The sequence below is a fragment of the Esox lucius genome, chromosome 10 (genome assembly GCF_011004845.1).
Source record: "Esox lucius isolate fEsoLuc1 chromosome 10, fEsoLuc1.pri, whole genome shotgun sequence".
Classification (NCBI taxonomy): domain Eukaryota; kingdom Metazoa; phylum Chordata; class Actinopteri; order Esociformes; family Esocidae; genus Esox; species Esox lucius.
Genome location: NC_047578.1, coordinates 21,707,731 through 21,956,498, shown reverse-complemented (window position 1 = coordinate 21,956,498; position 248,768 = coordinate 21,707,731). Strand labels below are relative to the sequence as shown.

The window sequence follows — 248,768 nt, the reverse complement described above, 5'->3', positions numbered from 1 at the left end:
TAATCATCCCTATTAGCTAACACATTCTCATCCGCAGCATCACCACCCTGCCAGAGCATCAATTCATCTTCTGGGTCGTTATAAAACTATATAGAATACTGAATTACAAATTGTTTGTTTCAAATTGTTAATGAATTTGAATAATACAAGAATGTGTATATACAAAAATAAATGATTTGGATTAGAAGATTAGATTAGAAGAACACAGTATAGTTTATTAGACCATACAAATGTACAAAATGAAAATTACACAGCCAATCTATAGGTGACATGAATAAATTATCGAAAAACCAAGAGGAGTTATTAGAAAAAAACAAGTTTTCAAAAATGAATAGGCTATGTGAACGGCGTGTCTTTGCAGGTCTCTCCTGGGGGATGTAGTGAGGCTATCGAGTTGATTTTAATGCCAATGTCTAGCTCTAGTGGTCAAGAATATTGTTGGTAGTTCATTTCGTGAATAATTATTTAGCCTACTACATTTGAAGAATATTAATCTTCAGTAAAATTTGCAGATAAAATTCAAATAGAGAAAATAGGATGCATGTGTGATTTAGTTTCTCTTTCTCTCATAAAATAAAAACCGTAAAAATTGGTAATTGGTGACTGGTAAACAATATCATTGGTATTTCGTTTAGTTAATAATTATTTAGCATAATACATTTGTAGGCTTACATTTTAGATTTAAATTTGATGAATTAGTCTCCACAATAAGCTGAATATCCTAATGAAAAATGGTAACATGAGATAAGTAGCCTATATTGTTTGTATTATGTTTCAAAAATACCATCATTAAGTTTTTGAATGGTCATGAAATCTTGTATTTCATTTGTAAGTTCATTCAAATTCAACCAAGGCTCTGATCATTCATCTGGGGTATCGTGCTTTCATCCATTGATGTCATGCATTCAGTGAGGGTTGATAAGTGTCTGGGTACCATTTGGGTAAAATAAGAAAACGGGGGTAAAAAACTGGTAAATTGTCTCTAAATAGTTTTCTGTTTGTCAGTTTATAATTCTGACAATGAGACAATGTAATATACGCCTATTTAGGAAGAGTCAGGGGAGGAGGTTGTTGCTTTCAAAATGGCAGTTTTATTTTAATTACAAACTCAAACACCAATTGTTGTAGGCATTTGGCGATTCTAGTGTTAACAGAAGGGGAAAAAAAGCACCCAGTTAGTTTTTCTAAGACGTGTATAATATTCTGTAATCAAATATATTTGGAATATACTCTTCAATATCAACTGGATAACAGCATTTTCCAGTTGAGATCAGTATTGATGATGATACCCAAGTGGATCTGACGCAAACTGTCCGGCCGAGTATAACGCCCTTCTCTCAACTCCGCGCAACAGCACAAGTTGGAGGGGGCTCTCCTGGCGCTGGGGCAGTTCCAGCACGCCCTGTCTGAGCTGCAGTCCTGGCTGAGTCACACACACGCCACCCTGGACACCCAGAGGCCCATCAGCTCCGACCCCAAGGCCATCGAGATCGAGCTGGCCAAACACCACGTACGTCAAACTCCACGTCCACCCTTCCCGTGCTCTCCCGTGGGAACCGTCCACGGTTAAGCCAATTCCCGGACTTCAATTCACCTTCAACTCTATCCTCAATCTCCCCTCCATATCAACCCCTTGAATATCTCCCTTTAAAAGATTAAACGTGGTGGCCATTTTGTGCTGAAAAATGTTGTTGACATTGATTATTACATTGACAGAGTGTTACCGACTCCGCCTCCCTCCCTCAGGTGCTGAGGAACGATGTGCTGTCCCACCGCTCTACTGTGGAGACGGTGAACGCCGCGGGGGCCGAGTTGCTGGAATCCAGTCCCGGGGACGAGGCCAGCCACCTCCGAGACCAGCTGGACCAGCTCAACCACAGCTGGGAGACCCTGCTGCTCAAAACCCAGGAGCGGCAGAAATTGCTGGAGGCCGCTCTGCACCAGGTGGGCAGGATTAGAGGGCAACTGGGCTGAGAGGAGTGGCCCAAGTTATTAGTAGCGCCGGTGACCGGATCTTTCTAACTGAAGTGAACTTTACTAAGCCAATCTAAAAGAATGACAGCATTTCTCTATTCCTTCTTCTTCCGTAATGTCATCATATTGTAAAGTTTTTGTCTTGTGCAGGTCAATCTAAAAAAATATTTTAGAAAATGAATGAATGTTGCACACTATGAGGAAGGAAAACTATGGGGAATGACTCGGTAGCTCTGCCACTAATGAGAAACCACTCCTCAGGCGGAGGGTTTCCACGGTGAGCTGGAGGAGTTCCTGCAGTGGCTGAGGAGGACGGAGAGCCAGCTGTCGGCAGCCAAACCAACCGGGGGCCTACCTGAGACAGCCCGAGAACAGCTCCAACAGCACCTGGTAATACTAGGAGGACCACTTATGATACTATACACCGCCCAAACAAACACCAGATAGGATGGTCTATTTTTTGTTATTTTACAAGGGAAGTATGCTAAGAACACATTGTTATTTTCAACAACGACAGGAGCAATTTGGGTTCACTGTGTTGCCCAGGGACTGAATCACACAGGTTTTGACCTTGTCACCTCAGGGACTAGAACCAGCGACCTTTTTCATTTACAGGCCCACCGCTCTTTACTGCTAGGCCACCCTGCTGTCCCAATGCTCATATCTTATCTGTATAGCCCCTGTGTGTGTAGTTGTAGTGTGCCCCTGAGTGTGTATTGCAATACTTAACCTACATAGCTAACGCCTGTTATTATGGGCTTGATCCTCGAAGTCTTTTTCCTTTTTCCGAACCATTGCTACGCGTTTGCAGTGAATTGTTGAGGTTCCCTCCCTTCAGCTCTTTGGAAACACACTGAGGTTTGTGCTGTGTGTGTCCCTAGGAGCTCCAGACCCAGGTGACCCAGCGGGCAGAGCAGTACAACCGTATGCTGGATGCAGGGGAGTCCATGTTGCTTTCCCGCGGGGGAGAAGAGGGAGGCTCCGGAGCTGTTACGACCCAGACCCAACAGAACTTGGCCCTGCTGCAGAACAAGTGGGCCAGTCTTAACACCAAGATGGACGACCGTAGGGTAATAACAGAACCTCCTTTTAAACAGTTGAACGAAGGGCTGCGAGTAAATCCTCATGTTATCGTAGCGTAGAGCGAGACTCTAGAAATATGTAAATGAAGCATAAAAATCATTTAACTAATGTTTTTAACTAATACTGTTTAACGGATAGATTTAAAGAAAATATCTATATATTCATTTATCTTTGAAGGAGTCATTTTCAATGTTTATGTAAAACTTTTGCACAATCCTTTTCCTCCAGGCAAAGCTAGACGAGGCTGTGACCCTGGCCACTGGTTTCCAGACCTCCCTCCAGGACACTATCAACTGGCTGACCCAGGCAGAGCAGACCCTCAACATGGCCCAGCCGCCCTCCCTCATACTGGACACCGTCCTCTTCCAGATAGATGAACACAAGGTAGGCTCCCTGAAACAACATGGACTTCCGAATATCCTATTTAGCCGACATTCATTTCTCTGGCGTGTGGGATTAAATTGAAGAGTAGTCACCATAGATAGGAATAAGATAGAATTCACTGAATGTATTTCACATGGACATCAATCTGTAACATGCCCTCTGTCCATCTCTGCTTATACCAGGTGTTTGTGAACGAGGTGAACACCCACAGGGAACAGGTGTTGGCCCTGGAGAAGGCCGGCTCTCAGCTGCGTTTCGCCAGTCTGAAGCAGGACGTGGTGCTGATCAAGAACCTCTTGCTGAGCGTACAGGCCCGTTGGGACAAGCTGGTGCAGCGATCCCTGGACCGCGGGCGACACCTCGACGAAGCCCGCAAGAGGGCCAAGCAGGTAAGAGGGGGGAGGGGTTCGAGGAGCTTCACGTTCGTTATGTACGACTTGCTCTTCACCAAAGCGTCCCGCCCAAAAGGTCAAAGCACGGCAGCCATTTTATTTTAGAATGCCCCCCCCCCACACCATCAGTTTGAGATGGTAAACCAGTTTCTATATCCCTCTCTCTAGTTCCATGAGGCGTGGAGGAAACTGTCTGACTGGCTGGAGGAAGCTGAGAGCCGGCTGGACTCGGAGCTGGAAATCTCCAATGAGCCAGACAAGATCAAAATACAGCTGACCAAACACAAGGTGGAGTAGAAGTTGCACTTCAAAACGTAACGAGAAGAATACAGTTCTTGGTGGTTTAGATACTGAAAAGTACTGTATAGTTAAGAGAACACGGGTGCGCTTTTGAATTCGTACATCATTTTATCCATTGCAATAGACCTGCTTGCTTTAGTGTGATTACAAGGCTCTGACTGGAATAAAATGGTATTCTGAATTCCCTTCTTTCTCCCAACCCCTCATCTTCTCCTATTCTGTCTCTCTCTGCTCCCCTGTCTATCTCCCCCTCTCCTCCCTACAGGAGTTCCAGAAGACTCTGGGCTCTAAGCAGCCGGTGTATGACACCACGGTGAGGTCTGGTAGAGCCATGAGGGACAAGGCCACGCTGCCCGCTGACACCCAGAAACTAGACCACCTGCTGGGGGAGGTCAGGGACAAGTGGGACACAGTCTGTGGCAAGAGCGTGGAGAGGTAAAAGAAAACAGCTGGAGACGATTATAAAGACGATCAATTCCCTTTCAGCAAATTCACATGCCAAATTATCCTAATTGTAAAGCATTGAGAAGTGCTTTCTGACAGGAATTGAGATGATCCAAATAGCATAGATGAACAAGTCCATATGCTATCCCACCTTGAATGTGTCAAGACAAGTGTCTTATTTCCTTCTGCTTCAGGCAACACAAGCTGGAGGAGGCTCTTCTTTTCTCCGGCCAGTTTGCAGAGGCTCTGCAGGCCCTGGTGGACTGGCTGTACCGTGTGGAGCCCCAGCTGGCTGAGGACCTGCCTGTCCACGGAGATCTGGACCTGGTCTCCAACCTCATGGACTCTCACAAGGTACGCTTTTACATTCTGAGATGGAAAATATGAGAAAAAAGAAAATGAGAATGTGAACTTACACTCACCTAAAGGAGTATTAGGAACACCTGTTCAATTTCACATTAATGCAATTATCTAATCAACCAATCACATGGCAGTTGCTTCAATGCATTTAGGGGTGTGGTCCTGGTCAAGAAAATCTCCTGAACTCCAAACTGAATGTCAGAATGGGAAAGAAAGGTGATTTAAGCAATTCTGAGCATGGCATGGTTGTTGGTGCCAGACGGGCCGGTCTGAGTATTTCACAATCTGCTCAGTTACTGGGATTTTCACGCACGACCATTTCTAGGGTTTACAAAGAATGGTGTGAAAAGGGAAAAACATTCAGTATGCGGCAGTCCTGTGGGCGAAAATGCCTTGTTGATGCTAGAGGTCAGAGGAGAATGGGCCGACTGATTCAAGCTAATAGAAGAGAAACTTTGACTGAAATAACCACTTGTTACAATCGAGGTATGCAGCAAAGCATTTGTGAAGCCACAACACGCACAACACACACACCTTGATACGGATGGGCTACAACAGCAGAAGACCCCACCGGGTACCACTCATCTCCACTACAAATAGGAAAAAGAGGCTACAATTTGCACGAGCTCACCAAAATTGGACAGTTGAAGACTGGAAGAATGTTGCCTGGTCTGATGAGTCTCGATTTCTGTTGAGACATTCAGATGGTAGAGTCAGAATTTGGTGTAAACAGAATGAGAACATGGATCCATCATGCCTTGTTACCACTGTGCAGGCTGGTGGTGGTGGTGTAATGGTGTGGGGGATGTTTTCTTGGCACACTTTAGGCCCCTTTGTGCCATTTGGGCATCGTTTAAATGCCACGGCCTACCTGAGCATTGTTTCTGACCATGTCCATCCCTTTATGACCACCATGTACCTATCCTCTGATGGCTACTTCCAGCAGGATAATGCACCATGTCACAAAGCTCGAATCATTTCAAATTGGTTTCTTGAACATGACAATGAGTTCACTGTACTGAAATGGCCCCCACAGTCACCAGATCTCAACCCAATAGAGCATCTTTGGGATGTGGTGGAACGGGAGCTTCGTGCCCTGGATGTGCATCCCACAAATCTCCATCAACTGCAAGATGCTATCCTATCAATATGGGCCAACATTTCTAAAGAATGCTTTCAGCACCTTGTTGAATCAATGCCACATAGAATTAAGGCAGTTCTAAAGGCAAAAGGGGGTCAAACACAGTATTAGTATGGTGTTCCTAATAATCCTTTAGGTGAGTGTAAATTTCTTGTTGTGTTTGATCATTTGTTTCCCCTCTGGGGAACTGGTGTAGTATACAGTGCCAATGCTGAAGTATTTATACATCTGACCAATTCTCTAATTCTGCTGGATTATAAATGGTACATTATAATTTTGTTCTGTTTGATGTTTTATATTAAAACACAGATACTCAAAATCAATTATTGTAAGATGACATTGTTTTTGTGTTCGGATAGTTATGTACGGAAATATGTTTCTTTCATTATGTCTTCATATTTGACAGCCCTGCGCCAAAGATTTCCATGTAGTGTTTGACAATGTTTTGAAACTGTTCCCTCAGGCCTTCCAGAAGGAGTTGGGGAAGAGGACCAGCAGTGTCCAAGCCCTGAAGCGTTCAGCCAGAGAGTTGATGGAGACAGGCCGCGATGACACCGCCTGGGTCAAAGTTCAACTGCAGGAGCTCAGCAACCGCTGGGACACAGTCTGTGCCCTGTCCGTCACCAAACAGACCCGCCTCCAGCAGGCCCTGAAACAGGTCAGTCAGGACTCACATAATTTACAGGAAAGACAAGGGACATCTTTTCCTGTATCGATAACCAGCCTGGGAGCTTCAATAGTACAGTGAACGCTGGTTACCACCCAAGCCTTTGTCGTTTTTTCTCACCCCCTCCCACCCCACCTCCTCATCCACCTCCTCATCCACCTCCTCCATATGTCAGGCGGAGGAGTTCCGGGCGGCTGTTCAGCTGCTGCTGGAGTGGCTGTCGGAGGCGGAGCAGACGCTGCGCTTCCGCGGCGTGCTCCCCGAGGAGGCAGAGACCCTGCAGACGCTGCTCCACACCCACCGGGACTTCATGGGCACGGTGGAGGAGAAGCGGACCGACGTGAACCGGGCGGCCGGACAGGGCGAGGCCATACTCACCATGTGCCACCCGGACTGCATCACCACCATCAAACACTGGATCACCATCATCCGCGCCCGCTTCGAAGAGGTAGGTCGGCGGTGGGGGGGGGCAAAGTAAACGAGTCAGAGAGAGAACAGGGAGATCAAGAGAATCGATCCCTCCGTCAGAACACACGACTGACAAGTTGAGCTGAGTTCGTCATTATTGAACTAATTGGTAAATTATGTGATTAGCAATGCAAATTAAATGAAGATTTTTAAATGTATCTATTAATCTGTGAATTCATCCCCTACAGGTGCTCACATGGGCCAAACAACACGAGCAGCGCCTGGAGACTGCTCTGACCGAGCTGCTCAACAATGCCACGCTTTTGGAGGAGCTGCTGTCATGGTTGCAGTGGGCGGAGACCACTCTGGTCCAACGTGATGCAGAGACCCTCCCCCAAGACATCCCTCAGCTGAAGACACTAATCACAGAACACCAGGTGGGAGGAGTGTGCCTTTCTCAACTCATCATTGGCTAGCTTATGTTTAGCATGTTAAGAATGCTCTGCAGTATCTTAAGCGCATCATATATATTTTATGCCACGAACTGGATAGTTTTTTGATGTTGACTTAGTACACAATAAACAGGGACCCATTTTGATGCATGAGCACCACTTTCACAACTACTGGTTAATTGTGATAAACAGTGTCTAATGACAATGCATTTTCCCCAGGTGTTTATGGAGGAGATGACCCGGAAGCAACCGGACGTGGACAAAGTGACCAAGACTTACAAGAGGAAACCAGCGGAGCCCCCCAGCAGCCTGGCGGAGAGGAGAGGGGCCCGTACGTTACCTGTAACCTCGCCGAGACACACACATTACGATAAATGAATGCATAAATAAGGAGAATAGTCATGAAAGTGACAAGTGACTAATCTCCATCAACACTAAACTCTCTACATTGCTCAGTAATCTTGGCACCTCTCCTTACAGGTAGAAACCAGCAGCAACAACAGCACCAGCAACAGGCGGCCATGCAGGTCGCCGGGGGCAACCCCCGCCTGACCCAGCTGTGCTCCAGGTGGCAGCAGGTGTGGCTACTTGCCCTCGATCGCCAGCGCAAGCTCAACGACGCCCTCGACCGGCTGGAGGAGGTACTGCGTTGTAACAATCCTTGTTTTCCTCCTGGAACGGTAGCATTCCTCGGTTATCTCACGTTGTCTTTCTGTCCCCAGCTGAAAGAGTTTGCCAACTTTGACTTTGACGTGTGGAGGAAGAAGTACATGCGCTGGATGAACCACAAGAAATCTCGCGTCATGGACTTCTTCAGGCGCATCGACAAGGACCAGGATGGCAAGATTACTCGCCAAGAGTTCATCGACGGCATCCTGGCCTCAAGTATGTTGTTTGGATTGTTTTACGCTAGAGAGAGCCAAGTGCAGCTAACTCTGTTGCTTGCCTTAATTGGGGCCAATTTGAACTCTAGGTATAATCTGCTTCATTATAAAGCCAAGTCCTGACCTCAGACAAATCCTAGGTCTGGCCTCAAACATTTAGGTACTTATATGTGAGTTTCAATTTCTGTATGTTTCTTGACTGTCTTAAATGCTGATAAGGCTTGTATCTTGCTGATAAATCCTAGACATTGGTGATAAGTCCTATATTTTGGTGATTAATCCTAGATCATGGTGATTAGTCCTGCATGTTGGTGATCAATCCACCTGTCCTATATCCTGTGATAAGTCCTAAATATGGGTGATTTGTTCAATATAATTTCCTGACTGTTGATTGTGCTGTGCAGAGTTCCCCACCAGCAGGCTTGAGATGACAGCGGTGGCAGACATCTTTGACAGGGACGGCGATGGCTACATCGACTACTACGAGTTTGTGGCGGCGCTGCATCCCAACAAGGACGCCTATCGGCCCACTACCGACGCCGATAAGATCGAAGATGAGGTGAGGAAGACACATACACACCGACGTATCAACGAGCACATCGGGTGCAGCAGCAGCTCGCGGATGGGAGTTTGGTTAAGCTGGTCTTGTGACTTTGTCATATCTGTCTGTTCTCTGTGCAGGTGACCAGACAGGTGGCTCAGTGTAAATGTGCCAAGAGGTTCCAGGTGGAGCAGATAGGAGAGAACAAATACAGGGTATGTCCATTTCAGCTATCCACTTTGTACATTCACAGACACTCAGTGAACATGTTGTTATATATTTTGTCCGCACTATGAGTTAGTATTAGATAAGAGTTATTGTATTTTTAAATGCAGATGGGCCAGAGCAATTACAAGGTGAGTCCACCTGAGTCTACACTGCTGTGGACATAATAACCCCCCCAAAGATAGCTTTTTATTTTTGTTTTGCTTGGTCAGCTTCTACTTAGCTAAATACAGATTTTAGACGCTACTTGACTAAAGTGAATCTCTGCAATGTTTCAAATAATGTAAATTGAAGTTGACTGCAATTGCAGTCAGGTGGGTCTAGGGCGCCGTCTAAAATGGAATTCTATTCCCTTGTATTGTTCACTACCTTTTATCAAAATGCACTATTCTTTTTTTCATTTATTTTTTACCAGGGCCCTGGTCGAAAGGTATCCACATGTAGGGAATAGAGTACCATTTAGGATGCAGGATGTTAACTGAGTTTTATCACTACTTTGAGCACCAATAACTGCTGTTGTTGAATTAACGAGTGAGACCACACCATTAGTTAAGCATTTAAATGTTAGCCAGTAACAGTAGCACTCACCTAGCTTTGTAAGCAAACTGCTCTAAGCTTTGCCATGTACTTGTATAAAAGGGTGGTTACATTATTGATTATTATGAAGACACCTGTGGGCCAAAGAAGAGCATCTCATGGACCGCATATGGCCTGCAGGCCATATGTTATGCACCCCTGCTTTTTAACATATAATATTTATCAATGCCTATTTTTAATCACAGCACTATGGGATTGACGGGCTGTGTGTGCTTCTCACCAACAAACACATAACTGCAATATGACTAAAATATATCTTGGAAACCATAACATTTATCACATTTCCAGGATTAGCCACTACCACTACCATCGCTGTGTACTTCACTGTGTTTTATTTTTGTGTGTATACTTCATTATCCATGGGTTAATGATGTCCTATGTCTGGGAAAGACATGGAACTACTAACAACTGCATCAAGCTTCGGTCACGTTATAATGTGACATCACATCTCTCAGTCTGTCTGACTGAGTCTCCTGTCTTGTGTCTGTCTATCTGGCTTCAACTTTCACTGGCTTATCCATCTTGCTGTGTCTTTGAATGGCAGTCATTTGGCACTTTAACTTCTAAATATAGACATTAGGAAATAGGATAATATATCTTTATCCGATTTTCACTGAATCCTTATGCTTATGAACCCAAGTTTAGGAGAGATTAAAAGGCAAACCGAGTAACTGTAAATTAAATACAGTAGGTTATGTTTAGAGTCATAATGTATGTACAGTAGTTAGCCTGAGTTCCCTATTTAAATTAGGTCTTATTTAATGACAGGTATTAGTCTTAAATGTTTGTCTGTACATGTTTATTTCACGCTTTCTCTTTTTCTTTCTCTTTGTTTATTCCTCCTCTTCGTCTGATGGATTTATTGTAGTTCTTCCTTGGAAACCAGGTAAAGTTGACTCGCGTGTTTGTGACTGGTCCTTTGAAATCTGCTTCCTGAATCTCCACCAATACCCTGGCCTCAATTCCACTCTACACACAATGATTTTCTACATAGCTACAAAGGCATTTCCTGTTTGAGCGGAAATGACAACTAGTTGCCAATCGCGGAAGTGGATTTCAGAGACCATTGAGGTTGTGCTTTTGGTGTGATTCAGCAGATTTGGGACAGTGTTCTGTTTTGAGAATTATATCTATCTTGCACAATGGAATGGGTTATAACAATAAGGCTTCTAATGGTAACCGGGGGGGTTACCTGATCCATTTTCCTTTGGACTGGGGAAAATGGAGAAATCATGCAGCTTGGAGAGTAGTAAAAGATGAACCTGGTCCCCTATCTGTTTCGTACTGTCTTGCCATATACGAAATGACCATGGATGCCCATGGAGTGGGCAAGACGGCTTAAACAGATCAGGCTTTTCCAAGCTCTCTCTTACTTGGTATCGCTTCATAGTTCCAGGTGATATAGCAGTTCACCATAGTAATGCTGAGTGAAATGAAAAAGTCCTTCTGCATGAAACAAAAATCATATTAATTCATTCTGATGTTACTATGGTAAGGAATTGTTTGGTTTTTGATTTTTGGGTGAGCTGGGCTTTCCATAAATAATTGTGTGGTTTGGTCAATGCATGGGTCGTGGAGGTTGATTTGCATGGAGGGGCGTATAGTTTTGCTCGAATCGAAATGGGCTCTTCTCTTTAATGATCTTCAGATCTTGTCCATCAAGAATGGTTTTTCGTACGTCATTGTACTGATTTTTTGTCTCCCGCTGTTCCCTCATCGGTCCATTTGCTCTGGCGTCCGTGGCTGTGGTAGTTTGGGGACTCTCAGCAGTTGCGGCTGGTACGAATCCTGCGCAGTACGGTCATGGTGCGAGTCGGAGGGGGTTGGATGGCCCTGGATGAGTTCTTGGTCAAGAACGATCCATGCAGAGGTGAGTGGGAGTGTATACACACACACACACACACACACACACACACACTGACAAGACATTGACAGTGCCAGCCACCAAAGACACTGCAATGGGGGGGAAAGGGTCCAGATTAAGGGTACCTACTGGTATGGGTTTTCACCTTTTACCCCACACATTTCAGAGCCTGCTGGTTTTCGGTTTAACATGATAATTGCACTGTTGGTGTCCTAAGTTTGTAAGGGGGTGGCCTGCACCAGGCTTGGAGATCCAGAGTTTAAATTAAGGGGTTTGTTTCAAATAAATAATAAGATATACACATATAACCTCTCAGGTGAACCTTTTCAGAGTTCTCTCTTTTTTTTCAAGCTTCCACTGTCTGGTTTCTCTCTCTGTGTCATCATCCCTTCTTTCTCTTCATACATGTTTTTGCTAGTTCTTTGAGGTGGCAACCACCCAGTCCCCTCCTCATCTTTCCTCCTTTCTCTCTTTCTGTTGGTATCCCTTTTTTCAAGCTCTTCATCTACCTCCCTTTCTCCCCCATGTTTGTTTTTCTGTTGTTTTCTCATTCATTCATTGGTTACACGGCCCATTCCTTCAGTGTGGCGTCGCATGGTGCATGATCCTCAGTTCTTCTCACCTCCCTCTTCCCTTTGCCCTCTCCCTCCTTCCTTCTCTCCTTTTCTCTCTCCTTCCAGTGCAACATCCCGGACTTAAGATCCTTCGCTCCGACTCCAGTAGCACCATTTCATCTCGTATAGGTTGGGTTTCCCTCGCTCTCTTTCCCTTCTTTTTCGGTTGACCTGTCTCTCTCACTCCCTCTTGGATGTTAATTTTGATTTCATTTTTGTTTTTGTTTTTGGAAGCTTTTTGCTGTGCTTTGCTGACCGTGACACTGAACTAACTTCCCCACACTTTCTGGCTATATGCGAATGCTAGCAGCACAAAGGGATACCCATCTACACACAGGTTATAGGGCCGAGTCATTAACCTGTGTCTTTGACACTGATCAACTGTATGTGTGTGTGTATGTGCGTGTGTTCACTTTGTTTTAAAGTTGTCACTCTGCTACTTTGGTTTCCTGATGTATCCCCCTCCTTAACTCCTTCAACCTTGGCAACACTTTACTCCCTGTGCCACTATCTCCTTTGTTCATCCTGGGGTGAGAAAAAGAATGTGTGCGTATCTGGGAGAGAGTGCTGAGTAGAAGGAATGTGTGTGTGTATTTCCATCTCACTGAGCACGCCACTATTTCACGTTGTCTCCTGTTTCTCTCAGTGACGGTCACTCCCGGCTATTTCTGCTGCAGAGGTACCTACAATCCCTCTCTCCCCCATTCCTCCACTGTCCACCCCTCCATCTCCCTGTTTCGCCAGCCAGCCATTCCTTCAGCCCTAAATCTCTCATTCTAACCGCTCTGTCCATGTGTCTATGTGTTTATATCAATGTGTGGGTGTATGTATGGGTATACATGTCTAAGTCTTGTCTGTGTGCCAATCTGCACCATGCTTCCCATTTAACAACAGGGTTAGGCCAGCCTTGGTCTTGGTTGGTGATTGTTGACATGTGGATCCAAAATGGCTGCCGTTTGAATGGGATAGTCCATAGAGAAACTTAGAGGACCCATCCTCATCAATTTCACTTTATGGAGTCAGTGAGAACGCAGACCTCACGGCTAAAGGCTTTACTTATTTGAATGTAGTCAAGTGAGTAGGACTTCAAACTTACTTCTTCCAGGTGGCCAATTCTAATGACTCCTTCCGGGTTGTAAGGAAGGATAAGCCAATGAAGTTGATCAGTAAGGCCGACATTAAAACTCCCACCCACGTGACTATATTATAATGATGTATGCCTTCAAGACTGATACTGTTGGCCACTAGATGCCTCTACCCTTCTCTATGGGTATGTCCCATAAAAAGGAGACTGTCCAAGACCTAGGTGTGGCCAGCCTGGGTTTCTAATAGTGCTGGAAGCTCAGCTCTTTAAATGTGATGGCGGGCAGGGACTGAATTAGAGGGTGCACCTGGCTCGCGGGGGGACATAATTGCAGGGCGCACACCCATTATTATTGACTTGCTTTGCTGCTGTTGCTAGGGGATGACTGAGGGGGTGTGTCCTGTCCTGAGTAAAGCTGCTGACCACGGGTACAATACATTGCTGCTAATGCTAGCTGCAGCCCTGTCCCTCTCTTTCTGTCTCTTTCTTGTTTTCCCTTCTCTTTCTCCCTCTATTTCTCATTGTGGCTGGCTTCTCTGGGCTTGAGTGTTGTGTGCTGGGGCTGCCTGCTGCACTATCCTGTCTAAGAATGCTTCAATGAGTGTCAATAGGACGGGAGTTCTCTGTAATAATGTGCCGGGTCTCCCCCAAAGCTTAACCAGGCATGCCCCACAAACGTTTATGTGCAAAGGAATGCATAAACGAGTTGACAGAGTGACTTCCTGACAGTGAGAGAAGAGAGGCTGTGCTTTGGCTTACAGACAGGCCTCACCAGCCACCTAGGAGCTGTTCTATCAGTTTGGCTATGGTAGTAATAATGAAAGCAGAAATATTTCAGTTTAGGCGTTGTTGAACATGTTTCTCTAACTGTTTACTGACCTCCAACCTCCGTGAGGACGTCTTACCCTCCTTCAGTCACACTCCAAACTGCACCCACCCACCCACCCTCCCTCCCTTAGAAGTAGCCCAGCCAGAAGTGCACTTAACCAACTCTGATCCATCCCTCCCTCCCCTCACACTCTGCTCAGCACTGACTCGACCACACAGTGCACCGACTGTGAGAGCAGTGACTCGACGGGGAAGCACTGACTCTCTGCCTCGCACTGACTCGCTGCCTGGCTGTGTAACGCAGCCCACCATTGACTGAACTGACGCCTGTTGTTTCCCTCCATTTCTCTGTCTTTGGCTCCCTCTCTCTGTCTCTCCCTTCCTTCCCACGCTCTCCAGCACGTGGACGTACCAACCTGGAGCTACGTGAGAAGTTCATCCTGCCAGAGGGGGCTTCCCAGGGCCTGGCGGCGTTCCGCTCCCGGGGCCGGCGCTCCAAGCCCGGGTCCCGCACGGCCTCGCCTACCCGCTCATCCTCCTCAGCCTCGCACAGTGCCCACAGCTGTGCCTCCTTGCCCTCGGCCCCCGCCACCCCCACCGCCTCCTCTAGGGTAAGAGCCCCCAACCGCATTCTGCCCCAAAGAAATGTAAGTACTAGAACGGGATAGAATTACTACAATGCTCCTTTGTCCTGGGTGGAGGTGAACTGAATCGGCCATCCAGGGCGATGCCCCTGGTGCTCTTCACACCACGTATTGGTTAACATGGTCATTTTAGGGCTTTTCTGTTACAAAGTCACTAGTGTCTTTAATACTGGCCGAGCAGAAGCTACTTTACAAAAGGAGCGCAAAATCACCATTAAGAGATCCCAATGGAAACAAAAACGAAACTGACAGCCACGCCACACGACATGTGCATGTCAGCACCACACAACACATTTTGATTCGTCAAATGTGTTATTCACAACTTCCTGTCACAAGTCTTTGTTGTCACCATCGTTGTTTTCGCGGTGGCACAATACTGAAATGTGTCTAATGCATTCAAACGTAGATTTGATCATACTTAAAATAAACCCTGGTCGTTCTCATGTATACAACTGAATCCCACATTTTAGACAGGTAGCCCGTGTTTCGTATTATGTAGCAGCACTGGTATTCAATCAGTCAGGTTGCAGTGGGTTAAAAAATGCTAGTCTAGTTTTATTGCTCCCTATTGTTACAGTTCAGCTTGAAGTAAAGAAAAAAAGATATTCAATCAGTCTTGTAGGATCATTGACAAAATAGAAAAAGGACGAAAAATCACATTTCTACCATATTATCCATGATCATCTGTGTGTCGTTGTGGTGATCATTAGTTGTGTAGTGTCTGGTCTTTGTGTGATATTTAGACTGTGTACGTGTGTAGCGTGAGTCTTTGTTAAAATGGTCATCACCCCCATTTCTGCACGTCAACAACAATTATCACGTCCTTAACGGTGAATTTTTCATTTGTTCTGTTTTATGTCCTTTTTTTTTTTTCTTCTTCTGTCTCCCCAATCCCTAAATCCACCCCTGCTAACCTTGCTTGACCAAAAAATAATCTCCCTTCACTGTTTTTCATTCTGTTTTTAAATCCGTCCATCCACCCATCCTCGCATATAAAACATACTGCGCTGCACTACCTGCTTCCCCTCGGCCCTCTCCATCCCTCTCCCTCATTTCCTTTACTTCACTTCCCTTCTCCCTCCTTTTTTCCCCTCCTCCATGGCTGCACACACCCAACCCCCCCCTCCCCCCACCCCCCCCCGGTCCCCTCCCGCCCTCCTTCCCTGATCCCAGTCCTCAAACTCGCGCGGCTATGCCAAGCCCTGGCTGGCACACAGTAAAACTCCGATGCCAACCAAGTGCCAGTCCTGCCCAGAGCACGGCCACACCACCCCTGGGCCCGAGGTAACGCGTCTGACCCCCTTCACGCCAAACCCCGCCAACCCCAGAGAGCTGATAACACACTAACGTACACACTGACCCCTGGTGGCCACATTGGGGTCACACTGTAGCGCCGGAACCGATAACAGGAGCCAGCTGAAAATGTTCTTACACAAATTCTTGTTTGGTGCATTATTATAATGCATTGTAACAATGTGTAATCACTCCCGACAAGCATACCTATGAATAAGATAATATTATAAGGAGTTCCTCTAACGGAAAACAGTGAGAAAATAATCTTTATTAGACTACATGTATAGATGTAGGATCTCCATTTGAGCAGTTGTCCTCTCATCAATGACTATAATCCTGCAGGAATTACATGAATCCTAATTAATTGAATCCTAATACATTTTGTTGGGGTTGACGCATTTACTATTAATATCTTTAGTCTGAGATGCATCTTGTTGAACTGGTTCTTTTAGGCATTTTGTTGTTTGGTTTTGGTCATTTTGCAAGTGTTTTCATCGCTTAATTAGGCTAGTGTGAAAGGAGTGGCAAAGGACTGAATCTTCTTCAGTTCTTAGGTTACTGTTATTTTATCCGGGGAACCAATTTAGACAATAATGCGAAAGGGAATTATTTATTTTTTTGTACCAAGTTAGACTCAATATGACATCATACACAGTGAGGCAACGTCCTGCCTACAAACAGTCAACGACAGAACATTCCACTGTCGGCATGCCTAACGACTCATTGGGAAGAGCCTACATTGGCAACCTTGGCTGACGTACAGCCCTGTGTCGAGGTACTCGATCAGTCGTCCGCTGTCTCACATGTCCTGTGTCTGCATGTAGGGGGCGGCATCGGGGACCAAGCTGAAGAGGCCCACTTTCCACTCGAGCCGAGGGTCTCTGACTGGAGAGAATGGAGGAGCGACACCGATCTCAACCAAACCCGGACGCACTGGTATAAACATAATTCCCTTTATAGATTTTTTTTATTGAAAACCATTTCATTAACCGTCGTTATAGTTACAGTTTTCTTTTATTACGGTATGAAGATATCTCACACTTTATTAGTTGCTGAACTCGTATAGTTTTTGAAATGTGACTCGCGTGTCTTTCTCTTATCTTCCCGTCAGACCCTAAGCGCACCCCGTCAGGTGCCAGTGGCCCTGCCAGCCGGGCGGGCAGCAGAGCGGGCAGCAGAGCGGGCAGCAGAGCCAGTAGCCGGCGGGGCAGTGATGCCTCGGACGCCTCTGAGCTCCTGGAGACACGCTCAGCCTGTTCGGACACCTCGGACACGCCCAGGCGTCCTGGAGCCGCCAAGCCCTCCAAAATACCTACCATCTCCAAGAAGACCCCCAGCCCAAAGACGCCCACATCTGGGAAAAAATAGACCGGGACATCATGAAAACGTCATGCAACAAACTGAAAAGGTGTCTAGAACGTGACGTTAAAATAGCATGTTGACGTCTCGACTGTTGGTCTGGTTCAGCTCCTAGGGAGAGACCCCTTAACACCAGCCGGGAGGGAACGGATCATCCAATCAGATTAACTAGAACTGACCTTCTCCCGTATTTATTGGACAGACTACTGGCGGCCATATTGGGTGTCACGTTTGATCCAAACGTCCATCTGTAGGGCTTGCATGGGATTCATGCAGCAAGATGACTGTTTGAAGGGAGAGGGGGATATTTTAGGGAAAATATGCCTGTTTCTCCCTTTCCCTCCCTCCTACACACACTTTAAAAAGACACTCACTGGGGGGGCATGGAAGCCCGGGTTAGTGCCCTTAGACAGGCGCGAAGAGGAACAGAACTCTCCCCTTTAAAAACCCAGACCCCAGTTTGCCTTCCAGCCTCCTGTGCGCTCTCTCTCGTACCGCAATTGTGCGAGACTTTTCTAGAGAGCGCCACAGCAGTTTGAACCGACAAACAACCATCAGACATCATGCTGCCTTATTTGTGTTCCACATTTCTGCCCTTACTTTGACCCAATCGGAGTTCCGCAGCGTTAGCTCGAGCCTTGTAACTGCTGTGTGTGTACACAGACTGACACACACTTAGGTGGTGGACGAGAGCACCGATGACTGAAAACCCGCTGGAGAATGGCGTTCAGAAGAACTGAGCCGTGGGTGTTGTGGACATTTCTGTCTCGACGTGAGTTAAAAGTGAAAATATGCAAGGACTGCCATCTTGTTTTTCCAACCGTCCTGGACGGCGGGGACGCGAGGAGGAAGGACACCTCAGCATGCCTGTGGGTGCGGAAACATCCAGACTAAGCATGGACTGTTGAGTGTGTGGGCGGCGCCCCTCCGACCACTTCCTGCACTGAGCTAACTGCCTAAACCTCAAGCCCAGGAGACTGTTGAAGTAGCGGGAAAACACACGCAGACAGACCGCAAGGTCCTCACGAGCCACTGCGACACTCGAGGTGTGTTTGAAGACGGATTTGTTGGAAGAGGGGGTTTGTCACATTGTCTTATAGTCTGAAACGATTTACCCGAGAAAAAGTGTCATGCTTTTAGTTGGACCCCGACTAAAAATGGGGTTTCAGTAAGGAGACTCTTAATTGAAGACCAGTGCACTCTGACAGTCTGTATCGCTGTAATTCCACTTTGCCCCGCCCTCCTCTGTTGCCTACTAATGAGAGGCAAATGCACACGTGTGTCGACGTCGCGTGTTTCCGAGATCATGGATTTGCGTTAATGCAAAGATTTCATTTGTGAATGTTTTTCTTTCGTTCTGGTTAATTTATAATCCTGTTGTATTGTTTTGTTTTTTTAGCTTAAGAAAAAAAAAGTATATTTATTTTTCAGTTCATATCACCTTGGAGAATGATTAGTATTAAGGTAATGAAATCATGATGATGTTTTGTACCAAGGAAAATGTCCACTCCTCTTTTCAGTGTTGTGTGTTTGTACATGCATAACATTACTCGACTAGATCGCTGACTTATTCCCATGGCAGACTTTTTTGCTAACAACTAGAACTCCCAGATCATGACCAAAGGGGGTTTCCCTTATTGTGTTGACAAAGAAAACTACAAATATGGATGACAGGGAACTGAAGGGTGCCCAACACAGAACCCCAGTGTACCTCCTCATAGGTGTCTTTCATGGGTGCAAACGGCTCCCCTGTCTCTTGATGAGCGCTGAAATATATGAAAACCTAATGAACGAAAATGACATCTTAAGGTGATTTTTATTTATTTATTGTCTCTTTTGGGGTGAGGATCACGGCGTCGGAGATAAACCTTTTGATGCTGTCTTATTCTCCGTGTGATGATGAGGAACAATGGATGGGGGGTACAACTGAAATGTGTAAAAGAAAAATACTAAGATTATAAACCTTTTTGTTTTCTTTTTGTATTAAAAAGTATGCTTGCAGTAAAAATCTGTCAGTGTGGATTTGATTTGTGTGTGTTTATGGTTTACTATGACCATAGCTTACATTCTGTGTGTGTGTGTGTGTGTGTGTTTACATATATATCTGGGTGTGTCAACATGCATGTCTGGGGTCTGTGTAGCAAAGTCCCTTTAAACACTGGAAATGGCTTGGTCATTAAGGTTGGCCTCCAATTAGCTCCTCCAGAGATAAGGACACACCCTGTTGTATCTTCAAGGAGGGAGGGGGTCTCTGTGGTCACATATTCTTCTCCTTAGCCTTAATAATCTATATTTTGTGTATGATTCCATTTGTATAGAGACAATTTCATTCTGTTTCAGTACTGGCTACTACTAAGATTTAAGGAGTGTCTGTGTGTGTGTTTGCGTGTGTGTGTGTCTGCGTGTGTGTGTGTCTGCGTGTGTGTGTGTCTGCGTGTGTACGTGTGTGCATGCAGGGACTAGGCACGAATATGAAGCTATTACTGAAGGAAGTAATCCACCCAAAACCACACATTCCTTTTATACTCGACTAAGTAAAACATTTTCTGTATTTTGTAGTTATAGGTTGGCGAGTAATGTAATATTAATGTTATAAAACCACTTCAACATTTTGCATCAGGACAAAAAATATGTATCATATTTCATTTGATTAAGATCACGTTTCCTGTTCAAAATCTGTGTACAAGTAGACTGAGGCAACTGTGCGAAATGAGTCTGAAAGGACAGTGTTGCTGGTTCAACTGAAATTTCCATAGAAATAAACACAAGCTGCACAAAAGGCCTAGAAAAGTAGACACATTTTGACAAAATGTAACACATGACAAAACTGAAGCTGGGAGACATTGAGGAAAATGTGCAAACTGCTTTTGTTCATGGTCGTTTGTGGAGGACAGTACAATTACTTGATGGCACACTGTATTATGAGGAAACTCATGATCTAGATGGATAAATGTGTTCTAAATGAGTATGTCTATACCATCACCTGGCTGATTTGGTCATCAGGAGTGCAGATGTGTTTTCTATATTGTTATAAAAGGTCATAGTGCATCAAAGTTATGGGGATAGAAGTGTGATGCATTACTACATGATTTTATGATTTCACAAATCATGGAATTTCCAAATAAAAATTCCATGATTTGTGTTTTTGAGGGTGCGTGTCTTGCGTTTGTCCCTGCTTGTACCTGCACTTGTTTTAATGAATGAGAGGGAGTAACTGGATGCGGAACAGATTTGGTCTTTAGGCTCTTCCCTGTGCTGCCGTGATTCTGTTTACATGGAACTACCCACTCACATCCTCTACCAGCGTACCCCATCCCTGCTCTTGTCTTCACCGGCTACCAGCTCTCCCACCACAGATGGCCAGTCACGCCGTCATTTTCTCTCCATCCTTCACCCCTCTCTCTGGTCCTAAAATCCCTCAGTGATAGAAAAACAAAAACGCCACAGAAAACACTCCTTCCTGGCACTTCTGAGTTCTTCTGAATCCCTGGCCTAACAACAATGGCGGTCGGTTTGGTTTGGTCAGTCTGTGTTTGTGCCTTTCAACGTTTCCGCAAGTCCCTGGGTGCTTTGAAGTCCACTGTGTACACTACAAACACAAGCTGTTGTGGAACTGGCCTTCACCTCGATATTTTAGTCTGTTGTGTCATTTCTTCCTTTAAATCCCATCCCGGATACACCACTCACGCAGCATTGCGCTAAAACTGGACTGAGGTAAAGACAACTTACATGTGACGAACAGGAAATGAAAATGTATAAAATACCTAAGAGGGGAGATTTCATTGGGGGGGTTCATGTTTTGTCAAGGGCACCTAAAGATACAGCTGTCTCGATTTATGCCTTCTGTAATGGATTTACGGATTTATTTCTTTAACTGTGTCTTACATTGTGAGGTTTTGGCAGGTCATTGACTCCTTGTGGTTCCCCTGGATTTCAAACCACAGCTAAACCATACAGCTACCATGTCAGCATTGGGATAGTAAGTAAACCAAGTTGTCTACACTGTGTGTAAATATATACATTTCTTAACCTCATAAACTACATTCAGTGTATGCATTTTCCACCGAACAGACAGGAAATTGTCATGAGAAGATGAACTGATAAAAGGGAGGGAGATTTTAAGGCCCACAGGGAGGAGAGTTGGGATGTGGGGAGGGGGGGGGGGGGTGGCAGGAATGGACACGCCTTCGTGGTGATGGAGCTGAAGCCTACCCTTGGGTAATGTGCACTGAGGCCACACTGGAGCAAACTGACAACACGCTGGAAGGGCTCTCCACTTGGAACAGGTGCCTTGGGGGATTTTGGGACGATCCACAAGGGTGACACGGAGAGGAGTAAAAGACTTATCCAACCATGTACTCAGCGGGCCAGGGATTTTAAGTAGGAGCCGCACAAAGCCTGAGGAAGACTTCTGGAAACATCTGGAGTTAGAAAAAAGGGGGCGAATCAAACAAACAAAGGATGTTTGATGAAAAGTATCTCCAAACCACGGATAAAATAATTTCAGTTTGAGAGACGTGGACTGCAGATTATTGGATCACTGGAATTTTACTACTTGTAACTTGAGTTGGATCAGCCAACTTTGACGCACAGCAGGTGTGTTTTTCCTTCTTCGTCCTTCCTACGACAGATTATACTGAGAAATGGTTATTCGCAGGGACATTTTGAGAACAGAACCAATCTTGGTAGCACCTGCCTTTTAATTTAACCACTTTCAAGCTTCCAAACTCACTTCTTCAAAGGAAGTGATTTTAAAGAGACACTGTTTGTTTTTAGCTAAACACATCCAAAAATGTTATAATTATGCCCTTGTTGTTTTGTGTATGGCCTGAGTAGTCTCGTTGCAGAAGAGAAACGTCTAGAAGTGGTTGGGAGGAAAAGAGTAACAGAAAGGGCAAAGGAAGGGAGGAGAGGAGAGATAAACAGAGTTAATGGAGTAAACACAACTTGCAGTGTCTCCCGTTCATCTAAACACCTCTCGTCATAAATCACAGGGGAGCATTTGTTAGTGGCGGATCGGTGATACGTGGAAAGACACCGTCGCTTATACACAGACTGTGAGGGGACATGTGAATAGACTGGGACACATAGGAACAGTCTCTCTGCTGGGTGTGTACATTCAAATTGTTTGTGGGGGTGTGTGGTTGCGTGCGTGTATGTGTATGTACTTCGTGTGTGTGCGTTGCAGAATATGTTCTCTCTTTTGGACTGAAGGGTTCAGAATAGCACTGGTGAGTCCAGTAGAACGTAAAGCCCGAAGAGCATAAAGAAACCAGCAGAAGACTCTTTGGCTAGAAACAATGAAAGTAGAAAAGCACCTGGGTAGAGTTTCTTCCACAATGGCAGTGGACTCCTCAGTAGATCCCTCTCGGACCACAGGGGAATCGGAGAGACTGTGCGACTCCAGAGCACACACTTACACCCACACCTGCCTATGCACAGGAAGAAGAAAGGACAAAAAAGAGCACACCTACAGACGGCCCCTCCAACTCCAGCTCTTTCCCATGGCTCTCTTCCTGGTCCCCTTGCTGCTTTGCCTCTGGGGCCACCAGGCCCATGGGGTCCTTCACTCCAGTTTCCGCCGCCTGAGTGGCAGAGAGAAGAAAGAAATGCAAAGAGAGATTCTGTCCATCCTGGGTCTTCCGGGGCGACCCAGACCTCACCCTCCCCTTCGACCTCCCTCCTCAGCCCCCCTCTTCATGCTGGACCTGTACCACGCCGTGTCGGCCGAGGGGGACGAGGAGAATGGGATCGGAGGGCCGGGTTTCGGGGGTTTGGACAGCTTGAACGGTCACATCAGCCACGCTGCCCTGCCTACGCTCAGCACACACACGGCACCGCTGGGTACTGTGGTCAGCGAGGCTGATACGGTCATGAGCTTCGTCAACTTGGGTGAGTAGCTGGGGGATGGTCATGCACTTTCCTAAGGTTCCGTTGGCTTATTGCATTGTGGACTTGTTTGTTCAGTCAATTACGTGTAAAAGGAATTCCCTTGTTCGGCCAAGGACTTCTTCTATGACCCTTTACATTTGAGACAGGCCTGGTTAAAGGAATTTCACATTTTATCAGAGGTCTAACATGCAGCTTTTTGTGCACCTTTCACTGCAGTAAGGATTGAATCCAGCAGGGCCAGCTCCAGGCATAAGGGTTGAATACTGCAGGGCTGGCTCCAGGCATAAGGGTTGAATCCAGCAGGGCCAGCTCCAGGCATAAGGGTTGAATCTGGCAGAGCCGGCTCCAGGTATAGGGGTTGAATCTGGCAGAGCCGGCTCCAGGCATAAGGGTTGATTCTGGCAGAGCCGCCTCCAGGTATAAGGGTTGATTCTGGCAGGGCCGGCTCCAGGCAAATGCAACGTAAATGCTTAGGGCCCCCGACTTCTAGCAGGTCTCCAACTGCCAGGGGGCCTCAACTGACATTTTGCTTAGAGCCCCAAAAAGGATAGAGCCGTCACTGGAATCTGGCCAACTACTATTTCTAAAAAATATCCTCCATCTTTCCCCACTGAAAAGCATAAGAATACCTAAAACATTAGTGTCGTAGCAGTTCACCTTTTAGGGATTTTCTTGTCTGTACAAATTACTTTTCCTGTGCTTCGCATACCCAGACAGTAGACCAGCTGATGCTTATCTGACATAGCAATAAAATTAAACATCCTTTCCTCAATTGTTTCCTTCCTCTGTCTCTACTGGAAAAAATTGGGAAACCACAGAACCGTGGGAAAGACAAAGCAAAAACACAGTTTTAGAACTGAGCTATAATGCACCCTCCGTCCGTTGATCATTGTTGAGATATCTCTATAACTTGTTTTGAGTCCACCTGTGACAAATTCAATTAACTGAACATGAATTAGAAACAAACATTCATGCCCATATAAGGTCCAACATTTCACAGTGCATAACATAATAAAAACCAAACCATGAAGTCCAAGGAAATATCTGTAGACATCCAAGACAGAACTGTTTTGAGGCACCAATCAGGAGATGGTTAAAATTGCTATAGAATTGAAAGATCTCAGGAGCACAGTAATAATGACAGATGTTTGGAAACACCCAGACACTTCCTAGAGCTGTAATTGGTCAAGAAGGGCCATGGTCAGGAAGGTGTCCAAGAATTCAGGATAACCTGCTAGAAGGACAACCATCTCTGCGGCACTCCATCAATCAGGGCTTAATGGTAGAGTGGCTAGATGGAAGTGACCTGAAGGTTTCATGACATCCCACCTGAAGGTTTCTCAGGTCTAATAAGACCTAAATGATAAGGTCTGAAAAACAAGCGCTATGTCTGGCAAAAACAAGTTACCGCTCATCAACTGGCTAATACCATCCCTACGCTGAAGCATGGTGGCAGGAGTGTCATGTTGTGTGGATGCTTTTCAGCAACAGGGCCTGGGAAACTGGTCAGGATTGAGGATTGAAAGATGAACCAAGCAAAACAGAGAGTTCTGTGAAGAAAACCTGATCCAGAGGAGACAGGACCTCAGAATGGAGTGAAGATTAATCTTTCAGCATGACAACAATCTGAAATGGCCAGGACAATGCTGAAGTGGCTTCGGGACAAGACTGTGAATGTCCCTAAGTGGTCAAAGCCTGGACTTTAATTAACATTGCTCGATTTAACATTTGTGGGGTGACCTGAAGTTAGCAGTTCACTGACGCTCCCCATCAAATCTGGTTGAGTTTGAGAGGATCTACCAGAATTGGACAAACTGCCCAAATCCAAGTTTTGCAAAGGTGGTAGAAACATAACAAAGACTCTAAACTGTGATCGCAACCAAAGTTGCTTCTACAGAGTACTGAATAAAGGGTCTGAATACTTCTTTACATTAAATATGGATTTTTTTATTTCAAAAAATTGCAACAAATTTCTAAAAACATGTTTTCATGAGACATGGGGCACTGTGTGTAGATTGATGGCAAAACTTTTTTTATCAATTATACATTTAGTCTATAACCCAACAAAATGTGGAGATAGTGAAGTGGAAAAAAATGCTTTACAGCACTGTATATGGCTTGACTGTTCTTTCAGTCTCTTTCATTGAAATGTTATTACTGTTTTAACACTTGATATACAACTTATATCAATGGATAGAAATATATGTTTGAAAAGTTGGATTTGGTTCATATATTTCCTATTTTTCAAACTTAGTATTCTGGAAAATAAATATTATTTGAATGAACATATTATTAGTCTAAATCAAGTAATAGTAAATTATAAATATTATAGAATTTGTTACAATTGTAACATTGGTTCACCAGTAGGAAATGTTACACCAATTATATAAACATCAACATAAAATATTATGCAAATTTGGATTTTCAATTTACAAAACATGATTAATAATTTTGATCGGAATGTTATTTCCCTTCAGTTAAATGATCTACTACCGAGTGTTTACAGCTGTAGGTCATCTATCTTTGTAATCAGTGATTTTCAAAAGGGGTAGCAACATTGACACAAAACTGTCACGAATAATTGTAAAAAAAAAGTATATTTTTATTACAATCTTTCTTTTTAGTGACAAGCAATTGTTATACAGATGGACAGATAAATCCCAAAACACATCAATACTTCTCTGCATAAAACAATTAAACAAGGTGAACGAATATACCCCAATACTGTAGTTTCTAACATATATACAAACAGTTGATTGTAGTATATCCAACTTGTGTTTTCTTACTGAAAAGTTTTTTTTTTTTAAGCGAAACAGAGGATTTACCACCACAATTCTATAATAACCCATTTCTATACTATCTATATGTAAATACCAGTAATAGCTAGATAGAATTTTATATTTCCCTGTCCGTGAATATTAGTTCACGTTTAACTGGACCTCACGTTGCTTATTTCAGCCGTTACACCTTGAACCACTGTTTCCAGGCTTTTTCTGACCTAGACATAGTTTCCCATTTATAGACCCAGTCAGTTGGAATAAAACACGTGCACTATCAATCCAACCCAGTCAAGGCCATGCAACCAGCTCAGGACAGTGCCTGGGACACGCAGCTGTGATGAATTACAGGCCCCACTGACACATCCACACAGAAATTGAGAAATGGGCGAACAAGATGAAAATACTGCTGAGGACCGCTCTAAAAATACTCCCCAACCTGCAGTTAGTGGTGTGTGTTGAGCAGCTGCTGTGGTCCAAGGCTCTTAGTGTCTCTAATTACCACAGGGCCCCGACTGGGGGGTGTCACGCTGCTCTGCAGGGCGCTGTGCATGCGGCGCGCGTGTACAAGAGGTAGTGCATGTGAGAGCACAGCATGCATGGGTTCTCCTACTCTAGGCACGCACACAGTCTCTCCCAGAGATAACGCGCGGCTGTGGTGAGAGACTGACGCGTGTGTGTATCACTCGGCATCTTTCTCCATCGTCCCTCACCCCAAATTATTGCTGTCCTGTTCTCCTTCACTTGGGATATCCATAGCTGCACAACCTCCTTCCAAATATGAGACTCACTATTCTCCCTTTCCCTCGCCATATTCCATTAAATTCAGTTGCTCACCTCCCGTCCTGGGATGGGAAAAAATATATAGAAGATGTTTATATATAGTAATGTCCCAATAAGCTGAACAGGAGAAGTTATATTGTGAACATGTTTTTGAGCCCCATGCTACTTTTGAGAGCTTGGACAGTGGAATGGACGTGTAGTGTAATTATAACGCGCCATTTAATTAACAGCGCAAATGTCAGTGACAAATTGAATTGACCTCCCTCCCTCTCGCTTTTTCAATCAGTGGAGCAAGAGCGGGACCTGATGCAGCCACGACCATACTGGAAGGAGTTTCGCTTTGACCTGACACCGCTCCCACAAGGGGAGAGGGTAACGGCTGCCGAGTTTCGAATCTATAAGATCATGACCATGGGCCAGAGGGCGAACCGCACCCTCCACATCTCTGTCTATGAGATCCAACGAGAGAACAGACACAGGTTCCTTCCTAAATCTACCTGCTGTGGCAAACGTTATATTCAACCACTGTATCTCTACCATCATTGTGTAATCACATCTTGTCTTTGCATGAAAAAAAAGAAAAATTGCTTAAATGTTGCTTTCCCTTTGATTCCCCTCACCCATGGTCTCTTTTTGTTTTCATTCGTTGGCTTGGCACATTAGTCTAGAATCCAGAGGGTGGTTGTGCCAAATTAAATGTTACTTTTTTCTCTTTTTTTTTTACTTTACCCTGGACTCCTACAACTCTTGGCAATAGAACTCATTGGCCACCTTGTGGCTTGTGGGGACATCTTGTACAAATGTGGTTCTTAAGTCCTGAATCTCAGCCTCGGTCTATCTGTATGTTTGTCTGTCTATCTGTATGTTTGTCTGTCTATCTGTATGTTTGTCTGTCTATCTGTATGTTTGTCTGTCTATCTGTATGTTTGTCTGTCTATCTGTATGTTTGTCTTTCTATCTGTATGTTTGTCTGTCTATCTGTGTGTTTGTCTGTCTATCTGTATGTTTGTCTGTCTATCTGTGTGTTTGTCTGTCTGTCAGCGTATCCCTAGTCTCGTTTACCTAAAAAAATATATCTTGAGAAGGTGCACATGAGAGAGAACCCTCTGCAGTGCAACGCGACTTGTTTAACGTGTCCCTCCGGAGAGTTCGCTGTGTGATCTCACTCCTCTTCCATCTCAGGGAACCAGAGTTAGTGCTGCTGGACATGCAGTCGGTGCCTGCGGGGCAGGAGGGCTGGCTGGCGTTCGATGTGACCTCGGCCAGCAACCGCTGGCTCCTGCACCCGCGCAGCAACATGGGCATCCGGCTGTACGTGGAGACAGAGGAGGGTGAGCCTCAGAGTGAATACTATGGGCAGAGTCAGGGAATGCATGTGGACGTGGAGGGTTTTTCCCACATGATGGATTGCTTGCTTATTATGCATTTAAATAAGGTGGAGCTAAGTTAACTCATAATAAAACACCATTACCTGTGCGATAAGAGTTGTTATAAAATATGTTACATATTATTACATAGGCTAGTGTTACATAGTATACAAGTATGTGGGCTTACATTCATACTAAATGTAACACTAGTATTACATATTCTGCAAATATAATATGTAATTAATGGTCAATTCGAGAAAATGGTCTTTCAGTTGATCTGTTATGACACAATGGGTTTGTTTCAACAGCTGATCACACGGTACAATCACGCCCTTCAAGGCCAATGAGGGTTCACCTTCTTGGGGATATCACGGCTTTGCCCTTATTCTGATATTTTCCCATTGTTCAATGCACTAAATGGAAAATGTCACACTTAAAGCAAATGTTATGTGCTTTAATTTAACTGCCAACTGTAGAAAAGTATTTGTTTTATTTAACATTTATTCATACACTGAGTTCAAGCCTTCGACCAAGGTTTCTTTTGTATTTGAGCCTCATATTACAGCAATCTAGAAGATATGTATAGAGTTAAAAAAAAACATGGATATGAAGGGAACACATTAAGGAGAGCAATCACAGTTTACAGTGAAACGGTATTGTATCAGACATTTGTCTTGCGTTATAGGCATCAATGCTTCTAACTTATATAAGTATACTGTGCAAGGCATTTCATGAATATGGGGTAATGAAAAGCAGTTTTGCTTAATTCAATTTAGGCCATTGGTATCTCTAGTAATAGCAGGTCATGAGGGCATCTGATAACTGCTGTTTTTCAAAATACTTTTTGTGGTGAGATGGTTTGAAAGTTCCTGCATAATAGCCCTATATAAAAACTTAACCTGTGTCTGGACCTTCTGGAAGTCAAGGAGTTCCAGGCAATAAAAATATACAGGAGACAATGATGGGTACGAAAGTTTGCACCAGTAATAAAATGCAGAGCTGCATGATAGATTGAATCTTAAGGTTTCCATGCAGAAGGGGAAAGAGGGCGTGTATAGCACATTCCCATAATACAATATTGTTTCCTCCCGAACACTGCTGTTGTTCCCCCCTGGTTAGTTGCCGGCAATGAGTAAGAATTCCAGAAAAAACAAGTGGAAGAAGGCTTTTAAGATGGGTTCAGATTCTAGACCATGTCCTATATTATGTGAGTTTAACATCCTCTCAAGCGTTGCCTGATGTACCTCAACTTGGGTCATGCTTCTGCTGGACTTGTCCGTCCCAGCTTCTGTGATTACTGTAGCCAATAGAATCAGGAGACAGTAATCACAGCTGGTGGAAGTACAACCCAGCAAGAGAAGGTCACACCTTTCCTGGGGCAGGGGTTACCATTACAGACGTCAGCAGTGGATCATGGACATACTGTGATATTATTATTATACTTTATTATTCATTATTATTAATACTGTCTACAGGAGCAAGGCTGTTTATTCTCCACTTTGGACGTATACCTGGCATGTCGTGTGAGATGGTGCAACCCCAGGGACACATCCCTTGGACGGAGTGTTTTTCACCTCCAGACTATATCTAACACATGCATTGTTTCCCCTCCCTTATCAGATCGATCACTATCGGCTGGATGGGTAGGCCTGGTGGGTCGTAGGGGTCCCCGCTCAAAACAGCCCTTCATGGTCACCTTCTTCAGGGCCAGCCAGGCCCCCTGTCGCCCCCCACGTGCCCTGAAACCCAACCTCCGTAAAAAAAAGCCCAAATACGACCTGCCTCTGCCCAGTATACATGGTGAGGTTCTACAAGGTCAGGGACAACATTTTTTTTTTGTCTTGTTAAGATATCTTATTGCTTTCTCTTGCATTTGGAAAAGATGCAAGTTTTTCCCAGATTTTTCTTACATTACAGCCTTACTCAAAAATGTATAAAAAATATATACTTCATCAATCTACAACACAATGCCCCATAATGACAAAGCAAAAGAAGGTTTTCAGAAATGTTTGCAAATGTATATGAAAAACTATTTTAGAATAAGGCTGTAATGAAACAAAATGTTTAAAGGGCTATTTCACCCAAATTGCAATATCAATTGTTTAAAATTGTGTTTACATTTCTCATCGACATTGTTTTAAATTTGTTTCTATAAAATTAGGACTGTTTGTTTTTTCCCCTCCATTTCAGATCACAGCCATGCCAATAGTGGGCGTCAGGCATGTAAGAGACATGAGTTATATGTGAGCTTTAGTGACCTGGGCTGGAAGGCAAGTTTCCGTCTAACATTCAACTAAATAAATATTATAATGTGCTAACACGGTACCAACGTATTGCTGTGTCTCACAATTTGCATTTTAACCCATGGTATTAATGGGTTATGTGCCAGTGTGTTCTTGAAAGTAATTTTTTTATGTGTTTCTCATAGTCATTTTTGTCATTCATCTAATCTTGTCTTCTGTTTCTTTGTTATTTGTCTTTATTAGGACTGGGTGCTGGCTCCAACGGGTTACTCTGCCTTCTACTGTGATGGAGAATGCCTCTACCCTCTAGGTTCTTGCATGAATGCCACCAACCACGCTATGATCCAACTAGTGGTCAGTATGCACTACAACACCCGCCCTGTAACCTCTCTACTCCGTCGCCACACCCTCTCTCGCTGACAGAATTGGTTTCAGCGGGAAAGATGGCTTGTCACTGAAACTGAAATACTCAGGTTGACTGAGTCGACAATCTCAGATTTGTAAAGACAGTGAGAACAAATATTCAAGAATGAACCAATGATGACCTCTAGTGGTGGTACCATGGCCAAGTTACTGTTCAATTCAACAAAAATAATTACCATCTAGGCCTATTTCTCAATCAATCAATCAAATGTATTTATAAAGCCCTTTTTACATCAGCAACAACAATGTTGAAGCACAGTGGCTAGTACTGAGGTTATGTGTTCAGATTTTTTAGTTCTATTTAGGATTTTAGCAGCTGTGTTCAGCACTAATTGAAGTTTATTTATTTATTTATCAGGGTAACTGGAGAGAAGAACATTACAGTAATTTAATCTATAAGTGACAAAAACATGGATTTGTTTTTCTGCATCAGTTTTTGATAAAGGTTTCAGATTTTTGCAATGTTCCGAAGATGGAAAAAAGCAGCTCTTGAGATATATTTTATATGCTCATCAAAGAAGAGATCAGGGTTGAGGGTAACGCCGAGGTTTCTCACAGTTTTGTGGGATATGACCATACAACCGTCGAGGTTCACTGTGAGGTCTGCCAACAAAACCCTTTGTTTCTTGGGTCCTAAAACAAGAATTTCTGTTTTTCCATCATCCACTTCCTGATATCTGAAACGCATGCTTCCAATGTAGCTAATATTGGGGCTTCTCCATGTTTCATCGAAATATACAGCCATGTGGCATTAGCATAAAAGTGAAAATTGACATTGTGATTCTGGATGACATCACCCAGAGGCTGCATATATAGTCAAAACAACTAGAAAAACATCTAGTTGTATAGGCAATAATGCAGATTTAGCCCCAATGCAAATACACTAAGAAAAAATAAATGAAGACAGAAACAAATTCAATTGAACAACTAATCATTTTAAGATTTGAAAATTCAGTGAGAAGTAATATAGTGCGATAGTGTACCTGTAATGTTTCAGTGTCTCACATTTGTGAGAATCCGGTTGGGAGAAAGAAATGAGAGAATAAATGAATGTGTGTTAACTAATCAGGTTTTAAGAAAACACAGGGACAGAGAGGGAGGAGAGTGAATAGGTATAAGATGGTTAGGAGGGAAACAATGGTTCCCTGTCATAGGATTACAAGCTGGTCATGAGGTTCTCCAGGTGGTACTCCAGGATGCTGGCCAGCTAAGAGACTAGAGACTCTGGGTAAAAGCACCAGCTGTTGGCCAAACATGTAATGCAGAAGGAAAGACAGACAGGAAACTTGATTCTAACATTTAGCAGTTGCACGTATCTCTCTGCCTCTTGCACCACACTCTCAGCAGTGGACAGAAAGAAAGAAATACACGTAGAGCTCATCCATGAACCCACCAGGTTGCTAAAGAGAAACAAAAAAGGGGAGAAAAGTTTAGGAATTAAAGTCAAATTGTGGATAATGTAACAGTACCATCAGTATGGACTTTTGAGCAAACATCATCCCAAACAGCACTAGCTCAAAGGGGAGCACCTTCCCTGGTATAAAAAAAAAAAACAGTTCCTGCTCTGGGTAGAACCAAGCAGGGTCTAGAGAAAAGGGAAGAGTTATGGTGAGACAGCCAGGCGGAATGGCACACAAATAGAAAAATGGTTACATTCATAGTGAAGGCCTGGCGCAGGGCGCTGATTTTATGGATGGTTGTCCACTCCATTGGTGGTGAGGTGGGGACAGTCAGTCAACGGAAGGACTTTTGCCTTCCTGGTAAATGGTGCATGTCTTATCTGACCTCATAGCAGTTGTCCTCTGTCGCATACATATTTTTTTCTCATATTTGCCCATTGTGGGAATTGAACCTACAACTCTGTATTTGCTAGTGCCATGGTCAGCCAACTAAACTACGTGTCAATTAGTCAAAGGTCAATAGGCCACACTGACATTTCTTTGCCTGTTTCCTGGAAGACAGAAAGCTATTTTATTGTTTTTTCACTCCTGAATTTAGATCAGTGATCTAAATACACTAATACTAATAGGGTATTAGAACAGAGGTTTAAACACATTAGCCAATATAGACAATTGGGTTGAAGCCCTTACCCCCTGAGGAAGGATCTGCATACTAACACATCTTTTATAATAGGATAAGTACATTATGATTCTAATTGACCTCTTCTCATGGCAGGTTCACCTTCTGAAGCCGGATGAGGTTCCCAAAGCGTGCTGCGCGCCCACTAAGCTTAGTCCCATCTCAGTGCTCTTCTACGATGACAACAACAATGTGATCCTCAAGAAACATCGCAATATGGTGGTTAAGACCTGTGGATGCCTGTGAGACCTATTAGTAGCGCATTTAGTCTACATCCATCTGTATACATTTCACTACCACTGTTCCAAAAGACAGAAACAGAGCAATGTATCTTGAAAACAGCAGTTGCTAGTTATATGGCAAAATGATAAATAGTATGTAATCTAATTTTTTGACTGAGTTGGAAAGTGAGCACCAACTGCACCTATATAAATGCTTAATTGCTAATCTTCACCATCATACTACTCTTGATTAAATAGACCATTCATATATACAGTATCTCAAATTATTACATCAACCATTGATGTCATATAGTTTGTGTATTTAAGAATATGAACTATATATTACCGCATCATAATTACATGACTTAAATATTTCTATTTGGACAGCTTTGTTGTCATGCTATCAATTTCTTTAAAAAGTACCACACGGTTGAATTGAAAAGACTAATACAACCATTTTTGGATTACTTTAATTACACTTCTAATCCATACAAGTTAGAAGCAATGGAACATTTCAAATGATATACGTTTTGCCTTTAAGTATACAAAGGATCCAATAAACAGCAACATGTTGTTGTAAAGACATTTCTGGAGAGCTGTTTACTGCTATATTTGTAATAAAATAAACTAAAATATTTATTGTAGAGGTTGTTTAATTTATGCAGAAGGTCCAGTGAACACAGACCTCCAGAAACTGGTACACATTCCTATCTTACAGTGTTAATCCTGTCCAGGTAATTAGCACTGTAGTATATTGGAAATGCATTTGAAAACACTTAAACATTTGCATTTGTTTGGCATCAGTAGACTGAATGGCATTTCATTTGCATTCGAAGTCCAGATTCTTTCTGCTATCATTAGGCATTTTTATTTCCTACCTTCCACATGCATCAAATGGTCAGAGGAATGTGTTTAAATATATTGCTCAGTTTATTTCAAATGGTAAAAAGCAGAAAAACAATTGTAACAACATGGACCCCTGGAGACTATCAAAAGTGATTTTTGCATACACACCCACCGAGATGAAAACAACTATGAGATTTGGCATTGGTTTTAACCAAGGCCGTATACAGGCAGAAAAAGGCTTGGTCTTGGGCTGCTATCAAATCCTTTCCATCATGACACCAGTCTCAAAGCTGAAATGATCAAGAGGATTTTGCACAAAAGCGAATGGGGTGACATATAGGGGATGCAGTTCAGAAGAAGTAGAAAAAAACTATTAACACCACAACACATTTAGAAAATGTGACTGGATGTTACTGAAACAAGAGGATGACACAAAAAGTAGCAGCCTAGGGGAAATGTATTGTAGGTAGGGTGAGTTCACAGAAGTGAGGTGTAGGCTTCAATAGTAAATCTGAAGTTAAGGGAACAGCAGGTGCAAGAAGTATTTGGAATAGGGAATATGGCGGTGGATGGTGGAATAAATATTAGGAAAGAAATGGGGGTGCTGGTGTGCTTGTCCCCCACTCTTGCCGTTTTAGGTCATTGTCACAAATACCCCCCCCAAACATGTCCAGGAGGTTTCAGTGTTTTGTCCCTTGATGATGCCTTTCAGTCAGTCAAAGCGCTTAAATCGTGGTCATCTGTAAATCACAAATAAGAGCCAATGAATGAAAACATTTCCACATACTGAGCCATAGGCAATATGACTGAAGCACAGGATAAAAGTTCGCTGCTAACAGTGAGACTGAATGATAAAATAATCTAACCCCAGATGTAGGTAGGTCCATTTGAGTATGTGGTCCTTTAAGCCTCCACATCAACCAGCTCTGGGGGCATTGGGGACTTGGGATGCTTGCTTTCAAAGTGCTGTTTGAAAGTCTTCGGGTCCGGCATCTGCGTCTGTAAGGGCCAAGTAAAAAAATAAATTATAATAATAACTAGGACATTAACAACCAAAGAAAGTTGACCAAAAAGTCTACAATGACCTACACGTAGATAGAAAATTAGTAATGGCACATAACAGTGCCAGCCAGTAATACTCACCCGACAGACAGGACAGGTGTGGACCAGTGCTGCCTTGGCTGCAGTTTTCTGGTCCGCTGCTGCTCCCTTCTTCTTGGCAGCAGCCGCTTTGGCGTTCTTTTGCTGGGATTGAATCTTTTGTTGCCCGCGAGCCATAGCCTACCTGACAGAGAAGCAAAGACTTATGAGCATGTAATCCAAATCTAATGAGCCGTTGTTACTACATCTCAGCAGTCTAAGATGTGATGACCCAGCAGATTTGGTTTAGCTGACTTGTAACTGGCAAACAATCGTATGTTTATATATCTAGTGGCTAGGTAGCTCTATCCTAGTTATAATGTACTAAAAACACTCGTTTGATGTATAAACAAGCTACTAAGGTGGTGTGTGACTGAAGATGCGGGGCCATGTTTATTCTCTTTTCTGAGAAAAATATGATAAACAGAACATTCCAGTTATGTTAGCTGGCAGGTAACGCTACATTAAGTTGCTAACCTTAGTTAGCTGGTTTGGCTGGCAAAGATTAGCATTAGCCAGCTGGCAATTAAGATGTATTAACAATGGTAAATCGATGTTGTTTATTCATCATAACTAAGAAAATCATGTTAGATGAGCCCTGAAACAAAATACAACAGTTACATGTTGCCAGTTCTACAAACAATGGCCAAACCAACAACACAGACAGCCATTTCACGTGTACCCTTAGCTACAAATTAGCAAGCTATTTTAGCTATTAGTTTAATTCGCAAAACTGAATAGCTAAACCAAAATAAACGTTACCAGAGTGTTTATAAACGATATATGTGCTAATCAATCGGATTACTAAAACGCGTATTTTTTCCCCCTATTTATAAAATACCTTCGCGTTTCGCCCGTCTTCGTTCTCTTCGGGTGTTGTACCAGAAACTAAATCGGAAGATGGTTTGAAGGCATCTATAATATATGAAAACTTTGCAGCGCCGACTTGCGGCGTGGGTGTTCATACAACTTCTTCTTGCACACACACCACCAGGTGGGGGTAGTTTATGGAGGCACATTTGTCTTTTTGTTTTCTTTTGAATCAGAAATAGTTGTTCTGAAAGCAAAAACAAAGCATCAAAGTAAAAAAAATACAAGTAAAAAAAATGAGTAAATTTTGTAATATAGCGCAAAAACAAAATCTCTATATATGTATTTTAAAACAAACTCAATTTTGTCTAGACTGCCCCCTTTGCTTGAGGTGCTTTTTTTTCTTTTGATTTTTAAAAAAATTGAAACACTAGTTCTTCTTTTACACTTTTAACCCCACAGCTGTGGGGGAGCTTTAGTGTCAGGTGTGGATGATGCTTCCCCATTGGTCAGAAATTTTTTGAGTGTCAGTTTGGGTACAACCAATACCGTTCAGCCATTCTTTATGATGCAAAGGAAGTCATTATTGACTGCTTACAAAAATCTTTCAATATTGTGTGAGTGCTTCTTTCTTTCTATTTGTGAAACGGGCTGGCCCTGGGCATAAGTGATATAGGCAGTCGCTTAGGGCCCCTGAACACTAGGGGGCCCCAGACCACTAGTGACCCCTTGTTCGCTAGGGGAAAGGGGGCCCCCAAATAAAATTTAGCTTAGGGTCCTCAAAAGGCTAGGGCCGGCATTGTTTGTAAATTATGTAACTCGCAAAGAGGACTGTACTTGGAAGAACAGATGTCAGAGTTTGAAGAAAAAAGCAGAAGGCAGTCATAAGATGTTAGACTTCAATTGCATCACAAATGTAACTTGGTTTAGTTAATGTCAGATTGACCCAGTTTCAGTTTTGAATTGTACAGCTCCAGAAAAAATGAAGAGACCACTGCACCTTTTTCTTTCCTTTCCAAAAAAGTTGAAAAGGAAAGTTTTGAGTTAGGAACAGAAGTGTTAAATTTGCATTGGTCTCTTAATTTTAAACCGTTCTGTTCCTCACTCAAATCTTTCCTTTTCAACTTTTCTGGAAAGGATAGAAAAAGGTGCAGTGGTCTCTTAATTTTTTCCAGGGCTGTATACCTACTTCGATGTTTAACAAAGTTGGAAGTCTTAACATTTGGTTATAATATAATTGTTAATACCAGTTGTTAATACTAATTGGAATAGTCATAAGAATTAAGCAATTTCTAGCAATACTGAACTTTACACTGCCAAAGCTATTTCATTTCATGGCCCAAAAACATTAGTTTCTCTTTCATTCGTGAATGACATTGTTACAATAACAATGAATTTAGGTGATGATAACTGATTTTTTCATCAAGTGAAAAGACAAGAGAATCATGGAAACCCCTACAGTTTTACTACCCAAGGGGGTTTTATCTAGCCTATATTACCCCCAAAAAGCATGCACGGATGGTTACTTTCGAAAATCCACCAAAAATAGTCACAATATTGTAATCAATCAATCACATTTATTTATAAAGCCCTTTTTACATCAGCAGTTGTCACAAAGTGCTTTTACAAAACATCTGGCCTTAAACCCCAAGGAGCAAACAACAATAGTGTTGAATTTCAGTGGCTAGGAAAAACTCTCTAAGAAGGCTGAAATTTAAGAAGAAACCTAAAGAGGAACCAGGCTCAGAGGGGTGACCAGTCCTCTTCTGGCTGTGCCGGGTGAACAATTTAAGAGTCCAAGTTGTAATAATTAATAAATTCATGTCTGCTGAGGTTTTTTATTCCTTCAAATTGCTGCATTTCTGATTCATTCTTGTTCCGTATAGATTAGTACAGTCAATAAAGGGAGGTGTTTTTCTTATTCTATAAACAAATACTGATTTATATGAAAAATAATTTGGAAAAATGTACAAGATTAATTCAGAATTTCTGTCACGGCTTCGGGGTTTGAGGAGCAAGAAGGAGCAGGAGAAGGCGTGGTGGAAGGATATTTAATAGTATCCAAATGAAAAATATACAGTATATGCTTCACGAAGCGTCGCACAGCTCTTTTAGCAGTCAGAGACAATCACACACAAAGACAGGGGGAGCAGAGGGAACATATATACCGGGGGAAACAGCGATGATGAGGAACAGGTGCACTAAACGGGACACAGGTGAAATGTATGATGAGACTGTGGTGTCAGAAAGCCGGTGACGTCGACCGCTGGGGCCCGCCCGCTGCAGGGGGAGGTGAACCAGCAGAGGTCGCAGTTGTCACAATTTCCCTGTTTTTTGGTGAGTGTTTTATGAGTGACAATGTGTGTTTCTGAGTGAGAATTGTTGCCAGTGTTATGGTTGAACAAGCTTATTTTGTATGAAGTGCTTTGGTGGTTTTAGTGAGTTTTGGAGTTCAGATTAACTGTTTGGCCAAGATGCATGTTAGAAATGTAGACCAGTGCAATGTATGCCAGTTAGCCTATAGAAAAACCCAGAGGAAAAAGACAAGGTCCTTTTGTAGGCTCCAAAAACAGTGCGTCATTGCGGGTCTCTCACAGGGATAACAAGTTGATTTCAACGCCAGTGCATATGTTTGGTCCTATGCACTGGCACTGAAATTAACCCATTACAATTCAAGGACTCCTGGGACAGACCCGCAAAGACACACCATTCTCGTCTCATAAAACCATTTTCTGACATTCGACTGCTAACATCAGAACAGCTTGTTTTGCTTTGTTGCATGCTTTGAGTCACTTTTGTCCAATCAGAAGTTTTCCATGTTTTCACGTCACCTTTTTGTATCGCCTCAGCCCACTTGCAACGTCAAAGGAACAGGTACTAAAAAAAGTATCAGGTACCAGGTATTATCCTAACTTTTGCCAAATGGAAAAGCAAAAAAAGGCAAGGTGTGTAGAGCCGAGTCGAGTTGGTACCATGCAGTAGAAAAGTGCCATTAATAAAGTTGCTATTGTTAGCTCTACTGTTAGTTTAACTTTTCTCAGCCTGGAACAAGACACAATCTCAATAGGCAGAACTATGCTAACTGTTCTGGCTATGCTATCGACAGACTCCACTGCCCCTATCTCATGGTGAGGCTATAGGGGTGAGACTCCTGTCTATGTTCCTAGATAAAAGATGAGCAACACTCCAGCTAGGATGGAGGATGGTCAGTCACTCAGATCAAACTTGGCCCTATTTCTTGGAGGGTCCCAAAAAGAGGCTGGGCTGTTGTAGGCTGGCCACAATAAAAGGCCACTCTAAAATGTGCAGTTCCATCACACAGCACAATGCCACAGATGTTGCAAGTTTTGAGGGAGGGTGCAATTGGCATGCTGACTACAGGAATGTCCACCAGAGCTGTTGCCTGGTAATAATAATTTACCCCCAAAATCCTGGATTATCGGATCACTGTCTTATTACATTTACCGTTAAAACAAGAAATCCACTTGCCCCCCAAACAATGAGTTTCAAAAGCCGTACTATAAATTCTCGGATTACAAATAAATTCCTTGATATTCTTACTAGTTCGCTCATAAATGACAGAGTAAATAAATCTGTAAACGATCAAATCGAGGATCTAAACTCAATACTGCGAAATACATTAGACATAGTTGCACCACTAAAAAAAATAAAGAAATACGCAATAAGAAACTTGCTCCTTGGTACACCGACAATACTAGAGCACTTAAGCAAGCCTCCAGAAAATTGGAGCGAAAGTGGCGCTCACCCAAGTTGGAAGTATTTAGACTAGCCTGGATAGACAGTACAGTACAATACCGAAAATCACTCACGTCTGCTCGATCAGCTTATTTCTCCAACCTGATTGAGGCGAACAAAAACAATCCAAAATTTCTCTTTGATACAGTTGCAAAGTTAACAAAAAAGCAAAGCTTAGCAAGTGAAGTGGGTCTTCACTTTAGTTGTAATGAATACATGAACTACTTTGATGAAAAGATCGTCACCATTAGAAAACAAATAACTGAATCCTTAGTTATGGTCCTAAAAATCTCAGTTGTCCAAAAAATTTCCGGAACCTCCCTGATCAGGTGTCAATGGGGACACTTGAGTTTTTTGATACTGTATCGTATTTGTAATGAGTTCTAAACCCACAAACTCTCAGCTAGACCCGATTCCTACAAAATTACTTACGGAGTTATTTCCTGTGCTAGGTCAGCCAATGTTGAACATAATAAATTGCTCCCTTTCCTCCGGATGCGTACCAAACTCATTAAAAATTGCGGAAATTAAGCCTCTTCTAAAAAAATCTAATCTAGATCCCGACATATTAAACAATTATAGGCCAATATCGAACCTCCCGTTCCTCTCAAAAATCGTAGAAAAATGTGTTTCCCAACAACTGAATGCCTTCCTAAAGACAAAAAACATTTATGAAATATTCCAGTCTGGTTTTAGATCTCATCATAGTACTGAGACTGCACTCGTGAAGGTAACAAATGACCTTCTAATGGCCTCAGACAAAGGTTCCGCATCTGTCCTGTTGCTTCTTGATCTTAGTGCTGCTTTTGACACTATTGATCACTCCCTTCTCTTAGAGAGACTGGAAACCAATATTGGGCTACGTGGACATGTTCTAGCCTGGTTTAAATCTTATTTATCTGAAAGATATCAGTTCGTTAGTGTGGATGGCATATCCTCTGACAAGTCAAAGGTATGCTTTGGAGTTCCTCAAGGCTCGGTTCTGGGCCCATTACTTTTCTCACTATACACGCTCCCTCTGGGCGATGTAATCCAAAATCACAATATTAACTTTCACTGTTATGCTGATGACACACAGTTATATATTTCAATGAAGCATGGAGAAGCCCCTAAATTAGCTATTTTGGAAGCATGCGTTTCAGATATTAGGAAGTGGATGACAGAGAATTTCTTGCTCTTAAACTCAAATAAAACAGAAATGCTCCTTTTAGGACCCAAAAAACAAAGAGCGTTGTTAGCAGATCTCACTGTGAACCTCGACGGCTGCATGGTCGTATCCCAAAAAACTGTAAAAAACCTTGGCGTTACCCTTGACCCTGACCTCTCTTTTGAAGAACATATAAAATATGTCTCAAGAGTTGCTTATTTTCATCTTCGAAACATCGCAAAAATGAGAAACTTTCTATCAAAAACTGATGCAGAAAAATTAATTCATGCTTTCGTTACTTCTAGATTAGATTACTGCAATGCTCTTCTCTCTGGTTATCCAGACAAATTAATAAATAAACTTCAATTAGTGCTGCACACAGCTGCTAGAATCCTAACTAGAACAAAAAAATGTGAACACATTACTCCTGTCCTGGCATCCTTACATTGGCTGCCTGTTAGGGTTAGGGCTGATTTTAAGGTTTTACTCTTAACCTATAAATCAATACATGGACTTGCTCCTACTTACCTTGCTGAAATGATCCAGCCATACATACCTACACGTAACCTTAGATCGCAAGATGCAGGCCTTTTAATTATACCTAGAATTTCTAAACAAACAGTTGGCGGCAGGGCCTTTTCTCATAGAGCTCCACTCCTGTGGAATGATCTGCCAATTAAGGTTAGAAATGCAAACTCAGTGCAAACTTTCAAGTGTCTACTAAAAACTCATCTCTACAGCACGGTTTATAATTAGGTGTAGCCTGGCCCGGGGGCGTGAAGGTGACCAGTAGGCTTGATACTGTCCACCCTTGCTGTCTTGCCAGGTGGGCTCTCGTCGCCACTGGGATGCCCTCCCTCCAATGCCCTTCGGGGGAAGAGTCACTGGCTTGTTGTTGACTCTCTATTGCGCACTTGTGCAGTTGGGCTGTACGCTGCTAGCAATACTCGGCCCTCATTCAGGGGGGTTGCGGTTGGTGGGTGTCCCTTTGGTTGATGCCTGGCAATGTGGTTGGATTGATTTCCTGCCTGTTGGGCCCTGTCCGGGGCCTCCCCCGGGTAGGGCCACAGTGTCACCGGACCCCCCCGTCTCAGTTTCCAAGGTGTTACGCTGCTATATTATTGTGCTGGGGGACATGAGGGATGTACTACTAACTTTTCTCAGTTTCCTCCAATTTTAAATTTTAGAAGGAGATGAGGTCCTGGTCCACACCTGCGGATTACCTGGTTTGGGGGGACCGTTGCTGTTCCTGTCCTTGTCCAACTGGTCATACTTCTGACCTAGTCTAAAATCGAATATACTCTGGATTTAGCCAAGAGAAATTTATTTATTATTCCAATTGGACTCTTAATATCTCACCCGGCACAGCCAGAAGAGGACTGGTCACCCCTCTGAGCCTGGGTCCTCTCTAGGTTTCTTCCTAAAATTCGACCTTCTTAGGGAGTTTTTCCTAGCCACTGAAATTCAACACTGCTGTTGTTTGCTCCTTGGGGTTTAAGGCCGGGTGTCTCTGTAAAGCACTTTGTGACAACTGCTGTTGTAAAAAGCGCTTTATAAATACATTTTGATTGAAAATGTTTGATTGATTGCCTGTGAATTTAAAGTGAATTTCTCTACAATAAGCTGTCTCCAATGGCGTTTCAGAGAATTTGGCAGTACATCAAACCAGCCTCACAACCGCAGACCACGTGTAACCACACCAGCCCAGGACCTCCATATCCAGCATCTTCACCTCCAAGATTGTCTGAGACCAGCCACCTGGACAGCTGCTGCAACAATCATAACCAAAGCATAACCAAAGAATTTCTGCACAAACTGTCAGAAACCGTCTCTGGGAAGCTCATCTGCATGCTTGTCGTCCTCATCGGGGTCTCAATCCTCGACTGCAGTTTGTCGTCGTAGCCGACTTGAGTGAGCAAATGCTCACATTCAATGGCGCCTGGCACTTTGGAGAGGTGTTTTCTTCACGGATGAATCCAGGGCAGATGGCAGACAGCGTGTATGGCGTTGTGTGGGTGAACGGTTTTGCTGATGTCAACATTGTGGATCAAATGACCCATGGTGGCGGTGGAGTTATGTTATGGGCAGGCGTGTGTTATGGACAACTAACACAGGTGCATTTTATTGATGGCATTTTGAATGCACAGAGATACCGTGACGAGATCCTGAGGCCCATTGTTGTGCCATTCATCCACGACCATCACCTCATGATAATGCACGGCCTCATGTTGCAAGGATCTGTACACAATTCCTGGAAGCTGAAAACATCCCAGTTCTTGCATGGCCAGCATACTCACCAGACATGTCACCCATTGTTTGGGATGCTCTGGATCGACATATATGTTCCAGGTCCTGCGAATATCCAGCAACTTCGCACAGCCATTGAAGAGGAGTGGACCAACATTCCACAGGCCACAATCAACAACCCCCAATACAGTGAAACTGCACATTTTAGAGTGGCCTTTTATTGTGGCCAGCCTAAGGCATACCTGTGCAATAATCATGCTGTCTAATCATCATCTTGATATGCCGCACCTGTGAGGTGGATGGATTATCTCAGCAATGGAGAAGTGCTCACTAACACAGATTTAGACCGAACAATATTTGAGAGAAATAGGCCTTTTGAGTTCAGCTCATGATAAATTTGTTCAGTGTATTTGTTTTTAGTTGAAGATACAAAAAACATTCAGTGACAAATATATGGAAAAAGATAAATAAATGTATATAAAAGTAAAATGAAAGTACTTTTTCACAGTGTTGTCAAACATGTACAGTGGAGAGAACAATTATTTGATACACTGCCGATTTTGCAGGTTTTCCCACTTACAAAGCATGTAGATGTTTGTAATTTTTTTCATAGGTACTCTTCAACTGTGAGTGATGGTATCTAAAACAAAAATCCAGAAAATCACATTGTTTGATTTTTAAGTAATTAATTAGCATTTTATTGCATGACATAAGTATTTGATACATCAGAAAAGCAGAACTTTATATTTGGTACAGAAACCTTTGTTTGCAGTTACAGAGATCATACGTTTCCTGTAGTTCTTGACCAGGTTTGCACACACTGCAGCAGGGATTTTGGCCCACTCCTCCATACAGACCTTGGCTCCTCCATACAGAGTTGCCCTGGCTGTGAGTTTCGGGTTGTTCTCATGCTGGAAGACCCAGCCAAATATATTTAATATATTTTGAGTCACTGAAAACAATGTTGATTTGACCAACAGTTTAATAAAATTGTCCTGTAAACTAGTTAAAGTTAGTTAGAACATGTTAAACTTCCACACTGTGACTCTACATTCCCCATCTTCAACCTAAACATTATGGGCCTGGTAGCACTGACACTGCCAATGTTTTGGGTCTCCACTTGTTCAGTTCAGAGGGGGCACTGTATGTACATCATCTGGGTGTGTAAACATAAGTGAGCTTAGCTCTTTGTTAGATACTGTCCATTTCTGATCCGTGAACAAAATGAATGCAACCGGAAGTCAGGGGAGAACCTTTATTCAGCATGAGGTTTATGATGATAACCTTCCATAGATAACCTTCCATTTTTCTCTCCAAATGATTACAACATAAACACAGTCATTTATACCAGGACACACAGGAGGTGGTCAGTGTTCATAGCCAACCATTACACAGACTATTATAAGAAATAGTTTGTCCTACAAAATACCCTTGTATGGCGTATTCCAACCTATGACCCAAGGGTCTATTCAGAGAGTCCTATGACAGTCACATACACAGTTCCTAGCAGGTGGTATGGACAGGGTGTTTGGGACCGATCAGTAATGGGGCATCACATTTCCTACCTAGTGTCCTCCATACAGAGATTGTTAGTACTCTCATACATTGTGTCAAGCTTAATTCAATTACTTTCATGCTCAATATCTTTCACCTTTTATGTTGTGCTCAACTGTTTGGTAGAGCACATGTTGAGTCATTTGTCAACTTATTGAAAAATGTGTTGTGGAATCTGTGGAATCTGAGCATTGACAATTACAATGTGAATGTACGTTTCATTGGAAGTGGATGTACCTAATAATGAGAACAACAGAAACATCTCTGTTTAGATTATCTCTCTGTAGGTTGTGCTCTGATAACCACAGGAATGTTTACATTGACCATTTGGCATGGGGGTTACTGTCTTGGAAACCTGATATTTGCTAGGTAGACACACCCTTCAATGTCTATATCAGCTTATAACCAACATTACACTGAGAAGAGATTGAGATGAGAATGTGTAAGGAAGACCAGGTCCGTAACCTCATGAACAAGACTTTCTAATGCTGCAATAAATAATAGAATTTCTCTCTCCCTTGACAAACGGGTATGCGATAAATACAACCACTATGTTATGCTAAAACAATGCACAAGATGTCGCTGTGTCTTTAAATAGTATACCTTTTCAGTTCGCCTCCTCACCGGAAGTTAGTGGCGGTAAAGTCACTCCAGACATGAGCACTCTGATGGAATTTTTAAAGGCAAGCATATTTATTCGACATATTATTGTTTCAGAGGTGTTATTTAACAGATTTATGTAACTTGATACAACAAAAAAGTCTAATAAGGGTCAAATAATTTTCTAAAAACCTGCTCTACCAAACTGTTTGTTTGTCACTTATGCTAGATGTTGTGAAGCTAATGTAATAAGCTAATGTAGTAAAATGTTTCTATTTGCTACAAAATAAAAAACAACTGATCATTGATTGTTGTTAACATGATACATTGAATGTTATTCCAATATAAATAACCTGAAATAATTTCATAAGTATGATTTATTTAATGTTTAAAAACATGCATGACTAAACGGTTCATTTGTCATTTACTGTACTGATAAAAGTAGTGATGCTAATAAATTAAAACATTTTATGAAATAAAAAACTTAAAAACATTCACTGTTGTTAATATCATATAATGTTATTAGATTAATAATTTAATGAGAATTATATCACAAATTCTTCACAATTTCTGATATGTTTTGAAAGTACTGTAAATATTGTAAATATCTAGAGTAAATAGACATGTTGGTATTGTAAAATATTACTAGCATTACAACAGTACATGGTTTCTAACTAACATTTTTCCTTTCTGTTTTATAAATAATAGATGGACCCTAAAACAAAGACCACACAGTTTTCTGGGCATTATACCAAAAACAATCCTCAAGGTTGCTGATTTAATTGATGACCATGACCAAATAGAGTAGTCCCTTATACAGGGCTGGGAATGTGGCCAGTGAAGAGGGCTAGTTAGCCAAAGACAAGTAAGTGCAGTGTGATCAGTTAAGAAGACAATGTATATAATGAACATTTTATAAGGAGGAACACTGGTCTTCAGGCCTATAATGGCTGAGGGAACTAAGGTACAGACTCAATGCAGATTTATGTTCTCCTTTGAGTCTGACATTCTACTGATTTATAGGTTAATATATTTCTCCCGGGTTCTGGGTTTCATTGCCTACTTCGGAACACAGGGCTGTGATTGGCGCTGTCCGTGATAGTTTTTATTTTGATTGCAGGTCTGTGTGAAGTGTATGTGTGGGTTTGCACACCTAGATAAATGGAGTTGAAATTATGCTAATATACTGTAGATTGTGTACAGTTAGATAATGTCTGCTCACTCATGGCTGATTTACTTAAAAAATAAATAATAATATGCCTCTTGCATTACCTAACAAATAAAATGTACGGGATAATCAACGTGTGCGCTCTGCCTATGTTAGATTTCTGTGTATTTTTCACACGCTATTTCAAAATCTGATCTAAAGCAGTAAGTACTTCAGAAAAGGAGGTTGAAAGTAAGTTTGGATATTCGAATGGACCTTGTATATTGACCATTGGCCTCATTCTTTCATGGGAAGCAACATGACCCGGGCAGGGAGGAATTCATGTTGTGTTCCAACAGTGCGGGGGATGGACGGATGAATGGTATGGGATGCAGACACAGGCTCTGGGAGACAGCTACAGTCAGTCTGGGTAATAACACCTCATAGCAAAGGCCATCTGGAGTTAGGAATGGAAGGTAGACAAGACAACATGTTGAAGGTGTTGTATTATGGTCCTATAGGTGTCAGTGTATTGGCAGAGGGAAAGGCAGCTTGTTGCAAAAAGCACTGACAATGAAAAGTAATTAATCTTTGTGCCCTTGGCCAAAGGCAATGACTATGAATTTCTCTTGTTAGTCACGCTACAAAATGTGATGTAAATGTAGTGTATATTAGGTTATTATGTATTAGATTTCTATGTCAGCATGACTACCACACATCTTGGCTTTACGAATGTGTGGCACGTCTCCTCATCTGTCATGTTTGAGACTCCGGCAAAGAATGTGTTTGAGGCCGTCCCTTGTTTTTCGGGTCCTGCTCGGATGGCTTGTCTAAGGGTTGCAGGTCTCTTTTCTGCCAGCCTGCTATGGCAAACAAGTTTGTGTCTTCAGTCTGAGCAGAATAGGACACACTCTGCCCATTACAACAAGCAAACACACTTGTTTCAGAGGCCAATGGGTTATATTCACTTCTCCCAACATCAGGGTAGTTCCCACGTAACTACGTAAAGTGGGATACACTGCTGATTTTGCAGGTTTTCCTACTTACAAAGAATGTAGAAGTCTGTAATTCTTATCATAGGTACACTTCAACTGTGAGTGACGAATCTAAAACAAAAATCCAGAAAATCACATTGTATGATTTTTAAATAATTAATTAGCATTTTATTGCATGACATAAGTATTTGATACATCAGAAAAGCAGAACTTAATATTTGGTACAGAAACCTTTGTTTGCAATTACAGAGATCATGTGTTTTCTGTAGTTCTTGACCAGGTTTGCACACACTGCAGCAGGGATTTTGGCCCACTACTCCATACAGACCTTCTCCAGATCCTTCAGGTTGCGGGGCTGTCACTGGGCAATATTGACTTTCAGCTCCCTCCAAAGATTTTCTATTGGGTTCAGATCTGGAGACTGGCTAGGCCACTCCAGGACCTTCTTCAATGCTCTTACTAAGGGAAGGAGGTTGTTGGCCAAGATCTCGCGATACATGGCCCCATCCATCTTCCCCTCAATAGGGTGCAGTCGTCCTGTCCCCTTTGCAGAAAAGCATCCCCAAAGAATGATGTTTCCACCTCCATGCTTCACGGTTGGGATGGTGTTCTTGGGGTTGTACTCAGCCTTCTTCTTCCTCCAAACACGGCGAGTGGAATTTAGACCAAAAAGCTCTATTTTTTTCTCATCAGACCACATGACCTTCTCCCATTACTCCTCTGGATCATCCACATGGTCATTGGCAAACTTCAGACGGGCCTAGACATGCTCTGGTTTGAGCAGGGTGACCTTGCGTGCACTGCAGGATTTTAATCCATGACGGCGTAGTGTGTTACTAATGGTTTTCTTTGAGACTGTGGTCCCAGCTCTCTTCAGGTCATTGACCAGGTCCGGCCGTGTAGTTCTGGGCTGATCCCTCACCTTCCTCATGATCATTGATGCCCCGAGGTGAGATCATGCATGGAGCCCCAGACCAAGGGAGATTGACCATCATCTTGAACTTCTTCCATTTTCTAATAATTGCGCCAACAGTTGTTGCCTTCTCACCAAGCTGCTTGCCTATTGTCCTATAGCCCATCCCAGCCTTGTGCAGGTCTACAATTTTATCCCTGTTGTCCTTACACAGCTCTCTGGTCTTGGCCATTGTGGAGAGGATGGAGTCTGTTTGAGTGTGTGGACAGGTCTTTAAAACAGGTAACGAGTTCAAACAGGTGCAGTTAATACAGGTAATGAGTGGAGAACAGGAGGGCTTCTTAAAGAAAAACTAACAGGTCTGTGAGAGACAGAATTCTTACTGGTTGGTAGGTGATCAAATACTTATGTATTTGCTAATTAATTATAAAAAAAATCATACAATGTGATTTTCTGGATTTTTGGGGACCTGGTTCTGGACAGCCTCGTCAGTGGCATCCCGGTTGGAAGGATTCTTCCTTATGGCTCCTGTAATACAGTAATCAGATATTGTACTTAAATGGTCTGACATGATTTTGAGAATTGCATGACATTCAAGAAAAATAAAATGTTTCATGAAGAAAAGATGCTAGCGTAACTATAGTCTTGTTTTACCTGATTGTAGAGCCAGCTGTGCCCTCAGCTTGACCTTCTCTTCAGTCAGCCGCTTGATCTTCTCCAAATGTTCTGAAAGTAAAATATCTGTTTATTTTACAATCAGAACTCAAATCGCAGTGTCCGCCTAAATTAAGTGAATTAACTCACACTTACCTATGTAGCAATCCTCCTCATGGTGGTGTGGAGTACCTCTCTGGTGCCTTGGAGTACTGTGCTTGCTCCATCCTAAAAATAAACATAAAAGTTGGTGAATAAGTAAATATGGTGAAACCAAGCAAACATTACAGCAATTACAAGATCAATGTGTAATTCACATACCTCCAGGGCAGCAATCCACAGGGTGTTGTGGTGTAGATGTATGTCCTTGGCGTGGTAGGGGCCCACGCTGGAATGATTTTCGTTCCTCTGGCGATACACACGTCCGGTCTCTCACGTGTCTAGGAAAAGTTAAGGTTTTGTAAGCATTTACCCTGCAAAACTTTATAATTCAAAGTTTCAAATTGTTATTACATTATAAAATTCACCTGCATGCTTGATGAGCTTATAAGGGACAGCCTCCCAGGTGTCTTCAGGTAGTGAACAAGTTCAGGCAAACTTGTCGTGGCTGAAGGATTTCCTGCTGGTAATGCAGGTTTAGCTAGTCTAGCTAAATGTACTGCCAAGAGTAATGTTATCCACATGATGTGGATAACGTTACACAAAGAAACACGATTTAGCTAAAGTTACGTATCAGTTGATAAAGTTACAAGGAGTAAGCACATATTATAACATTCTAACTTGTTGATACACTAAGAAACACGATTTAGATTTCGCTAATAATGTTACCTTACCTGTTCAACTGATATGCGAAGAAGCATAAAACATCCGAACTTGAGGATAAACAAAGAAACAAATATTTCAAAAAGTACTCACTTTTGAGATACTGTTACTACCCATTCTTACAGTACCACGTACTTACATTCTTGTTACTACGTACTTACATTGGAATTACCCTGTAAGTAATAGGCTGTAATTTGAAGGTTTATCCCAATAAGTAATCAATCAAATCAACCAACCAACTACTTTAGTATAAATAATACATGATTACAATAGAATTTTTGTAAACTTTATACTACATTTAGGTATTACATTTTAGTAATACTTTATACTAGTATATACAGTATATGTTAATATATTAACATACACTGATCAGCCATAACATTACGCCCATCTGCATAATATTGTGTACGTCCCCCTTTTGCTGCCAAAACAGCCCTGACCCATTGAGGCATGGACTCCAATAGACCTCTGAAGATGTGCTGTGGTATCTGGCACCAATACATTACCAGCAGATCCTTTAAGTCCTGTAAGTTGCGAGGTGGGGCCTCCATGGATCAGACCTGTTTGTCAAGCACATGATGGATTGAGTTCAGGGGAATTGTTCCTCAAACCATTCCTGAACCATTTTTGCTTTGTGGCATTATCCTGCTGAAAGGGGCCAATGCCACCAGGGAATACAGTTTCCATGAAAGGGTACACATGGTCTGTCACAATGCTTAGGTAGGTGGTACGTGTCAAAGTAACATCCACATGAATGGCAGGACCCAAAGTTTCCCAGCAGAACATTGCTCAAAGCATTACACTGTCTCTGCTGGCTTGCATTCTTCCCATAGTGCATCCTGGTGCCATGTGTTCTCCAGGTAAGTGACACACCATGTACCTGGCCATCCACCTGATGTAAAAGGAAAGGTGATTAATCAGGCCAACCCACCTTCCATTGCTCCGTGGTCCAGTTCTGATGCTCATGTGCCCATTGTAGGTGCTTTCAGCAGTGGACAGGGGTCAGCATGGGCACCCTGACTGGTCAGCAGCTACACAGCCTCATAGGCAACAAACTGCAATGCACTGTGTTCTGACTCCTTTCAGTACCAGCCTTTACCTTTTCAGCAATTTGATATTCAGTGGCTCGTCGGTTGGATCGGACCACATGGACCAGCCTTCACTCCCATGTGCATTAGTGAGCCTTGGCCGCCCATGAACTTGACGCCTGTTCACAGCTTTTCCTTCCTTGGACCACTTTTGATAGGTATTGACCACTGCAGATGGGGAACACCACACAAAGGCTGCAGTTTTGGAGATGCTCTGACCCAGTTGTCTAGCCATCACAATTTGGCCTTTGTTAAAGTGTCTCAGATCCTTATGCTTGTCCATTTTGCTGTTTCTGACACATCAACTTTGAGGACAGAATGTTCCTTTGCTGCCTTATATATCCCACCCACTGACAGGTGCCATGATAATGAGATTATCAGTGTTATTCACTTCACCTGTCAGTGGTCATAACGTTAGGGCTTATCGGTGTATATTAACAATATATTAACATTTATATTAAGTCTATTTCAAATATGTTAACATTTATTTATAACATATATTTATTAATTTAAATATTTATAATCATAACATATAAATACAGTATATCTCTAAATAATAGAAGATCTCTTACAAATTCTTACAAACAAGTCATGAATGTTTGTGGTTTATCTATTCTTTTTCAGGAAATTTCACACACAAATTGAAAACATACCAACTGGTTTAATAAATCCCTTTAGAATTTTGAGTTAAACCTCCCAATAATACCAAATGTACCCTTAAATGGACTTGACAGTAACAGATGAGAAAACATGTGTAAATATAATTATTTCCAGAAACAACAACTACAAAGCCCCCCCTTGGAAAAAGGAATGCATTGAGAAAATATATGGCTACTTCCTTTCAGATGTTCCAAGCTAAACCGGGTCAAATAAGTTCACTTCAAAATATTGTGCTTGATATACTTGAAATTAATTTCCTTATCACAAAATGAGAAAATGCTTTTGTTACCTGTCCTGCCCTGAGTCTGTGGTTTAATTTTGAAAATGCCATTTAAGTTTATTTTAGGATTTAAATATATATATATATCAGCTTCTGTTATAAGTTTTAGATTTTTTTTTGTATACTTAATTGTATACATAGTTGTGTTATGGAATTATATTTTTACTGCAGTCCTTGTCTCGCTGCGTTTACATTACTACTTTTTAAATCGATTTTTACTGTACTACTAACTATATGTTACAGGTAGGATTCTACACAGGGCCACTTTAATCTAAACCAAACCTTAACCTTTATGCCTAAACCTATACCGTAATGCTCAAACTGAAACCCTGTTATAAAACTATCCCTACACAGCTACTAAGAGGTTCCTTGGTTTTAGCCAACAATGGGACAGAGATTACTCAAAGGATCGCTTCAGTACCATTTATGGAAATATATTCTGAGTTGATGCTTCCAAGTAAATGCAGAAATGCTTAAACAAGAAGATCATTCTGAGCAGCAGGGAGTATTTACAAGGGGTAATGTGCAAACAATCTGGTATAATCACAAGTAATGCTTGGACTGAAGCCAACATATCCCTGGTGTGTTTCAAGGGGAGATTCTGGCTTCTTCAAAAGCTGTTTTTAACACAGAGTCCGCAGTATTATCAACAAATCTGCGGCCCGTGGAACTGTGTACAAGTGCTCAGGATGTGGCCACAATAAGATTCTTGACCCAAAACGTTGTCGGAAAGTTGGTTTGAACAGTTGTCAATGCATTGCTTACAACTGTTAAGATCTCCAAGCTGACCTGATGAATGTTGGAAGCCTGCACTATACTTCAAACTCTTAAGGATAAAATAATAGGAAGCCCAGGAAGACCCCATTGGAATTAACATTATTAGAATCATTCAAAATGAACGCATATTGTTCAACAACAAACCATTCGTTCAACAATTAACAGTAACTTACATAAATGTAATCTGATCTTAGAGCTATAGTCTTAGTTCTTTGTAAATACTTTAAAGCTGCTCAAATTTGATTCATTTCGCTATAATGTACAGTGGGGAGAACAAGTATTTGATACACTGCCAATTTTGCAGGTTTTCCTACTTACAAAGCATGTAGAGGTCTGTAATTTTTTATCATAGGTACACTTCAACTGTGAGAGACGGAATCTAAAACAAAAATCCAGAAAATCACAAAAATAAATAGTTAATTAGCATTTTATTGCATGACATAAGTATTTGATCACCTACCAACCAGTAGGAATTCCAGCTCTCACAGACCTGTTAGTCTTTCTTTAAGAAGCCCTCCTGTTCTCCACTCATTACCTGTATTAACTGCACCTGTTTGAACTTGTTACCTGTATAAAAGACACCTGTCCACACATTCAATCAAACAGACTCCAACCTCTCCACAATGGCCATGACCAGAGAGCTGTGTAAGGATAAAATTGTAGACTTGCACAAGGCTATGATGGGCTACAGGACAATAGGCAAGATGCTTGGTGAGAAGGCAACAACTGTTGGCGCACAATTGCAAAATTGCTTTTTTTTTGCCCATGACATTTTTTTTCAATGTAAAACTATTTGATGTCTCAAAAGATTCAGTGTAAAAAATTCTGTGTCTCAAAAAATTCAGTGTACATTTTTATCCACATCTCAAAAGATTGTGTAAAAAATTCAGTGTCTCAAAAAATACAGCGTAAAAAAATTCGACATCAAATAATTCAGTATAAAAAAATTCTATGTCTCAAAAAATTATGTGTAAAAATAGTCAGTCAACATCCGGGTAACCAAGGAGAAGCAATCGATCCCTATATCAAATCATCCAACATCCAGCCAATCAAGTTACGCTCCATTGGTCATGTGAGCTCCGGTCAGAGCTCGGCATGGCTCAGAACACAAATTTTGGGGCTTCGGTGAGTATACTCTTTATTTACCTTTTGTGTTCGTAAAAGTCAGTAATAGTTACCGTACACGTTGCACATAAACATAATTTGTTGAACAATGTCTTCAGGGAACTTTTAATGAGGTGGCGTTCGTTAAGTGTGTTAGCTATTAGCCAGCGTTATGTTAGCTAGCTAGCGTTATGTTAGCTATTAGCTAACTTTATATTAGCATGGTTTATGATGTGGCTGGCACGAAATATCTGACTGACAGTTTAACAGCTGCCTATTAAGTTACTAGCTTTTTCACTTTACCCAAAACATTAAAATAAGGTGCAAATGATTTCATAACAGTGTTGACTGGTAACAGCTTGGGTCGTGGTTGCTCGTAAGTTAGTAGCCCCATTCAGACTGCCGTTTGCAAAGTTACGTTTTTCACGCTAAATTACACAATCGCCATCAGTAAACTGGACGCTGTCTGACTCCCTCACTCGCGGGGACAGAGGTTGTTTTCCGGGGGAAAGTACAAAGTCCTGACGTCAGAGGACATTTATAAATGAGCATTTTTCATATGAAAATAAATAAGCTCAGCTCTGAAAACTCACTCAGATATTCATGAGATGTTAACTTACTTGAAACAATAAAAAAGAGTTTTATTTAAGAATATCGTGCTTATCTTTATTTTTTCCATAAAATGTGCTCACACAGTGATTTTTTTTTTCTCTCCTAGGAACTCCTGCTTAATCATCTTTTAGAAAGACTTCACTCTCGATTGGAGCATATTCTGGGACGCATGCCTCTGGATCTGGACATCTTAGAGTTCACTTGCACACAAGAACTTGTGTTTTTAAATGCTGTATCCAGTCAAGTTACTGTTTGTCCAAAATTTTAAATTCTCTGACACAGCTACACAGTCTTATCAATTTGGAAAAAGACAAAAGGGAGCAACACATTGCAATTGTGCAGTTTGAGCAAGGACCAGCTGCGCGACAACAAATGGTCACATCCCCAGAGTACCTTAACAAACTTCTGGAACTTAGTCTGTTCCATGTATAGCTAAACTTTTGTGGATGTCCAGGCGCTCAGTATACAGACACATGGCTGAGTCTGATCTCTCAGTCAAGGCATTATACAGCACTATGTCAGATGAAGAGTTAGATCAGTGTGTGAGAGAGATTAAGTCGAGGCAGCCTCATTCTGGATATCGAACGATGAAGGCCCTACTGCAAGCCAGAGGACTGAGGGTGCAATATAACCGTGTCAGAGCCTCCATGCACCGTGTTGATACCACTGGTGTCGTTAGCCGTATGGTCCACGTAGGATGTATTTCTCGACGGACCTACTCAAGATCACAGTCTTTGATGCACATAGATACAAACCATAAATTGATTCGGTAAATTCCTAAGAAATCTTTGACAAAATGCATACATTCAAAGTGTGTTTGTAAAGTATGTGGTAGTTATCAGTATGCACTATAAAACATTTTATACTGGTTTATGCACGATCACAGCTAACCTTAATGGTATACACCTAGTCTATAATATTTATCAACTGTGGATAGAACACTTTTTCTTACTTGCAGTATGTCATAAACAGCTGACAAATGATGGCACAGATTTACTTCCATAGGGGAGGATGGACGGGGCCATGTATTGCGAGATATTGGCCAACAACCTCCTTCCCTCAGTAAGAGCATTGAAGAGGGGTCGTGGCTGGGTCTTCCAGCATGACAACGGCCCAAAACACACAGCCTGGGCAACTAAGGAGTTGCTCCGTAAGAAGCATCTCAAGGTCCTGGAGTGGCCTAGCCAGTCTCCAGACCTGAACCCAATAGAAAATCTTTTGAGGGAGCTGATAGTCCGTATTGCCCAGCGACAGCCCCGAAACCTGAAGGAACTGGAGGAGGTCTGTATGGAGGAGTGGGCCAAAATCCCTGCTGCAGTGTATGCAAACCTGGACACGAACTACAGGAAATGTATGATCTCTTTAATTGCAAACAAAGGTTTCTGTACCAAACATTAAGTTCTACTTTTCTGATACTTATGTCATGCAATAAAATGCAAATGAATTACTTAAAAATCATACAATGTTATTTTCTGGATTTTTGTTTTAGATTCGTCACTCACAGTTGAAGAGTACCTATAATAAAAATACAGACTTCTACACGCTTTGTAAGTGGGAAAACCTGCAAAATCGGCAGTGTATCAAATACTTGTTCTCCCCACTGTATCTGTAATAGTGGAATGATAGTGTTTATGATTTTGATGTGATTTTCCCCTGACCTGAATTTGTTGGCAAAATGTTTTCAGTTTGTGGCTGAGATAAGCAGGATTGTGTAATGAACACTCGGACCCAGGAATGAGGTTCCAATTGCGGAACGCAACCGTCGGTTTTATTATTAAGGCACAAAAGGGCGGAGGCAAGAATCACAACGAGAAGGACGGGCAGGAGTTCGGTAACCGATTGACAGTTCAAGAAGGCGACTGTACAGGTATGGGCAGGCTTGGCAGAATAATCCACGGGGCAGGCAGGCAGGTCAGAAGGCAGGCTACTAGACACAGAAAACAGACGGGAACAGGGCAAGGGGAGAGAACAACAATGGGTAGGAACAAAAGTAGTTAGCTTCGGTTGCTAGGCAAAGGCTTGGCACGTCCACAACAAACAATACCTCTCAACCGAGTGGTGGTGGAGGACTGGCTTAAGTAGGAGGAGATAATGAGAAGCAGGTGTCAGTATTCTGGTGATTGTGACCTTGACTGGGAGCTGCGTTCAGGTCCACTACGCCGTGAGGGTGCAGTGGTGCTGGGGTGTACAGTACCCCCCACCCCACGGACGGCCCCTGACGGCCTGAGCCGCCATGGTGGGCGCCCCCGAGGATGAGGCGCGGGGCGATCCGGGCGGGCCCCACAAGGTGTGGCTCCACTGCAACAATTGAGGCTGAACGGAGGCTGGGACGTAGGTCTTTCCTGGGGGGCAAGCAGGAGGGGCAGGTTCAACCTGTAGGGCATCTTGAATGGTGTCCTGGATGTCCCAACGTATTGGGCCTACCAACAGGTTGGAGGAAGGATTGTGTCTAGAGCCGGAGGGCTGAATGGCTGTTCGAACACGCGTGTCAGGGAATCTGCCTTGATGTTTTTCTTACTGGGTATGTAGGAGACAGAACTGAAAATGGTTGAAAAACAGAGATAACCTGGCTTTTCGAGGGTTCAGGCGTTTGGCCTTTTGTAGGTATTCCAGGTTGCGGTGGTCTGTTAGAACTAGGAACGGGTGTAGAGCCCCCTCCAACCAATGCCTCCATTCTTCCATGGCTAACTTCATGGTGAGGAGCTTGCGGTCCCCTATATCATAGTTCCTCTGGGCTGATGTGAGTTGTTTGGAGTAAAAGGCGCAGGGATGCAACTTGGGAGGCTTCTCAGTGTGCTGAGACAGAACCACCCCCACTCCCGTTTGGAGGCATCCACCTCTACCACAAACAGTAGCATGGGATCAGGCTGGCGAAGGATGGGAGCTGTGGTGAAGAGGCTCTTTAATTTTTCAAAGGCCGCCAGAGCAGGTTCGGACCAGCACAGCGTTCAGGTTTTCTGGCTGGTCAGGGCGGACAATGGGGCTGCCGTGGTGCTGAAATTCCGGATGAAACGCCGATAGTAGTTAGCGAAGCACAGGAAGCGTTGCATTTACTTTACGGTCTGAGGCCTGGGCCATTGACGCACCGCAGATACCTTGTTCTCATCCATCCTGACACCACCCAATGACACCACCCGATGACAGCACCGACCCCAGAAAGGCGACCGTGGAGACGTGAAACTCGCTCTTTTCCAGCTTCACAAACAGGTGGTGTTGTTGCAGCCGTTGAAGGACCTGTTGGACATGGCTTCTGTGTTCTGACAGTGATTGGGAGTAGATGAGAATGTCATCAATGGAAACTATGACAAAACGATCGATCATGTCTCTGAATATGTCGTTCATAAAGGACTGGAAGACCGCTGGAGCATTGATGAGTCCATAGGGCATGATGCAGTATTCATAGTGGCCCCGCTGGATGATGAAGGCAGTCTTCCACTTATCCCCTTTCCGTATGCGCACCAAATGGTAGGCGCTCCGCAGGTCTAACTTGGTGAATATGGAGGCCCGTCCTACCTGCTCCAGAGCAACAGGAATCAGTGGCAACGGATAGCGGTTCTTAACGGTTATGTCATTCAACCCCCTGTAATCGATGCAGGGTCTCAATCCACCATCCTTTTTACCCACAAAGAAGAAACTGGAGGCCGCAGGGTATGTAGACGGGCGGATGGCTCCTTGGCGTAGGGCCTCATCGATGTACATGTTCATAGCTTCAGTCTCTGGGATGGTCAATGGGTAAACACGGCCTCTAGGGAGCGGAGCCCCGTTCATCAGTTCGATGGCGCAGTCCCACGGGCGGGTCGGGGGCAGCTCGGAAGCCTTTTCCTTACTGAAAACCTGCTTAAACTGATGGTAGACGGCTGGAAGGTCTGGGCTGGGCGCAGACGGGGAGCTCTCCACCGAGGTGGCCCTGCAGGGTACACTCATACAGTTAGACAGACAATGTGTGCAGGCAGAGCCAGGGGTGTCCCAAAACCAACGGTTCCTGAGGGGAAGACCGCACTAGTAGTTGAATGAGTTCGGTGTGTAGGGCGCCTACTTGCATTTCCAGCTGTTCGGTCTGGTGGTAGACATAGCCCGTCCCTAGGGGTTTCCCATCCAGGGACTTCACTCTCAGTGGGGGGGTCTATCGGGTGTAGCCTGACCCCTAGTCGTTCTGCTGTCTTCCGGTCCAGATAGCTGCCCGCAGCACCTGAATCTATCAAACCTTCCAGGTGGACCGGGACCCCCTTAATAGAGAGGCTAAAAGGTACGTGAAACTGTTTATGGGTTATAGTTAAAAGGGGAGATCGTCCTACCTGGAGGTTAGCAGGGGTCCTGGTCCCTTTTCGCCGTAGTACAGGTAGAGGCTCTACACACGACGATGGTGGTGCTCGGCCGCTCAGACGTGATCGGCCCAACTGCATAGGTTCTGTTTCCGCAGGGCGAGCCGGGACGGAGACGGGAGGGGGAACTGCACGTGGCCTCGGAGCTGCTGTTCTCTTCCGGCAGGTTGTCAATGGCTATGGAGACGTTGATGTATTCTTTGAGGGAAGTTAGATCCCCCCCGAGCGGGGCCACTATGCAGTATTCATAGTGGCCCCGCTGGGTGATGAAGGCAGTCTTCCACTTATCCCCTTTCCGTGGGAATGCAATTTTTACCTCAGCCATTACATTTTGCTGAAATAACGTGGACAACAGAACGTTTATTAAGGAAACTAAAGTGTACTCTTGTGAAAAGATGGCTAGCTAATATCTATACAGTACCAATAATGAAAACAATGACTCCAATCATTTAATGGCTGGTTCATTTCTTTAGAAAACAATACAAATATAAAAAAGGGTAATGTAATACAATTACTCTTTTAAATACATGTGATTCATGGAGTGGCTATATTGTTGTGGAATGGCTGAAAAGCACAGAGTGTATAAATATTTCGGAGAGGCCTATCAAACCGGCCGTCTAAGCATTGAAAGTCAGAGGTATCGTCTACAAATAAAACCTATAACCCCGCCATTACAATAATTGCGGAAATAATGTGGGCAACAGAACGTTTATTAGCAGAACTAAAGTGTACTTATGTGCAAAAATTACTTTAGATGGTCATTCATTAAATAACAGTTAAGCTAACCACTATGCTATATGAACAATGAGGAAATCGAAAGCATATGCATCGCAAATAGCATACTACGTTCTACAAGCACGTACTTCGCAGATTATGGTGAAGTATGTACTGTTTTGTTTATAGTAAGGTAGTATAACAGTATTGGGATCGATTAAAACATACTACCTCATCAGAAAATTGCATCTCGACATTAGATCATTTTGTCACTCATTAGCATCACGCTAAGTTTGAATATTTAGCTAGACACCTTTAATCATTGTGTTAAACTGACATTTCTTATTAAGATCACTTCCACCACAAATGGCATCTGTGAACTGTATGGCTTTTATTAGCCGGTAATAGGCCTACTATATCTACTTACTATTTGCAATAGTCATAAGAATTGTCACGTCCTGGCTGTCCTCCAATTGGGGACCCTATTTAAGTTTGGTTTGTAGGCCCCAAGGCGTGGTTCATTTTGGTTTTGTTTATCCTGTGTAAGGAATACCCACGTCACTGGTTGCTGCCTTTTGTTTTTTTGGAGTCCTTCTTTCTTTATTTTGCATTAAATATGGATTACCTTCCCTACCTTTACTCTGCGCCTGTGTCCTTTTCATCCCACGACCGTGACAAGAATTGAGCAATTCCTAGCGAGACTGGAGATTAACTTTACACTGCCAAAGCTATTTCATTTCATGGCTATCTGGGTCACTCACTCACTCACTCAATGAGACATTCGCTCGTCTTAACCAGCTCCACTCACGCGGTCCAGCAAAAATCTGAAGTAAAAAGTCAGCATGGGACAAATGGAGTGCAGAATGGGGAATTGTATTTCCATTTTTTTTTAAACAATCATCTTCCACATGGGAGACAAATCATGTGTATCACCTGTGTATAACCTCGTTCAAACTATAACAACTGCTACAAACTGGTGGTTTAGTCCCTCGCAGGTTTACTGTTGCTTCAAGTGCAACTTCCCCCTCTAATTTTCATTGTTGGTTAAAGTTGAACTTGTAACACGATTATCACTCATCTCATATTCTTGATCTTGAAGGAAAGAGGAAGCATGAAAACCTGTTACGTGTGTCTTCCTCTGAAAGAGTGTCTCAAGAAAACTCTAAACTATATCTAATATCCTGTTTGGTTGAAAGCTTTTTATCTGTTTCGAACTGCCACAGTACCAGCATTTCCATAGTCTGTAAAGAAAAGCCAGCTCTGAATCAGGACTAACGATCATCACTAAGCAACCAGAAGTAACCATTTAAATAACCTCTAAGTAAATTAGCATTGCGTAACTGCGGTTTTATTTATACCACAACCTTAAAAGATATTAAGCAGAAATAAAATGCAACTTGGTACCTTTTACCAGCTGCTTGCATCCCGGTTTCATTATCGTCACAGATTTCTGGACCCAGTTCCAGATTTACTTTATTTGAAGCGCATTTCACAGATGGATGGATTTCAAATATGGTGTATCTCTCAGAAACCAATCTTAAATTGAAGCTTTTAAGGGTAAGTATCATGGTGTATGGAAGGCAGGACACGAGGCACAGAGCTAGATTAAGGAAACATCCTTTTAATGTCACAGTAAAACAAACCAACAAAAGGAGAGGCACAAACCGAGGCACAAGGCACAATGATCCACACTGGGTGTGGAGACTACTGACCATAAATAGAGTCACCAATTAGAGGGAACATGGGGCAGCTTCCTCTAATTTGGGACAATCAAAACAGCAGCATCTATATGCCTAGAGGCACCTCTGTGGCCTGCAGGCACATAGAGATGACTAGAGGACAGTAAGTTCAAATTTATTAATTGTGCCATTATTTCAACTAAATGCACTGTGAAAATGTGTCCAAGCTAGTTTTAAAATGATCAAAAATACTTCAAACCATCACCATACATCAGAATCTCATTGTGGATATTGTCTTGGCACTGAATATATTTTATTTGATCCACTGTCCAATACATTCACTTAGGCATGTTTTTGTAAACAATAAACTTCCACTCTAATTCATAGATTAAATGGGTGTAACAGTGCATCTTTGTAGTCATAGGCCTGACAGGTAGCCTAATGGATACCTCTTTGGCTAATAAAGAAAAGGTCGCTTGGTCAAATCCCCAAGCTGATAATGTAAACATTTACATAAAAATACAATGGTTATTGCACTGCACCCATGGTTGCTTCTGTATGTCATGCTAAAATACTAAAATATGAATGTGTTATAATGGAAATAATACCATGGTAGTTCCATTATACCAGTATAGGGTATATTATATATGCGTGTTTTGCCGCATATGTAACGTCTCCAGCAGTACAGTAAGGCCCTCTCTCCTGCGTTCTACATCGCTGGTGTATTAACCATTGGTCCGCAATAATGCCGTCCTGCAAACACATGCCTTCTGCCCTCACAAGACTCCACTCAACTAATCAACATCACGCCTGCTTAGCATTACCCAGAAAATATATACACTACCATTCAAAATTTGGGGTTGCTCAAACATGTATATATGGTCAGTGCTGGCACTAGCCTTTTGGGGGCCCTAAGCAAAATTTGATTTGGGGCCCCTTTTCCCTTAGTGGTCCAGGGCTTACTAGAAGTTTGGGGCCCCTAGCGGTCAGGGGCCCTAAGCAGTCGCCTGTGTCGCTTATGCCTAGGGGCCAGCCCTGTTTATGGTACAATATCACCATGCAAGACCTCACCCAAAACGGGATCTTTCAAATCATGACAACATGCCATTGTGTTGCTTGTTGTAAAGTTAGCTAGCTAGCTAGCAGTATCCAGTCTACCGGGATCATGTTTCAAAAAATCTGCAGAGTGGATGAGATTGAGTGGGACTATGGCAGAGCAGGAAGTAATGTCCTCAGGGTGTGCCCCTTTAACAACAGAAATTAAATATTGTCTCATTTTTTTAGCAAGCACTCAGCAGCTATTACAATTTATTGACCAGAGCAATAAAACTGGTTATTGGTGGTTTATACTGGTTACCAATGATTTAGCAACCTACTACAAGGTAATTATTTGTAAAAGCTCTTTACAAATACAAAGTTTACCCAATTGGATATGACAAAGTTGGGTAATGAAGAAAAATAGACTTTGATCTGTGTTGCATTTCGCATGAGTAAAGCTTTGAATATTAAGCAAAAAAACTTCTAATATGTGACAGAAAAGAGGGTGTGGCTGGCTGGCAGTGCTCTGTTGATTCAAACCCACTGATATCCTTTTGACACTGAAAAGACATTTTAGACACACAGTTTCAGACCGGAAACAAGTTCAGATTTTAATCAGATTTTATAATACAATCCCTATTTTTGCTTCTTCTACAAGAGTTCTGCATAAATAAAGCATGAGAGAAAGTGTGAAAAAGTGAAATAAAGGGTGAGGGCCTGATTAAAACTCCTACTGCAGCGGTACTGCTGGAATAGAGATCTCCAGAATTGTTTTAAAACCCTACGTGCTTTCATTGTTTTTTAGACTTCTGTGAGGTACAAGGTTAGCGAGTGGCAAAAGGAGAGGCAAAAATGAAAACAACAAAACGAGGTATTAAATACTTGTCTTTTTAAAATTTAAACAGCGAGACAATTGCACCACACTTTCCAACTCAAATGACACAATAAACCGTGAGGTGCTGGTGAACACAAGGAACTTAAATAGGCATAATTAATAAAGAGGTACAGCTGTGCCAGTGGGATGTGCTACTGCCATCATCTTTTGCCAAGAGTTAGTACGCAGGCAAGGTGCAGCAACCAGCGAGGGAGTGAGCAGGCAGCACCACGCGGAGCAACCGTCACATAATCACTGGCTGGAGTTACCATCATTTAAAAAAAACAAAATGCTAAGCTCTATCTTCCAAAAGTTATAGTCCAGACCTACTCTCTGTTACTCTCTGTAGGTATATCTTTAATTATTATGTTTTTGGGGATTCTTTTACAGTAGTTAACCAACCATTCTTAGCAGATAGATCACAGGGGGTCAATAACCTGACTGGAAGGGGCTTCATTCCCTTCCTAATATGCATGCCAGACACAATAACTATAACCAACAAAAAAATTGTTCACAGCTCCTGGCGTATTGTTGCACACTGGGTGTGTACATAGTCAATGGTAGGGTTTGAGAGTGACTGCAACGGTCGTTCAGACAGAAAACACCACATGTTAGTTTAACCATTTATTAGAGAAGTTATGCAGAGCAGGTCTTCACATTAGGTTCTGCTCCTCTAGGGTAACTCATTTTCATCATATGACCGTGCATATACGATACTACCAACAATAACATAACCTTGATATTATTAATATTAATTCCCATGGCAATGAGCAAGGTACGCAGTACCGATCCCCCCCACAAGGAACACAGAACCAAACATGGGTGGTGGGTGGGCGTGCACCTGCATGCTAGTACAAACACCCACATCTGACTGAGTGAGCAACCTGATGATTAAGTAGACAGCTACACAATCTGACATGTGATAGGAGAGATCCTGCATCAGCTGATATGTTGCTGACCAATTACCACTTGTGATTCCTGGCTGAACTGGCTACGCTAATGTACACATAAAGCTCATCCCCTGGGAATCTTTACTAATATTTGGACGTCACCACAATCTGTGAAAGTGGTGAGATATTTGACCCCAATAATTATAAGGGAATCTGCAGGAACAGCAACCTTTGGAAATAGTAGACTAACATTTACTCAGTGAAAACAGAGAAGTGACATCCAAAATAATGTAAAACCATGCAGTGTTTCCCCTACAGAGAAATTGCAGGGGTGACTTGCTGGTGCTAAATTGTAGCCCGTTGTCACGAAAGATGGATTTTGTTAAATTACTTTTTCTTTTTTAACCATTGTGCACTAAATTTGTGCAGGTGTCATGCTGATGTTTCTGATAATGAGTTATTAACTAGTTTCTTTTTTGATTCTGACATGAATGTTACATGCATGTTTCTGACATGTATGTTACTGAAATTGTCATTTTGAGAAAAAATAAATTCATTTTGCTAAATGTGTCCTCCCCGCTCTTCATAAGGTGTGTTTATTTGAGTGTCACGCTTTCCTCCCTGTCATCTGCAATGACAGGAGCAGATGTGGTGTTGAAGTTGCTATGACAGTTATTAACTAGTTTTTTACTTGGTTCTAAATAAAATGTATTTTAGTGAAATTGTTAATATTGTGATCAATAATTACATTTTGGCTAAATGTGCCTTCCCCACTCTTTACACTTGGCATAAAGCCTTTACTCATTACAGATTAATAATAATCTTAAACAGAATGTGAATGTATAATGTGGTCTCAGGGGACTACGTAGAGTATTTTACGTAAATCCATGGCACTCGATTTCGTATGATATGCTACGTTATATTAGGTTATATTACAATGTGCTATCAAAATGTATAATACATTACGAATTGGCAAAAATGTAACATATCTTACGAACGCTATTACAACATACACTCACCTAAAGGATTATTAGGAACACCATACTAATATTGTGTTTGACCCCCTTTCGCCTTCAGAACTGCCTTAATTCTACGTGGCATTGATTCAACAAGGTGCTGAAAGCATTCTTTAGAAATGTTGGCCCATATTGATAGGATAGCATCTTGCAGTTGATGGAGATTTGTGGGATGCACATCCAGGGCATGAAGCTCCCGTTCCACCACATCCCAAAGATGCTCTATTGGGTTGAGATCTGGTGACTGTGGGGGCTATTTCAGTACAGTGAACTCATTGTCATGTTCAAGAAACCAATTTGAAATGATTCGAGCTTTGTGACATGGTGCATTATCCATCAGAGGATGGGTACATGGTGGTCATAAAGGGATGGACATGGTCAGAAACAATACTCAGGTAGGCCGTGGCATTTAAACGATGCCCAATTGGCACTAAGTGTACCAAGAAAACATCCCCCACACCATTACACCACCACCAGCAGCCTGCACAGTGGTAAAAAGGCATGATGGATCCATGTTCTCATTCTGTTTATGCCAAATTCTGACTCTACCATCTGAGTGTCTCAACAGAAATCGAGACTCGTCAGACCAGGCAACATTCTTCCAGTATTCAACTGTCCAATTTTGGTGAGCTCGTGCAAATTGTAGCCTCTTTTTTCCTATTTGTAGTGGAGATGAGTGGTACCCGGTGGGGTCTTCTGCTGTTGTAGCTCATCCGCCTCAAGGTTGTGCGTGTTGTGGCTTCACAAATGCTTTGCTGCATACCTCGGTTGTAACGAGTGGTTATTTCAGTCAAAGTTGCTCTTCTATCAGCTTGAATCAGTCGGCCCATTATCCTCTGACCTCTAGCATCAACAAGGCATTTTCACCCACAGGACTGCCGCATACTGGATGTTTTTCCCTTTTCACACCATTCTTTGTAAACCCTAGAAATGGTTGTGCGTGAAAATCCCAGTAACTGAGCAGATTGTGAAATACTCAGACCGGCCCGTCTGGCACCAACAACCATGCCACGCTCAAAATTGCTTAAATCACCTTTCTTTCCCATTCTGACATTCAGTTTGGAGTTCAGGAGATTGTCTTGACCAGGACCACACCCCTAAATGCATTGAAGCAACTGCCATGTGATTGGTTGATAAGATAATTGCATTAATGAGAAATTGAACAGGTGTTCCTAATAATCCTTTAGGTGAGTGTATAATACGTTATGAACTCTATTAAAACATATAATATGATGTCAAGTCCAGAAAAATGTATCATATTTTACGATTGGTACAAAAACTTATCATTCATTAAAAAAACTATCACAACACAAATGAGCCATGTTTCAAACTGGGCAACATTCAGGTCTGGAGGCAGGCGACCTACCCTCTGCTCCACACAGGATTTTTGGATATCAGGGGATGATTAATGGACTAACCCAGGTCGTTAAAATATGTAAGAAATGCATTTTAACGTTACAGTTAGGTTAATGTTAGGTATCACAGGGTAAGGTCTAAAAAATGAAAAAGGTTAGGTTAGGGTAAGGAATCACAGCACTGGGGTTCAGGTTTGGGTTTGGGTAAGGTTAAGGGTTAGAAAGAAAATCACTTGTAACATATTGATGCTGTAACACCACTATACGCCTCTTCATACAGGAAGTTCCTGTTTGGAGCAGTGGGTAGAGTGCTTGTCTGTGGAGCAGGAAGTCCTGGGTTTCAAATATGGTGTGGCTTTTTTTTTTCTGGATTACTACTCTAACATTACTTTACCTAACATAATATATCTTACGAATTCGTCTGTCAAAGATCCACGTAAAATAGTCTGCGTTGTCATTTCTCCCTAGATCTTTCAAACAAATACTGTTGAATGATGACCTGACAGTGTCAGGCAAAAATAATGGTGCTAAAAAAAAAAGAAGAAATTCTACCAAGACAGTTGCCCTAAAGCAAAAAATTAATTACCCCCACCTCAGCCTTAAACATCAACTCCACAGAGAACTTCTACAAGCTCATGAATGACCTGAAAGCTTTCTTCTGACAGCTTTTTAAACCATAAAAAATTACATACAAAAGAACAAAGGTTTATTGTGTTGTACATGCAGAGATGGTTTTCTGCACACAACTGTTGTAAAGAGTGGTTATTAGAGCATTTTCTGTCAGTGTTAACAAGTCTGGCCATTCTCTTCTGAACTCTCATTAACAAAATGTTTTCGCCCATTGGAACTGCGACTCAAGAATTTACAAAATGGGCCCAACACAAATCTAAAGGGTATATTTATCTTTTTTCTCTTGTCATTTGTATTAACACACTGTTAGATTTGTGTAAATACAGTAGTTTATATTATTTGAATAATGTGTACTTAGAATTTCAGATTGTTGTTTTTCTTAATCTTTGTTTTGGTTTTTTTTTAGCTTCATTTTCCACTTGCTTAGGCAATGTCAACCAATGTATTCCATGAGAATAACTGAATTGAGGTAGATCTGGGTTAAAAACATTAACTCAACAGCCCATAAGCGCTACGTTTTTAAAAAGTGGTTTTCTCAGGAATTTGGACTGCGGTGTACATCAATGTAATCTGGAAAGCTTGAGTTCTGCAATTTAGTTAACTTTTATTACAGTTAGTACCTTTAACACAGTTGTGCTGTGCCATGCTGGTAAGGACTAGTCAAGTTGAGCCATGTTTTTTCCACTATTATGAAATTGGAGAATGTGGCTAGTTTTAATTATTGTTAAAAAAAAAAGCTAGTGACAATTTTATGACAGAAACTGTCAGAGGCCCCATATAAAATACAACGATCCATAATAGCAATCTAATAAATGTATCACCGTTCTGATCATATGCCGGTTCTATTAAAAATGTAAAAGTGGCGTAAAGGTTTTGTAAAATGTTTTGCTATTCTGTCGGTAGTAGCTACTAGTAAGATGTGCTAGCAACCAGGAAAACATAACATCATCAAAGTGGGACACCCTTGCCTTGGTCCAGTCATTAGGTTTGGCTATTTGTAACTTCACCGGCCTGGTTGTTCCATACCACTAATAGGTCTTTTTTCATTCTGAAAAGCCAGAAGAGGCCTAGTTCCTTGTGGGCTACAGGTAAATGGAAAACAAAATAGAAATGTGGTATTCATGGTACAGCACAGCACTGCCAGGTAATGTAAAAATGCAAGTTGATTTTATCACAACATGACTTCCTTCATTTATATATTATTGTTTTCTCTTTTCTAGGTAATTTTAAAAAGTCTGTGATTTGAAAACATTTTTTTTGAAAACACAATGAAACTTGAGAAAAAAAAACATGTGAGATGTGAGAAACATTTATCAAGAAATGTACATTTATTCACCTTATGAATCAAAGATCTTCTCTGTGGTCAAGTTGCTGCTTTGTAAAAGTCAGTGGAAGGTATAAAGCCTGAACTCATTAAAAAGATTTTGGGTGGGGGACTACACAGGTTATACCATATGAGTAACCTTTTGCTTTTAAACTACTAAGGCCTGAAACTCTTCACCAAATGGGATTTCCCTCAGATCTTGATTAATTCTGCATGACCAGTCAGCATTGATGGTTGTGATGCAGAACCAGAAGTATCCTTATCCACCGTTCGCTCATTAGAGTGTGTGTTGCGTCCATCCCCATCTTCAGCCAGTGCTCGCTGGTACACCCCCATTATGCTCCTCCCGAACCTTGATCCTCTCACATTCAGCCCCATGCAGAAGTACAGCAGTGGATTGATGCAACTGTTGAAGTAGGCAAAGGCTTTAGCTATGTTCAGTCCAACCTTCACCACCTCACTCTTTCTGTCCACCATCTTGGCCAGTAGAAAGCTGTGGTAAGGAGCCCAGCACAGGAAGAAGGCACAAACCAGCAGCGCCAGGATACGAAGAGGACGCGACTTTCCTGAAAGGCGGGTGCGTCTGATGCCCAGTGCTGCCAGAATGTAGCAACTGAGGATGATGATGAATGGGAGCAGGAAACCACAGAGGAAGCGAATGGAGTTGAGCGTTAAATTTCTACTTTCTGTGCTGTTCTCATCCTCCATGGAGCACTTGCTCAGGTTATTCTTGTCCATGAAGACCTGGCGGTAGGCAAAGTAAGGTGCACTCAAAATGATCGCCACTAGCCACACAACAGCGCTCACCAGGCGGGCAGCACAGAGTGTCCGTCGATTTTTGGTAATGATGGGATGCCAGATGCACAATGCCCGGTCTATGCTGATGACAGCGAGCAGGAAGACACTGCAGAACATGTTGGCATACTTGAAGAAGCCATTGAACTTGCAAAGGAACTCGCCGAACGGCCAGTAGTTGTAAAAGAGCTTCTTGATCAATGAGAGCGAGATGCTCATGCAAAAGATAAGGTCAGCCACAGCCAGGTTTACCAGCCACATGTTGGTGACTGTAGGCTTGAGCTTGAATCCAGCCACCCAGATGACCACTGAGTTTCCGGTAATTCCCAGTGCAATGGTCAGAGTATAGAGGACAATGATGATATTAGTTTCCCCCTGTGTGCCATTTTCCTCTTTGGTTGGTGAGGGGTGGGAGGTGATCTGAAGGATGTTGGACGTGGTGTTGGGTGTCATTCTGTGAAAAGACGGTCCAGACAGCTGTGAATATATAGAATGACAGGTCATTAAAGTATAGTATTGTTTTCTTAAATCTGGTAGTATTATTAGAAATAGGACTCATGGTCCTCTTTCTAATAAACAGAACTCTATAAATTCTTGACTTTATAATTAAATACTTTTCAGGAAGTACTTAAATTGTCAGTTGGGATGTTGTGTGATGTGGTGGAGTCAGACTTCCAAATCCATTGTGACGGGTCCTGGGTGTGTCTGTGCCTTAGTCACCCAGTGACTGTGAGTGTGTGTATTTGCTTGATTCTGAGCTCTGTTTAGTTTTACCCTTTAGTTTTGTAAACTGTCACACCCACATTCAATAATGTTTAGATACTAAATTCAGTCTATTAAAAAAAGGTCCGGCAAAGTGCTTTCTGAGAACATGATTGCCATCTGCGTTGTCACTGCATAAGGTATCTCCATTTCCTTTTCAGACAAGAGCATTGAAGGTTAATGTATTTTGGCATTTGATTAATGCGAGTAGTCTCTTGCCCTGATACCCATTATTTATGAGTCAGCATAGAAGCCAGTTTTGTATCTCGGGCAAAATTCTATTTCACCATACCCATTCCCAACCATCAACCAGACAGTAAAAGAAACATTGTCTTGTTGTCTGGGAACCAATAATCTTCCAGTCCATATAACTGATGGGGTTTACTTTAGACGCTGAAGTAATGGATTATTGAGCCAGGAACTCATTCCACCTCTTTGACTGTTTCTTTTTTAATGTGCAGAGGATTATTTGATATAATGCTGTGATTTAAATTCCCGTAATGCACTTTCATTTTCTTTAAGCTAGCTATTAGCTCTATGTCTTTATTTTCTGGACTACACAATTTGCACAATTTAGATTTAATCATTTTATTACACCTACATATGTTGGTACGACGTCTTGTGTTATGAATATAGAGACTGATGCTTGACTTTTTTTTTATGCAACATTTGCTCCAGGTCATACATGTTAAAGTGCCATTAATGTAAGACTTATCATTCCTTGCTAAATAAAATAAAATAAGTCCAGGGAAACAAAAACTGTTCATATCTAGTCTAAATGTAACTCAATTTCATGAAAAAAGTTGATGGGTTTTTATCTACAGCTGTAATAAAATTACTATATTTTTCAGAAGAACTTCAGGTGTGGCAAGTTTAAAGCATAAGGATATGTACAAAGGCTATATCATATTATTTCTAAATGAGAGGCTTAATTATTTTCATGATCAACATCATTAACCATCCTCAGTTATCCACAAAATTCCACAGAATTTTTAATAATGAGTTTTTGGTTGAGGTGAGAAAACCACTTTGTAAGGCGAATATACAGTAAATTAACATTCCATTCAAGTCAAAGTGTTTTTTTTAAACACATAACAATCTATAAACATGTAAGTGAGTAATGAGGAATTAATAGTATTTGGTAAAATAAGAGGGAATGTGTATTGTGAATTGCCTTCTAATTTGCCTATTTATGTATAGTAGGTATTCATTTTACTGGAATAATTTGTCCTAGAATTGAATAGGCTAAATCAACTAAATCCGAAACAAATGTTTATTAGAACATCCTGAGTATTGTATATTTAGTCATCAGGACTGTCAAAAAGAATTAAGATACTTAATAAACAGTTCAGCACAAAAAAGGGTTGTAATGTTGTTATCATTCACACCGATAATCCCTACCTGTGAGTTGAGAGGCTCCAGTAGTAGCTGTGTGGCAAATTAGTTCCAGCGGTTGAGCAGGATGTGAAGGTTCATAGTTCTAATCTTTTTGTCTGTGTAAATAATTGTGTCTCTCGCTTTCTCCCTACAACCCTCACTTTCTTCTCTGGCAGTCTTGTGTGCGCATGTTTGTCCTTGCATTTGTAGTGCATGCGTGCGTTTTTTAAGAATGTAACCCAAGGTCATTAGCCCAGTTTATACTTGTTGCTAACATGTGTCCTTATCCAAATTAATCATAATCCACATTATGATAATGCCCACGTTTATACATATGTGGACAATAACAATGTGTTACAATCTGATGTGAAGTGTGATGTGTAGTGTGAAGTGATAGTGTAAACGTACAAGATCTGGTCAAGGATGGTTCTCAGAACCAGATATTCAACAGTGCTACTGTGTTGCATCAGTGAAGTGGCCAAACAAAAAGAGATATGTTTTTTACGAACTTCCTCTCTCTCCCCTGATCTTCAGCTATTCTATCATGTTCTCTGTCTCTCATTCTCTTTTTTGTCTCATCTCGTCCTGATCTTGTCCACATTGTGATTCTGCCCACATGTTTAGGCAGGGGGGATCTAATTGTGGTCTGATGTGTGAAGTGAAATTTACAAATTCGGAAAATATCTGGTCAGAAGATCAGAACCAGATATAAACAAGGCAACTGTGGCATGTCAGAGAAATACCCACAAAAATGAGATGAGTTCTGTGAACTTCCTCTTTCTCTCTCAAGCCCCCCTCTCTCCACTTTTTCATTTTTAGGATGACATATTTGTTCAACTCGATTGCAAGTGTGACTTAGAATCTAAGTACAATATATAGAGTAAGAGTAATAAACTGTAAAAAATGATGTTAGGAGTATACAGTTTCACTTTCCAAATGTATCAATAGAATTTGGTGATGCTGCTCTCTGGTGGCAGTCAGGTCTTAGCATTTTGTCTTTCTACAGTTATTTATTTTACAATCACTAACACACTAAATATGAATATATGAACAATATACCCCAAACCATTTAGCTAAATACCAGAAAGAAGACCATTAATCCCATAAGCACTATTCACTGGTTTTCACACAAATCTTTGATGCATTCATGCTTTTTTTTGCAAAACTCAATCACAAATGTCAATTCTCATAAAAATAACATTACCATTTACCAACTAAACTCAAATAATTGCAATTCTAACACTCTCAAAAAACACTTGTTGAGGTGTAAACCCTAACAAACATAACAAATCAACAAGCAATCAGGATGTTTGCATGAAAAAAGGGCCACATAAGCTTAACTGTGTGTTGGAATGATGGATAACAACATCAGTGAGAGAGAGGTAGAGGAAGAACACAAAAGGCCTATTTCTCTCAAACATTGTTCACAAATCTGTCTAAATCTATGTTAGTGAGCACCGAGATCATCCATCCACCTCACAGATATGGCATATCAAAATGCTGATTAGACAGCATGATTTTTGCACAGGTGTGCCTTAGGCTGGCCATAATAAAAGGTCACTCTAAAATGTGCCGTTCCATCACACAGCACAATGCCACAGATGTCGCAGGTTTTGAGGGAGCGTGCAATTGACATGCTGACTGCAGGAATGTCCACCAGAGCTGTTGCCAGTGAATTGAATGTTCATTTCTCTACCATAAGCCGTCTCCAAAGGCATTTCAGAGAATTTGGCAGTACATCAAACTGGCCTCACACCAGCCCAGGATCTCCACATCCAGCATCTTCACCTCCAAGATTGTCTGAGACCAGCCACCCGGAGAGCTGCTGCAACAATTGGTATGCATAATCAAATAATTTCTGCACAAACTGTCAGAAATCATCTCAGGGAAGCTCATCTGCATGCTCCTCGTCCTCATCAGGGTCTCGACCTGACTGAGGACGAGGAGCATTCATCGTCGTAACCGAATTTAGTGGGCAAATGCTCACATTCAAAGGCATCTGGCACTTTGGAGAGGTGTTGAATCCCGGTTTTCACTGTACAGGGCAGATGGCAGACAGCGTGTATGGCGTTGTGTGGGTGAGCGATTTGCTGATGTCAACGTTGTGGATCAGGGGGCGGTGGGGTTATGGTATGGGCAGGCGTGTGTTATGGACAACAAACACAGGTGCATTTTATTGATGGCATTTTGAATGCACAGAGATACCACAACTAGATCCTGAGGCCCATTGTTGTGCCACTCATCCACGACCATCACCTCATGTTGAAGCATGATAATGCACAGCCCCATGTTGCAAGGATCTGTACACAATTCCTGGAAGCTGAAAACATCCCAGTTCTTGCATGGCCAGCATACTCACTGGACATGTCACCCATTGAGCATGGTTGGGATGCTCTGGACCACTGCACCTTTTTCTTTCCTTTCCAAAAATGTTGCAGAGGAAAGTTAGGAGTGAAGAACGATACAGTATCAAAAAATCTATGTGTGCCCACTGACACTTGGTCAGGGAGGTTCAGGACATTCTCAAGACCATGGAGATTTTGAGGACCATAACCATTTAAGGAGGAGTCAGTTATTTGTTTTATAATGGTGATGATCTTTTCATCAAAGTAGTTCATGTATTCATTACAACTAAAGTGAAGACCCACTTCACTTGTTGAGCTTTGCTTTTTTGTTAACTTTGCCACTGTATGGAAGATACATTTTTGATTGTTTTTGTTCACCTCAATCAGGTTGGAGAAATAAGCTGATCGAGCAGACGTGAGGGATTTTCGGTATTGTAGTGTACTGTCTTTCCAGGCTAGTCTGAAAACTTCCTGGTGGAGCGCCACTTTCGCTCCAATTTTCTGGAGGCTTGCTTTAGTGCTCTAGTATTGTCTGTGTACCAGGGAGCAAGTTTCTTGTTGCATATTTCTTTTGTTTTTAGTGGTGCAACCGTATATAATGTATTTCGCAGTGTTGAGTTTAGATCCTCGATTTGATCGTTTACAGGTATATTTACTCTGTCGTTAATGAGCGAACTTGTAAGAATATCAAGGAATGTATTTGTAGTCCGAGAATTTATAGTACGGCTTTTGAAACTCATTGTTTGCGGAGCAAGTGGATTTCTTGTTTTAGCGGTAAATGTAATTAGACAGTGATCTGAAAATCCAGGATTTTGGCGGGAAATTATTAAGTCTACAATATCTATTTCTCGTGACAGGACTAAATATAAGATGTGATTGTGGCAATGTGTTGGACCTGAGACATGTAGGATAAAACCCATTGAATCAATTATGGCAATGAAGAGGATCATTGGACTTTTCCATATGAATATTGAAATCGCCAAAAATTTGAATACTATCTACCATGACGACAAGAATTCTGGAAACTCATTGAGGAACATTGTGTATGGCCCAGGGGGCCTGTAAATAGTAGCTATGTAAAACGATTCATCGGCCTGGTTAACTTTCATGAGTAAAACTTCAAAAGAATGAAAATCAGTGATGTGTTTACTGTCATAAATATTAGCAACACCCCCTCCTTTTCAGGATGCACGAGAGATATGATCACTAGTATAGCCAGGATGAGAGGCCTCATTTAAGGCAATTAATTCATCAGGCTTTAGCCAAGTTTCACATGAACCAATAACATCTAGTTTATGATAAGAGATTAATTAATTTACTGCAACTGCCTTTGGAGCAATTTTGAGATGCGAGGTAATAGTCATTTTTTTTTTTATTTGAGACTGTTGAAGTCTAACACTTCCCCGAGTTGGTTTACTGGAAAGGATAATAAAACACCAGGAGTCAGGTCAATTACCGTACCGCATATTCCGTTTATTACAAAAGCTTTTTGAAAAGTGTCGCCGCACAATGTCTGAACATGAACAGTCATAACAGCATTATTTATACTTCCAACACGCCTAAAAAGTGGGGGTGGAATATGCCAAGCATGTGGGCCATTGGTCCAATTTATGTTCTATAGCTTATGTGTAAATGCAGCACAAGCGTCATCTTTGCACTTTGTGGTTTCTGTCTTGTCAATTCCTAATTCAGCCCGGTCCAGAATGTGTGTGCGTTATTAATCTGTTTCCTGTTCTTCTGACACCCAAGCTAAATCGGCTCTCTCTCCAGCACAGCCTAAATAAGATTTCCTGTTCTTCTACTTGCAACTTTCAAATTCAGCATATGCTACAGACATTGCTCACATTGCTCACAACTGTTCAACAGCTTATTCATTCAGTGTATCCACAAGACCGATGTGGAGGAAGGCTCTATCTTAATAAGGTTGTTTTTGTTAGCACTACCTTGTTTAACTTTTCTCAGCCTGGAACGAGTCACAGTGGCAATAGGTAAAGCTGTACTAACTACTCTGGCTATGCTATCGACAGACTCCACTATGCTAGCATGCTGGCTAATTTCTGACTGTCTCATCCTAACGTTGTTGGTGCCAACGTGAATAACATTATCTCTATACTTGCCAGTTTTAGACTTCGCTAGCCCCAGCTCCAGATTTGCGGCTACGTCGGTGGCTCTGCCCCCCGGTAAACAGTGTACGATTGCTGGCTGATTCTTTAGTCTAATACTGCGGGTAATGGAATCGCCGATGACAAAAGTTTTTAGTTTTTCAAGGCCACCGGTAGAACATGCCTGCTGTATATATTGTTTATATACTGTTGTTTATTCCTGGTGGCACAGACGCAGTTTTTTCTATTTCTACAATAACATTATCCTTGCCTGTCTTTTGCGTCAGAAGCCGAGCCTCTAACTCTGCTATCTTTACCTGAAGACGATAGTTCTCCTCCGTGTTGAAGCTAAAACAATTACAGTGATATGGTATTTCAATGACACATAGCGTCGGGTGTTCAGGGGTGAGTAGTTCTATGCCCAAGAAAAGTCCTGGTGTAGTAAAGTTGGGTAAGAGGTCAACAGATGGAAAATATGGCGTTGTTAAACTCTTAAATTAGAATTTGACCAATTAGTTTATATAGAGTAAATTCGAAAAAAGTTTGGTAGGTAGCCTGGTTGGTAACAGCAGGCAGCGTACAGCACGTCAACAATGCAATTGGTTCCTTTACTTTGTGCTGATTCACTGTGCAGGTGACATGGTGAGTGAGAAAAGGAGCAAATATTGATGACCAATCTGATATCGCCATCATAATTAATGTTGGTACAACTGAGGTTAGTCTTAGGCACAGGTGTCTCTGAGGTTAGGGTTAGGTCAAAGGGTGGAGGGCAGGGGAATATTCTGAATTTGGACTGGGGTAACCAACTAACTACAGGTCAGTTGTAATGATGGTCATCCAGCAAAATTAATTATGATGTTGTAGGAACAACAACATGGCAATATCAGATTGTGTAAATATGGTTAAGATTTATTAATATATTTATTTATATTTATTTATATATATATATTGTTTATGTTTTTCTGGGGGGGGACCCCAGACCCCCAGCTGATTTGGTCCCCCCCAATGTTGACTCCATGGCTACAGCCATGACCAAGAAATCAGAGCACATCACGCTGGTTCTTAATTCTTTGCACTGGCTTCCAGTCAGTTACTGAATAGATTTTAAAGTGGTGCTTTTAGTTTATAAATCACTGAATGGTTTAGGCCCTGAATACATTTCTGATATGTTTGAAGAATATAAACCGAGCAGGGCTCTTAGATACATGAACACAGGTCAGCTAGTAGAGCCCAGAGTCCAAACTAAACATGGCCTAGCTGCGTTTACCAGAAGAGCTTAGACATGCCCCAAACGTATAAATTTTTTATTCCAGATTAAAAATACTTATCTTTTCAGGCGCCTAAAACGCTTAAACTTAACTGCACTGTTTAGCCTTATGTTTTTGTCCCGTTTTTATTCAATGTTTTAACATTATGATGTTGTTTTGATGTTTTCAATGTGAAGATGGACCCAGCCACGTCCACATGATCAGATGTCCCTCCTGGATGCAATAAATGTTGGACGCCTGGAGACATCTGCAGAATATTGCCTGAAATTTATCAGGCATGCAAAGAGATCCATTCCCAGGTGTATTGCAAGAGAGGACATACGTTATTTTGTGGATGAGAACTTGTGGCCAAATGCAGAACACAGGGTTGTCTAGTTTTGCTTTATATTCATTACAATTGTTGAAGTCTAACACTTCCCCGAGTTGGTTTGTTGGAAAGGAGAATAAAACACCAGGAGTCAGGTCAATTACCGTATCATATGTCCATTTATTACAGAAGCTTCTGGAGACACGTGTCGCCGCACAATGTCTAAGGATCAACATTCAACAGATCATTTTATACTTCTACTACGCCCAAAAGATAGAGTCGTTAAATTCACAGAACAAGTGTGCTATTGGTCCAGTTCCAGTTCTATTCCTTATAAGGATAAACACAAACATCTTCTTGTCTCCTCCTGGTTTCTGTCTGGCCTGTCAGACTATGTGTGTGTGTGTCTCTAACCTGTGTCCTGTTTCTCACAAAACAGACATACTAAATCTTTCTCTCCCCGGCAACTGCTTAAATAGGGTTTCCTATTCTCCTACTTGCTCCTTCAGTTTCGGTTCATATTACAAACATTTAATATTTTGTTTCATTGGTTACGACAGCTTATAACAATTTACTAACTCATACAATCACTACATCTACCCAATTCATTGATATCCTATATACAGTATGTATAATTACTGAGGGTCTCAATGGCAGATTGCAAAATTTAAACCTTTTTTGAAATACAATAATTTCCAGACTTCCTGATAAGATTTGGAAGTATGGGCTTGCATGACTGTGGTCAACTTACAAACCAAGTTTGACAAAAATGGGCCAAACAGCAAATAGTTCTCTTTATTTTGCCTTGTCATTCATCTTTTAATATTTACACATTGTTAGCACAGTATACATAGCAAAAAGTATTAGCTATTTGAAATATTATCATCTTTTTAATGTTTACATGTCATGTAGTAGACAAGCGAGGAAACAAAACATTTAATGATGGTAAAGTGTCAAGGAGAAAGACAAACTCTGTACAAATGAGCGACAGTCGGCAAGACCAAGAGAGTACAATAACTAGATCTACTAACACTTAACATGAGGCGCTGAGCCTCTAAACACACAACATAAAGACAATCAGCGACACAGAATGAAGAAAACTTATATAGGCAGTGATTATGGAAATGGGATCCAAGTCAAAACTTTTTTTTTATCGCTCTAAATGTTTTTTATTTTCCACTTGGTTTGGCAATGTAAACAAATGTTTCCAATGACAATAACTGTATTGAGATAGAGAAAGAGAGTCAAAGTAATTATGCAGTAGCTGATAAGCACCAGGGTTTAAAAAAAATAGATTATTTGCAAGACATTGTTGGCCTCTATCTTATTGATTCTAATTATATATGCTGTAAGGGAAAAAGGCCCTTAACAAATTTGTTGAAGCACAGGATACCCTGAAATAATATTAACAATATTTAAGAACTACAAACAAATTACAATAACCAAAACACAATATGACAAACTAATACAATTAATAGAGGAATTCAACCACTTCCTTTCACTTCTGCTAGCTCCGTACTGTGATCAAACCTGTAGTTCTGTGATCACAATTACATCTGTACCTTTACAAAAACAATACAAAGGTACTTTAATCATGAAGAGAGTTTGTCTGAGTGCTGCAAACATTTTTCTTTTCTGGTGGCAAATGTTTAAGTTTGTGGTCTGGAAAGAATGACTGGCATTTTTGTTGACCTCTAATACAGAGAAACTGTCTGACAAGAAGGTACATAGGAAGAAGGAACAAGGCTTAAAGAGGAATAAGTGACCACCGCACTTCCCCCTGTCCAGCTGTCCATATTAAATCCTCTTTTATGACTCTCCTCTCCCTTTCCATTATCTGTCATATATTTAATTCCTCCAACATTTGAATCATCAATGAGAGTGAATGAATTGGGGATTTAACCACCAAGGAAACATAATCCCATTTTTCAGACCTTGAAATAAACAGGGCTTGCCTACCTCTGTTCTCAGCATAGTGGACTGCTTGTCTTGCCTACTGGTTTTTATTCAGAAATGCAGACCTGCCAACCCAGTCCAACTTTTTAGAGTACCAGAAGCGTGCAGCAAAGTGGAGCTTCAACTGACTTGCGTAGAGTGCACCGAATTAGGGACCCCCCACGCTCATGCATGCGCTGTTCGTGAGTCGAATGAGTACCAAGTTGCCAGACTGAGTAACAGATCTGTATCAGAGTACACATTAGTTCCATTTAAGTACACTTCAAGTTATACTTCATTTTACATAGATAAATCTTGTAAGAATTCGTAATGACATTGTACCAATCCACATCTTACATGTAGTATGTGGTGCAGTCATGTTAGTTCCTTAATGTAAAGTGCGCTTAAAGAAGCCAAACAATAAGGGCAATGTTGTCTGAATGGGTAATGTAATAAGTACATAAATCCCAAGGATGTTACTTTTATGAAAATGTGCCTTCTGTTTACTCAACTGGTAATGAAAAATATTTCCAAAAGGATTTGATCACCTTGTTTACTACCTTGAATACCAAACAACAGCTGGTATATACTTGGTCAAATATTACGCCAACATTACTACGCTTCAAATAGTGTTAATGTGGTTTCCCTACTGTTCATTTCATGCAAACTCCTAAAATTAATCCCTGGTAGCATACTTTATTTTTGAGGGTACTGGCAGCAACGTTGACCAAGGAGTTTTTGACCAGTGCAGGTTGATGGGTAAGTAATTAGACTATTGGGAGTGGGCTTTCCTTTTTCACCAATCAATTTCCCCTGATGATAATGCATCAAATTAATGTGATAAAAGATGAATTAAAAAGGTGATTTAATGGAAATCTGCCTAATTGTAACAAGCATGGTAACACCGGTTCATATTTACACAGGTGTAATTACATCATTACACCTTATTAACCTTAATAACAACCAGTTACACTATATTATTATTCTGTATCAATGGGTTGTTATCCTCAATTACAATACATGGTACAGTGTACTTAAATATGTACACTGTAACAAGGACACTGTCACAAGGACATCTTAAAATGAAGTATTACTGGAAACCTTTGCTGGAGAATTAAGTTGAAATTAAAACATTATAGCATGACTGAAGTCTACTTTGACTCAGAGCTACAGTGCCTTTCATACATATTGGGACAGTAAAGTCAACATTTTTATTTCTGCTGTACACTCAAGGCATAAGCATTTGTTTTACCAACTAAGAATTACAGCACTCTTAGAGTTTTTCCCCTCATTGTATGTGAGCATACAGTGGGGAGAACAAGTATTTGATACACTGCCGATTTTGCAGGGTTTCCCACATACAAAGCATGTAGAAGTCTGTAATTTGTATCATAGGTACTCTGCATCTGTGAGTGGCGGAATCTAAAACAAAAATCCAGAAAATCACATTGTATGATTTTTAAGTAATTAATTTGCGTTTTATTGCATGACATAAGTATTTGATACATCAGAAAATCAGAACTTAATATTTGGCAGAACTTAACCTTTGTTTGCAATTACAATTATCCTTTAGTTCTTGACCAGGTTTGTACACACTGCAGCAGGGATTGTGGCCCACTCCTCCATACAGACCTTCTCCAGATCCTTCAGGTTTCGGGGCTGTCGCTGGGCAATACGGACTTTCAGCTCCCTCCAAAGATTTTCTATTGGGTTCAGGTCTGGAGACTGGCTAGGCCACTCCAGGACCTTGAGATTCTTCTTACGGAGCCACTCCTTAGTTGCCCTGGCTGTGTTTCGGGTCATGGTCATGCTGGAAGAACCAGCCACGACCCATCTTCAATGCTCTTACCAAGATCTCGCGATACATGGCCCCATCCATCCTCCCCTCAATAGGGTGCAGTCGTCCTGTCCCCTTTGCAGAAAAGCATCCCCAAAGAATGATGTTTCCATCTCCTTGCTTCACGGTTGGGATGGTGTTCTTGGGCTTGTACTCATCCTTCTTCTTCCTCCAAACACAGCGAGTGGAGTTTAGACCAAAAAGCTCTATTTTTGTCTCATCCGACCACATGACCTTCTCCCATTCCTCCTCTGGATCATCCAGATGGTCATTGGCAAACTTCAGACGGGCCTGGACATGCTCTGGCTTGAGCAGGGGGACCTTGCGTGCGCTGCAGGATTTTAATCCATGACGGCGTAGTGTGTTACTAATGGTTTTCTTTGAGACTGTGGTCCCAGCTCTCTTCAGGTCATTGACCAGGTCCTGCTGTGTAATTCTGGGCTGATCCCTCACCTTCCACATGATCATTGATGCCCCACGAGGTGAGATCATGCATGGAGCCCCAGACCGAGGGAGATTGACTGTCATCTTGAACTTCTTGAAATTCTTTAAAAATTGCGCCAAAAGTTGTTGCCTTCTCACCAAGCTGCTTGCCTATTGTCCTGTAGCCCATCCCAGCCTTGTGCAGGTCTACAATTTTATCCCTGATGTCCTTACACAGCTCTCTGGCCTTGGCCATTGTGGAGAGGTTGGAGTCTGCTTGATTGAGTGTGTGGACAGGTGTCTTTTATACAGGTAACGAGTTCAAACAGGTGCAGTTAATACAGGTAATGAGTGGAGAACAGGAGGGCTTCTTAAAGAAAAACTAACAGGTCTGGGAGAGCCGGAACTCTTACTGGTTTGTAGGTGATCAAATACTTATGTCATGCAATAAAATGCTAATTAATTATTTTAAAATCATACAATGTGATTTTCTGGATTTTTGTTTTAGATTCCGTCTCTCACAGTTGAAGTGTACCTATGATAAAAAGACCTCTACATGCTTTGTCAGTAGGAAAACCTGCAAAATCGGCAGTGTATGAAATACTTGTTCTCCCCACTGTATGTATTGGGGACATTTGGCTCACAGGTGTTTCTAATTGATCTGATATTCCCTTTTGCTTTGATTGTTCACGCATAAAAGAGCTGTGAATGTGTAGTCTCCGTTCTACACTTTGCCTTTGCCTCTAGAGTCTGTGTTTGGTGTCAGTAGGCAAAATCCAACATAAAGATTAGTGCGCTGTCTCGGAAAGAAAAGCCAAGCTTCTGGGAATCTTTTTCACAATTTAATATCTTAATGTACTGTTAAATAAAAGAATAGAACAAATAAACATTAAATCATGGAATTGTTTCGTTCAACAAAATCTTGACTCATTAAAGTAGCCACCTTTTACAGGCATTACCGCCAAACCCACTTGTAGCATTCTTTCTACAATGAAAAGCAAATAATTGCTCTGAACATTCTTCTCTGCACTGTTGCATTCCCAGTTCATCCCAAACCAGCTAAATGTGGTTTGAGTCTGGAGACATTGCTGGTCATTCGATGATTTAAAGCCGACTGGATCTTTTCTTTTTAGGTAGTTCTGACGTAGCCAGGCTTACACAATGAGGGTATTGCATGGTGTTGCAAAATGCGGGGGTAGACGTTTTTGTTCATGGTGCCACTCACTCTGTACAAGTTACTGACTCTGGATCAAGCAATAGAGCACCAGACCATCACGCTTCCTTCTCCAAGTTTGACAGTTTGTATCACACACACCTACTCGACGGAGAACAAAAACCTTGTGTGATGGAGCAAAAATTTATATTTTTGATTCATCGGTCCATAAGACCTTTTTCCAGTCTTCAGTAGTCCACTGACAGTGCTTCATGGCCCCGGCAAGCCTACTTTTCTTATTTTGCCATATTAGCTGTTGTCCTTTGAGCCACGTATCCTGCAAGCTGATGAATCTCAGAAACTTGTCTGATTCAGTTGTGACTTTAGGTCTGCCAGACCTCTTCTTGTAGGTTTCTTCCAGTTTCCAAGTGCTTTTTGATGGTGTTGAAAACTGTATTCACTGACACTGTGGCTTCCTTTGCAATTTCTCTAAAGGAAATAACTTTTCTTTTAGGAGTTACAATGGTCTGTCTCCTTTTGTTTATTATGTTCTCACCAGTATGATAGTAATATATTACATCCTGCAGTACAATACTGTCCAAATAATTCTGAAGAGGGTGTAATAACAGTCTGTTCCAACACTGCTTTTATATGGAATGAGGGTTAGTAAGTAAACAACAACATGTGGGACACCTGTAGGAATTGTTTTCATCAACTTTCAAAGCTAAATTTACTCCCATTGCTGCAGAACAGCTGTAAGTTGTTAACCCATTCTTTGTCCCCTGAAAAAGCATTTTATAATGACTTTTGAATGTACATTATTTTTTTAAGTTTTTGGGAACCTAAACGTTTTTTAAACTATCGCAGTTAACCACTTACCTTTCTGTACAATTTCATGTTATTCACTGGACTTGACTGCTGAACTGCTTAAATTTTTTGTTTGAATAAAAAAATTAACTATTTGGGGTGTTCTTTGATTTATAATGTACATATGTGTTGAAACAGCCATAAATAAAAGGTGTCAGTCTATACTTTTGCTTCAAAATCCTCTTTTTAACAGGTTTTCATTGTACACTCAAGGCATATAACATATCATAAAAATATGAATAGGAGGCAAAAGTTCTGTTACTTTTTATTTATGGCTATTTCAACACGTATGTTTTACCAACTAAGAATTACACCACTGTTAGAGTTCCTTCCCTTTATTCTATGTGAGCATACGTATTGGGGACATATGCCTCAGAGGTCTAATTGATCCTGTTGCATTGATTGTTCACACATAAAAAAGATGTGAATGTGTAGTCTCAGTTCTTTCCAACACTTTTGCAGAAGTTCCCACAAATGTGTTGCATTTGTAGGTTTATTCTGCCCAGTTCATCCCAAACCAGCTCAATGCGGTATGGTATGGAGATTGTATATATATTTGTCTTACTGCCACTCAACCTGTCAAACCTGCAGCTCAATGTCTTCTCTTCACAGTTGAAACGGAGACTTGCTTTGCCCTATGTTAAGCTGTGTTTAAATGTTGTTGTTAAGTTGTTAACCCAGGGTCCTATAAAATCTGTTTCCTTATTTGGCTAATTCCTTTTTATTCTTTTCAAAATTCAATTTTTTCCATTTTATTTTTCATTGATTCCATTAAAAAAATAAAGACATCCTGAAGTTTATTTCAGTAAGTGCTTTCAGAAAGGTTACTAGTACAATACAGAGCCACTAAGAAATGCACTTAAATTTAATTTCATTTTGGGCGGTGGAGCTGGCAGAGCTCCACCTCCAAAAATTAAAATATTTCCACATTTTCAAGCTCTTCTGAGTATTTTGTACAAACTGAATAGTTTTTCCGCCACAAAATAATCACTAGTACATTACAGTGGCGAGGGACAATATAATGTGCTTGGATTTATGACACAATCCCTCTCCAAAGGTAATGCACAGGCAGCTTAACAATAATAACATCAAAATAGGATTATTTTTACATTGGTAATGTCCTCTACATTAACCTACTTATGCTCTAACCATTTCTCAATGTGCTTCACCTTATATTCTTTACCTGATGTAAAGTATTACTGAACAAGAAACCAGGCAAGCATAGTTCAGCAGGCCCACAATTGAAAGTGTTGCCATCTCGAGATTCAAACCCGGTCTCCCACGTGAAAGGCTGTGTCGTTAACCACTAGACCACGGAGCTGTACATTTGCTGGGTGTCAGTATAGCCTCTTGTCTCTATCCTGAACAAACCCTCTTTTGCCACTGGCCGTTTTAATATTTAATTGACCATTTGTGAATGACATAAATACAAAAAAAACGTTTCTTACTAAGTTTACCTCCACCACAAATAGTGTCTATGTATGGCGTTTGCCACTGGCTGTTTTAACAACGTATTAGCCAGTACTAAGCTTTACCGGTATCTACTAACTTACTGGAATAATGGCCAAGACCAGAGAGCTGTGTAAAGACATCAGGGATAAAATTGTAGACCTGTGCAAGGCTAGGATGGGCTACAGGACAATAGGCAAGCGGTTTGGTGAGAAGGCAACAACTGTTGGAACAATTATTGGAAAATGGAAGTTCAAGATGACGGTCAATCTCCCTTGGTCTGGGACTCCATGCAAGATCTCACCTCGGGGTGCATCAATGATCATGAGGAAGGTGAGGGATCAGCCCAGAACTACACAGCAGTAACTGGTCAATGACCTGAAGAGAGCTGGGACCACAGTCTCAAAGAAAACCATTAGTAACACGTCATGGATTAAAATCCGGATCCAGAGGAGGAATGGGAGAAGGTCATGTGGTCTGATGAGACAGAAATAGAGCTTTCTGGTCTAAACTCCACTCGCCGTGTTTGGAGGAAGAAGAAGGATGAGTACAACCCCAAGAACACCATCTCAACCGTGAAGCATGGAGGTGGAAACAACATTCTTTGGGGATGCTTTTCTGCAAAGGGGACAGGACGACTGCACCCTATTGAGGAGAGGATGGATGAGGCCATGTATCCCGAGATCTTGGTAAGAGCATTGAAGATGGGTCGTGGCTGGGTCTTCCAGCATGACAACGACCCGAAACACACAGCCAGGGCAACTAAGGAGTCGCTCCGTAAGAAGCATCTCAAGGTCCTGGAGTGGCATAGCCAGAAACCTAAAGGATTTGGAGGTCTGTATGGAGGAGTGGGCCAAAATCCCTGCTGCAGTGTGTGCAAACCTGGGCAAGAACTGCAGGAAACGTATGATCTCTGTAATAGTCTGTCTGTCTGTCTGAAGGCAAAATACGATTGTTGCTGCCGAATCTCTAATGTTGCCTCCATGACGCTAATCAAGGTAGTCAATTGTAGCTATCTAGTTGCGACGGTTAGCTAGCTAGCTACCTTTGGTCAATTGTGGCTCCGACTATGGGTAGGCTACCCATAGTCTTTATATTCATGTGACAGCCACTTACTGACAGTTCAACAGAAACATGTGCATGCACAGACACAGCCAGTTACGTTTCCCTCGCCAGTTTGATACTCCAAACACCAGGTACAGGACATTGCTTTGCTCTGACTCTCGTGTGATATAAACTGCGTGAATGTTAACTGTGCTCAGCTTATAAAAATATAAAAATCGTATATCTTAAAAATGTTTTTTTATGTTGCTGCGCATTGCAATTTAAAACAAATATGACAATAATACGAAAATATATATAATTCCTTTCAATTCTTCGATACTGCCCACGTTCTCCACAATGTGGAAATAAAAGGGCCCTATGCAGTATTCAGCTGATCTTTGTACCATTTCATGCTATTCACTGGACTTGAACTGCTGTAATTGTTCTAAAACTTGACTGGTAGTGTACATATGTGTCGAAACTGCCTAAATAAAAGGCGACAGTCTCTACTTTTGCCTCAACTTCATATTTCAATCATATTTTAATGTGCCTTGAATGTTCCCTTTTTTTAGGTAAAGTTCGCTTTTGTCTGCAGTTTTTATTGTATTGAAGCTTGACAAAAATACATAAAGTGTGAGAATCTTTTATTGAGTAATTTACATTTATTCACTTGTTCTGGATGATCTCTGTAATCTAGATTCTGGTTCTCTAAACTAAAGTCAATATAATGTAGAAGTTGTGAACTCAGAAAGAAACATTTTGGTGAGTCTACACAAGCCATGACAGCATATACCTAAGCCATAACAACATTTTGTGAGATGAATCCCCTCACCATACCCATTGGGATTTCCCTCAGGTGTTTGATATGTTCAGTCGAGTGTGACCGGTCAGCATTGATGGTTGTGATGCAGAACCAGAAGTATCATAATCCACCGTGCGCTCATTAGAGTGTGTGTTGCGTCCATCCCCGTCTTCAGCCAGTGCTCGCTGGTACACCCCCATTATGCTCCGCCCGAACCTTGATCCTCTCACATTCAGCCCCATGCAGAAGTACAGCAGTGGATTGATGCAACTGTTGAAGTAGGCAAAGGCTTTAGCTATGTTCAGTCCAACCTTCACCACCTTACTCTTTCTGTCCACCATCTTGGCCAGTAGAAAGCTGTGGTAAGGAGCCCAGCACAGGAAGAAGGCACAAACCAGCAGCGCCAGGACACGGAGAGGACGCGACTTTCCTGAAAGGCGGGTGCGTCTGATGCCCAGTGCTGCCAGAATGTAGCAACTGAGGATGATGATGAATGGGAGCAGGAAACCGCAGAGGAAGCGAATGGTGTAGAGCGCTAGCTTGTCACTTTCCTTATTCTCTCTGACCTCCATGGAGCACTTGCTCAGGTTATTCTTGTCCATGAAGACCTGGCGGTAGGCAAAGTAAGGTGCACTCAAAATGACCGCCACTAGCCACACAACAGCGCTCACCAGGCGGGCAGCACAGAGTGTCCGCCGATTTTTGGTAATGATGGGATGCCAGATGCACAATGCCCGGTCTATGCTGATGACAGCGAGCAGGAAGACGCTGCAGAACATGTTGGCATACTTGAAAAAGCCATTGAATTTGCAAAGGAACTCGCTGAATGGCCAGTAGTTGTAAAAGAGCTTCTTGATCAATGAGAGTGAGCGGCTCATGCAGAAGATAAGGTCAGCCACAGCCAGGTTTACCAGCCACACATTAGTGACTGTGGGTTTGAGCTTGAAACCAGCCACCCAGATGACTACTGAGTTTCCTATGGTTCCCAGAACAATAGTGAGGGTATAGAGGACAATAATGAAGTTGTCCATGATAGCATCAATGTCTACCGCTGTGACTTTTTCATCTTTGGTGGCTGCATTGTAGTAGGGGAACTGAAGGATATTGGAGGTGGTGTTGTGTGTCATTCTGTGAAAAGACAATACCAGCTGTGAATATATAGAATTACAAGTCATCAAAGTGTAGTGTTGTTTCCTCTAACCGTTTTTAAACTGGTAGTATTATTAGAAAGAGGACTCATGGTCACAAATGAAATGAACTCCATAAATTCTTTACTTCATAATTAAAATGGATTTATTTGTTTTCAGGAAGTACTTAAATTATCAGTTGGGATGTTGTGTGATGTGGTGGAGTCAGACTTCCAAATCCATTGTGACGGTTCTGGGTCTGTCTGTGCCTTAGTCACCCAGTGACTGTGAGTGTGTGTATTTGTATGAGTAAGTTGCCGAGGTCTGGGACCATTCGGTGCACCATTCAGTTCTACCCTTGGTTTTCCTTTGCCAGCTTGTACACCCGCATCCAGTCAGGTTGAGAAACTGTCTACATTCAACCTAAAACAAACTTTACAGCAAAGAGCTTCCAAGAGCATGAGCAGCTTCCTGGTTTGTATTGCATATGGTATCTTCATTTCCTTATCAGAGACAAGAGCATTGAAGTTTAATGGTTTTTAATGGTTGATGTGAATAGTCTCTCGCCCTAATACCCTCTCATTACGAGTCAGCATAGAAACATTTTTAGTATCTCAGGGGCAAAATTCTATATTACACCCATTCCCATCAGTAAGCAGACACTAAAACAAACATAGTCTTGTTGTTTTGGCAACCAATAAGCTTCCAGTCCATATAACTTATGGGGTTTACTTAGACACAGAAGTAATGGATTGTTTAACCAGGAACTCCCTCCTCCTCTTTGGCTTTTTTCTGGGAAAGTGTTTTTTTATGAGCAGAAGTTGATTTGACATGATGCTAGTCTGATTTCAATCCACTTAATATACTTTAATTGCCATCTCGCAGCGCAAGGTCAACGTTGAAATGGTTTGACTATCTGATTAATCTATTTTGTCAGTAAGTCATGTATGTAGAATGTTTTCCATTTGTGTAAATACACCTTTAAATGTAAAATATGACACTATTTTGTAATCTGACACTGTTATTGACAAATATGTGCTAACTTTTCTGTGATTTTTCATTATAAAGACTATCTTATTGTTAGATTTGACTGCATCTGCTGGCAGTTAGATCAATATACTGATCAGATTGGACCTGTGTTCTGGACAACAGTTTATACACAATTTGGATTTAATCATTTTATTATGCCTACTTCATGTGTGACTGTAGCGATTTATGCTTGCATTTGTGATTAATGCTATGTTTGCGCTGGCTCATATATTGTTTTTAATTAATATTGTTCCTTGCAAATTTAAGGTTCAATCAACCCAGGGAAACAAACTGTCCATGTCTGGCCTAGACTTAAGTCAGTTTCACTGTGTAATGTGCTGGGGTTTTGTCTATAGCAGTAATTGAATTATTTGCAGAAGAACTTCAAATGTGGCAAGTTGAATAGGAAAAGGACGAGTTATAGAACAAAACACAAATGGAAGTCACAAAAATGTACAACAGTGTAGATTTTACTGAGAATGGCATGGCAGATATAAAATATCTAGTCAGCAGAAATCAAAGATATAATTTTCAAAAATAATATGTTACAGTATGTTAATTTCCATTAAAAGTGGTTTAATTATTTAAAGGACATATAATTGGTGGTGTGTAGATTGGTATGTTTTTTCCACTATCCTCAGTTATAACGGTATGGGGTAGTTTAAATCCTTGTTTTGTTAAGGGGAGAAAACCTCAGTATGTATGGCAAATGTACAGCATATCAACATTCCATTCCAGCCAAACAACAGATTATATTTTAAATATCTGAATCTGAAACAATTGTCTTTTGATATTAGGACCATGTAGAGAATTGTATTGAAACTTAATTCTTAAAGTTTAGCACAAAAAGGGTTGTAATGTTGTTTTCATTCACACCGATAATCCCTACCTGTGAGTTGAGAGGCTCCAGTAGTAGCTGTGTGGCAAATTAGTTCCAGCGGCTGAGCAGGATGTGAAGGTTCATAGTTCCAATCTGTGTCTGTGTAAGTGCTTATTTCTCTCCCTACAGCCCACACTTTCTTCTCTTTCAGTGTTGTGCGCGCAAGTCCCTCCATGCATTTATCAATACGTGCGTTTCTGTCTGTGTGTTTCTGTGTCTGTATTTTTAAGGATCTAACACCAAGTCACTAGCCCAGTTTATACTTGGTGCTAACATGTGTCCTGATCTTGTCCACATTATAATTCTGCCCATGTTTTGAACAGGTGTACAATTAAAACATACGTTGCTTGTCAGAACTAGATATAAATAGGGCTATTGTGTTGTCACAAGTGAAGTTTTCACAAAATGAAGATGAGTTCTGCGACCCCCCCCCCCCCCCCCCCCATTGGAATATAAACTAAATATAAACAGGGTGAGGGAAGTGGCCTCAAAAAGGAGATGAGTTCTGGGTATTTCCCCCCTCCCTATCGTGCTCTCTGTGTCTCTGTATCACTTTTTCTCTCTCTAGATATTCTCTCACGCTCTCAGTCTCTCTCTCTCTCACCCTCTATCTCTCCATCTTTCTCTGTTTATACAGATGAGACTGCAGTTTTTGGGGGACGAAAGCTCAATGGACTCTAATCTCTTCCTTGAAGGTCCACATCCTGCCTGCAATCATGCAAGCCAACAGAAACACACTGAATGAGGTTAAAACCCTAAACAAATCTACAGTATACCGTTATAAATTATAGATTTATACAAAAGCTTATTCATGATGCACCGCAATCTTCTTTAACCACCAAATCCAATGGTACTTTATCGACTGTCCTGCAAACCAAAGAACAGAGGGACCGGCACGTCTTGATACAATATTATTTTTATTTTTTTTACAATTTAGGTTAGGAGTATATCACTTTCCAAACATATCAATATCATTTTACTGCAGCACTGTATTCAGACCTTTAGAAAAGCTACCGTATTTGTAAGGTTGGCTTGGGTGCCTAGTTGACTTGTTGGCTCCTACGTGGTGATACTGCTCTCTGGTGGCAGTCAGGTCTTAACATTTTTGTATTAAAAAAATAAATAATTACAATCACCAACACACTAAAACTGGCTCTATGAACAATTGACACAAAACTATTTGGTAGAACGAAGAACATTTTCCCCAACCCATAAGCACCATTCACCTGTTCTCACACAAATCTCTGTTGCATTCAGACTTTTCATGGAGAACTATACACACAACTCCCTTTGCAAAGTAAAGCTGTCCCCGTGTGGTCACGTAGAACAAATTGCCATTCAGTGCACCAAAAACACATCATCGCAATTCTAACACTCGTCAAACAGCTGTCGAGATAAAAACAATGACAAGAATAAGTCAAGGATGTGGGCCACAGGTCAACTCACCTGTGTGTTAGAACGATAGACGACAACGACTGGATGGATGATAGGACTCAGAAAACATCTGCATGACTACACTCACCTAAAGGATTATTAGGAACACCATACTAACACTGTGTTTGACCCTCTGTCGCCTTCAGAACTGCCTTAATTCTACGTGGCATTGATTCAACAAGGTGCTGAAAGCATTCTTTAGAAATGTTGGCCCATATTGATAGGATAGCATCTTGCAGTTGATGGAGATTTGTGGGATGCACATCCAGGGCACGAAGCTCCCGTTCCACCACATCCACAAAGATGCTCTATTGGGTTGAGATCTGGTGACTGTGGGGGCCATTTCAGTACAGTGAACTCATTGTCATGTTCAAGAAACCAATTTGAAATGATTTGAGCTTTGTGACATGGTGCCTTATCCTGCTGGAAGTAGCCATCAGAGGATGGGTACATGGTGGTCATAAAGGGATGGACATGGTCAGAAACAATGCTCAGGAAGGCTGTGGCATTTAAACAATGCCTAAAGTGTGCCAAGAAATCATCCTCCACACCATTACACCACCACCACCAGCCTGCTCAGTGGTAACAAGGCATGATGGATCCATGTTCTCATTCTGTTTACGCCAAATTCTGACTCTACCATCTGAATGTCTCAACAGAAATCGAGACTCATCAGACCAGGCAACATTCTTCCAGTCTTCAACTGTCCAATTTTGGTGAGCTTGTGCAAATTGTAGCCTCTTTTTCCTATTTGTAGTGGAGATGAGTGGTACCCTGTGGGGTCTTCTGCTGTTGTAGCCCATCTGCCTCAAGGTTGTGCGTGTTGTGGCTTCACAAATGCTTTGCTGCATACCTCAGTTGTAACGAGTGGTTATTTCAGTCAAAGTTGCTCTTCTGTCAGCTTGAATCAGTCGGCCCATTCTCCTCTGACCTCTAGCATCAACAAGGCATTTTCACCCACAGGACTGCCGCATACTGGATGTTTTGCCCTTTTCACACCATTCTTTGTAAACCCTAGAAATGTTTGTGTGTGAAAATCCCAGTAACTGAGCAGATTGTGAAATACTCAGACCGGCACCAACAACCATGCCACGCTCAAAATTGCTTAAATCACCTTTCTTTCCCATTCTGACATTCAGTTTGGAGTTCAGGAGATTGTCTTGACCAGGACCACACCCCTAAATGCATTGAAGCAACTGCCATGTGATTGGTTGATTAGATAATTGCATTAATGAGAAATTGAACAGGTGTTCCTAATAATCCTTTAGGTGAGTGTACATTACCAGTCAATAGGTATTTCTTTATTTTTACTATTTTCCACATTAAAGAATAATAGCAAAGATATAAAAACTATGAAATACATATACATAATCATGCAGTAACCAAAAAGTAGATTGAACAGGTGTTCCTAATAATCCTTTAGGTGAGTGTATAACCATATGCCTCTCTGTATAATGTTTCCCTCTTATCTTCTTGGGCCAGACCTTGCAGTTTTTCTGTTCTACCTCTTTTCTACCATCATTAATTGAACCCACTTGGTGCTCCAGGGCTACATAAGTCCCCGATTAGTGGGTTACGATGAAAAAACATCACAGCCCTCTAATGGGGAATCTCTTAATACATTTCGAGATATTATGATTTAACCCCTTTCACTATAATTGGCCATTCTGAAACCCTTGGTTTTCAGAATTCAAACTATAAAGGGTCAACTTTCATAATAAAATGTACTTTCCAAACATGTGAGTGTGATGAGCACAGTTTCCTTTATTGCACAATGCATATACACGACAAGGCAGCTTCTTACTTTGATTAAACATCTGTGCCGTTTGGGATTTATCAGTAATATTGTTATTCTTGATCTTTATTATTCAGTAAAAGGTAAGGTATTTTTTATTGAATCTACATTACATGTTTACTGTCTATTAGTAGCATTAACTGAATATCCACAAATCTTTAGCACAACTACAATCCTGCATTCTTAAATATTGAGTTTCTATCAAAATGGAATTGCGTTAAGAAATCTTTGTATGGCAGTTAAACAGTACTTACGTTGTTCACAGTAAATGCTGCCTAGAATTGAAAGGCAAAACTTTCCAGTATTCTGATGTATTTGTACAATAATGACCAATGTATCTTTTTAAATGTCCTTTTAAAGCAAATTCTGTGAAAGTTACATCAACCATCATCAATGGGTCTGTGGTTAAATGCTTTCACCACATTATTCCTTAAAGGTCAGTTCCATTCTCTTCTGAAAGCTTTGAGTTTTTGTTTTGTGTGCAGTCAAATTTGTGAATACAATGGAGTGTTTTGATCATGTTACTGTGATACTTTCCTGCTTTTTAATGGGATAGTAAATGGGTGTCCCCTGAAAATCCCTTTGTCAGCATTGGTAAGAGTATAGTGGCATAAAACCAAGTGTCAACATTTTTATCTGGCCCAACATGGATTCCACTAAGCTCCTTTGTCCCCTCCACCTGTAATTGTTCCTCAGGTCATTGCTGTTAATAAGAAAGTTCTCAAGTCCACTGACCTGGCAAAATAAGGACAAATAACTGATTGATTGCTATGTTCACCAGGGGCCCTCTGCCAACAGTGGAGTCTATGGACTCCACCAAGAATCGTGGCTATTGAAGGATGCTGCCTGCTGATCCCGTGTAGATTTGAGATCCCTGCTGAGTATGAAGCTCAGTTTGAAAATTGTGAACCCACTGGTACTTGGAAAATAAACACCGTACCAGGAAGTAATATTTTCAACTCCTTTCTAACGGGTGCCCAAAAAAATATCAAGGGAAAGATTGTGGGAGATCTGTTGAAAAAGAACTGCACCACTACTTTCGACAGTCTCAATGCAGGACGTGATGACACATATAGCTTCAGGCTGGAATGTGCTGGAACAAATATCCTCAAGTATAATTTCCTTGAAACAGTTCAAATCATTCATACAGGTACACTGCATTTGATGTTTTAAGCACATATTTATGGCTAAACCTTCTAATCAAAGGATTATTTTAGTCTAATTAATGCTGACAGCACATTTAAATACAGTACTTGTCAGGCCACTTTCTGTCTTGTTTAAGATTCAGAAGCCCAGTTCATACCTGGTTCCACCAGACTCTAGCAGATTCTCATGGTGTCATAATAAAAAAAACTGGGTGAATGGATTGTGGTCAGATCTCTTAAGTGTAAACGGAAGAGAATCAGGCTAATGTCAAAATCAGGCTAATGCCACTTTTCTAAAAAAAAAGTTACCATATTTCCCAGACACCCCACCGAAGCCTCAATTGACACCTATGGGTGACTTCATGGAGGGGGAGGAGGTGAGACTGCGGTGCTCTGCTCCAGCACCGTGCCGTACCATGCCCCCATCCCTGACCTGGAACTACGGGCATGGCGTTGGTGTGGAGAGCCAGCTACAGGAGGGTGAAGATGGGCTAAAGATGGTGACTTCCATCTTGACGTTCACCGCTTCACCTCGCCATCACAGAATGAGGGTCACATGTTCTGCTCGCTACACAATGCAACCAGGGGGTGCTAGCAAGATGGCTCAGAGCAACCAAACTATCAACGTTCTGTGTAAGAGAGAAGCAGCTTTGACCACAATAATACACAGCAGTCCTTCAAATAATAGTATGGAATCTCCTTATTCTGTGTGTAAACTTTATTTAATTGCTAATGGCTTGAGATAAAAAGTGACAAATAGCACAGGACAAAAGATTAAATTAAAAAAAATTAACCAGTTAAATGTACAATAAGACAATAAGCAGATACATGTCATGATTATTCCTTTCTTCAGATAGGTTTTCAGTTAAGATCTTCAGATCTTTACCAGTGGTACTGCCTAATCTAATGTCCCTATTACTATGGCAACCTTCCAGCTCACTTGTGAGACTTCAAAATGACACTTATCCTCTTCATTTCTCTCTCATTAATTTCAGTGCATTAATTCCACATTTCTATTATTCCCACAAATGTTCCTTGTGTGACCTGAGTTTAAATCCTATATCAAAAACAGATTGGGTATTTCACCGAAAGGTGATTGGAATGTTTTTTTCTTTCCAACCAGATGCTCCGAGAAACATTGTAACCTCTGCCACCCCACCTGGCCCTGCATTTGAGGGTGAATCAAAGACTCTGACCTGCAGCAGTGACGCCAACCCACCAGTGGAGAATTACTCCTGGTACAAAAATATTGGTGGGCAGCCGACCTGGAAGGCCAATGGGCAAATACTGGTCCTTCAGGTCAGCAAGGCTGACAGTGGGCTGTACCTCTGTGAGGCCCAGAACCAGCTAGGCTCACAGAGGTCAAAGGTCATGCCCCTGGAGTTGGAAAGTAAGCCATGTTATTCTGAAAGAGGACTGTATTGTCTAATACCAGTGCTTGACTTGGGCCAGAACGGCCCGGAATGGTGTTCTGGTACTTCTAATTTTAGGCAAACAGTGTTCCAGTTCCATTTTTAGGCAAGCCTTATAAACACATACATTTTCATGAACATAATCTAATGTGCAATTTGTCAGTTCACTTATTTTATTCCAAGTCAAGCACTGTCTAATCACTGTCTAAGCACTGACATAAACAATTTGGTGGTGTTCCAGTTGTAACTGTGGTTTGAAATGACATGAACAAAAGATGAGTGGTTGGTTATGTCTGCCGCAGACCATTTCCTTCCTTTTTTGCCACTGTGTTTAAACAAAGAATGTAATACCCAAACTATTTTTATACCACTTCCTTGTAAAAATGTTTTTTTACATTAAATAATTGTTTTTAGGTACATAATGTGTAGGTAAAAAGTTAGAGTAAGATTTTTTAAACATATTTATTATTTAGCTGGAATGGAACATTTGTGTTCTGTATATCGGACTGTGAATCAGCAATTTTATTTATTAACAACTGCAAAGTTGTTCTTTAACAAATGTTGTACTGAAAGATCTTATCAGGTCCAATGTAGACTCACACATTTCTTCATGTTGCTATAGATAGGGGATTTATGGCCTATTTCATTGACAGCTCTAACCCAGTTCCACCTCCAGCAAAGTCAAATCAGCCACTACTTGCCTGTTAGCTGGCACAAATTTAGCTGTATATTCAATAGAAAACATTCCCAAATGGACAACAAATAATTAGTGAACCTAATTACATTTTCTATTTTTCAATTTCAATGTTTGTGTTTTTTAGGTGGCCTATGTTTGACAACGGATCTCTACATCATTTCTGGAGTATTGCTTTTGCTCGGTCTTCTCAACCTCACAGCGAATATGTACACATTTAAAAGGTATTGTGTACGTGGTCTGTCCAGTAAAGGAACACAGTTACGGACAACTGTTTTGATTCTCTTTGTTCTAACCCAAATCTTTATTCTCCCTTTCTTCCTCTTAGTCTGTCCAGAAGAGTGAACGTAAGATGAACGGTTTTATTTCAACAAGGTTCTATCTAGCTGAGAATTGTTGTGGCAATGGCAGTCACTGACACAGTTGGATGCTCAGAGTTTGATGTGATTCCACTTCAATGCATTAACAATGATCAGTAGGCCTAAAATAAGTGGCATCTTTGAACAAATTCACTGTGGTTTTGTATCAAAAGTGTAACCCTAAAATCTATTTAATTGTAAACGTGTTATAGTATTGATAACTTTGATACTGGTGTTCTGTTGGATGAAACATACTATCCCTATAGCAATTTTTCTTTAATATTTTAGCAGATGAAGCTATTGCTCTCAAAGAAACAAGACAACACTTACCAAAGCCTGAGGATGACCAGTATCAGCCCTGAATACGACCAACTCCAGGTGATGATAAAGAAAAACATGAAATAAAAACATGAAAGTTTGTGGATTAAAACATATATCAAGATGAACATGGATAAATTCATTTGAATGAACCAATGAAATTTGAATCATCAATGTGTGAATGCCCGTGTGCATGTCTGCCTGCGTGTTTATGTGTGTGTGTGTGTGTGTGTGTATGCATGTGTGTGTTTGTGTGTGCGTATATGCATGCGTGTCTATGTTCAATGACTTCCTCCCACAGATGACCAGGGCTTCTCCAAGCGTAGGTCAGAAGTAAGAGTGCTGGGCAGAAGAAGGAAGGGCATTTCTCTTTGAAACCAGACATGACAAATACTCAACGTTGAGCAAACAAACTTTTCCCTTTGTATTCCACCTTTGTAACATGAAATAATTAGTTCCAATCTTATTTTTATGCAAAACCACAATGTACAGTATATTTTATGATTGTCATCAGTCAATGTGTGTTCCCTTCAGTTATACTTGAACATGAGTGAGAGGCAACATGCTATAGCTTCTTTTCAGGGGGCGCTGATAGACAAATTAGAAATCTTTGAATTTTACAAAATATTTTACTTCTATATTTTCAGTGTACAAAATAATTAGCTGAGGGGGACTGCCCCCGGTTTCAGTAGGCATGACTCCTCTGTGAGCTATGTATTTGCACCTCAGTGTGTAAATCTGGATCTGGATTAATGCAATTATTTATGGACTTTTAGTTGTATTTCCTAAAAGAATCATCTGTCTATTTCAGTTTTCTCCTCTGCAGAAGATGTTAAACCATGCAGGGGTTTGTGGTTAGTGTGAGTCAGGATTGTAAGGGGATAATCAGTTGAATAAATGTCTGAATTCCATTCTACCGTGTCCCTGCTTTACATTCCACACATTCCAGTGGGTCCATCAATGAACAGGAAAAAAGCAGATGAGTGGGTGGGTGGGGGGTTGGTAGATGACGAAAGAAGCGGGAGTGAACTGACATCATTTTTAGACATGCCTCTTCGTGCCCCCCACCCCCTCAGCTCACACACACACCCACACCGGAAGTGGCGGGTCTTTGATGACATCATGGCATGGTCATCTCCATTGTCAACTCTGTCTGAGTGTCTTTTATATTTGTGAGCATCCGTGAAAAACTGACAGGCAGGATGGTAACCAGGAGATCTGCCAGTCAGATTTGGGTAGGTGCAGTGAAATGGACAGTGTCATTATTTTCAAAAGGTGATTTTACTAATAGATTAGTAACCAATAAAACAATCACTACAAGGGTTTATTACATAAGGTTTCAATATCATATATTTTAGCTGAGGCTCATTGTTTGTGGTCATTTTGTTCCAAATGTCTGATTGCTTCAAGTGATTGCATCAATATTTCCAGTTCAAACAATATAAATAATGAAATAATTACAACCAATCCAATATATTCAACAAGAACAAACAACCACTCAAAGAACGCAATAAATAGAACCCATCCTTTATAGAATTGAAAAATTCCAAAAGTCAATGAACCACATTCCCGTTATATTATATAAAACCCAACCAGTAGGCCATAGCCAACCAATGTAAACCAGTAGAAAAACCACAACCAGCACACAGTTGAGATAAAGAACCCAACTATTATATAGAACCCAATCAGTATGAAGAACTAAAGAAGATATCAATCAGACTCCAAACAATGAACCAACCAACATATAAAAGAAAGAAAAACAGAAACAAGGATAGTGAACAACTTTGGCAGGGAGGGTTAAAGGGAGGGAGGGAGCCAGAGAGAGGGGCTTTTTGTCTGCATTACACTAATGTAGAGGATGACTCAGGTGATGTGTCATCATACACATTCTATAAAAGAAACCATTTCGATTTGTGAAAACATTAGGGGTGAAAGATCGGGGCTGCTGACAGTTTGTGTGCAACTTTGGGATTTTGGTGTAACAATGAAATGTAAGTATTTCTGATATAACAATATTGACTGGGGATGTAGTGCGGCTGTTTGTGTTGGGGGAGGGTTGAGTGGGTGTCATATGATGTAAAAAATGTATTATAACATTTGAAAAGTTAAAATGTGTACTATGCCAAAATGGCTGTGGATTAATTTTAAATTACAGTTCCACAATTGTACATATTCATAGATTAGTTTCCTTAACATGAAAGCCATCTGTGGATAATGTTTCAATAAAAAAGTTTAATATCCATGTGTACAAAATACACAAGGCAATCTACATAAAATTCTTAGTAAATTGACTGCAATCTAATGCTAGCACTTTTGGACCAATTAGTCATCTAAATAAATCTTCACTGTTTAGCTTATTTGATTATTGATAATTTTATTCTCAAATCATATCAACAAAATATAATTAAAAGATGATTTCGGCAAGCAAAGTGGAATCAAACACTTACATATAAAGATATCAAATCACTGAACTATTCCTTTGAGTAATGTATAGATATACGCAGGTCAAAAACCTTTAACAACAGATTTCCAGAAAAGGAACAACGAATAATACATAGACAATCCAGTACACTGTAAAGCGGCAACATGAGCAAATATTCAATGGAAATAACAAAATGGTTAAGGGGAGTGTTAGCAATGGCAAATAGCTGTACAGAAACAAAAGTGACACATTTTCCTTTCAATGAATTCACAGGAAATTGTTGTTTACAAAGATTGTACTCACGTAATAAAGTAACGAAATATTTATTTAGAGGAAATATAATGACTGCACAGGAAATGGTGACCTCCTTAGAAAGGAGCTATGATGGCATTTGCAAGTATTTGATACCAGTGTTGAATGCATGGTATGCAACTTAACTAGCAGTAATGACATTGGTTAAACATTTAAAGGATCTACTGTATTATCACTGTACAGGTCAAGGAACTCAACTGAACAACAACTATTAGCTTGGCCTCAAAAGGATTCCATGTCACTTACTCATGTTCTTGAGACCTAGACATCTGTTAGACCATACATAGCATTCTTCATCAATGACTTGTTTCAGTTGACATAGCTTTTTCAGTTCTGGTTAAATATTTAGCATATTGGAACATTTGGTTGCAGTGTTCCTGGATTTTTTTTTTTGTTGGTTTGATAACATCAGATGATTCATTTGCCTACTGTCCAGACTGAGCCATAGCACTTGCTAGCAATAACCACAGTCTAGAACATGTTCTTTGAACTTTTCATCTGGATGAGTCAATATGAAGCGATCTCTGGTGATTGGATTACCCTGTTTTGAACTGAACCTATTTTCAAATGATGCCTATTGTTTTTGGACCACTCAAGGTAGTGCAAGGCATCTCACAGTAAAGGCATGTCGCACCCAAAGGAAAAGGGAGTAGTTAAAAAGAAAACATAGGTTTTATGACATCAGTGTTTCTGCTCACTAACATGCTTACCATAGTCTCGTACCAGACTACTGAATCACGTCTTTGCAATTGTTGAATAATGTTTCCTAGCATTGCATTGTAGCCAGTGACAATTTCACACAGTGTTCAAAACAAACCTATTTTGAAATGTGGCTGAATTTGGTGATCTCAGAAGTAGCCCTGATCCAATGGCCCAGGTCACGGCCCAGGTCACGGCCCAGGTCACGGCCCAGGTCACGGCCCAGGTTACGGCCTAGGTTACGGCCCAGGTTACGGCCCAGTTTACGCACCCAAATAGTTATCGAAAATCAATATCTCATTCTTTCCTCTGCAGTGCCACTTGATTCCGTCCGGTCTTTCCTCCGATTGCTGGTACTGGCCCATCTGATTGTCCTGTCGTGGTCATGGCCCACTATCCGCCCCGTGTGTGACCATCTGAAATTGATGTCCACGCAAATGAAAAGCCTGAGAATTTTGACCCGGGACCTAAAGGTAAATTTCTCCCCCATAGTTTGGTGACCACAGCACACCCTATCATATTGAGAGTGTTCCTCTGCCTAGGCATTGCTGACATATGCTACATTCTTAATCACAGTGGAAGTGGGAAATTACCAGTTGGAAATTGGAAATTGGCTAAGAACTACCAAGAGGTATCACCAGAGAGTATTTGTGCTTGTAAACCAATGAGAGCAATCAAAAAACTAATTCACAGAAATATATTTCTTAATAAGTGCCAAAAATGCCATTATATAGAGGTAAGCTAGAAAGTGGGTGGTCAGGATGATGGAGTGCCGTTCATGTTCATTTTTCTCATTCATTTGCGCTAAATTCCTAGTTTTACGATCAATAAGGGTTGGACAATCACAACACCTGGATAACTATTTTCTAGCTAACCATATAAGGTGAATGCAGTCAATGACATGGCACATAACCATTGGTGGCTGCTTGTGACGTCTTGGTGGGTTATATAACTAAAGCCAACCTACTGTCCAAAATTACTAATATCTATTATATGTCCTCTGCATTTAGAAAGAAAGTGAGATTAGCAGTATGGAGTACAAGCTAGACACTCTTCCGGAGATGAAATATACAGCAGATCACCTAAGATCACTAAAGGTATGTGTCTGTCTTCTCAAGTCGAGGCCTAGGTGCTTTTATCTGTCTACACGACAGTGTCACGTTATCTGAAAGTGACATGAATGTGCTGACACTAAAATTACATTAATCTAACTTGTAATGCATCACAACTGTCACTGTTCAATCTATTGTAAGGAATTGCAGTGATTTTATAATCGATAATCGTATGAAACTAGTAAGGCTTCCGAAGCTTTAGAAGGTTATCGGGACGTTTAATTGTTGTGCAAAACAGTGTACATATCCCAGTCTTAAATGTATACCTTATCTCCCTCTCTCCCCTCTCCTAGCTAAACGACTCCCTCTTGCAACTTTACAAGGACCTCAGTTCATTTAAGTTGCACATCGACTGGCTGATTAATATTCAAGGGAATACAAGCCCTGTCAAATCAGAAGAGGTCTCTAAAGTACTGCAGCGTATTTTACACCTCTGCAATACAACTCTAAAGCAGGTACATGGCACTGTGGGCACAGATCTATTGCCTGGCGACTTAAACTAAATGTTAGTTCTGCACTATTAGGTTGTGGCTCGATTAAGGAGTTTGGGTAGCCAGGCAAATATTCACTCACACTCCAATTTCTAACGTCATCCCTGAGCGAAAATGTCAAAGGTGGAAATAATGTCTACGACCTTAGGTCATAATAACATTTTATCTTACCTTACTCGGATCAATAATAAGCTAAAGTAACACAAAAAGGAGAGACTAAAACATCTCAAGGACGATCAAAGAAACAACGCATCTGAGCTCAATCTGTAGCGTCATTGCAATGTGTATGAATACTTATGTACATGAGATATCAATCCAGTCATTTTAGCTTACTCACTGTGGCTGTGGTATTCACATGTATTATTTGATCGTAGCATAGTTTGTGCCATTCTAAATCCATGCACCCTCTTTTTTCCTCATTCTAGATTGTGTGCCCAATACCATTGATTTCCAAACCTTCATTACCCACACAACTTCAAACCTGGGACGTGGCTATACTGTCCAACGAAATCCTTGAACGTTTATTATTTTCCTGTGACTGGTCTATCCGAGTGCTGTCCACACTTTGGTCTCAGACTCATTGCCGTTGACATCAAGATTCTTGTCATCTTGGATCCTTTCATGTGCCGGTTGCACTTTATTTTGCAAGTCTGATGTCCATCTGTAGATAATATAAAGATTACTGTTAAGGTTAAACATTTGAGGTTGAGTATTGTTAGGGTAAAGGCTAAGGTTTGGGTTAGAATATATTATAGGGTTAGGGTTAGGATAAATGTCAAGGTTAGAAATAGGTTCACTTTTTATTGAAATGGGACTGGTAGTTTGAAGATTTAGAAGTCTCTAAAGCATCTACAGACGGACTATCAGGACTTCAAATAAAGTGTTACTCAAATGGCTTCCTCCAAAGTACTGTAACTTATTCAATGTAATTAGAGGTTTATGCCACCTTTCTAAGTGCGCTTACTTACTGTGAATGTGAACTTGAGTATGTAAAGTAAATGTCCAGTGTTTTCATATTTCTATGAAATATTAACTATAATTATTTAAATAATATGCTAAGTGACACAGACTTATTTTCAAAGAAGCTAATTGTGTGAAATACAGTATTTTTTTTTACGAGTTAACAAAATATAAACTTTTGAAAGTTACATTATCACTGGACAGTTTGGCTTCAGCTTACTGATTCACATTGTCAATCCTTCTAAAATGCATTCTGTAGGAAAAATGCTTTTTAACAAACCCTTGGGTTTTAGGTAATTTACATGTTGAAATGCAAATTCCTATTCTTTTATATACAATTATTTGAACATCTCTGCTGAAAGAATGTTCTTTTGCTAGGGTTAACTCTGACCCTAAATCTGAATGAGCCTATAATGCTGTTTTGTATTGTATGTACTGATTGTATGGTTATTTATCTCATGTCTGAGCCTATTATATTTGTGATGCTGGCATCACTATTTTTATACAACCACATTATTATATCCATGGGATTTATCCATTCAAAATGAAAGCTAGTGTGGCACTATGTTTAGATTTTTACATTTAGATTTTTGCCATTAACAGATGCTCTTACCCATATTGTCTTTCATTTCAAAAAAGTGTATTGTTAACTGACATACTTTGGGAGAATTAGGTTGAATTGTATCTACAGAAGGATTCATGACACATTCATAATGTTTTAATAGCAGTACATAAGCATTCAGAAATATTTTTCAAATTCTTTCGTACAGTTTTCAAAACAAGCTGTTCGAAAATGGGGTCACCGGAGAACATAGCAGTTTCAGGTTTCTTTTGGGCCCCAGCATATGCTATGATGTGTTACAACTGAAATAAAAGACGACCAGAAATATGTACTTGTCTTCTTTTTCCTTCCACAATACCTGCAAGCCATGTTGCACTGAGTCACAGCAGCTAGTGGACAATACCATGCATTAAATCTGAATAGTAGGAAAAAGATTATCATAAATAAGGATAATACTTTCTACACTAAAATATGTACACTCACCTAAAGGATTATTAGGATCACCTGTTCAATTTCTCATTAATGCAATTGTCTAATCAACCAATCACATGGCAGTTGCTTCAATGCATTTAGGGGTGTGGTCCTGGTCAAGACAATCTCCTGAACTCCAAACTGAATGTCAGAATGGGAAAGAAAGGTGATTTAAGCAATTTTGAGCGTGGCAGACGGGCCGGTCTGAGTATTTCACAATCTGCTCAGATACTGGGATTTTCACGCACCACCATTTCTAGGGTTTACAAAGAATGGTGTGAAAAGGGAAAAACATCCAGTATGCGGCAGTCCTGTGGGCAAAAATGCCTTGTTGATGCTAGAGGTCAGAGGAGAATGGGCCAACTGATTCAAGCTGATAGAAGAACAACTTTGACTGAAATAACCACTCGTTACAACCGAGGTATGCAGCAAAGCATTTGTGAAGCCACAACACGCGTAACCTTGAGGCGGATGGGCTACAACAGCAGAAGACCCCACAGGGTACCACTCATCTCCACTACAAATAGGAAAAAGAGGCTACAATTTGCACAAGCTCACCAAAATTGGACAGTTGAAGACTGGAAGAATGTTGCCTGGTCTGATGAGTCTCGATTTCTGTTAAGACATTCAGATGGTAGAGTCAGAATTTGGCGTAAACAGAATGAGAACATGGATCCATCATGCCTTGTTACCACTGTGCAGGCTGGTGGTGTATTGGTGTGGAGGATGATTTCTTGGCACACTTTAGGCCCCTTAGTGCCAACTGGGCATTGTTTAAATGCAACAGCCTACCTGAGAATTGTTTCTGACCGTGTCCATCCTTTTATGACCACCATGTACCCATCCTCTGATGGCTACTTCCAGCAGGATAATGCACCATGTCACAAAGCTCGAATCATTTCAAATTGGTTTCTTGAACATGACAATGAGTTCACTGTACTGAAATGGCCCCCACAGTCACCAGATCTCAACCCAATAGAGCATCTTTGGGATGTGGTGGAACGGGAGCTTCGTGCCCTGGATGTGCATCCCACAAATCTCCATCAACTGCAAGATGCTATCCTATCAATATGGGCTAACATTTCTAAAGAATGCTTTCAGCACCTTGTTGAATCAATGCCATGTAGAATTAAGGCAGTTCTGAAGGCGAAAGGGGGTCAAACACAGTATTAGTATGGTGTTCCTAATAATCCTTTAGGTGAGTGTATTTATATATACAGCTCTGGAAAAATTTAAGAAATCACTCCATTCCATTCCAGTGTCTGTTAGATTCTAACACAGGCACAACTCATTTTACTTAATGAGGTACTGATTTGGTGATTACCTGAACCCAATCTAATTTAACAAGGAAAAGTATAAAAAACACTGCTGTTGTCATCACTATCCTCTTGGAATAGGACCAGCTGGATGGCAAAAACTGTAGTACCTCAAAGGAAATTTGAATGAAAAATAACTATTCATCATGACAAAAGAGTTGAAAAGAAAAGCTTTGAGTGAGGAAAAGAAGGGTTCAATTCTGGCTTTACTGGCAGAGGGATTCAGCGAGCATCAGGTTCATAAGAACAATGTCAATCAACAGACATTGGGGACAACAAAGTTACAGACTGGCAGAGGGCGAAAACGACTGTCCACTGACCGAGATGACTGTCAACTGATTAGAATGTCACTCAACCACCAGAGGATGACATCAAGTGACCTACTAAAAGAATGGCAAACAGCAGCTGGGGTGAAGTGCACAGCGAGGACTGTTCAAAACAGGCTCCTGGGTCAGGGCTGAAGTCGTGCAAAGCTAGAAAAAAGCCCTTCATCGATGAGAAGCAACGAAGAGCCAGGCTGAAGTTTGCAAAAGACCATAAGGATTGGACCGTAGAGGAATGGAGTAAGGTCATCTTATCTGACTTGTCAAATTTTCAGCTTTACCCAACATCTGGTTGTCTAATGGTTAGACGGAGACCTGGAGAGGCCTTAAAGCCACAGTGTCTCGCACCCACTGTGAAATTTGGTGGAGGATCGGTGATGATCTGGGGATGCTTCAACAAGGCTGGAAAATGGATGGTCACAAGCCATCAAACAAAGCTGAGCTACTTGAATTTTTGTGCCAGGAGTAGAATAAAGTCACTCAACAGCAATGTGACAGACTGGCGGAGAGCATGCCAAGACTCATGAAAGCTGTCATTAAAAATCTGGGTTATTCAACCAAATATTGATTTCTGAACTCTTCCTAAGTTAAAGCATTAGTATTTTGTTGTTGAAAATTGAATTTGAATGTGTTTTCTTTGCATTATTTGAGGTCTGAAAACAATGTATCTTTTTTTGGTTAATTTGACCAGTTGTTGTTTTCTACAAATAAATACTCTAAATTACATAATTTGTATTTGGAATTTGGGAGTAACGTTATATAAAACTGTTAATTCTACTCAAATACATACCTATGAATAGTAAAACCAGAGAAACGGATAATTTTGCAATGGTCTCTTAAATTCTTCCAGAGCTGTATATATATTTTAAATGCTTCCCATGGCTTCCCATTTCAAGACACAGTGACCAACCAAGTACATTTCACATGTTATTTTTTGAGTATGACTATATTAATGAATGTAATTACTGCGGCATACATAACAGGATGCACCAGATTCATTCTTTATTATTTTTTGGACCGCCAATCCTTTTTCACCATTTAATACTTTCTGATATAATTTATCCATCCATCCATCTTCTACCGCTTATCCGGGGCCGGGTCGCGGGGGCAGCAGTCTAAGCAGGGATGCCCAGACTTCCCTCTCCCCAGACACTTCCTCTAGCTCTTCCGGGGGGACACCGAGGCGTTCCCAGGCCAGCCGGGAGACATAGTCCCTCCAGCGTGTCCTAGGTCTTCCCCGGGGTCTCCTCCCGGTGGGATGGGACCGGAACACCTTCCCAGGAAGGCGTTCCGGAGGCATCCGAAAAAGATGCCCAAGCCACCTCAGCTGACCCCTCTCGATGTGGAGGAGCAACGGCTCTACTCTGAGCTCCTCCCGGGTGACCGAGCTTCTCACCCTATCTCTAAGGGATCGCCCAGCCACCCTGCGGAGAAAACTCATTTCGGCCGCCTGTATCCGGGATCTTGTCCTTTCGGTCATGACCCAAAGCTCATGACCATAGGTGAGAGTAGGAACGTAGATTGACTGGTAAATCGAGAGCTTCGCCTTGCGGCTCAGCTCTTTCTTCACCACGACAGACCGATACATCGACTGCATTACTGCAGAAGCTGCACCGATCCGTCTGTCAATCTCCCGTTCCATCCTTCCCTCACTCGTGAACAAGACCCCTAGATACTTAAACTCCTCCACTTGAGGCAGGCACTCTCCACCAACCTGAAGTGGGCAAGCCACCCTTTTCCGACTGAGGACCATGGCCTCGGATTTGGAGGTACTGATTTTCATCCCCACCGCTTCACACTCGGCTGCAAACCGTCCCAGTGCATACTGAAGGTCCTGGTTAGAAGGGGCCAACACGACAACATCATCTGCAAAGAGCAGAGACGAAATCGTGTGGTCCCCAAACCTGACACCCTCCGGCCCCTGGCTGCGCCTAGAAATTCTGTCCATAAAAATTACAAACAGAACCGGTGACAAAGGGCAGCCCTGCCGGAGTCCAACATGCACTGGGAACAAGTCTGACTTACTGCCGGCAATGCGGACCAAGCTCCTGCTTCGGTTGTATAGGGACCTGACAGCCCTTAGCAAAGGACCCAGGACCCCATATTCCCCAAGCACCCTCCACAAGATGCCGCGAGGGACACAGTCGAATGCCTTCTCCAAATCCACAAAACACATGTGGATTGGTTGGGCAAACTCCCATGAACCCTCCAACACCCCGTAGAGGGTATAGAGCTGGTCCAGTGTTCCACGGCCCGGACGAAAACCACACTGTTCCTCCTGAATCCGAGGTTCTACTATCGGCCGTATTCTCCTCTCCAGAACCCTGGCATAGACTTTCCCGGGGAGGCTGAGAAGTGTGATCCCCCTATAGTTGGAACACACCCTCCGGTCCCCCTTCTTAAAAAGAGGGACCACCACCCCGGTCTGCCATCCCAGAGGCACTGTCCCCGACCGCCACGCGATGTTGCACAGGCGTGTCAACCAAGACAGCCCCACAACATCCAGAGACTTGAGGTACTCAGGGCGGATCTCATCCACCCCCGGTGCCTTGCCACCGAGGAGTTTCTTGACCACCTCTGTGACTTCAGCCCGGGTGATGGACGAGTCCACCACTGAGCCCTCATCCTCTGCTTCCTCAATGGAAGACATGTCAGCGGGATTGAGGAGATCCTCGAAGTACTCCTTCCACCGCCCGACGACATCCTCAGTTGAGGTCAACAGCTGCCCACCTCTACTGTAAACAGCGTTGGTAGGGCACTGTTTCCCTCTCCTGAGGCGCCGGATGGTTTGCCAGAATCTCTTCGAGGCCAGCCGATAGTCCTTCTCCATGGCCTCACCGAACTCCTCCCAGGCCCGAGTTTTTGCCTCCACAACCACCCGGGCTGCAGCCCGCTTGGCCTGTCGGTACCCGTCAGCTGCCTCAGGAGTCCCACAAGCCAACCAGGCCTGATAGGACTCCTTCTTCAGCTTGACGGCATCCCTTACTTCCGGTGTCCACCACCGGGTTCGGGGATTGCCGCCTCGACAGGCACCGGAGACCTTACGGCCACAGCTCCGAGCGGCCGCTTCGACAATGGCGGTGGAGAACATGGTCCACTCGGACTCAATATCTCCAACCTCCCTCGGGATCCAGTCGAAGCTCTGCCGGAGGTGGGAGTTAAAGATCTCTCTGACAGGAGACTCGGCCAGACGTTCCCAGCAGACCCTTACAGTACGCTTGGGCCTGCCGAGTCTGTCCAGCTTCCTCCCCCACCATCGGATCCAACTCACCACCAGGTGGTGATCAGTTGACAGCTCCGCCCCTCTCTTCACCCGAGTGTCCAAGACATACGGCCGCAGGTCAGATGAGACGACAACAAAGTCGATCATCGACCTGCGGCCTAGGGTGTCCTGGTGCCACGTGCACTGATGGACACCCTTATGCTTGAACATGGTGTTCGTTATGGACAAACTGTGACTAGCACAGAAGTCCAATAACTGAACACCACTCGGGTTCAGATCAGGGGGGCCGTTCCTCCCAATCACGCCCCTCCAGGTGTCACTGTCGTTGCCCACGTGGGCGTTGAAGTCCCCCAGTAGAACAATAGAGTCCCCAGTCGGAGCACTTTCCAGCACCCCTCCCAGAGACTCCAAGAAGGTCGGGTACTCTGCACTGCGGTTCGGCCCGTAGGCACAAACAACAGTGAGAGACCTATCCCCGACCCGTAGGCGCAGGGAAACGACCCTCTCGTTCACCGGGGTAAACTCCAACACATGGCGGCAGAGCTGGGGAGCTATGAGCAAACCCACACCAGCCCGCCGCCTCTCACCATGGGCAACTCCAGAGTGGTGAAGAGTCCATCCTCTCTCAAGGAGTGTGGTTCCAGAGCCCAAGCCGTGCGTAGAGGTGATCCCGACTACCTCTAATCGGAACCTCTCAACCTCACGCACTAACTCAGGCTCCTTCCCCGCCAGCGAGGTGACATTCCACGTCCCTAGAGCCAGTTTCTGTGTCCAGAGATCGGGTTGTCTAGGCCCCTGCCTTCGACTGCCGCCCGATCCTCTTTGCACCGGCCCCTTATGGTCCCTCCTGTGGGTGGTGAGCCCACGGGAGGGCGGCCCCACGTCACCCGTTCGGGCTGAGCCCGGCCGGGCCCCATGGGGGAAGGCCCGGCCACCAGGCGCTCGCATTCGAGCCCCAACCCCGGGCCTGGCTCCGGGGTGGGGCCCCGGCTGCGCCATACCGGGCGACGTCACGGTACTCAAAATTTTATTCTTCATTAAGGGGTTTTGAACCGCTCTTAGTCTGACCCGTCGCCTAAGACCTGTTTGCCTTGGGAGACCCTACCAGGGGCATATAGCCCCAGACAACATAGCTCCTAGGGTCACTCGGGTACTCAAACCCCTCCACCACGTTAAGGTGGCAGTTCTTGGAGGGGATATAATTTATTATTTTTTAAATATTGAACTTTTATTAAAGATTTAAAACTTCACTGAATGTTAATGAGGTTCCTTCAGTGTGATTACTTCTTTGACTTCAATAGCACAGTGTCTTTGGAAAGACCCCTTCACTTTCTCAAAATGTAATTGTGTTATATTAAATATATATTTACACAAAAACACAAAGTGAAATACTTTTTTAAAATATGACCAAATAAATAAAAAATAAAGGAAAAAATAAATATCTCATATATGTAATTTACAAATTGATTGGACATAATTTGAGAGAACTGCCTTTAAAGTCCCACAGTTCTCCTTGCATGTCAGACAAATTCATGATTGAAGGAATTGTCTGTAGAGCTCCAAGACACAGCATTAACATTCCTGGAGCACAGTGTGCTCCTTAATTGTGAAATGGAAGATGTTTGGAAACACTACAACTCTTCCTATAGCTGGCCTGTCCCTCCAAACAAAACATTTAGAATAAAATCAAACTATTAGGACTAAATGTCAAGCACAACACCAGATGAAAATGTTAAAGGAGTGGCTTTGGGACACGTCTATGAATATCCTGAGTGTATAACTTGAACACAGTTGAATATCTGTGGGAGACCTGAAGATCTCTCCACAGAAGTAAATGGAATTTACAGACACTTCCCATACAATCTGCCGTAGCTTGAGAGAATCTGCAAGGAAGAATGGGAGAACCTGTCCAAATCCAAGTGTGCAACACTGATGGATTCATACCCAGGAAGACTTGAAGCCGCCAAAAGTGCTTTTACAAAGTACTGAATAAAAGTTCTGTATTCATAAGTACATTAGGTATGTTTAAAATTTTTTTTAAAACAGCACACATTTTATTAAACATGTTTTTGTTTTGTCATTAAAGTGCCCTCCTGAATTACTGACACCTAAACCCAGTGATGCTGCATATGTAAACGGCTTAACAGAAATGTTATCAAAAGCTACCATCAGCCCAAATACGGTACATCAGCCCAAATTAAACAGTAAACATTGGCTGTTAAGTAGCCTAGATAACCTTTTTAACAGTGTGGGGTTACACTAAAAGTTTTTTTTTATAGAAGGACAACAAGATTGGGAATGCCTGATTTAGTTCTTATTAATGGATTATGTATCAGTTTGGTTATGACTGGGTTATGATCACGAAGTCCTTATGTAGGTAGCCAACTATAAAGTGTCAGCTAGCAATGTTGCTACTTGAACATGTACCACAGATGACATATTGCTAACACAGCTAAAGTGATAGTACAGTTGTAAATTGCATGGTAAATGCTAGATGCAGAGAAATGTATCTGCCCCGGGGGGCTTGGAGGGGTTTGAAAAGCTGTTGGGCCAGATAGCTGGTGGTCAGATTGGTGGCGGAGGAGAGATTGATAGTTGGACGGTTGGCAAGCTGAAGGAAATAGAGTTGGCAGGGACTCAATGTATGAGAAGATTGCACTGTTAAGCTGCTGCAATCCTTTGACCTCGTTCAGCTGTTTGGTTTGTCAAAAGAGCAGAGAGAGTGAGTTGGAGAGAAGGACAAAAAAATAAAAAGAGTCAAAAACCAGGGAGAAAAGGTAAAATGTAATTGGTCATTTAAAAGTTTTGGGGGAGTGTGTGCCTGTGTTATGCACAGGTCACGTTATGCAAGGACATTTATTGGTCTGTCCGTGGCATGCTGCCCCACTCCTCTTCAAAGGTGGAATACAGCAAGCTCGAAGGGAGACTGTTTGATAGAGAATGTGTTTCCACTGTTTTACTGTGTGTATGTGTGTGTGTGATTGAGAGAGAGAAATAATGTGTGTGTCAACATACATTTCTAAGAGTTTGTGTGTGAGACTGAGGTAGAGAAGTCCTGTTGGAAAATAAAGATTGTTTTTAGGGAAACATTTGGCCTTTGATAATTTGTCAATTGACAGGTTAAACTCAAAGTATCGACTGGCCTCCGGCTCCACAACAGGGAGGGAAGCACACCAGTGGGAGGGGTCGGCATATGACTGATCCATCTGGAAGGACAAACAGCTCACCGCAAAATCCAGAGGGAGGGAGGGAGGGAATGAGGGAGGAATACAGGAGAGGAAGGAAAGGGGTGCATTATAATGTAGGTATAAAAAAGTAGGGCAGGAGATATTAAAAGGCAAAACCGAAGAGCTGCAGTGGTGGTGTTTGCTGGAAAAGACCAAATCTTTACTGCAATGTCTCTTGCCTCATGTTTGGACTGCACGTGTTATGCAAGAGTCTGTATAAGGTGGATGTGAGCAGGCATACATTCATTTGGACATTTCCTGTAAGTAACTTGTTCACAATGTTCCTGTCAAAACAGACTGAAGTCAGCCACAAAGACAAAATGACAGTAAGTAATTCTTCTGTTCACCCCATTTTCCTCTGCAACATATATGACATTATTAAGCATGCGTTTCATTCAGCCAAGATTCTAGTCTTTATTCATCAGACAACATTTGCTACATAATACATGATCTAGTTTTACTTCACAATATTTTATTCTAAAAATAGGCTTTATTGCGGCTTTATTGCGCTGCAATATAAACAGAGGATGAGCTGTCATGTGAAATATTTACTGAGTTTTCCCATGAGTTGCAGTACATTGCTCTGGGTGGGGGGGGGGGGGGTGTTACAAAGTAACTTGTGGTTGCGTGGACAAAGAAGATGTTAGAAGAAGAACTGGCTTAAGAGAATGGCATTCTCAGCTGCACTTAAGAGATTCCATTGTCTCTCTGCTTGCAAGTATTCAATAAACTGCTGTTGTGTAATGAGACTGAGTCTCTGTCTTACCTGCCTCAAAGTGTATCTCTCTGTGAACCTCAATGTCCACCACACAGGAGAAAATGATCTAAGCCCGAAACCAACTTGAAATAAAGTTGTCTCGAATTTCAAGCTTCCAATGGTAGCGAGTAATTATAATTTTTCCGTGTACAATTAATTATCCCTATAATTAATCCCTATTCTTATAATAAAACGCTTGACCGCTATGCACTTTCCATCTTATAAAACCATGTTGAGGCTGTTGAGACTAGAGAGCATTGAAAAGGAATGTTCCACAGCATTGTATAAGTAATCCATTGTCATATTTAGTAGTAGACTGCAGTGCAGCCGTACAGAGTAGAACAACTGATCCCTCTCCCCAATACAAAGTTACATAATCAAGTTGTTGATCCTCCTGTCTCATATTTTGTTTAGGTTATGCTGCATGGTAGAGGTCTAAACTGGGCCCAGCTAGGGTCATGGCTCGCTATGGAGCCATGCCTTGGAATGATTTGCAAGTACACTCAACATGCATGGTAATATACATAAAAAACAGAACGACTCAAACCACCACAATTGTGCGATGAATAGAGGTACTTTGAAACATCTAAATTGGTTCTTCAATCTGCATATTAGTTCATGTTTTTAATAGCCTCACAATATTTTTTTGAGGGGTTTCAGTGCATATAAAAAACAGCATCATAACAGCAAAACATTTCGCTCATGCAATTAAATGGTTACAGGCTAATGGTATGTTTTGTTATAAAAAATAAATGTATTGAGGGAATTCATTTGAAGTCTGTTTTTAATCTCATTGCGCTTTCTTTTTTTCAATTTGCTTGGTTTTTAGGGGATTGTGGGTAATTCAAAATATTTAAGATAGATTGTTCAATTATTTTGCAGGATGTTCTAAGAATGTTTGAGGAACGAAAATACATATATATTAATACTAAGCAGCTTGTCATGGCAGGAGATGTAATGCGTCATATGAATGGATATCAGAACAAAATTACTTCCAATTATAAAATGATCCATTCCTTATCTATCTTAATGGTGGAGGCAAATTCAGTATCCTGTAATAGACTAAGCTAAATTTAGCAAAACCTCCCAATGTTGGTAAATCAGTTAAAAGTTTGGATATATAAATCAAAGTTGAACATTGAAATATTTGCAGAAACATCTACACTCTATACAACTTGAAACAACAAAATTGTGTTTTCAACCTTTATAGTGTTCTCAGGTCTTGGTTAAGTGCCTTTACAACAAATGTTGGTACATTTCCAAACATCTTACATGACGTGTTTTACTAGTTCTCCTTCCTTTGTAGGTTTCATATCCTTTAAGTTGATACAACTCAGTTGCCACTAGATTTTTTCCAGGCCATTGGTTTGCACTAGTGGAGTGTCTCTGGGTCAACGCAGTCGGCTAATGCTGGAGAATTACATAATTGCTCTTTAAGTGCAAACCAATGAAAAATAACAGGAAGTTGGATAATTCCAAAAAAATTTTTTAATGGGTCCAAATATTGTACTACAAGAGCCTATAAGTTTTTCATGGGCTATAAATGGATGTGTTTATATCTGGCTTAGTGCTACCGGCATCATCATGACTACAAGCATCATAACAAATATCTGTTATGTCCCCACCTCCCCAGGCTGCCACTAGTCTACTGGACGACATGTGCCATCTTACAGCCCAGTCCCTTATATCACTGGAAACCTCAGACCACTTCCAAGTTGTCAAGTTATTAGGAGAGGGGTCCTATGGGAAGGTCATGCTGGCTGTGCACAGGAAAAGAGGCACGTTAATCCAAAGCTTTTAGTCAGTCTTTCTGTTTTCTGAGGTCTGTTAAGGGCTTGTGTACATTTCTGCTCCCGGTTATAGTATTTATGTCTTCCTCTAGGTACTCCAATGGCTCTGAAGTTCTTTCCACGTGGTTCCACTAAGCTCTTGTCCTTCTTGCGAGAGTACCATCTCTCCCTCTCCTTCTGCACTCATCCGTCTCTGACCAAGGCCCTTGGAATTGTCTTCTCTACCCCCACACATTACGTTTTCGCCCAGCAAGCCAGCCTCTTTGGCGATCTATATGACGTCATTGTGCCCGAGGTATAATATACAGTCCTGCTTGGCATTGCAATGAAATTTTATAAATACCTTGTGAATACCTTGTTAAGTAGTGCTCATGCCACCCTTCATAAAACAATTTATTTATTTCCGTATTTGACATAGTGGGTTAAAACATTTATATAGTGCTTTTGAATGTTTTATGAAGCATTTACAGGCTCAACTTCCAGGAGGAATCCCTTAGTATCTTTGGTAAGAACAGGGAATGTATTTAAAATACACCACTCTATGTGTTATTACCAGGTGGGCTTGGAGGAGGTCTGCGTCCAGAGGGTGGTGTCTCAACTGAGTGGTGCCCTCACCCACCTCCATTCTCTCGGATTCGTCCACCGCGACGTCAAGCCAGAGAACATTTTCCTGGTAGACGCTGCCTGCGGCTGGGTCAAACTGGGGGACTTTGGCATGGCGAAGGCTGTCGGGACTAAGGTTCCAGGTGTGTGGTACAGCTCCGCCTACTGTACACCTGAGGCAGAGATAGCCAAAGATTCAGAAGATAGTAGCCACAATACTGTTCCAAAGACTAAGGGAGGAAACGTTTTGGACAACAAGACCCAGCGGGTGTGGATGTCGGTAGAGGCCAGTACAGACTGCTGGGCTTTAGGAATCCTCATCTACGCCATGCTGACTGGCAGTTTGCCCTGGACGGAAACAGCGTCCGATGACCGTTCGTACATCAAGTACAAAGAGTGGTTCAACCGCGAGAAACGTCCGGAAGAGGAAGTGGACATTTGGGAGGAAAGACGAGACCAGAGCAATTCACACGCAGTCGCCCCCCAGTTTGCCTGTTTCACTCCCCTGGCCTGCTCCCTTTTCAAGGCACTTCTCCACCCAGTGCCCGGTCTCCGCAGTCGGCCTGACGATGTTCTAGGCTACCTTGGAGGAGACTGGCTGCAGGAGAAAGAGAAGATAAGGTTAGAGGAGGAAAGGAAGAAAGTGAGAGGGGGAGAGGTCTTTAGGAGCAAGAAAGAAAATGAGGGCAGAGGGGAGAGATGAGGGCAAAGCGAATCAAGATCATGAACTCAAACTCTTAGAGGTTAAAGAGACGTTCATATTTTTTTACCTCAGATTAGCAATGCATATCTTTGAATTGTCATTGGCGCTGAAATGTCCTTTCTCATTCATAATGCGATATGTCGTTTTCTCACCTATTAGTTACGTTTGCTTAGTTTGAATCAAAGCGAATTTGATGTGTTTGTTTCCATTCCTATTTAGCTTTCACACTGCAAATATTCTAGTGGACCACATTTTGTACACAAAAGCCATGTGGTCAAAAATATCTTTCACTCAGTGGCCAGATATTTGGAGCAAAAATAGACTTTTAATCTCCTGGACAGTAAAAATCCCCTTGACAGTAAATTTTTTTTATTTTTGTGCTAAACCCTGGTGTATGTATATTGTTGATCCTCAGCCAGTTTGATTGTAGGCCACCTAGTACTAATACTTTTATCATGATCGTCATACTTTGACATGGTACAGATCTACAGGTCACTGAAATGCCCTCTCCCTCAATTTTTTGGGGGCACTTTCTCAAACATTTCAGAGATGTTGTCTCACTTCACTGCTATTCCATATCTTGATTATGCAAGCTAGCAAGAAAGAAGTTATTTTTCGTACTGAAACGAATAGCAACTAGGTATATTTGAAAGCAGCCCGAGACCATCTCGTTCAAGTGGACCAGGTAGTAGTTATTTGGTGCACACCCGGGTGCGATTTGTGCATGTTCATCTCCCCAAACGAACCTACGGGGAGAAAACACTCCAGAGTTTCATTAAACCGGACTAAACAAACTAAGCATTAGCACTACATTAGCACTTATTAGCTGCTAAATAGCCACCAAGTCATTTTGGATAGGCTCGCTATTGCACTTGGCAGTTATACTTGCTAGCACTTTGTTGGTATATCTAAATGGTGTTTATATGTACATATCGTATATATGTCCCAAAATAAAAAATTTCAAACCCATTGTTCTGCAAAACCTGTATACATATGCATTTATTGTGACTGGAATAAAGTCTGTGTTGCATTGGGTGGATTTACGGCTGCTGCATCCAGGACACATGTACTGCTACAGCAAAGGTTCGATCCCACTGATTCAGCACACTCTACGTCCTGTATTTTCCTCTGACAGTAAAAGCATAAAAATATTGTTGGTAGAAATTAAGTATATAAAATATATAGTGTATGAATCCCTGGGTGGTTCTGACCTTACTGTACCTCTCCAGGTTTATATTTATTCAGAGTTCAACACTGCTGTGATGGGCCAAGAATAACAACAAAATAAGATCCCCAAGCATTGGGAAACAGTAATATTTTCACATTTGAAAGTCTTTTACTGTACATATTGTGTTGATTGTATAGTACGTTATCTAGCTGTGTACTAAAATAATTATTGCTTTCGGAATAACATGAGTATAACGCCATTATGTGAATTGCTTAACAAGGCATTGGGGCCTTAACCAGCAGAAATACCCCTCGCCATATAAGGAACTGGCATTCAGACACAACATCAATCAACTTGTCTACACCACATGAAGTTCCAAAATACCCATGACAGCAGAATCTGTTACTGGTCCTTCTTACTAATGGATGGGATTATCAAGGCGGTTAATGTATTATAACCATTTTATTTAAGAGAAAGTGAAAGTGAAAAATAAAATCCAGGGTAGGTTTAAACAAAATGGCGCTTACTGTAACACATTAGATCAGGTCTATGAGTTACTAAACTCTATTTATTACCATATTATGATTCCCTTGCATGATGACAGGTAAACACGCACTCTCACATGCAGATACAAACACGCACGGAAAAACCACAAGCTCTCTTAGATCCTCCAAGGGTGCCACCACAGAGATTTAAAAATAGACTAACACAGTACATTCCCCACTTCCATCCATTATCACCCGCTATCTATTCTATTCATCTGAGTCCAGAAGAGAAACTGGCGAGATGTTGCCCAACCTTTTTGAAAATATTCACTTCACCCGGAGTAGATTGCAGTGTACCCTGATCAATGAATCGCACAAACATTTACGTAAGTCGGTTGAAATAAGGTGACTGGATATCTTGTGAAACTCAAAGGGGCAACCATTCGGATTGGGCATCAAGTACCTTTTTAAGGTTTGGATTATTTTTTATCCAAATTCATCAACCTCTATTTTTGGTGGGCCAGCAGGCTAGTCCACTGCCTCTAGTGCAAATGCAGGACGAGTTCTAATCTGGCCCTCAGCTCTTCCAGCAAAATACCAAAATCTCCTGTCTTCCCCCATCATCTAAAGAAATCATAAAGGAAAATGTATCTGATCTTACCAAACTGTTCAAACTTTTATTCGTGAGAGAATAAAAGGCCTCAGCCATCTGAGACGAGGTATTCTGCTGTTAATATACAGTAGACACAAAAATTAAGCCACTATCATGCACCATTCCCAGAACAATGTGTTAAGGCAGTATGCAAACTGGTCATAGGACAACCGCACTCTCAACAAATTTGTTAGGAGCTTAGAACATTGTGTGTTAGTTGGTTACTAGAAAACATACGCTCAATGACACAGTTTCTTGGAAATGACTAGAAGTCAGCACTCAGAATCTAGGAAGGGAGGGACAGCTACAGCATGTCCCAAGCCAAGTCTAATTAGAGGAACAAAAGAGAAAAGCAAATCAAACCTTAAGTGTGTAAGATTTTTGTATATTTCATAACAGCAATTGTTTAGAATAGCTGAATATAATGTATCCATATTTTTGAAAATGGTAATGAACTTTCAAATAGATCGAAAGTCTGACATCCTGCATGTTATCCTAAGAATTGTAGATCCCAAAGACCACCAGCTGTTCTAATAAAGAACTGAATCAATCTAGAGTGCCCGGGCCACAACACCTGATCCTCTGGTAGAACACTGTGTTTGAAGCCACCAATGCCAAATACATGTCCTCTCAACTCAGCTGGGCAAACTTACATGGAACATTAGTGCTATGTAGGTCAAACCTGCGTAGGCGGCCCTTTGTGTAAAGCAAACTTAAAAACTTGCTTTGCAAAAAAAAAAATGTAAGCAAGGGACAAAAAATCTCTGCAGGAAAAAAAACACCAGCCAATCGCCAGTTAATTTGGATGGATAGAGTTATCAACACCTGGTTATAACCCACTCAGCCAAAACGCATTAATTAGATGGCTCATTAACGGTTGGACAGCTTCACTGGGGTGTTACACTTGAGAAGTGTAGTGGTGGGTTTGGAGTGGGGGGAGATTGGTTGGCGCACAGCTCCAATTAACTATTTAAACAGCAGCTCCCTTCTGACATTTCACTTGATATGAGTCATTAATTTGTGTACTTGGAAAAGCATGTGTGTGTGTGTGTGTGTGTGTATTTGATGAGTAAGCAGGGGGAATTCAATATTTAAGCATGTTTTCTAGTGCCAAAATCAACTCACAATTAAATGACTAATTATTATTTGTCTTGTTTATTGGCTCATAGTTCCATTCATGTTTTATTTTATGTTAAAAACGTTTTTAAGGCTGCAGCCATTCATAGGCAAGTTATTATTAGCATGGAGTAGATACATAAATAGGGCCTTGCACAAGACTAGTGTAGACTGGCACTCTGTTTTGGGTCTGATACCTGAACCCCCACTGCCTTCAAGCACAACTGTATTTGTAGGCCTTCAATTTCAGTTATGATGGATGAGGAGACGAGAGCACTGGAATCAGAACTGGAGTGTCATGTGCTTGTATGAAAATGTCAAAGCTCTTGAACATAATCCGGAACATATTGTTAAGCATGATGTAATGAAATCACTTAGAAATACTATACAGTAACATCCCCGAAGGGGTTACTTTTATAATCAACTGGCTTGAAGTGTTTAAAAGGTGTTTTGGAGAGATGCGGTTATCATTCTAAAATCCGATGCCCAAATCTCAAAGGGATTGTAGAGTTACTTTTGGATGGATTTGGCATGAAATGTAAAGCATTTTCTCTGGGCAACATAGACTTAAATAGTCAATCTACACATGACTGGCACAATGTTCAAGGTTTGCTCCAATAAAACCAAAAAAGGATTACATTAACTGTTTTCACAATTTCTTAACAATTAGCTACACATTTTCCTATCTTCACTTCCCAGATGTAGTCTTGTTAAGGATCTTGGGGTTATTATACACTCCTAGTTCCCTATGGGACATATCACCTAAGCAGTGGAAATGCAAAAAATAAATGCTTTTTCTGAATTGCAACGTCCATCTAGGCGCAGCCAGGGGCCGGAGGGTGTCAGGTTTGGGGACCACACGATTTCGTCTCTGCTCTTTGTGGATGATGTTGTCGTGTTGGCCTCTTCAAACCAGGACCTTCAGCATGCACTGGGATGGTTTGCAGCCGAGTGTGAAGCAGTGGGGATGAGAATCAGTACCTCCAAATCCGAGGCCATGGTCCTCAATCGGAAAAAGGTGGCTTGCCCACTTCAGGTTGGTGGAGAGTGCCTGCCTCAAGTGGAGGAGTTTAAGTATCTAGTGGTCTTGTTCACGAGTGAGGGAAGGATGGAACGGGAGATTGACAGACGGATCGGTGCAGCTTCTGCAGTAATACGGTCGATGTATCAGTCTGTCGTGGTGAAGAAAGAGCTGAGCCGCAAGGCGAAGCTCTCGATTTACCGGTCAATCTACATTCCTACTCTCACCTATGGTCATGAGCTTTGGGTCATGACCGAAAGGACAAGATCCCGGATACAGGCGGACGAAATGAGCTTTCTCCGCAGGGTGGCTGGGCGATCCCTTAGAGATAGGGTGAGAAGCTTGGTCACCCGGGAGGAGCTCAGAGTAGAGCCGCTGCTCCTCCACATCGAGAGGGGTCAGCTGAGGTGGCTTGGGCATCTGTTTCAGATGCCTCCTGAATGCCTTCCCGGGAAGGTGTTCAAGGCCCGTCCCACCTGGAGGAGACCCCGGGGAAGACCTAGGACACGCTGGAGGGACTATGTCTCCCGGCTGGCCTGGGAACGCCTCGGTGTCCCCCCGGAAGTGCTGGAGGAAGTGTCTGGGGAGAGGGAAGTCTGGGCATCCCTGCTTAGACTGCTGCCCCCGCGACCCGGCCCCGGATAAGCGGAAGAAGATGGTATGGTATGAATTGCAACGTGTCAACACAGACCTTTTACCCTTTTACCCTTTCAATTAATAGATAACAATCCGTTTTAGAAAACTGCAACCATACCAATATGAATAATGCACTGTCTGGCTGTTGACAATGTTTAGCAAGTTAATTAACTTAAATATAAAGTCTGGGAAATATGCAGTTAGGAAAATATTTCTGTAAACTCCCATGTGTAATATGTTGTTTAAATGGGCATGAAGTAGAATCATTCACCCATGCAATTCCAAGTTTGAGAGTGAATGATTTTGATCACATGGGTCACAAATGGGCACATACATGACATTGTGTCCAATTCTCAGGGACTGTTTAAGCTTCGACAGCCCCACATTACAACCAGTGGCCAAAGATTGCAGACTGCATCTTTAAATATTAGCAATATCTTTGTGGCGTTTTATGCTTTTATTGCTAAAAAAAGAGTGCTGAAACCGCAGTAAACAAAATCCCAACCCATTCAGTATTGAGGCAATGGCTTAGGTCACTACGTCACCCAAGGCCCCAGTAGTAGCCCCAATACTTCCTATTTATGAAACCCACATGACGCCAGCCATTTCCTGTGTTCACACCATAAGGGAAACTTACTAGATTACAACATTCTACTGTGAAGGATTTATGGAAATGCATGTAAGAATAATTATAAAAAACAAAGAAATTTAAGTTGTTTTCTCGATCCTCAATCTATCTGACTAGCTAAAATGTGATCTCATGCACCACTGAAATGGTAACAAATATTGCCATGATTCCAAACAATATGTCTGAAATACTGCAAAGCTAACTTCAGTGACTTTGTAGAGAATTTGTTTTCCATACAGCTGTTTCTTGGTTGTCTGCACTGAATGACATTAATTGCCTAGTAGCTAGAGCAACATGTTAATACACTGCTCTAAAAAATGAAGGGAACAGTTAAATCACACATCGGATCTCTATAAACAAAATATAATAAAAATCAAAATCTTTACAGTACATTGTGTAATTTGTTGATAACAAAATGATGTAACAACAGTCAGTGGAAACCAAAATCACCAGCTGATTGAGGGCTGGATTCAAACTCACTCCGAAAATCAAAGTAAACAATTGAAATCCCAATTGTTGAGGCCAGGCATTGTCCTGCACCAGGAAAAACCCAGGGCCCACTGCACCAGTATAAGATCTGACGATGGATCTGAGGATTTCTTCCCGGTACCTAACAGCAGACAGGGTACCGTTGGCTAGCATGTGGAGGTCTGTGCAACCCTCCAAGGATATGCCTCCCCAGACCATCACTGACCCACCACCAAACCAGTAATGATGGATGATGTTGCAGGCAGCATAACGTTCACCACAGCCTCTCCAGACTCTTTCACATCTGTCAAATGTGCTGTGTGAACCTGCTCTCATCTGTGAAGAGAACGGTGCTCCAATGACAGACCTGCCAATTCTGGTGTTCTCTGGTGAATGTCAATCAAGCTGCCCTGTGCTGGGCTGTGAGCACAGGTCCCACAAAAGGATGTTGAGCCCTTATGCCACCCTCATGGAGTATGTTTCTGACAGTTTGGTCAGAAACATGCACACTAGTAGCCCGTTGGAGGTCATTTTGTAGGGCTCTGGCAGTCCTCCTCCTGTTACTCCTCGCACAAAGGAGCAAATACCGGACCTGCTGCTGGGTTAATGCCCTTCTGCGGTCTTGTCCAGCTCTCCTTGTGTAACAGCCCATCTCCTGGTATCTCCTCAATGCACTTGAGACTGAACTGGGAGACACAGCAAATCTTCTTACGTCGGCATGTATGATTGTGCCATCCTGGAGGAGTTGGACTACCTGTGCCACCTGAATGGGGTGCAGGTACTGCCTTAGGTACCGCCTGTCAGTTGTGACAAGGACACAAACAAAATGCAAACTAGAGAAGAATAATTCAGGAACGATAAGAAGAGAGCAATTGTCTGTGGCCACCACCTGCATTCCCTTTTTTGGGGTTGTCTTACTGTTGCCTCTCCAGTGCACCTGTTGTCACTTTCATTTACACCAAAAACGGTGACATTGTTTCACAATCGCTTATGCGTCCTAACTGGACAGATTGATTTCCCTGAAGTTTAATTGATTTAGTTTTATACTGTGATGATTACGTGTTCCCTTAATTGTTTTGAGCAGTGTATATACATTACCAGTCAATAGGTATTTCTTTATTTGTACTATTTTCCACATTAAAGAATAATAGCAAAGATATAAAAACTATGAAATACATATACATAATCATGCAGTAACCAAAAAGTGTTAAACAGATCAAAATGCATTTCATATTGTAGATTCTTCCAAGTAGCCACCCTTTGACTTGATGATAGCTTTGCACGCTCTTGGCATTCTCTCAACAACATTCATGAGATAGACAACAGGAATACTTTTCCAAAAGTCTTGAAGGAGTTCCCATGTATGCTGAGCACTTGTCGACTGCTTTCCTTAACTCTGCGGTCCAGCTGATCCCAAACCATCTCAATTCGTTTGAGACTGGTGTTAATGGAGGCCGTCATTCTTCTTCTTGGTCAAATAGCTCATACACAGCCAGGAGATGTGTTTTGGGTGGTTGTCCAGTTGAAAAATAAATGAAAGCCAGACAAAGCACAAACCAGATGGGATGGCATATCCCAGCAGAATGCTATGGAAACCAGGCTGGTTGAGAATGCATTGCATTTTAAATAAATCACAAACAGTTTCATCTGCAAAGTACCCCCCCAAACCACCATACTTCCTCCTTCAAACTTCACGGTGAGAACCACACATGCAGAGATGGTCCGTTCATCCACTCTTTGTATCACAAAGACACAACTCTTGGAACAAAAAATCTCATCAGAGCAAAGGACAGATTTGGGACTGCAATGTGAAGTGCAGTCAATTGCAAATTCTGGAAATGTTGTTCCTGTGGTGGATCTTATGAGAGCCAGTTTCATCATAGCGTTTGATGAAAAAATATTTAATATAAATAAATACCCTTGAATGAATAGGCATGTTCAAACTTTTGACTGGTACTGTACATACCTATATTTTCTACCCAATCAAATTTCCTCCACACACAATCTGATGTTCAACTTGCAATTATTGACTTGCTGCAACAAGGCCACAGAAAGTGTGGGATAGTCAAAGACTGAGACATGTCACCTCCTGTATGCCATTACCAATATCCTCGCAACAACCTGCCAACAATGAAGCTGTACTGCAAGGTAATAACATGCACCATATGAGGTCCGACAGAGCAACATATTATGTACAGTGACTTCAGAAAGAATAAAGACCACTTCACTTACTCCACCTTTTGTTGTTACTGAGAACATTTATAAATAGCAAGCAAGTGTATTCATATAGCACAATTCATACATCGAAGCAATTCAATGTGCTTTACAAAGGATAATATATGAAAACAATAACATAAAAACAAATAATCAAATGAAAACTTTAAAGCAAATGAATACATCATAATAATAAGAAAATACAATAAGAAAACATAAAGATTTAAAGTGGGAAGCTATAAGGCTAACGATTTAAAGTGGGAAGCTATAAGGCTAACGATTTAAAGTGGGAAGCTATAAGGCTAACGATTTAAAGTGGGAAACTATAAGGCTAAACAGTGTGGTTAAGTCTAAGTGCTCAGTCATAGGCACATGAGAAGAGACGTTTTTTTAACCTGGATTTAAAAATGAATACGTTTGGGGCACATCTAAGATCTTCTGGTAGTTTATTCCAGTTGTGTACAGCATAAGTGCTGAACGCAACTTCTCCATGTCTAGTTTGGACTCTGTATCTATTGTTTTGCCATCTTCACACACTACCTGATTATAACGGTGTGAGGGATCAGCCGGACAGAGGGGTCTGACTGCGCCCTCTTCTGGGGGCGGACCTCATTACGGCCATGCAGCATGAGCTCATCTGAGGCCAATTAACAGGTTGTTTGATTCATGTGGGCTGACGAGCTGTTTAAATTCTGTTGTCAATCGATCCGTTGAATGATATTCAGGGGCAGATGGGGGGGATGGATAGAGACAGATGAGGCTCCATATACATTACTGCTGCTATCCATCTATCTCCCTCTCTGTCAGCGGCGCTAAAAGTGACCAGCCATTGGGAGATCATACGTTGACCCAGTTTCCCACCACCGTCTGCCCCTCACTTCCCTGGGTCAGGTCACCAGCAAAAGGTCACAGGGTCCCGCTGACCTAATCCCCTCAAACTCTTTTCTCTCGCTCTCCCTCTCTAACCAACGTCTCTGGCTCAATCACCTCCTCCCTTGACTCACCTCATCCTCTGCGTGTGTATTTCATGTTAGCCTTCAGTCCACAAAGCTCTTCGTGAGGTGTTTGCCTGACAAGCCTCATGATGACATCACCACAAATGACTTCATTGGAAGCAGTGGCTGACTGAAGTACAGCATGTACCATGTAACGTGAGAGCAGCGGAAAATTCCACCAGCATTGCCGTGATCCAGTTCTGTCAAATGTATATTTGCAGGTAACGCGTGGGGTCCGTTCTCAACTTCTTAATCTCTTGTTCTTCAGATGTCAGGAAGGTTTGAGGAGGAATAAGCATCTGTCTTTTTTGCTTTAAAGGTAGACTCAGTAGAAGATGCACTAGCTGCAGAAAATAAAAGCAGCATAGTAGATCGATTCTCACAATTAAGGGCGATCCACTCAATTATGGTACTATCTACAGTAAAAAAAGTAGACAATGAAGGTTTTGAGTGAGGAACAGAAGGGTTAAAATTAAGAGACCACTGCAATTTGAACACTTCTGTTCCTCACTCACAACTTTCCTTTTCAACTTTTTGGAAAGGAAAGAATAAGGTAGAGTGGTCTCTTAAAATGTTCCAGCACTGTATAATGAGGCTAGTATGGCAGGTCAATAGTTACTTCAAACTGGTCCACATGTGGCAGCTGTCCCCCTAGTGGTGAAGGTTGACAGTTACAGCCAGTGGGCTAAAATAAGTGCAGAAACTGCCGAATCACACATTAGACTACTGTATGTTCATCAAAATATATAAGGCTGGTTCCAATAAGGCTTGATCTTGTGCCTAAAAAAGGAAACGGAACACTGTTAACCTAAAATGAGAAGTACCGCAGCTGCAGAAAATGAAGGAAACAGCTCAAAGATGCCATCATCAGCCATTTGTGATTTCAGGACAGTTACAAAGTTTGAAATTCTGTAATCCGAGTAAACTGAGAGTAATTATGACTAATAAATGTAATATTAATATTCTAATACATACAACCAGAAAATTAAAAAAATACAGCCTAAATGCAAAGCCTTAAATTTAGAACAAATAACAAGCTAGATGAGTTACTCCCGACTTTAAGTACTGTGGTGGTGTACTCAAAGTATGGGTCAGATCGATACTGACAACGACAGTTTTTCATGACAAAATAAAATGAGACTCTTCAAAGATCTGCTTTACACCAAAAACTGGCATAGGACTGCATCTTTCAGCAGCACAGTAACCATAAACAAGGCCACAATGTTATTGGATTTACCTGAACACCTGAAACAGACAACATTTATTAAAAAAAGTTTTAAAAATGTACCCTAAAAGCTTATTCAAATTCCAAACTGTTCCAGCAATGCTAAATCCATACGTTTCACTAAGACACAACAAATCCTTTGAAGGTTTTTATTGCCACTTTCACATGTCATGATAAGCCATGGTAAACCAGGCAATAAATCATATGTCTCTGCGGACGTTACTGTAATCATGGAATGACAAAGCTGTGAAATCATGTTCCAGGTAAGGTAAACACTATTGATGGGGCGATTTAGTAATTGAATCCCAATAGCATTTAGCAATATTCAGCAGCACATGCTCCACAAAAGTAGTGGCCGTTGGCACACATTCATCATATAACTATGTTAAACAGTCGTTATATCTCATAGCTTGGTTGTTTTTTTTGTGTTGGACATAAGTGAAGGAGTAGGCCAAGTCAGACATCTGGCTTATGAAGTACTCATACAGTACACATGAAACATTGAAAAGCACATTTGTGCATACCATAGGTTTTATATGCCTGTGTTCTTTTCATTCTTTAACAAGATTCATTCTTTAACACATTTTCCTCCAGTGTACATAAAATCTCCACTGCCTACCTCCAAATGGACTCTAGAGTGCTACATTTAGTTTCTGCAGCAAAGTGGACAGAGCTAAACTATCTCCTCACTAAAAGGCCAAAAGCGAGGGGTCAATGCAATCACAACTGATTAGACCACTCATGAGCCCTATTCCATTATTTCCCCTTCACCCAGAAAGGAAAACATCCAATACTAGAGGTGTCATGAACAATTGCCCGCTTTGAGTGGGACAGAGGAGAAAAGAACTGAACAACTTTCTAATCAATGCCTTTCATTGCTAGAGAATTCTTGAGAAATTGCTAGAGAATTCCTTACTGTTCCCTATGACAAGAGAAAAAAAGAACCTCCATAAAATCCTGGTATTTCCTATGAGCTACCCTCGATATCAAGCATGTCATGATGGTTAGATAAACATTAACAAGACCGCACAGTTGCCAGATAAAAGGCAGAACTGAAATATTGTTGCTACTCTCGTGATAACATGAAATTGAAGGTCCTATCATCATAGCCCTTAGTTCACCCATAAACCAACAAAAAATCTAATATCGATCATTTGCATGAAATTTGCACTATTATACCAAATTATCCCTAATATATTCTGACTATTATTTTAAACTTTGTAAAGAGAATATAGCCTACATCCATATTTGATAAAGACTTTCTACAAGTTCATGGCATCCTTTGTCTCTTGGACAGTTTGCTGTGATTGTGTTGTAGTGACAGAAGGCGGCGGTGCTTTCGGCGATGACGACAAATGAAATGTGCAATGCCGTGGACTCAAAACTGGCCCCAATTTGGAGTTTTCTCCTGTCTTGTTGTTGGTGGGAGCGAACTAAAGATAAAGACAATTTGTAAAGGCAGATTGACAGAGAACCTAAAGCATTACTGTTACACTACATTAACAGTCATATAATAACATGAAGAATAACTGAAATAAGCTATATGGTCCATCGCAGTTCTAAAATCATACCTTGCAGAAGTGGAAAAGTCCCCCCAAAGGTCAGTGCTGGGATTGGATGATTGGACCATAGTGTTAGAGTTACTACTGTCCAGCTCTAGCAAACAACCTAGGGATAAATATAGAGATAATTAATTATCAAAGCTACTAATGAAATTCCATCAAAGCTTGCAATAATTCATTAATAATTAAGCTGTGGAGAAAATATTATCATGGCTCTATTAAGAGTTTCAATTGCAGTACCGGTCTCTGAGCTTCCAGTTTGCGGCACTGTGTTGTGATTGGAGAAGCCAGAGGAAGGAGGAGGAGCTATCTTTCCTTTCGGTGGTGGTGGTAGAAGACCAAACCCACCTACCCCCTGTGGGCGTGGCTTATCCCTCTTTTTGCCTTGCTGGAAAAGAGAAAGGATGAGGCCATAGTGATGGAAAGAGGTCTCATCTGTGTATCCTGTCATTGCCAGCCTCAGCAGCCCCATTAAGGCTATTTACATTAGCTGAAACATACTGATTACTGGATTGGACATTAAACCAAATCCCTTTTCAGTCAGGGTCTACCATAAGATGTGATTCATTTTTTTAAAGGTCTCTACCCCAATATTAAGGGTAATTGTTTGTCCTTCTTTAAATCCCAAGTCCAGCTTTGGTCCCGAAGCAGCCCCCTGTGGGTTTTTGCTTATCTCATTCTCCTGTTTCACCCACCTGTAACACACACACACGCACACATGATATTAACTTACTAAGCACTGACACTGGAAAAAGCAATCTCAGTGAAACAGTTTTGGCTGGCAGCTAATGCTACAGATAGACCACATCATGCAAGATCGTTAGTAGCGGGTGACATTGAAGCACCAGTGTCCGAGTACCCTGACAGTCACAATATCCTTGTAGGGAACCCCTCCAAAACTTACTTAAAGTGATCCTGCAGAGATACGTTGAAGTCAAAAGAGTCCCCTCGGTCTCCGAATCCAACACCAATGAATGCACTGCGGCCTGAGATAATAGGTCAGCATAGCTTCATGAGTGCCCTGACATTGAGCTGACACAACTGGAAGCAGACAGAGCACTATAGGACCCAGGTAAAAGACTGGCAACTATGAACAAACATACAAACCATTGTCATCCTGTATTCGTAGGACAAAGTAGCGACTGGAGTCGCTTACGGTTTCCACTGCGATGCCGGGGTACTCTGTTACAGGGGCCTGGGCGAACAGCTCCCCTGTAGCATGGGAGAAGACAGGCAGAATAACAGACCACAAGGACATGATGTGCGATGATCATTTTACAGGTCAGATTAAAAGTGTCCCAGACTAGCAATGTTGGGACAGAAGAGTGCTTGTGCCACAAAAACAATAACACATAACCACAACTCTCTCTCACCCGAGACTTTGTCCTCCAGTTTGATGTAGGCCACTTTCCCTTTGGCCGTGATCCGCATTCGACCTGACCAATCAGGAACATCCAGCTTCCAGTCTGCTGCCCTAAAGGAAGCACCCAGGTCCAAGGCAGCCAGTGACAGGGCCGATCAGGAATGACAGTGGATGGAAAGTAAACTTTGCCTATTCAAACTGTCCTCAGACCAACTTCTGTAACTCCGAATTGTGTTTCTTATACTCTACACTAATTTAGGGTTTCTTAAAACTATGCGTCAGGATGCAAAAGTGGGCCATTGGCATGTTAGGGGCAGGTCCCATGTCCTGACAATACATCTATAAATCACATTTATCAATAATTTTTTTGGAGTGAGAATAAGAAACTCTGTTCTAATAACCAGTAACTAACAGCAAGGAGACTTTGGAATTGACCTAATTGTCTACTTATAATGCCAGAAGGCTGAAGCAAAACTACTAAAATCACAGATGCCAATTCATATCATACCAGATTTTGTATGGTTTTGGAGAATCTTAATTAAAACCCTTCAGCATACATGATACTGGGCAACATATAGGGCAGACAGAACACCGTAGTCTGGTGAGAGACTTATAGTTCGTCCCAGCTGCAGTTTACACAGACAATGGTTTCATTATTTGAGCAACTCTGTAATCAGTGTTATTATTATAATAATATGGCTGGCGTAGAACGAGCTAGTACTGACGAGAATAGGGCAATTTACCCAAGTATATACAACTCTTCATCCCTATAGATGTTTACACTTTAAAATTTGCTGTCAACGCTAATACATAATATTGTTAAACTATGCTGTTCAATAGCAAACGCAAATAGATCGATTATCGTGTCATTCACCGTCGACACCCCCTAATTGATGCCAGCTGTAGTGTAATCAATATTTCCAATGGGGCAGAATAATTAGTGAGTCATAGGCCTACGCAAAACAAATATTAGACACACATCAATTGCAGTAATCTAAACGTCACTGGGCGAACTGACTGATACATCACACACACACAATGCAGCACTATGCTAGAATCAACGCGCTTTTTTGTCCAACACCCCACAAATTGACGATTTGAGGTACCTGTATCCACGATTTGTAGCCCTCGGTGGTATGCGATAAACGTTTACATCGGGTTTAACGCAAAGGATTGACTCGTATTCGCCCTCGGTCGCCATCTTGATGTAAATTAATTTGATGTGTGTCTCATTTATCGGTCCTTTCGTTTATTTCGGATGGCCTGCACTCACAAGCCACAAGACGGCGGTGACGTGACGGGGATTCCAGAGCCGTGTGCCATCAATGGATGTATTGACCCTGCGCACATCCCCCTGTTCACTCTAAAATGCACCCCTCCTTTCGTATGCACATAGGCTGCGTTTATCACCGGCACCCCGCGAAGCCAATAGCTTACAGCAAATGTGCAATACATAGCTGTTTATCTGTACATATTTTTTGTCAAATGCGAGGCCATAAACCCTATAAAATCTATTAAAAATAAATAAATAACCTGTGAGATTTTTCGTCTCAACATAATCATGTGACAGAAACGTAATATCACGAAATCATTGCGATCATTAAATTGGAACATTGATATTACTAGGTACAGGTGGCGAGTGCAGACGGAAGCGGAAATTGTAGTTCTACACAGATCCCTGAAAGCATCCTGAACGAAGGTTCGTTTTTTCATTTCTTAAACTCACCAAAATCATATGAAAAAAATATTGATCATTGGAATTATATAATCATAAAAAATCATTAGTTGTCCTTGGTACTACCTAGACTGAAGCAGTGTTGTGAAATGTGTCGCTGTCATCCGAGGGCTGCCAAGGATAGCTAGCTAACTGGTTAGCTTGCTATCTAAAGATTGCTTGAAAACAACATTTGGGACCCGTGAAGATGCATTAGCTACGGCCACTGTCCATGGTGCTGAATCGTCACGCAGACTGTTTATTGATAGCGATCTACTAGCTAGCGTTCTAGAGAGAAAAAAATAACATATATGATGCCAAATTGCCAGTAGTCAGTTCAGATGCATAGCTAATCTGCGCTGCAGGTCCTGGATTTGTCACCATAGCAGTGGCATTGCAGAGTAGGCTACTTGCTAGTCACTGCCTAACCTAGCTTTAAACTATTATGCCAGCTGTTTTGGTGTTGATATGCTCGCAGTCAGCATACTCCAAGTAGTTATTACACAGTTAACGTAAAACACAAAACTAGCAAGACTGGATGACCAACTCGTTTTCCAATGCTAATGTAGCGTTGGCATTAGCCGAGTATTTAGACTAGCTAGCTAATCCCATTGCTTTGCTCCATTTTAGAAGAAACGATTTTTGTGTGCTGGGACCCAATGCTGTCCTCCAGAGACTAATAGAATGAGCATCCAGTGAGCTGCAGAGACCAGATTGAGAAAAAAGACTCACTTCTTTGAGATCATAAATCAGTTTTAACAGGTGAGGAGGTATAACACTGTTTTACAGACACAAAGTATGTTGTGTCTTGATACATGCCGTTCCATCAAGCGAAACAGATATTTAATTGGTCATGTTTGGGTGAAAGCTATCTGCTTACATTGATTTGTGTATTTGTGTGCTTTTATACATTTTTCTACTGACTAGAAACTTGTGGCATCCTATCGGGCACCATGACGTCTTCTATGCTACGCCGGCAACTAAAGAACCTTGTTCAGAACTTCTCTGAGGCTGAGGTGAAGGTAAATGACATGAGTTACTTATCCCCGTTGTGTATTTCACCTATTTAGCCTCTTCTTTATGTCATTTTTTCTTCTCTCACTTTTCGTTCTTTTCTGTCATCACTCCTTTGGCTGTTTTCCCTTTTCTTGATCACTACAGGTGCTGGTAATATAATTAGAATATCATCTAAAAGTTGGTTTGTCAGTAATTCCATTCAAAAACTTTTAATTGTGATGATTAACTGACAACTCATCTCACCTGACAACTAATGAAAATCCCAAATTCAGTATCTCTGAAAGTTTGAATATTACTTAAAACCAATACAAAAAAAATATTTTTAGAAATATTGGCCAACTGAAAAGCATGAGCATGTACAGCACTCAATACTTTGTTGGGGCTCCTTTTGCCTGAATTACTACAGCAATGCGGCATGGCATGGAGTCGACCAGTCTGTGGCACTGCTCAGGTGTTATGAGAGCCCAGGTTGCTCTGATAGTAGCCTTCAGCTCTTCTGCATTGTTGGGTCTGGCATATTGCATCTTCCTCTTCACAATACCCCATAGATTTTCGATAGGGTTAAGGTCAGGCGAGTTGGCTGTCCAATTAAGAACAGGGATACCATGGTCCTTAACCCAGGTACTGGTAGCTTTGGCAATGTGTGCAGGTGCCAAGTCCTGTTGGAAAATCTGCATCTCCATAAAGTTGGTCTGCAGCAGGAAGCATGAAGTGCTCTAAAACCTCCTGGTAGACAGCTGCGTTGACCTTGGACCTCAGAAAACACAGTGGACCAACACCAGCAGATGACATGGCACCCCAAACCATCACTGACTGTGGAAACTTTACACTGGACTTCAAGGAACATGGATTCTGTGCCTCTCCTCTCTTCCTCCAGACTCTAGGACCTTGATTTTCAAAGGAAATGCTAAATTTACTTTAATCAGAAAAGATAACTTTGGACCACTCCGCAGCAGTCCAGTCCTTTTTGTCTTTAGCCCATGCGAGACGCTTCTGACGCTGTGTCTTGTTCAAGAGTGGCTTGACACAAGGAATGCGACAGCTGAAACCCATGTCTTGCATACGTCTGTGCGTGGTGGTTCTTGAAGCACTGACTCCAGCTGCTGTCCACTCTTGGTGATTCTCCCCCACATTTTTGAATGGGCTTTGTTTCACAATCCTCTCCAGGGTGCGGTTATCCCTATTGCTTGTACACTTTTTTCTACCACATCTTTTCCTTCCCTTCGCCTCTCTATTAATGTGCTTGGACACAGAGCTCTGTGAACAGCCAGCCTCTTTAGCTATGACCTTTTGTGTCTTGCCCTCCTTGCAAGGTGTCAATGGTCGTCTTTTGGTCAGATGTCAAGTAAGCAGTCTTTCCCATGATTGTGTAGCCTACAGAACTGGACTAAGAGACCATTTAAAGGCCTTTGCAGGTGTTTTGAGTTAATTAGCTGATTAGAGTGTGGCACCAGGTGTCTTCAATATTGAACCTTTTCACAATATTCAAATTTTCTGAGATACTGAATTTGGGGTTTTCGTTAGTTGTCAGATATAATCATCAAAATTAAAAGAAATAAACACTTGAAATATATCGGTCTGTGTGGCATGAATGTATACATTATACAAGTTTCACTTTTTGAATGGAATTACTGAAATAAACTTTTTGATGATATTCTAATTATATGACTAGCACCTGTATCTGTTGTCTTATTTCCACCTATTTGATGCTTCTTTCTGTGTAGTCTCAGTAACAGAGTGTAGGCAACAAATAAGGTCTGCTTTGAATTATGCACTCTTTTGGCATAGAAAGGAACCACAACCCTCTGAATAATTCAAAATAGTAGCTATCAGATTAGGTTGAAGGTTCCCTTTTGGCTGGTCACTTTTGTGCCACAATGGTGAACACGCATGTGTCAGCTAAATCCATGCCAAATTCAATGATGCCAAGTGTGTAAAATGCTGGGAGCCCCGCCTCCCTTGCTATAAAATACCCAGTTAGACACACATCTGCTTGTGCTAGTGATCCTAGGTACAACCTTTCTTAGTGCACCTGGTTATCTGCTACTCTCTGCAATTTAACAAAAAATGTTGGGTTACATTCCTCACTGCGTTGTTGTTTGTAGTTTGTCATTGCAAGTTTGCATTCCGCAGTTCGTTGCTGTCCGGAGATCTTCCTCCATACCTTTCTCTGCTCGGTGGGATTGTTTTCTCTGCTTTTTCCTTGCTCGTGTGGGTTCTGCCTCACTTTAAATCAGGGGTCTCCAAACTATTCCACGGAGGGCCGAGTGTCTGCAGATTTTCGCTCTCTCCTTGTATTTGATTGACTAATTAGGTTACTAATTGGTTCGTTTCTACCCTTACCTGGTTTCTTAGGTGTGAACTGGGAACCAATTTATAGGAAACACCAAAAACCAGCAGACACATGGCCCTCCGTGGAACCGGTTTGAGACCCCTGCTTTAAATGATCCCCTCCTGGTGTGTTTGGTGTGTTCAGCATAGAACAAACTTCTGTTGTTCCTGGCCATTTCAGTTTGTGTATTTCTTACTTCCAGTTGTTTCCAGTCTCTCGGGGTCAGTTGGTTATTTTTCCCCTGGCTTCTCCAGTTGGGCGGTGGTTTTGGTGGCTGTCACTCCTTTGAGCCCGGTGCCATTCTTATGCCGGTCTTCAGTGGCCTTCTTGGGTCTGGATGTGGTAGATTCCCTCAACTAGCCCCTCCATTTTGTGGTCCCCTGAGGTGTAGGCAGGCTCATCCAGTTTTGAATTAGTTTCTTCTCATCTTCTCCCTCTCATTCAGAAGTGATTGAGTTTTGGTGGTTTGTTTTCAGCCCCGGTCCATGGATCGACTGGGCTTTGTTTTCTGCATAGTGGCGCTTTTTGGTTGTCTCGTCGTGTCTCTTTGAGCCTGACAAATGGTGTTTACTGGATGGGTCCAATTATCCACCTTATGTTCGGCTTTGCATTGATTAACATGGTCACGCGCACCTGTAGGGGTGAGAAGTGAGGGACCTGGCCTGCCTTTGAGCAGAGCCCCGGTTAGGCTGGTGCATGTGGCATTGTCTTCCTCGGTCATGTCCTGTTCCTTAGACCACTGGTCAAAGGATGGGAAGGCTTCCCCGGGACCAGTCTGGAGTTCATTGACCTGTTTTCATGAAAATGCTGCAGAATACCAAAAACCCAATGCGTGATTCAATTGCCAGAGAGGTTGGATGCGGTCTGGGCCTCTGTTCCCCTCTTGCTAAATGGTCTGTCTCAACATTTCTCTCAGGTGAGAGAGGCCACCTCTAATGACCCATGGGGTCCTTCAAGCTCCCAGATGGCTGACATCTCTGACCTGACCTACAACGTGGTGGCCTGCAACGAGATCATGACCATGTTGTGGAAACGTCTCAAAGACGACAAAAACTGGAGACACATCTACAAGGTGAGGCCGACGATGACAGAATCACCCACATTTACACTTCCAAAGATTTGTGCATAGAATAATGTATTGAACAGATCTCCTCTTTTTAACATCAACACTCATTTTGCTGTATGACTGAATACACTCCATGGCCAAAAATATGTGGATACCCCTTCACATTATTGGATACTGCAATTTCAGACACATCCTTTGCTTACAGGTGAATAAAATTCAACACAGTATCCATAGACAAACATTGGCAGGAGAATGGCCCAACCCGAAGAGCTCAGTAGCTTTAAACGTCGCACTGGAAGCAGTCATACTTTATTCTGAAGCTTCATTCAGAATAGTTGCTGAGCCTGTAGAAGTTGCTTGAATAGCCTGCTGAACCGCCCAGTTCATAAATAAGAGCTGAATGAAACCATTCTTTTCCGGTCGCATTGTTAGGGAGTCTTGTCAAAGACCTGAAAGCAAAATCGGTGACAATGATTATCAAGCTGAAATCTTAATTATTTATTGCTGCACATCAATGACAGCACCATAGCCAGGATCTCCATCTTCTTTTAAGGGGGGAGAAGGATTTACAGTGCCATAGGATACGTTTAGACTTTTTCCATGCCCTTTAAAGCACATTGAATTGCTTCGATGTATGAATTGTGCTATATAAATAAACTTGCTTGCTTCCTATCGCACATTTTGTTGGCATGCTTTCAATGTCACTTTGGCGTCGTCTTACATTTTCATGAATTATTTATGAATGATTAGGTTGCAGAGAATATGTTGACAGGGCAAAGAATGCTAACCCAGATCCACCATTTTATTCCTATCCCCATACTGAAGTCGTTGACCCTGCTGGAGTACCTATTGAAGACTGGTTCGGACCGAGTTCTAAATACAATGAAGGATAATGTCTACATTGTAAAAGCACTTACAGAGTTTCGTTTCCAGGACAAGGATGGAAAAGATCAGGTACTAAATCTTAATAAATGCATGTTTCTACCACAAACACCTCTGAAATAAAAGTTAAATCTCCAAGGTACTCTCTTTAAAGACCCAACTTGACAAATACATGGGATTTACGTACAAAAACCGTTGGCGTACCTTTATGATTAGCACCTTTAGAAAATCGCCATTGAGAGTGCTTTTGGAAACGAGCTATATGGTTGAAATAATCCCGGAAACCAGTTCATTAAGGCTGTGTTTACACAGTCAGCCCATTTCTGATCTTTTGTCCAACTATTGATGAAAATCTGCATAGTTACAGTATGTGGAAAAAGAGGTGCGGCCCTTTATCAGAATCACCCTTCAGTAAGTGATTGAGGGTTGCGGTATGGAAAAAACCTTTTAATTACGCTACGCTAAAAGTGTTTTGCCATGCATACGCTGACCAGATCATTTCAGATATTCAGCTTTCTGCACAGAAACACATTAAGAAATTCCATGCTGTGCACAGGGAGCTGCCTTGCTGTACTACTGAGATCTCCTCATTCTCTCCTTTTCACAGGGTGTGAATGTGAGGGAGAAGGCCAAGGCGGTTCTGATTCTTATGGAGGATGATGAAAAATTAAAGGAAGAAAGAGATTTTGCTCTCAAGACCAGAGACAAGATCTCAAAGAATGCCACAGCTTCTTCTGAAGACCCTAGCGATCCCAAAGACCCCAACTACAAGCCAGTTTATGTCCCAGGAGCCACTGGGCTCCCCTCCCTGGCCAACATCCCATCTGTGGCTGACCTCGCTGCCAGTTTTGAGGCCAAGAAACAAGAAAAACTTAGACTAGAGGCAGAGAAAAGAGAAGCGGAACGAAGGGTAAGTAGTCTGATTTCTCCCTGACTGTAATTTGAAAGACTGTCTCAGTTTATTCTTTTGTATTCATTTCCTTTTGGATCACGTACCAAATAGACAGGATGTTTGGCATCTATGATTGTCCTATCTCTTATGTAATTGTAGTCAAAGATGACCAAGGAAGAGCTTGAATGGGAGGATGCCGCTAAAGCTGTAAAGCCTAAGATTGCCGCCGCATTTGGCGGGACAGATGAACCATCAGAGGATGACGCATGGGGCACAGCAAGCAAAGCAGCTGCTCCTGATCCTTGGGGGGGTGCACCAAAAGCTCCTTTGGCGGACGCATGGGGTGGATCATCGACAGCTCCCTCCGAGGACGCATGGGGAACACCTTCTAATGCTACCACAGAAGAAGCAGATCTTTTTGCAACATCAGCCAGTTCTCCAAAAGATGGTACAGATCCATTTTCGGCACCATCTAATGATGAAGCTGATCCATTTGGTGCACCAAAAGAGGATCCCTTTTTGGCCCCTTCCAATATGCCAAAAGTTGGTACAGATCCCTTTGGGGCACCAAAAAATGATCCATTTTCAGCACCATCCAATACATCAAAAGGTGGTTCAGATCCTTTCGGGGCACCAAATGATGATCCATTTTCAGAACCATCTAGTACGCCAAAAGGTGGTTCAGATCCTTTTGGGGCTCCAAAAGATGATACATTTTCAGCACCATCCAATACGTCAAAAGGAGTTTCAGATCCCTTCGGGCCTTCAAAAGATGATCCATTTTCAGCACCATCCAAAACGCCAAAAGGAGGTTCAGATCCCTTCGGGGCTTCAAAAGATGATCCATTTTTAGCAACATCCAATACGCCAAAAGGAGGTTCAGATCCCTTTGGATCTTCAAAAGATTATCCATTTTCAGCACCATCCAATATGCCAAAAGGAGGCTCAGATCCCTTCGGGTCTTCAAAAGATGATCCATTTTCAGCATCATTCAAAACACTAAAAGATGATTCTGATCCTTTTGGGGCTTCTACAAATACACCAATGAAAGATGCTGATCCTTTTGGGGCGCCAACAAGTCCTCCAACCCAGACTTCTGACTTGTGGGGTACTCCATTAAAACCATCTGAAAAGAAGGCTGATCCCTGGGGAGATGAAGGGACCATAGCTGTCTCAACCCTCGCGGATCCTTTTGGTGAAGGCTTGAAGAATGTGGATGATGCCTGGGGACCACCAGGTCAGTAGTAATGGTTATAACCTTGTGATACATCACATGCCCATAGGGGAGAATTTCCCTTTATTTCTACTTTACCCTGGAAAAAGTCTATGGGCCAAGAGAAACTGTAATTGTTGGTTCAGTTTTCTTTGAACATTTTTCTTTTATTTAGCAGGCTAACAGTCATTTGGGCATGTTTAAATTATTTTTCCTGAAGTTTATTTGATCATTATTAAATTCATTTAGCTAGCTGTTGCTATAATTAGATGAAATTTGTGAAGGCTGTTTAAAGAAGTTTTGGGGGGTTTTTGGCCACTGACTATTTTCGTGGGAGGAACCATCCAACATAAAAGGGACATTTTCCTTGAATACAGACATTTCAAAAAGGGAAATTATCCTTTAATACAATTTCTTAATGCTTTGGTTTGAAACACATACTGATAATCAGTTCTAGTTATTTCAAGAGGTATAGTGCAATTGTCAAGCTTTCATTTTTGGTTGGAGTTTTCCCGGTTTCACCCTATGTGTTTTTGCTTAGCATCGACACCGCCCACTGCCACTGACCCTTGGGGTCCACCTGCAGTTCCCACAGACATTGCAACCACAGACGACCCCTGGGGAGATGGGGGGGCGTCCACCACAACAGATGCTTCCAAGTCTGACCCCTGGGGAACGCAGAATAATGCCACAGGTAGCACAATAATGTGTGCTTTCTCAGGCCTGTTGCCTCCAAGCTAATAAGATGACAAAATCTAGGTCTGTTTGTTTAAACCTGAAAAATTATTGCATGCCACATCTGAGTGCTCTTTTTTTTTTTCTGCTCCTGGGATAGTCGCCAATTGAAGTGTCCTGGGGTAAGATGGTTTCTTGGATTCTTGAAGTCCCTTAGTTGTATTCTTTGTTATCAACCAAGCTGGGCTGAAGAGCTTCTTGGTTACACTCACAGATTCTTGTCATTTGTTTGTGTTAGAACTTCATCTGTCTGTTTCTGTCTTCAGCAGTATAACCCATTTGGTGTCACGTTTACACTTCCCAAATTCAAGTACTCATCTAGCATCAGGGATATCTTCACGACATATTATTGTCTGCATGACAATGATATCGTAATATTGTCCAGGCTTAATTCCCTCTGTGTTTGCAGGCAGGCGAGCCGTTGCGGACGAAGCCTACAAATCGCCGGCCTCGTTCCTTGGCGCCGGAGCTTCCCTCGTGGACATAGACACACTCCTCTCCACCACACCCAAACAACCCCCCCTCATTTCCCCCACCCAGCAGCAAAGTAAGGACTGCTAACCGGAAGAGAGATTGTGAGACAGAGAAGCAGAGAGAGAATATTAGAAGTATATTTATCCATTCATTGGAAGCAGTGCTTGTGATTCAGTGTTTCGACCAGACCTTAATCGTAGTGTGGATTGGCATCAGTAGTTTTAGTCGTGTATACGTTCACCAGATGTAACCTTTTCACATCTCTCTCTGTTCTACACTCTCTCTTGGAATGGTCCCTGCTGCACTGTACACCCCCCTCCCCCACTTCATTCTCCTCCCTTGCCACGTTTCCTTTGCTTTTCCTGATTTCCCAGGTTTTTTACAAGGCCCGGGTATGGCTGGCCCCATGGGCAGAATCACGTCCATTGCTGCGGTGTCCCGAAGTACAATCCCCCAAAACTCCAGCCTTTTTGGTTCCACTCTTACGTCCTCTGGTGTTACCCGCCCCAGGTTTGCGTCCACCAACCCCATGCTGGGGGTTCCTTTATCCCAGATTTCCTCCCTTTCCCTGGGAATGCCTCATCCTGGCTTGGCTATGCCTGCAATGCAGCCTCAGATGGCACCCCCGTATCTGGGAGCTGGGATGGTATATCCCAATCATCGGGCAGGGCTTGCTGCAGTGGCCCAATCGGGAGCTTCCACTCGTCCAGCAGGAGAGGGTGTCCCGTTTCAACCGCAAGTGGTTTGGGGCACTGCCACAGGACAGTCTACTCCACAGAACAATAATCCATTCCTGTTTTGAAAAGGTACAACCCATCCAGTTCACCTTCCACAACCCCAATATCTACAATGGTCAATATAATGTACTTTACATGTCCAATTTAGGTGTATGCAACAATATGTATGAAATGAAACAAGACAAAATATAAGAATTTCAACATTATTCTTGGGAAACATTTTAGCTAATTTGAGGTTTTGTGGGAAACGAGAGGGGATCATAGGAGTTAGGTTCATTGAGTCGTGTGATTTTGTTCTTGTGCCGTTGTTTTTTTTATTAGGCTGACCAGGTTATTATCAGTGCTCTTCTACTTGCTTGACTCGTACAGCTCTGACAAAAGGTAGGTGGAGGGTTCAGAATTGTTAGCTTTGTGTGTGTAATCACTACAGTGGTCTAGAGTGGGACAGGTTTCAGTGGGACAATGTTTACCAAAAGAACAGGATTCCATCAGGAGGTGTGAGTGGGTGGATGCCTGTGTGCACGTGTTTTGACTGAAGTTGAGGTGAAATCATTTATCAGAATTATCCACAATGTTAACTTTTAAAAGTGACTTTCAAGAATTACCATTTTATTTATTTATTGAATCATTTATTTATTAGCGTATTTACTGTATTTATTTCATTCGGTTTTTTTCTCAAACACTTGACCTTCAGTAGATACTTTGAAAACATACTTCAAATGAATTAATATCTCGTCACTGACAACTAGCAATAAAGTTGCTGTCATTATCTTGTTTGTTTTTTGAGTTGAACAGTGACTTTAGTTGGAAATAATCCAATTGGGTACCCTAATCATTCTTATTTATCATCCAATAACCAATGGTGGCTTTATTTCCCTTATCATTTTATACACATTTATATGTCTGCTTATTTACTTGTGTTTGGGATCAAACAGATTCTATACAAATTTCAGCTGATCTGGTCAAATGGTTATTTCCATCTTGTGCATGTTGTGAAAAACTGTACAGTCAGTTGAGCTTTTTTTTTGTCATATTAATTTAACATTTCATGCATAACATAATATTGTGTGCATACAGTATTGTATCAAGGTCTATCAGACCGATAGTATGGTTTGTCATTGTGTATTTTGCGTTCCCTCTATGGTCTCAAAACATCTGGAATAAACTATTGTGAGCAAAAGGTGAAGCGAAATGAGAATTGGACTGTAAAGTCACAAGATTAATTTATCTGAATGGTAGTGTAAATGGATTATTTTGTTCAAACAAATGTTATAGCTACTATTATAATTTAATTTTGTATTATAAATAAATCTTTGTGTATCTCAAGGCTGTGATGTAAACTGTGACAGTACACATTTGAGAAATAAAATGATTCCAATTCTTGCAATCTCTTATTACATCTTTTTCAAATTCTCTCATTTTGTTGGCATTTCTTATGTTTTAAGCTCCATCAGTCAGGGGTATGGCAGTGAAAACAAACACATTTCTTGCTGAATCGGCACAGGTCTCGAACAGTGTTATACAGTACCACGGCCTGGGGTGATACACGGCTCCAAGCCACTGGGTCACCAAAAGCTGTGGTACTGTACCAGGCTGCAAAAACCATGCTGCATGTCAACAGAAATGTGCACATGTAGTATGGGTTCTGGTGAGAATTTGTTTCCCCACTTTGTGTCCTATAAAGCACAAAAAAGCTTGTATGTGGTTATTGTATGCACAGTTGTGCTCAAAAGTTTGTACCATTTGTACCATTAACCATTTGTAAAGAAAACAAGTGAGTAGGCAAAAACATGTTTTATTTATTTCTTATAAAAGAATGGCACAATCATAAAACAAAACATTGCAACAAAGAGAAATGAACTGACCCCTGTTCAAAAGTCTGCTTACCCTTAGTCCTTCGTACTGTGTATTTCTTCCTTTAGCATCAATGACAGTGTGCAGTCTTTTGTAATAGTTGTCTATGAGGCCCCAAATTCTTGCAGGAGGTATAGATGCCCATTCGTCTTGGCAAAATGCATCCAGGTCACACAAAGTCCTTGGTCGTCTTGCATGAACCGCACGTTTGAGATCTCCCCAGAGCAACTATTAAGGTCAGTAGACTGTGATGGCCACTCCAGAACCTTCACCTTTTTCTGCTTTAATCACTGCAGGGTCAACTTGGCCTTGTGCTTAGGGTCATTGTCGTGCTGGAAAGTCCAAGAGCGTCCCATGAGCAGCTTTCGTGCAGAAGAATGCTAATTGTCTGCCAGTATTTTCTGATAACATGCTGCATTCATCTTGCCATCAATGTTCACATGATTCCCAGTGCCTTTAGAGCTCCCCCCAAAACATCAGTGAGCCCCCACCATGCTTCACAGTGGGGATGGTATTCTGTTCACTATAGGCCTTGTTGACCCCTCTCCAAACATAGCGCTTATGGTTGTGGCCATAAAGCTCTATTTTAGTCTCATCACTCCAAATTACAGTGTGCTAGAAGCTGTAAGGCATGTCAAGGTTTTGTTGGGCATATTGTAACCAGGCTTTTTTGTGGCAACTTGACCATGCAAATCATTTTTATTCAAGTATCGTTGTATTGTGCTCCTTGAAACAACCAGAGCAACCTGTATTTCTCCTGAAGTTACCTGTGGGTGTTTTCTTTTTGTATCCTGAACAATTCCTATGGCAGTTTTGGCTGAAATCTTTCTTGGTCTATCTGACCTTGACTTGGTATCAAGAGATCCCTGAATTTTCCACTTCTTAATAAGTGATTGAACAGTTATTTTTTTTAATATCCTTTCCCCTTTATAAAGTTCCATTACCTTGTTACGCAGGTCTTTTGACAGTTCTTTTCTGCTCCCCATGGCTCAGCATCTAGCCTGCTCAGTGCATCCACATGAGAGCTAACAAACTCATCAACTATTTATACACAGACACTAATTACATTTTTAAAAGCTGCAGATGTGGGAACTTCACTTTAATTGCCATTTTCACCTGTGTGTGTCTCCTTGTGTGCCTGTACAAGTCCAAACATTCAAGGGTATATAAACTTTTGATCAGGGCCATTTGGGTGATTTCTGTTATCATTATGATTTTAAAAGGAGCCAAACAACTATGTTATAATAGATGGCTTCATATGATCACTATCCTTAAATATATATTTTTTTAAATATGGTGCAGTACGTAAAACAAATGACCACAAGAGGGAAGAACTCTCCTCTGCCCATCGCTCCATTAGATTTTTTTCCCATACTGGGATTGAAGCTAATGGAGTGACCTGTGGATGTGTCTCCTGCCATCTTGTGGACATTGTTTGTAGATACTGCACGGTGTTGATCGAAACCCATGCTAATTGAGAAAAAATTGAATGTGAATCACCACACGAGATGTGAGTGTGGGAATGACCTTAAGAACGTTGTCTCATCTTCCAAGGTCCAAGTTTTTGATTCTTCATAAGGGAAAAGATTGAGTAAAATCAAGTGTGAATCAGACGGCTCCAAGCCAAACAGCACATCAGTACAGCACAACAAGCAGCTAATAGGCATCGCGCTGATGCACTGCTGTGGCCTAGGATGGCTAGTGGTCTAATCCACTATCATTACCCGACGTCATCTAGAAAAAACATGGAGGACTGCCATGTTTAACCGTATATTTTTTTCAGAGATCCATAAATATGGATCCAAAAATGTTGAGTGTGCTAACATTTCCCTTTTGCACATTTGCATAAAGAACATAACAGAACGGTCAACTGAGCATTGTGTATGGGAATGACCTTTTGAAAGCCGGCTCTCCCAGGGTCCAGTTTTCAGTTTCACGGTGGAATAGATTGAGTTAAATATTGTGTAATCAGAAGGCTCTGAGCCAAACAACGCATCAGTACAGAAAAACAAGCGATAAATCAGCCAGTGCCTTCACGTCCAAGGCAATGCCATTTTGACTGAGATGGACTACAACATTTACGTTGAGGTCGGTCAGCAGTAACTGTTATCCAGCCCGACTTATATTTTGATACAACAAAGTATTACCATGGATTTGCCTTTATTGGAGTGTAAGAAATGTTGGGGGAGAGAGGAGGAGAATGGGACCGATGGATGGGTAGACACAGGGAGTGGATAGAGAGGATGGAACAGATGGACTTATGAGGATTAAGTGAAATGTGTTTGTGGCTCGCACTACAAAATCACTCAAGAAAAAAGAAAGACAGGGACAAGAGGGATGGATGGAAAACATTTGAAGATAGTCTGCTGGAGCGGACGGAGGGGCGTGTAGAGGTTCTGGGTGCCTTATATGGTATGTTTAAAATAAAATCTTTGAATTTAATGTTTTGTTTTGTAGTATCATACATGCACAGGAATACACATTTAAGGTCAGGACAAGGACCTTAATATCGTGGGCATATCAATTTTGAGTAATGTGTAGATTTAAGAATTAGAGGCAGTAAGAGGTAATATGTAGACCAGTCTTTCCCTATCCTGGTCCTGGGTAGCCAAAGGGGTGCACTTTCTTGTTTTTGTCCTAGCTGCGCTATCTATTTCAAATGTTGCCCTACCAATTACACACTTTGATTGATGGAATCAACATGCCATCAAGTCATTCATTTGAATCAGGTGTGTGTTCATGGGAAAAAATACAAATGTGCACCCCTTGGGGTCCCCAGGACTAGGATTGGGAAACAGTGATGTAGACCAACTGCATGACACAAGAAGCCTGTGGCACTGTGGAAAGTAACTAATGTGGCATAACTATTTTTAGTTTTAGGCAATTGAAAGAGAATTTGCTTGTGGTTATGTTGTTAACATGAGAATTATGAAAAGTGATAAGGCTGAGTGGATGCTTTTCTTAGACACAAATTCTTCCAGTTTCAAGTGATTAAACATTTATATCAGTTCTGGTTTAAAAAGGACGTTGAAGTTCATGTTCAAGAGTCTCTAAGCAATGACAGCTTGAGAGTTTTTTTTATTAGAAACATTTTCAAGAGCTTATAAATGGAAGAATATTGTAAATGTTTATTTGTGATCACATTTGAAGGATAATGGAGAGTATCAATTATTTGGTGTTATGAAGAAACAAATTCAGTGTCACGCCTGCACTTAATGGATTCATTTTCCATTTTAAATGCCCAGTATGGGTGTCACTAGGGAGGCCGCTTTGAATTGCTGTTGGTCTTATTGAAAGAGGTTAAAAAACAATTGCAAAAAAATTGCTTGCACAGCAGGCAGATGGACTGATCCACATGCCCTATGAAATTAGCAATATTTTCATTTTCACTTAGGGGTGAACTCACTTTTGTTGCCAATGTATAGACATTAATGGCTGTGTTGCGTTAGCAAATTTACACTGTTATACAAGCTGTACACTCACTACTGTACATTGTAGCAAAGTGTCATTTCTTCAGTGTTGTCACATGAAAAGATATAATCAAATATTTACAAAAATGTGAGGGTTGTACTCACTTTTGTTAGATACTGTACATGTAATTAAGGACATTTTGGATTTAAACTAAATAGAAGCTGAAACAGTTCAGTATATAAAGACGATTTACTACCTAGGTAGAGTGCTATGTATGGTATATTTTAGCACAAATTATAAAAAACATTGTAGTAGTTTGTTAGTAACTGACTTTGAATACACTCTACTGCAACATGCTTTGAATGATCGCTTCCAACAACAGATATTGATATTGTGGATTTGGGGTTACCCAAATTAAAAAGCTTGGTCCCTGGTCATTGCAAAACCATTATACTGTAAGGATCTTTGCAATATGAGTCATGTTATGATTCCCACCAATTGCGAAATCCCATGTGCACTCCTATTCCATGATGCATAGGGTGTTTGCCTTAAAGGGCCAGATTCCTGGTTCTGCATCCTTGTCCTTCCGTACACTACAAAACCAACAATTTAAGTGTACATGCCCTAAAATAATATCTTATTATTATATTTTATTCTTGGAATAAATACTCCAATTTAGATAAAGTTACATATATTAGCAGCATCATTTCACAGATTTGTGGCCTCAGCCAACATCTTTGCGCAGGAATATAAACGATTGAAACCACCTGTTATACTTTGTTTCCTGAGGGAAACACTGTTGAGAAGCACTACACCAGACCACCTATATAGTACTGTTTGAGGAAAATGATGATGATGATGGTGAAGATGCACAATCTTATGGTGATGAAGAGGATTATAATGAAAGCTGTTGTGATTATGATGATGATGAAGACGATGGTCATGGTGATTACTCTTGTCGATGCTAATCCAAATAATTTGTCTTGCCCTGTAGGTGGTTGGACAGATGCAACCAGCATGCGATCCAGTGGGAATAACTAGATTCACCTAATACACAAGGATTAATGTAGATTAATGAGGATTACTGGCCAGCAGAGAGGTAGATTGAGAGATTGGACTAAAACATTAAACAAAATTACAATCTTCAGAAGAAAGACCAGGTACACTGAAAGAGCCACATGTTTCCTGAGAAAACGAAAGGAGACAGAAGAGAAGGATTAGCGGCTGAATAGGGTGCTGTAAACCTGAAGCGTGTATCTTGTTTAGACAAGCATATAACAGCATAGGATGATCATGCTACTAGATATCTGGGCTGTAACACATGGACCAGAAATTTACAATTTAAGGGAAATTCTTTTATCCCTCTTTTTATTTCTCAAATGCCTCAGTACGATCATCCTTTTCATTTGCAAATGATTCACAAGTTTTTGCTGGATCAGTGTGTGAAGGGTGTTTGAGAGGAGCAGTTGAAGAGGAGGCGGCGAGAGGCTAGCCTGCTTCCTCATCCGCATTCGATCCATCTGTCTCGATCAGCGGCAAGTAAATCTCCCGAGTTCATTTCACTCTCTGCTCTGTTGACCTCTGACCCTGCTTTTATCCACACTGTACTCGTTCCCTCCCTTTATTCTGCCCTTGCCCCATGCCCTCTTCTCCGTCCTTCACCCTATCCAGATGTTCTATTGCCGCCTAGCCCTTCTCTTCTCTGCCCAATCAATCCACTGTGTTTTGGTCCTTCCAATCCTCCTCATTCTGCCTTGGGTGCCCCAGCAGCCCCCCCCCCCTGTTGTCATCACAGTCCTCACGGTACTCTCATTACTCCTCAGTGAACCCTGTGCCCAGGCTCTTAAGGAGCCGCCGGGCCCCACTTTGCCATCGTTGGTCTTAAGCTCCTCCCCCTATCTCTTGCTTCTTCTCTTCCACCTTGTCTCTCCATCTGTATTTTTCCGAACAGTGGCCCTCGGCTCAGGAGCTTAAAACCGCCATGTTGGAGAAAATGTCACGATGCCACCGCTCCCTGCTCTCGCTGACTCTGACCTCGCTGGCCCTGGCTATGTCCATCCTGGCCTTCTGCACTTCATACTGGTGCGAGGGGTCCCACAAGGTGGCCAAGCCTCTCTGCCTCTCCCCGGTCAAGATGAAGAACTGTGGGCAGAACAACAGCCAGCCTTACACCACAGGTAGGGACCAGCACGAGAACAAATGGAAACAATGATTAGTTTTGTTCGCCTGTCCTTTTGGCCTCATCGTTCAGCATTTGAAAGCACGCTGAGGATCTCTGGAAGGAGCACCGAACCAGTCGACCTCTAACTTACTGCACTGTAGTAATACTAGTCCACAAATATAAATGTATGTCATCTAAAACTTTGCGATCCGATTTACTGCATTGTCTATTAGCCCGTTTTAATGCAATTTACAATTTTCCCACTGTGTAAAGAATACTGATTTATGACTAATCTGCTGTAGATTGTTGTACTGTTTAAATGTATTCCATTTACGCTAGGGAGCTGTTAATGGAGTTATACGCATGCTTTATCTCTGTCACAGATGAATAAACATGGTCCTGTTGTCTTTCAGGAACATGGCTAGAGAATGTATTTATTGCAAATGATTGCAGAACATACACTGTTGAAGTATGTAGATGTCTAGAAACATTAGGGATGCTGCTTGACTCTGTCACAATCCATCCAGTCACACTCTACCTACCGTTCTTCTCAGAGAGTCCCACTCTGGACCCTAAGAACCCTGCTGAAAATGTCACCTTGTCACCTAAAGAAAAGGAAGAACAGGAGCTTCTTCGGAAACAGGCCCTCGCCAACGCAGTGCAATACATTTGGGAGACAGGCGAGGACAAGTATATGATGCGTTACTTTCACACAGGCTTCTGGGTTTCCTGTGAGGCAGAAGAAGAAGGTGGGTATTATGTATGACTGGAGAAAACATAACCTTTCCCAAAATATCCTTTCAATCTAGAATCTTTCTAATGTATTTATTTGGAGACTTTGGGGGTTCCAAACTTTTGCGGCCCTAGTCCTGGGTAACATGGTCTTTTGCATGCTAATGTTTGAATAGGATTTTCCACTAAAGAGATGTCGGCCAAGTAACCAGTATACCAAGAACCTGGCTGTTTCTTGTACTGTAAGATCCAATCTCCTCATTAATTCCTTAGCCTCAACCAGCAATTGTTAAAGAGAGCTCAATTAGGACAGTGAATACAAGAGAAAGTAGCCCAGTGGTCATCAAGAAGATTAAGAGTTTGAGCTTTTGTCTTGACCCCAAAGATAGAGAGACAGTAGACCTATGGCTTTTTTGTGGCTTCTTTCACTAGCAATGTAAGATCTCACTTCGGCTCAAGGGATCACAAATTAAGCCAGTATGTCCATTTCTTGCTTAATTGATTATGAGATATATTAAAAGTCAATATACTGACGTTGTTGTTAATAAAATTGCATTCCTCCTACTGTAGGAGAGATGTGCCGGAGCTTTATTGAACTGACACCAAAAGAGACACAAGGTTTGTGCCTAATGATGTATACAAACGCTGAATTGCTGATATAATTTATTGTCCATTGAAAGGCTTCGACACCACTGTTATCGCAAATATACATTAATTCATTCATCTTTATAGCTCCCCCCCCAAAAAAAAATGGCAATGGTGAGAACACAACCAATTGGTTTGTGCTCATCAAAGGTAGTCCTGCCACAATGTAACTGTTTATACCATAGATCATCACTTGTCAAGTATGGGGCCTAATGCCAACTTAGTATTCAATGTTTTTTTCTCTCTTTCCCTCTGACAGGGGTGCTGTGGCTGTCAGTAGTATCAGAATGTGTGTACATAGGTCTGTTGGCCATGGGCTTTCTCCTGATGTGGGTGGAGGTGCTGTGCCTCTGTGGTCACAAGGAGATGTACGCTCTCAAGATCAATTCCTTTGCTGCCATTTGTACTGTCCTTTCAGGTGAGACAGCTACCATTGGGAGAACATCTCTTAATATTGTTCTTGTGTGTAGACTATGCCAAGAGCAGTTTTATAGTCTGGAAAAAGCAGAAATGTGTTTTAAAATGGTACATATTGTACATATTCCTTTTTTCTGTTTCTGACCCTTTTCCTCCCTCTCTCTTTCTCTAATGAAAAAGTGCATTTATTATTACATGCTGTAAATACTTTACATATATACAGTCCCTTCAGATAATATTAAGACCCCTACACCTTCTGTTGCGTAATAGACTTGAATTATAATTATGTTTGTTATCAATCCACACAAAATTACACACAACGACAGAGCAAAAACACAGATTTAGGATGTTATAACTATTTATTTAAAGTGAAAAATTGCAATATTTAACACATGTAGGTAATAAGACCCTTTATTCAGTACTTTGTAGAAACGCCTTTGGGAGTGATTACAGCTTAGGATATTCTTGGTTATGTTTCTACAAGCTTTGCACAACTGGATTTGGGCAGTTTCTCACATCCTTCCTTGTAGATCCACTCAGGCTCTGTCAGATTGGCTGTTGAGCGTTGTTTAACTGTGATCTTCAGGTCTCCACACAGATGTTATCCTGTGCTTTGGCCAGGCCACTGAAGGACATTCACAGACTGTCAGATTAGATGGGGAGCGTTGTTTAACTGTGATCTTCAGGTCTCCACACAGATGTTATCCTGTGCTTTGGCCAGGCCACTGAAGGACATTCACAGACTGTCTGATTAGATGGGGAGCGTTGTTTAACTGTGATCTTCAGGTCTCCACACAGATGTTATCCTGTGCTTTGGCCAGGCCACTGAAGGACATTCACAGACTGTCAGATTGGATGGGGAGCGTTGTTTAACTGTGATCTTCAGGTCTCCACACAGATGTTATCCTGTGCTTTGGCCAGGCCACTGAAGGACATTCACAGACTTGAAGCCACTGCAGCATTGACTTGGCTATGTGCTTCAGGTCTTTGTTGTGTTGATAGAATAAATGTTGTCCCAGGCTGAGGTCCTGTGGGCACTGGATCAGTTTCTCTTCAAGGACCTCTGTATTTTGCTCTGTTCCCCTGTCCTGACCAGTCTCACAGTCCCTGCAGTTGAAAAGCAACTCCATAACATGATGCTTCCACAACCATGCTTCACCAAAGGCATATGAATTAGCCGGGTGTTGATTAACCATATTTCATTAGCCAGGTGTTGACTGACCTTATTTTTTTGTTGATTAACCCTAACATGGTCTGTACATGAGATTGTTTTATCATTTTCAATGAATTAGCACACAAATGTGTTTTTGTTTTTCTTCATGGGGTATTGCAGGTTGATGGCAAAATATATGTACATATAATAAATACAAAATTAAGTCTATAAAACAAAATAATTTGGAGGAAAAAAGTGAAGGAGTGTGAAACCTTCTGAAGGCACTGTAGAGTTTATGATAGGATCCAAAAAAATAATATGTGAAATCCATTCTTAAATGTGTTGTTGTATATATCACATTTAAATATAATTCTATAATTAATAATACTATAAATTTAATATTCAACAACTGTTACATCCCTTTTTTTTTTCTTGTGTGGGTCAGGTCTGATGGGGATGGTGGCCCATATGATGTACACCACAGTTTTCCAGATGACTGTGAGCATTGGACCTAAAGATTGGAGACCTCAGTCCTGGGACTATGGCTGGTCATTTGCGTAAGTATCTTCTTAAATGAGGATTTGCTCAACAACAACAAAACTATTGAACTAATAATATTTATCAGTTGATTCATGAAGAATATGATTATTTTAAAATAAATGTTAACACTGTAGTCTCAAACATGGCTCAAACTACAATTTTGACTTTAAGGTTGTTATATCCTTGTATCTATAACATTGTCTATGAATTGCAGAAGGTTTTAATTTCCAGTCCTATCCCTCAGCTTTTTGCAGATACAAGGGTGGGGAGGACACTTTGTTATTATTGAAACCCCCAATTCCCACTTTAAAGGGTAATCCACCCAAAACAAATTCTTACAATATACAATGTTGAATAAAGGAATTATTGGAAAAAATATATGTTGTAACCTTGTCCTCAGGCTATTATGTATGGTGAACAGAATTTTTTTTCCGTGCCACTTGGGGAACAACATAATTTGTGTTTGTTAATATATGTTATGGTATATTTCAGGGATGAGAATTAAGAAATCTAGTTTTCATAGAAGCTGTCTATACTGTTGCTCTTAATTAGGCCTTACAATGTATTCAATGTTATGCTTAAAGAACAACCTAACAAAACAACCTATCAAGACATGGCAGTACCATGTTTGTCAGAATTATGTCAATAATAGCTACAGTTATGTAAGAAACTAGCTTGACATTTTTCCAAGTGGAAAGTTGTGAAAATCATGGCTAACCCGTCCTCTGTTGTGCAAGAGGTTGTGGGCTATATTACCCTAAAAAGCATACCCGCCTTCATACTGCAAAAATCTACCGGAAACAATTTGCTTTTGGCATACTGTTTCCAAGGCCTTCGTAATCTGACGTAATTTATAGTATAGTCAGTGTGTGAATAGAAGCAGAGCATTTGGTTGTAATTTACATTGGTGAACTAGCAAAAACATTGCCACTGACCTTCAAGGAAAAAATATTCCTTACTTTCCAGCTACCTAATTACAAACTGTAGCTACCAGAGCCGGCTAGCAAATGACCTCCATGAGAAGAAAATACAAACATCTTAAATAGCATAATGTTAACTGGTAAGTTGATATTGCCAGGATTCCACTGAATTCTAGCAAGCTTACTTTAAGATTGCTAGCTATTCTTCACTGACTTTGCTAGCTAATGACAACACTGCTATCTTTCAAAGTACATTTGATAATGTGACGATGGCAAGACTCTTGAACAAACATTGACTGGAGTTACATTATTTGTGTTTTGGATGGTAGCTTTCCTAAATGAATGGTTGACCCAAATAACAGAACCCTGGATGCAATATTTGATAATGCAAAATATACTTTGGATTGTTTAGACACTGGGAATATATGCCAATGGAAATATGCACTTAATTTTAACATCTCTTTTTACTTTCAGGCCATAATTACATCTTAGCCATAATCGACAACTATCACAGCCCTGTTATTCTTTCTTTCTGTCATCCCAGTCTAGCCTGGATCTCCTTCAGCTGCTGCATGGCAGCTGCTGTCTTCACCCTAAACTCCTACACCAAGACCCTGATTGAGATCAAGCACCATGCTCGCGTTCGCCTAGCAGAGGCCCGAACAGCCATCCAGGCGCCCTCATACGAAGAGGTGTTGCAGTCTGCCGGGGGTGTCTACTCAGTCAGTAACATGGTCCCACACTGCCAGAAGGGGGCGTTAATTGACACCATGTGGGAGGGGAGGAGGCCGTCTGTGGGTCCAGAACCAGGGGTTCCAGACCCCCGAGGTCTAGGGATGATGGCGGGTGGCTGTGGGGTAGAAGGGTGCGAAGACTGCGAGAGGGAGATGGATGAGATTGAGGATGCCCTGGATAAGGACGAGAAGGGTGAAATGGAAAGTGAGGAATGTGAAATGTGCTGAGGTAAAGAATGGGGAGGTGTTAAAAAGATCTGACTCAGTCCTGGATATCAGTGTTAAATGTTTAATTTAAAAATGTTCATGTGTTCTAGATTTCAAGGAGAATTTCACTGTTATAACAATGTTGGATGGCTTCTTCCAAGACAAACTGTAATTCATGACATAATTTAGCAAAAGTAAAGCAATTGCTGCTACTGTAGCAAAAAATTATAACTAATTGGGTCATCTGAGTATGTAAAATACATTTTACTTTCATATATTTGTTTCTTGCAGAAGTTAAATTTAGATATTTGTAAAGGCTGTTTAAAGTAAACAAAACAATGGATTCGTTTTTATTGGCCCATCATCTATATAGCTAATCCATATTGTGGTTTCAAGACAATGCCCAAGAAATACCTGACCCAGGCATAAAAATCGAAGAGGAAAGTTAGGAGCTTAGTCAGGGAACTTTGAAGACATTGGAATACTATTCCATTTCTCAATGTGGTTCTCAATGTGTATGTAAAATGTTCTCTTCACGGATGGCACTGACTTTAGCTGTCATCGAATCATTTTTAGATTCATAGCTGGTCTAGTTGGCTAGATTGGGCATGCAGGGCAGTCACTCAGGGGCTCTGACTAACAGGGCATTCCAGTCAGTTCATTGCAAAACTCTTGAAATTGAAAGACATTTGCTGTAAAACTGAACCTAATAACAACCTCTCTGCAAATGCAGTAATGTTAAACACTTTATACAAATGGTACATTACTTCACCTCCACATGACAAAATGTGTACCTGTTCAGAAATCTTCAACTGAATTTCTTGATGAACCATGGCAATATTACAAGCATTGCAGAACACTTGTTATTATACTGGTTCATAGAATTTCAAATATATATTTTTATAATATCTCCAACATCAAGAGGAGGGCCTCTAAAATGTTATGCTGAGCACATTGAGCTTGTTGAGTATAAAATTCTATTTGTATTCTATTGCAGTGTTTCTCACCTTCAGTCCTCAGGATTCAGAGAACTGATGGTTTTCATTCTAGCCCTAATCAAGGACAGATTTAGACCTGCCACAACAAGTAGAATAGAAAACCAGTGGAGGAACCCTGTTATATTGAAATTATATAGCAACCCTATTATTTCTATCCTGATATTACTGGTGACTGTGGTTAGATTGTGAATAAAATGTATTGAAAAAGGGAAACTGTCACTTATGTATGTGTCATTCTCCGCTATGACATCGGATTTAATGTCATGTCCATTGTTCTAATGAAAGTAGGCAAATCCTGGGAACTGTCTGTTTTGCCAATTAATTAATCTGATATCCCTGACAGAGTATTAAATTCTCTAGTCTAGTAATACAGAGAAAAGCAAAGATTACATCTGGAACAGAGAGCATTGTAGGTAAAGACAGATGCTTCTCAATGTTAGACAGAAGATTACGTCAATAATCTCCTGTGTCAGAGGACTAAGGCCATGGAGTGGGAGGTGGAGAAGGGCATGGAGCTAAGATAGAATGCTTGAATGGACACAACAGTCAGCTTATTGAGATTTCTGCAGGAAATAATGAGAACATAAATAAAACGGGATGGAATGATGCAACACAATGCAAGGTCAACATCAAGTGGAATGGCTTCATGTTTGTGGAAAGAGGTAGACTTTTGTTCATTGATTTTCCCTTATTTGAAGACTTAATGGTCTTGTCAGGAAGAAAATGACTTCTCAAACTGTTTTAAACACTGCTTCACAGTCTTGGTCATGGCACCCTGAGAATGCCTGAGGGCCTTGCATTGATTGTTACAAATTGGCGCAGCACAAGTGTTTCCCTTCACACTCTAGTGACTCCATGTGGTAGGTCGGGCACCTACAAGATCCAATGAATCAAGGCGGCCAAAAGCTCATAATGGAGAGGAGAGAAACATGGGATAATTGGGGCATGGGTAGAAGAAAAAATGGCAAACAACACAAACTTATTGGAGTGAATTGCTTTATTTCACAATATTAGTTTTGAATCAAAATCTGAAAAACAAATACAGTACAAAAATGGGACAGGAGGGGGGGGTGATTTATTAGACAGATTTGATATTTGGTCACCGGCTGCAAGATCACTAAGATCCGTGTAGCGTTGATATCTCACAAGCTGACATGCTAACACTGTGAATTTGTACATTTTAACATGACAGTTAACTTCACCTCATTTTCTCTTATGGTACGCACTTCCCAAAACAGAGGGACGGATCTACTAAATATTTGCACTTGTGTGAAGTTTGTCATTTTAAAAATAGAATAAGACAAAGGAACTAAACCAAAAGCAAAAGTTTTATCTTTTAATTTCAAGAGATAATTACTATTTTACAATTTAACTAATTGTAAAAGAGAATAAATGATATTAGTAGAGCTACAGAGTCTTGCAGGTGGTATAATTGTTGCCATTATGTGAATCATCAACCTTCAAAGATCAAAGGTACCATAAAGTTACTTATTGATTCAGTGGAATACAGTGAGTGCTGTGCTTTGTTTCTATAATTAAGATTCACAAACCTCTGAAACAGTGTTTCCCAATCCTAGTCCCAGAGACTCCAAGGAGTGCACATTTTTGCCCTAATACTTACACACCTGATTCAAATGAATGACTTAACACATTGAGTAAATGGTAGGGCAACATTTGAATATATTGAGTATTTGGGCAAAAACAAAAACATGCACTCCTTGGGGTCTACAGAACTAGGATTGGGAAACATGGTTCTAAAACATTTTAATATTTATAATGTTTATAATTTTCCCCAATCACACATGTATCAAAATATTTAATTAAATAGCAAATAGCACATATTTTATTAAAAATTATCAACAGGTTACTTATTACTTTTTTATAATCTAGATCCCTCACTTTTTTACCAGATCCCAACCCTCATTAACCATTGTAAAATCATTCTGAAGCTAAAAATCACATTCAACAAATATATTTTTTGTAATACCAGTATACTCAATTTTACATTTTAATTACATCAGATGTCAGTGAGCATTACATTGGTGAACTGGACAAGCGTTGGTTTTCTTAGAGATGTCCCTCAGATCTCATTCTGGACTACAGTGCATTTTAGTACCAGACTTAGGTTCAAATAGTACTATTGGGTTTAAACAAATACTATTTGTACCCAGGTCTGATCAGCATTGACATTAGACTGGGATGAAAACTAATTATTTTCTGAAGTCTGAGGTGAAAGTTGAGGATAGGATTTGGGAATGTAGTAGCCTGATCCTAGATGGATTTGTGCTGTCTGACCAACTCTTACAGTCATGTTTGGCAGCACAACAAATATATGAGTTGGCAAAACTGGACAAACAGCACTAGGACCATAGCAATTAATGTAGAACTGAGGTTACAGAACTGATTAGTAGGGATCTACTTTGTTGTAGGTTCATACTGAATGAGACGAAGCGCATCCTCATTTTCCATCACACCTTTGATGAACTCGCCTTCAGCAACTCGCTCTGAAGTGGGGAGGAGAAAGGTATCATCATCAACATGGATCAGGCTATATGAGGGTTAAATGTGAAATTGTATTATACAGGATTTTTTTCTCTCACCATTTTCTTTTTTATCAAAAAATTTCCAGAGTTTCTCAGCTCTCTTCTCAGGTGTGTTTTCGTCATTGGGCAGATCAGCCTGTTTATCCTTAGGAATCAGCTTGAAAATAGCCTGTTGGGTATACAAGAGGCACAGTTTATGACCGATGGAAGATCTAGTGGGGACCAAAACAGCCTATGCAACTATTCACATAGGAGATTTATTGAGAAAGTGTAGCAATTTCTGCCAACTATGTCCAAATGTTAAGACAATATTGAACCAATTCACACTCGATTTTGAAATGATGCTACAAACGTCATATGTTTCTGTATTTGTGATTGTGTTTGTGAATGTATATCATAGACCTTTTCTAACCTTTCACAGTATTACGTTTTAACACCAGATCACTGCAGTGAGAACATATCCTGAGAATACCCCAATCCTCTTCTTTTTAATCTTCAGAGAAAAAACATATCTCAGAGCTGATGAAGTTTATATTGGGGAAACATAGAGACAGATTACTATGGAATATTGATGTTTCTACTCTGAAATTTGGAAATGGTGCCAGTAATATTGCAGCTGTAGCAAAGTTAACATTCAAAATTATGAAATAATCACAATAAAATTACAAAAATATAAGTTTTGAGAGATCTTGAATCTCGTATGTACCATTTGTAAATATGCTTTGAATTATATCTAATTTTTATTTTAATTAAACTACATTGTGTTCCCATGGCTTGTTAGCAATTAAAATATAAAGTTGGATGGCCAAAAAAGAGGCACATATCATCTTATCACTGAAACGATAGTGTTAGTTTTGACATTTCAACTGTAACCATGGAGCTTAAAGAAGATAAAGAATATTAAAGGCTGGTGCCAACACCGATTTTATGGCATTTAAAATATGCAATTAGTTTGTTTGAAAGGATTTTGATTTTTTTATGATAATCCCCTACTAAAACCATATGGTTGTCACTGGTCATGTTTAACGGTTCAGATTTTGCTTGCAAGGCCATAAGACATTAGATAGCACAAAAAGTTGTTTAATTGTTTATTTGAATATAGTTCACTATATAGCATATTGCTGAAAGAACCATTTATTATACATAAAATTTACATATTTGTTTGTGATAATCTTTTTGCTAAAACGTTATTTTGAAATGTTCTGTATTCAACCTCATGAACAAATGAGAATGTACTTTCAGACAGCAATGGGGAGATAAGTCTTGACCTGCAACACAGGATACACCAAGATGGCTCTTTAATCTCAGTCCTCATTCTCTCTCATCTTATATATTTATCTCCTCCCTCCCTCCTGTCTTTCAGCTTAACCTTAGTACTAGGTCAGGTTAAATTGTTTACTGCTCATCAATTCAGGCCACCCTCAGTAAGCAAATGGTTACCTAACCGATGGCAAGCTGATTTAGGACCTGGGTAAAAACTGCAGAACTGGTCGAGGATCTGTTCAGGGGTATTACATTTTAGAAGCTAAAGCAGAGCTTGAGGCTTAACCCTCCAACGTACTCCCTGAGTCCCAAACCACAGACTTTCCCCCATCTCTGTCAATCACCTTGTAGGCTGTATTGTAATTCTCTATTAGGATCCATCTGCCCATCCACCCCCTCTCCTTTCCCCCGTCCTCCAACTCACGCTGCAAATCTCGGCCACTTCCGACTTGGTGATGTATCCATTCTTGTCCACATCAAACAGCGAGAAGGCCCACTCAAGCTTCCTTGTGGTCTTGCCTGTGGACGTCAAGTGAAGGGCGATGATGTACTCCTTGAAGTCCAGAGTGCCGTCATCATTGGTGTCGAAGGAGCGGAAGACGTGCTGCGCGTACGTCTGGGCATCACTCTCTGGGAAGAAACGGCTGTAGATGGACTCGAACTCCTCGGGCGTGATGCGGCCCGACGGACACGACTTCTGGAAGTTTTCGTACCACTGGGTGATCTCTGTCTCGCTGAACTTGGTGGAAAGCTTCAGGTCTTCGAGGATCTCCTTGGATACAGCACTGCTCTTGTTGTTGCCCATGGTTTCAGGGGAAGAGAAGCGTTTCTGGTTGTGTCCTTCAAAGGCCTACTGTAAACCAAAACAGACGGTGATGTGTGTTCTTTTTCTTTTCCCTACAAGGGACAAATATCCAGATGTGCAGATGCTTGCTCGTTCTCCTCTGTAAAAGCAAGTTTTTTGCTCACAGAAATCTCAAATAAAACATTAAACAATGTTATTCCAATCTAAAAAATCTGAGTCAGAGTGGAGTCTGATGTGCCCGTCTGTACCACATATAAAATACCCTTTTTCTGACAATCAGGGTCTAGGATAACAGCCACCACCATCTAGGCTTTATTTGCACAGTGTCTCTTCATAAAACGCTACATTTGTTAAATAAGCTGTAAAAAAGTCTGTGACCACAGTTTGTGACCAGTGATTTACTGACTTACGCCAGCTCAACAGACTACTGGCATTAGCAGATGTATGCATGGGACTCAACTATGTATGCTGAAATAGCGTTTAAAAAATACAATGACCCATACATATCTGCTCAAATAAACTGTACATTTAAAATACTATGTTGAGACCTTAAAGAAACTAGCCAGCTTTGAAATATTATAACAGAGATTACAAGTATATGTGAAATTAGTTCAGCAAATTGAGCAGATACTGAAAACTACACAATCCAAATTATCAAACGCTTAAAGAGCTCCAATCAGGCTTCAGTCAATTCAGGATGTAAACTGAAATTCAAATATGAATTAAAATGTTCCTCGAGAACTGGAAAAGAAATGACCCCCTCCCTGAGTTCAAGATACCAAGAGAGAAAATAGGAAACAATAAATAAATGAATAAACAGTTGAATTAAAATGCTTACCTGTGTGACAGACAGAGAGAAGACTAGTCGAGATAAAAGTGAGACACGTATGGTCAGCGGAGAGAAAATGGGCCCCCGCTACATCTGCCCCCTGGGATAAGTCAATTATATAGGGTTGTTAAGGAGCTAACACACGAGTACACACCCATGAACTTCTAATCTGCTTCTTGTTGTTTCTCCATCATTCTATGTCTGTGTTAACTGGCTAACACACACTAAATATATTACGTCATGTCTATGCAAAGGTGCAAGTTGAAAAATGTTATGAATATAGTCCTACAATCTATTGCTATAAGCATTACTTCCCTGGGATAAGTCAATTATATTGGGTTGTTAAGAAGCTAACACATGAGTACACACCCATGAACTTCTAATCTGCTTCTTGTTGTTTCTGCATCATTCAATGTCTGTGTGCTAACTGGCTAACACACCCTAAATATATTGTCTTGAATATGTCATGTCTTGAATTTTATGATGAATGTAATGATTATATTTCTAGAAGGTAATGAAAAATGCAATGATTGTATTACTAGAATATGTTAATTCCTAGAACTGTTATTTCCCCATGCCTCATAAGTATACTACAGGTACTAAAGCTTAGTGTGTTAGGGCTGCATTCAACCACTTCTCAACACAAGATAATCCTGGGTAGAAAACTGTGCATCAGTTTTTTTAGTTTTACATTCAAAAATGTTCTGTAACTTTAGGACAATATAATACCTTCTCATTGTTTCACTGCTCACAGGTGAGGCAATTCAGTTAGAATCTTAAAACGATATTTTAATAACCCCACATTTGCTTTATTGAATCACATATTGCAGGAGCAAAGCAGTGGGTAGATATTACTTATTTCTATGTAGAAACTTTTTTTTTTTTTCACAACAACAGAAAAATCACTGTGCTAATAACCCACAAGTAACCTATTCTTTCCGTGTAATTAGTAAGGGCTTAACTTGTTTGGCTCTTCTTCCAGCGGACTTTAATGCTCTTACCTATGATCCCTAAGCTGTAGCCCACCACCTGCTCAGGTAAAAGTGCCAAAAACTAAAATGTGGTAGAATACTCCCGAATTAAGTCAGTGTTAGTATACATATGATGCCTGGTTGACAGCCATGATAGCAATATATAAAAGGGTAAGAAAATGATAGCAGGTTTCACTTCTTAGGTTTGTTACTAGGACCTGGATGCTACACACACATGGTTAACTTTTTTCATTTTTCATACACTTACAGTGCATTTACTGTTATTGGTTGTTTGACTCACACTGATAGTAATCATTTTCAAAACAGGATTGCTTTAGCCACAATCTATCAAAATGCTGAAAAGGGTTAATTTAACAAGGTCCTAGTTTGGACGGTAAGAACGTGTATAGACAGGAAGGCTGCATTGATCTCTTGGTGTGTAATTCACTTTGTGTGTGATATACAAGTTTCACAATAATCTGGGTAGACTGACACCAAGAGTTGTGTTTTAACAGCAGTCCCCAAACAACCTGTGAATTAAACTATTTTTAAAGGTGCAGATGTCCCATGGACATAGGCACCACTCCAGGCATGGCAGTGTAGTGCCATTCTTAGTCTACCAACCTTACATCACTGTGCCCCGACACACACACAACTCATCCATTGGGATGTCCCTGGCCTACTAAACACGTCACTCATTGTTTTCCTCATCCAACCCTATTTTAAATAGGGATTTCCCCTGGCCTAGAAATGTACTCGCACAGAGCCCCTGGTTATTGGATTTAGAGTTCTGACGCCCCCTCAACTCTCTAAGCCAGTAAAGCTGCTGCTCCAAGACTGAAGACTAACCTTCTAACCTTTGTTCTAAATCAAGGTTTAGGCTGAGTGGGTGGCTGGCCAGACATGCTAGTAAAGGGATAATTTGATTGATGGAGAGATTGATGAAGGAGGGTATGGAGAGAGTGGTGCCAGACTGGACTAATGGAAATGAGAGGCATCCTAGTAGACACAGTTGAAGATAGAAATGCCCAGCCTGGTCTCAGAGGTGACATAGCATAGAACATGAACTGAATCAGGGACACACTAAAGGTAGTATGATACATTTGGTACCACCACTAGAGGCAATGGTGCGTGCTATTACATAGAAATAAAGTTAAAGCTGCAGCCTCAGACTCAAAAAGTCCATGGTGAAATAGAAAATACAAATTTTTATGGAAGCCTTTACCAAACGTTAACAATTCCAAATGAACATGTAATCCTAACCTTAATATCTTAATAATAACATGAAATCCATAACGTATTAAACGTTTAACAAGTTTACAACTTTTAACAAATTAAATTTGGTCATTCTTATTATTGTATTAATTGCAATTAAACCCCATACCAAGCGTATCGTGCATAATTTAATACGTTTACCTCTGATATCAGGTTAAAAGGCTGATGTCATTATAGTCAGGGGTAGAAACCTGCCGGCTACTTGACCACAGCGAAAATGTAAATTAGGGACAAACGTTCAGGGCATGACAGGTCATGTTATCAGAGTGGCAGACCTAAAACTGTACAAGACTTTGTTACAGCGCTTTTGCTCTTGCCAAGCTCTTAAATACTGGATTAGACTAATCATGATCTTAATTAAAGGCTATGATTAAATTGAAGACCATGGTTAATTAATGATTTTGATGAGCTGTGTTGATGCTGGAACACAACTCTGATCATGCTGTGGCTGGCTATTTCGATCAACGTCTTCTTGCACTAATAGCATTTTTACTTAAAAAACATCCACGATAAAAATTTAAAAAAAGCGATTTAAGTAGCAAAATTGCTCAATGAAACCATAACATTGACCTCACACATATGGCAGCGTTCACAAAGGTGGTCTTAAATTAGTTTTAATCATTTGTCTTCTGACCAATCAGATCAGGTCTGATGAGAAAAGTGAATGGAAAAAAGATTAGAATAACCCATCTGTGTAAATGCTGCCCTAGCCCAGACGTGTACTGTTTTAGACCAGCCGGCAGCATAAACCTATATGCTTGGGCGTCCCTGCCAATTATGTGAGATTTATACAATGTCATTAGCCAGCTTAGGAGGAAACACCTGTTTTTCCTTTAAGTTTACCAGGACATAACTGTTTTCTCTTTGTCCAGAATATCCAATGTATTCTGCCCTTAGTGCCCAGCCTTTCTTAAATTTGGTGTTGTTTTTAATATGAATGTACTAAATGTCTCATTTCGGCAGCATCCTCTGAATGAGACAGCGATAAACTTCTATGTATAATACAGTATATTATAATATATCCTCTATATAAAACAACATCCTTTCTGTTTAAGTCACTGAGAATGCTTCCACTTGCTCATATAATGCATATTGATAACAGTCCCACACCACAGCCTCAACGCATTGATTAAATAGAGGTGTACATGCTTGGGATGGTGTCTCTAAAATGGAAGTCAGGCACAGTGTGCATGTGTGACTTGGCTGAGTAAGAGTCTACACTCCTTGTGGGAAACCGAGAATATGTTTATGCTTGTCTCCATCTACAGTTCACAGTGGGAACTCTCCCAAGACAAGGAAACGGTCAGACTGGCTCAAATACGGCTGGAGGTCTGCCTACTCCACACGCCCACTGAACTGGACCACAGTCACACTGCAGCTTTTCAGCTTTTTTTCTGTTTTTCAGCAGTTTTTCAGCAACAATCTATATTTCAGTTCCCGCCTGTTCCATTGATATTATCAACGACCATGTAAACATTTCTAAATGCCACAAGCCCGAATAGGACTTCAACAAACACACACACTCTCAAAATAAGGACATAGAAAGGATTGACTGTAAGGCCAGTTTTATTACATTATATTACACCACACAAAACATTTGAAATCACATCTGCAAAAAGCATCAATGTAACAGACTGGCCTATGCATTACAAAACAAATGTTTGGACATTAATAATTTGTAATATTCTTGGGTCAATAAATGTAAGTTAAGTCCATCGACTGCTTGGCATGAAACTATATTACCCAACAAACATTAATACTGCTGGACTATAAAGCAAATGTAAAATACTGCAGTAGGACTATGATTACTGAAATGGTTCAGGGTGAAGGGAGACAGGAGGTAATTGACCAATGTCTGGCATCCACCTGTCAACTTGTAAATGGAAGACCTATGAAAAAAGAGGCAGAGACAACGAGGGGTTCACAATTAGGATGTTTTGGTATGAACGCATCATCTACAAAGTATTTACACCCACAACCCATTACAGAAGTCTTAATGAACCTACCATAGACAGACAGCCCTAAGGGCCCCTGTGGCGATGGATATGGATCTTGCGGCTGAGGGTGCGTGCCAGTCGGTCCACAGCGGTGCCAATGTGGCCCATCTCTTTGCTGGCGGTGATGCCATCAATGTTGCCGCTGTACCACAGCACCCAGCCCCCCAAAGACATGAGCACAAACACTGCCCCTGTGTACACCAGGAGGTCACCAAAGTCCTTCCCATCTATCTCCAGAGGAACAAAGACTCCCACCAACAAGGCGCTGCATCCCAGCAGGTCCATCAACACAGCAAAGGCCAGGGCCAGCTTACAGTGGGGCAGGCCCATAGTCACACCTGAGATGAGTGAAGGAATTAGAACTCAGACCTGGCTTTGGTGCTAGCCTGAGTGCACACAAATGAACAAGGTAGCTAAAGAATGCGGCTAACAAGACGATTAACTACGTAACATTACAGGAGTGGAAAATAAGGGTTGCCCTGACTAGGTTACAAAATTATGAAGAACGAGAAGGCACAGTTTTCTAATAGTTGAACGGCCTAGGAAATGTTTTACTGTAAGCAACAAAGTGAAATAACTGGTACGTTATTAGCTACAGTACATCGTTTACAAACCATTAGCTTTCTATACTCTCTACATTAGCGTGGGCTTAAGTTACGCTTTGGCAAACGTGTAATGACTATTCTCAAATAAAACTAATGTCAACTCACCGTTTAATGTGGTTATTTATTAGCAAAATTGTCTTAAACTGGTTGTATTCGTCTGGAATTCAAAAACACCTTTCCACTTTTTTTTTTTCTCAAAGACCAGTACCCCCTCCCACAGTCTTACCTGAACACCTCCCACTTACAGTAAGCGAATATTGTATGAACACGTTAATATTTATTAGCTAAAATAGGCTGTAATTGATGAATGTGAGGACACAATGAGGACAAAAATGTGTTACGTTGAAATTATTATTATTCTTCAACAACAATCATATACAGGTTTTTCGAAGAGGAAGTCCCAAGCGTAATTTAGGGCGTACTCAGTACACACGTGCGCCTGAGTAGAAAGCTGTCTAATAAACCTTAATTCACCTGACGGGAAGCAAATGGTTATTAACTTGCTTATTAACTTGCATCCCTTTTGCAGGACAAGGTAACAACCAATGCAAACAATTCACTTATATTTCATGCTAAAACGCGTTTGTTTGCATGTGTGCGTATTGCATTTTTCATTTCATTTCCGCTACATTTCAGTTTTGTGCAAACAATTACGGAGCAAGTGAACTTGAATCAACTAATATGGCGAAATGTAGCCCATTTGAATCACTTAAGTAGCCTACAAAACCCATTTTTATTACCAATCTCTGCGAAGTTGTGTTTATTATATTGTTACTATGTTGCCATATAGATTTGCAGAACAGCACTCAACCCCGGGATGACTGAATCTCATACAAACACGAGGAATCCAACCGGTAGGCCTAGTTTCATTCGTCCTGCACCTCCGGATAGTCTGTACTGTTATTTTACTACATTACTCTCTTGACTATACTCCTTTTTAAAAGCATGGTTAGTCTAATCATATTGCCCATTTCATCAACATTTAAGAGCTTAATTGTCCTCACTGCGTTCTATTTTCTTTACCAAATGATTTTGGTCTATATGTCTAATTATTTCTAACTCACGTTTTACTACCATTGATTGTGGTCAGGTCTGTATAATGTGGATGGGTACGAAGTTTCCTTCCCCTTTGATGAAAACATGGACCGCTCTGCCTATCTCAATCAAAGTGAGCAGATTTTGGAAGGTACATTCGAGAATAATCAGTCACAAGTACAATATATGTGTTTTTGTTTTTATAATGTTCCCGGCTTAATGAACTTGAACAGCATGATCTGCAGTATATTCAAGGTTAGTTAAAACTATATTCAGAGTAAGGTAATACTGCTTTAATTTACTATTCCCTCACTTATGGAATGTTTGGCAGGGTGGCCTTAAGTTAGAAGCCTGGGTGCCTTTTTGCTACATAAAAGTTTAATGGTAAATTGTGATTGCTTTTCATGTCAGTGTACTTTGTAAATGTTTGTATGGTTGTAATACAGGGCATAACTGTAAAAGTTATGCCCTGTATTAAATAAAAGTAAAATCAACATGTATTTATTCATATCACTAAGTGACTAGAAATTCACATTGGGGAGGTAGTTAAACTACAGTCCCTCATGAATAGGGCCCGACATTATAATCTTGATACATTACCAGTGGTTAGCAAATATCTCCTCTGGGAGCCCTTAGCCGTTCCTTGTATTCAGTCTATTCCCAAACTACCACACTTGTTTTAATGTGTCATCCATCCCTCGAATAGGTGAATCAGAGAAAAAACCTGAATTGAAATGTCTGGGGTCTCAGAGAAGAGGTGTGAGAACCACTTGAATAATTGACTGAATTAATCATGTAATTATGGTGTCATAGGTCAGGTGGTCAATAACGTACCAGGGCTTAACCATGAGACAAGACCAATACCCTGGAAACTAAAGAGCTGCCCTCACCCCCTTTCAGAATCTTCATCCGAAATGCCGCCGCACTATAGCCCATTCATGCTGATCACCAACCTGCGCACCCACCTGTGCGTGTCCCTGGAAAAGAACTCATGGCTTCAGAAGCGTATCGATGATCTGGAGGAGGAGCGTAACTTCCTACGCTGCCAGTTAGACCGTTTTGTCTCATCCATGAGGACCGCAGAGAGCAACCGTAAAGAGCGGAGCGGTGGTGGGGAGCACTGTTTTAGTTTGTCCTTGACCCTATCTTCAATTGACTCACTCTTTCTTTAACATCCACGTGTTGCTTTGAACATATTCGAGATGTAATACAAGTGAAAACACAATAACTTCATACATACATAGAGTCAAAATGGAAGTAGAGGAAACAGACTGGAATTTGACAATTTGAACTCCGTTATCCTCTCTGGCCTCTTCATTAGACTGGTATCCTGAATCCCATTACATTAGTCTGAACTGCTCTACTCTGAAACCTCCAGCAGAACGATCTCCAAGCCCTCCTCCTTCACCCATGAACACTAGGTCTGGAATGCTTCGGAAACGCGTCCAAAGCCAACCTGAAACACGTAGCAGCCGAGTACCAGGTGAGAGGGAAGCAGAATTGTCTTTGGGTGGGACAAAGTTTTATGATTGGGGAATCGTACTGCTTAAGCTAGGCTTTAATGTCTGCCTTCATCAAGTGTCTTGAAGTATATGTGGACTGTACCCGCTGCCCTCTACAGTTAAACAGGAGGTGCGTGTGATCGAAGAAGATAAGTACTTTGAGGAAGATGGTTACCTGGAGGAAGAGGAAGTGGAAGATGAGGAGGATTCATCGGATGAGAAGATGTCCAAGAAAAAAGGTTCGAAGAGTATTGGGGAGCCAAGAATGAAAATGAGAAGGGTTTTCCGGATCACTCGGGGCAAGGAAAGACAAAGAGGTAACCAAGTCTTATACCCTTTTCACCTTTATAAACTGTGGCACCTTGAAATATATGGTATATTTCTATATCTGCAATGGCACATTGCTGTTGTTTCACTGGTGATTCAAAACCTTCTCTGGTAAATAAAACAAATTAATTTTTGTTAATCAGATTGAGTTTACGGACTGATTGCTCTTACAGGACTCTCTTCTTCAGCTCGGCCCGTAGGTTTTCAATGGGATTTAGGTCAGGGGATGGTGATGGAAATAGTGAAAGCTTGGCTCTATGGAAGGGACAATTTTTGTGTGGATTTGGATGTATGCTTTCAGTGGTCCTGCTGGATCCAACAATGACCCAGGTTTGACTCACAGAAGCAGACTAGTTTTGTCCAAAATACTGGTACTTGGTTGTGTCCAGGATGCCATTTATCTTAACAAGGTTCCCAGGGCCTTTGGAAATTAAACAGCCCCACAACATGACATCCACCACAATGGGTTGTTTTCTTCATGATCATTATAGTAGTTGTAGTAATCTCATCAGACCATGGAACCTGGTTCCAATCAAATTTACAATGAATCTAGTAATCTCTGGGCACTTGTATTTAGGGTTTTAGTGATTTTTTTCTGTAACCCTTCCAAATAACTAGTTTGCATGGTGGTGTCTAATTTTAGTTTTGGAGACTTGGTGACCCTAAGATGTTACTAATTTCCTCAGTTCTCCATCTGTTGTCCTAGGAGATTCTTTTCACTTAAATCATCCTTCTCACTGTGCATGATGCAAAATATACATGCGCCTTCTTCCAGTCAGGGTCATCACAACTCCTGTTGTTTCACATTTCTTTATTACTACCCTAATAATGGAGAAAAAAATCTGACGTGTAACTATGTTTTTGTAGCTATTGCCAACCTTTTGTCTCATTTCATGATTTTTATTTTTCATGTTTAGCCTGAAGGTCAACTAATATATATACACCAGTGAAACAAGATGTCATCGATGACCTTTTAAGAGTTCCCAAACACTTATAAAACCTTAGTCCAAATATACAACGATTTCATTTTGTTTATAAGATTTTCTAGTGGTGCCAGTGATTGTGTCACACAACTACAGATATTTTTTGTATTTAAGATCTAGCTGATGAACCATAATGATAATTCTTCCAATCATTTTTCTGTTTTATATTTTCCTAGGGTGACAATAATTCTGGAGAGCACTAGCTCATCACACCCCAATCCACATTCTATGCTGTAGCAGAATTCTGCTGTCTGAAGTAGGATAGACCTGTATGATGCAGTTTTTTTATTGTATGAAATATATTATAAGTCTGAAAGGGGTATTTATGTTATACTCTTGTAATTATCAGGAGTTATGTTTATCAACTGCTTACTGAAATGTCTTATGTCTTCAGTGAAAGACCCTGATGGCGTGCTCCATCGGTACCAGAAGATCCTCCTAACTTACCAGCGCCTGAGGAGCATGTCCAAGGCCTTCCAGGTCCACCGGGTTGACCGCAACACCATGGCCTCCACCTCCCCCATCGCTGAGTTGCTGCTGGTGGCCCCAGAGAAGGTGGCTGAAGTGGGAGAGTTCGAGTCTTCTAAAGAGAAGCTCCTGGACTACGCTCGTCGCTGCTACAAGGCCCTGGACGAGCCCATGCATGCTAAAGTGGCGGCCATGAAGAAGAACCACTTGCTTCTACCAATCTCCTATAGGTTCAGAAACTAGCATATGTGTGGGGGGTGTGTGGGGTGGGGGTGTTGAGAGAGAAAATGATTGACCTTTATTAAGTCACTTTCCAAAGCCTGTAACATTTTTCTTGGGGCCGTTTCGTTCTAGCTTCAGAACCTTTAATTATTTCATACTTTAAGTGTACAGCATCTTAGGTGAGGACTGTTAAATAAGATTCTGACAGTGTTGAATTCCAGGACTACTGCAACAGGGGCTCCTGAGTGGAGGATTTACTTTTTTGTGGTTTACTGATATATCTGGTATCTTATTTAATTTCCTTGTTGCAAGAAAAGAGAGTTATCTAAAAGCCACACACTGGATTATTTTAAGATGTTTTCCAGAGGTTACACGTGAAAACATTGTGTTGGCTCCATCCTGAGTTATCCACTGGTTGGTTATGCTCTTTATAGTTTTCTTTGAACGTATTTGGGTCATGGCGTTCCAAATTTCATTAAGTCAGATTGAACAGAATGATAGTCTGAGGTGGGAGTTTATGCATGATTCGTATATGGTAGAAGCTCTGACATACTGCAGACACTTCATAGCCTCCTTTTAGATTCTGGATAGTGTTTGTAATTGACTGCCATTCAGGGTAATCTATATGACAAGGTTGCTTTCAAAGAATTTGGGTTGTTGAAATTAATCTGAAGTGTGAAAAATGTGTGTTACATTAAATATTGTTTTGATGGTCAAGTTTTGGACAGGCATAATCTGTGATTTAAAGAAAATATTTATTTATTTGTTTGTTTTCATTTAATTGTTTAACCAGTTGTTAATACCTGATGATCAAGAGCTACAATAATTATGTTTGTATTATTTTTATTTATTTTCATTTTCTCTGTTTCAGTGGTAGGTCTAACACATAAAATAAAATAAACTTTATGCGTAAAGCAGTTTCATTTCACTAGTAACTATTTTCCTAGATTTTACATTTATAAAAAAATATTGTGTTTACTCCCAACCTTAGAAAAATACCCCAGAACTTTCTGATGTGGTAAATGACAACAGCCTGTTTTCACATAATATTGAACTGCTCAACCAATGTGCTCAATAGATCATTGTTCCATGCCAACAGAGGGCGTCGTTGGAATTTCGTGTGGTCAGTCGTGTTGCTTCTAACAGCTGTTTATTTGTAGCCTTAGTAGCTAGCTAAGCTAACAAGATAATTAAATCTAGCTGAATATGTCGGATTTTGATGAATTCGAAAGGCTGTTAACGGAAAATAAGAAAGGTGGGTGTTACTGCATTAATCCTACAGGTTGTTTGACCAGATGGCTCACAAAAGATTAGCCTATTAGCTCACTCGTTATCATTGTACTCTTAACATACTGGTGGCTTGCTGTCACTGCAGTGCATTTTTATTAACTAATATTGGTTTTCTGTTACTGGCCATTCCTATATTATATTTCCCCCAAACAATAATAAACGGACTGAGAGCTCGCAATACAAATCAAGGGCGCTGATTGCCTCGCTATCTATAATCTCTGAATACATGTCTATTTTAGTAGGACAGACTAGATGGCTAGTGTTTTTGGTTTAGTTGTACATTTTGGGTTGTTTGAACTGGGACTGGGTAGTGTCGGTGACTTAATTTATTGCACAACAATCAGCTAATACACCGTGTGGTATCGGGACATTTATTTGATTTATCCAGGTAAGCCGATTGAAAACCAATTCTCATTTACAATGACAAAAGTTAGTTCTACTTAAATACAATCAAGAACACAATGTGCAATGGAATAGTGCACAATACAATACACCAATGTTACTTCATATGCGATATAAAAATAGAGATAGTAGAGGTGCATTGTTGCTCACCAAATAATTGTATGTATAGATGGAAAAGGTGCTTACCGGTGACTTAAAGATACTTTATTTTTGAAGTAATATGGACTGATGCCAAGCTTCAGCAGAGAACCAAAAAGAATGATGGCCAAAGGACGTGTTTACTTTAGGAATGACAGGAGTTAGGTATCTACCAGAGTGCAGGTTTATTTTGGACTGGCAGACATTGAGGAGTGAGCAGAGGTAATACGGAGATTTGCCTAGGAGGGAATTGTAGATAAGTTGGTACCCATAAGTCTGGCGTTGTGTGAAGCTCACTGGTTATAAAGCGGATGGCATCATGATGAACTACATCTAATTTATTGCGCTGACAGTTAGCAACAACCTTGTAAATTTAATTACCAAAGTCTAGGACTGGTCTGATAATTGTATTTACAAAAGTGTGTTTTGCAGCATGGGTGAAGGAGGCATTGCAACAAAGAAGAAAATCATTTCTAGATTTGATTTTTTCTGGGGTGGAATAGTTTGACAGATGTTCCAGCAGATGTGCTTCCTTTGCAGTTTGTGAGAACCTCATAGTAATAGCTCTTTAACTCCTGTCTAGAACAGGAATAGCAGCTAGCATCATTATCTCCTCCTGCATTGTGGGATCTTGTGTCTTCTCCATGAACTCCTATGCTCTCTGGCCCTTCCTACTTCTCCCCATTCAGAGCGGGACAAGGAAAATCGACATGGTCGGCACACCCCCTCCCGCAGTCGCAGCCGGGAAAGGAAGAAGAGGAGCCGGGAAAGGAGGAAGAGCAGAGAAAGCCGGAGCGACTGCAAGAACCATCGCCACAGGCGCAGGTGGATCCCTTTACTAGTGCTGGAAATTAGATGCAATCCCATTTTGTTGTGTGACTGTCTGCTTTGTGGACCATTGACTGGTTTCACCGTTTTCTCCCCCACCATGCGATAGTAAATGGACTACCCTTGTTCTAACTGTCATTTCAGCACACAGACTCAAAACCAACGGCAAGAGATTGTTTTGAGGTACAGTAACACAGCGGACAGTGATTTGCACAGCAGCGTCTAACTGCTTATTATGAGTCAGCGGTCCATCTGTTGGTTGAGTAGATACTCTACTTGGTGGTGGTTGAGTGTGCTAATATTAGACTGTCATCTTAATACACTGTTGGGGGATGATGACATTTCATAAAGGCTTGCTGTAAAATCAGGGCTTCTATCATGGCTGAGGTCTGATGTTTTAACCGTATGTACAAATGTGAGCGTGTAGATGCTGGTGAAGATGTTTGTTATGCCGGTCCATCCGAAATGTTTTATTTTTTGTTTTTTTATCGATCCCATTCGTTCTCATACTTCTGTGCTATTTGTTGTCCTCTCTGTCCACACAGTCTCTGCATTGCAAGACTATATGTCCTTCTCTCCTGTCCTGTCCCCTCCTGTTTCTCCCCTGCAGTCGCTCTCTAGCTCCGCATAGAGAGAAGAAGAAGAAAGTGAGGAAGTACTGGGATGTCCCAGCGCCAGGCTTTGAGCATATCACCCCCCTGCAGTACAAGGCTATGCAGGGTCAGTTTGTCAACACTTGTCAGCCTCACTCTCTGTAATACCGTTACATCACAGTCTGTATTGTGTCTCCTTGAAAGCTGCAGTTGTATGGACATTGTGTTTGTATTGTATGAAGTGCATTCAACTCAGTCCCGCTCTCACTTCGAATATATACATCCAGTACAGTCATACTTCAGTATTTCTCTCCGCTGGGAATGTTATCTAACTTGAGTCTGTGTTTCTCTGTCAGCTGCTGGCCAGATCCCAGCCACGGCCCTGGTGCCCACCATGGTAGCCCCTGAGGGGGTGACCTCAACCCCCACCCCTGTACCTGTAGTGGGCAGCCAAATGACCAGGCAGGCCCGAAGGCTCTACGTGGGCAACATACCATTCGGCATCACAGAGGTCTGTAATAGGGAACCGCTAATAAGCTTTCCGTGCTACTTGCGGAGCTTGCGCTGCGTTAGCCTAGCATCCGTGAGTGTTGCCTGAGCTAGGCTGTATGATCAGAGCCAGTGCAGTGAGGTTCAGCTGCAACAGCCGCACACATGCAAGTGGGCAGATGGGATGACTAATTACCGCTGCCCTCCCCACCGCAGAATACCATAATACTCATACCATAATACTGACCTCTTTTGATTAGTCGTCCATGTTGTGTCAATAGGAGGCCATGATGGATTTCTTCAACGCCCAGATGCGTCTCGGCGGTCTCACCCAGGCCCCTGGCAACCCTGTGCTAGCTGTGCAAATAAACCAGGACAAGAACTTCGCCTTCCTCGAGGTGCTTGCTCAACTTCAATGGCAGTTGGCGAACTTGCATTTACCTATAACATGGGTGAACTGTTACAGAGTTTCGCATGCCTCTGCAATAGAAAGTCACCGCGTTTACGTTCTGTCTTTCCGTTGCAGTTCCGCTCGGTGGATGAGACAACCCAGGCTATGGCCTTTGACGGTATCATCTTCCAGGGTCAGAGCCTGAAGATCAGACGGCCTCACGATTACCAACCCCTGCCCGGCATGAGCGAGAGCCCCAGTGTCTATGTGCCCGGTAGGTTCCTCCATTAGAAATCAACGTCTTGTTGAATTCCATTTAATATCTTCAACTTGTTTCTGACCTTTTGCTTCGATTAGGAGTTGTCTCAACTGTGGTGCCGGACTCCGCCCATAAACTCTTCATCGGAGGCTTGCCAAATTATCTTAATGATGATCAGGTCAGTCCTGTTTCCATTTTGACGCATTGATTGATTACTAAGGCCACATTTACACAGCAAGCCAAGTGCTGATGTTGGTTAAACTTATTTGCCTTTGGACCTATCATGTCAGACCTTTTCACATTAGATTTTTTTCCAGTGCTGATTTGATTGCTAAAAGCAAATAAAATAATAATAGCAAAAAAAATATAATAATCTGATCTGTGCCAATTCAACCTCTGGCATGATCAGTTCAGTTCATACTACTGTTAATTGTTGGTAACCAATGGTTTGTTCCTACAATTTTGCTGATTTATCTTTCACCCCCCTGTATTATAATGTCCGTTATCAGTATGCTCTGGTCTTAACCACCTGCCTCTGTCCCCTATAGGTAAAAGAGCTGTTGACCTCTTTTGGCCCTCTGAAGGCCTTCAACCTGGTCAAAGACAGTGCCACTGGCCTCTCTAAGGGTTATGCCTTTTGCGAATATGTGGATGTCAATCTGAACGACCAGGTTAGTGCTCATACTGAATAGGTCAGCGGACCTTCTGTACATCCTATTATAGACTTATTGGGCTGAAGCAAAGCAGTTTAGGAATGGCTGCAATGAAGGGGAATTCCCCATGCCAAATTTCCAAAGAACATTCGTTTGACCGGTTTTACAGACTTTTAACTTGCTGAATACCTGGTTTGCATAACCATATCAACTTTGGCACTAATGGGTAGTTTAACCAATCCTAACTTGGAAAATCTTGTTTTCCTACCTTCCTTTCTACCACCTGTCTTCAGTGAGCTGCTCCATGTACATAACCAGCTGTTTAGAGCTCCACGCCCTCTGTGCCTGGCAGTTTACAACTATATAGCCTATATGTGGGCAACTTCTTGTGATTAACATCACACAAATTCAGAATGGATTTGTTTTGAATACATTTACCCTGAAAATGAGGATGATTACTATGTTGTTTCGAATTATATAGCCTAACCATATAATAAGCATAAGCATAGAGCAGAGGCCATACTTTATTGCTGTGGGGTGTAGGTGTTGAGGAAAGCAAAGTATGTACAAGGAAAACCATTGAACCATTTGTAGCTCTTCGTTTCCTCATGTTTCCAATGTAGAGCCCCAAAACGCACATTGACAGTGCTTGGCGGTGCGCTCTCACAATGCTCTCTCTGTTGTACTTTTTGTATTTGACTGCATGTCAGTAGTAACTAGTGGATGCCCTTTGTTTCTTCACTCCTTTGCACTGATCTGATATACCTGGCCAGGGGAAAGCAAATCGCACTGATCTGATGTACCAGGCCAGGTTAATCTCGTTCTTCTGCCGTATTGTATTCAACATCCGTCTGAGATTAAACCTGATGAAAGAAACGAGTTGGGGTTTTGAAGCTGATGTTTGAGATGCATCCCTCGGTTCTAACTTGTTGGTCTCAGGCCATTGCAGGATTGAATGGGATGCAGCTGGGCGATAAGAAGCTCCTGGTCCAGAGAGCCAGTGTTGGGGCCAAGAACGCAGCTCTGGTAAGACTGCAGTGAGATGCACACTTTAATTAGGTGCCATTCAAAAGGAGCAAACAGGAGACACCGTTTCAGAAGGAAAGACAGAATAGGAAAGAGGGAGATAGTTTTGGGTGAGTTACCATGCCCTCATTCAAAATGTTCTCTGTTTCGTCTTTTTCTAAACTTGCCTGATTTGATCCACCTCCACTGACCTAGAACATCAAGCATTGTTTCATAACTTAATCAGGACAACCCAGAGCTGCCTACAGATTATCTAAGTGTATTCACCAGTAAAAATAAGATACACTATTTCTGCTTTCGTGGGTACCTATATCAATATCCACAGAACTAATATTTTTGGTCCTCAACTAGGCTTAATATATGCCCTATAATAACAAAAAAGATACAGTTTAATAATAAATGTAGTAAGTAATTTTTGTCTAGTTTTTTAACATTTATTTTCTGTTTTCTCACCTGAAATCCTATGAAATTAAACCATCCAATTTTAAGAAACCCAATTACCCTCCCTTCTGTCCTTCCCCAACTAGACAGGTATGAGTCAGACGCCGGTGACCCTCCAGGTGCCAGGCCTGATGCCCACCTCCGTGGCCTCTCTGGGTGGCCTGCCCACCGAGGTGCTCTGCCTGATGAACATGGTGGCCGTGGAGGAGCTGCTGGATGACGAAGAGTACGAGGAGATCGTGGAGGATGTCCGGGACGAGTGCAGCAAGTACGGCCAAGTGAAGAGCATCGAGATCCCACGGCCTGTGGACGGCCTGGAGGTCCCAGGCACCGGGAAGGTGAGGAGAGAATAGGATGTTGTACAGTGCAGTTTTTGGAACTTCACCTTGCATCGGGAGAAGTGGTTGGGATAGGTTGTGGGGGCCATTTGTTCCAGCATCCGTTCTGGTTGTGCTATTAAATTCCATTAGGAAACTATGCTTGGGCCTGCTATCAAATATGCATAGCCTTTTGTAATATGTAATTCCGGCCTAGGCTTCTGGAAATAGTTTCAAATTAAATATCTTCAAGGGTTATTCTGTTTTTTTCTGTGTTTTACGGTATAGTTCATGGGCTTCTTCAGCTGGCTCAGTTGCTTCATAGCTGAGTTATATTAGTGGTAGTGGACGGACTCAACAAAGAAATTTACTTTTGGTTTTAAATCACCCCCAAAAACTCTAAAGCCTCCTCATGTCTTTGTGGGCTCCATACAAGTGGATTTGGTGTACTACAATCTAAATGTTTGTAGACATTCTGGAATGAAAATGTGTGTAAAAAAAAAAAAGCTAAATCACATTTCCTATGGAAACCCGGAAAAATATAATCACATTATTGCTGTAAATGTTTTTGGTGAGTCTGTCTGTCCACTACCATTAACATGGCTGAAATAAGACACTAATCCAGCCAAATAATTTTAGGAATAAAATTTGGTTTGTGAACATCTCTGGGTGATGCTAAAACACTATAGTAACGGGGAAAACATGCAAAAACAAACAGAAAAATACACTTTTAAGTGTATTTGAACATTAATCTTAACTGCCTACTGTAGATTTATATTTACAATAGTTGCCTGGTTCCATACTGAATTAATATTTCCTCATATCCCTCCCATCTTCTCCCTCTCTCTCCAAGATCTTTGTGGAGTTCATGACTCTGTTTGACTCCCAGAAGGCCATGCAGGCGCTGACAGGCAGGAAGTTTGCCAACAGGGTGGTGGTGACTAAGTACTGCGACCCAGATGCCTACCACCGCCGAGACTTCTGGTAGACCTGAGAAGGATAGATGGAGGGAGGGAGGCAGAGGGAGAACAATGCAGAGTTTAATGGAATATATGTAACTTTAGGAATGTTGATGAACATCACAATGTTGTTTTTAATAAAAGACAGGTGCCAGAGATAGTTCAGAGACAATTCACACCTTAGAGTCAGGGGTTTGTATTATGATAGTGTGGTTATGAAGAGAAGAGGCACACTGTGTGACCTTTCTTACAGAGATCACTGGTATATTCTATTATGAAATAAACCAGTACATTTCGTTCAGCAAATAGCATATATTTGCAGCAAATAGTCTAGTGGTTAGAGTGTTGAGCCAGTAACCAAAATGTCATTGTTTTGAATCCTCAAGTCATCAAGTTAAAAGCTCTGTTGTTGTGCCCTTGAGCAAGGCACCCAATCCAAATGTTATCTGTAAGTCACTCTGGATAAGTTCAACTTCAAAATGACTAAAATATAATGTAATGTAAATGTCTAGCCAGTGGGTAAAATGTATTTGTAAGTAATTTATTTATTTGATATAATAAGTAACAGAATATAGGTTCATTTTTTACTGGAAATTCATCAGAATTTGATCTTGTACAAGGAATCAAGTTAAGTCACAATTTTAACTATTTTAATTTTAACTGTATGTTCATTCCTGAGCCTGAAGTGACAGTTTTCTTTGGGGGGGTGGAGGGGGTACGTTGTAGCTTTCCCCTGTCGTCTTCAGAACATCATCGCCATTTATTGTGAAGGCAGCACTGACTCATTTCTGAGGGGACCTTCAAGTACTGTAAGTGTCTTTTGTCTACATTTAACTTAGCATCACTGCCCTCTTTTGATAAAATAAGGTCTGAAAAATATGTAATGTTGTGACATCCTGGCTACAGCAACAATAGGCAAACCCCCATTCCACAGACAACCATGAGACACGTCCAAAACGGCAGCTTCCACTCATTGAAGGCTCTAGCCCGGGCTAATGTTATGACATAGTATTGAGGAGAAAAGACGTGATTATAACCATATCATACAGGGCTGTGGCCTTATGTCCAATAAGCTACATTAGATTGGATGCACATTGTATTATTTACTTAATCAGAGATATTTTAGCTGGCTCTGAAATTGGTTTGGGTCATGCTCATTAGGGCACCTTGAAGGAAACAGTTTTGAATGGAAAGAGGACATTTTGGGTTGTTATTGGACAAGTTCAGGTATTTCAGATCTCTCTGTTTCAAGCAATTTTCTTAAGTTTGATGTCGAATCAACACGACCCTAAACTCTCCCCTCCACAGCTTCCCTCCCTCTCTCCTCAGACAAACTGCTGTACAGCTGAAAGCCTTTATCAGAGTTATCACTGCCCTGCCTCGAACCTTGGTTGGTTTTGTAAAACATCACTGATTTTGACTTAAAATCACTAACAGGTAATGTTATATTTCACTGTAAAATGATTTCTGCTGTTTTTCTGTTGTATTAAGCTATTACGTGTACCTATTTAATCCACTTGAGCTCTTTACTCTCACTGCTTTGTTACAAAGTGAGATTTCTTTAAGGCCAAAGAAGCATGTGGAGCTGCACTTGTGAGATTTTCTGGTGGGATACATGACAGGCGAGACAATAGAGACGTGAAGTAACATAGATAATGTGTAGACGTGGGTGGGCTCTATGCTGCCATGTGAGTTCAATTACATTTCCACTCCTCTTTCCTATTCAGTTGCTGTGCTTTTTCTCTTTGCCACAAGGACCAGACTTGGAAGAACTTGTCTGCAATTACTTTTCTTTCTGTTGCTCCCCTCCTCCAAATCTTTCTTTTACTGCGAGTTTCATGATGCTCAGACCTTTTTCTGAGATTTTGAGTTCCAAATGTTTTACCTCATAATGGTATTTTGATGTTTTGCAATAGATACCAAAGCTTCTGAAATTGTTGTTGTTGTTTACCTAAACAGGTTGAAAGATTCTGTAAGAGAAGGGCTTTGTCTCTGTCATTCAATGTCATCAGGTTAGCAGGTGAGAATCTTTGCACATAGTCACTCCTCTATATTGTAAGGCTGTATTTATTTTGGTTACAGAATGTCTGGTCTCATTAAAAAATATTTACTGTACTCCGGTGTCTGGCTGATCCTTTAAATGTCTACAAGATATTAATCATAATCAAATTGTGTGTGATTGTCCCAGGTATCTAGATCCATGTCATCTCCAAAAAGGTACATCTTAATTGCTATAGTTGTCCCAAATTTGTTAATACTTTAATCAGTTTAAATTTCACATAAAAAAAAAAAACCTACAACGTGGCATCAGTTGGTCCTGTCCAAACCACTGCTTCTGGCCCACATGCACTGCAGCGTGGGTTAAAATCAACTCTTTCCTCAATCTTTCCACACTTTCAAATAATGTGTAGAAATGGCTAAAAATATATATTTTTAAAGAGAAATAAATGAGACTAGCCTGCAGTTCGTTTCAGTGAGTTTAACTATGTTTTAATACTAATAGTAATACACTAATGACAACATTTACTCAGTAAATAGTTTGATGGAGCACTGTTGTGTAATAATCTACATGGCAGTCTACACGAATACTATTCCCCTTTATAATCCAGTGATTTTCCTGTTAACACCGTTTGTTAACATGTTATTTTCTTACTTGCTGGTTTGGAGACAGGAACCAAAACATGAAGGTGGGTATTAGGCGTTCTATTAACTCATGATTACCTTTCACCTTTTAAACATAACCAATCACATTGCAAGCTGTGCGGAAGTAGTAACCTTGTCCTTCCAGACTGATGAGCAGTCTAACCAGTGGAAGGTCAAGAATAAGAGTAATGATCCAATCGCTTTCACGGGAGGCGGGCCTCCAGTCCATCAGGGCAACAGCGGAGGAGGTGTTCCTGGTAGCCATCTTGGATGTGCGGAGTGATTGTTTGGCAAAAAGAATTAATACAATTCTGAAATATAGCGCGAGGAATTGGAAAAAATTTATTTTAAAGATTGAGACAACCAAGAAAAGAAACGCTAACTCGGAAAATCCAGGTAAATTAGTCGTACACCAAAACAGAAGTAGTTATGTCACGTTTTTTTCCCCTTCCAGTGTTTCCCATCTAGCTAGTAATAGCTTACCCGGTGGTCATCCTTATCCACTAGTTGGCTACTGTACCAGCTACACTAGAGACAAATTGACATGGGTTCGCATAAAATGTTTTCCAAGGAAATTATAAAGTTGTGCAGTAGTCCATTGCAATTTAGCAACCGATATGGGTTGATACTCAAGTGTTGAAGTGGGTCTACTTGTTTGCTTATCTCTGACAAACAGAGCAAGCTTATGAGTTCATATGTTGCTTGACATTTTGTTTTTAGGAATTAATTTTTCTAAGCGGCCGTGGTCCCTAAACCAGGTGAAGAGAGTGGCTTAACTTTCTTTCTGGATTTGTTCAAAAACTAAACAGTTGCAGAATAAACTCAAAATACACGCTCAAAACTCACAGGCTGAAGTGATGCAAAGAGCTTTTCCTAACGGGCCTGAGACGAGTGGCGTGGACGTGTAACATTGTTGCAAAAAGTATTGATGTTACATTGTTGTATTCTCGAAGACTGTCAGAAGTTACAAATTATCGGGATCAGACGTCACACAGTGCCCACATGTTTTCAAGTTTTAATGTGGTTGGTTAACTATCTACATCAGGTGTAAACAGCCAGTCTGCTGACACATTTGGGTTATTTTACTTTGTATTATGGTATTGAAATAACACTTTAGCCACCGTGACCTGCTATGAAAATGTTCTGCAGATGCATATTTGCATCAGTGAAAATATGGATGCATTTTGAAATGCAAAATTACAAGCTTGGCTACTGAAGTACTCTAGAATCTGTTTTCTGTGGGGTCTCTCGAGAAGTTACTTTTCGTTTCTTGGAATGGTCAGACATGCTTTGTTAAATGACCCATGTCTAAACCTAACTACATGCCTCATTCTGATTGGATTTGATTGCTGCTGTGTTATGTGTCAACAAATGAGACAGTCAACTATGGTCTAACAACTGATTGTTACTAACTATAGTGCAGAATGATATAATGTAGTGATGATGCCCAAGAATAATAATTTACATGACTTTTATCATACAATCATTATAATGAGTGAAATACTGTAATGGGACAATACAAATGGGACAGTTAAAGACTTTTATGAATACCTGGACATTTAGAAGAACTTGCATAATGTGATAACCATGTACCTCTGTAGTGGTTGCTCACACTATACATCACATTAAGCTGTGAGAAACATTACTCCCTGGCGGAAAGCTGGACCATTTTCAGTAAGGCAAGAAATGGCAGAAAAGGGCTTAAAAATGGGAGGGACTACCTGTACTCCTTCCTGTGACAAATGTTAATTTTCTCTACAAGATTCTTTGCTATAGTGCGCCATAATGAATGCAACCTAAGTTTTCACACTCATAACTTGGAGTTAAGGCTGCATTTCATGAAAGGCTAAAGCATCATAAAAGGTTTGCCGAGGCTTACTGTTGTCACACCTCATAACACAGTTATGTTTCCCTACAGTGAAAGAAGGCATGAAGACAGCATCCTAGTCAACAGTCATGGCTGATAAAAGAAAACTTCAAGGTGAACAAACTGATTATATCTCCTGCCAGTGATCCATTACTCCATCAGCCTATTTAGATGTTCTACATATAAAATGTCACTTACAGTCTGTGTATAGATTGACCTCTTCCTTCTGAATCTGGTACTCCCTACAGTGCACTCTGCTTATTGTGTTAAATATGTCTTGCACAGATGTGATTGCCAAAAGGGTTCTGCACTATTTAACTACAAAATAATTGTCTGGTGAAAAATCAGAAGCCAATGTCTATAGATAAGCCCAGACATCTTAAATTAAAGCTTCATGATGCACCCCATTGCTAACGCTTGTGGCATTTCATATTTGAACAGGTTTGTGATGACACTGATATGCCAAAATCTCGTACAAGCACATGTAGCTTTTACCTCATCCATCTTTGATGAGGCTGTCAGCTGCAGTTGCAAAATAATTGTTGTTTATAGGGAGAAGGAGAGCTCTGCATTTGGATTTTCTATTATTTATTCTAATGTGATGCGTGTGGAAAGATTTTAGTCACAGCTCTTTCCCAAACCTACTTCTCATTTGTCCCCAGGTGAAATAGATCGATGTTTGAAAAAAGTAGCGGAAGGCGTGGAACAATTTGAAGACATTTGGCAAAAGGTAAGAGCTATATGTCTTTAACTGAGGTTAATAGTGTTGACCTGAAAATATGAAAAAAATAGACACAACTGTGGGTTAAGTTCTACCAACCTATGCTTTTTGTGATGACTTTGCAAATGTCAACCCAATTATTTGGCAGGGCTCCTAAATACTGCATCAAGTCTTGTTTGTTGGAGTTGTAGCCATTTCTATTCACAGCCTTGGGCATAGAAATGTTTTTGTCACTATGTCCTGAACTACAAAAATAACATTTGGAGATGCACTGAGTTTGTGTTTTTTCCACTTTGTCACATTAGTTTGGTTTAAAGGTGCTCATTTTCAGTTTGCCCTCAGCCAAACTTGTCTAGAATTTCTGTGCCTCCCATAATTCTAAAATAAATGTTAAAAAATGCTGAAGAAACAACTTTGTCAAATAGGTGCAACGACTTAGCCATTTCTGCCGCACAAAACGGAACACAGAGATGGGCGAATAGGTCTAGTTGGTGATAGCTGTGTCATTACCAATGTTTATTTTTTCAGTTAAGCGGAGTTGTAATGAACTTTTCAATTATTATAAATTCCAGTTACTTCAAGGGAATTTGTTTAACGAGAAGCTATATACCTGTTTTGCAACTAGTGGCTCTTAAAGTGGGGGAAGTGAGTGAACCTGAATGGGAAATACATATGTTAATAGGCTATATGTCTACAATCATGTGACAAAGTGCACACCCTGGAAGGTTGAAATGTTTCTTATGTATTTTTCTTACGTAACTTTTCTTCAACCGAAATGCTTTTTCATAATGCAAGTACACCACTAACCTCACTAGCTGGTGTTGCCCCCTTGGGCTGAAGCAACTGTCATGTTGTAGGGCTTTCTTGAATGCATTGCCTGTTTCAAATACCTCACCAACAGCATTTTGATAGGATTGAGATCTGGGCTTTGACTCGGCCATTCCACAACCCTCCATTTCTGGTTTTTGAACCATTTTTTTGTAGCTTTGCTTGTGTGTTTTAGGTAATTGTCTTGTTGCAAGTTTCATGTTCTGTTGAGCTTGCATGGCCAGCCATGTCCTGAGGCAGCAAAGCAACCCCAAACCCAGCTTCCACCTTTATTTTGTTCAACTGCTTTGGTTTGATTTCGCTACAATGGTGTCTGGCATTGTGGCCAAAACTACCTCAACTTTGACTAATATTTCCAGAGTACATTGTTTCCAGTTGTTTTGGTCTTTATTATATTCCTTTGTGAGAGCAGAAGCTTCATCTTCCTGACCTACCATGCTCATCCCTTGGTGATACTCTGGGGTTCTTATGCTTCTATGAGCATTCGCTGGTCAGCTCTTGTGTTGAATTTTGCGGGACAACCTGTCCATTGTAGATGATCTGTAGAACAGTGGAATGATGTACTTCGAACTGCTTATAAATGGCTTTATAACCCCTCCCAGAATCAGGGGCATCAATAATCCATCTTCTGATATTTTGATCTTGGCATGATGTGTTACAAAACACCCTTATGGTTAAGACAAAACCACACCAAATTTCTTCTTTATGGAAGGCTGTACCATCCCAAAGTTACTCTCTAATGATTTTCTAGGGGTGTACTAACTTCTCAGCATAAAGAAATTGCAGTTCTGTTCATTTTAATTACATAAATAGTTTATGTATAAAGTTTAAATTTGTGCGATTTGTTTAATTGAGTTATCAGTTAATGCTGTTGGAATTTAGCTTATATCCATGTGTCCAAATGTCTAAAGATAAAAACAGACAACTTTCCACGGTGTCTATTTAATTTTCAGATGAATGTACCTACCTCTTATATATTGCAGGATTATATATATTTATCCTGCAATCCTCTCAGCATGGTAGGCTGTGTAATTCTGCTTGCCATGGACTCCAGAGATACTGAATTTTCTTTAGCTGATATTTTCTCTTAATGTTTTCTTCAGGGTAAAAAAATAAATGTAAACACATTCATTTTATCTTAATCATATTTTTTTGCTGCTAATAGTTATGTCAGTCTCCTGCCAAATACCTGTGGATCTGATTTTGATGGATGGGATTGTAGACTAGTCAACAAAATTGTTTTGCATCCCAAATACTGATGCCACACTGCAGTCAATTAATCAAATAAAATTTATTTATAAAGCCTTTTTACATCAGCAGTTGACACAAAGTGCTTTTACCAAGAAATTTAGAACAGTATTACTGAAGTGAAAGTAACATTTTGTAGTAAGTCATTTAACACCGTTCAAATTGAATCTTGACCATAGTTCCCACTCCACTAGTATTAGTACAGTTGAACAGTCACAAGGGCCATAGTCCTGATAGACGTACTTAGGCTTGCCTCAAGAAAAAAAACCACTGTGCCCCCAAACAGCGGGGAGATAAAAGTATCTAACACCAAAGAGAACAAATAAACATCAAATGTCAAAACCAGTGCACAAACCGTTTAGTCTGGGAAACATAAGGGACTGCTTTAAGCAGAGGAATGATGATCCTCTGGATATGGTGTAATCACTACAAATGTATAGCTGTCGGCACTATATCTGACAGTCAAGATTAGATTCAATTTGACACGCTGGTGCTAGACATTTTTTTAAAGCTATAGGCTACATTGTTTGCAAACATGATGTGTGAGACTTATGACACGTTTGACATGTGTGAATGTGCCTCTTCCAAACCCCAGCTTCATAATGCAGCCAACGCTAACCAGAAGGAGAAGTATGAAGCTGACCTCAAGAAAGAGATTAAGAAACTGCAGGTAGGAAACTAGCAACTGTTATTTGGTCTGAGGACACAGTTTACGATTGTTCCTCAAACATCAAATCAATGTTTACTAGTGTAATACGATTAAGCTGGACCACGGGTGTGTTTGTGTGTCTCTCGCTGTATGTGCCTGTACATTCATGTATGTGTTGAACATTAGGTACCATGAGTATCAGCTATCTGTAAACCAATTGTTTGTTTCAAAACGTGTCCACATGTTACCATGTAGACCAAACCTGACCCAAGCCAAGCCTGCCTACATGGGCGAGCCACTGCATGCTTTCACTAAGGGAACTCTCATCTCTTTCTCACATTCGTTCCTGTCCTTATTCTTCCTCACCCAGCGTCTCCGGGACCAGATCAAGACGTGGGTGGCCTCCAACGAGATCAAAGACAAAAGGCAGCTAGTGGAGAATCGCAAACTCATTGAGACGGTGAGTGTACGGAACGTGTTCATTAACCGCCTACTGAACAAACCTTTTGATTTAAACACCTGTGCGCAGCATGGCTTATCAAGCCACGTAGCGTTTGGATGAGGTTATTCAGATTGCTCCAGTGAAAGCACCTGTGACCACAATTACATTTAAGATCTGTCATTTTGGTCACTGGATCTTCATAGGGGTTTTAAGTTGAGTCTTGCATTTAAGTGTGTGTGTCTTTGTGGTTCTTTGTTTGACACTGAAATGTGGAGCCACTAAGCCACATTACATGAGGTCACCATTCCAAGGAACGCCTGGAATGGTGACTTCACCGTTACCTTTCTGTGTGTATCTCAAAGCACTGTCATACCAGGTGTCTGTTAGCGGAACAGTTGCAGTCCTTTGATCATGTTGTCATCCAAGCCTGGCCTGTAACACCTAGAATCGGCCAGTATCTTGCTTTGACAAGGGAGGGAAACGGAAATCTATTTGCCTTTGACCAATGTGTCGTCAGCAGTTTAAATGATAAATTATGGAAGTTGCGTGCCATTGCACTTACTGTAGGCTCAGTTTGTCTTTTGGTCTCTTAATATTGTAAATATGTACAGTAGTGTTTAGAGAGGGTCCTTGGTACTTACAGTAACGGGGCACCACATGCTCAAAGTTGCCAGAATGTCACTGTAGTGCCCTGTGCGCTGTAGGGAACTGGGTATCATTTAGGAAGCACTCTATAGTTTCCTCTTCCACAGAGCCCCGCCTTGATCGGTTCATCATTCCAATCAAAGATGAGGTGGAGACTAGATCTACAGCCAGCCCTCCCCTTGCCCCCTCCCCTCAGGAGAACAGTTTGCCGCATCAGCACTTAATAGCATTTACCAAGTACCTACTGCTCTGCCAAGCATTCACAGGCTCCATGCCAGGATTTTCATTTAGCTTCTGCTGTTAACGCGGGGGGGAGGTGCTATCAATCTTTAATATGAAGGTGCCGGGATGCTGTGGTGTGGATGACGTATTAATACTGCAGCTGTTGTCTTCTGGGAAAATGAAATGAAAGCGATGCAAATGTCATTGATGCTTCCCAATTCTGACATGCGCCAAACTCTCTTTGGACATCTGAGGATATTGAGTATCAGATGAGAACACCTAGGTGTATCCAACGTTCCTTTCATTGGCAGACTAGATAAACGTATGTGGTAGTGGAGATGTTGCTACACCATGGACATCAACATGGGTAGCAATGTAGAGTTGCGTGTTAGTGGCATATTTGGTGGTGCTCCTCATTCTGGCATCTGTTTGTTCTCTTAACACTTATGGATCCAGAACATTAAAGAGCAATGGGCCAATTATGCTAGACTTCAGTTCTGGGTTAACCAAGATGAATCCAGAGGGGGTGAAATATGAAGCAGGATCACACAGTTAGACTAATTTTTTTTTTTTCCATCTTTAAAATGGGCTAGGTCTAATTGACATAAGCATAAATAAGTTACAGTTTTTGAAGTAACCAAAAAAATCCAGTTATTTTTGTATAATGTTTTTTTTTGCTAACTATTGATCCTGCTTTGTTTGTAGTACATTCCCCTTACTGATCAAGAAAACCCACACAGGTGTCAGGACTTAGTAATCACTGCCCTGATTAAGACATGTACACCTGCTGCAGTCACCCTGAAACCTTTAAATCAGGAGATGGGCTTAGAAGCTAGGAACTCTGTTCTTCTCCACCAATAGTGGAGCATGTTCAGTCAGGCCCAAAACAGTGAGCTTTTTTCCGAAACAGTAAAAAAGTGAAAAAGAAACCGCAAAAAGTTCCTTTGGTTTTCTTGTAACTTACCCTGACTGAAAACAATCCAACAACAACTCCAATTCTTCGACATGAGCGATTGAAAATGTCTGCTTCTACAAGCCAAACATTTTTCTTCATTTCTGCATTGGTCTAGCTAGCGTATGGTCACCCAATGGACTCTCAAAGAAAACCTGTCACCTGGAGTGATTTATAAACCAATTCCCGCTGTCTCACCCTTAAGCAAATGGAGCGGTTCAAGATTGTGGAGCGAGAGACCAAGACAAAGGCTTACTCGAAAGAGGGCCTGGGCCTTGCACAAAAGGTGGACCCGGCCCAAAGGGAGAAGGAAGAGGTCGGCAACTGGCTAACGGTGAGTGATATTTCAGATTGAAAACCTTATCATTAGTTTTACATGACACAAGCACATTGCCATTGACAATAGCAACTGAAGGATTTTGCCGCATGTTACACGCTATTAATCGCACTGTTTTCAAGTGCACTCGCCTTGACAAACATTAAAATCAGCAAAAGTTCACAATCACATTTGTTTTACTGTGTTGTATCTCTAGTGAAATGTGTTTCTGGGTTTGGAGTTTATGGTTCATACAGTGTGTAGTGAGGGAAATACTCAATGCCCTCGGTGCCTCTGTCCTCTGTCCATCAGAACACAATCGATACACTGAACATGCAGGTGGACCAGTTTGAAAGCGAGGTGGAGTCCCTCTCGGTCCAAACCCGGAAGAAGAAGGGAGACAAAGAGGTCAGTAGCCCCCCCCCGTCAAACCCCATCTGTGTTGTCCTCGTCTTCTTCCTGTCTTCCATCGCTCCCCCTGTTTTTCTTCCATACGTCTCGAAGCTCTCCCCCTTAGGTAACGTCTCTAAATTCCATCTCTCATTCTTTGTCTCTCTTTATTTTCTCGGCACGCTGCATTACCCAAATGCACCTAACGTAAAGTAGGTACCATCTACTTTACCATTTATGTCTTCCACTTCCATATCTCCACACACGGACCAGTACATTTAGCGCTGAGACCGTTAGCTGTAGTATACAGTTTCCCCCTTCAACCGTAAATGTGACACGCGCACCTTTGCTACAGAAACAGGACCGGATCGAGGAGCTGAAGCGCTTCATTGAGAAGCACCGGTACCACATCCGGATGCTGGAGACCATCCTGCGCATGCTGGACAACGACACGCTGCAGGTGGAGTCCATCCGCAAGATCAAGGACGACGTGGAGTATTACATGGACTCGTCGCAATACCCCGACTTCGAGGAGAACGAGTTCCTCTACGACGACCTGGATCTCGAGGAGCTACGTAAGTGGCGCCCCCGTCGCGGTGCTGTCGCGATACTCAGTGTCACAATGCTGATGCGACGCACGTATCACGGCAAGGAAACCATGAAACCCCAAAAAGAGTCGTTAGAATGGAATTGGACAGCCTCATGTTGCCCAGAGTCACTTTGGTGTATTTTCAACACTGTAGCTCACTGTATTTTTACTTATAACCGGTTCTTAAAGTTTTCTTCTTTGGAACGGAAATAGTATCGCAAGTATCGATACTGTATCGTGACATCACCACTTAGAAATCACTATTTATTCTTGAATATGCGTGCTGTGTGACAGACTATTTCAAGTGTATTAAGTTATAACTTGTTAATGTCTGTTCCTGTTGTCTCTGTATAACCGCCCACTTAACTTTTTCCATGTGCAACTTTTTGTTTTTATGTAGCTACCTCTCCCTCTGTCTCCCCCAATCCATCTCTTGTCTCTCTAGCCGGGTCACTGGTGGCCACCTCCCCACCGGGCCAGTCGCTCCTGGACGACGACATCTTCCAGCAGATCTCCAGCGGCACGCCCACCTCTACAACCTCCTCCTCACCCATCCCCCCCTCCCCCGCCACCTGCACTACGGTGAGGGGCCCCACACATGCACGCCACGCTCACTTCACTCTCTACACCCTCCGTTGTGTCCCGTATGTCCTCTGCCCTTTTTGTTTAGAGCACCCCCTCTCAGAATCCTTATGTAGTCATCAGGCATGCTGAATGTTTCAAGGATGGCGTAGCTCTGTGGTCCCTTGGTCACTGAGACGGGGTTTCAAATAACTAGGATGACATGAACAGAACTTGAATTCATTTTGGTACAAAACGTATTGTGCCTTCAGTCAATTTATCAGACTCCTACCTGGAAGGATCTAAAGTAGTGAGTCGATTTTCCTTTGTCCTGGCGCCCATAGAAAACCAAGCCACGACCCTGTGGTTGTCATGCTCCACCACTGTGCTACAGACTACTCATGTCATACCAGCTGTTTGGCTTGCCGTTTATTCTTGTCCTTTTCTTTGTTTTTCTCTAGGAGAACTCTGAAGATGACAAGAAAAGAGGACGTTCCACAGACAGTGAAGTTGGTCAGGTAAGATCAGTATAAACAGTGCTTTCACAAACGCTTGTTTTGGTCTATTTAACTTTCCTTCGATATACTTGGATTTTAATTTGTCTGTCTGCGGGCTGGACCCGAGCTGCTTTCCAGCCAGCAGGTGTTTAACACCCCTTCCTCATTAAATAGTTTCTAGTGTTTGATGTGTTCAGCAGTGTGGTCCTTACAGTCAGTAGTATTGGTTTGGTAAAACCTGTTGCTGCTTCAGGAGCGGTTCTGAAGTAACATGTGGCCTTCCTTTTCAGTCGCCCGTCAAGAACGGCAATCCCTCTTCCTCGTTATCCTCTTCGTCCTCTTCGTCCTCGTCATCCTCGTCGTCCTCTGCCTCGGGAGCCTCCTCGTCCTCACTGGTCTCTATGGCGACTGTCGCCGGGGGCGGAGTGCCCGTCACCGGAGGCAACCACAACAGCCTTCTGGGCAACATGGGGGGTCTCCTCTCCAATTCCGGCAGCTACAGCAACGCCACCCAGCAGCATCATCATCATCCTCATCACCAGCTGCAGCAGCACCACCACCAAACACCGCAGGCCCGGAGTTCCGTCATCTCCTCCAACATCCCCTCCAACCCCAGCCCATCGAACAACCTCCTCCTGCCCAGCCCCTCCGCCTCCTCGCCCCCTAACTCCGGCACAAACCCCCCGCCGCTCACGCCCAACTCCCAGGCTCCATCGAGGCCCTTGACGGCCTCCGGCATGGGCCTGGGCTTGGGTCTGGGCCTCGGCAAAGGCGGGATGACGGGGTCGCCGGCTGTCAGCCAGATGTCGGGACTTGGCCTGTCGGCGATGCAGGCATCCCTGAGCACCATGTCCGGGCTACTGGCGGGCTCCACTTCAGCCCCTTATGCCACGGCGGCAGCCGGCTCCGGAACCATCGGTAGTCCCCTGGCAGGGAAAATGGGCTTGGCTGGTACTGGTGGCACCAACTCTAACACAGTGGGGCCGGTGGGCGGGAACAGCATCGGCGACCGATCCACTGGCCTGCTAGGCTCCGCGCCCAGCGCAATCGGCGTCAGCGGCGGCATCCTGGGCCTCGGCGCCCTCGGCTCAGGGCAGTCGGGGATCCAGGGTACTCCCCTGGCGGCCCCCAGCCCCCTCGGCGGAGGACTGACCCCTGGAAGCAGCCTAGGCGCCATCGGGAGCATGGGAGGCAACAGTTCCGGAGCACAAAGCGTCTCCAGCGGCATCGGGGGAGGGAGCACAGCGATCACGAGGCCTCCCAGTGGACAGAAGCAGAATGGTAGCACTAGTAAGCTTCAGTTATCGTCCACTTATTGTGTGTAGTTGACGAGTTGTATCCATCCATGCCGTTGTTTTTCATGCACTTCATAGCAGACATTCAACCCAGAAACGCGCTACGTATAATGGAGACGCAAACCAATTGTCTATCACCGAACTGCCTATAACCCGACTTCCGTCTCAGTGTTTAAGCCTCTCCTCTGTCCCAGGTTACAGTGCTGTAGTAGCAGACAGCACATCCGATTCCGCCCTTAACAGTTCCGGCCAATCGCAGAGCAGCCAGCCATCGTCTATGACCTCCGCATCCAATCAGCCGTGAGTTAAGAAAAAAAAAAACGCTGTGTTGCTTTCATGATGATTGCTGTGTAGGAACGATTCAAACTCAGCAGGCCTGTGTGTCTCCCCTGTCCCGCCCTCCCAGGAAAGACAGTGGACCCAGTCTTTTAGGATCCATGACTCTTACCTCCAGCTCTCCATCACCGTCATACAGCGAGAGTAAGCCTTCAGGGGGCAGTCTGCTCAACGGGCCCCTCTCCTACACACAGGCCTCCGAAAGCATGAAGGTGAGGACCTTATTCACGATCAAAAGCCCCAATAATAACCCCAGTAATAGGCTGGTTTTACTGAGACCATGCCTGGATAGTTAACCCCCCTCCCCTATTGTGTCTCTGTTTCAGCCCCAGGAGCCTCTAGGCACTCTGAAATCCATGGCAGAACGTGCAGCACTGGGCTCAGGAATGGAGGGAGAGATGCCCTCTTTACACCTCACCTCAGGTGTGCAACCGTCAGGATTTACAGGCTTATAGTTGGGGCACTGCATCAGTGTTGGATTCAAACTAGTTTGTTGAAATGGACTTCTACAACGCTGTCTAGAAACGTCTTAGCGTGCTAAATCTGACAGGGAGGCTCTCTAAACAACTGTAAATTATTGATGCTGTTGTTGCTTTCAGACCTGACTGTTTCTTTAAACTTATCTTTTCTGTCTATGGCTCTAGATATGTTCCCCAGCACTACAACTGCCCAGGGGCCTGCTTCGGCCCCACAGCAGCCCTCTCTCTCAGAGGTCAGCATCCCCCCGTCGCTGGGCGTGTGTCCGCTGGGGCCCGTGCCCCTGTCCAAAGACCAGCTATACCAACAGGCCATGCAGGAGTCAGCCTGGACGCACATGCCCCACCCCTCCGACTCAGAAAGGATCAGGTACGGACGAATGAACCGTGCCGCAGTCGGGAAACCACAGTGTCTCCGGGGGTGAATCACCAAAGCCTGCTTCTCGCTTGGCTCTTGACGTTAACGCGATGAGAGAGGCCAGGAGCAGTCCTGGAAAATGAGTGTGGTGTCTTTTTTTTCCGTCATTAATCCATGTAGTAATCGCTTTTTCCAATTTGTTTTGAATCTCCAGGCAGTACCTTATGAGGAACCCGTGCCCCACCCTGCCTTTCCACCACCAGGTGCCGCCTCCCCACTCCGACTCGGTTGACTTCTACCAGAGACTGTCCACAGAGACGCTGTTTTTCATCTTCTACTACCTGGAGGTAGTGGAGATGGTCAATTTCCTGTTTCTACTTGTAATGAGATGGATGGCATATGGTCTGTATTGTATCCGTCTGTAGGCCAAGCCATCGCATGGATACCACGGTGCATGTTCACTCCCAAAGGCTTTGTTCACTGACAGCGTTTTTTGTTTCTGGGCTTATTTCAAAGTGTAGACTGTTAACACTAATTGTATTTTCATTTATAAGGTGTAAAGATTAGATTTTTTTTATATTTCCAAGTGTTTTGGGGTTACCAAAAGTAATTGGTTAAATTCCTTGGTAAAATGCTTAGCACTGGGTTTACCTAGCGCACTGTGACTACAACTGTGGTAGATCAGCCATGCGATAGCAGACATAATCTACCTGTAAACCATAATTTTTTTTGCACACCTAAGCCCCTACACACACCCGCCTCACAGAGACACACCCGCCTGCAAACCCAACCCATAAGCAGTGTTTCCCCTACATTTTTCCCAATGGAGGGGGTGGCAACATGCTGTCATCAGCTACACAAAAGGCTTGATGCATGAAATTCTACAAACACGTTTTTAATGTATTGTAAAAACGTCCACCCTGCACACAAGTCTCTCTGGCTTGTCAACTTCTTAACATTATTTGACAATACTTTCTTAACACCATTCCCTAACATCCTAAATACTCTCCCTCAATTAACCATTCTGTAAAACTGAATGAATCACCTTCTATACTCCTAGAAAAGCAACTAACTAATGAGGCAATATGAATTCCATGTACAGTACATACATGGAATAGTATGTTGTGTGGTTGGATTTATCATATGATCCCTCTCAAACTGTGTACAAGCAAATTAACATCAAAAACATCAAAATGGGACTTGTATAAGGTATGTTCTCCCCATTAACTTAAGCTCCAACCATTTCTCATTGTGCTCCACCTTAGAATATTCGTTACCTTATGTAAAGAATTATTTAAATAGTACATTTGTATATTTTTCCACTTAATTTTCCACCGCAGACCTATTTTGATGGCAAAATACAAAAAAACATATATATATATTTTTTTCAAGACAGATTATAAAAACTGGAGGTCTTGTTGTTGCTGCAGAATTTCTAATGTTGCCTGCATAATGCAGATCTATTGTAGGCAATTGCAGCTATCGAGTTGTGACAGGTTGCAGCGGAGCGCCACTTTGATTACAATAAGAGGGAGTCACTGCATAAGTAATGAGGCACCCCCGCAAAACTACTTTCCCTCAATGTCCGATTGCCCGGATGTCCGGTTCAGGAGAGTTAAATCCTGGCATGTCTTGCTCCTAGGCATCTGAACCAAACCATGTTTTTTTTGTTTTTTTGACGCTTTACGTCAAATCAGCGGATCAGTGTGAGCACACTCCCTCGACTGACGACCTGACAAATGAGCTAGTCTTACAATGCCGCGCTCCACTTTTGGCAATGCTAGACCAACTTGCTTCCTGAGACCTGTATTAGCAGTTTTTATGCATTTTTAAATCATCCTAAAGTATTTGAAATGTATTGTGAATCTTAAAGTCCCTTGGAGATGAAGGTACCAGGATAAACTTTTTGCAGGACCTTTGAGCCTCTCAATCAATTTCAGATACTTTTGGATAATTTGAATAAGATGTGTAAAATGAAAATGTACAGCACTGGGTTTGGATAATAGGTAGTTAGGGCCACGAATACAAAAATGCTGGCATTTGGAAAAATTGCTGGGAACCAAAGCATGGATCCTGTCAAACCTGGTTTGTAGACTGCTTACAGCTTAAGGATGCTAATGTAATTTGGGTGCATTATCAGTTTAAAGTCAGTCATCGAGTCATTTAAAATCTGCAATGCTGGAGTACAGAGTCCCAAATGTGTCACTGTCCAAATAATTTTTAACCTCAATCAGGTGATTTCCTACTTCTTGCATTTTCTCCACAGGGGACTAAGGCTCAGTATCTGGCAGCCAAGGCTTTGAAAAAGCAGTCGTGGCGGTTCCACACAAAATACATGATGTGGTTCCAGAGGCACGAGGAGCCCAAGACCATCACTGATGAATTTGAGCAGGTGAGCTAAGCCGTCCACTGATGCCTCAATGAGCTGCTTAGGGTTGCACATTTATTGTAACTTTCCTAAATTCTTTGCTTTTTTTCTCAAAACCTGATTGGAGAATGTCCGTATTTTCTGTTTTGTCACTTTTTTTCTGATGTCTTAAAACTGACATTTCTGGACGACCTGGAGTTTTTTTTACCTTAACCCTGCTTTATCTATAGCTTTCCATGAAAGTAACCGTTATCATTTCTTTTGCAATCTATTCCATTTCATTTAGATTTTCCATTTTCTTGCTGTGTCTGCTGACATTTTCTTTTTTATTATCTTTAAAAGGGGACCTACATTTACTTTGACTATGAGAAGTGGGGTCAGCGGAAGAAGGAAGGATTCACCTTCGAGTATAGGTACCTTGAAGACCGAGATCTCCAATGACAAACGGCACAAAGTGAGAAGGGAAAAAAAGGGTGGACAACCTTCGACATTCCTGGATTTAACTCAACACACTGGGACGAGGGGCTGATGCAGACGTGACACTGAGACAGTCTTAGAAGAGCATAATGCATCTGGAGCTCCTCCTCTATGCCATGTGAAGCCACAACCCTACAGTGATAAACCCCTCTCCTTTTCCTCCATCAGGCTGTTTTGATTTAGATTGACGCTTTTAATCTCTTACCTGAACTGGATCCCATTTTTTGGCAGATGATAGAATCATGATTTCATAATGTTTGGTTAATAAAACGCTCTGGATTCTCACTTGTTTTCAAAACTCACCTACCGCTCATTGAGAACCAAAGATGATTGGTCAAATCCATCTTAATTCCCAGCAGTATGGCAGTCCAATTAAAAACAGAAGCAACATGGTGCAGCAAGAAGCCAATGAAGTAAGCCCTCAGGGGATGTTGGGTCAGAGGGCGGTGGATTGAAAGCGTTACGCATTCACAGCAGTCAGAGGCCAAAACTGGGTTGTGTACGTGCGAAAGGCTGAAGGGAAAATGGTAGTGTTTCCATTCCACATTAAGACCTTTTTGGGTGACTGTTTTTAGCCCTAATTATACTCTCCATAGTTTCCAGTTTCACCGTAATACTAAACATATTGCCTCTTGGGTAGACCCAGCGTTGACAAACTGCAATAAACACTGCTAATAATACATTACTCATCCCTCCTCCGTTCCTCAATTCCTTTTTTTTCAGTTATGAAATTACATTTATGTTGCTGTGGTCGACAGAAACAACACCAGCACTGAAGCGCCTCATCTGTAGAGAATGTTTACAGGTGTTCTAACCCAAGAGGCATGTTTAAAAAAAATAAAATAAACTCAAGACTGCCCTTGTTACAAATAAGTCATTACTTCTGTTCCTGCCGCTTTTATAATGTACAAATTGGTTGCATTTCCAGACTCACTTCAACTCCCAGGTAGATATTTCCTTCTCTCAGGAAGTGTTTGATAGCTCATTATGTGAGGAAATATTCCAAGTCAGAAGCTCCATTTTTGCAGCACAAAACGCATGCAGATACCAAACTTGACACCACTAGCCAACTTTCTATTCCCCTTTACTGCCATTTATTTCATATAAGGCTTTTTTTTTTTTTTTTAAATATCCTCCAATGTTTGGAGTTTGCAATCTTAAGTTTGTCACTTTTGTTTCCCTGTATATGTTGTCTAAGTGCTGGAAAGCATTTCAACCGTAAAGAATGAGCCCCCGTTTTTAAAAGAAAAGTCTCTCGTCAGGGCCACCATCCACTGACAAACCTCCTGTTTTTATTGTTACGTTTTCTTATTTGGCGAGCAGAAGGGAAGTCATCCAGAGCTGAAATGTGAATCTCTCCCCCTCTAAAGGGTGTTGTATAGACTTTCATCCTTTTTGTTTGTCATTGTTGTCTTCAGGACAGCAAGATGAATGACACTTGGAAAGTGGAGTTGAGAAAATAAACTAAATATGAACCATAACCATGAATAAAGGATTGTAAAATATTAATAAAAAATAATTACTTTTCAGAAGTATTGTTGTGTTTTTAAGTGTTGATAGTTGCATCATTCATGAACCTACCACTTAAGCTGACAGGTGTAATGTATTTTTTAGTTAATAATACTACAGTAATACAGTTAGTTTTTAGTACTACTTATAGCTTTTTCAATAATTGCACTGTACACTTTTGCATTTTACACAGGCAAATGTTATAGGCACAATCTGCAGTTAAGCAAATACATCCATATCCCAGTTTTTGATTAATGTATAGGGCTGGGGAAATATAGTCCCTTAAATTTATTGGACAAGCTATTTGACTAACCATGAGTCCAGACATTCTTTTAACTCAATTAGTTGACAATTGCATTGTTTCAAACATTGCAATAAAAGAAAGTTGTATTTTGGATTCTGAAATGCTAGGAAAGTTGACCTAGGAGTTGTTAAAATTCCAGTTTTAAAGAGCCTGTCCCCTGGAGTGACCTCATACTCTGTGTGGACCAGAGAACCCTACTTAAGTAGAGAACAAATATATGCAAAATGCACAAGTCACTTCCATTAAACAGTAGAACGATCCCATGAATATTGCATACAGTCAGTAAAGTCTAAATTTTTCTTAAGGTGTGGCGACATAATGACAATAAGCCTTCCAAATGTCTTAGACCAAGAGAGGATTTGACATAAATGGGAGGAAACGTGGATGATGTATACTTTAAAAGTATGTAAACCTTTCATGTCTTAAAAGGCATATTCTATACATACTATAGAATGTCCCTCAATGAACAACTTTCCATCAGACTCAAAATGGCTTTTATCCATGCATGTTAATGACAGGTCTTCATTGTTATTTTAACTGCAATGTAACACATCAGCTCCCGTTCTAAGTAAAATGTTACCAATTTGAACATTTGTGTTTGCATTGTGCCACTAAGCGGCTAGGTTTTCCTCTCCCCTCCTCCTCAGACCATAGCATACGTGCAGCTAAACACAACATGTGGCAGAGGGATGACATATGGTTGCTAATGTGTTCAGCAACAAGATGGCCGCTGAGGCTCTCTTGGGAGACTGGTTCTGTGTACCACTCGATGACATGACTTAACCTGCTCATGGACTACTGCCTCCAGATGTTTCGGAGCCAGGAGCGTTTGACGCAGTGTATTCGAAAGTGCTGGTATGATTTAGAAGCCCTGAAGTATCAACTGCAGTCAATTCATTGTGTGTCTGAGGGTGTGTGTGTGTGAGCACATGAGTATATGGGTGCGAGCATTTCGTGCATGTGTGTGTGTTTCCAAGTGTTTGTGTGTGACGCACTCTATCCTGGCCGGAGGCCACTTTGAGTCATCCTGCTCTGTGGACTGAATGGAGGTCTGGCAGGTCTAGTAGGCCTCCATAGCGATGGGGACAGTGATTCTCTTTTGCCCTCAAGGTGTGGGACGGCGGAAGTGACGCATGGAAGTGGCGTGGAAAGGCTCCTCGTGCTTCGACATTCTCTCACGTTTACACATTTCACATCTTGCAGCTTCTTGTTGTCTCTGTCTTTGTGTGACCAAGATTGGGTCCTTCGATGCCAATTTGTTCAGTGGTTCGTATTATATCCATTCATGTTTTGGATTTACATCACAAACCTGTGTTTTACTGCGTGATACTTTAAATTGTCCCTATGACTGGCCAGGAAAGCATGTGACATTGCTTAGCAAGAGACCAATGAAATTAGTCCTTTTGGATGTTTTATCAGGAGGTCAGGACTAAAGCCTGAACTGAATAATAGATCAGCCATTACTATATTCCATAAGAATACGCTTTTGAACAAGATGTTTATATATTTCATTATACTCTTTCATACCAGGCTCTTGTAACACCTCTCAAGAAGTAGCCAAACAGGCTTCTTAATTGGGATTAAATTCAATACAGATACAAAATAACAACCTGCCTGTAATCTAGACTTTGTCATTATGAGGTACAATACATCTACAGTGTATGGACACCTTGTCAGTCTTAAATGGGCCCATGACCTAATACATAATTATTTTTTTATTTTTTTCAGAGCAATGCATTTTCTGGGGCTAGTTCACAAGGTTCTTCTTTTAGCCTGCCTTACAATGGCCACAGGGTCCTACAACTAATTATAATGTATTTTAAGGATGTGAAAATGACTAACGTAGAGTGAAAACAACGGGGGTGTTCTTCTGTCCAGGCGTTGCTAACGCCTGCCAGATTTTGCAACGCCTGGATAGATATTTTATGTGTCAGATAACATCATATGTTAAAGCAATCTGTCGGTCGATGACACACTCAAAGACCTAGCCCAGAACAATCGGTTTATGCTTCCAACGTCCGGACATGGGAATGCAACCTGAGTTTCTGAACATTTCAGAGTTGGTTTTAATTTGCTTAAGCAGTCGATCAGCAATTGCCTTTGTTGTTCAAATTACCACATCCATATTTGTTAGCCTCTTGGAAGAGAAAACATTTATTTTGTATTTTGATTAATGAATCAATGTATTAGCATTCAGATTAATCACAGGTGGAAAGCCAGTTGATTAAACCTTGTGCCATATCTGGTCCATCTGAGGCATCACACACCAAGCAGTCCTGCAATGTGCACGGTTCTGTCATTCATCTGTAACTGAGTGGTAGGTATGCCTATGAGATTTTGTAGCTGGTTCTGCGACAAATTGGAGTGATTTGCATATTTCCCTTTTTCCTACGTTGACGTCATTTAGTGAATGAGGCACTGACTGAGAAGAAGGAAACAAGCGTCTACTAATTTCCATCAAATTCATAATTAGCTGAAACTAAGGGATATGGTTGTCAAGGCAACTGATGACACTGCATTATCTTAGGCTCTTCCCTCTTCATTTTCCCATTAAACGCTGTGAAGCAGTGACATCTTCCCCCCAATTACTTTGCGACTGTTTTCGATATTTTTTTTACATTCCACTGTTAATTGCAACAAGCATTGTTGGGCCATAGAACAGACAAAATGTGACTTGAAGGTGTGTGCAGGTTTGCCTGAGCGTGTGTGCTATCCGAGCGTGGCTTTGATGCTAGTGGGGCATTTAAGCCCTGAATGATAACTGACTGGCAGCGATCTCCCAAGCTGCATACCAGAGTTCTAATCGGGCATCGTTCAGGTCCAGTACAAGTTACAGGAATATATATTTTTTTAAATAACTATCAGATGCTTTTCACATGCGGGAACAAAACTACCAGGAAATGAAAATACCTATAATTATTCCCGCTGCAGATGAAAAACATCTTAACATTTGGAGTAAAAAGGATAATAAAACTGAATGAATGGAAGGACAGACCATGGAAGACACTAAGGGTTCCAAATGTATCGAAAGGAACAAGAAAATGCAGGGAAAAGATTGTAGAATTGTGTGCACTTCATTGTACAGTGACATTGTCACACTTCTGCTGATTGTTAAGATTATTTGTAGTTTGTTTACTCAACTTTTATGTAAAATTCTCTATAGAAGATTATTTCAAAGCATGGTATATGGTATATTTAAAACAAAAGTATGTATATGTGCACTTGAAAACTTGCCTTTCAAGCCATGAACTTGTTCTTTAACCAGACTGACCTTGTTTAATGTATTAGTTTCGGTGCATCAGGTCCTCTATGTTTAGTGGTCATATTGATGGAATCTGTTCTTCTGTGCGTAATACCTGCCCTTTCAAAGTCGTTTCTGCTTCATTTGAGCTGGGTTGAAGTGTGAAAACCTATTTGTATTAAATATATATATTTTGTATTTCCTGGTGTGTTTATATTCATTCTGTAGTGGGACACCCAGTGTTAGCCTCTCCCTACAGGTTATTGTGACATAAGATGAGCAGCCAGACAAAACACAGCCCTAGCACCTGACTTTCATATGCCTTCACCTCGACCATCTAGTCACTGACTCAGAGAGCCAGCACTGTCGGATGAATGAGCAGATGTGTCCAACCACCACAAACACTTCACATGAAGCAACACTGGGAGGTTGGCTGAAGCCAACACAGGTTTAAGCATTAATGACTCTTTTCAAACAATGTGTGTTAGAAACATGGTAAGTGGAGTTACCAGCTGTAAGAAAACCAAATAAAGCATGACACTTCTACAATCAAGGACTAAGGGCTCAAATCAAACAAAAAGGAGTGTGACAGGCCAGAGGGGAACGATGAACTTTGCAATTAAGAACAGATGTTGAATTTAATGTCTGGTTTACCTGGTTGGTAATTGCACACCACACACATTATTTTTAAGATTAGTACTATAGTAGTATACATCAGTTGGCTTCATATGGGTAGCCTTCATGGATCTGTCACATTAAAAGGGGGGTGGCATGTTTAGTGAAAATTTTACATCAGTGATTTCGGTAACATACATTTCAGTCAGAACCAAGACACTGGTTACTAACTGTCATTATTTTGAAACTTAATCACTGCACCAGCTCTTGACATTGCAGGTGACACAGAGGAGGATAGTGAGAGATACCATGACAGTCACAAAAAACATGCCTTTTTTCATTCTTCTACGTTTCAGTAAGCCAGAATCCTGCTCTGCTCAAATGAATTCTTTAGAACACAGGCCTGTTGGACACTGTGGGATTCAGGCTGAAATTGAAAGCTTTACTTCATACTGCTCCACGTCCACAGCCACAACAATCTCATGTGTGAAACGATACAGTTAAGACAGGGTTGTATTGGAGGGTAAGCTCATGTAAACACTGTTTATGCACTTTATTTATTTACAAAATAGTATTTACTCACATTTTCATTTAATTAATTATCGTTTATGTGCTTATTACCATATTCCCAGCATTGCCCAGACATACAAAATATGTTTGTTATTTTACCCTGCGCATGTTCGATTTGCCTTGCCAGCATGCACTGATTCATTAATCCAACAGAAAACTCTGCTCATCCGCGTTCACACAATACACTGAAAGTGTAGAACTACCCAACCTCGGCTTGGAACCTGCGTGCCCTTGCAGCAACAATTGATCTCACTCAGACAGAGAGGACAGACATACAAAACATTTTTAAACATCCATTAACCCCTGTGACTTTTTTGTCTTCACTTACCCCGAAAAAACCCAGGTTCTTGGATAAGGAGGTATCAAATGGTAAATAAAATACTGAAGTTTATGATATGTCAGTTAGGTGTCTAGCCACCTACAGTAGTTAGCTAAATGCAGTAGCTCTGTTTAAGTAGCTACTGTACAACTACTAACTAATTAGCTAGCTAATAAACTGGCTAGCTACTTGTGAGGGACAGAATTTATTTGTAAATCCCAAATATCAACTTATATACTCTATTTCTTGAGTAAATATAATACAGTTAATTGCTTACCAGTGTTAATTAATGAATATGTTTTGTTTGCAAATCATGTTTGAAGGAGTGTGTGTTCGGTCCAGATTTTTAAATTTTTATAAATAACCTGATTCATTACCTACACTAGGCCTTCCTTCTTAGCAGACTTAGCAGACTTCTTAGCAGACAGAATTAATATATACTGTTTAAAAATGTCGTAATTTTTGCAGAGCCGGCATAGAAGAGTGAATGTCTCCTGAGTCCATCCGTCCCTGACTGACTGACTGACTAACCCTTGTTAAATAGCATAGTGGTTAAAAACACAGGCTACAACAGGTCCCATGTTCGACTCCTGTAACTGTCAGAATCAGCTTTATTCTCCAGGCATGTGTACACATACAAGGAATTTGACTCTGGGTTATACAGGCTCCTGATGTGCTTACTCTTAAAAAAGGACACTCAACAAAAGTCACCGAATGCAATATATAGTACATGCAATAAATCAAACAACAACATAGATTATGCCTGAGGTTCAGGACAGACAAAAACTCTGCTGGCTATGTAGCTACGTAATAGGAAGCCTAAAATAAAACAGTTCTGGTGGATATTAGGATTTGTTCAGGATAGACAAGGATAGACACTCCCTACGCGTACTCATCCTTTCACTTGACAAAAAGTCAGTTATCATCCCTATTATTAATAGATACTCAGTGTCATTCACGAATGGCTAATTAGCTGTAAAAGAGGGTTTGTTCCGAATAGACAACAATTTCGCTGGCTACAACCTTCTGTAGCTACGGGAAGCCTAAAATGAAACTCTTTACTGCAGTGATGGCCAAACGAGGCTTCATTAGATTAATTTTAGCAGCAGGAGATTTTCATTATCACAATAAAAGCCATCATTGACATTTATAAGGCCATATAGTTAACAATCTAGTATGTAAAAAAAAAGAACAGACAAGAACAACATTGGAACGGACATTAAACATGAAATGACAGACTAGACTGACAGACTAGATTGTAAACTATATCGCCTTATATAATTCAATGATGGCTTTTATTTTGGAAATGAAAACCTGAGTTAGCGCTGCTAGCATAATCGCCTGCTGCTAGAAGAACGGCCATCACTAGTTTACTGTAATATCGCGACTATTTCTGGTGGATTTTCGCTGGCTACACGATTCTCTCATCTTTTCACTTCACAAATGGCAAATAAGCTGTTAAAACGGCCAGTGGCAAAAACCCAACCCACTCTCTTCCTTTTGCGTACATATAACACGGGTTCACACAATGTCGTGCTATGCATACGCCAAAGTCCTTTTTTGTGTGCAGTTGAGACGCGATCTCCTCCCATTAATAATAATGGTCAATAAAATCGTTTTCATTGACACGCACCAACTGAAACCTATTTGACGTCACCATCATCGAGGTACGGTTTTCCCGAAGAGTGACTAATCGTTTAAAAGCCGTAGATTCTTGAAAGAACGAAAAAGGGTAAAGGTGAAACTTTAATATCGCATTTATTCACCATTGTTCTTAATTGGAGGAGATCGCGTCTGAACTGCACGCAAAAAAGTACTTTGGCGTATGCATAGCACGAAATTGTGAAGTGTAAACCCGTGTTATATGTACGCAAAGGGAAGAGAGTGGGTTGCAAAAACCATACAGTTTATAGATGCTATTTGTGGTGGAGGTAAACTTAATAAGAAACGTTACTAAGTTTAACACAATAGTTAATGATGTCTAACGAAATATTAAAACTTGATGTGATGTTAATGCATGACAAAATTGTATAATGTCAATATGCTAGTGACATATTATTGGCTAATAAGCTTTTAAAATGGCAAGTGGCAAAAGTCATACAGTTCATAGATATTATTTGGGGTGGATGTAAACTTAATAAGAAACGTTACTCAGTTTAACACAATAGTTAATGATGTCTAACGAAATATTAAAACTTGATGTGATGTTAATGCATGACAAAATTGTATAATGTCAATATGCTATACTGACACCTGGCAAATGGTCAGCTCTGTGGTGTTGTGGTTAAAGACACAGCCTTTCACGTGGGTGACCTAGATTAGGATCTTGAGAAGACAGCCATGATCGACACTTTCTTTTGCGAGCCGGCTGAACTAGGCTTGCCTGGTTTCTTGTTTGATTATATTGATGAAAGATTTGACATATCAAAATAATCCGGAGAAATTCATAGTTTACCCACCTTTTTTACCACTACATCACTGAGCTAAGATATAAATACTATGGGAAGATGGGAAACTCAGTCTGATTTATATTTATGTCCATTATATACATTGCTCATACGTGGTAAATGAGCAGCATGATTATTTTAAGAGCTAGTAACAAAATATTAGATATGATATCTAAGGTATTTAATAGATTTTTTGTAATGTAACATATTTTGAAATCATAAATATATACATTTTCAAAAACATTAAGCAGTTGGTGTACTCATATCCTGACTTTCTTCAAGGGTTTTCATGACAATGTAAATGTGATTGGTTGACAGTCTGCTGGCCAGTCATTTACCAATCAGATTCCCATCTACACATTTCATTAAAAAAATGTGTAACCGATGTCACTCTGCTGCTAATCAGGTTCCACTTCCTCCACTATCCAACCTCCCTTAAATGGGCTCAAAACAGTGGTCATCAGCTTTGCAAAACAGATAACCAGTCCCTTATCTTTTCAAAAGGTTAAGCCACTGAAAAGCTGTCCATTGGATGGCTCCATTCGCTATTTTCAAAGATAACTATGGAGTGAGCCAATGATACTTTCTAAACTGTGTTATACTCATTTGTTCTAAACGCAATACTAAATACAAAGATGGAGAGGTTTCTGTTTAGTTTTTTAAAAAGTGTTATTTTTGCTTTTGCTTTTGAAATATTCACTAATTTACAGTTCTCGAAGGAACTGTGTTAAACCACCACACTATAATTCAGCCCAAAGACTCTCAAGAAGAAAGTAAGTGGGCTGTGATCTGAGATTACAATTTCATGGTACTTTCAATATAGTGGTAGGGGAGTCCCTGCACTGTCAAATATGAGCATATTTTTCATAAGAGTATTTAGGATTTCACTACAATAAGTAAGAGCACAGTGGTTGGAGGGTTGATCCAGACACAGAATAAATATGGTCTGCTACAACTAGCACCAGTGCTTTCCTAGAATTATCAACGTAGGAATTATCAATGTATTGTCCATGGATTTTTATTTAGTAATCAGGATATAGTAGATCTCTTTTGTTTTAATCAGACTATCTGCAGTAGTGTTTTTTTTCTAGAAGGGAATTCCTTTCTGTATCCAAATTGTCTCACCCCTTTATATGGCGTATAAGAAATCCATTACTTGCTGATGTTTACCAAAACCTTATTTTTGGTGAACACCAAATTTTTATGAACATTTTCATAATTTTGGCTTTGTATGCCACCACAATGGATTTGAAATGAAACAACCGAGATGCAATTGAAGTGCAGACTTTCAGCTTAGTTCAACGAGTTGAACAAAAATATAATATGAAACGTTTAGGAATTGCATCCATTTTCATATACAGTCCCCTTATTTCAGGGTCTCAAATGTAATTAAACAAATTAACACAATCGTAAATAAAATCATCATCTCTCTCATGGAGTGTGGTTCCAGAGCCCAAGCCGTGCATAGAGGTGATCCCGACTACCTCTAGTCGGAACCTCTCAACCTCACGCACCATCTCAGGCTCCTTCCCCGCCAGCGAGGTGAAGTTCCACGTCCCTAGAGCTAGTTTCCGTGTCCAGGGATCGGGTTGTCTAGGCCCCCCCCTTCGACTGCCGCCCGATCCTCTCCGCACCAGCCCCTTATGGTCCCTCCTGTGGGTGGTGAGCCCACGGGAAGGTGGCCCCACGTCGCTCTTTCGGGCTGAGCCCGGCTGGGCCCCATGGGGAAAGGCCGGCCACCAGGCGCTCGCGTACGAGCCCCAACCCGGGGCCTGGCTCCAGGGTTGGGCCCCGGCTGCGCCATACCGGGCGACTTCACGGACCTCAACATTTTTCTCTTCATTAAGGGGTTTTGAAATAAAATGTTTTGTTTTTAAACCTTTGTTGAGAATCCTTTGCAGGCAACGACTGCTTGAAGTCTGGAACACATGGACATCACCAAATTTTGGGTTTCCTCCTTTGTGATGCTTTGCCAGGCCTTTACTGCAGCTATCTTCCGTTGTTGTTTGTTTGTGGGTCTTTCTATGTTAAGTTTTGACTTCAGCAAGTGAAATGCATGCTTGATTGGGTTGAGATTAGGTGATTGACTCAGCCATTGCAGAATATTCCACTTTTTTGCCTTAAAAAACTACTGGGTTGCTTTCACAGTTTGTTTCGGGTCATTGTCCATCGGTAAAGTGAAGCACCGTCCAATCAACTTATCTGAATTTGGTTAAATCTGAACAGACAATACATCCCTTTACACTTTAGAATTCTTTCTGGCTGCTTCTGTCTTCTGTCACATCATCAATAAACACTAGTGACCCAGTACCATTGGAAGTCATGCATGCCCATGCCATCACACTGCCTCCACCGTGTTTTACAGATGATGTGGTATGCTTCGGGTTAATCAGCCATTCCAAGCCTTCTCCATACTTTTTTCTTCCCATCATTCTGATACAGGTTGATCTTAGTTTCATCTGTCCAAAGAATGCTGTAACAGAACTGGGCTGGCTTTTTTAGATGTTTTTTGGCAAATCTGGCTATTCAATTCTTGAGGCTTATGAATGGTTTGCACCTTGTGGTGAACCCTCTGTATTTGCTCTTGTGAAGTCTTCTCTTTATGGTAGACTTGGATAACGATATGCCTACCTCCTGGAGAGTGTTCTTCACTTGGCTAGATGTTGTGGGTTTTTCTTTACCATGGAAAGGATCCTACGATCATACACCACTGTTGTCATCCATGGACCTCCAGGCCTTTTTGTGTTGTAGAGCTCACCAGGGCGTTCATATTTTCTCAGAATGTACCAAACTGTTGATTTGGCCACTCCGAATGTTCCTGTTATCTCTCTGATGGACTCTTTTTTTTGATGGCCTGTTTCAGTTGCATTGGGAGCTTTTTATATGCATGTCACACCTGGAATGCCACACCTGGAATCAATTCCAGAACTTTTACCTGCTTAATTGAAATAACAAAGGAATACCCCACATCTGTCCATAAAATAACTTTTGAGTCAATTTGTCCAGTTACTCTTGGTCCCTTTAAAAAGAGGGGGCTACATATTAAAGTGCTGTAATTCCTAAACCCTTCCTCCAATTTGGATGTGAATACCCTCAAATTAAAGTTGAGAGACTGCACTTTATGCCCATGTTCATTATTTAACTGTAACTTGAATATATTCTGGTAGACAGCCAAAATATCAAAACTTGTGTCAGTGTCCAGTTGTTTCTGGAACTAACTGTACATCAGACAGTTAGAGCTACCATATCTAGAATTGTTATTTTTGAATGGTGACTCCTTACTATCTCTCAAATCACCCCAAAAACAAGTGTTGTTGTCTAGACTGCCAGCGGGAAAAATATTTTTGATGACTAAATCTGAAATAACTCCATAGCTGCCATTTTTTTCTGATATTTTATCACTAAAACACCAACAATTATATATTCAGTACAGTACTTAAACAGGTAAAAGAATTACTTTGATGATATAATGGAAAACAGCTTGAAATGTATAAATTGTATTTTAAATATTTAGAATATACAAATGTAATTAATGTATTATAGCATCACCTAGAGTCTAAGATTGCTCAATTCAAGCATGAGTGAGGTTGGATTGAGAAAGAAGTTAAGAAAAGATAGAGGTCAAGTGTGAGGGATGTTAAAAGGAATTAAGAAGGTGATGAGAATGTAAAAAGTGAGGTTAAAGGTGAGGGAGCTTAGGAATGGGTTGTCAACTGTCTGTGACCTTAGCAGCTCACAAAAACAAAATAATTGAAGGAAAGCAAATGAAAGCATAAATCTACCCAAAATCCCACAATCTATTGATGCATACACATAGATACACGGTTAAATAATGCTAATATAAAACTAGGTTATAACTATAACATTTTCTATATTATACTGATTCAAGAAGTAACTTTGATTTTGAATTTGTCTGAATCTGTTGTGACCCTGTTGTGTCTGTTGTGGTCAATTACAAATCCCACAATACGATGCTGTCTCTAGGACAGGCTGTGGCCACCTTAATGGCTAGGTAGTTACAAAAACAGGTATCTCTACAATAATACAAAAAGTCAGCATTGAAGTACTGCTCCAGCTGTAAAATCACATAAATTAACTGCCCTATCAATTTAAGAGTTAAAAACATACCATGTTGAACTTAAAGATCACATTTCTAGTTCAAATCTGTGTGAATCGGGTTGCTATGGCAACACACAAGGGGTGCTGCAAGACAGTAAGCAGACGTGGGAAAACAGGAGACAATTGCTTGCATCATGGTAGTTGGAGGAAGAAACGCATTCAGTTGTGAGTGTACACATCTTCGTATTCACTCCCCGTGGGAATCAAACCCACAACCCTAATGCTGCAACCGCCATGCTCTATCAACCGGATTTCACCGGTACACTGAGCAGAATATATAGATTATAGATTACAATACGATATCCTGATTTCACAGACATTGACCACTTCGAAGATAAATCGTGGTCAGAAATGTTATTACACCCACTGATACATAGGCTTCCACCAAATTTATAGAAGTTCATGTTACATGTACTTGCAGGTGGATTACCTATTTAATAGAACATCGGCTTTGACCAAAATGATGGAGTGTAATGGTTTTTGGTTTTGGAGGCGGATTACCCCTTTAATAACAGTAAAAGTATTTTCATTGCACAACTGCTTTACCTTCTCAGAATATCCCCATATTCATACACCTACATAATTTGATAAGAATCTGGACCTAATTATCGACCCATTTATCTGAAATTATACACCAGGGGGTTTAAATCCTAATTGCTGAGCTGTGAAAATGTATACCACGGGTATCACGTGACATCACTTTTTGCTGCTGTAATTGTGTTGGTTAATAATAGCAATAAGATGATGCATCATGTCAAAGAACTTTGGCCCATATATCACACCCCTCATGCCTTCCTGCATAATTATAAAATACACAAGATTGTGAAAAACACCTCAAAGACTGGCCCTCACTAAATGTATTTCTTGCTACTGGGATTCTAACATTCCTGCTGTTAGGTTTTGGCTTGACGATGGTCCTATACTCCTGACAGCTTGGAGAAATCACTTCATATTAATAATATTTTTATTTTATATATAAAATACAGTCCAGGAAACAAATGAAGGTTAATTTTGACCTTAGACCAATGTACATTCTGTTCCTGATAGCAAGAAACCTCTATTCTTCCCCTTCTATCCTTGAAGAGGCCTGGAGATATGCATAATAGGGGATCTATAAATACACTAGTATTAACATATATTCTTTAATTTGCTGAGGAAATCTTTGACCTTCCCAGAAATACCTTTTCTGAATACATGCAGATTAGATAGACAATTTTAGAAAACATGTTCATGCATTTTCTGTTTGAAGGGTGCTTTAAAATGTACCCTACCTCAACCAAACTTACATCTCGTCCATTAATGCATTTCATTCTGTCAAACCATCTTCAACAGAGCATGGTAAAACGAGAGCAGGAACAGGGCAATGAGTGGTTTCTTTTTTCCTCCCTCCGTCTCCACCCAGATACAATTAATGTATTACTCTGGACATTCGTGATAAACAAAATATTATAAACCTTACATTCTGACTGTATATGTACAACCCTGTTTCCAAAATATATGGGGCACTGCGTAAAACACAAATAAAAATAGAAATGCAATGATGTGCAAATCATTTATCCCTATATTTAATTAAACATAGTACAAAGATATCATATCACATTTTGAGAAATGTTATTGTCTTTGGAGAAATACATGCCCATTTTGAATTTGATGCCAGCAACACATTTCAAAAAAGTTGTGACAGGGGCATGTTTACTACTGTGTTGCATCTCTTCTTCTTTGAACAATACTCTGTAAGCGTTTGGGAACTGAGGAGACCAATTGCTGTAGTTTTGAAAGTTAAATGTTTTCCAATTCTTGCTTGATATCGGATATCAGCTGCTCATCAGTTCGAGGTCTCCTTTGCTGTATTTGTCTTTTCATAATTAGCTAAATGTTTTCAATGGGTAAGAGGTCTGGACGGCAGGCAGGCCAGTTTAACACTCCCCTACCATCATGGATGTTAGATTTTGAGCTGTACACTGATTACAAGCCGGATGGTCCCTTTCCTTTTTAGCCCAGAGAATGCTACGTGCATGATTCCCAAACATAATTTCACATTTTGAATTGTCAGACCACATGATGTTTTTCCACTTTGGCTCAGTCCATCTGAAATGAGCTCGGGCTCAGAGAAGGCAACAGCGTTTCAGGATCTTGTTTATGTATGTTTTTTTTGCATGGTAGAGTTGTATTAACTTGCATTTGTGGATGCAACAACAAACTGTGTTCACAGGGGATTTTGTAGGTGTTCCCGAGCCCAAGCAGTAATTTCCACTACAGAATCATATCTGTTTTTAATGCAGTGTCACCCGAGGGCCCGTAGATCACCGCCATCCAATATTGTTTTTCGGCCTTGTCCCTTGTGTATAGAGATATCTCTGGATTCTCTGAATTGTTTAATGATTTTGTGTACCGTAGATGATAGGATCCCAAAACTCTTTAAATGTTATTGTTTCTCAATGCAAAATTGTTGCACCATTTGCCTGCGCAGTCTTTCACAGAGTGGTGAACCCCTTCTCATCTTTACTTCTGAAATAGTCATCCTCTCTGGGATGTTCTTTGTACACCCAATCATGTTACTGACCTGTTGCCAATTTACCTAATTAGTTGTGAAAGGTTCCACCAGGTTCTTTATTGGTATTACACAACCTTTCCAGTCTTGTGTTGACCCTGTCCCAGCTTTTTTGAAACATGTTGCAGGCATCAAATTCCAAGTGGGCATATATTTTTCAAGAAACAATAGAAAATGTTCAGTGTCAATATTTGATATGTTGTCTTTGTACTGTACTATTTTGTATTGAATATAGGGTTTAAATTCTATTTTTATTTCTATTTCACACAGCGTCCCAACCTTTTATGAGACAGGGCTGTAATATGTGTTTTTTATGTGCATATTATAGAAGTAAAATCACTATAATGTCTCAGTAAGCCAAGTTTGAGAGCGGTTTTGATATGGGGCACAAATATGCACGTACAGCATATGGCATAGTAAACCATTTTGACAGCAGCACTTGTACAATCAGTAGTCAAAATTCTGCATTAAAGTTTACCTGGATTATCTTGTATCTCCCTGATGTCAGGATCAGCAAAATCTAGACTATTTATTTATGTACATTTATGAAAAATAAATTTGAATTTAAGCCAACTTTGATGTTTCTTAGAGAAAAATATTTTAATGTACATTTCTGGCTGAGTTGACAGACCAGTAGAGTAGATTTATCACATTTATCAGTAAGACACTGAACAATAAAAACATAGGAATGTTTGCTAAACAACTACTAGTAAATAACAAATAAGTACTTTTACATTGTGATGGTTCATCTTCAGTTTTGGAAATTGCACTGAAATTGACAGATTTAGCTACCACCAAGATCATTTAGCCAAATAGCAAGCAGAGGTTGTGAAATAGTCCTTGCTGCCAAGCATCATCCAGGGATTAAATGACCTACGAGTGCGTTCACACCATTCCATTCTTTCCCGTTGAAAACCAATGGTTCCAGAGAAAAATATCTTATTGGGAATAAAGCGTGTCGCGGATTGGTAGATAATTTTGCTCACTTAACAAATGGAAACGTGGACAAATACCTTATTATCCAATCAATGAATGAGCACCGAGAGTGGCGGACCTTCGAGAAAGCAATCCCTTTTTGCGAATTTCATCAACGCAGTGGGACCTCTATAGCAAAGGGGGAGCGCATTGAGTATTATAGTCAACGATATCATAACGTGCTTATCGAAATATATAACAGAAAATATATTTTCACACGCGTTCCCTTTTATAAAACTGTTGAACGATTTGTATGTCTATTCAAAGAGAAACATCTCCTTCAAGACAAATACATTTCTTCCTCACCTGGAATTACAAATGAAAAATGTAGGCATGATCAATTATTTTCCGGGAATAACGGTAATCCAGCGTTGGTGAATGGACAACTAAGAGAACCGGTAAAGCTACGTTTTGAACACTTTTTAATGAACATATTCTGATTAAATTTCGTCTGTTTGCATAACTTCAAAGCTTGAAAACGGATTTCCACAGCCTCATTCGACTTCTACACATAAACACTTCTTTCGCAATTTAACATGGAAGTTCATTAATTGAGTGCTCGTTTTGGTAATCTATCTGATCTTTTGATAACGATTATTTTTACCACTTGACATTGTAATTGTTGAACATTTAAAGGAGACCAGCGCATCCGCGTGTTAACTGCAATCTATGCGCTTCTATTGTGATGTAGCAAGTGTAGGACAATTTTTTGATGCATTGTTTTATTGGCATCAAACGCAACAATTGATGTGCGGCGATATATTTTTTTCCCCATTGTATAATATTAAAGAAACATGGTGACGGCAGCATCTAAAGAAGGATCATCTGTATTGCCCTTCTGAATACAACCAGCGACACGCAGGTAAGACGTTCCTTCATTTTGTTTCTGTTTAGTGCTGCAACATTGCCTAATGAAACGAGCACGCGTCACGCGAACAAGTCTTGCTCTTTGCGGCTCCACCACCGTAACATGCCCTCCCATTTTGTCTTGTCCATTTCCCTCATAAATGAAGTCACCTAGCAGCGATAGAAAATGGGAGTGTGTGAACTGGCCTATACACACAGTGACTGGGATCACTTGTTACAACGTGAGTAACGCCACGGGAATGCAGATGTCGACACCAACCGTGCCATAATGCTCATGCAGTCGCTCATGTGTGACAAGCCTGCCTAACTTTAATGTGTATGGATATGGTTTTGCTTTGACAACATTGTCACAGAGGCACCTGGTTGCTGCCCATCACCACAGCTGTGGGTGCCTTGCATACAAAATACAATCCCTTCTGCAGTTAAAAGCCAATACTAAAGACTGTGCTCAGTGATTTCTATGGCACATTGAGACACACCCACAATAGTAAATTAATTGTGCAATTATCCATGTCAAAAGTACTATGGCATTTCCCGGTATTAAAGGTAATTATCATTCACTATCAAGGGAGTCAGTAATAGGTGTACGGTAATTAGGTTGCTTCCATAATTCATGTTGTCATGTCTTCAGAGGCCTATTGCACGGCTGCACGCATTGTCAGCTGCACCTAATTACAAGGGACGCTGTTGCTGGCTGTCCTTGTGCGCTGCCTCTTGAACCAGCATGCAGCATGTACAGAGAGAGATGGGGAGAATAGGTGGAGTGGGGGATGGAGGGATGGACAGAGGGCATGAAGGAGAGAAGCAGTGAGGTGGACCAACATCTGACAGAGCAGCATGGGAGGAGGAGGAGGAGGAGGAGAAGAAGGGTGAGATGGATGGAGAGATCCTTGGGAAATGAGAAGAGGTGAAGTGAAGCCCATTGTACAGCAAAGGCCATTGATCACGCAAGTGGATACATATGGCAGTAGAGCGAGAGTGGAGGACAGGGTTGCTCCTTTCCTTTCTTTCCCTCACTCTCACTCTTTCTCTCGTTCAGTGCTGCAGTGCTATTCTGAGAGAGCCCGCTCCAACCCACACACTGGCAGAGGGAGAGCGAGAGGGAGGGCGGTGGGAGCGGTGGGGGGGTCGGGTGTAGCGCCGACATGCTGTGTGTCAGTGCGTGCACTGTCTCTTTAAGGCCTGTGTGCTCGTGGTAGGAGCCAGGCGTCTGCAGATGCTCAGGCAGCGGACATGATCGGAATGCTCCGCTCCATATGCGCCCGGACTGATTCACAAGGTCTTCCCGTTTACGGCCGTCAAAGCGACACGTCTGCCTGAAAAAACCTGACATTGTAGGAGATCGTGTATTGTCAGGGTAGCTTCTTTTTTGCTTCGTCGAGGAAACTCAAGGGGAAATGACCCCCGGGCAGTTGGTGATTTTGAATGCACCCCTAACTTTCTGGCATAAGAGACTCCGGTATTAGTTAAGGCCTCAAACACTGTTGTGCCTCCTCATTCCCTCCTCCCATCTCAACAGGATACACCCCTTACTGGCAACCCCCCATTTGGCTCACATCTGTGGCAGCTCCCCTCCTTCCTCTCCTCTTGGCTTAATCTTTACTATGAGGCAGAGTCTTTACTATACTCTTTGAAGAAAGGGTTCTCCGGCTGTCCCCATTGAAGAAGCATTTATGGTTTGCGGAAGAACCGTTTTTGGTTCCAAGTTGAACCCCTTTTAGGTTCCATGTAGAATTCTCCGTGGAAGGGGTTTCTTCAAAGCGTTCTCCTTCGGGGACAGCTGAAGAACCATTTTAGTATTTACTATGAGGCCTGGTTCTCCCCTCCTCCCTCTCGTCTCGTGACCAGACAGAAGTATCCACATGGTGTCTCTCCTCATCATGTCCCGTCTAGCCATTTCCATTCAAGTCAAAACACATCTATTCTTTCAAGGTTGACATTAATGTAGTGTGATATCACTGGACCTCAACGAACCCAGGAATGTGAGAGACTGTCATTCAGGTGTCAATGGCTGTGATATTAAAGAATAATATTCTGCATGGAAGAGAGGTGGGGTTGAATATCTCAGAGTGTCTTTCATGTATGAAGATGTGCCATGTGTCATTATTTTCTAAAGAATCTCAGCTTTCATCAGGGGTAAAACTAAGTTCCTAGCATATATGGTTCTGCTACAATTAAGAGAAATGTGTGGCTTATGAATGAGTTCATCAACTCTCTTAGATTAGTGACATTCTGGCTAAACTGTGGGAAAGAAAAGTTAATCCATTGATCAGCTTGCTCTTTTCTTGTTATTGCAGTGCCAGTATAGAATAGGTAAAGAAATTGAAGAAGACTGTGAAAGCCAAGGGCAAAGAACTAAAGGAACTGAAGGAACCTCAAACCAGGATTACATCAGTACCGCTTTGTTTGCCAGTTGAAACCACCAGAGGAACGTTCTCCCCTGCTTTTGATCCAGAGGATGTTTGCTAATTACAACAGACTTTTCTGACGGATTTTGGATCTTAATTTTTTCCTTTCTTATCCTGTTCTGTTTCAAGCGAGACCAAAACCAGTGCAAACAAACTGTGCCAAGAAAAAGGCAACAAAAGGAATGACATCAATGAAACATTCAAAAAGTACCATTTATCATTCATACCTTTTATTTCAGGTAGGGTTATATAGAGCTCACACAGTGTTCATATTCAATATCCAACTACAATTTTTTTATTAATCTTCCCAACACTTTAAAAACACATTTCAGATCCCCAATTGACATTAAAAAAAAAACATTGAAACCATCACACTCATAAACACACTGACATGAACCAAATTGTAGAAAGTTAGCTTAACCTGCATGACAGGTAAAAGTTTACATTAATTGTTCTTGTAAGTTGTCGAAAAACGTTGCTGCTCCTAAAATCTTTCAGATTTGGATAAATAGTGCATTATTGGTTCAAAGTGCTTTATAAACAAATCTTTAATGGGTGGCCTGCATTTGTTTGTAGTTCATTAGCTGGAGCATGGTAAGTAGTTATAACTCACAAACTTGCTCCATTTCCACCCCTGATGTGCAACACAAGTTACATATAACATAATGAATTGACCTCGCTGCTATTCTGTTGCTATCTCCTTCCTTGCCCTCATCTATCTTCATTTATTCTTCTTTATACATTTTCCCGGCATTTGCCCTTTAGAGGGCATGCAGGCACGCCACATTTAATGATCTGAAAAAAGCCTATATCTTTTTATCCTGAATTATATTATTTTCTTCCTCTCAAAACATGCAACATAGCCCCACAGCATATTCCAGTTATCTGTCAAATGAGATCAACTTTAACACTTATAATAAAAACACTTAAGCCATAGTATGACCAACATTTAAAAAGGTTGTCTCATTATGTTGAAGATTTCCTCACATTGACAATATATCATAGATATACTTATTGGAGTGCTCATACATTCAGGTATATATTAGCAACTGATTTTACATAATTCTTGGAAACCATTCCCCAAAAAAATTTTAAGGAGAAAGATGCTCATATACAATTGTTCTACCTTTCACCATTATACTATTACTACGTATTTGTAATCATCTGCCCAAGAAAATTTGGGCTGGAAAGTGACAACCTTTTAGTGTAAGTTCCCTCCACAATATTCTGCATTGAACGAATGAATCCAGACATTTTCATGTCTGTCCTGTGGGCGGAGCCGCGCTGTCCTGCCAGAACCGGGCCTAAGCCCACCATTGTTCTGTTCTGTTGGGCTGAGTTAAACTCAGAGCAGAGACACTCACGCAAGGGGATCAAGCACACATAGATCCTTCGTCCCCTTGGTCTTCCATCACCAGTCCCCCTCTCTTTCCATTTCTGAATCTATTGAACATATCCGGCTGCCTTTCTTCATTTTGTACCGTCGTCCTAGTTTACACTTCTCTCACAAAGTGTGAATGTTGTCTCAACATTTTCTGCTGTCCATCTGTCCCAGCACTATTTGCTGCTTGGTGCAGTACCCACGTTCACCAGAACTTGTGACACGCTTTTGTGATTGGTCCTCATAGCTCAAACATTGCAGGCTTTCAACGACTGTATTTCAGTCTGAATTTAGAATCACCATTCTCTCTGAGTAGTATTTCCTCAACTGACCACCCTACCTCTATTTTTTCCCCCTTCATCTTCTGGGAGTTTATTTTTTAATAAATAGAACATTAAGTGTAGAAGAAATGACATTACCTAGATATTACTCATGATCCACAGTGCCACATCTGTTTCGGCACATTTCCTGACATGATGAAGTAGGGACACACGAAGCTGCCAACACAACTGTTTACATTTCACGGGTAGAGCAATTTACTTTGAGAAAGCTTTTGAACAGAAGTTGAACAGAAAGGCTATGGTTCAAATATCTACAACAGACAACTGAAGTGCCAATTTTAAGTGATTATAAGATTAAGTATAGGTGAACACTACTGGAACAAAGGAAATATGTTTACATATAACGCCTAATGTTTACAGACTAAACCTTCCCTGCAAAGAGGATTTGCTAGCAACATTTTTCATTACTGTGCCATAGGTTGGAGAAGTCCAGAAGACTCAGAAGGGTTTGAAACGTTTACACATTGATTTAGTTTACAAGACAATACTGCCTATCATAAAAGAAAACTCTTGCCATTTTAGTTTGGTCTGTACTGTAGAATCCACAACATTATCAATAAGGCTCTATAATTTATCTTTCCGTTCCATAGGATTATATTACATTATGTTGACTAGCATTTACAATATATAGATATATTTTCAAGCAATTCTCTTTTGTTTTTGTGTGCCAAGTTGAAGTTTGAGATACACCTTAAATAGTCCACTCACAAGTAGAGCCATCATATAGGCAGGACATGCAAGAGTCGGAAACATACAAATATAGAAATATACACACCTCCGTGTTGACTTAAGCTGCTCACGAACTTGGATGGATTTGTACTAAGAGCTTGAGAGATATGTTTACATAAAGACATGTACATGTCAAAAACGCATGTTGCTTGAACAAACTAGAAATAACAAAAAAAACAAAGTGAAAACCTCTGCATTAATATACGTACTGTACATGAAAGCACCAACGAAGGAGTAGTGCACCGTAGTTAAGTTGAATCCTTGATTGGAAGCTTTTTTTGTTCTTGCTCCTAGACATTCAGAAAGGAACAAACATTAGGTCATCTCTCTCGAAAGAGGACCTTTATATTCGAATACCAGACGGGCCTTTTATTTATCTTTCATTGGCCTAGAGACACTGAAAGGTTGAAAAATGAGGTCCAGAACCTATAGAAGGATGTTCAGCACCTCCCTCATATTTTTCCTTGTGTCCGGGCTCATCCTTTCCGCTGTGACTGTCACCGTGGACCAACGATCATCCGACGGTGGCCCTCGTGGCACTACCCTGTTCCTCCTCACCGGCTTTGGGAACAAACCGATGCCGCCGCCCCCTGGGGGGTCAAAGGTGGCCCCTAAAGCAGCCGAAATGGAGGAGGCCCAGGACAGTGGGTTGAAAGGCGTTGAAACTCTTCCAGTGCCGCTGCCACAGATCATGCTTCCTCCGAACATGACAGCGGCTGACGCTCTCAAGCCACCACTGGGTGCCGCACAGGTGGCGCCTCCCCCCCGCCGACTGGTTGATGTGGACATGTGCCGGGCCTATTACGACGTCATGGGCCAGTTGGACCAGGCTTTCAACTGTTCTAAGGGCACCTACATCTACTGCTGTGGCACCTGCCACTACCGCTACTGCTGCGACCACCAGCGCAGTCGCCTTGACCAGGAGTTGTGTACCAACTACAAATCACCCGTATGGGCCAACACCCAGCCATTGAGCACCATACCCCCGGGGAACAGAGGCGACCCAGACTCGGAGCAGCTGAAGCAGAGCAACAGCACAGCGTATGTGATCGGAGGGGTGATCTCATTCACCCTGGTGGTGGCAGTAGGCATCAAGGTGGCTTTTCACAAGATGTCCCGACGTCCCCGGAACAGAGACATCAACATGCCCAGGTAAGGAAGGAATGAATGGAGAATAGACTATCGTTGAGCAGTGTTTGAAAAGGACTGCAATGGTGTGTATGGGTCTTCTTTGCGTTTTTTTCAACTCAGCATGGTACAGAGTTTCACTAATGTCACGACCCACAGTGCAAAATGGGGATGAAACTTTGTATTATGATTTAATGACTTGCCTTTCCTTGCTTCTTCTCCCCTATTCTGGTTTGCCCAGAGCCCTGGTAGATATCCTACGCAGTCAGTCCAGCCCAGTCCAACAAGGGGAGAGGAACAACAGCACAGTCTTGACAACCGCCACTACTGGAGACAGTATGGGTCGCCCAACCAAGAACCTCTACGCTCCGGTGCTTCAGAGCAAAGACAACCGCAGTGAGTGACTCCTCAGAATAGCATAGGACAATGACCCCACTGTAATAACAATGTTATAACACTGTTAATATAATGTCATGCTTATAACACTGTTATTACAATGTAGTAAAACAGTAATAGCGTATTTCAGATAACCATTACAGTGATGATGGGCGAATAGCGGTGGTGGACTGTAGCCTAGCAATGTCAACAGTGTCAAGTCACATTCACCATACTCGCACTCTAAACACTTTCAGGTGGTCCTATGACACACACACACCAACACACATGCACACAATGCTCTTGCTCACGCATACACGCACTAGTGGCTCTACCATCAGTGTTCGCTGTGCTCTCTTGCAGTTGGCAACTTGCACCAAAATTTTATCCAGGTGTCTGATTCCAGCCCCAAACACTCGGCTACTATGGGTAAGCCTAACTAGCTAACAAAAGCAGTGGTGGGTTGTGTGAGTTTCCCTCGTGACACATCTGTCTGGTGTTGTTTATGTCCCCACTGGCTGTGTTTCTTTAGCACTGTTGCTTTGTTGGCGCTCCTGCTCACTGTGAATGTGTCCCAATGTGGTTCTGTTCTCTGTTCGTTCTGTTATGTGCTTACTTATAGTGTGGGCCTTCACTTGAGGGAAGTCAAGTTTGTCACTGCACCAAAGCCTGTGTGTAAATGTGTTTCTCCACTGCGGTCGACGGGGGCCACGCGCTCCCTCAGTGGTTGTAAATACGTTGTTGGCCATTACATGGTCAACGATCAAAGTGACAGTAGATCACCTTGACTTGTTTTAATGCGTATTTTCCTCAAGAGACCTTTGTATTTGTCGCCGGGCGCACTTGAAAATGTTACAATTTCAAATGTCTGCTGTTCTCCAAGACTAAATATGTGAGGGATTGGCATGTGGCATCAATGTACATGTATAGATACCTTTGAATGTCCTTGTACATGTTGGCCCAATTTAAGTGTAGCTATATGTGTTTGGTCTTTGTAAATGTTCAGTAAATGTATGCATATAATATTTAATGATATATATATACATATAGTATCTATTTATATATACTGTATATACACAGTATATTTATATATATATATATATATTTATATCTATCTATCTATATATATCTATATATATCTATATATATATATATATATATATATATATATATATATATATCTATCTATATATATATATATATATATATATATATATATACACACAGTGCAGCCCATAAGTATTTGACAAGACAATGACATTCATTTTGTTGTGTTGGCTCAGTACTCCAGCACATTGAATTAATTGGAGGTTAAAGTGCATATTGTCACTTTGAATTTGATGGTATTTACATTCATAAACTGTGAACCGTGTAGGTGTTACAGTCTTTTTTATACGTAGTCGCATTTTAGCTAATCTTGAAAAACATGTGGTTCAGGGTTTATGGCCTATCCTTCCCCTTATATTGCTATAATGGAGTGAATAAACACTTTTCCCAGGCTAGTGTGGTGTCAGATAGAGATATGTTATGGTTAGATTACATCTAATACTAGTTAGCTTGCTTTCTACTTATGGAGAGCTTACCTGGAGGAGAAATAACGTCAAAACTAAATTTTCAAGTTCATATCAGTCTGTGTATTCCTCTATCAAGGTGCCCAGAAAAGAATCCCAATTTCTTTGATGCTGGTAAACCAAAACCTGCCTCTATTTGCATGGGTACGGCTTAAATAACAAAACTTTTTTGTGAAGTGCTCCATTTCAAATGACATTTTTCCTTTATATTCCCCTTTATATTGTAATTAGCATTTACCTGTGTTTGTATGGTAGAATAGCACCTTCAAATAGCACCTTCAAAAAAGTGTTCATATTTAGTACTTGGTTGCTAATCCTTTGCATTTGATAACTGCCTGGAGTCTGCGACCCATAGACATGACCAAAAACCTCTGTGGTGATATTATCTTCCGTGGTGATATTCTTTCAGGATTATTCCACAACCATCTTCAATTCTCGTTCATTTTGAGGCATTTTTGCTTTCACTATTGTCTTCTGGTAAAATAAATACTCAGTTAGATTCAGGTTGGGGGATTGACTTTGTCTGTCAAGAACATTTCACTTTTTGGCTCTGAAAACATACAGTTGATTTAGCTGTTTGTTTGGGGTCATTGGCCTGCAGTGCGGTAAGGTGCCTTTGAATTAGTTTTGAGGCATTTTTTTGGATCTGAGCAGGCAAGATGTTTCTGTAAATTTCAGAATTAATCCTACTGCTGCCTTTAACAGTTAGATCATCATGTCAGCCAGTTCCATTGACAGCCATAGATGGCTGAACCAAAACACCTCCTAATTTTTAAGATAAATTGGCATGCTATTTCCCTTTTTTCCCTCTTGACGCCATTTTCCTACATGTTAACTTGTATCTTTATCCATTCACAATAGCTTGTTTCAGGATTTTGCTGTATTGTTTTTGATTGTTTAGGCCATTTTATTTTTTAGGCTAACTAGGGTTTTTGCAACTTGCAGTCCAGCCCTAAACCATATTTCTCTGCATCATGATATAAAGGCTTGATACAACTTGGGTCCTTATGTTTTCACACGCCAGCAACTGAATCCAAATGCAAATGCAAAGTATAGAATCAAGACTAGATATTGATAGCTCTCCTGTGCATGAACGAATGCCGCAAATATACACACCTGCCTAAAGACTGCTGTGAAACCAATTTCACTAAACATTTGGTACCCTTACATAGAGCACTATATGCAAAATATGTTTTTTGTAAATGGTAAATCCAATATGGGTGAAAATCAAATTAAAGCTGACAGACTGCACTTTAACACTGTATCATTTCAAATTCCAAAGGGCTGGAGCACAGAGACAAAACATCAAAACATGTGGGACTGTCCAAATACTTATGTACTGCACTCAACAGTGCTGCTTGACAGTATGTGAACACATTGTGCAATTATAGATGTGTTTAGTGTTCACCATGAAATCTTTATTCAACCAAAACCATTCATTTTTATCCAACATAACAGGTTTATATTTATGAATTCCATGTGTTGATTTGAAGGAAATCATGTGTGAGAGAGAAAAAGTAAATTAAAGAGGAATAAGTACAGGTGCAAAAATAAGTGAAGAAGTTGATAAATTGGCTTGGTTAAATCAGGTAAATAACTGGAAAGAGGAAAGAGATTGGGCGGGACTAATAAATACAGACAAGAAACCTGGTTAGTTCGGTGATACCCATACAGTTGCAAAACACAACATTCTGACAGGAAAGGAGATCTCAAGGACTTCAGAAAGAAGATAGTGAGAGCACATAAGTCTGGTAAAGGCTGGCCTAGAAGTGGACTTGGCCTAGAAGTGGATGCCATTCCAAAATATCCACAAGAATATAACAGCCACAAGAAAAGTAATGAATCAGGTAAATGCCAACCCAAACATAACATCTGGAAATTGTAACAACTCCCTTGCCTGATCTTAGGTTACAGTGCATACTTCAACAATAAGAAGAACACTGAATTCCTAGAGGGTCTCTAGGAAGAAGCCTCTTCGTTAAAAATTTACCGAACTGCCCATCTTAACTTTCCCAGGTCGACTGCACATAATTAAGAAAACAATAAATTCTGAGGTATACCAGGAGATTCGTGAGCACGAAGTCAGGCCATAAGTCAAGGAGCTAAAGCTGGGCCAAAATGGGTCTTCCACCAAGACAACAATCCTAATTATTCAAGCAAATCTACCAAAAAATGGCTCATGAGAAAGAAGATTTGTGTTTTGGACTGGCCAAGTTAAAGTCCTGACCTTAATCCAATCGAGATGCTGTGGATGGACCTAAAGCAGGTAGTACATGCCAGACACCACTCAAACCTCAATCACTTCTCTGTAAGATGGAGTGGGCAAAAACATCCTCAAAAAATATGTTAGACACTCATTAGAGGCTATAGGAGACATTTGCTCCAAGTTCTTACTCCTAATGGAGGTGCCACAAGCAACTGAATGAAGACATTCACAGATTTACATTATAGTAAAGGGTCATTTCTTCAGTGTTGTCATATGAAAAGATATACTCAAATATTTACAAAATGTGAGGGGTGTACTCAATTCTGTGAGATACTGTACATATGTACATATATATATATAAACATATATATGTGTGTGTATACATATATATATATATATATATATTGTTTTCTATGTGTCTATATACTGTAAATATGTATATGTACAGTATGTACATTAGGTCCCTATAAGTATACTCCTATATACTATAGATGCTAGGCTCATAATATTCTCATATATGTATACATGCTCATCATATACAGTGGGGAGAGAAAAAATCTGCCGATTTTGCAGGTTTTCCCACTTACAAAGCATGTAGAAGTCTGTAATTTATATCATAGGTACTCTTCAGCTGTGAGTGACGCAATCTAAAACAAAAATCCAGAAAATCACATTGTATAATTTGTAAGTAATTAATTTGCATTTTACTGCATGACAAGTATTTAATACATCAGAAAAGCAGAACTTAATATTTGGTACAGAAACCTTTGTTTGCAATTACAGAGATCATACGCTTCCTATAGTTCTTGACCAGGTTTGCACACACTGCAGCAGGGATTTTGGCCCACTCCTCCATACAGACCTTCTCCAGATCCTTCAGGTTTCGGGGCTGTCGCTGGGCAATACAGACTTTCAGCTCCCTCCAAAGATTTTCTATTGGGTTCAGGTGAGATGCTTCTTACGGAGCGACTCCTAAGTTGTCCTGGCTGTGTGTTCCGGGTTGTTGTCATGCTGGAAGACCCAGCCACGACCCATCTTCAATGCTCTTACTGAGGGAAGGAGGTTGTTGGCCAAGATCCTGCGATACATGGCCCCATCCATCCTCCCCTAAATACGGTGCAGTTGTCTTGTCCCCTTTGCAGAAAAGCATCCCCAAAGAATGATGTTTCCACCTCCATGCTTCATGGTTAGGATGGTGTTCCTGGGGTTGTACTCATCCTTCTTCTTCCTCCAAACACGGCGAGTGGAATTTAGACCAAAAAGCTTGATTTTTGTCTCATCAGACCACATGACATTCTCCCATTCCTCCTTTGGATCATCCAGATGGTCATTGGCAAACTTCAGATGGGCCTGGACAAGTGCTGGCTTGAGCAGGGTGACCTTGCATGCACTGCAGGATTTTAATCCTTGACGGCGTAGTGTGTTACTAACGGTTTTCTTTGAGACTGTGGTCCCAGCTCTCTTCAGGTCATTGACCAGGTCCTGCCGTGTAGCTCTGGGCTGATCCCTCACCTTCCTCATGATCATTGATGCCCCACAAAGTGAGATTTTGCGTGGAGCTCCAGACCGAGGGAGATTGACCGTCATCTTGAACTTCTTAAATTTTTTTATAATTGCGCCAACAGTTGTTGCCTTCTCACCAAGCTGCTTGCCTATTGTCCTGTAGCCCATTCCAGCCTTGTGCAGGTCTACAATTTTATCCCTGATGTCCTTACACAGCGCTCTGGTCTTGGCCATTGTGGAGAGGTTGGAATCTGTTTGATTGAGTGTGTGGACAGGTGTCTTTTATGCAGGTAACAAGTTCAAACAGGTGCAGTTAATACAGGTAATGAGTGGGGGAGGAAACTAACAGGTCTGTAAGAGCCGGGAATTCTTACTGGTTGGTAGGTGATCAAATACTTATGTCATGCAATAAAATGCTAATTAATTATTTAGAAAATCATACAATGTGATTTTCTGGATTTTTGTTTTCCACAGTTGAAGTGTACCTATGACAAAAATTATCACCATAATTTTCCAGTTAACCAGAGCTTCACAGGTTGCCACTGGAGTCCTCTTCCACTCCTCCATGACAACATCACGGAGCTGGTGGATGTTAGAGACCTTGCCCTCCTCCACCTTCCATTTGAAGATGCCCCACAGATGCTCAATAGGGTTTAGGTCTGGAGACATGCTTGGCCAGTCCATCACCTTTACCCTCAGCTTCTTTGGCAGTGGTCTTCTTGGAGGTGTGTTTGGGGTCGTTATCATGTTGGAATACTGCCATGTGGCCCAGTCTCCGAAGGGAGGGGATCATGCTCTGCTTCAGTATGAAGTACACAGTACATGTTGGCATTCATGGTTCCCTCTATGAACTGTAGCTCCCCAGTGCCGGCAGCACTCATGCAGTCCCAGACCATGACACTCCCACTACCATGCTTGACTGTAGGCAAGACACACTTGTCTTTGTACTCCTCACCTGGTTGCCGTGACAAATGCTTGACACCATCTGAACCAAATAAGTTTATCTTGGTCTCATCAGACCACAGGACATGGTTCCAGTAATCCACGTCCTTAGTCTGCTTGTCTTCAGCAAACTGTTTGCGGGCTTTCTTGTGCATCATCTTTAGAAGAGGCTTCCCTCTGGGATGACAGCCATGCAGACCAATTTGATGCAGTGTGCGGCGTATGGTCTGAGCACTGACAGGCTGACCCCCCACCCCTTCAACCTCTGCAGCAATGCTGGCAGCACTCATACATCTATTTCCCAAAGACAACCTCTGGATATGACGCTGAGCACATGTTCTCAACTTCTTTTGTCGACCATGGCGAGGCCTGTTCTGAGTGGAACCTGTCCTGTTTAACCGCTGTATGGTCTTGGCCATCGTTCTGCAGCTCAGTTTCAGGGTCTTGGCAATCATCTTATAGCCTAGGCCATCTTTATGTAGAGCAGCAATTATTTTTTTCAGATCCTCAGAGAGTTCTTTGCCATGAGGTGCCATTTTGAACTTCCAGTGACCAGTATGAGGGAGTGTGAGAGCGATAACACCAAATTCAACACACCTGCTCCAAAATAACACCTGAGACCTTGTAACACTAACGAGTCACATGACACTGGGGAGGGAAAATGGCTAATTGGGCCCAATATGGAAATTTTCTCTTAGGGGTGTACTCACTTTTGTTGCCAGCGGTTTAGACATTAATGGCTGTGTGTCGAGTTGTTTTGAGGGGACAGCAAATTTACACTGTTATACAAGCTGTACACTCACTACTTTACATTGCAGCAAAGTGTAATGTCCTCAGTGTTGTCACATGAAAAGTTATAATCAAATATTTGCACAAATGTGAGGGGTGTACTCACTTCTGTGAGATACTGTATGTATATATATATATATATATATATATATATATATATATAATGTGTAGGTCATTCTAAATGTAGCCTATGTGTTAGGTCCCAGGGTAATGCTCCAGGTCATTATACATGTCCTCTTGTCTCCAGAGCGTGTACCTCGCATGAACAACACCCAGTTGGCCTCCACAGGGACCGTCCTCACCAGCAAGCACAACAACAGCTCCAGCCTGCACTCACACCCACACCCCTCATTCTCGCACTCCTTCCACAACCTGGACCAGCTGCCCCCCTCCTATGAGACGGTCATGAAACCCGAGATCAACCGCTACAGCTCCCTGAAGAGGCTGGGTGAGACAGGGAGCACTGGGGGAGGGGTGAATAGGGCGGGATCCAGAGAGAGGGAAAAGACGGTGAAGGGGACTGGATGTCTGGGTGGCAGCCGCTCCTAGGAAGAAATTGGCTGAAAGTGGGGGGAGGGGACTGGTGGTGTTAAACAGAGAAAGCTCTGGAGATAAGGGCCTCATTAAGGTGTGTGTGACACAAGCAGTAACATCAGAAAAGCAGTGGACTACATTTTGTGTCAGATGTATTACCGTTTGACATGCCTTGAGTTAGGCTGGTTGTAGTCCATTGAAGTGACTAGACCTTCTACGGTAAGAAAGGTTGTGTTCTACCTAATAATGAATGAATTTCACTAACTGTTATTTCTACATATCTGTTTTCCTTCTTTCATCTATCCCCTTTATATTTTCATTTTTACGTCATATCAAACCCTCGCCCCCAATCAACACAGAAAAAGATCTGGATGAATACTCTGGCTACTATACGTCAAAGCGACGGCCTAACAACGCCCCGCCCTCATTCCACTCCTCCCAGCACCACCTCCACTGGGGTGGGGACTACACCCTTGGAGCCAGGGGCACCCTCCCGCTCCAAACTTCCCGGCCACGGATTCAAGTTCCTACGTCCACCCCAAACCCCTACCCTTTGCCGGCCCAGCCCTCGGGGTACCAGGCCAGCTTTGACAAGCCCCCCCGGAGAGTCATGTCCCAGGACCAGCTCCTGGCACTTGTTGAGGGCAACACCCTTTCCAGACTCTCCAAAAACCAGCAGCACCAGTACTACAAGGCTATGACCACCAGCAAGAGTTCCACGTCACAGACGCTTCGCAAGTCCCACGAGAGACTCCTAGTCTCGCCCGACCGTCTGGAGGACAGGATGGTGACCATGGGCCTTCCTGGGATGGGTGGTATGGCGGGGATGGGGGGCATGGCTGACTTTGGGGGGATGGGGGTCCCGACCATGGGACGTCTGAGCCACAAGGCCCAGTCCCAGCAGAACGTCTGCATTACCCCCTCACTGGACCGCCATCACATGATCAAGATGAACTCCCACCCGACGTCGGGCCACGAGCTGGAGAGGAGCACGGCAGGCCACCCAGTAGGAAGCTGGGGGGAACCACACGGATCGGGGATGGGGCTAGGGCCCGGTAATGGGGCAGGGAACATCGGGGGCCACAATGCGAGGAGGATGGCATTCGCCACCAAAAGGCAGAACACTATCGAGCAGCTCCAGTACATCCCCGGGGGCGGAGGGGGTGGAGGGGGCCAGGCGTTGAGGACGGCCAGTAAGAACGAGGTGACCGTGTGAGAGATCAGAGACGACGGAAAAGGAGAGATGAAGGTCGTGCTGAGATTGAAGCTGGAAGTGTTTAAGTGGAAAATAAAAGTGAGTGAAAGGAAAGGTCAATTGGGACATGGTGGAATGAAAGATGAATAGAAAGAGAAGCCAGAGGAGAGACATGGGCTAGCTAGAAAGGAAGGAGGATCTGACCAGGAGACTATGTCCCAGTAACTGCCTGAGAAGAGGATGTTGAAAACAAGGCAAAGTAAGACTTGAGAAAAGAGTGTATGCTCTTTTATCCTGTTGCCAGAAAACACAAAAGGCAATAGAAAGGAATTGTTGAGAAATTGATTAATCAAAAGGAATATTGAAGGAAGCTCATTTTGATTCATTATATTTTGTGTCTTGGAACAGAGAATACTCAGCCATATTTTTGAGGAGGGACAAACTAAAAAGGCCATGTATAGAGCAAAAAAGGAACATTTAAAAACATTTTTGTGCAATTGAAAATACACTTCCTAGGACATGAGGACTTTTACTAGTGGATCCTGCTTGGGTCAAAATTATTATTGGTTATTGAATAGATTTTTTTGCACCATGTTGTTAAGCTGCTTTGACAAACGGAAACAACCTGTCACTGAATCAGAACAGACGCAAATGTCAGTGAAAAATAAAATGTTGTAATGATGATTTGACTTTAAAAAAACATAATACCAGGCTGAAAATTGTTGCCTGGGGTGGGCTTTGAACTTAGTAGTTTGAGTTGCCCATTATCACTTTTCTAATTTGTGATTGGTCAACTTGAAAATAGACACATTTGGAGTACTGTTGCTAGCTACTACCACAATATCACACTACAGCCATAACTCAGTCAGCAGATATTTTGTATAACATCATGAAAGGGATACCCTCTGATTATGGCGGGATTTTCTCAGTTATTATTAGCATGATTTGATGTAAACATCACCTTGCTACATGACTTTTGCTCTCACATCCGATTGACTGCCTAGTTGAGGTGACGGCTGTCCCATAGAGATCCACGTCACCTATCCACTGCAACAGTCAGTCCCTTTGCAGCTTTGAGGACAGTTAACAAACTGTGCCGCTTTTAAAAGTTACCTTTATAGTCACACAGAAATGCTTAGACACTGTTATTTGATAAAACGTTGTCAGTTGTTGTATTTTAAGGAGTTTAAGAACACTTGAAAGACAAAGAAAAACCAAACTGTTGACCATATTTAATGAGACATGAATGAAAGCTTGGCAAAGTTGTGTTAGGCGTTGAGGTACACTGCCATACAGAGGGTTCACCTCTTGGCTAATGCAAGGGCTTTCTTGAGCCATACATGCTAATGGGAACTCCCCAATGGATTTGTTAGTAGTTAACATACCAACCACTACTCTTTTATTCCTCTCTGAATTCCTTGTTACTGCTTCTGAAACTCCAGCCGTTCACAATTTTTGGAGGAGGATGGGAAAGGGGGAACAGGGGACATTTATCACTTAACACCAAGGGCTATTCTGAAAACTCTTTACTCTCATGTATTTGGTCTGTCTGTACTATGTCAGCTTTTTCATTTTTCTGTGTCAATATTGGAGACACGGTTTGTGCAACACTGCTGAAATGACTGACACATTTTGTAAGTGTGAAGAAAACAGTAATTTCTGCAAATGCTACTTTGTGCCCTCGTGAGGTTGACAATAAGTGTGACAAAAAAGCCATCATGTCATTTTGTAACTTTTTTTTACATTTATTTTTTACATTCTAGGAGTGGAGGAAGGCATGATGTCATAGTATGTAAATTTGCAAGCGTTCAATTTTCTTTTTCTTTTGTGTGTTTGATGGGTATGTGGTCATAAGATGGAAAATGTGGTTGTTTCTGGACAGTTTTAAAGGGGTTGGAGTCTCCACTTTGACGGAAGGGATAAGGAGACCCTATACTCTGAATATTTGTATAGTATTTAGTCTCTCCCCATTAACTGTGACTGGATAAGGAAAAAAAACGATTGATGGAACTTTAAGCCACACAATGTTTTTAAAACTCTATTATATGTGTTTGTGTGTTTACGGTCATGATTATGATTAAAATAGATTTACTCTTTAATTATTATTATTATTATTATTACCATGATTATTAGTTACCTTCTTTTTATTTTAATCTCCGTGAATGTCACTGTTTCCTGGATTTTGAATATTCAACTTTCTAGTGGATTTTAACCTTTGTATTCTTGATGAAAAAAGCAGATGCAATCAAAGTGAAAAGACAAACCGCATGAAGATGTCAAAGCCAGTGTTGATGATGTCATAGTGCTGACTTATGATGTCATGGCGTGTATGTGTAATGTACATGCGTCTGTATTTGTGTGCCCGTGTGTATTTCAATGTCTTTTCAGGAATGCTGAATCTCACATTTGATCCGACTTGGGAAATTACAAGTAAGACAACTGTGTTTTTCAGAAAATCCACCAACTATTTCAAAGCCAAGGCTATTATATTAAATATTAATTTTGGCTTTTGAATTCAGAAGCCTAACATCACAAGGATATATATCAATCACAGCTTTCCTTGTCAAGCTACATTCACCAAAGCAAATGTAACATTTTTTTTTTCTTCACATTTCAAGGTGTAGAGCAAAAGCTACATTACATTGTTAAAAAAATTTGGTAAAAATTTGTGCATTTCGTTATAAAATAACATTTATGTGACTGGAATGTCACTTTTGAGAACTTTACTATTTATTGAAAAGAATGGGGATTTTGCTAGGATAGTTTTGAGAATGTATTGTGACTTGCCTTGTTTGACATGATTATGGACCACCAATTATAGGAATAAAATGGCCCAATGATTTTCGCAGTCTAAAATAATCTTAAAATGAAAAAAGACTACATATATTCATGCCACAAGAAGATTCTGTTATATTTTCTATGTATGTTTTTCTTGTACTTTTGGAGGTAACATTATACTGAAGTTGTGTTACGTAAGTTGAGTATACTCATTAATCTGTGTGCCTGTAAATGTACTGTTTATAAATGTGTGTTTGTGTGTGTGTGTGGGTGCGTGCGTGCGTGCATGCATGCATGCATTCTTGTGTGTGGTCTGAAGAAAAGATTTCAGAAGGTGTGTGTGTATGTTCTAAAGAAATAATTCTAGACAGTGTGTGTGTGTGTGGAGGTTAGAGGGAGGATGTGGTATTAAATGATTGTTTTGGTGTGTGACTCGTGGGGTGACAGTTTATGGCCTGAGGTTTTCCTGATGAAAAAGTGTGAGAAGGCATGAGAGAGCTTCATTGACCCTTATTTGGATTGCGGGAGAAAATGGAGGTTGGCCCGGGGGTGTATTGTAGTATTCCCCAAGTTACTTTGCATACCTCAGAACATTTTTAAAGGGATTCATCTGAAACATAATCCCCATGTCTGTTTCCGAGAATATTAAGTGAAGATCTCACAAGTGTGCAACCCTTATTTTGGTTATTGGTGAATTCTCGCGTTTGTAGAATCATACTGTTCAATTGATAATAACAATAAAAAATCCCCACAATAACTCCTTTTTTGTCTACTGTGTTGTTGGTATAGATTCAATTTCCATGAATTCCGACTGGTATTTCAAGGTCAATCAATTTGCTTCTGTTATATGGATGGACTGACTGATTAATGATGGACAGAAAACAGACAAGACTGACAAGCTGACAAGCATTTTATAACCACAGTGTTTTGTTTGCCAGAACAATTACACCCAAGATGTAAATGAACAGGTGATGCTATCAGTATATAGGGTTGCAAAGGCCTAACATTTACCTGTCCAAAGGGTTTTATAGTAATTACGGAAGGAAGAATGCATTTCACATATATAGCCTAACATTATGTGTGGATACTGTTGTCCATTAATTATTCAAACACAAAAGTTTTTTTGTGTATTCTATTTTTTGTACAGCAATACTTATTTAAAAATAAGTAGAATATTGCAATCATATATCTACATCTAAGCTGTAGGGACTACCCATTTAGGAATATAAAACTGTGTCATATGGTCTTAATTATTATTTTTCTATTGCTTTACCTCACATTTGGCATATGCATCTGTAAAGTGTCTAATCATTTGGTATTGGTATAGATTGGTATTGCTTTTTAAACCTTGCTTACACCAAAACATGTAATTCAATTATTGTCTTCCTTCAATCCCCCTTGTGGATTCTTTATGACAGTTAAGCTCAAGTGGCTGTATTTCAAATGAAATCGAATGTATTTAATTAATTCCATTTCTTAATTCATTTTTTTTATTGCTGTTTTGGATGCTAAGCAATATCAGTTGTAAAGGAAATGCAAGAATAAACCACATTTCTGTCTTATTTTTTATTTATTGATTGGTTGGGATTTTTTTTAAAGGCAACACACACACGCGCAAACACAGTAGTTCTACTACCAAAGTGATTACTGGCAATTTAATATCCCTAACCCCTTTCCCTAAACATAACCTTAACTCTAAAAACCTTAACCTATACTTACCCACAATAACGAATTTGCTGTGCCTAAACATAATCTAACCCTTACTACTAAACCTCTCTCTTGATGCCTAAACATAAACCTAATTCTAACACTAACCCCAAGACAGATGAAGCTTCTTGTCAAAGTGAAGACCAGACATATGTATTTACTTCAAATTTGTATTCGTTGTTTTACAACCACAGTCCTCACTGAGATAAAACAGGAAAGCAAAGACAGACAAACACAAACACGCGCACACACAAACACTAAATATGGCAGGACTTCTTTATCTGTGACACCACCCGGAATAAGAATACAGACCGGAAGCTACCATTTTAAAGCGAAGAACATTAGCGCAGCCATAGCCGTCGTCCATAGACGGGGATACCTAAAATTGACACGGGGCGGAAAATATTTGGACGAAGAAAATAATGAAAATACGACAAAGACTCCAGAAAGCGCCAATTTCGATAAGTTAACGATTTAAGCATCGAAGCTACTGTTTCAAACAAGGAACATATCTGAATTAGCAGGCCAACCCAGCGGAAATAGTTTTTTTTTTTGTCAAAAACACCTCCCGGGCCGATGGAGAGGCAGGCCTTTGAAAATATTATACCCTGGATGAAGTAGAAGACATGAAGTAGAAGGCCGTTGTAGTTATTATAGTCTTTCCGGTGCGCCTTTTATTCTATTTAATACCATTTTGACTCTGGGTTTTAATAATATAACTAGCTAGGTTTGCTTAAATAAAATAATCAAGCTAGTTTTTTAGCTTGGAGGCTAAGTTAGCTTAGCGTCGGCTAACTTTCCAATGCAACTAGGTTTTCATATCTACGTCCTTTTTTAATTTATTGGCTATCTAGAGAGCTAACGACGACATAATACACATACTCATCTACTCAGATCTAGTATTTTTTTCTTGTGGCTTTGGTTAACAACGTATCGCAACTATCTGCAAAAACAAGTTAACGTTAGCTAGCTAATGACGAATGCCGCGGTGATATTTTCGGGATTTTGCCACCGCCTGCAATTTTTTGTTTTTTTCAAGTTAGTCTACCTGAAGATCAATGGAAGTAGCCCCGTTCGCTTTTACCTGTTCTCACTTTTTGGTCTTCAGTCAAGCAGAAAGTGGTGCCCCAGTCTCCAGCCCATTTACACCCCACCAAACCTGTTGGTAAGATGTTTTAACCTTAGCTTATTATTAGAATAGGGTTACATGTAGTTACTTAAAAGCGTAATGCCAAACATGGGGACACGGTCTTCACAAACTCACAGATCTGCAGAAAAGTGAAAGTAATTTCACTAATATTACTCGAGTGACATAATTGAAATATTTAGTAGGATAATAGAAACTAAATAAAAGTAGCAAAAACGTGTTAGACGTTTTATTTCATGTTATATAGAACAATTGTTCTGAAACACTTTTTTTGGAGGATAACACGTAGCTACAGTTGGTACAATCTTGTTTAAGTCTTTGAAAGATGTCTCAGACAGTGGAAAATGAAACCACTTTTCAGGATTCTTAAATTCAGCACCTTGTCAAATGACTCAATATTGTGTGCTCATTGTTATTAGAGGTGGGTTGGAAACAATATCAAATTAAAGGTAATACTTGTTAGATTTTAAAAGCAATACCAATGGGCATCCATGTGGCGGCTGTGGTCTAAGGAATCAACCTTACTCACATGGTCTTGGTTTGAGCCTCTATTGTGCTGCTAGCTTGCAAAAGGTTGTAAAGGCCCACAGGCAATGCACAGGGAGCGGGGAGGCTTTGTCGGCAGGGTGTTCTTGTTCACATAGCAACCTTCAAACCAACTTGGAGCCTGCAAATCTAGCTGAGGTTGTCTGGTAAGGGAGCGTGCCTTTTCACACTTTGGCTCACATTACCTAGTTAAAAAAGAAGAATGGGGATCATACCTGCGTGGAAAGCTTATAACAGTATTCATTGTTAATATGCAAAGAAAGCTGTACATAGTACGGGGTGGAACAAAATAACGGAAGCGCCACATAGAAAATAACTGTTATTTTGAAGTAACTAAATCACAATTACAAACGCAGTTGCCAAGGTCAAATTTGGTGGATTGCTGATTAGCGGTACATGTGTTCTGATGCTTAGCATTGAGGTATTTGAGTTTTTAAAGCAACATAAGGCAACTAGCAGTTCCAAAGTGGCCAAACAGTCGGTCCCCGAATGGCAGGTGCATCGGTCACAAAAACACACAAAATGATTGCAGGTGCATCGGTCACAAAACACACAAAATGTTTCAAAGAAAACAGTCATAATAATAATAATAATGAGCTTTTGCATGAGCCTAACATGGGCAAATTCAGCAAAGAAGAACAGCGGTGGCTAGTCGAAGCTGACAGACAGGGATATACGCACACTTAAAGGGATCGTTGCTCAATGTCCCAAATGTACCGCCTAAAAAATTACCACAGAATTCAATCAGCACCTCTGTGTCCCAGTTTTAACCAAAACTGTAAGTCATTGGCTTCACAAAGCTGGAATTAATGGCCGGCTGTCATTCGGAAACCGCACGTATCCAAAGCCAACGCACAAATATGTGTAAGGAGCATGAAACCTGAACCCCTGAGTATTTGAAAGAAAAATGGTCTCACGAGTCATCCTTCCCCCTATTTCGTACACCCAGGCGGGTTTATATTTGGAGCGAGCCAAAGGATGCTGTCACCCCACCATGTCTGCTGCCAATTGTCAAACATGGTGGGGGATCTGAAATGGTATGGTCCGTCATCTCATGGGAGTCATTGGGTCCTATAATTGCTTTGCGTGGTTGTATAAGGGGAATTTCATGAGGCCATTTTTACATCAAACGCCTTCCATGGCCTCCCCAAAGAATGTTGCAATATCTCACTGCATACAGTTTAGGTCTTGTATGACAGCATTTCATGTAGGAACGCAAAGGGTGGCCATACTTCTGCAGTCCTTAATAATAATAGGGTTTTGTTTTTTCCATTGTTTTGTCCATCCCCATGTTTAGTCCACAACAGCTGAATAATTTTGTATTGGCACGTTTTACACTTGCCTTACTCATGCACACCTGAGATTAAAAAAAGATTCAATTGGTTGACAGTTTTTTTTTTTATTATATATTTAATATTGTAATTGGTTCACATTTTAAAAGAAATTGTCTACCGCAAGCCCGTTCTTTTAAACTGGTCAAATTAGAAACATAGATTTTACATGCAAAACTTGGTTGTTTTAACAATCTTAATGCAATAATGACTAAAATAAGCAAATTTTAGTTAGAAAATGTGCTATTGACCATGAACCCCCCCCACCCCCCCCCCAGGATATTTGGTGGGAAAAATGGGAATTATTGCAAATCTTGAAATGGTGTAAAGGCTTAAATCTTTATGAGAAATAAAGATAAAGCTTGTTGCTCTCACACTCAGAACTCAAGTACATAGAGTGACTTTGGATATTATTCAGCCCCCTTCACTTTCTCCACATTTTTTTTTTTGCCTCCAATATACTTGCAATAACCCATAAAGCAAAAATAAGTTTATAGAAATGTTCCAATTGAAAGTAAAATGTTTTGTATTGTATGTGAATACATTTTCTGTCACTTAATTTAGTATTCTGTGAAAGCTCCTTTGACCGTGGACTCCGCTTCATGTCTTATTGGGGGTAGCTTTGCACACCTGGATTTGAGCAGTTTTGACCATTCTTCCTTGTAGATTATTTCAAGCGCTGTCAGATTGGATGGGTAGTGTTGGTGAACTGCAATCTTCAGGTCTCCCCACGGTTATGTAATTTATTTCAAATGCAAGCTTGTGTGTATTTCTAAATCAGGTTAGATCAGTTGATTTTGCCACAGGTGCACTCAGTCAACTTATAGAAACTCTCAAGGGTGATCAAAGGATAAAATATGCATCTGAGCTCAGTTTGGAGTGTTGTGGCAAAGGGTCTAAATACTTATGTACATTAGAGATTTGTTTTATTAATTGCCCCATTTCTAAGTTTATTTGCTTAAATGTTACTGGGCATTGTGTGTACATTGGCTATAAAATGTATTTAATTAATAATTAAGTCTGTACAAAATGTGGAGTCAGTGAAGGGGACTGAATTGTTTTTTAAGCTAAATCGGTTTGATTTGTCTCCTGTTCCAAAATAATGAAATAGTATTTTGTGTTATAATAAAAATCTATGGTTAAAAGGAATGTTACATAGAAAATACACAAATGAGAAACCCCACTCAATTGACATTAACATATTATGTGATACATTTTAGTTGAGGGCACAGTTAAACTTTTTATGACACTTATGCTAAGATAAATTGCCATCTGTGGGCTTAATATCCTCTAGATTCCCACATGTACACCACTAATGTCTGTTTGTTTTTGATCACAGAGTAGGTTGACAAACTAAGTAGCAGAATATTCCTATCTCATGCTATCTTGTTTTCAAGATTTGATATTATTTGCCTTTAGTTTATTTTAATTTTTTTGTTATATATTATGGTGTGTTAGTTCTCATTTGATGATACTTAATTGATTTAGCCAGTAAAAAGAATCCTTGTCATGTGCTGTTTACCTCTATTGAATTTAGTTAACTTTGTCAAGTAAGGTTTAAGGGGTGTTTATAGTACTGATTTGGGGATTACAGTTCCTCTTGGCGGATGCTCAAAATATAGGGGATATGATTTTTGAAAAAGCAAAATAAATTCAGAGTTTTTGGTTAGTGCTGGAGCTGTTGAATTATTTTAGTTGCAATACATTTCAAAATGGCAACTGGCAGAATACGGCTAGTTAACTCTGCGTACGTCGCCAGCCGTCAGCCTTGTGTTACTGATTTAAGAGCGTACCATAAGTTCAGTCCACAGTTGGCTTGTAATGTCACTGATGGAGCTTTTACCCTTTTTGTATAGGTCAGGCTGGTAGGCTGTTGTCAGGGATGGCAGTGAAGTGTGTTGCGAGAGCAGAGGATCACTGTGGGCCGATGGGCTGCCAGTGAATGAAGCACACCATTAGCATCAGCATGTTTGTTGGCTTCAATAGCACCTGGCATGGAACTGGGGTTGGAGAAAACATTTTTGAACAATCCCTAAAAATGCATGCAACAAAACAACTTTATGGGTAGGCTACTCTGGATAGGCCTTGACAGGTAAATTGATTATTTAGTAAATTTTAAAAATTACTTTACTCCTGTATAGATATTTAAATGATGAACTGGCAGATGTTCAACTTATCCATCTATTTTCCAACATTTTGTTTAGGATAAGTGTCTGCTAAATTTTTATTATATCATGGATTTCTGTAATTTCCAAAACGGTGTGACATGTAATTCTGCAGATGGGCTTTGTCAAACAATTTTGTTGCAACAGTTATTTCGTTGGATAGCTATTTCTAAAAAGCTGAATGTGTGCGCAATGTTTGATGTGCCACTTGAAAATGGTTTGCTGGAAATTGACTTCATAATTACATGTCAGCTCAATGGAAAAATATGTAGAATATTTCAATGTCATCAAGATGGGATGGTTTTTTGTAAAATTCCTAAATTCTGTGAGTTGATGCGTGGGCATTGACCTACCTCTTGGATTGCATTTTCAGCATCTGGGAATTTTTAATGTATATTTATTTTGGCTTTAGCTAGAATGTTTCAAGACTACAGTGTAACACTTTGGTTGAAATCTGTTTGGCCTAGCTCTTCTTAACGGGGCGCTGTCTAGAATCCTGCCTCTAAACAATAACACAATGTGTCTCCTCGTCTTCCCTTGCTGAACGAGACTAGTATTTGCTAGTCCAGGGTGTTTTAGGATGGGAAGGATAGTACTGCGAGTGATTAAACAAATGTAAGGTGATTACAAGTTGGTGAAAACTAATTTGAAGTATTTTTCAAATCCTGAAGCATAGTTGCACATGGCAAAAACGCTGACTTATACAACCCAGTTTACACTGTGTGGTTATTTTTTTCTCAATTCTAATATTACAGCCTGTAAGTTTATTGAAAATACAACATTCATAATTTAGTAGTGTTTATTAACATTATTGAAATAGTGTACAGGACAACTGTTTTTCATGAAGATGGTGAAAATCTATTACTCAACAGTTCCCTGGCACAAAGCTGTTGGTGAAAGACCCTATAGTTTCTGCGTTGGAGAATAACTGAATAATGAGAGACCAGAAAAGAGAATTCAACAAAATATATACAAATATTGTTCTAAAATACGCCAATCACCCATAACATTATGACCACTGACAGGTGAACCGAATAACCTCATAGTCTTTTATATCATGGCACCTGTCAATGGGTGGGATATATTAGGCAGCAAGTGAACATCCTGTCCTCCAAGTTAATTTGTTAGAAGCAGGAAAAATGGGCAAGCATTAGGATCTGAGCGACTTTGATGGTTAGTTGACTGGGTCAGAGCATCTCCAGAGCTGCAGCTCTTGTGGGGTGTTCCCGGTCTACAGTGGTCAGTACCTATCAAAAGTGGTCCAAGAAAGGAAAGGCGGTGAACCGGCGACAGGGTCGTGCGGCCTGGGCTGTGTGGTCCGATCCATTTCCCTCACATGGATGGCCGTGTGCGTTGCTTACCTGAAGAAACGCATGACACCTGGATGCGCAATGGGAAAAAGGCAAGCCGGCGGAAGCCGTGTGATGCTTTGGGCAATGTTCTGCTAGGAAAACTTGGGTCTCGCCATTCATTTGAATGTTACTTTGACACGTACCATCTACCTGAGCATTTCATGGCAACGGTATTCCCTAATGGCATTGGCCTCTTTCAGCAGGATAAAGCAAAAAAAAAAATTCAGGAATGGTTTGAGGAACACAACAAGTTCAAGGTGTTGAATTGCCCTCCAAATAGCCCAGATCTCAATCCAGTCAAGCATATGTGGGATGTGCTGGACAAACAAGTGCGATCCATGGACGCCTCACCTCACAACTTACAGGACTTATAGGATCTGCTAATGTCTTGGTGCCAGGTACCACAGCACACCTTCAGAGGTCTAGTGGTGTCCATGCCTTGACAGGTCAGGTCTGTATTGGCGGCATAGGTGTATACAGTTTTTAAAAAAGTAGGATGGAGTTCCCAAGCATTTGGTCTGGCAAAACACTGAATCACTCATCACCTACATTGAAGTCAATCCTTCTGTGTAGCATGGCAATCTGGAGGGCACTTTTTATCATAACCATATAAATACACATTTGTCATCAAAAATGAATTATTGAAAATACCCATGTCCACTGTATTTTCCAAGTTTTTTTCTTTTCATTTCTTTGTTCTCTGGCCTTTCTCTGGCCTGTGTCACCTCATTTTTACCCCTGTGAAACTGGGCCCCCTGTGGCCCTTGCCGGGGCACTGTGAGGCTCTGAAGATGGCTTCAGACTAGTCTTTGCTATTGCGCTGCAGCTATGCATGGAGGATTTTACTAGGTTGTGTATAATTAAATAGAAGTTACAATAAGGGATCCTAGGTATAGTTGCTTTTTACCATGTCTCTTAACGCTTTTGGCAAGGAACACCAGATTATTCTCTTTTCGTAGTTTAATAAGGCAGTGCAGTGATTATATTGGGTAATGACGGAATTGCTACCATTTTTAAAGAAAACATGAGTGAGCAGGCAAAACGTCTTATTTCTTATGGGATTTACATTCAACTGTAGGTCATTGCAGAATGGCACAATCGTAAAACAAAACCTGGCTAAAATAAAATGAACTGACCCCTGTTCAAAAGTCTGCATACCCTTAGTCCTTAATACTGTGTATTGTCCCCTTCAGCATCAATGACAGAGTGCAGTCTTTTGTAATAGGTGTTTATTAGGTCCTGAATTCTTGCAGGTGGTTTAGCTGCCCATTCATCTTGGCAAAGTGCCTCCAGGTCATGCAAAGTCTTTGGTTGTCTTGCATGTTTGAGATCTCCTAACGTGCTGCATTAATCTTGCCATCAATTTTCAAAAGATTCTCTGTGCCTTTAGAGCTCACACACCCCCAAAACATCAGTGAGCCACCACAATTTCTGCCAGTGTATGCAAACTTATGAGCACAACTATAACTAATATCAGATTATTTTGTGTGCTATGAGAAAATGCATAGCCCTGTGTATGCTCTCAAAATGAATCTTCAGGCAACACTAGAACAATAAATGTGCTTCGCAGTTTCAACACAAGATGAAGAGTGGTCTTATATTTTATGCAGTTTGACCTATGTAACACATTTTTAGCCAATGTATCTTATTTCAGTCCTTTGTATTGTTTATTTTGTCGATTTATGCTCTGTGGGCATAGTATATACACCAGATAATCACAGATGTGAAATATTAGAGATTCCAGTGGTCGCCACAGTGACCAGTGTTGGGAAGGACTGCTTTCAGTTCCTTCGCTCCATTTGTTTGGAACAAACTGGAGATAAAATTTAAGTTAAAAACTCTGGGGTCCCTTATCCACTTAAAAACAAATAATGGGGACACAATATGATGTCTGATTTTTTTTTCTGTTAAATTGTATTTCTTTATGTAATGTCCTTTTTTAATAAATAATTTGATTGTGTCCCTCATTACATGTAAATATATTTACAGAGGGCACAGCCTTAAGAGATCTAGGTCTCAGTCTTTTTTCCCTGTTAAAATATAGTTAAAATAAATTAGAAATATGCACTCCCAACCATGGATGAATGTAAGATAGACTATCTAAGTTTGTACAGGCCAATGTGTAAATTTACCCAGCCATATAACAATATTCAACAGTACTCTTTATTATATCATTTGTTTATTCCATTTTAATTATCCCCTCTTTTTTAAATCAATGTATATTTCAGAACTGTTAATTGAAGTGCTTTGTTTTGGTTTACTTGGTTTTCATTCCATATTGAAAGATGGGGGAAATAAATGTATTAATAGACCAGCTTACTGTTGTGCCAACTTTGAGACCACTGCCTGCGATTCAGAGATGTCTTCTCTGACAACTATTTTAACCTACTATCATGGATTTCATGAATTTCTTTCAAATGTCAAAACCAGAGGCCAGTTTAAGTTTTGAATGAAAACCTCTATATTATCATGTGTAGATATTTACCATGACCTTTTGTCTGTCGAAAGAGTTCATTATTTTATTTTTTTGTAGATCGTTTACAGGTGTGTATAAATATGTTATAGGCCTGTTTCACCAAGGCGCTTATTCTATGTTTCTGTTTTTCCCCAGTCTCCGAGAGCGTGATATCAACGAGCAGACAAACAAGTGGAACACCAGATCATTTTTTGTCCCCCCGGCTGGATGCTACAGACTACGTCTTTAGAGAAAGGAATCTAAAAACACTACAAATATTGCATGCTATTTATACATTGTGTTCTATGCATTGTTTTTCAAATATAGGAACCACATTATTTAAAATGAACTTTTTTATTTTCTTTGTTGTCCAACTAGTAGTTATTCATCTGTAGATGAGGGGTAGACATTAGTAACAACAAGTCATTTGAGTCGAGTGGAAGTGCTTCAAGAAGCATCACTTCCAATAGCTGTTGCTATTGATCATTGATTATAATTGGTGCGAAATTGTTGTACTTCAACAGTAGGGGAGTGTCCCAGGAACAGCCTCCCATCCATAAGTGGGAGATGTTCCAGTTCAGTAAGTACCCCTTGGACATTCTAGACATGCTAAGTGGACACCAAGCCCACCAGTTTAAAGGCCTTGGATTGGAAAGACAGCTGCAACACCAACAGCAAGTCCAACTTCAACACCAGCAGCAGCTTCAGCAGCAGCACCAACAGCAGGGGGAGTCCTCAGGGGCTCTTCTCTCTGGGCTTGGTCTGGGGTCTCTTCAGGGTTCTAGAAGTAATGCCTTTGCAGATTCTTCATCTATATTTGCCAAAATGAGTGCCCAACCTCCACCAATATCCCACCAGAGCCAGTCTTCATCCTCGCATAGTTCAAGAAAATCTAGCAAGATGAGCAGCAGTAGTGGAACTGGAAGCTCTGCGGCAGGGTACCCACAATTCTTACGTCCGTTTCACCCCGCGGAAGCAGCACTAGCCCAGGAACAACTGCACTCGGGAATGGGACGCTTTGACTTTGGGGGCAGTAGTGGTGGTGCATCTGGTGTTATTGGAGGTGTAGTTACCTCAGCTCCCCCACCGCCACCTTTACACCCTGGTCTGTCTGTTCCCCAAGCCTCACCTGGACCATCTTCATCCTCGCCCTCTCCGTCGTCCTCAGTTTCTGCCTCTAACAACCCTGGCAGCAGCAGTGCAGTGTCATCCCTAGGGCAGCCACTAGTTGGGCAGTCTGATCCACGTAGCTTACATCAGCAGTTCAGTTGCATGCTTGCCGCCAATCAGTACTTTCTTTCTGGGGTCCCGACCAATAGCAGTCTGGAGCAGTTTCTGGTTCAACAAGGGGGTCATAACCATCTTGGTCTGGGCTTGGGCCAAGGAACTAGTGACTCAAACTCAGCCCTTGCCCCTCCTCCGGCCCTTCACTCCTCGCACAGTCATAGTCACTCCACTCCCCAGCCACAACAGCAGCAGCAGCCATTGGCACCCCATGCCTTATCTCACCCTCACAGCCATACCCACCCACACCATCCTCTTCACCCAACACCACAGCCATCATCTCTAGGTGGCTTTGATTTCCAAGGTATTCCAGTTCTGTCCTCTAATCAGTTGGCTTCGTTAATGCAACAAGAGGCTAGTGGTATGTCTCTACCCCTACCACTTCATTTGTCACTTTCGAAAGATGAAGGCAAAGGAGACAGTGGATCCGGATCTGGTGGGAGTGGTGGTAGCAGGCGAAAGAAGGCAATGGCTGGCTATCTCCCTCAGAGGAAAGCTGATGGCACCAGTCAAAGCAGTAGCAATGTTAGTAACTGCCACAGTAGCTCTAGTGGACTCAGTCAAAATTCGACCATCCAACCTGGCCTTGTAGGAGGCGCTATAACGAGCCTTGGTGGTAACCATTCATCAGTCCTCTCTTCATCAACACAACAGTCCTCCTCGACAGTCTCCTCTTCCTCCTCAGCTCCTTCATCATCCACAGCCTCTGTGCTGGTAGCTAATGATTCGCAGCTACAAAAACCTGGAAATCTCGATACCTTGGCCTCCATGCCTAGTCAACCTGACGCTGAAGCCATCTACCACTGTGGTGAATGTGGAAAGACCTTCAGCCATCTTACAAGTCTTCGCAGGCATCTCCGTAGTCATGGTTTGACTTCTGAAGATTCCAAGCCTGACACATCAAGCGAAGAGAAAACATTCTGTTGTACTGAATGTGGGAAGGGATTTAAGAAGAGAGGACACCTCCTGCAGCATGGGGTCATCCATTCAGGTGCTCGTCCTTTTGCATGTAGTGTCTGTCAACGATCCTTCAACCGCCGCGAGTCCCTTACCAGGCATGAGAAGATTCATGATGATAAGCCTTTCCGATGCCCTGCTTGTGGTCGTTGTTTCAGAGAAAGCACATCGTTGCTGAACCATGCAGCGTCTGGCACTTGTGGTAAGCCTGGAAGGAATTCCCGGCCAAGACCAAGTGGTGGTAGTGGGGAAAATCAACGCTCATCAGCTGCAAGTAGCACTAAAACTGAAATGGTGGCTGAAAGCAGCGGAACGGGTGATTACCAACGCGATGGAGCGACTAAATATGGCACTGATTATTCAAGAAACCGGCAGCCATACCAACCATCTTACGGTGTAGATGACTACAGACGACAGCAGTCTAACCAATCTTGTTATTCTGGAGAGAGTTCCCATGGCAGTGCCATGTCAAGCCAAACACTCAGAAAGGCTCCCTTGGCTCCTACCCTACACCCACACCCTCAAAGTCAACAGCCCCAACACCACATCCATCAACAGCAGCCTCATCTTCCTCTTTCATCACTATTGGATGACTCTGAGGATGAGGTCACAAGCAGTGCCATGTCTGCCATTGCTGCAGCTGCCGCTGCATCCTGTGAGATTAGTACTGGAGAGAGTCGAGGAGAGGAGCGAAGAGACATTATTGGAGGTTTGCTTGGGGGTCTCGGCTTTGGGAATATGGGAGTCTCACCAGGTGGTCCATCATCTACATCTGAAATCAACAAGACCTACAGAGCCGGCAGTGGCTCTACCATACCTTTAACCCATCCAACCCAGCAGATAATGAATGCTAAACCGAAAAAGCCCCGCAAGCCAAGGCAGAAAAGAGAACCAGGACCCGATGGAATCATAGTTAGACAAAGAAGAAGTCGTGGAGAAGGAGAACGGCCATATTCATGCGGAGTCTGTGGTAAAGGATTCAGGAGACGTGAGACCCTACGTCGGCATGACCGTGTTCACACGGGGGAGAAGCCTCACCGGTGTGACGTTTGTGGGAAAGATTTTCGGGAGTACTTCCATCTAACTAAACATTCCACTGTGCATTCTGGGCAGAAAAACTACAAGTGTGACCTGTGCGGGAAAGAGTTTGCTTACGCCCAGAGTTTGGTAAGACATGGGAAATTGCACACAAAAAGCGAGTTGGATGCTTCACCAGGAGGAAAAATGACCAAGGGCCATGGGGGGGGTGTCAATTTGGATGGAAATCAAGCAAACTCTCAATCTTATAATTATTCATACACTCAAGATAAGTCTCAGGGGTCTAGCTCAACCACTCCGCCCTCTCAGAAGCTCTATACTTGCACAACTTGCTGGAAATCCTTCCGCCATCAGTTCCACTTGACAGCCCATCAACAAACTGTCCATGGTGGTGGAGTAAGAAGCGAAAAGACTTTCTGCTGCGATGTATGTGGGAAGGCCTTTGCATATTCTAACAGCTTGTCACGGCACAGGCAATCACAGCATGGATTGGGTCGCACCCTGTTGGACAACCAGCCATCTGCTGTAACCCAGCGTCCTTCCCAACCCACTGAGTACATCCCTCTTTTTGAATCCAGCCATCCCTCAAGCTATCCATCTAGCTCCTACATGACAAACCAATCCTCCCTAGCTCAACACAACCCTTTTCAGTTTCAGTCCCAAGATGGGTGGGTTGGCGGCAAGAGAAAGCGTAGTGGGAAAAAAAAGCTGGTTGAATATCAAAGTATTATGAGGGGGGGCCAACTGATGGGGGTCGCCTTAAATGATGCTAACCGCAGGAGACTCAAACTGGTGAAGAGAAAAAAAACGATATTGCATGAGAAGCTTAAGCAAAAAAAGCTGCTCGCCCAGCTCCTGAGAATGAGAGGAGGGTACAGAGTTCGAAAATGGCGTGGAGGTTCTGTAAAGGTCAGTGGACTGTCATCGATGGAAGTCCCCATTAAACGTTTTCCGTGCCAGTACTGCCCCAGCACTATATTCACCAGTCAGGCCAAACTTTTGGTCCATCGTGGTGTGAGGCATCCTCCAAGAAATAATGGCCACCATGCCCGTCTGAAGTGTTTAGTCTGCGGAAAGCGTTCTCGGACATTACGGAAAGCCCTAATTCATCGCGGACAGCACCGTTCACAAAGGCGCTTCTCATGCCCCAAATGTCCCTGCCGCTTTTGGAACGGTTCTCTCCTGGAGAGGCATAGGGTTGCTTGCCGGGGTCAGTCTGTGTTAGGTAGTGGAAGCTGGGACTTGAAAGTGAACTCATCCCAAGCAGATGTGGTGAAGACAGCTGAGGTTGTCCAGGAAGTCCACCCTGTGAGAACAACAGTGGTTACTGAATACAGCCACTAATTCTTTTCTACATTTTTTTCAAACTAAGAAGCAGGAACTAGCAAGTTGTAAAGTTATGGGGAACAGGCTTAGTGTAACTACTGCATATCCCCACTACATCCATACAATCATTACTATAGCCGAGATGTTTGTAAGTTAACTTGGGCTTTTAAAGGCCCACATCAAACGCACCATCCATCCGTCTTTGCTTCCCCTAAGGGGAGAGAGTATTCTAGATCATGTGAGTGTTTGAGTAGCACCTCTTGTCTTTTAAAATGCATTCAACCACAGTATCCTTTTTGTAGCTGTGTTTTGGGCTGGGATTATGAATGCATACTAGTAAGAGTGGAGTACCAAAAGTACTGATGTTTTTATTATGTTTTCTCTCATTATTCACAGTTAAGCAGTATAGTCTTTGTCTCTTGTTCTGTACTATGTGTTTTTCATTGTTCTGACTGGAGATCTTTTTCTTTTTTTTTATGAATGATTTGGTCTGAAGCAAGATATTTCCATTAACACGTTCTGCCAGTCAGTCTAAGAAATGTTTTAAATGGATAAAAGATAGTTGTCAGTTAAGTCGCTCCTGTGATTTGATTGATTAATCACTGGGTGTAATTGGATGAATCTCAGACATCCCAACTCTCCCGGAAGTTCCAGGAGTCTCACGCATTTTAATAGCGGCTCCTTGACAAATTATACACAATATCCCAGTTGTTTTTTGAGAGCGAGAGTTATGGGGCTCAATCTCATATCTCATACCACATACTACGGGTGATGAAGTACATACTGTTTAGTGTATATTAGGCTATTATGCCAGTATTTGGGACCGATTGGGACATACTACCTCGTCATGAAATTGCATCTCCCTGAAATTTGTTTTTGCTGGTTGGGATGTCTGGCATCTTGAAAAACAAGTAAACTTGTGCTAAACTGACTAGGTTGGATTGGATGAGAATGGAATGCGAAGACCATTTGCCTGTACACTAATCCATCATATTAAGAGGAAAACATTAATGTGACTGAAGTGTTAGGAATGGAGAGGATAATGGGAACAACCGGAGTGTACTGTACAATTCGTATTATATTTTATTATATATTGATTATTTGCAGTTTTTTTTATTCCAAGTATCTTTTATCATTGTTGCTATCTTATGGGTGGGTGGGGATCAGTTTGGGCACTATCTTTGTAAAACAATGGGATGATGAGTATATGTATCAATGTGATTCCCCCCCCCCCCCCCCCCCCCCCTTGTCCAACCCTATGTCACAAGTCCTATCCCGTAACATGTGTAAAAATTGTTCATGACTTAGGTCCTGTCCCCCAGTGTTTTCCTTTCAGTAAACTAAAACATAAAAAATTATTACTAAATAACTATCCTTTTCTTTGCCTAAAGTGAATTGTTGAAACCCTTAAAAATCTAATAAAAAGACAAAAATGTTTTGCCTTCCCTTCCTATTTGAATCAAGAGCAATTCTGAACAAATTTGACTGTATTTAAACCACAATTTGCTGTTTACAGGCTGTACATGTTATTATATTGATCATTTAATGTTCTAATGAATGTCCAGGTACTCCTCACCTGGGACCTTAGTGCTCTGTCTTTACTCTTCAGGAATGTTTTCCTCAAGTGTTGATTCATGCGATACCATCCTCAAATTAAAACTTAAGGAAAAATATTTAGTGGTTGGATATGGCTGTTTAAGGTCAACGGCTCAGTGCTCATAACATTTTCTCCATGTCCTCCAAGCATGTTTATGGTATGTTTATGGTTTTCCTGTGAAAATGAAATTGTTGCTACTTTTGCAATACTGCTCATTGTCCACTAGATGGCCATATGAGGCCCTTGTATGATTTCTTACAGAAGCATCACCAGAGACAGAGGGGGTATAATTGTATAATATGAAATGTTATAGTTTTCCCTCAATTATGTATTAATTTATATGACATAATATACATAGCATATGTACATCGAGGGTGTAGTAATGTGTAGCTTTTGTAAAAATTATTTTGTATTTTTTCATCTTAAATCAGAGCTGGCTCCACCTAGTGGTTCATAGATTCAAGGTGTATTTCATAGTTTGGAAATTGTAGTTGTAATTAAGCATGGCAGACTATTGTTTATTGATCTAATGAAATTTAAGAAGGTGGCTAGGCAATTTTAACCAAATGTGAATATAAATAATACAAAGCCTAGTCTGAGTATAAATTGCACAGGGTCTTTGTGGGTTTGCTTGTGGGCTTGGTTTTGTTGAGTTTTATAAACACGGCCTTTGAGAGCTTGTATGAAGGACTTTGAAAGATATTGCATCAATAATGAGGTAAATCATAAGTGTGAATGGAAGAACAGAAGTTGAGCTTTTAATGTTAAAACAAGCCTCAAAGTGGTCATGTGGATAACTGGTATTGAGAAGTAACTAATAATTCACATTTTAAGTATTGACCTAGATTATTAGGTAATGTTGTGTTGATAGAGGGTTTTGCTTGAATAGCCAGTTGTTATTAATTAAACCCTATAACAAGGAATATTATCAATCCAAACGTGTACCCTGTTAAATTGTCTAAAAGCAAATTCAATATGATCTCAGTCTATGAAATTGAAATACTAATCCACTCAATCTCACTGGGCCTGCTTGCTTGTTTTACTTCTCATCTGTCTCACGCGGCCTAACCATGGGGAAATCAATGGGCGGAGCCAATGACCTAGTTTTGTCCAATAGCGTTCTGCAAAGGGCAGAGACTGACCTAATTAGAACCAATCGTAGTGAGGCAATGCAGCCGGTAGGCAGCATCCACGCGTGCCAGGGCCATGTGCTCACTTCGAGAGCAGGAATTGGTCTTAAGGTGGTATGGAGGTGTTTTGTGTCGGCCAAAACAATGAATTTCACGTTTTACACCCAAACGTAATAATGATCATAAGTCGAATGTGTAGGTTAACACCATCATACTATGAATATTTTTAATTATATGGAGCACTAAATAAGAACTCAGTTTTTTGGTCATATTTTGAAAATAAATGAGAGGCTACAGGATTGCTAAGCAATTATCTTGTTGTGTAGGCACAGGGTAGGTTACAGCTGCTGAGTTTGTAGGTAGCCTGAAGGACCAATGATCATAATTAGATATGTATCGCAGCCCATTACTGGTTTAGCGTTGTGAGTGACACAACCACGTGTTCCAGTAACATACGGGGCGTTAAAATATATGCAGAAGGCGAATTGTTAAAGTGGGCTTGGTTTGGTTACTGTAATCAACATCTTCTTC

At 41.4% G+C, this 248,768-nt stretch overlaps 17 protein-coding genes across 70 annotated transcripts in view; 11 read left to right on the top strand and 6 right to left on the bottom strand.

The window, feature by feature from the left end:
• The window catches only part of macf1a (microtubule actin crosslinking factor 1a), a 217,766-nt gene extending 183,184 nt beyond the window's left edge, over positions 1-34,582 (top strand). For 15 of the 32 annotated variants that reach the window (XM_020050185.3, XM_010873839.5, XM_034294848.1 and 12 more), the window contains 26 exons: positions 1,355-1,510; positions 1,747-1,944; positions 2,236-2,364; positions 2,856-3,044; positions 3,286-3,441; positions 3,624-3,830; positions 4,002-4,121; positions 4,399-4,568; positions 4,772-4,931; positions 6,542-6,736; positions 6,921-7,193; positions 7,402-7,590; positions 7,825-7,936; positions 8,086-8,246; positions 8,328-8,490; positions 8,894-9,048; positions 9,171-9,245; positions 9,366-9,386; positions 10,721-10,738; positions 11,605-11,722; positions 12,397-12,459; positions 12,977-13,009; positions 14,642-14,853; positions 16,060-16,170; positions 17,004-17,115; positions 17,291-19,548. In XM_020050185.3, coding sequence (XP_019905744.2) covers positions 1,355-1,510; positions 1,747-1,944; positions 2,236-2,364; positions 2,856-3,044; positions 3,286-3,441; positions 3,624-3,830; positions 4,002-4,121; positions 4,399-4,568; positions 4,772-4,931; positions 6,542-6,736; positions 6,921-7,193; positions 7,402-7,590; positions 7,825-7,936; positions 8,086-8,246; positions 8,328-8,490; positions 8,894-9,048; positions 9,171-9,245; positions 9,366-9,386; positions 10,721-10,738; positions 11,605-11,722; positions 12,397-12,459; positions 12,977-13,009; positions 14,642-14,853; positions 16,060-16,170; positions 17,004-17,115; positions 17,291-17,547 — 3,753 coding nt within the window. In that variant the 3' untranslated portion in view covers positions 17,548-19,548. Of the gene's footprint in view, positions 1-1,354; positions 1,511-1,746; positions 1,945-2,235; positions 2,365-2,855; positions 3,045-3,285; positions 3,442-3,623; positions 3,831-4,001; positions 4,122-4,398; positions 4,569-4,771; positions 4,932-6,541; positions 6,737-6,920; positions 7,194-7,401; positions 7,591-7,824; positions 7,937-8,085; positions 8,491-8,893; positions 9,049-9,170; positions 9,246-9,365; positions 9,387-10,720; positions 10,739-11,604; positions 11,723-12,396; positions 12,460-12,976; positions 13,010-14,641; positions 14,854-16,059; positions 16,171-17,003; positions 17,116-17,290; positions 19,549-22,987; positions 23,003-23,033; positions 23,431-27,276; positions 27,470-28,172; positions 28,322-29,977; positions 30,158-30,547; positions 30,628-30,843; positions 30,955-33,198 lie in introns of those variants that run through there. The other 17 variants (XM_034294861.1, XM_034294872.1, XM_034294865.1 and 14 more) reach the window with 14 other exon arrangements.
• Positions 34,231-36,253, bottom strand: zgc:91910 (uncharacterized protein LOC445276 homolog). Its single transcript, XM_010873846.4, has 4 exons — positions 36,151-36,253; positions 35,313-35,454; positions 35,036-35,168; positions 34,231-34,909 (listed from the first exon to the last, which is right to left on the bottom strand). The coding sequence occupies exons 2-3, from the start codon at positions 35,445-35,447 to the stop codon at positions 35,073-35,075; spliced, it is 231 nt and encodes a 76-aa protein (XP_010872148.1). The 5' UTR covers positions 35,448-35,454; positions 36,151-36,253; the 3' UTR covers positions 34,231-34,909; positions 35,036-35,072.
• A 30,279-nt stretch (positions 36,254-66,532) lies between these two features.
• On the bottom strand, positions 66,533-71,608 carry LOC105012774 (fMet-Leu-Phe receptor-like). Of its 2 annotated transcripts, none has more exons than XM_010873848.4 (2): positions 71,276-71,608; positions 66,533-69,566 (listed from the first exon to the last, which is right to left on the bottom strand). In XM_010873848.4, the coding sequence occupies exon 2, from the start codon at positions 69,563-69,565 to the stop codon at positions 68,510-68,512; it is 1,056 nt and encodes a 351-aa protein (XP_010872150.2). In that variant the 5' UTR covers position 69,566; positions 71,276-71,608; the 3' UTR covers positions 66,533-68,509.
• Positions 71,609-86,610: 15,002 nt separating this feature from the next.
• On the bottom strand, positions 86,611-90,198 carry LOC105025888 (C3a anaphylatoxin chemotactic receptor). The gene is made up of 2 exons (XM_010896919.5): positions 89,829-90,198; positions 86,611-87,911 (listed from the first exon to the last, which is right to left on the bottom strand). Exon 2 carries the CDS (start codon positions 87,908-87,910, stop codon positions 86,834-86,836), a length of 1,077 nt encoding a protein of 358 aa, XP_010895221.2. The 5' UTR covers position 87,911; positions 89,829-90,198; the 3' UTR covers positions 86,611-86,833.
• A 2,812-nt stretch (positions 90,199-93,010) lies between these two features.
• On the top strand, positions 93,011-97,887 carry si:ch211-171h4.5 (myelin-associated glycoprotein). 3 transcript variants are annotated; one of them, XM_010896918.2, is made up of 9 exons: positions 93,011-93,131; positions 93,409-93,484; positions 93,830-94,198; positions 94,515-94,826; positions 95,317-95,583; positions 96,427-96,523; positions 96,628-96,646; positions 96,947-97,036; positions 97,278-97,887. In XM_010896918.2, exons 2-9 carry the CDS (start codon positions 93,442-93,444, stop codon positions 97,311-97,313), a joined length of 1,233 nt encoding a protein of 410 aa, XP_010895220.1. In that variant the 5' UTR covers positions 93,011-93,131; positions 93,409-93,441; the 3' UTR covers positions 97,314-97,887. The 3 variants fall into 3 exon arrangements, with proteins under 3 accessions (XP_010895220.1, XP_010895219.1, XP_010895218.1); XM_010896917.2 differs by having other exon boundaries at positions 94,515-94,880; positions 96,950-97,036; XM_010896916.2 differs by having other exon boundaries at positions 94,515-94,880.
• Positions 97,888-98,917: 1,030 nt separating this feature from the next.
• il11b (interleukin 11b) lies at positions 98,918-102,996 on the top strand. Its single transcript, XM_020050209.2, has 5 exons — positions 98,918-98,967; positions 100,725-100,882; positions 101,420-101,506; positions 101,815-101,976; positions 102,438-102,996. The coding sequence occupies exons 1-5, from the start codon at positions 98,961-98,963 to the stop codon at positions 102,600-102,602; spliced, it is 579 nt and encodes a 192-aa protein (XP_019905768.1). The 5' UTR covers positions 98,918-98,960; the 3' UTR covers positions 102,603-102,996.
• Positions 102,997-112,153: 9,157 nt separating this feature from the next.
• si:ch211-171h4.3 (serine/threonine-protein kinase SBK1) lies at positions 112,154-116,919 on the top strand. 4 transcript variants are annotated; one of them, XM_020050052.3, is made up of 5 exons: positions 112,154-112,420; positions 113,266-113,366; positions 114,485-114,629; positions 114,734-114,936; positions 115,198-116,919. In XM_020050052.3, the coding sequence occupies exons 2-5, from the start codon at positions 113,310-113,312 to the stop codon at positions 115,945-115,947; spliced, it is 1,155 nt and encodes a 384-aa protein (XP_019905611.1). In that variant the 5' UTR covers positions 112,154-112,420; positions 113,266-113,309; the 3' UTR covers positions 115,948-116,919. The 4 variants fall into 4 exon arrangements, with proteins under 4 accessions (XP_019905611.1, XP_010895216.1, XP_019905613.1 ...); XM_010896914.4 differs by lacking the exon at positions 113,266-113,366; XM_020050053.3 differs by lacking the exon at positions 112,154-112,420 and having other exon boundaries at positions 113,281-113,423.
• A 9,771-nt stretch (positions 116,920-126,690) lies between these two features.
• On the bottom strand, positions 126,691-134,436 carry necap1 (NECAP endocytosis associated 1). 2 transcript variants are annotated; one of them, XM_010896911.3, is made up of 8 exons: positions 134,376-134,436; positions 129,491-129,591; positions 129,225-129,329; positions 129,022-129,103; positions 128,704-128,812; positions 128,358-128,505; positions 128,127-128,223; positions 126,691-127,988 (listed from the first exon to the last, which is right to left on the bottom strand). In XM_010896911.3, the coding sequence occupies exons 2-8, from the start codon at positions 129,546-129,548 to the stop codon at positions 127,934-127,936; spliced, it is 654 nt and encodes a 217-aa protein (XP_010895213.1). In that variant the 5' UTR covers positions 129,549-129,591; positions 134,376-134,436; the 3' UTR covers positions 126,691-127,933. The 2 variants fall into 2 exon arrangements, with proteins under 2 accessions (XP_010895213.1, XP_010895212.1); XM_010896910.5 differs by lacking the exon at positions 134,376-134,436 and adding an exon at positions 130,587-130,836.
• On the top strand, positions 130,487-141,444 carry zgc:194578 (epsin-1). Of its 3 annotated transcripts, XM_013135653.4 has the most exons (11): positions 130,487-130,582; positions 131,107-131,179; positions 131,825-131,956; positions 132,122-132,216; positions 135,460-135,615; positions 136,435-136,563; positions 137,099-137,401; positions 137,543-138,620; positions 139,138-139,290; positions 139,741-139,878; positions 140,180-141,444. In XM_013135653.4, exons 4-11 carry the CDS (start codon positions 132,148-132,150, stop codon positions 140,605-140,607), a joined length of 2,454 nt encoding a protein of 817 aa, XP_012991107.3. In that variant the 5' UTR covers positions 130,487-130,582; positions 131,107-131,179; positions 131,825-131,956; positions 132,122-132,147; the 3' UTR covers positions 140,608-141,444. The 3 variants fall into 3 exon arrangements, with proteins under 3 accessions (XP_012991107.3, XP_034150702.1, XP_012991108.2); XM_034294811.1 differs by lacking the exon at positions 130,487-130,582 and having other exon boundaries at positions 130,953-131,179; XM_013135654.4 differs by lacking the exons at positions 130,487-130,582; positions 140,180-141,444 and adding an exon at positions 139,432-139,453 and having other exon boundaries at positions 130,953-131,179; positions 139,741-139,853.
• Positions 141,445-144,380: 2,936 nt separating this feature from the next.
• Positions 144,381-154,523, top strand: LOC105025882 (germ cell-specific gene 1-like protein). 3 transcript variants are annotated; one of them, XM_020050047.2, is made up of 8 exons: positions 144,381-144,808; positions 146,802-147,342; positions 147,759-147,984; positions 148,523-148,717; positions 149,271-149,318; positions 149,605-149,763; positions 151,361-151,472; positions 152,920-154,523. In XM_020050047.2, exons 3-8 carry the CDS (start codon positions 147,789-147,791, stop codon positions 153,335-153,337), a joined length of 1,128 nt encoding a protein of 375 aa, XP_019905606.1. In that variant the 5' UTR covers positions 144,381-144,808; positions 146,802-147,342; positions 147,759-147,788; the 3' UTR covers positions 153,338-154,523. The 3 variants fall into 3 exon arrangements, with proteins under 3 accessions (XP_019905606.1, XP_010895211.1, XP_034150792.1); XM_010896909.4 differs by having other exon boundaries at positions 147,247-147,984; XM_034294901.1 differs by having other exon boundaries at positions 147,196-147,984.
• Positions 154,524-155,293: 770 nt separating this feature from the next.
• Positions 155,294-159,893, bottom strand: rcvrn3 (recoverin 3). Of its 3 annotated transcripts, none has more exons than XM_010896908.5 (4): positions 159,764-159,893; positions 158,545-158,973; positions 156,915-157,026; positions 155,294-156,818 (listed from the first exon to the last, which is right to left on the bottom strand). In XM_010896908.5, exons 2-4 carry the CDS (start codon positions 158,923-158,925, stop codon positions 156,730-156,732), a joined length of 582 nt encoding a protein of 193 aa, XP_010895210.1. In that variant the 5' UTR covers positions 158,926-158,973; positions 159,764-159,893; the 3' UTR covers positions 155,294-156,729. The 3 variants fall into 3 exon arrangements, with proteins under 3 accessions (XP_010895210.1, XP_034150793.1, XP_034150794.1); XM_034294902.1 differs by having other exon boundaries at positions 158,545-159,064; positions 159,764-159,870; XM_034294903.1 differs by having other exon boundaries at positions 158,545-159,017; positions 159,764-159,847.
• A 3,655-nt stretch (positions 159,894-163,548) lies between these two features.
• On the bottom strand, positions 163,549-165,715 carry tmem238a (transmembrane protein 238a). Its single transcript, XM_020050046.2, has 3 exons — positions 165,667-165,715; positions 164,007-164,335; positions 163,549-163,889 (listed from the first exon to the last, which is right to left on the bottom strand). The coding sequence occupies exons 1-2, from the start codon at positions 165,677-165,679 to the stop codon at positions 164,022-164,024; spliced, it is 327 nt and encodes a 108-aa protein (XP_019905605.1). The 5' UTR covers positions 165,680-165,715; the 3' UTR covers positions 163,549-163,889; positions 164,007-164,021.
• ccdc106b (coiled-coil domain containing 106b) lies at positions 164,726-169,953 on the top strand. Of its 5 annotated transcripts, none has more exons than XM_010896906.3 (7): positions 164,726-165,137; positions 165,393-165,456; positions 165,693-165,770; positions 166,538-166,747; positions 167,016-167,120; positions 167,259-167,456; positions 168,844-169,953. In XM_010896906.3, exons 2-7 carry the CDS (start codon positions 165,420-165,422, stop codon positions 169,158-169,160), a joined length of 945 nt encoding a protein of 314 aa, XP_010895208.1. In that variant the 5' UTR covers positions 164,726-165,137; positions 165,393-165,419; the 3' UTR covers positions 169,161-169,953. The 5 variants fall into 5 exon arrangements, with proteins under 5 accessions (XP_010895208.1, XP_019905604.1, XP_010895207.1 ...); XM_020050045.2 differs by having other exon boundaries at positions 165,693-165,788; positions 166,538-166,729; positions 167,019-167,120; XM_010896905.3 differs by having other exon boundaries at positions 165,693-165,788; positions 166,538-166,729.
• A 296-nt stretch (positions 169,954-170,249) lies between these two features.
• LOC105025879 (splicing factor U2AF 65 kDa subunit-like) lies at positions 170,250-179,040 on the top strand. Of its 2 annotated transcripts, XM_010896902.5 has the most exons (12): positions 170,250-170,394; positions 171,659-171,794; positions 171,942-171,980; positions 172,408-172,517; positions 172,747-172,901; positions 173,161-173,277; positions 173,406-173,544; positions 173,628-173,707; positions 174,078-174,200; positions 175,122-175,208; positions 175,736-175,987; positions 176,820-179,040. In XM_010896902.5, exons 1-12 carry the CDS (start codon positions 170,346-170,348, stop codon positions 176,952-176,954), a joined length of 1,422 nt encoding a protein of 473 aa, XP_010895204.2. In that variant the 5' UTR covers positions 170,250-170,345; the 3' UTR covers positions 176,955-179,040. The 2 variants fall into 2 exon arrangements, with proteins under 2 accessions (XP_010895204.2, XP_019905566.2); XM_020050007.3 differs by lacking the exon at positions 171,942-171,980.
• A 747-nt stretch (positions 179,041-179,787) lies between these two features.
• cnot3b (CCR4-NOT transcription complex, subunit 3b) lies at positions 179,788-196,334 on the top strand. Of its 4 annotated transcripts, none has more exons than XM_010896900.5 (18): positions 179,788-179,964; positions 181,487-181,549; positions 182,098-182,165; positions 184,828-184,902; positions 185,252-185,341; positions 187,348-187,476; positions 187,771-187,866; positions 188,204-188,423; positions 188,838-189,019; positions 189,460-189,516; positions 189,786-190,776; positions 190,985-191,090; positions 191,197-191,338; positions 191,453-191,549; positions 191,771-191,972; positions 192,175-192,307; positions 194,227-194,352; positions 194,671-196,334. In XM_010896900.5, the coding sequence occupies exons 2-18, from the start codon at positions 181,525-181,527 to the stop codon at positions 194,767-194,769; spliced, it is 2,838 nt and encodes a 945-aa protein (XP_010895202.1). In that variant the 5' UTR covers positions 179,788-179,964; positions 181,487-181,524; the 3' UTR covers positions 194,770-196,334. The 4 variants fall into 4 exon arrangements, with proteins under 4 accessions (XP_010895202.1, XP_034150690.1, XP_010895203.1 ...); XM_034294799.1 differs by having other exon boundaries at positions 179,789-179,964; positions 188,210-188,423; positions 189,786-190,785; XM_010896901.5 differs by having other exon boundaries at positions 179,789-179,964; positions 188,883-189,019; positions 189,786-190,785.
• Positions 196,335-211,525: 15,191 nt separating this feature from the next.
• On the top strand, positions 211,526-230,963 carry shisa7b (shisa family member 7). 2 transcript variants are annotated; one of them, XM_010896895.5, is made up of 7 exons: positions 211,526-211,853; positions 212,246-212,317; positions 214,620-218,333; positions 218,551-218,705; positions 219,048-219,113; positions 225,943-226,143; positions 226,589-230,963. In XM_010896895.5, exons 3-7 carry the CDS (start codon positions 217,594-217,596, stop codon positions 227,443-227,445), a joined length of 2,019 nt encoding a protein of 672 aa, XP_010895197.3. In that variant the 5' UTR covers positions 211,526-211,853; positions 212,246-212,317; positions 214,620-217,593; the 3' UTR covers positions 227,446-230,963. The 2 variants fall into 2 exon arrangements, with proteins under 2 accessions (XP_010895197.3, XP_010895198.1); XM_010896896.5 differs by lacking the exon at positions 219,048-219,113 and having other exon boundaries at positions 211,529-211,853.
• Positions 230,964-232,215: 1,252 nt separating this feature from the next.
• znf865 (zinc finger protein 865) lies at positions 232,216-246,049 on the top strand. The gene is made up of 2 exons (XM_010896894.5): positions 232,216-233,074; positions 241,062-246,049. The coding sequence occupies exon 2, from the start codon at positions 241,473-241,475 to the stop codon at positions 245,526-245,528; it is 4,056 nt and encodes a 1,351-aa protein (XP_010895196.1). The 5' UTR covers positions 232,216-233,074; positions 241,062-241,472; the 3' UTR covers positions 245,529-246,049.
• Positions 246,050-248,768: the final 2,719 nt, after the last annotated feature.

Bases quoted from the DNA above. Each gene is read 5' to 3' on its own strand.
- LOC105012774 (XM_010873848.4), bottom strand. From the start codon at position 69,565: ATGACACCCAACACCACGTCCAACATCCTTCAGATCACCTCCCACCCC.
- LOC105025879 (XM_010896902.5), top strand. From the start codon at position 170,346: ATGTCGGATTTTGATGAATTCGAAAGGCTGTTAACGGAAAATAAGAAA. The intron at 171,795-171,941 runs GTGGATCCCTTT...CTGTCATTTCAG, and splicing joins AACCATCGCCACAGGCGCAG to CACACAGACTCAAAACCAAC. The intron at 172,518-172,746 runs GTCAGTTTGTCA...TTTCTCTGTCAG, and splicing joins GCAGTACAAGGCTATGCAGG to CTGCTGGCCAGATCCCAGCC.
- il11b (XM_020050209.2), top strand. The intron at 100,883-101,419 runs GTAAATTTCTCC...CTCTGCATTTAG, and splicing joins TTTTGACCCGGGACCTAAAG to AAAGAAAGTGAGATTAGCAG. The intron at 101,507-101,814 runs GTATGTGTCTGT...CCCCTCTCCTAG, and splicing joins ATCACCTAAGATCACTAAAG to CTAAACGACTCCCTCTTGCA.
- LOC105025882 (XM_010896909.4), top strand. From the start codon at position 147,789: ATGTTGGAGAAAATGTCACGATGCCACCGCTCCCTGCTCTCGCTGACT. The intron at 149,764-151,360 runs GTGAGACAGCTA...TGTGTGGGTCAG, and splicing joins CATTTGTACTGTCCTTTCAG to GTCTGATGGGGATGGTGGCC. The intron at 151,473-152,919 runs GTAAGTATCTTC...CTGTCATCCCAG, and splicing joins GACTATGGCTGGTCATTTGC to TCTAGCCTGGATCTCCTTCA.
- necap1 (XM_010896910.5), bottom strand. From the start codon at position 130,681: ATGGCGACCGAGGGCGAATACGAGTCAATCCTTTGCGTTAAACCCGAT. The intron at 128,813-129,021 runs GTAAGTTTTGGA...TGTGTGTTACAG, and splicing joins TCTCTGCAGGATCACTTTAA to GTGGGTGAAACAGGAGAATG. The intron at 128,224-128,357 runs GTACTGCAATTG...ATTTATCCCTAG, and splicing joins AACTGGAAGCTCAGAGACCG to GTTGTTTGCTAGAGCTGGAC.
- ccdc106b (XM_010896904.3), top strand. From the start codon at position 165,420: ATGACTGAATCTCATACAAACACGAGGAATCCAACCG. The intron at 165,789-166,537 runs GTACATTCGAGA...ACCCCCTTTCAG, and splicing joins AAGTGAGCAGATTTTGGAAG to AATCTTCATCCGAAATGCCG. The intron at 167,121-167,258 runs GTGAGAGGGAAG...TGCCCTCTACAG, and splicing joins ACGTAGCAGCCGAGTACCAG to TTAAACAGGAGGTGCGTGTG.
- si:ch211-171h4.3 (XM_010896914.4), top strand. From the start codon at position 112,277: ATGTTTGGACTGCACGTGTTATGCAAGAGTCTGTATAAGGTGGATGTG. The intron at 112,421-114,484 runs GTAAGTAATTCT...CCACCTCCCCAG, and splicing joins GCCACAAAGACAAAATGACA to GCTGCCACTAGTCTACTGGA. The intron at 114,630-114,733 runs GCACGTTAATCC...GTCTTCCTCTAG, and splicing joins GGCTGTGCACAGGAAAAGAG to GTACTCCAATGGCTCTGAAG.
- zgc:194578 (XM_013135653.4), top strand. From the start codon at position 132,148: ATGACGTCTTCTATGCTACGCCGGCAACTAAAGAACCTTGTTCAGAAC. The intron at 135,616-136,434 runs GTGAGGCCGACG...CCCATACTGAAG, and splicing joins ACTGGAGACACATCTACAAG to TCGTTGACCCTGCTGGAGTA. The intron at 138,621-139,137 runs GTCAGTAGTAAT...GTTTTTGCTTAG, and splicing joins TGATGCCTGGGGACCACCAG to CATCGACACCGCCCACTGCC.
- LOC105025888 (XM_010896919.5), bottom strand. From the start codon at position 87,910: ATGACACACAACACCACCTCCAATATCCTTCAGTTCCCCTACTACAAT.
- rcvrn3 (XM_010896908.5), bottom strand. From the start codon at position 158,925: ATGGGCAACAACAAGAGCAGTGCTGTATCCAAGGAGATCCTCGAAGAC. The intron at 157,027-158,544 runs GTGAGTTGGAGG...TATACCCAACAG, and splicing joins AAGTGGCCGAGATTTGCAGC to GCTATTTTCAAGCTGATTCC. The intron at 156,819-156,914 runs GTGAGAGAAAAA...TCCCCACTTCAG, and splicing joins TTTTGATAAAAAAGAAAATG to AGCGAGTTGCTGAAGGCGAG.
- shisa7b (XM_010896895.5), top strand. From the start codon at position 217,594: ATGAGGTCCAGAACCTATAGAAGGATGTTCAGCACCTCCCTCATATTT. The intron at 218,334-218,550 runs GTAAGGAAGGAA...TGGTTTGCCCAG, and splicing joins AGAGACATCAACATGCCCAG to AGCCCTGGTAGATATCCTAC. The intron at 218,706-219,047 runs GTGAGTGACTCC...GCTCTCTTGCAG, and splicing joins TCAGAGCAAAGACAACCGCA to TTGGCAACTTGCACCAAAAT.
- znf865 (XM_010896894.5), top strand. From the start codon at position 241,473: ATGTTCCAGTTCAGTAAGTACCCCTTGGACATTCTAGACATGCTAAGT.
- zgc:91910 (XM_010873846.4), bottom strand. From the start codon at position 35,447: ATGGCTCGCGGGCAACAAAAGATTCAATCCCAGCAAAAGAACGCCAAA. The intron at 35,169-35,312 runs GTGAGTATTACT...TGGCCCTTACAG, and splicing joins ACACCTGTCCTGTCTGTCGG to ACGCAGATGCCGGACCCGAA.
- si:ch211-171h4.5 (XM_010896916.2), top strand. From the start codon at position 93,442: ATGGGTCTGTGGTTAAATGCTTTCACCACATTATTCCTTAAAG. The intron at 93,485-93,829 runs GTCAGTTCCATT...TATGTTCACCAG, and splicing joins CACCACATTATTCCTTAAAG to GGGCCCTCTGCCAACAGTGG. The intron at 95,584-96,426 runs GTAAGCCATGTT...TGTGTTTTTTAG, and splicing joins CATGCCCCTGGAGTTGGAAA to GTGGCCTATGTTTGACAACG.
- cnot3b (XM_010896898.5), top strand. From the start codon at position 181,525: ATGGCTGATAAAAGAAAACTTCAAG. The intron at 184,903-185,251 runs GTAGGAAACTAG...TTCCTCACCCAG, and splicing joins AAGAGATTAAGAAACTGCAG to CGTCTCCGGGACCAGATCAA. The intron at 191,091-191,196 runs GTGAGTTAAGAA...CCGCCCTCCCAG, and splicing joins ACCTCCGCATCCAATCAGCC to GAAAGACAGTGGACCCAGTC.